General features: G+C 40.1%; 2 protein-coding genes and 1 long non-coding RNA gene across 16 annotated transcripts; 1 reads left to right on the top strand and 2 right to left on the bottom strand.

Moving 5' to 3' along the window:
- Nucleotides 1–62,330: 62,330 nt before the first annotated feature.
- Nucleotides 62,331–190,380, top strand: CAST (calpastatin). Of its 12 annotated transcripts, none has more exons than XM_027100558.1 (32): nucleotides 62,331–62,484; nucleotides 77,129–77,191; nucleotides 95,575–95,646; nucleotides 127,185–127,244; nucleotides 141,932–141,997; nucleotides 142,738–142,779; nucleotides 144,181–144,237; nucleotides 144,635–144,748; nucleotides 145,747–145,830; nucleotides 150,161–150,229; nucleotides 151,358–151,456; nucleotides 152,977–153,057; nucleotides 153,709–153,747; nucleotides 154,239–154,331; nucleotides 154,476–154,565; nucleotides 155,506–155,607; nucleotides 158,903–158,986; nucleotides 160,301–160,348; nucleotides 161,513–161,608; nucleotides 163,287–163,382; nucleotides 166,943–167,044; nucleotides 167,519–167,602; nucleotides 169,881–169,931; nucleotides 170,103–170,174; nucleotides 171,292–171,390; nucleotides 173,284–173,391; nucleotides 174,774–174,866; nucleotides 176,545–176,589; nucleotides 177,019–177,111; nucleotides 178,433–178,504; nucleotides 187,363–187,428; nucleotides 188,330–190,380. In XM_027100558.1, the coding sequence occupies exons 1-31, from the start codon at nucleotides 62,410–62,412 to the stop codon at nucleotides 187,411–187,413; spliced, it is 2,400 nt and encodes a 799-aa protein (XP_026956359.1). In that variant the 5' UTR covers nucleotides 62,331–62,409; the 3' UTR covers nucleotides 187,414–187,428; nucleotides 188,330–190,380. The 12 variants fall into 12 exon arrangements, with proteins under 12 accessions (XP_026956359.1, XP_026956361.1, XP_026956363.1 ...); XM_027100569.1 differs by lacking the exon at nucleotides 62,331–62,484 and adding an exon at nucleotides 62,888–63,148; XM_027100560.1 differs by lacking the exon at nucleotides 77,129–77,191.
- On the bottom strand, nucleotides 174,861–183,247 carry LOC113617313 (uncharacterized). Of its 2 annotated transcripts, none has more exons than XR_003431580.1 (3): nucleotides 183,198–183,247; nucleotides 176,687–176,793; nucleotides 174,861–175,880 (listed from the first exon to the last, which is right to left on the bottom strand). It is a non-coding gene; the product is annotated as an uncharacterized LOC113617313 (long non-coding RNA). The 2 variants fall into 2 exon arrangements; XR_003431579.1 differs by lacking the exon at nucleotides 183,198–183,247 and adding an exon at nucleotides 180,023–180,129.
- Nucleotides 190,381–191,559: 1,179 nt separating the features above from the next.
- ERAP1 (endoplasmic reticulum aminopeptidase 1) lies at nucleotides 191,560–224,229 on the bottom strand. 2 transcript variants are annotated; one of them, XM_027100556.1, is made up of 19 exons: nucleotides 224,102–224,229; nucleotides 217,934–218,474; nucleotides 215,763–215,901; nucleotides 212,290–212,424; nucleotides 211,079–211,199; nucleotides 209,846–210,000; nucleotides 209,375–209,488; nucleotides 208,051–208,182; nucleotides 204,514–204,645; nucleotides 204,295–204,366; nucleotides 202,859–203,013; nucleotides 201,299–201,378; nucleotides 200,547–200,730; nucleotides 199,012–199,168; nucleotides 198,124–198,308; nucleotides 197,266–197,427; nucleotides 196,630–196,770; nucleotides 196,004–196,085; nucleotides 191,560–191,989 (listed from the first exon to the last, which is right to left on the bottom strand). In XM_027100556.1, the coding sequence occupies exons 2-19, from the start codon at nucleotides 218,458–218,460 to the stop codon at nucleotides 191,834–191,836; spliced, it is 2,829 nt and encodes a 942-aa protein (XP_026956357.1). In that variant the 5' UTR covers nucleotides 218,461–218,474; nucleotides 224,102–224,229; the 3' UTR covers nucleotides 191,560–191,833. The 2 variants fall into 2 exon arrangements, with proteins under 2 accessions (XP_026956357.1, XP_026956358.1); XM_027100557.1 differs by lacking the exon at nucleotides 224,102–224,229 and adding an exon at nucleotides 220,387–220,430.
- Nucleotides 224,230–288,358: the final 64,129 nt, after the last annotated feature.

Genomic DNA, 288,358 nt, shown 5'->3' with positions numbered 1-288,358 from the left:
CTTTATCTGAAAGTCATTTTTACATTTGCCTTTAAATTTATTTCCATTTGAAAATGGAACATATCACCTGAGTCTGCAGTCACTGACAGTTGGAAAGAAACAATAACTGTTTCTAGAGCAAAAAGTTTTAGTCACAGTCTGAGGAGGAAAGGATATTTTGTTTAATGTCAAGGGATTCTTTTTTTTTTTATTATTATTATTTTTTCAAGGGATTCTTTTAATGGCAGAACTTCTCTAAATCAAGGACCATGAGAATATAATAATTTTTAATTTTAATAGTTTAATTTTAATAATTCTGAGTTTCTTTGAGTACGTTCAACCTAGCACAAAAGCCTTGCTAAATAATCAGCTCTCACCTCTCTTTTACAAGGATCTTCCTTTGATTATACAAAAGCCAAATTTAGTAGTTCTCTGCACTCCAGATAATTTTTCCTTATAGTAGGAACTGTCGATTATAATCACTTTACATAGGTTTTAGTGTGTCACCAAGAACGATAGTATGAAGCTTCTAATTAGATGTGTAAATGGAAAAAAGGCAGGTTTAGTCAAATAAGAGTGTTGGACTTTACCTACAATTTGAAAGAGGCTGTTTTATACTGTTTCTAGTGTTCTGGTAACTAATAGTAAAAATCAAGAAATTTTATGAGTCTTATAATTTTTCAAAATTAATTTTTCAAAATGTTATAATGTTTCCAGAGCAAGTTGTATTAATGAGCTATCCAGTTCCTTGTTACACAAAGTATGGTCCATGAACCCCTCTGGTGTTATCTGGGGCTTTGTTAGAAATGCAGAATCTCAGATCTGTTGAATCAGAATATGCATCTTTAATGAGTCTCCCGGGTGTTGCATAAGCATATTAACATTTGAGAAGCAGCAAACTAGTTAACAATGATACTCAGAAGGGCTAAAAACTGTTTATTACAGAGTTTCCCAGTTTATGTGCTGAGGCAGGCTGCTGTGCGGCAAATAGTTTGCAGGTGCACTGAAGTAACAACTCCCTTGGCCCTCAGAGCAGGTGGGTGGGGACTGACGCAGCCAGAACCCCCCAGAGCAGCCCCTACAGTTGCAGGTGACCTTGTCCATTAACCCCAGTGTGTCATACAGATATCATCATTTGCTGTGTGCGCTGCTACATGAAAAAAGTAACAGAATGCTGCTCTGATTAATTAGATTTAATGGGGGAATATTTTATAGGAAGGATTAGAGGTGGAAAGTATAGAGAAGTAGGAAATCAATGCTCTTGGGCACAGACAAATCAAAAGCGAGGAAGCCAGGATGGACTGGAGATTTGCGTCAGTTCTCCACCTCCTTGCATTGTTAAATAAGCAGAACTTATACAACAGCCAAATGATGTTGGAAGAATAGCTCCTGCCTGGCAGATTTTTTTTCATAGTTCTTGCTTTAAGGTAAACCAGCATAGTCAAAAACATGCATAGGGCCTTCCCTGGTGGCACAGTGGTTGAGAGGCCGCCTGCCGATGCAGGGGACACGGGTTCGTGCCCTGGTCTGGGAAGATCCCACATGCCGCGGAGCGGCTGGGCCCGTGAGCTATGGCCGCTGAGCCTGCGCATCCGGAGCCTGTGCTCTGCAGCGGGAGAGGCTACAACAGTGAGAGGCCCGCGTACCGCAAAAAAAAAAAAAAAAAAAATGCATAAAATTGTTCACCAGTAAACCCTTGGCAATGGCAACGGAAGGACCACGGAATAATAATAGAATATAGGCCAAATTAGAAAAACATTTCTCTAAGCCATATTTGTCAAGTGCTTTGAAGAGAGTAGCTTAGAAGTTGATATAAGAACCCAACTCCATAGCGATTGTTATTGCTATGGCATTGTGCTTTAGTGAATTTTTCAGTTAATATTTTAACTCTCATTCCTTAATATGGGTCTGCCTTTTTCAATTAATGGATTTATTTTTAAGTTTAATGGGACAAAACTGAAGAACTCCACAGTCTTAGCTTCTCTCTTGGGGCAAAGCAATGGCTTCCAATTGCCTTCTCTTGCTATAGTTTCCCTCTTTCAAACCCATCATCCACATTAACATCAGAGAGAATGTTTGAGAATACAAATCCTTTAATGTCACTTTTCTGCTTACACAGCTCCAATAGTGTGGCATCACTTTCTGGAGAGTTCAAATTCTTTCTTTTAACACTCACGTTCCTTTAGGACTTCTTAAGTCTCAGCTTCCTTTGCTATCCCACGCCCATCAGCATTCCAGCCACATCAAGCAGCTGTAGTTCCCCAAACATGCGGTGCTTTATAACGCCTTGTGTCTTTGCACCTGCTGACTCTCCGACTGTAATGCTGTCCTCCTCCTTTGTTCGCTTGGCTAAGCCTTTCTCATCCTTGAGACTTCAGCTCCAGTGCCACCTCCCCACCTTGGAAAGTCCTCTTCTCTTCTTCCCTTCTAGTGAGTTGTTCCCATGGAACCCTGTGTATGTCTTGATCATGGAATTTCTCACGGGACTTTTTCATCCAGACCAGCCTTGTGTGTGTACAGCTGTATGGTTACACACAACCCTGCTCTCTGGAGGGCCCTGTACTTTACCTAATGTTCTGGTACGACCATTTTGAAATTCCTAATAATTTCATCTGTGAATTTGTGTTTCGAAGTGAAGTCTCATGGGACAATGGAACATACCCCTGAGCAGAGGAGATCCATGCAGTATCTGTGTCAGCCATTCCTTAAACTGCCCCAGTCACATAAAACATTTGCAATGCTTTACATCTACTACTGAGTAAGCAGTGGTATTTACAAGCCCAAGAGGGCATGCTTTCTAGAACTCGCTTTGAAGACAGAAAAAAGGCAGTGATGTTCTAAGAAAGAAGAATGAGCAAGGAATCCTATCATCCTTTCCCACGCTTATCACTTCCCTGTGTTAGCCACCCACTTATAATGAAAATGATAGCATGGGAGAAAGGGAAAGGCAGGGCAACCCATAGTTCCTTCACTTTCAGCCCTTCCTTATTCACCAGGAAGCTAAAGGTACAGAGCACATGCATATCAAGAAGCTTTACATTTTAGTGCTGATGGTACTGTTATGCTGATTTTTGAATAAGAGGTTTCATACTTTCATTTTTCAGTTGACCCTGCAAATTATATAGCTGACCCAATTATAATCTCTGCTTTCCTTGTCTGTGTATCATATTAGATTAGGGGTTTCTTGAAGGCAGGGAAAATGTTTTTCACCTTGGTATCCTTAGTGCTTACATAAAGCTGGCTCTCAAAGATGAATTTCAAAAGGCAACTGCAGCTAATTTTAATGTTTCCAGAAAGGGGAGACAACATAAGCAGCTCTTTTTCCTGCTTAGAATGTGCACCTAACAAAGTATATTTTGTCTTGAATGTGCCAATATGGAGTAGGGAGAATAAAACCAAATCCCCAATCAGTTGGTGCTGGTTTTGAGCACCTGCTCTGTCTGTGTTAGGTGTGTTAGGGAGAGTCACATATCTAGGAGTCATTCATGAGGTCTGGCTGCTTATGCCCAGAAACGGATAAACGGTGCAGGTGGCTAATGCTCACAGGAGACATGCACATTGTGGCATCAGAGGGGCCGGGAGCTATGCCTCAGATGCCATGCCAAAGTGGATGTTTATATAGACAAATAAAAGTACGATTCCTACATGGGTAACTCAAGGTGAGGTAGAAGGGTCCTAATACATGGACTGAGCTCAGCCGCAAGGCCAGGCTGTGGCCTGGGTCCCTAGATTCCTATCAAACAGGTATCGTCTGGAGAGTTTGTGTGCATGGACCTGCGCCCTGGTCACTAGAGAAACTGGGAATCAGCAGCAGAATTCCAAGCCCCAGGGAAGGACAACTCAAAGGACAAGGCAGGACCCCAGTCTTGGAAGGCCGTGGAGTCAGGGATGGTTCCCAGAACAAGACCTCAGAACGGACCAGAGCAGGAGACTGACCCACAACCAAGGCCAAGGATGGAATGGGTAACCAACAAACAGGGACCCTGGTGGGTTCAGACACTTAGTTGGGGAGTGACACAGAACCTGTGGGCATCGGTGAGTCCAGCTAAGAAGGTGACCGAGAGGCCAAAGAAATTATTTCAAGGAATGGAGAGGAAGACTGCAGGGAAGATGCACAAAACTTAGAGAGGAAACGTATAATTTTGTTGAAGAAATAAGACAAATACGTTGGAAACAAAATAGAATTGAACTCAGCATAACACATTAGAGCCCAATAATAGAGCTCACTTTTTAAGTAGTATGGAAGTCAAAGTAGGTTGGAGAAGTGAGTGAAGGCTTCCTGGAGGAGGTGGCATGAGATTTGAATATTCAAGGAGGAGAGACTCAGTCCAGGCAGGAAGACTATAATGAACCCACAGAAAGCTGCAAATGGAGGTGATCTCCATAAAGGGTCTGTGCCTGGGAGTACGGAATACAGGGGAGAGCAGTATGTAGGCTGTGTGATGCTCCCCCGTATAAGGCCATGTCCTAAGCCTCAGAACCTGTGAATGTTAACTTATATGGCAAAGGGAACAGCAGATGAGATCAAATTATGAGGTGGTGCGATTATCTGTGTGAGCTGAGGGCAATCATAGCGTCCCTTATAAGAGGGACGCAGGCCAAGTCAGTGTCAGAAGAGACAGAAGCAGAGATTGGAGTGATGTGCTTTGAAGATGGAGGAAACAACTTCAAACCAAGGAATACAGCTGGCCACTAAAAGCTGAAAAGGGCAAGGAAACAGATTTCCCCCTCAGAGCCTCCGGAGGGAACCCACCCGCCCCTGGCGGCACCATGTTGACTTTAGCACAGTCAGACTGAGTTTTTACTTCTGACCTCCAAACTGTAAGAGAATATATTTGTTGTTTTAATCCACTAAGAGTGCAGTAATCTGTTACAGCAGCAACTGGAAACTCATAGAGACACTAAGGATCGTGGACTAAGCTGCAGAGCGCTTTGTGATTGCAGCGGCTGTGCCAGTAAAAACCAAAGGCAGCCAAGTGCATGTGATGGAACTTTGCTGAGAACTGCTTCCCTCCTCAATGATCTGCACAGATCACAGCGGGGTCTTCAACCTCAGCCCAGTCAGCCCACAGCATGGCAGCCGGAGCCCACAGGTGCCAACAGGTTTGGGATCGGTCAGGGTGCCAGCAGGTTGGTTCAGGGTGAGCTCTCTCTTCCCGGCTTGCAGACAGCTGCCTTGTCACTGTGGCCTCACGTGGCTTTTCCTCTTTGTGTGCATGGAGAGAGACGTCTCTGGCATCTCTTCTTTATGGACACCAGTCCTATCAGATCCAGACCCCACCCTTATGATCTCACTGAGCTTTAAATCCTCCTTAAAAAGGCTGTCTCCAAATATAGGCACATTGGGGGGTTAGAGCTTCAACAGATGAATTTGGGGGGGGGGGGCACACAATTCAGTCCACCTCAGATAGTGACAATCAGGGTAGCACCATCTATTACTTTGAGGGTCTGGGACCTCATATCTGTTATTGTGATGAAGACCATATCAGGAAGCATTATGAAAAATACTTTGAGAACACCTTTTAATATTCATGCATTCTTTCCTAATGCCACATTCTGCCCAAGAATTCACCCGTCTGGCCTAAGAAAGAGAAAGAGACCACAATGCATCCTGTCACCTTTTCCTCATCACCTTTGTGAAATGCTAATTACAGCAAGTACAATAGGAGAAATATTATCTTTTTGTAAAAACCATACAGCTGAGGGCCGGCTGTCAGGATATAATTATACGAACAGGAATTGGTCTCAAGCAGGACGTGATGGTTACCATCCCAGCTACATAAAGTGCCGAGGGAGCTCCTCTAATTACCACCGACTGGAGGTTTAGTCTTATATCTCTTTCAAATAACGTCAGCAGCAGCAGTGACAGGCTGCACCTTCCAACATCACACTCCTTCATTAGTTTGCTCTGACTCACCCTCCTCACATCCTACCACCCAATAAACCTTGCATCGAGTGGTTTATCTTTCCAAGTACTGGATAGCACTTAAGCCACTGCCTTTTTCTTTCCTTATTTCCTACCCAATAATTATCAAGTGTCTCCTCTGTGCAAGGACATTCATATGTGCTATTTTATTCACCCTCACTGTAACCCAACTAAGTAGACACCATCCCTCTATAAATGAGTAAAGTGGGCATCCAGAGGGATGGAAGGGGAAGGGACAAGGGAGAGAGGGCTGGAGGAAGGAGGAGAGGGGAGAAATCTGTAGGAGGGGTAGCAGCAGCACAGTCAGCTGAGCTTCATCTCTGCCATCCCTCAGAGTCAACATGGTCCTTGACATTCCCCAGAGATGTTAAGCCCAGAGACTGATTTTGTGGGAATGAATTGTAATAGGAACTTATACAACCTGCTTGATGAGAAATGGTTAGACTAGCTGTCCAGACACAGCAACACTGTAGTGCAATTCTATAAATAAGCTCTGGCTTCTATGCCTAATGAGAGCTTACAGTCGGCCTAAAGGAAAATGTACACTGTCTTTGCTGTAGATTTCCTTTGTCCCAAATGCATGAGAAGAGACTCTTTTTTTTTTTTGCCTTTCTCCCATACACTTCTCTCCATCCAAGTTGAGAAAGGTCTTTAAATCTGCCCACAGGCCAGCCAGTTCCCTATACCCAGCCTCCACCATGTTCAGGACCAAAAAGGACAGTCATGTCCCATCCATGCCACCACGGGGGGAAACAAGCCCCTCCTCCAGCTGCCCTTTCTCTAGGACTACAGCCTTGATCTTTCGGAAGACAGGCCATGGCCTGGCTCTACTTACTTTCTTTCTCTCTGTGTCCTCTGAGCTGGGCCACGTGGGCTTGGTGCCGCAGAACAAGCCAATAAATACTGTCCCGCTTCTATTTTTCTGTGAGAAAAAGTGATGGTGATCATTGTTATGGACTGAATGTTTCTGTCCTCCCAAAACTCGTATGTTGAAAACCTACCCTGTGATGGTATCAGGAGGTGATGGTATTCGGAGGTGCAGCCTTGGGAAGGTAATTAGGGTTAGATGAGGTCATGAGGGTGTAGTATCATGAATGGGGTTAGTGTCCCTATATGAGTTATGAGAGAGCTGCTTTCCCTCTCTGTTCTGTGCCACGTGAGGACACAATGATAAGTTGACTGTCTGTAACCCAGAAGAGGGCTCTTAACCAGAGCCTGACCATGCTGGCAGCCTGGTCTTGGACTTCTAGCCTATAGTACTGTGGGAAATAAATGTCTAGTGTTTACAAGCTACCTAATCTATGGCGTTTTTGCCATAGCATCCTGAGAAGACTAAGCAATCACTGATACACAACTTTTGTGAGACTTTTAGAGGTATGGTTGTGTTTATAGAAGATTTTTAAGTCGTCAGACAAGTATCCAGTGTAAAAACAATGATTTGACCAGGGCCTATCTTAATTTAGGGCATTGAAGAGAAGGGGAATCTGGTGGTTAGGGTCCCAATCTGTCCTCAGGCTGATTGTGTTTATTCTTGTCTCCAGTGCTCAAAAAAGTGCAAGTGGTATGATTTCCAGTCTCTAAACTCAGGGATTAAAAAATATCTATTTCTATTCATTTATTTTCTATAAATCAAATGAAATATAAATTTAAGCAAACACCTAACCAAACTGTCAGGAAATTCACCTCAGGTAATATTGGGACTGGCTCCCTCTTCAGGTCTGATAAGAATCTGGAAGCTTACCGGGTTTCCAGAAAACATCTCTATTTTCTATCTGCCTTTCTGGGGTCTTCATTCTTCAAACCATCACGGATGCCATGACATCTACATTGCTTAAACCCACAGTGGTCCCTCCAAGTCCTAAAACTTGAAGTCAGGTCACATGGGAGATCCAGAAATGTTTGCAGAGGCTGGAAATCCCCCCTCCCAAGGTGCCCCATCATCATCTCTGATGTGTTGCCACCACTTGGGCACAGAGGCGGGTGCAGGTATACCCCCTGCCCTCAGACCTCTCTCCCTTTCTCACCAGAGAGAAATCTCTTTTCTTTCCTTTCTCATTCTCTCCTTTCTCTCAAAGAGCTTATTCAATTCCTGTATTTCCCCTTCCCCTCTACCCCAAACATTCTGCATTATTGCTTCATTGGGCTTAGGTCTAAAAGAAACTCAAAGGTCATTGACTTCAGACTACAAGTTTGAAGTGATTCATGTTATATCGTCTGGATGTAGTAGCTAAACAGCTCTGGGCTTGTGAGTGTGCCTGAAGAGGTTTAATTAGGTTTAATACAACATAGGCATTATTGAAGCCATAGCTTCTCTCCCCAACCCTGCCAAGAAACTAATGATGTGCCTGATGGGCAAGGGTGGAATGCACTGGTCCTATCAACCGATGTGCCTTTCGGTTTTATTCCCTCCCTTTCTGGATACCTGCCATATACACTACCTAATACAGAAAGGTCTCTCACATACATGTTTTACCCCGTGGTCCTCCTACCCTGAGGAGACTGATATGAGCCATGAGTGGAACCTAACCCAAGGCCAGCCAGTCTCTGATATGGCCTCAGGAAAGTGCTCTGACCAGTAAGGGCACCCTGAATGGATGATGGGCGACCAGGCATAGATCCTCTGCCTTACCAAATCTGAGTTCAGAGACAGAGAGAAAATCGTTGAGAATGGGGAGAATGGCAGAAGAAGAGCTGGAAGGCGATGTGACAGGAATGGAGAAAGAACAGTAGATCTGTGGTGCTGGCCTAGTGACAGGGCACCTGGGGGCTAGAACTGTGCTCTCACCTAAAAGATCTTCCAGCTCCTCTTTTTCTGAACAGCCTGGCTACGTGTGGTTCCTGTTTTCCTCCCTTCTCCGCATATCCCTTCCACACACTCTGACCCTCTGACTAAACCCGAGCTTCTCTCTGGTCCTTGCAACCTAAGAGAGGCTCACTCACATTTATTTAAAGTAAAACTCCCAAGGCTTAAGTATTAGGGCAGTCAAAGCGCAGTAAACAATGAGTCACTGATGAATAACCATCTCAAAGGGCAGCAAATAACAGGTGATTTTTATTCTGAAGTTTGAAGATTAAGAAGCCCTCTCTAGGGCTTCCCTGGTGGCGCAGTGGTTGAGAGTCCTCCTGCCGATGCAGGGGACATGGGTTCTTGCCCCGGTCCGGAAGATCCCACATGCCACGGAGCGGCTGGGCCCGTGAGCCATGGCCGCTGAGCCTGTGCGTCGGGAGCCCGTGCTCCGAAAAAAGAGATTTTAAAGGGCTATAAAAAGGATATTAAAAGTCCTAGAGAAATAGTCGCTGATGAAAACATCTCAAAACCTATTAAACCTCTCCCCCTGCTCCTACTCCTCTGGAGTTTTCCTCTTTCTCTCTCTGTGTTCCTCTGCTTTCCTTATATTTTCTTTCCCTGCTTCCTGTCCCCCTTCTACCATTTATCTTCCTTTGCGTGACTCCTTTGGTTTCTCTCTGCCTCTTCCCATTCCTCTCCTCTCTGGTCTCTCCCTTCTGTGTGCATGTCTCTCCCCTACCCGCTTCAATACCTCTCATTCCCTTACTCTTCCTTTTACCCTCTTCCTTCTCTGGTTGCCTTTCCCCCCCTCACTTTCCTCACTACCACTTTTTAAAGACCGCAAATGGAAAGGAAATATATTTATTGGAATTTCTTGTGCTTATTGCATTTTGTGTTCTGTTATCTTTATTTACTTGCAGATGATTTGAGCATTTTATTTTTGATTAATGAAAAGAAATACCGGAACAATCTACTTTTGCATGTGTCCCTCAGACTGTTTTCTCCAGCATTGTGTGGCCTTGGCAGAAAAGAAAGGCTCTCCAAACCCGGGACTTTGCATAGAAGTTTACCAGGGAAATGATAGATTCTCTGATCAGTTTCTATTTGAAAGACTTAAAAAACAACAACAACTACAACAACAGCTCCCTGGTGTTCAAGTTGAAAAGAGAAGAGAAAGAGGGAATCAATTTTACTAAATTAGATTATTAATCCAGAAGGTACAGAACTCTTAGTACAGTGAAAATAGCAAATTTAGCTTTATTATATAGACATGAACTCTCTTGGTGTTACCCTGGAGCTGATATTCATCTTCCTACTAGATTAGTCTTTTAATCTTTCCATGTTGCACATTTCCTTTGTGAATCTGAAAGTTGCAGAATACATCCTACTTTTCATAGACTCAGGCCAAAGCCCTAATCATAATTCTTACCATCCTGTCAAATGATGATGATTCCTGGTGACATTAATGTCACCAGAGAAAGTTATCCAGTGTTTGTTAAGCATGATGTTAATTGCTCTTGTTTGTATCCAAGAGCATCGTCACCTGCCACCTAGTGTCTTAATAAAAAACTGCAGTATATGATGCATTCAGCCAAGGTTCCCCCTGAACTCCCCATTGGACTCCCCAGGGTTTAGCTTCAAACACTTCTGGATGGCAGGCAGCTCACCCTATGAGAGGCTACTAGACCTGACTTCTCCACTCTGAACAGCAGAATCCCACCTGTCACAGTCGGGTAAGGTCCCTGTGGGCTATATGTGAGAATATCCAAAGGCGTGTTCTGACTCAGAACTTCATGGGAGAGTCGGGGATGGCTGAGAATGGCTGAAACATACCATGGCATGAAAAGTATTCAAAGTACATACAGTTCATGTAATACTGTTACTGCAACAATAATTGTATGTAACCATTACAACGATATTTTACTTTAACATTTCACAAATATTTAAGCGTTTACTACAAGCTGGGCACTGGGAACAAGGCAGGGAGTGTCAGACAAGGATCCTGCCCTTGTAAAGCTTATGTTCTATGGAGGAAGATGGGTAACAAACAAACAAGATAAGTCCATATTAGGATATATATATAAGGGAAATAAACAGGGTCACCAATTAAACTTAGTGGACAGCTTTGTTTAAGGTGGTCAGGGAAAACCTACCCCAGAAAGTGGCATTTGAATGAGGCTCACATACTGAGAATATGGAAGTGTAAAAGTGGTTGGGGAAAGTCGTTCCAGGCAGAGGGATCAGCAAGTACAAAGGCCTGGAAGAAGAAAGGGGCCTGGCATGTCCAAGGGCCAGAGAAAAGGACAACGTAGATGAAGTGTGATGAATGAAGTAGAGTGATGTTTGCTCTCTAAACATTGCCAATTCAGGACAGGAAAAGAAGTAAAATCGCCCTCTGAGATTTAAATTTTGAAATCAGTACATGATGGATTATATATTTATTGGGACACTTTTTGTTTCCAAGAGACAGAAATCTGAATCAAACCAAATTAAGAGAAAACGAAGTGGGTGGGGGAGGGTTTTACCGGTTTATGTAATCAGAAAGGACACAGGTAAAAGGGGGTGCTGGAACCATTGATTCTCTGTCACCAGCTTCTCTTTCTACTTCTGTTTGCATGTTGGTTTCAGTCTCTCCTACCACTAGGCTAGAACCATGGACGCTGGCAGCTCTGAGCTTACGTACAGCGTCCTAATCAAGCAACAAACATTGCTTCTTTCCTCCCAACTCAATTTGAAAAACTCAGGGAAGGACTCTGATTACCCTGACTTTGTACTCACTCCTTGAACCAATCCCTGTAGCTAGGGAAGTGAGGAACTATGGCCCAGATAGCCGGTGTCCTGTGCCCATCCCTGTGGCCAGTTACTACAAATGGAGAGGGAGTATGTGGTAACACGGGTATAGCCCCTGGGATATCAATATCACTCTAATTTGTCTATCAGAAATGAGAAAAAAGATATGCTACATCATATTAAGGCTGGAATGTCAGTAAGGTATTTCTTTAGGTTAAATAGTAAAAGGAAGACAAAGAGGTATTGAGTGACATTAATACTACCCAAAGAAAGAATGTGTTCTTCTGAGTCTTGTTTAGCCATTAAAATACAGAAAGAAAAAAAAACAAAAGTCCTGGAGGTGAAACCTGGCAGTTCTCACCTAAATGATGTCTGGGGGAAGAGAGTCCTGGCCAATGGCCCCTATGGTGTGGTATATTGTTGAATCAGCCACTGTCTCTGAGCTAGTCCCTCTGTGGCCCATCCCCTTTTAATTCAACATGATCACTGAGTTTCTGATATTAATTTGAAGTACATCCTCACTGAAGAACTTAAGAACATTTAACATAGCCAGGAATACTCTTAGTTCTTTTCCCCATGAGATTTTTTCTTCTTTCATGATCCAGGTTCTGTTGATGTGCCTGTGTCCCACACCAGCTCAGTTGGGATTTTGCTTCCTTTTAATATCCTTAACAAGCATATCTAAGTCTCTGCATCAACTGCCACTGTTAGCTCACATAGAATTTGGTATCCTTTTTGCTAAAAAGACTTTACTTCTCTCTAAAGGGTTCTACAAAATGCTCTCCGGCTAGCTACTGGTTATGGGAAAATATCTTCTCCTTTGGTTTGTATGACACTGCAGTTCAGGTGTGTGTGTGTGTGTGCGTGCGTGTGTGTGTGTGTGTGTGTGTGTGTGTGTGTGTGTCCCTCTGGCTACCTGCCTTGTCTTCGGCATGATCAGCAACCCACTTTTTGGAGAAAGTTCTATATTCCATTGTTTTTGACATAAAAAGTAATGTTTAACCACTGGAAATAGGTCCAATCTTGGACAAAATTATGAATGACAAAGATTGAATGAAAAATATTAAACACCATTCTAGACTGCATAGTGTTTCTTTTATTTTCCCTGTGTATTCACTCACTGACTAATGTTTACTGAGCATTTTTTGGGGGGGGAGTGCATTGGGTCTTTGTTGCTGTGCACGGGCTTTCTCTAGTTGTGGCGAGCGGGGGCTACTCTTTGTTGCGGTGCGCGGGCTTCTCATTTGCAGTGGCTTCTCTTGCTGTGTAGCACAAGCTCTAGGTGTGCGGGCTTCAGTAGTTGTGGTGTGCAGGCTCAGTAGTTGTGGCTCGCGGCTGTAGAGCGCAGGCTCAGTAGTTGTGGTGCACGGGCTTAGTTGCTCCACGACATGTGGGATCTTCCCGTATCGGGACTCGAATCCCTGTCCCCTGCATTGGCAGGCAGATTCTTAACCACTGCACCACCAGGGAAGCCCCAGGGCAGTATCATTTTACAAACTATATATATATGCATGTATATGTGTTTGTATATGTCTGTAATGATCTATAATGGAGTCACACAGATACCCATAAAGCAGTGGTTCTCAATCCTGACAGCACATCTGAATCATCTGGGGAGCTTTTAAAAAACCATACCACGCTTGACCCCACCTGAGATTCTGATTTAATGGATCTGGGGCCCCAGCATCAGTATGATCCTAATAGACAACCAACTGCCCCAAGGAGAGTGGTACAGAGAATTGAGGAAGAGCTCTGGAGTTAGATAAACCTGAATTTGAACCCTATTTCACTATCTATTGGCTTCGTCATTTTTGGTCTATTATTACCTTCTCTGTGTCTTAGTTTTTCGTCTGTACAATAAGAATAACACCTATTTCATGGAGTTATCCTTAGGATTAGGGATAAGATGTGCCCAGTGCCCTGTGCAATAAATGTTGATGGAATGGCTGAGAGCCAGGATGAGGGGCTAAGACGGAAGGAAGGGGCTGGAGGAAGAGAGAAGCCAGAGCAGAGAAGAGAGGCAGGAAAGGGCCCTACAGAGCAAACTGAGACCTGCCTCCACTTTTTAAAGATGTGTTTTCTGCTTCTCACATTTTTCTTGGAATCCAGTTAACAGCAAGAGGTTGGCTCAAAAAGAATGTGAATTTCACCCTGATGAAGCTCTACAGTGTGGAAAACCTTGATACTCCCAATCACCCTTCTCTTTTGTTTGACTTTGACTTGGGAATGCTTACAGCACCTGTGCACAACTTGAAACCTGGTTCTTGGGGTTTGATGCCAACATCATACCACCCTAGTGGTCCTCAAGATGCCAGCCCCGTAGCATCAGTATCATGTGGAAATTTATTAGAAATGTGAAACTTTGAGGCCCTTCCCCAGACCTACTGAATCAGAGAATGGGGAAGGGGCCCGGCAAACTGTTTTACAAGCTCCCCAGATGATTTTGATGCTAAAATTTGAGACCCACTGTATTGAAGTATTATGACAGGTGCCCTCAGCAATAAAAACAGTTAGCAGTAAGTCAAAGCCACAGCACTTTTCATTTCATCCACTATTGTGTCATGTTAAATAAACTCCTAAGTCTTGTCTTCTTGGCTCAGTAAATTTAATAAATGAGGGGATATCCAAATAATTTAATTTTCCTTCAGAAAGAAATACAAAATCATCTTCTAGACTTCAGTTGCTAAAGCCCTCAGACAACACTTAAAATTACAAATTTCTAGTATATTTACCTGTGTATGAATGTGTGTTCTTTCATATATTTAAATATGTATTTAATTATTTATTCACCTTTGCAAAGAGTTCCTTTCACAATCACTTTTCTAGATGTCACAGGTTACTCTGCTGCTCTTCCCAATTAGGTGTGTTCTTCCAGTCAGGTTGGTCTGTCACTGGTGAGCCTAATTTCCAGCCACAATGCCCTTCACAGCACAAGGAGAGACCCCCAGTACAGGATGTAAAAGTTTGGATTCTGGAATCAGCCAGGCATAGGTGTGATTATGTGTATATTATCAGAGACATTAAACTTGTATTTTGGGGTAAATTACTTATCTCTGAGACCCTTATTTCCTTATCAATTGAAATGGGGTCAATAATCCTACCTGTGCCTACCTTATGGGGTTTTTGCAGAACATGTTAAATACTCAGTAAATGCTACCTGTTGGTATTGTGACTTCCAGAAGTCTCTTAATGATGATGTGAAGTACTTGTCGATTTTTGAAGTAAGGAGACGCAAGTGAATAATAGGATTTTTGTGGGATTTGTGAGAAAGCATTCAAAGCAGTGCTTTTTGAAGCTTAGCATATGTATGAATCACCCAAGGTTCTGTTTAAAATGCAGACATTGGTTGATCCAGTATGTCTGAGGTGGGGTCTGACATCCTGCATTTCCAACAAGCTCCCAGGGGACACCGATGCTACTTGTCCCAGTTTAAAGCACTGGGCTTATGCCCTGGAACGTGTTGAATACTCAATAAACATTAGCTATTGGTACTGGGACTTCCAGAAGGCTTGTGCTTTTAATAACAATTTGAAATACTTGCAGGGACTTCCCTGGCAGTCCAGTGGTTAAGACTCCGCTCTTCCACTGCAGGGGGCACGGGTTTGATCCCTGGTTGAGGAACTAAGATCCCATATGTCAGGTGGCGTGGCCAAAAAAAAAAAAAAATGTATGAAGTACTTGCAGAATTTTGAAGTAGGTAGACATTATGTAAAATCTGTATCTTTCAAAACTAGGAGATTACAAGATCTGGCTGTTCTTAATTGCTTTATTTTGGTAAAAAAAAAAAAAAAAGAAAAGAAAGTGAGGTGAGGAGAATATTTTTCCTCTTTATAATGAGCTGCTTCCCACCCCAATCAGAGGACTTTTCCTCAGGTGCTTCCTCTTCCCCTCTACCTGAAATGCCCTCCCTTCTCTTTTTTCCCACTCAAATCCTAACCTGATCTCAACCTCCAGCTCTTAGGAGAAATCAAGCTCTCAGCACATGAATGTTTTACTGTACAACTTTGCGTGGTGTGATTCCAAAATAATAATATTGGGTTGGCCAAAAAATGCCTTCGGTTTTTAAGTAAAAATCAAAGACACATTTTTCATTTTCTCCAAGAACTTTATTGAACAATGTATTCACCCTTTTGTTCCACTACCTTCTGCCATTTTTCAGGCAACGTCATAATTCCATCTTTCCAAAACTTTTTATCTTTTTGAGCAAAGAACTGTTCAAGGTGCCTTTTACAGTCTTCCAGGGAATTGAAATTTTTTCCGTTAAGAGAATTTTATAAAGACCAAAATAAATGGAAATCCGAAGGTGCAGTGTCTGGTGAATACGGCAAATGAATCAGAACTTCCCAGCCAAGCTGTAACAGTTTTTGCCTGGTCATCAAAGAAACATGCGGTCTTGTGTTATCCTCATGGGAGATTACACGTTTTCTGTTGACTAATTCTGGATGCTTTTCGTAGAGTGTTGCTTTCAGTTGGTCTAATTGGGAGCAGTAATTGTTGGAATTAATGGTTTGGTTTTCCGGAAGGAGCTCATAATAGAGGACTCCCAATCCCACCATGTACAGAACATCACCTTCTTTGGATGAAGACCGGCTTTTGGTGTGGTCGGTGGTGGTTCATTTCGCCTGCCCCATGATCTCTTCTGTTCCCCGTTATTCTACAATATCCACTTTTCATCGCCCGTCAAAATTTGTTTTAAAAACAGAACGTTTTCGTTACGTTTAAGTAGAGAATCGCATGAGAAATTTGATCAAGAAGGTTTTTTCCACCTAATATACGTGGAACCCAAACATCAAAGCGGTGAACATAACCAAACTGGTGCAAATGACTTTCAATGCTTGATTTCAATATTTTGAGTATGTCGGCTGTCTCCCGCGTGGTATAACGTTGATTGCTCTCAATGAATGTCTCGATTTGATCACTATCAACTTCAACTGGTCTGCCCAGCCGTGGAGCATCATCCAGCAAGATATCTCCAGCATGAAACTTTGCCAACCACTTTTGACACATTCAATCAGTAACAGCACCTTCTCTATACACTGCACAGATCGTTTTTTGTGTTTTGGTTGCATTTTTACCTTTCTTGAAATAATAAAGCATATATACTGAACATGTTGCTTTTTTCTTCCATCTTCAATATTAAAATGGCTACAAAAATTTACCAATTTTGATGTCTTTTTTTTTTTTTTTTTAATGTTACGCGGGCCTCTCACTGTTGTGGCCTCTCCCGTTGCAGAGCACAGGCTCCGGACGCACAGGCTCAGTGGCCACGGCTCACGGGCCCAGTCGCTTCGCGGCATGTGGGATCCTCCTGGCCTGGGGCATGAACCCGTGTCCCCTGCATCAGCAGGCGGACTCTCAACCACTGCACCACCAGGGAAGCCCCTGATGTCTTTTTTAGAATGCATGCTGATATGACAGCTGTCATATATAATCTAATAAAATTGTTTCAAATGAAGTTAAAGACAACTAAGTGCTACTAGAGCCATCTTACGGAAAAAACCGAATGAACCTTTTGGCCAACCCAATATCACATTTTAAGTAAAACCACAAGCACCAATATACTTGACAATCAATGCTGCCATTCTTACCATTTAAAGAGACTATGGGTTTATGATGATGCTGACATCGCTTAGAACAGTTTTGGAACTTGTTTTATTTTTTTCGAATTGTCTCTATTAGTATGCGCTAGGCTGTGTTACATGGCAAAAATATTCTAATATCTCATTAACTTAATACTATAAAAGTTTATTTCTCAGTCAAGCCATAGCCCAAAGCAGGTCTGGGGCCTTCCCTGGAGACTTTCTGCTCCAAATACTGATTTAGGAGTTAAGGCTCCTTCCATGGTGAGTTTCTGGCGCCTTAGAATGCTTGGCTACAGGCTGAGGGAGAGGAACATGGGACAGTTGCACAGGAGATCTATGATCAGGACCAGAAGGGCTCCCACAGTCCACTGGTCAAAACCCAATCAGGTGGCCCCCAGCTAACTGCACGCAGGATCTCCCAAATCTCTGTGCCCAGATAAAGGAAACGGTATGGGTGAGCGTCTGCCAGGTTCTGCCACATAGCCAGTGTCATTTTACAAGCTGGGCTGGACGATCAGCTGCACTGTGTTAAAGAGCTTTCCAGCCAGTGTCTGAGACACAGGCACATGCAGTGATTAGTTATAGGTGTGTGGAGATACCGTACACTTCAGGTCTCAGGGTGGCTGCACAGAGATTGTGGCAGCAGAGGGAGCTCCCAAGATCTCCACATCTGGTCATAAACAGCCTCATCCATTTTATCTAGGGTGCCATGCAAATAGCATTTCGTAGTTTGGGGGGAAAAAAGGCACTACTATTTGGTCATACCTAGTTATTGACCAAAAGCCATTTTATCTGACTTAGCCACTCTTTTGGCTCTTCTCCAGAATCAAATTTATCTCCCAGATATCTTCCCAATTAGAGGAACTCAAGCTAGAGTGCTATATACCCTGAAAGTAGTTCTAAGAGGAGTTCAAAAAATATTTTAATTACTAGTGAAATCACCAGGATAAATGCCCAAGTCATGAGGGGGCTACTTTGAATGGGATAGCCTTCATTTTTATGTATGAAGTAGTGTGTTTGCTAAAATAGCAGTGTGCAAGTTGACTCCATCCTGCCTGGGATATTTCTCCTCCTCTCCCTCCCCTCCCCCTTCTCCTCTCCCCCGCTTTCTTTCTTTTTTTTTTTCTTCTTTATTTCAGGTATGTTACAGGCCAGCTGTTCTTCCCCTTGTAGCCTCCCCCTAGTAAACAGCTTGCTGCTAGACCCCTGATAGGTGCCCAGAGAAAAGTTATTGGTTGATTAATTTGCTCTGTAGACATGTTCATAAAACAAAGTAGGCTTAAGAGATCTTTTAAGGTGAAAAGTTTTTTAAATTCCCTCCCAGATATAATTATTTAATCTCAGAATCATTTATTTGGAAGGATTTCAATACTCTTTAATGATCATAGCCATATTTTAATATATGTCATTCATTTTATGTACATTATCTTTCTTTCTAAACTGTTTCAAACATAAAAATTCCAGAAAATATTATTTTAAAAGTATCACTAACCTTAAATTATTAAATGATACAGATCTTATTGAATTATTAAATGTTACAGATCCTATTCCAGTAAGGATACAGTATCCTTACTGGAATGCCATCATCTCTCCCTCACCAGACACAGCTACTATCCTAAATTTGGTGATTATTATTCACATACCTATATTACTTCTTAGTGCATATGTACATATACAGAAATAATTTTAATAATATTTTACAGGTTAGAACATTTTATAAATGGTATTATTTTCTTCCTGTATCTGACAACTGCCTTTTTTTTTTTTTTTTTTTTTTTGCCTAACTTTATGCTTCTGAGATATGTGGGTTTTTTATTTTTGGCTGTGTTGGGTCTTCATTGCTGTGCGCGGGCTTTCTCTAGTTGTGGTGAGTGGGGGCTACTCTTCGTTGCGGCGTGAGGGCTTCTCATTGCGGTGGCTTCTCTTGTTGCGGAACGTAGGCTCTAGGCACACAGGCTTCAGTAGTTGTGGCATGTGGGCTCAGTAGTTGTGGCGTGTGGGCTCAGTAGTTGTGGCTCACGGGCTATAGAGTGCAGTCTCAGTAGTTGTGGCACACAACTGCTCCGCAGCATGTGGGATCTTCCTGGGCCAGGGATTGAACCAGTGTCCCCTGCATTGGCAGGCAGATTCTTAACCGCTGTGCCACCAGGAAAGTCCCAGTATGTGTTGTTATGTGCATCTCTAATCCATTTGTCTTAACTGCTGTATAGTATTGAATACCACACGAAAATGTATTCATCTATTCTACTGTGTTAGTGTATTTCTAGGTTCTTCCCAGTATTTTTGTTTTTACAAGAAAAGCTTTTGTTTTCACAAGAAAAGCTCCTTGTAAATGCCTCCTTGCGTGTGTTTCCAGAACAAACCCATAGGAGTGGGATTGATGGCTTTACAAGGTTTTGCTGTTAACTTTACAAGGTCATGCCAAATTGTCTTCCAGGCGTGCTGGGCTAGTTTTCACCCCACAGTCAAAGAGAATGCTCCTTCACTGGGTATCATCAGACTCAAGCTGGTGGTTGTAAGATAATTTTTTAAATTTGCATTTTGCTGTTAAGTGCCAAGGCTGAGCACTTTGTCATATGTCTAACATATGTAGTATTTTTGTGTGTGTGAAGGGCACATTCATGACTTTTGTCCATTTTTCCATTGGGTTATCTGTCTTTATTTTCTTCATTTATAGGAGTACTTTATGTAGTCTGATATGAATCCTTTGTCAATTATCTATTAAAATATCTTCCCCCAATCTGGGTTGGTCTTTTCACTTTGTTCATGGTGTCTTTTCTTGCACAGAACTTTTAAATTTTAACGTAATCAAATGTATCAAAATCTTTATAGTTTTGGCTTACGTGATTTTCTTTAATATTTTCTTCCCTACATTGAGATCATGAATATTCTCCAAGATTCTTAGTTTTGCTTTGTACATTTAGATCTTTAATCAATCTGGAAACAATTTAACTTTGTATATGATATAAAGAGGAGATCAAATTTTGTGTGTATGTATAATTTTTCCACATGAATAGCCAATTATTGTAGGACCATTTATCAATTAGCTTATGCATTTTCCATTGATTTGTAATGCCACCACTGTCATAAATCAAATTCCCAAATACGTGTAGGCCTCTTTCTGACTCTCTATTCTGTTCCACTGGTCACTATGTCCTTCAATGTGTCACGCCACACTGCCTTAACTATTATAGTTTTATAGTAAGTTTTGATGTCTGGTAGAGTGACTATTCCATCTGGTCTTCTCTTTCAAAGTTGTTTAAGCTATTCCTAGCCCTTTACTTTTACGCAAACTTAGAATCAGCTTGTCAAGTTCAACAAAAATCCCCGTTGAGGTTGTCATTTGAATTGCATTAGAAGAGATGAATTGGAAGAGGACTGACAGCTTTACAATATTGAGTCTTTCTATCCTTGAACCTGGTTTCCTCTCTCCCTTTATTTAAGTCTTTTCAAATGTCTTTCAATGAAATTTCATACTTTTTTTTTTTTACAATTGAACATCTTTTGTTAGTTTTAATAGTAGGCACCTTATATTTTAAATTATGTTAATTACATTTTCTGTTTAAATCCTCACAGTGCTATGAGTTAGATATTTTCTTTTCTATTTTATAACTAAGAAAAGTAAGGTTCAGAAAGATTAAGCAACTCATCACATGTCATTGGTGGCAAGTGACAGAAATGGGATACAAAGTAAGTGCTGTCTGACCCCCAATCCAGTGCTCTTTGCCTCCAGTCCATACTGTCTTGTGATGAGTGTCTTCAATGATAACATTTTTTAATTAAACAACTTTGTTTTCAAAAGCACAAAGTAGCAATAATAAAATCATTTATCTCTCTGGGGAAAACATCAAGAACAGTGCTTCTCAAACTTCAATGTCTACACAGATAACCTGGAGATCCTGTTGAATGTACCTCTCGATCTAGTAGGTCTAGAGTAGAGTCTGAGAGTCTTCTTTTCCAAGGAGCTCCTTTATTTAGGCATCCACAAATATCTTTCAGTGAAATGTTATACCTTTTTCCATAATTACCAATTTTTGTTAGGTTTAACACTAAGCTCTTTACATCTTTTATTATTACTGCTCGTGTTATCTACATTTTCTGTTTAAATCCTCATAATGCTATGAGTTAGACATTTTATAACTAAGAAGACTAAGCCTGAAAAGATTAAGTAACTCGCCAGTTGTCATAGGTAGTAAATGACCAGTAACACCCAAGGAGCTGACTTTGAGAACCACGGCTCTGTAGTTTTCTCTGGAAAGTGACCCTCTAATTAACAATGATTAAAGGTGATAATTCCACCAGATGGCAGCAGAAGTTCATTATTTTACCAGGACTGACTTTCCACTTCCCACTTGATTGTTATTGGCAGATGCCTGACTTGTTAGGTTGTTTCAAGGAGAGGAATCAGGTTCCCTTCACCCTGTGGTTCTGTGATATCCTACCTACCATAGCGCTTCGCTGTGAACAGTGATTTTCAGCAAGAGCACCCAGCTGGGATAGGGTATCATGACCACAGCTTCTCCCGAAAAGCTTATTTCAAGGGGCTTATAAATGAGAATGAAAAATGGTTTTCTATCAGTTGCTTTTCCATCATAGTAAGTTCAACTGAAACACTTAACCAAGAATGAGAGGCATGATTTGAAATGTTTGGCAGGATATGAGAGGAGGAAATGATTCATTCGTTATGGCGGAAGGGAAAACTGTTCAGGCAGATAAACCTGAAGTAGAGTCCAAAGATTCAGGGAAAATCGAAGGAATATGTCTGTGGACCATTAGCTTCATGACAGAGCCCAGGCCTAGCTTGTACTGAGGGTCCTCAGGCCATCCCTCTTACTCAGTTCTTTTTCTCTTCTTCTTCTGAAAAAAAAATTTTTTTTTTTTTAAATCATGGAATGGAATCCTAATGTTCCCACCCTGAGCTTGGTAAGGTGAAAACAGCCTCATTAAGAAGGAGAATGGACTCCTGACTTGTAGCTGCTCACGAGAATAAGCCTGTGCACTGGGGAGGCCCCAGTGTCAGCCTCAGTGTGCCCTGAGCAGGCTCAAGTATGTGGTGGTTTAGGTCAGTCCCATCTCCTCATCTCTCCTTGTTCTACAGTTACCACCTCTCCCACCGATGCCGTCAGCTTGCATCTTTCAGAGCGCACTGCCCCCGTCTTTCAGATTGCTTCATCAGTGGGGCAAATGGGCACTGCAGAGAATGAAGCAAACAGAAAAGGGTAGTTTGAGGCTGTGCTTGGCCGAGATTAGCACTGACTGAGAACGTAACCTGTTCCACTGCTCCAGAAGCTAGGCAGGCCAGGGAGCCTAAGAGGATCGTGGTTACGAGATTTTCAGTGACCCTATTAGTTAAGGGTTGCTGCTTCAAGGTTTTGCTGGGAAAGAGAGCTCAGAGAACAGGTTTCATGCCACTGGGGCCCAGAAAATGGAAGCTCAGAGAGGTCAGGGCCACTGCTCCAGAGTCATATGGCTACAAAGTGTGGAGCTGTGCTATGAACCCAGGACTCCAATGAGTGGGTTCTCAGACACTGGGCTATAACACCCGATAGTTGTTTATTGAATTCATTTATTTATAAGAGAAGCTGTACTTTGTAAAACAAACAAGCAAAAATACAAAACACCAGAAATAAGAAACCAATCATCTAGAGATAGGTTAGAGACAAAGAGAATAAGAAAGTCTTAGGCAATCAGCTCTGAACCCCATGGCTTTCCTCTGGGTCTGAGGACCCCGGTTCTGTCACTGTGGGGCGTGGTGCCCCAGGCACTGGAGCTTTCAGCCACATTTCCCTGCTGCTACCGTGACCACATCTTCCTTATGGCTCTCTGCCTTCTTCCTTTGATGTATCAAGGCCATAGCCTGAATCAAAGGTTAATACGCTGGGGTCAGTTGCTACAGTGAATCATTTCATAAAACAAAGATGTCTTTTCTAAAAAAATTAGAAGTCATCTAAGTTAATTCTTGCTATTTCACCAGGGCTTCTCAGCTCTCTTTTGGTCACAGATTCTCCTGAGAATGTAGTGAAAAGCTATGGACCTTCTACCCTATAAACACACACACACACACCAGGGAACACAACTTCAGGGAGGTTCATGTCCCCCCTGAATCCAGAAACCTCAAGCTAGGAACCCCTGCCTTAGATGGTTGTTATTTGGGTTATTTAAATTAAGACACACTCACAAAATGCCATTGACACCCTTTAGTAAGGTATAAGCTAAAATAGGAAGGGATAGGATCTGGAAGTTATTCATCTTAAATTTGTACCTTTTACAACTTTAGGTGGACATAAATAATAGTGCTTTTAAAACTCTGGAAAAAGCATTTTCATAGGAAAAATTTAAAGGTATTTTAATAGTTTGAAGTGGTTGCATCTGGTAAAAGATGAGGGAGAAAGATTTGGAGGACATTTCCCAGTGGGACAAGGACCTGGGTTCTGCCCCACAGAGCGCTAGGGTCTGCTCCCTGCACAGTACAGGGCTCTCACTTGCTGTTAACTACTGGGTGCGTGGAGGTGGGGATAGGGCGTCCTAGTTTGGACTGGGAAGACAGACCAGAGGAGACTTTAGTTCCATCACACAGTCCTGCTAAGTCTACTCCACAGTCCACCTCTAGAGAGGGGAGCAGATTCCCAGGTTGAAGGTAAAAGTCGAGCATCTTAGGAAGCTAGAGCCAGCTCTTTAAGGAACTCTGTCTGGACTCTGTGCTTCTTGGGGCTTGAAGATGGTATAACAGAGCTTTGCTATCAGATGGCTAGAGTGACCAACCATCTTGGTTTGCTTGGTGCTCTCCTGAAAGAGCACCTGCATCTCAGGAAACCCTTCAGTCTTGGGCACACCAAGATAGTTGGTCACGCAAATTGAGCTCTGGATTAAGTGATGCTTAATCTCTCTGAGCTGCAGTTTTCACGTCTGTAAGGTAAGGCTATCAACCCTGTGTTTCAGAGTTTGCGAAGATTAGATGGGGATAATGTATGTACAGGTTTTCCTCAACTTACAATGGGGTTACGTCTCAGTAAATCCATCGTACGTTGAAAATATCATAAGCACAACAGAAAATGCACTTAATACCCCTTAGCTACTGAACAGCGTAGCTTAGCCTAGCCCACCTCAAACGTGCTCAGAACGCTTACATTAGCCTACAGTTGGGCAAAATCATTTAACACAAAGTCTATTTTATAGTAACGGGTTGGCTATCTCACGTAATTTATTGACTACTATACTGAAGGTGAGAAATGGAATGGCTGTGAGTGTATCAGTCGTTTACTCTCATGATCACGTGGCTGACTGGGAGCCGTAGCTCTGTTGCTGCTGCCCAGCATCTCCAGAGAGTATCTACCGTGTATCGCTAGCCCAGGCAGAGATCGAAATTCAAAACTTGAAGTATAGTTTCTACTGAATATGCTCATTGCTTCCTCACCACCATAAAGTCGAAAAATCAAAGGTCAGCCACCGTAAATCAGGGACCACCTGTGTAGTACCCCCAGGATTTAGCAGGCAGTCAGCAAGCAGAAGGGCAGTCTTTCAGTGATGCTGTTGTTGTTATTGTTGCTGCTGCCTTTGTTGCCAGGAAGGCCAGGCTTTCTGGGGTGCCTCGGGGCTACTAAAACACCTGCAGTTCCCTCCTCCAAGTCCCCTAGGGCCTCTAGGGCAGGTTTGAAGCCTTCAATCCATGGGAGTCAGGAGGACATGCCCAAGATTAAAATGTGATAGCGGCAAAGCCAACCTTTAACTCCCTTTCCAAATCCTTGTTTCTCTTCCTCCCACACCTGCTTCCTCTTGAAACTCCCCACAGGCACCTCAAACACCCTGCCTCCCCCCTCAAAATCTGCCCTCAGGAAAGGGAGTTGCTAGCAGTCATCTGTAGTTCAAGTGATTTAAAAGATACTCCTAGGGACTTCCCTGGTGGCACAGTGGTTAAGAATCTGCCTGCTAATGCAGGAGACACGGGTTCGATCCCTGTTCCAGGAAGATCCCACATGATGCAGAATAACTAAGCCCATGAGCCACAGCTACTGAAGCCCGCGCGCCTAGAGCCCGTGCTCCACAACGAGAAGCCTGTGCACCACAACGAAGAGTAGCCCCCACTCACCACAACTAGAGAAAGCCTGAGTGCAGTAATGAAGACCCAACGCAGCCCAAAATTAAATAAATAAATAAATTTATTTTTAAGAAAAGTAAAGAAACTCCTAAAAGTGTTGGCATTTTAAATCTGTCTTGTAAAATAAAAGTCTTTGTCTCCCAGTAAAGGAAATTCTCACACCGGAGAGTCTGACGCTTTGATGGCTACATCAGTTCCATGAGGTTCAGCTGCCCATAGGAGAAAACATAAGATTATAGCAGTTAAGCAAGATGGAGGTTGATTTCTGCTCCCTCATGAAAGGTCTGGTTTGGCAGTTTTACAGCCGTCATGGACCAAAGCATCTTCAGGCTTTCTCTCCCTCCCTCTCAGAGCTGGCTTCCATCCTAAAAGTCACTTTCTGATCCCAGAGGGCTGCTGGAGCTCCAATCATTACAGGCCATTTAAGGCGAAAGAAAGAGGAAAGGTAAAAGTGTACAGAGTCTGACTGCTGAGTCTGTCCCATCTGAGCAGCTTTCCCAGAAGTCCAGGCAACACTTATGTTGACGTCTCATTGGTCAGAGCTTAATTACGTGATTACCACCAGCTGCAAAAGATATTGGGAAATATACTGTTTTCTGGGTAAGCTTCAGCCTTACATAAAATCAGGGGTTCAGATACTAAGGAAGAAAGGGGAAAATGTACCAAGTGGGGAGCCCATACTTGGTGACAGTTTTGTTGTTTTCCCTGGCGGCTGGCTGATTAGAATCACTGTAGCTTCAGGTCTCTCTGTCCCCCAGTTCTGGTGACCAGCCCAAATGTAGTCACCCCTCAGTGATCAATAAAAGAAAGAATGAAGGGAATTATACTATTGGGTATACTAATCATTGGGTCAGATTTCCAAAGGATGTTTGGTCTCAGGATTTTAAAAACCTACAGTATAGACTTTTCATTTATCTGGGGGCTTAAGGATTGTTGTGTTCTTCTAGGTTCTATATATAGCTTCCCGATTGTTCCTCATCTCTGTAATGAAATTAACTTCTGAAAGCAGCCAGGAACGCTTAAGAACAGAGGCTATTTCTTCTCTAACATTTATTGATCATGACTCACATAGGAAATATAAAATGACCAATGAACCTTCAGCTCATGACTTAGAATTGGTAATACAGTGGTGGCTGATTGCCTCAGAAAAAGAAATCTTTTGAGACAACTTCTAGCCTGTCCAAGGAGTAAATCATTTCAGCTTCGTTGCTATGTGCAAACTGGAGCTAGCATTGCTAAAGACATCAGCTGGGTACAATGCACATAGTACTTAGCCCGATGCTAAAGAAATTCTTCTGATTCTTTTCCTAAGGACACATGATTCTCTCTAATATTCAGGTTTAATCTCAGAAGGACAGGCAATAAACCAAACCAACCTTTGAGCTAAAATTAGTGATGAGAAGTAAGTGCTAGAGTTGGCTGCACAAACATGACAGCTATGACCCATGACGGAAGCGTTGCTAGATATGTGAATTAAGTGCCTATCTAGGGAAAACACTGAAAACAAAGTCAACCAGGAGTTATCTTCATTTCAAACTGAAAAACAGGAACGGGCAGGCCTTTTTCTCAAGGAAGAAAAAGCAAGATTTGAAATGTACAAGCAGTTGCCATTTGCTGACTCATTCTTTGTGGAACCCTCTAGAAGGAGATGATACATTGCCAGGAGCAGCTACAGTACATAAGCCCTGATGGAGAAAGAGCACTTAGTGCTGTTTTCTGAGTTCAGAGCAGTCATGTCCAATTGTGTCTCTTAGTGACATGCCTCATTGCATGAGAAATATAAATTGGTTTTCCTCCACAAATAGATTTTATCTCTGCTATTTCATAAGTTGCATCGTATCCAATGTGCCTCAGTAATTTTTATAACCTGATTCTCTTAACTGTCCTCTTCTGTGCTTGGTGACAGGTCACAGGATCTAAAACATAGTAATAGCACTTGTTTTCATCAGTTCCAAAGCAATCAGTAAAGAGAACATTAAAGCTAACTGACACTGCTAAATCCATAGTATAATACACGGGGTTGAGCATGGAGCCCTTGGGTTAATTCTTCCAAAAGTCAGTACTAGCAATGATAACAGCTAAGTGGAGAACCCACTCTACATATAGCTTTACATTCATAGTCTCATTTAATTCTCTCAGCAGTGCTCTAAGGGAGTATTTATGTCCCCATTTTTCAGAATAGGAAAGAAAGTCTCAAGGTCTTGTTGAGATCAAGTGGCACTGTTATTTAAATCTGGGCCTGTCTGAATCCAAACCCATGCTACCTTCTCCTACATTTGATTGCCTCATGAAGGTTCAAATTCCTTTCTCCTCTGACATTATTTTAGCATACCTTCTTGGAAGAAAAGGAGAGAGATGTTACGGCTTTTTTTTGGATCACAGTAATTTTATTAATTTTTCAATGAAATTTAAGCCACACTATTTTAGTCAGATCTAAGTTGCTCCCAAAGCTTTCTGTATCTTTTTCTAGATTATTATTGGACCTAGCATTTATTCATGTGCTCTACCAGCACTCTCCACAAATGTTTATAGGTATAATGAGGAAATAACCACTACTATTTCAAGAGGAAGTGTTCTGATACCCACCCTGTGCGTGTATTTTCTAGGCACACCTTTCTGTGGGAAAGGCAACGGAGCATTTCTACCCACTGATGCAGTGTATATCATTGAACAAGTTTAGAACTGTCTGGGAAAATAGTATAGTGAGATTCCAATCTTGTAAATACACACACATGTCTAGTTTGTTTTATAATATATGCATGTAATCTGGCAAGAATTATACCAGAATTATAACAATAGTTACCTCTGAATGGTAGGATTCCAAGTGTTTTTTTCTTTTTGGTGTTTTCCAAATTTCCTAAAATAAATGGGTATCGCTAATATAATGTACCCCAAAGTGATATTTTTAATGTTCCCAAAGCGTGGAATAAGTGGCTAGAGGCACAGCCATATAGCATGAAGCCTCATAGTATTACACTGTCTCTTGTTTATGAACATGATCATTAATAATAAAGATCTTTGATATTGACTTTGACACTTTTCATAAGCTGGAAAGATAAACTGGTCTCAAAAAGAAAAAAATGGCAAAGCCAAAGGGTTTACCCAGCATCATTTAGTGAGCAAATATTCTCATCCCTTCATATGGCTTTGTGTTTGTATTCCCTTTGTACAAGGATTGCTTCTAGAGATAGGAAATCATGGTATCATCTTGGTTATCTATTTCCATGTCAATACATAGATTCAGGGAAGAGCTCTTGGTGCCTTTGCTACTTACTGTGTGCAATTTTTATGGACACATGGTCCTTCTAAGTTAGTAAGGTTAATTTCCTGTGAGACTGTCTCATTTGTTGTAAATATTTGAAGCAGAAGTGAGATACAATTTTGGTTCTCAGAATTTATATTTATGTCAGCAATTCTGAGCAGCAGTACAGAGCACTAGTACTCTGAAAAATATCTCATTTTTCATGAAAGTTCTCTCTTAAGAAGATCTCAAAACAAAATTTTTTTAGGATTACTAGTTAGTGCAGAGTGTGACAATGATGGTGTTTCTAGTTTTCTAGTTAAGGTTCTATATTCTCTCTTTGCATCTCTCTCTCATATATACACACACACACCCTGTAGAAAGTAGAATATGAATTCTCCCTTAATCTTTACTGAAATAGGATAGACCAAAATTTTGTCCAAAATTCTCTCCTTGTACTGTTTTCCTGGTAAATGCTTGAAACTAGCAACAAAATTGTATAGAACACTGGGAGGCAGAATTCTGATCTTATTTTACCACAATCTCTGTGATCGTGGACAATTTCCCTAATGTCTCTGTGCTTTCAATTTCTCATCAGTAAAATCATCTAAGCTAATAAAAGTAAGGCAACCTAGTTTGAAAGACGAGTGATAAAGCAGAAAATAGAAAAGTAGGATTGTCTCTATTCCCCACTCCAACACAACTTGTTCCCTTTTCCTCCATAAGTGCAGGGTTCACAGAAAGAAAGAAAAAATGAAAGAGGTCGCCTTGCTGCTGGCCAAGTACGCATATGAACCCCCAAAGAATTTTCAGGTTATCGTTCACTTCGGGTTCAAGCAATGTATTCACAGGCCCCCAAAATCCATACAGTTGGGGGAGATACAAGCTGGTTTATCTAATGGTACATTAAATTTATACCCACCCAATTTATCCCGACACTCAGGGATGTAGGTCTAGATTTTCAGAATAAACAACAACCCTCTCTCTCTTATTTTGTTACTCTCCCTAGTATTTTTTTAAGAAGAAAGGGAATTTGTTAAAGGATACTAGGGAGTTCATAGGCTTTCCAAGAGGGCCAGTCTCTGAAGAGCAGTATCTAATTACATCTGTCTCTCTGGGGCCTGCAAAGCCAGGGAGAAATAACCGGCACAAATGGCATTCTGCTGGCTCAGCGAACTGGACCCTGGCTATAATCTGGGAAATCCAGGAAAGACACAGAGTGACCCGGTCTTGGGGAGGTCACTCTAATCTGCAGGTGAGCCAAGAAGAGGCACCTGAACCAATGAAACTTTACCTACTCCTTGGCCTTCCACTAAAACTCCAGGCCTTCTGGGCAAGCTGACTGCATATCGCTCATCTAGGGCTTTCAAGTATTATTAAAATGTCCCCCCATGCTTTCCCGGCTGGTGAGCCGCAAAACCAGCATTCCAGCCCAGGATCTAGGTCTCTGACCCTCAAAGTGTGGTTTGTGGACGAGCTGTGTCAGCATCACCGGAGCTTGTTAACCTCACATTCTCAGCCCATGTTTCTTGACAGGTAAGAGGAGAGTAGTACACGCTTCGCCTACTTTAGAGGCTGGTTGTGAAAGTCATTGACGAAAATTTTACTCCTCTGCAGAGAGAGAGAAAATTCAGGGTAGTGTAGCGAATTTTCCAAAAGGTCAATTTTAGGCGGCTTCAAGGACTCTTTATATGAAATGACCTCCTTGTTCCTTTGCTATGGTGATTGTATAGGATAATTTTTTCTCTCTTAAATATCTTATCTGACAAAATACAAGTTGGACACTCTGTTGATACTTTTTTTTCTTTTTATAATTTTACTAGTCGTGAAACCCAAAAATTCTGCAATCCACCATGTGAAAATGCTTGGATAGCTACAAAAGTGTAAAAAAAAAAAAATGAGGTGTTAATATTTTCTTATTTAAGCACAAAATACTTCCTGAGAAAACTCCTGTTTGAAGGGAAGAAGGTTGTGTTCAGTGGCCAGAAATGTAAATGTCCTTACTGTCTCCTGGATTGATTGTGATTGCAGGGTTTTGGGGAAGGAAGAGAAGGGCCCAACAAGGTGATTAGTTCCTTGTGCCCGTAGGATACCACCAGAAGGTGTTAGGACCCTCTTCAAGTCCCATGCCTCAGGCACCCTGTTTCCTGGTCATAAAGCGAATGTTGAAGGTGAAAGTTAGCCTTTTGCCATTCTTTTCTTTTCATTTCACTGGGCATGTGCCTCATCCTACAAGGTGAAGAGGAAAGATTTGTTGGTCCGTTGATTGCTATTGGTGATTCTATCGTAGGAGCCGAATACCTGTTTTAAGTGAAAATAAATGTTACCTTTTCTTCTACAGACATTGAGAAGAGAAGTAAATCCTTTTAAACATTGTTGATTTTTGAAGCATCCTTTTAAAGTGACCATTTCAGTGCACAAAAACTTTTCTCTGCTTAATTATCCACTTATCATTCACCACACAAAGGCCCCATTTGTAATGATATGCACTAAATAGTTTTGGCAATTTACCTAAACTTGTTTAAAAATGCTCTATAGAAAAGAAAATTAATGAATAAATTATGTTAGCAGATCAGATACTCCCCCATGGCTAAAATGTTTGGAATTTAAAAGGGTGTCACTCAATTACATGCTGCTCAGAAGAGTTGCCCCCCAAAGATGGCAAGAATCAGTTTTAACCCTTCTATAAATACATAGCATTAAAACTGTGCATGTGAACTGAATAAGGTTTCTATTTCCCTGTGATAAGTATGCCCTGACAGCACACGAAACATTAACAATGGAAGGAAATATATCAATAGAAATCATCCAATCGACTTGTTTTAAGAATCTGGGAGACTGACTGATGTAGTTGAAAGTATGTTGGTTTAGAGCCAGGCAGGCAGATCTGCCCAGGCTTGGCTCTGCCATTTGTCACCTGTGAGGCCTTAGGACATCATGCATCACTCACACCCCAGCTTCCTTATCTGTGAAGTGAGGATAATAATATTCTGAGATAACCTAAGTCACAGAAACCTGGGATGTTAAGTGGCTTTCCCAAAGTTACCCAGTTTAACCTTCAGAGCCCAGATTAGAAAGCAAGAATGCGATGCTGTTTCCCTTCGCTATTAGAACACAAACGATTAAGAAAGACCTTGTCACTGAAGGAAGCGGCCATACGATTACACAAACTGCTTTTTATCTATGCTCGCCCTTCTTGGTTCCTGCGGCGTCTGCACTGCATATCTCATCCGGAAGTACTTAGAATTTAGCATCTGGAACAAAGAAGACCTTGATTTCACAGGCCTAAGAGGGAGCATCTTGATTCCTGACATTCAGTGACCTATCTGTGAAAGAATTCCTCCTAATTAAACGACACATAATATGGAAAGAGCCTGGCACTGGGACTTCAATGAAGTTCATTTCCTCCCTGCCTTTCTTTTCTCTTTTCTTGAAGATAGTAACATTAAAGGTAGAATTAAAGAGCTTCCACTCGAGCAGCTTGGGCTTGCTCACTTCCTGTTTTTCAAATCCACTGCTCTGCTGCCTTAGAGAAATGCCCTCCCCACCCCTTTCTGCCCAACTGTGACTTACCCAGGCTGAGCCGTGTGTCACAGCCCTTATCCGGTGATGACTTTGGTAGAGATGAACTTCTTTTGCTATCAAGTGCTATAAATTTTGCAAACACAAAATTAAGCTACAGCCGAGCCCTAGACCAGCTAAGCCCAGGATATCATGGACGAGGCTCAACAGTATCGGTTTCAGTCAAGGCAATGCCAGGCCGCTCGGGGCCTGACCTGGAGGAGGCTGGATCTCCTGATCACAGCTCTCTGCCTTTACAGTTAGGCATTCATTCAACTAATTTGTATGGAGCACTGTCCTAGGCACCTGGGACATATCACTGACTAACACAATTATGTTCCCTGACCTCAGAGCTTACTATTGGATTAGAGATAAAAACCCAATAGACAAACAAATACACATAATTGCCTGTGCAGAATACTAACAGAATGCAGTGATGGAGAACAAAGGTGAGAAGTGGGAATCTACTCATAGTGCGGTCGGGGAAGGCCTCTCTAGAAAAAGACATTTAAGTTGAGCTCAAAAGATAGGAAGGCGTGAGCCACGGAGAGTCAGGGGCAGAGCATTCCAGGCAGAGGGATTATACCCAGACATCCTTCATTTATTGATCAGTTAAGTTACTTCTAAGCTGAAGACCAAAATACAAGAGGAAAGAAAACCATCTTTTAATCATTCAAGAAAATGACATGAAAGTCACCATTTTAAAGTGTATACTCTAGTGGGTTTTAGTATATTCACTATGTCTTACAACCATCACCACTACCTGATTCTAGAATATTTTCAGCACCCCAAAAAGAACTCTAGTGCCTATTAGCAGTTAGTCCCAATTCCCCTTTATCCCCTTAGCAGCCACTGATCTACTTTCTTTCTCTATGGATTTGCATATTCTGGGTATTTCATATAATTGGGATCATACAATATGTGGCTTATTGTGTCTGGTTTCTTTCATTTAGCATGATGGTTTCAAGGTTCATGGAACGGATTAGTACTTTATTTCTCTCTGTGGCTAAATAATATACCAGTGTGTAGATATACCAAATTTTGTTTATCCATTCATCAGCTGATAGATATTTGGGGTATTTCTACTTTTTGACTATGGTGACTAATGCTGCTTTGAACATTTACATACAAGTTTTTCTGTGAACACCTGTTTTCTCTCTCAGGTATATTTAGGAGTGGAATTGCTGGGTCATATGGTAATTCTATGATTAATATTTTGAGGAGCTACCAAGCTGTTTTCCACAAAGGCTGCATCATTTTTCATTCCCACCAGCAATGTATGACTATTTCATTTTCTCCACATCCTTGCCAATGATTGCTATTGTCTTTTTTTAAAGTATTATTACAGACATCTTAGTGGTTATAAAGTAATATTTCATTATGACCCAAAGAGGGCTTGCATTTCCCTAATGACTAATAATGTTGACCATTTTTCATGTATATCTTCTTTGGGGAAATGTCTCCTCAAGCCCTTTGCCTGAATTTAAACTGGGCTGTTTATCTTTTTGTTGTTGAGTTGTAAGAGTTCTTTATATATTCTGGATACTAGACCCTTATCAGATGTATGATTTGCAAATATTTTCTCCCATTCTGTGGGTGGCCTTTTCATTCCTTAACAGTGTACTCTGACACACACAAGCTTTTCATTTTGATAAAGCCCAATTTATTTATTATTTTAAATTGCTTATGTTTTGGGTGTCATTTCTAAAACACCATCGCCTAATACCATGTCTTGCAGATATTCACCTATGTTTCCGCCGAGAGTTTTATAGTTTTAGCTCTTATACTAGGTCTTTGATACATTTTGAGTTAGCTTTCGTATATCGTGTGAGAAAGGAATGCACATTCATTCTTTTACATGTGGATATTCGGTTGTTCCAGACCATTCGTGAAAAAGACTATTATTCCCCCCATTGAATGTTCTTGATACTCTTGTCAAAAATCAATTCACCATAAATGTGTGAGTTTATTTCTGGATTCTCAATTCTCTTCCATTTGGTCTATATTACCATCTGTATGCCAGTACCACATTTTCTTGACCACTTAGACTTGTAGTAAGTTTTGAAACCAGGAAGCGCATGTCCTCCAACTTTGCTCTTCTTTTTCAAGATTGTTTTGGCTATTCTGTGTCCCTTGCAGTTGGAAATTTAATAAGGATTGCATTGAATCTGTAGATTAATTTTAATAGTATTGCCATATTAACAACAGTAAGTCTTCGATCCATTTATTCAGATCCTCTTTAATTTTTTTAAACAATGTTTTGTAGTTTTCAGTATATAAGCCTTGTTCTTTGGTTAAATCTTTTCTTAAGTGTTTTTTTTTTCCTTTTGGTACAATTGTAAATGGAATTGTTTTCTTGGTTTTCAGATTAAGCATCTTCTCATGTAAAACTTTCCGTGACCTTTACTCCCCCAAGGGAGAAGAAATAACTCTCCACTCAGTGTTCTCTCTTTACCTGGCATATATCCACATTATAATACCCACCGCAATATACCAAAAGGCCCAAATCTGTGTAATGTGCATTTCCCTTACTTGTGGGCAGAGACCATGTTCTGTTCACCTTTTTTGGCCCAAAGACTTACTTAGGGGCAGTCGTACAATAGGAACCCAGTCAATGTTTATGGAAAATATAAAAGAGGAAAGAATTGCCACCACTGAGTCTTTTAAATAAGACTGAGCAGGTCAATTAGGAGTGCTAGGGACAGGGAGGAATGGGGAATGAGTCTGGAGATGAAGATGGGACAGAGACAGCTGGAGCTGGTCTTTCACTCTCCACACAAAGGGGAGTAGCGACATGAGGATGATTCTACCAGTGTTTGAAGAAGATTGATAGGTGATTTGTATTAGGGGAATGTCAGCCTGGAGAGTTCCTGCCAGGAACTTGCTCAGGTATGGTTGTATGGAGGTGAGTTTGGTGTATGTTAATATGTGTAGAAATGGGAAAGAAGGAAGGGATGGGAGAAGTGTTAGGAGTTGAGAATTCTTGGGACTTGGTGGCTGGTTAAATCTGAAGAAGAGGAGGAAATCGATGATTATAATGTTTTGATTATGAGAGGCCAAGAAGACGGACAGAAATAGCAAAGTCTTGGCATGAAGCTAGGCCTGTCTTCTTGGTAATTTTAGCAAAAACCTCAGCTTTACTCAGAAACACAGTCTACACTGGTCATTCTAGGAGATAGCATCTCAGATCTTCCCTTTCTTAAAATCTATTCCTCTCCTTTTAATCACAGCCAGTGTGTATCTCTTCTCTAACTTTCCAACCAATTAGAACAACTCATGACTCAACCTAATTCCCCCAGTTTAAAAAAGGAGAGACATTATGTTTTTATTCCCTTAGTGTTTCTGAGTTCAGGCTAGCCTGGTAGTATAAGTTCCTTGAGCAAACCAAATATTATACTGTGTACACTATGGTCGTGTTCTCTGACTACATAATGAACTTATCATCTGTAAGGGCACAAAGCAATGTTTCGATTTTGGAAGAATGTGCACAATTTTTTTTAGCAGAGTGTGCATGTTCCATTTAGCTTTTTACTGTGCTTTTAAATCAGTTTAACTTTTATAATCGAATCAGAAAGAATAAAAGTGGTTCAAATCTTTGTTCTTTTATTCATTGACCTATGCCCATTATCTAAGTTTCATGAAAGTCAGTTTCTACAATGCACGGTTGTTGTAATGATTATCTGAAACTATGTATATAAAGCCCCTTGCAAATAGATGCTTAATGTATGTTAGTTTCTTCTCCCTTTCCTTCTTTTTCAAAATACGGCATGCTTTCCACACTTAAACTTCAGATAAAGTGAGTCAAGCAGAATGGACTCTTATCTTGAAATAGGGGACCAGAGAGCTGGGATTGGAGAGGATAGAAGCAGCCTCATTTCCTGAACATTAAGGGCATCTCCATTCTGAACCCCATTAGTAAAAAACCATCAGTAGTGCTCCCTCTGAAATGAGATGTGTTGTACCAACATAGTTTACATTTTTGACCAATTTCTGGTATTCTACCAGGACTGTATTTTTTTTTACTCTTTTTGAGCTTTTAAGCTCATTAAACCTCAAGGATGAAAATAAACCTACAAAATTTTGTGTGATTAAAAACAAATATTTTCATTCTGACTGCTCAACAATTTGGGGGATACAGAAAAGCACTGGGCAAGGTTTCTTTACTTAAGGAACTCGCAATCTATTTGGAAGTATAGGTATTGTATCACAGTGTAATTCAGCAGTAAACTTTATGATTCAGACTTCAGGTATCATAGAAATTCTGAGAAGAGGGTGATCTTCAAAGGCTTTATGACTAGAATGAGACCTTGAACACTGAGTAGAATATGACACATTAGAGATTGCCTATGAGAAAGAATGCCTCAAGTGCTGGAAGAGCCATGTGAGCAGAGACATTGTACCTGGAAATGGGTCTTGGTGTTCAGCAGGGTGGGGAGATTTAAAACATGTTGACCTGGGCTTCCCTGGTGGCGCAGTGGTTGAGAGTCCGCCTGCCGATGCAGGGGACACGGGTTCGTGCCCTGGTCCGGGAAGATCCCACGTGCCACGGAGCGGCTGGGCCCGTGAGCCATGGCCGCTGAGCCTGCGCGTCCGGAGCCTGTACTCTGCAACGGGAGAGGCCACAACAGTGAGAGGCCCACTTACCGCAAAAAATAAAAAAAAACACCTTGACCTAAGGTAGGCTTTTGTGATGGGACGTTACGGGGAAATAATAGTAGGTGGAATCAAATTATATAGCCTTCCCTATTCTCTTTGTTTCCAAATCCAAACTGTTTGTTTTGTTTTGTTTTGTTTTTGAGTGGGCGAGATGAGAGTCTAGAAGGAACAAATATTACTAGGCACACATTGAAAGAAAACTTAGATACAGTCACCCTCTGAGTTGATTGGGAACTGTGGACTATTTATAAAATCAAGAGGTTGCATGGGATCTTGAATGCATGGACTCCATCTCTCTGGGCTGAGGCAGGGTAAGGTATAAGTCGTCCTAGGCTGATTTAAAGCTGTATTTTAAAGTTTCTAGATACAGAAGATATGATCTCCTTGGTAACTTTACAATTCCAAATCAACCTCCACATCAGAAAATCATTTCTTTAGTACACTGAAGTATCTCTTGTTGTGACCTAAGCCCCACGCATCTGTTTCCATCCTAGTGGATATCAGGAAGAGAGGCTCACCATCCATTCCGCTATCTATTCCAAGACTGGGTTACTGCCATTCAGTTGCCTCTTTGAAATAGTAAATTACCTTCATCTGTGCTGAGTTAGAAAATTGCTTCTGCTTCAGGTTGAAGATTCTTCAACTGGCTCATAAGAGATAATCTTGAATGGCATAATTTCCTCTGCTTTTTTCCTATCATCATCTCATCCTCCCTCCTGCTTCCTAAGACCCTGGTTTTTCTCAATAACTAATATTTAATCTTGGAAGTGTCAAATTCCGTTTGGTCCAGGTACACAGCCACGGGTAAGAAGTAGGATTTTGAAAGTCAAAACCACTTAAATTCCCAACTTGATCTCTCTATGACTCAAGTTTTCTTATCTGTAAAAGGATAATAATAATAGTACTATCCTCATTTCTTACCTAAAATCTTAAACTTCAAGAAATTGAGATTTTCCACGATTTCATCAAAGCCTATGTTTAAAACTACCACCAAAATTGGGGAGAGTAAGGATCATCTCTTGACCAATGAGGTATACTTTATATTATTTATTTTAAAAATGTGCAATATATTTACAAATTTAAGATTCAAAAAGGTAAAATGATGTACAGTAAAAACTCTTCCTCTCACCCTGTCCTCCAGCTAACCTGTTCCTCCTCTAATAGACAATTAACATGAGTGGTTTCCTGTGCATCTTCCATAGATACTCAATACATATTCAAGCACATACATATCTTTTTTCTTTTTTGTCCCCTTTTAGCCAAATAGCTGCATCTTTTTCATATTGCTCTGCACTTTGCTTTTTATACCTTGGAGACCATTCCATAGTAATACAATAAGAGCTTCCTCATTCTTTATTATGGTTGTATGCACCATAATTTATTTAATGAATACCCTATTGATAGAAATTTAGGTTGTTTCCAAAATGTTATTAAAAGCAGTACTTCAATTAAAAACTCCTAGAACCATTTTGTATATGTGCAAATATGTCTATAATATGCATTTCTAGAAGTTCTATGGGTCAAAAGTTAGATACACTTGAATTTTGATAGATATTGGTAATTATTTGATATCCTGTTTCTCTATGTTCTTACCAATACACCGTTATTGAAATTGGCTACATTTGCCAGTTCTGAGAGGTAGAAAAAATGGTAATGAGGTATAATTTTAATTTTATTTTCTCTTATTATGAGTTAAAATGAGCATCTTTTGATATGTTAAGAGCTGCTTATGTTTTTTAATAAAATTTCAATTAATTTTTTAAACTAATTTTTATTGGAGTATCGTTGCTTTACAATGTTGTGTTAGCTTCTACTGCACAGCAAAATGAATCAGCCATTCATATCCATATATTAATGAGACTCAAAATATAAAATCATGTAAAAACAGGATTATATCACAACTTAATGTTGTAAATAAATACCCTTTCTCTCTGAGCAGCCTTCCTATGCAGATAACACAGTTTTATAGGAGTAACCAAAGAGTAATCTTTAAAAGAAGCTGAATGGTTGGCCAATTATGTCTTAGGTCAGCACAACAGCAGTTGTACTAATACTAATGTAGTTTTACTACTATGTTTACTATGTGCTGAGTGCAATCCTAAACACTTTACATTTCTTTTCTCAGTTAATTTTCATAGCAACCATATAAGATAAGTTCCATTTCACAAATGAGAAACTAAGGCACCCAGAGGCCAGGTAGCTTACCCAAGCCTACTCATCTAGAACATTCACACAGCTACTCAGAGATTTTTAACTCATGAGTGTCTCATATAACCAGAAATTTCTGGAATGTGGCTTTCTAGCATTCCATTATTCCATTTTAACTAATCCTAGTCCAGGAGTAAATGAATTCAGCTTCTTGGGACACATCTTGCCAGTAACTTCCCCTGGTGAACTGTTGTAGGATCAGTAACCAAAGGAATTTCAGGACCATAAAGTAACGTTAAGCAGATAAAGACTGGCCTGGCTTCATGAACTTTTGAGAGTTAGGGTAAAGATATCTCCCCAAAAGAATAACATCAAAATAAGCCCAATAAAAGAGCTCATTTTTCTCATCTAAATACAGATTATTATTTTTTATTAATAACTAGTTGACATTCTATTTGATAAAACAATCTTACAATATAAATAAATTTTACTGTTTAAGCAAATTATGATAATGTAATATTCTGTCCACCTAAGTAAGTTTAAAAATTTAAAGGTTAAACTTACATACAGGGTTCATAGTGTGAAGAGAAATGTGAGTGGGCCTTGGAGAAAGATGATTGGACCCCTGGGTCACCACTGTGTTTTGTAAAGCTTTAATGCAGATCTGAGACAGCCTTCTCCTCTGGGTGGACCAGCTGGAAAAGTCACCTTCCCTGAGTAGATGGAGTGTCAGGCAGAGCACAGGGTTGGCAAGGGAGAGTTAAGGCCCCTCTCTGGAGTGTTCTTATGCACATACGAGATGCACAGCTGTAAGTGATGGCCTTACCAGGCCCTACACCTCAATTGCTTCTCTTCCTTTAGAAAAAAGCCTTTTACATCCTTCAGAGGATCCCAGAGACTGCCCCAAAGACCTTGGGTATTTTGTGCCAGAGAGTGTCAGGTTGGGGTAATACAAGGCAGCTGAAACTTCCTCCTTTCTTTATCAACTGATCATTGGGCTCAAACCCTCTGTTCTGGGGTAGCCAGAAAGAACACTATAAAGAGCCCAACTTGTACATCCCCCCACAGTGAACCTATTCACGGCCATTATCAACACCAAGGAAACTTTCACTTTCCATGAGTCTCTTAAACTCACAGGTCTCAATATTTTATATCCGCTCCATCTAATTCCAAGGGTTTCTTCCTGAAAAAAGCATACATATGCTGCAGAGGAACCTTTCACTACCACGCATTTCTCTATCCCTTCTCAGTTTCCTCTCCTTCTCTCTCCTACAGCCCCCAGGGAGATTATTACCAAAAAGGGCCAGCCTGCTGCTGAGGACTTCTCCCCTTCTCTAGACACACTGGGCCTGGTATGTGGCTCCTATATTCTTCTTGAGAACTATTTCATCTTTTGTTTTTCAATTCATGTGTTGGCTCTTGGTCCTGATCCATGTCCAGTATCAATAAATCATCCACCAACATTATATAACTCTAATTTTTAGACCTATTCATCCTATGCATCTGGGAAAGATGAAATTGCTGTAAACCAATGAAGGTGTACAAAAGGAGAGAGATTTCCCAGGAAGCTCATAAAGCTTGAACTGCAGGGACCCACACCTGTGATCAAGGTGTTTAAGAACTACGATCTATCCCTAGAGTTATGGAGGCCACAGTTAGCTCTTCCATGCTCTGTGGAATAGAAATGTGAAGCCTCAGCCAAACACTCATCTGTGTTTTTAATGACATACAAAATCATGTCTGAGAACAAAATAAGTTGGCTTTTCTTGGAGTTTCCTCTGTAGTCTTCCTCTTTGAGCTAGTGGATTGTCCTCAGCTGTGGGCAAGCATGTACTATCAGGAGCCAAAGTGTTTATAGAGGAATGGGATACTTGGTGCATGACATTGGGTATCTATAGCTGGGGATTTCTTTTTGGTCAACAAAGCAGGATAGTTGCCCTTACGGCATTCTCTAGAGAGATTAGTCTTGATGTAATTGCTATTCAGGTCCTATTAATAGAGATGAGGGCAGTTTCACATCTAGACAACTGAAAGGACATAAGTTCTACTGTTACAGGTAGTTAGATCACCAGACAGAAATGTGTTGGAAGTATTTTAGATCCACTTAAATGTACTAGAATTATTTTCTATGCCCTTGGCTTTTATCAAGTTTCAATTTAAAAATTGGTTACAGAATCCTTTCTAAATCTTCTGCATAACCACTGCTGACTACAATGCTCCTTTGATAACTTACATAAACATAGAGAGCTATACATATATGGAGAGAGTTCCATGTAGAGAGATACCCGTATTGATGTATATATCCATAGAGACAGAGGAGGAAAGTGGGACAGAACCAAATGTTAATAGTAGTTAATATAAGATAATGAAAAATTCTTTAAACGTTGCTCTATTTTCCAAACATTCAACAATAAAACTATATTGTTTTCATAATAAGAGAATAATTTTTTAAAAGAACTAGGTAACTTTGGAAAGCACTGTTTTTCTTTTTTAACATCTTTATTGGAGTACAATTGCTTTACAATGGTGTGTTAGTTTCTGCTTTATAACAAAGTAAATCAGTTATACATATACATATGTTCCCATATCTCTTCCCTCTTGCGTCTCCCTCCCTCCCACCCTCCCTATCCCACCCCTCCAGGCGGTCACAAAGCACCGAGGTGATCTCCCTGTGCTATGGCGGCTGCTTCCCACTAGCTATCTATTTTACGTTTGGTAGTGTATATATGTCCATGCCACTCTCTCACTTTGTCACAGCTTACCCTTCCCCCTCCCCATATCCTCAAGTCCATTCTCTAGTAGGTCTGTGTCTTTATTCCCATCTTGCCCCTAGGTTCTTCATGACCTTTTTTTTTTTTTTTCTTAGATTCCATATATATGTGTTAGTCTACGGTATTCTTTCTGACTTACTTCACTCTGTATGACAGACTTTAGGTCCATCCATCTCACTACAAATAACTCAATTTCATTTCTTTTTATGGCTGAGTAATATTCCATTGTATATATGTGCCACATCTTCTTTATCCATTCAATTGTAGATGGACACTTAGGTTGCTTCCATGTCCTGGCCATGCACATATGGTCACCTTATCTTTGATAAAGGAGGCAAGAATATACAGTGGGGAAAAGACAGCCTCTTCAATAAGTGATGCTGGGAAAACTGGACAGGTACATGTAAAAGTATGAAATTAGAACACTCCCTAACACCACACACAAAAATAAACTCAAAATGGATTAAAGACCTAAATGTAAGGCCAGACACTATCCAACTCTTAGAGGAAAACATAGGCAGAACACTCTATGACATAAATCACAGCAAGATCCTTTTTGACCCACCTCGTAGAGAAATGGAAATAAAAACAAAAATAAACAAATGGGACCTAATGAAACTTAGAAGCTTTTGCACAGCAAAGGAAACCGTAAACAAGACCAAAAGACAACCTTCAGAATGGGAGAAAATATTTGCAAATGAAGCAGCTGATAAAGGATTAATCTCCAAAATTTACAAGCAGCTCATGCAGCTCAATATCAAAAAAACAAACAACCCAATCCCAAAATGGGCAGAAGACGTAAATAGACATTTCTCCAAAGAAGATATACAGATTGCCAACAAACACATGAAAGAATGCTCAACATCATTAATCATTAGAGAAATGCAAATCAAAACTACAATGAGATATCATCTCACACCAGTCAGAATGGCCATCATCAAAAAATCTAGAAACAATAAATGCTGGAGAGGGTGTGGAGAAAAGGGAACACTCTTGCACTGTTGGTGGGAATGTAAATTGATACAGCCACTATGGAGAACAGTATGGAGGTTCCTTAAAAAACTACAAATAGAACTACCATACAACCCTGCAATCCCACTACTGGGCATATACCCTGAGAAAACCATAATTCAAAAAGAGTCATGTACCACAATATTCATTGCAACTCTATTTACAATAGCCAGGACATGGAAGGAACCTAAGTGTCCATCAACTGATGAATGGATAAAGAAGATGTGGCACATACATACAATGGAAAGCACTGTTTTAACTAAAGACAAAGGGGACTTCACATAAATGCTGTACTGTAGTTGATAAAGCTGTTCCTTATGGGAATAAAGATCAGGAATTCTGGAACCACTGTACATGTAAGCTGGGAATGAACAAATAAGTAAATAGTGGCAGATGATGAGATCCAATTTTCTCACTTTTGGGGCTGAAAGTTACAGATAAGCAAAAGAGAAGGCTAGAATGGACCCTGTAGAATGGATTAGAGTTGGATATATCAGTATGAACTCATGTTAAGCTTAATATACAGTAATAATTAAAGATCTGTATATAAACATTGGTTAGTATACATACACATATTTCCTAGCTCTATCCTAGAAGCTATGACACCTCAGTAGCAATGATCACACACCCCCCAACCCCCAGAACTTTGTTTCTAATACCATTTTCCAATAAAAGGAATCAGGACTCCTTGAAGAAATGGCTAATTTCTAGTGCTGCAGCAGGTTATACATAAGATGAGCCTGCAGCATCTTGTAGTGCCGGACAGTAAGGGAGTGTTCAAAAGCAAAACGAAACAAAGGGAAACATAGGCTGACCTGAAAGAGCTCCCAATGGCCAAATCTAGAACAATTTGAGCAACAAAAGAAATAGTGTAGTGTTAGATATAATCCAAAGTATAAAGTAAATATCTCTGAGTTCACACTGATATAAATAAATAATTGAATAAATAAATAAGTAGGAGAGAAGAGACAAATATCCCATACAGGAGAACTCCAGCTACTTTATGTAGGTACTCCCTCCTCAAGGAAGTTGAGCATAACTCTCCACCCCTTGAGTGTGGGCTGTGTCTCATCGCTTGCTTCCAAAGAGTATAGAAAAGTGTAAAATGTAACTTTACAGTGGAGGAACCTGACAAACACCGCAACATCCAGGCAATGAAGATCAACGTAATCAATGATAAATCATGTTGATAGTGAGTACTCCTGATATGATGTTATAAGAATGACCCCTCACTTCTATGGAACTTCCTCCCCCAAATTCATAATCCCAGACTAAAAAAAAACATCATCAGACAAATCCAAAGTGAGGGACATTCTTCAAATACCTAAGCAATATTCCACAAAAGTGTCAAGTTCATCAAAACACAAGGGAAGTCTGAGAAGCTTTTATAGCACAGAGGAGCCTAATGAGATGTAATGACTAAATGTAGTGTGGTGTCCTGGATGGGATTCTGGAACAGAAAAAGGACATCAGGGGAAAACTAAGGAAATTAGAATAAAGTATGGTTTAGTTAATAGTAATGTACCAATGTTGGTTCATTGGGTGTGACAAATGTACCGTGGTAACATGCAGTTGTAGCAATAGGGGAAATTGGATGCAGGCTATATAAGAACTCTCTATACTATCTCTGCAACTTTTCCATGCATCTGAAACTATTCTAAAATTAAAAATATATATTAAAAATAATTAGAAATAGATTTTCATACAAATAGATACTGACTCAGAATTTCTATAGAGAAGTAAAGAACAGAGCCAAGTAAACACCAAGGTGAACGTCAGTTCCATTTGCTGGAGGCCATCATGTTTTGGCAAGACAGCAAAGTGCACGAAACACAAGAGCTTTAGCTTCACACAGCTGTGTTCAAATCCCAGCTCTGCCATTTACTGATTGCATAACCTTGAGCAAGTTACTTAATCACTCTGAGTCTCAGTTTCCTTATCTGTTTCCTGTGGATAATAAAACATAATACCTACTTCCTAGGGTTATTCTGATAATTGAGTGAGGTGACATATAAAAACACTTAGCTTAGTGCCTTGTGTATGATAATTGTGCAAATCAATGCTGGCTGCAATTATTACATTGCATATATCATCATTAGTAATTGAAAAATTTTAAACCATAGAGTATCTTTTGGACAATTGACAAACCAATTTTGGCTGGGTCCCAAGTCAGAAGCAATGTCCTGTCCAGTTGATGAATGTTTTAGATCTGTCCCCATTCAGCCAGCATTCTGGACGATCTCTAGACCATAGGATGATCCACTGAGTAGTACTCTAGGAAAGCTCTAATCCAGACTCACGTATCTGACTGAACTGGCAGGCAGAATTCGCCCTGACGTGTTCATGCCTGAAAATGGGTGCTTTTCCATTTCCTCAGGAAATATGAACTTGATGGAGATATTTGTTTCATTTGTGTTTGTGCTGATAGAATGCCTGGTTATTTGAAATAGCTCCAGTATTTGCTAGGCAACAGGGAAACAAGTTTGGGATGATGTGTTCATGGTCATGGATACCCCAAACCCTAAGTCCTGTAGTTCCCATCCTGGGATAGTACCATGTTCATTATGACCCCTCAGGCCTGGAGGCAACACAGGAATCAGTCATGCAATTAAATATTCTGGCTGGCAAGTGGATCCCTGGAAATTAAGTTATATTCTTGAAACCTGGCTGCTTCCCTCTAACTTCCATTTTTCTTCACTCACAAACACCATTTTTATTAAGTTAATTTTCTAGATAGAAATTTTAGCAGCCCAATTCTCTCAACAGCAAACAGCTTGCCTCAGATTCTTAACAAAGCCAGATTAATCCTTTAATGCGTTGTTTCTGTCTGGAATTTACCAAGACAAAGTTGTTCATAGGAATCAACTTTTACGTATGAATTATTATATTCTTGTGATACAGAAGTTTTCAAATCAATTTTCTTATCCTTTCTATATGTCTTAATCTACCCTTCCCACTCAAAAAATAGTCATCTCATTTCCTCTCTCAGCATGTCTTTTACCCATTAAGAACTGTTGCTTGAAGCATGTGCAGAAAGTATTTAGACCGGGCCGATACACTGAGCAAACCATAATTCTTCACTATAGAGAAAAAGAATACAATTGGTCATCAGCGTGACTCACCCAGGCTTCTACCACCACACCCAAACCATACGACACTGCAAATACTTTGGTTAGATTTAACCAAGAAAATAAAGCCATCATGCAGGGCAAGATTTTGTGTACCATTGTATGCCTAATATGACCTCTCTCTGGAGTTTATAATAGTCTTGGTCTTTCTTGTTGCAGATCACTTTACATTACATAGTTAATGGTGATTTTTATTTTTTCCCTACATTTCTGTTGTTTCAGGCTCATATTGTCACATGTGGGCAATGTGCCCTTTTTAAGAGGTTTTTCAATGACCTGCAAGCTCATCAGAGTTCCATATTTCCTTTTGTTGAGAAAAAGTCTTTCTTTGGTTATAATACTCAAAGTCGTTTTGGGCACTTGCATAATCTTGATTTTTTAACCCAATACATAAGAGATCCCCTTATTTCTGGAGCAGAAAGAGTTGAGAGCATGCACCAGGGACCATATGGAGTGTCCTCTCAGCCCAATCCAGTTCCTCCTTCTCTGGGGTGGAATCCCAGAGCCCATTAGGATTTCATTACTCTACCCCATTCCTTCCAACCCACAGTTGATTGGACCAAGGGTAGAGCTGACTTAAACTGACCTAAATGGGTTTGCTTCCCTCATTGGGAGGTAGGGACTGGATAAAGAAATGAAGGAGACAGAGAGGAAAACTTTCTAAGTGGCAAGAACTGTGACATGAAGCACATGTACCTGAGATTTGCTGTGGGAACTGACAACTCAGCAAGGCAGCCTGCAGAGAAAGGACATGGCAGGACCGTCAGGAGAGCAGAGATGAACGACAGTAGCAGAGGAGGCCAGCGTCCTTGCAGCCTACCAGCTATGAGTTCTGGTCCCAAGTGAGGCCTTGTTGCATTCCAGCTCTTTCGTTCTGGCGGACCCTTAAATCCTTGGAACAAATCTGCCCTCCTTTTTGTTTTAGTACAGTTGGCTTTTTCGGTTACTTAGCAACGAGGGTCTTAACAAATTCAGAGCATCACTTGAAAATCCTTCCTCTCACTCCTGCACATCACATTCACCATTCTCTTTCTGAGCTACCATTCAAACCCATTCCTCCCTGTTTGGTTCCTGGAGAAGATAAAGAAAAGTTGTCCTAAACCTTCCCTTTGCCTGGGTCCCTGCTTCCCCCAGTCATACTCACCCTTCTCTGCAGGAAGTCAGCTGTCTCCCACTGGGAGGTCTCCTCACTGGGCCGCGAACCCTGCTCCTTTCCCCTTCTCTGCAGTTTTCCATTTTGCTGCCCTGCCTGGAGAGTCTCACCCCCTGATTACCTAAACCTTGCACATTCTTCAGGGCCCAGCAGAAGCCCACCTACCATGAGGCCTGACCAATCACTGCCCCACATTTTTTCCTTTTCTGATCTCCTTGAAGTTTCTGCCACATATTTACTGACACTGAAAAAATTCAGGATCCTGTGTTAGGTGAAGAATGCATTTACAAAATAGCATATACATTCCAGAGCTTTAAAGATTAAAGCTATGCATCAATAATTTAACTGTGCAGTAAGATTTGGGGGTAATTTTATTTCAGTCTTATTTTCCCAGTTCATGTTTTCTTAGTTATTTTTACATTAAACATATAAGGTACAATAAAAATAATAAAAGGAAAAATCTATGTTCCTTGATCTGTCTTTTAAGGACTTCCATAATTTGAGCGGTCTCAAAATTTAGAACAAACCTACAAGGTCTTTAATTGTTTTCTTCTCATATATTCAGGTTGGCTTCCACTTCCAAATGTATTGCAATTTTCAGATTATACTTTCTTCTGTTCGCCTCATCCTGATGAGTTATTAATTGATTAACTTATTCTTGATAACATCTGAGTAAAGTTATATAAGAGCTCATACTATGTATGTGTGTGCACTCCCTCTGAAGGATGCGGTAGTCAGACTTTCATTACTGGGGTCCCTATGGCTGCCATTTCTGTCACCAGCTTTTTTTGGGGGATACTTCAAGTAGCACATCTTATATTTTGCATTGCATTGTTTTAATACAGACAAGATGATCACGTATCCAAATATATATGTCAAGCTGTGAATTTTAAAATAAACAAATCGTATACAACTCATTCCTTGAGTGGGTTTGGCTGAATGCTATATGTCAGGAGGCTCTATGACATAGGGCGTTTAAGTGGAGGCGTCACAGAGGACTTGCCCAAATATGTTTTCCTCTTTGTGTGTAGCAACGAGCTGATTGTATCTGTAGCTAAATGTATAATTGGGTACTGTGGATTCCTCAGTGGACTTTTCTGCTTTTTTTCCCCTTCCCTATGGTTTTAATTGAGTACTAATTAATGCTTCAGCTATAATGATATAAATCAATTATCTTTGCTTAAAAAGTTCCCTGTGACCCATTTGCTTTGATTATCAAAAAAACAAAGGCAAATATCACAGCCAGAGTTGGAAGAGGCCTTAGGGTTGTCTAGACCTTGCATTACCTGAATCATGTCTTCTTAGGACCATCCCCACCAGAGGTCATCTGACCTCTGCCCAGGTGACTACTGCAGGTAGGATTCTGTACTGGTGAAGGGTGTGGGCTTTGGACTCAGTTAAATATAGGTCTGAGTCACAGCTCTGGTGCTTAGCTGTGAGCTTTTAGGCAATTTACTGAATCTCACTGAGACTCAGTATCTTTATCTGTAAAACAAGCCTACTATTCCATACCTTACAGGGCTGTTATTTTTTAAAACGTGTTACAGGGAACTTCTGACCAAATGCACAGATTGAACATGTGTCTTGATCCCTCCTCTCCCCTGAAGCCCCACTAAAAGGAGAGTAAATGAATTTAAAACAAATAGGAAAGTTATAAGCCCACAAGGATAAAGAGAATAGAACAGGAGACAATTACAGACAGGAGAAAACAACACATTCCCGGAAAATGGACAGTGAGAGTGGAGTAGTGGAAACTGATTTAGAGAATGGAGAAAGTGACAACCCGACCACCTATAGAGAAGCTACTGACAGAAGTGAGCCAGGCTGAATGCCAGGTTGAAGTTCAGAATTTGGGGGTGGGACATAGGCTGAATCAATCGAGATGGGTGGGCATCTACAGATTGCGGTTAGCACCTCAGGCCCTTTCTTCCATCCCACACAGCAAGATAACTACCCCTTTCCAACCTCAAAAGAGATAGAAGGCTCACAAAGAAAAGGACCAGACCGCGGAGAGGATAAGAAAATTAGAGATCAACTCAAGACATGCAATAGAGAGGAGGATATAATCAAATAGTGCCATTTTTAAAAACCCAGAAGAACTGACCAAAAGTAGTTTACACAGACACACAGACACACACACACAGACACACACACACACACACACACACACACACGAGAATCAGGTAGATAGGAAGTAGGTAGACAAATAGGTACATGGAAAATATATCTTGGGCTGATGGGTAGAGAAAGTGGAGGAGAGAACTTTGAACATTGCATAAAGTAACTTTTTTTTTTTTTTTTTTTGCGGTACGCGGGCCTCTCACCGTTGTGGCCTCTCCCATTGCGGAGCACAGGCTCCGGACGCGCGGGCTCAGCGGCCTTGGCTCACGGGCCCAGCCGCTCTGCGGCATGTGGAATCTTCCCAGACCGGGGTGTGAACCCGTGTCCCCTTCATCAGCAGGCGGACTCTGAATCACTGCACCACAAGGGAAGCCCTGCATAAAGCAACTTTGCAAAGAAGTTTTTGAGGAGGAAGCATGTTGGAGGAGGATTGTCTGATTATTAACATTGAGTGTCTTTCAACATGCAAAGAAAAAATACTAATATATTTACTTCAAGAAGCAGTATATTAGTCAGGATAGGATAGGCTATAATGCAATAACCAACAAATCTGAAACCTCAGTGGCCAATCAAATAGAAGAACATTTCTTTCTTAGGCAAAGTTCACTGCAGGTCCATCGGCTCCCCAAGGCAGCTTGCTTTCAAGTTATCCATGCTGTTTTTGACTTATAATGTCATCATTTCAACTTGAGGCCTAGGCAGGGGAATGGAGAATGTATGGAAAGTTCATAACCAGTCTTCTTTTTTTATTGAAGTATAGTAGTTGATTTACAATGCTGTATTGGTTTCTGGTGTACAGCAAAGTGATTCAGTTATACATATATATGTTCTTTTTCATATTCTTTTCCATTCTGGTATATTACAGGATGTTGAATATAGTTCCCTGTGCTATACAGTAGGTCCTTGTGGTTTATCTATTTTATATATAGTAGTGTGTATATGTTAATCCCCAACTCCTAATTTATCCCTCCCCCACCCCCTTTCCCCTTTGGTAACCATAAGTTTGTTTTCTATGTCCGTGAGTCTGTTTTTGTTTCATAAATAAGTTCATTTGTGTCATATTTTAGATTCCACATATAAGGCTATCCTACGATATTTGTCTTTCTCTTTCTGACTTACTTCACTTAGTATGATAATCTCTAGGTTCATCCATGTTGCTGCAAATGATATTATTTCATTCTTTTTTATGGCTGAGTAATATTCCAATGTATATATGGACCACATCTTCTTTATCCATTCCTGGGTTGATGGACATTTAGGTTGCTTCCATGTCTCAGCTATTATAAATAGTGCTGCTATGAATATCGGTGTGCACATATATTTTCAAATTACAGTTTTCTTCAGAAAAATGCCCAGGAGTGGAATTGCTGGATCATATGTTAGCTCTAGTTTTAGTTTTTTAAGGAACCTCTATACTGTTCTCCATAGTGGCTGCACCAATTTACATTCCCATCAACAGTGTAGGAGGTACAACCACTCTTTTATGCTTCCAACTGGTTAACCTACATCACTGCACTTCCAGTCAAGTGGCCAGAACTACTCACAAGGCCAATATAATCACAAGGGAGTCTGGGAAATGAGGGGGTTCACATGGATATTTGGTGAGCGTTAAATGTCTCAACCACAGGCTGAAAGTGTGGATACGATGCCTGGCTCTGCCATGTACTGTGTGATTTACTTAACCTCTCTGTAACTCAGTTTCTTTAACTGTAAGATAGAGATAGTAACATCCAACTTATGGTGTTGTTATAAGGATTATATGAGAATATTCAAGTAAAGCATCTAGAGCAGTGTCTGTCACAGAGAAAATTCTCAGTGACTGTTAGCTATTATATCCCCATCATTATTATCTAGCTTGCTGTATCTACCAGGGTTTAGCTAATCTTCGTTACCTCTACTAACTTGAGGTTTAGGTGCAGTGCTAAGGAAACATATTACATATGCATAGCATTTTATAGTTTAAATACCCATAATAAATCTGTGAATCATGCATGATGAACATAATTCCCATTTAGTTAATTAAGAAAGATAAGAAACTGCTCAGTTGGGTCAAGGTCTCATCGCTGGTTCTGGGAAGAAGACTAGAATCCAGTTCTCATGACTCTTTGGATAGACTTGTCCACTGGCCCCAGACTGTCTTATCAAGGCAGAAACCAAGGTGGCAAAGGCTGACTGATCTGGGCCACAGAACAGATCAGTGGAGGAGAAAGAGAAATCTGGTCCCTTGACTTCAAATATTTAAGAGAAGGTGGTCAACAATGGATCCTGGGAGAAGCGACATTCCCAATCCCAGGCACCAGCGGTCTTTCATGGGGGAAGAACTTTAACCATGCCTATTGAAACTAAATGTCTGAATGTGAGAGAGCCGCTAAGGTCAGGAACACACAATGACAGAAACACAATAATGAACTGTCCTTGTCAGAAACCAGGGGTGCAATGGGAGTCAGAGCTCATGGATATGGGGGAAAAGTCTTAAAACAAATCAAGCAGCAAGATACTGAACCTTCTTTTAGCTTAAATCCATTTAGCAATTGTATAAGGTTAAATTGTATGAAGTTGTCATCTCTGTAGGTCAAACATTTTGAATACAGGCAGTTTTAGATGGTTCAACCTCATAATTGCCGTAGAGAGGTTTCTTCCCTTATGATGCCTCTTTCCTACAGCATAGTAATACCCATACAGAGCTACAAACACCTCCTGCAACACAAATATGAATAGTGCACCTACCCTGTGCTGCCACTCTTCTGAGGAAAGATTAGTGCCCTATTAGTCAGACTTGGCTTAGCAGGCCGTCTTTACTGAATGTGATTCCCGGAGTCAGGGCTTCAGAGTCCATCCAACCTGTGATGATTCCTGGCTCTGTGTGACCATGAACAAGTGTCTATATCTATATATATCTATATAGTGTCTCTCTATATATATATAGTCTATATAGATGTATATATCACATCCAACTTGTGATGATTCCTGGCTCTATGTGATCATGAACAAGTGTCCATATATACGTTCATAGTACAGAGGTACTGAATAAATATTCTATAAATTGTAACCGTTAGATTTATGAGCAATTTGTTGAAAGATCCTTTCTTCAAAGATTTTGCCATTTAAAGAAAAACAATATCCCAAAATACTAACTTAAGTGCTGAAACTTCAACCCAGAGAGAGAAATGAACAGGTTTGTGAGGGCAGGAATGTGAAGGTGACACCATAGAGCAGAGGGGTGTCGCTGACTGGCCCTGTTCTGAGAGGCTTGAGAGCGCCAAGACCAGCAAGGCAGTGAGCTTCAGACAAGTTGTGAAAGAGAGTGTTGAAAGAACGGAAGAAGAAAACTTGAGTAAGAAGATCCAGGGCTTCCCTGGTGGCGCAGTGGTTGAGAGTCCGCCTGCTGATGCAGGGGACACGGGTTCGTACCCCAGTCCGGGGCGATCCCACATGCCGCGGAGTGGCTGGGCCCGTGGGCCATGGCCACTGAGCCTGCACGTCCAGAGCCTGTGCTCCGCAACGGGAGAGGCCACAACAGTGAGAGGCCTGCGTACCACAAAAAAAAAAAAAAAAAAGATCCAAAGCCTCATAGTAAATGTAACTTAAAAGGTGGATTCATCCACACAGAGAGAAGTGACATCGTAGCCCTTCTTCCTAAGAATGTTGTAGAAACAGAACCCCAGTTGAAGAGGTAGTTACTCTTTCTAGACTAAATGCTCAAATCAGAATTCAAATTCACGAGAGGCATTTCCTGGTACAGGAAAAAACTGGAGAAGGTCTGAGTCATTTTGAGCTGGGATCTTTATACTTGTGTCCCGCATTCCCCATCCTGAGTGTATTAGTTAGCTAAGGCTGTCATAACAACAGCTAGGGCTGGCTTAGAACAATAGAAATGTATTCTGTCATAGTTCTGGAGGCTGAAGCCCAAAAGCAGCATGTCCGCAGGGCCACGCTCCTTCTGAAGGTGCCGGGGAGGATCTGTCTCAGGTCTCTCTCCAACTTCTGGTAGTTCCTGGGCTTACGGCAGTATAACTCCAGACTGCACATGGCATCCTCCCTGTGTGTGCACCTATGCCCCAATTTCTCCTTTTTATGACACCCATCATACTGGATTAGGGCCCATATAATGACCTCATTTTAATTTGGTAATCTCTGCAAAACCCAATCTCCAAATAAGGGCAGATTCTGTAGTATGGGGTTAAGACTCCAACATACCTTTTTTGGAGGGACACAGAAACACAGAAACACACAGAAAAAGGAAACTGATCTACTCATAAAAGTGCTTTTGGCTTGAATAGTACCAAGTGATACCTCTTGGAAAATAATCCAAAATTCATATAAGTAAAAATCCTATTGCAGCAAAAGAGTATTACAAAGCAATGAAGCTTCTTTGCCAGAAGGCTATTTTTACCACAGAACTATGCTATGTTGATTTGAAAAACAAGTCATGCTTAAAGTATGATCTTCTGTAACCAGTGCCTTTAGACTCTGAACTGGATCTAATTAACAAACACAATATAATGAAACCAAAAGGGTACTTTTGACTCCGCAGGTAAGGAGAACTGGGCTGATAACAGAGTAGTTTTTCCTTCACAGTTCTCTGTACGTCACTAGGCAGCAACAAACCACCCAAGTACCCTTCACCTAATCCCATCATAAACATGACAATTATACCAGCAGAAAAGCCAAGCCACTCATAGAAACAAAAGTAACCCAAGTCTCAAAATTATTCCAGAAGAAGATGGCAAGACAGGGGATGTATGTTCATTATAACTTTTCAATTGCTAGTTCGTAGCAGAGAGGCTGGGCCTCAGTTAAACTTCACCCTCTCAGTCAATTGTAATCACCTTTGTAAGTCTTATAAAATATTTCAAAAAATAAGAATAATTTTCACATTTAAAAATAATTTGAGGGCTTCCCTGGTGGCGCAGTGGTTGAGAGTCCGCCTGCCGATGCAGGGGACACGGGTTCGTGCCCCGGTCCGGGAGGGTCCCACATGCCGCGGAGCGGCTGGGCCCGTGAGCCATGGCCGCTGAGCCTGCGCGTCCGGAGCCTGTGCTCCGCAACGGGAGAGGCCACAACAGTGAGAGGCCCGCATACGGCCAAAAAAAAAAAAAATTTGAGTGTGAGCTGGACTTAATGACTTGCTTCCAAAGAATAGAGTATAAGAAGGGAGAGATTATACTTTTCAGTGGAGAAACCCAGCAAACACCACCTTACTCAAGTGACTGAGGTTACTATCACTAGTGATAAATCCCATGGATATCAGGTACCCCCAATACAACGTGATGATAAGCCACTTACCACTGTGGTATTCTTCCCCCAAACCCACAGCCCCAGCCTAATCATGAGAAAAACATCTGATAATCTCAAATTGAAGGACATTCTACAAAACATCTGACCAGTACCCCTGAAATCTGTCAAGGTCATGAAAGCCTGTCAAGGAAAGACTAAAGAACTGTCACAGACCACAGAGGAGTCTAAGAAGATGTGACCATAGTGCGGCGGGCGATATCCTGGATTAGAACCTCAAACAGAGAAAGGACATTGATGAGATAACTGGTGAAATCCAAATAAAGTCTGGAGTTCGGCGAATAATAGTATGCCAGTGTTGGTTTCTTAGTTTTGATGAATATATCACGGTAATATAAGATGGTAACTGGGGAAACTGAAACTGGGAACTCTGTACTATCTTTGCAGCTTTTCTGTAAGTCTAAAATTATTCCAAAATAAAATTTTAATAGAAAAATAATTTTATGTTTAACAAGAATTTTCTGAGAATAAACACCCCTAAAATGTTTGAATAAATTTTTATTCATAATAACCATTTTTAAAGGTTTAAAGATAATCTTCCAGCAGCACATTCATTGCTGGAAGTAGCTAACCAACATGCAACCTGAATCTGCCAAGTAGAAAAGTGCTCCTGTTGTGAGTATCTTTCCAAAACCCTTGGAGGAGCAGCAAATGTAAGTGGGTAAACAGAAGTTTAAGTGAAAGACTTGTACTACAGAAGGATCTTTTTTTTTTTTTTTTTTGTGCGGTTTGTGGGCCTCTCACTGCTGTGGCCTCTCCCGTTGCGGAGCACAGGCTCCGGACGCGCAGGCTCAGCGGCCATGGCTCACGGGCCCAGCCGCTCCGCGGCATGTGGGATCCTCCCGGACCGGGGCACGAACCCCTGTCCCCTGCATCGGCAGGCGGACTCTCAACCACTGCACCACCAGGGAAGCCCAACAGAAGGATCTTAAAGTGTTCTTTTGAAATTCATAGATAGCTATCATGTTGAAGACAGATTTATAAGGAAGTATTTTTTAAATAACAGCTTAATTGAAATATCATTCACATACTACACAATTCACCCAATTTAACTGTGCAATTCAGTGGTTTTTAATATATTCACAAACATGTAAATCACCAGTCAATTCTAGAATATTTTTTATCACCTCAAAAAGAAACCCCAAGCCCTTTAGCTATCTCCCTCCTGTCCTTACAACCTCCTCGCTCCACCAGCCCTAAACAGCTGCTAATCTACTGTCTGTCTCTACAGATTTGCCTATTCTGAACATTTCATATAAATGGAATCATATAATATATGACCTTTGGTGACTGGCTAGGTGTATTATTTTTATCATCTCCAGATATACTCTGAAGACCAGATAGTTAAAGTACCTTAGAAAAATTTACTTTTATCATTGCAGATATTAAATTACTCATTTTGAAATATAATCTCAATCTCCACCCGCAAGGTGTCATGCAGCCCATCCACATCCCCAGTCCATTATCAATGTTTGTATACAGCAAAGAGTAATCTTAGAGCAGTGGTTAGGAGCACACACTAGAGAGCTAGCCCACCAGATTCAAATGCTAATGCTGTCACTTCGCAGCTCTGCAACCCAGGGCAAATTATTCAACTTCCCTGGGCCTTAGTTTCCTTACCTATAACATGGGGCAAATAACAGTTCCTACCTCACAAGGGTGAAGTGAGCAAATACGTGCAAAGTCCTTTAAAAATTCCTAGTACATAGTAAGTACTATACGTGTTTGATTTACTTACAGTCATTATTGACTGTGAGAGCCATTCAATACAAATAGTATCACGAAGTGTTTAGACAGTTCTTCTGACCTCCTGATCTTATGTGATCAGAGACCATTTCAATTATAAGTGTCTTTTTAAATTACCCAGTCTACTCCTTTCATCTTTTAAGAAGGAAGGTTAACCTGGAAAGACCCAGCAATGTGTTCTTATTCATTCCACAGATATTTATTGAGGACATATTCTGTGCCAGGCAGAGTCTCACGTTCTGTGAATAAGATTGAAATGATCCTTTTGGCCATGGAGTCTAATGGAGGATATAGACAAGCAGTTATGAGGCAGATAAAAGAACATTAATATTCACAATGATTTTACCTCCTTCGGACCCTTTAGGAGGAATTGCGTCATTGCAGAAGGAAACAAGAAGGGGGAATAGAACAAGAGAGCATCTTCTGGTTGATTTTCGGAATGTTTATAGAAGAAGTTTCTCAGCATGGGGGGAGACAGTGGGAGTGAGATAGAGAGAGGATTTTTAAGATGTTTTGCTGAGTGTTCAGATTGTGTGCCCATTCAGGCACTTTCAATTGCAGTAAAGGGATTGCAGTGAAGATTAAATGATTTTAGTTACTTTTGGAACACTGGGCCCCTGTTTCTTTAAATATAAGCCGAATTTAGTATTGAGCCATGAGGATCCTGGGCTTTATATGGGCTTAGACAGTTACAATATAATGCAGTGTTGGGGAAAGTTAAAGCTTTGGGAATGGGAAGGGAGGAGTATTTCAGGAGAAGGAAAATGAGCAAAGGCAGGAACTCTGGGAAGAGCCCGGTGTGTTCTGGCATCTGAAAGCAGGAAGGCATGGCTGGAACACAGTGGCATGAAGGCACAAAGCTGCAGACAAGGCTGCCCAGGACACAACCTGCAGGCCCTGGGAGGCCATGTTAAGGGATCAGAATGCCATCCTGCTGGCATTGAGGAGCCATCAGGAACTGCGAACCAGGAGAGGGATAATCTACACATCTCTAGTTAGTTGTTGACACCGCAGAGCATAGCGTGCTAACTGTGCAAGCTGAGCTCTTTTCGTGAACCCACAGCCACAGGACAGAAGGTTGCAAACCTAAGGGAAATCATCAAGGAAATCAGAAGAAGCTGAAGGCTTAGAGCTTCCTGGCAAGCAGAGAGTGTCACACCTACCTCCTCACCAGCTGCCAGACCTCCAGAGCAATCTCTTTTGTTTTGTTTTAATACCACTAGACAAAATTAGAAAATAAAAAGCTTATTTTATCTTTATACCCATTCTCAGCAATAAAAGTGGTAAAGTTGTTGTTTCTGTATATCTGGATAGTAGTATTGACTCTATGGAGGCTGGCTGCTCTGTGAAACAAAGTATTCTTCACTATTGCCTTCTTGAAGACAAATGCCTTTGTAAAAGGGGGGGGAAATTTAGTAAAATGGGTAATGTTTTCAAACCTAATGTTCTGTTATACAGCAATATGACAGCATACTTTTGCAATATTGATTCTCTCCTCCATTCTTTTTCCAAAGTTTTATGATGTTACATAGCCTTGGGGAGTGTAGCAGGTGTGATCAGCTACCTGAATCCCCTTCGGGGATAAAAAGGCCCTACTCCAGCTCCTGGAGTGCCACCAGCTGACAACACTCATCAGCCACTTGGGGGTTGCCACAGCTTAAGGGAGATGCTTCCCTTCCTTAAAGCCATGCTCCCTCCCTCTTCAACCATATCCAAAGACTGGTTGATGCAGGCTTATAAGGGCTCAGCTCTCTCTTGCCAACCCTGGACATCTCTAAAGGGCATCACATCTTCGTCGTTCCCTGAAGGATCATGTGAGGCTTCTACTGGATCTGTATCCCAGCTGAACTTCTCCCTTTGCCCATCTTTCCTTTGCTTCGACAGGTATTGATCCCAAGAGCACTCCCTAGTACAGCCCTGGAAAGCAGTTGTGACTCAGCCCTCTGTGTTCCACACAGACAAGAAGCAGAAAGTTGTGTCACGTTAAAGAACAAGGCCTGAAGGTATATGCAGGGACGTGAAGAATGAGAAGTAAAACCTGAGGTCCCACCTATAGGTATGTGTATGACTCAAGTTCTTGTTTGGTAGTGGTGAAAACTAAAAACTACTTCATCTCCTGTTGGTTCTCTTTCTTGTCTTCTTCCCCTGTCCCTCCAACCTTCCATCTCCATTCTTTCCCCCTTCCCCTACCTCATCTGCCATCTATACACAAGCCCAGTGAACTGAGAAGCAAGGTGTCTTAGCCCATTCAGGCAGCTATAACAAAATGCCACAGGCTGGAGGGCTTAGAAACAACAGAAATGTTTTTCTCACAGTTCTGGCGGCCAGAGGTCTGAAATCAGGGTGCCAGCATGGTAGGGTGAGGGCTTCTTCCAAGTGGTAGACGTCTTCTTGCAGCCTCTTAAGGTGGAAGGGGCAAGAGAGCTCTCTCAGGGATCTTTTATAAGGGCATTAATTTTATTCATGAGGGTTCTGCCCTCATGACCTAATCACTTCCAAAGGTCCCACCTACTAATGCCACCAATTTGGGCATTACCATTCCAATGTAGGAATTCGGGAGAACACAAACGTTCAGACCACTGCACACGGCAAGGCTCCTATGGTCTAAACATTGTCTCCTAGTGGCCAGCACACCTTCACCTCCTTTGCACACAGAACTTCACCACTGAAGCCATTCTTCTGGATAATTCAGGTCAGAAACATGAAGCTCCTACTCAGATACATGCCTGTTAAAAGGGAAAGGAGACTCTGAGAGCCTGTGCCTATTTTGCTAATTAGTCTTTGCCTGTTTACAAAGATTTTTTTTTTTTCTGGTTTACTTAGGAAAACATTACTATGGAGTGGAGCAAACTTGGCTGAGAATCTTGATATGGCAGATAGGACAGATGAGTTTCAGCAGGATCAGAGAGCACTTGGATGGCAGCCAGAAGGTCCAGGTTTTCTGGGGGTAACTTCCCCTCCAAAAGTGTAGAAAGAAATACCATCCAAAGTGAAGGGCACTGTCCAAACTGTGGGTACCTTGGAAAAATGCCCTGCCTCCTTCTCAATTTTAGCCACTGGCTGGTTTATCAAAAACCTCTCAGCTGTCAGAGCAAATGGACACTCCCTGCATTGTCTGACCCAACCTTTGAGTGACGTTTCATACTGTGGGCCAGCCCTTCCTTTCAGAGGCCCTCCTCCCTGGACCTTAGCGCCCACTTTTCCACTATCTTCCTTCTGCAGCACCTTCTCAGGCTCCCCTGGCTCCTTCTCTGGACACCATCCTGCCTTTATTTTCCTCATTTATACATTTCCCAATGAGAAGTGATGAGTTCCTGCACAACTACAGCAGTAATGGGGACAGGGGGAGAGGAGATACAATGTGGAGATTATTCAGAGGAGGTTTCAACTAACTCAAGTCAAAGATGTGGGGAGGAAGCAGCCCTGAGCTCCCCCCTCTCCCCAGCCTGCCCACCCTTCAGTCAGAATGAGAAGCCCCTCCAGGGATCCAACAGCACTCTTGGAATACATATGCTGGCCACTGCCCTCATCACATGGTCATTGTGGATTTATTTGTCTGTGTTTCCTACTAGACTGTAAGGTCCTTGAGTGAGAAGGTCCCTGTTACCTCCACAGAACCTGTCACATAGCAGGCATCCTGTTACTGAGTAAATAAAGAAATAAAATACAGGCATCCCCTCAGGTTTTATTGCACCTCACTTCATTGTTCTTTGCAAAGATTGCATGTTTTACAAATTGAAGGTTTGTGGCAACCTGACATCGATCAAGTCTATAGGTGCTATTTTTCCAACAACATTTGCTTAGTTCATATCTCTGTGTCACATTTTGGTAAATCCTGCAATATCTCAAACTTTTTCATTGTTATTATACTTGTTATGGTGATCTATAATCAGTGATCTTTGATGTTACCATGGTAATTGGTTTTGTTTTCGTATTTTTAAACTAAGGTATGTACATTACTTTTTTAGACTTGCTATTGCACACTTAATAGATTACAGTACAGTGTAAACGTAACTCTTGTATTCACTGGGAAATAAAATATTCGTGTGACTCAGTTTATTGTGATATTTGCTTCACTGCAGTGGTCTGGAACCAAACCTGCAATATCTCAGAGGTATGCCTCTACTTAGAATATGTGCAAATAAAAATGTAGCAAAAGGTGTCATACATATTTAAAACGAGCTTCCCCAAGATGCTCAAATGCTGGTCATGGTATCAAAGTTCCAAATTCCTCACTGACTGCAAGAGAAAGTGAAAACATCATCCTCTTCTTCAACTTCTTTGAAATTCTTCTTTACTTACAATCATTAATGTGCTGTTTAGCCTGTAATTGTTCTGCTTATATGAGTTCTGACTCTTGAGCAAAGCCTGAAGGCTGAAGTCATTCATTCTCTTACAGATTTTGGTATCAACTGTATCAGAAGCATAGTGTGGCTGCTTAATAAATAAGTTAATACATGGATTGATTACTCCGGACCTTGGACCAGAGGCTCCAGCCAGGTGGGTGGGCTCCATTTTATTTCCTGATCTGTCCCCACCCTTTCTTCTTCTGACCACATCCCACCAGCCAGCCAGCCCTTTCAAGCCTCCTTTCCCTTCCTATAATCCCCCAAACCCACAGAACCCCAAATTCCCAAAGCACATTTGTACTCATTCACACACTGTATGTCTTTCAGTGCCACCCAAATGATCATGTGTTACAAATGCCATATGACTTCAGCTAAACTCTAAGTTCCTGGAGGGCAGGAAATATGTATTTTAACTTTTATATCGCTCTCTCTATAGTTCCTTTCACTGTGCTTTACATGGAAGCCTTTCAAAATATAAAACCAACTGGTTTAAGTTCAATTTTAAATACTCTGTTAGAAAATACCTCAAACTTTAATGGGAACCGTTCTTCCAGAGTCAGAATAATGTACTCGGGGAATCCTGAATCTAGGCCCTCTAGGATCCTGAGTTAGATGCTTCCAGGTCCTGGGCCTGGAGGTAGGTCTATTATCTCACCCCGTTAGTTCTGTGTTTGCTTAAATTACTGTAGGTGTTTGGTCACAATCATAAAAGCATTTTTCATGCTTATGACATATTTTCCTTAATTATAAATGTAATTGAGGCCACCAATCAGTTTTTCTTGAATGGACAATCATAGGCCCCATATCCAAGTTGATTCATTTCTACGTATAAATTCCTGTCCTACCGCCTGTTTGTTGGAAATATCAGATACATAGATCGTAAGTGGAACCCTTTAAGAGGAATTGCGTATAAATCATTCCTCCCTGCTGCCCCCATCAAGAATGAGGCTAGCCAGTCCCTTGAATAAACGGAAGTTAGAATCCCTAAAAATGAGAAGGGGGAAGGAAACAAGAATTCGATTCTGCCAAATGCCATGCACCATTGACCAATCTTTCCTTACAACCTGCCCCCTCTCTCTCCAACGGTCTAGAACACAACATGGAAGGCAGCAGTGACCCTGAGTCCCAAACTGTCAATGTCATTGCAGGGTAACAAGTTTTCTTCTGTCAGATCTGATAACAAACCGGCAGCAACTACAGGCAGACCATCGCTGCAGAGGAGCGTTTTCTAGTCAGGCTTGTTATATTTCACTTCAAGCTTGTTACATGTCACGGCCCCAAACCAGGAAGTGGGGTTTAAAATGAGCCAAAGACAAAAGCAATCCAGCCTCCAAAACAAAATTCGGCAGTCTCCAGAAAGCCTATAGGGGCTTAAACTTGGGACTGTTCTTCGGTTTCGACTGGAACCTAAGGCTTCCTCCACATAAAACATCATTAAACACACACACACACACACACACACACACACACACCCAATTTGGTTGTTAATGCTTGGAGACACACACACACACACACACACACACACACACACACACACACACACCCAATTTGGTTGTTAATGCTTGGGCCCGATTTCAGTTGGTAAATTCTTCTCCTAGCTAAACCAGGGCAGATTGCAGAAAAGGTGTCTAATTCTTGAAATTCTTAGGGTGGGGTATTGAGGCGTAGACGGGCCACGCCCGGGTCCCGCTCGCCCGTTGCAACTGCAAGCCAAGTCTGGGCAAGTCGAAGGAGGAACCCCGCGACCTCCAGCCTCTCCTCTCTGTGAGCCACGGGGAACCCAGCAGTGCTAGGGTGGAGGTGGGGGCATCACTGGGAGAAGATTCGGGGCCGAGGGTGTTAAGTTGCAGGCCGGGAGCCCCGGACCGCTACAGCCCGGGCACAGCCAGCGGCGGGCAGGAAGGGGAGGGCCCAGCGGGGTGAGGCAGAGCCCCGGCGCGGGTTCGGGGCTGGGTCGGAAAAGCTGCCTCACGGGGCGCGCCCGCCAGCCCTTCCACTCCCTCCCTCCCTCGCTCCCAACGCTCCCCGCCCGGGCCTCCCTTCCAGTCTGCGCTCCCCACGGCCTCGCCATGTCCCAACCGGGCCAGAAGCCCGCCGCCTCCCCGCGGCCCCGGCGCGCTGCGGCGGCCCGCCACACTCAGGAGGTGAGTGGCACTTGTGCCGGAGCCGCAGGGCTGAGCGCGGGGAGGACCCCGGCCCCGGAGCCGTGGGCCGCCTCCTTGCGGTAGCCTGCCTGGCCTGCTGCCCCGTGCGCCCCCTCCCGAGCCTGAGAAGGACTCAGAACTCAGAACCTGCCTCTGGGCAGGTGACGGGAGGTGGCTGGGTACTGCCGGGCCTGGGCCAAGTGTATTGGGCGTGGAGCAAGCCAGATTGGAGTTCGCCTGCGTTGGGAAAAGTTGATTGATGAGACCGGGGTGAAAGGCGGTTGAGGATAAAAGGGTAATACATTTCATTCGGGACCCCGAACTGGGTGGGGTAGTTAACTAAAAGTCGGGTCTTCCGCGTAAAGTCCGGGCTGCAGGGCGTGGCTGCCTGGAAAAATAACACTTCTGCCCTAACCAGCCTTGCGCCAAATTGGGCGGGGCGGGGTCAACCCGGCAGGGCAGGGCCGATGTAGGCCCCGCCCAGGTGCCTCCCCCGCTGACAGCTGTGGGGCTTGAAAAGCTCAGCGCCAGCCAGGTCCGGGGCTGGTGGAGTGCGATCCCGCCCCTGCTGCGCTGCACCCCGTGTCCTCGCCGGGTTCTCCGCTGCGCGACTCAGAGCAAATCGGTTGTCGCCATGGCATTCGCAAGCTGGTGGTACATGACGGTAAACTGGAGCGATCGTGCCTGGGCAGGACCGGAAACGGAGTGGGCTTTGCTTTTCTGGGCGTGCAGGAGAGGTTATTGTGCAGGGTTTGGCGGGGAAGGGGTGGGGACCAGGTGCGACGTCCTCTCAGACCTTCAGTTTAGGCTCCGGGAGAGGCTGAGACCTACCCTGTGGTGGTATGTGCGAGCGAGCCCCGACGTGCAAGTCGGTGTGAGCAGACGCACCAGACTCAGCTCACGCTCATGAGTTGAATGGAGCAGGAATTGTTGCTGGAGGAATTCCGCCCTTGGACGCGGATTCCTGGATGAACTCAGACTCAGATCGAAAGAGCGCAGATCGAAAGAGCTCAGATCTAGTATTTGTTTTTAAGTCATAAGTAAATCTCAAAACTTTTAGAGGCATGTTGTTGGACGTGCATTCTCCAGCGCAAAGAAGAGGCAGCTGGGATTGGGTTCAAGGAGAAAATCCAAAACTCCAAGGAGCAGAAGCAACCGAGATCAAGACCCTTGTTGAGAATGAGAAAGGGGGAGAGAGAGACAGCGAGAGAGAGAGAGAGCCCACTGCTCTGTAGCTTATTACTTGGATGAGGGACAGAGATGTTCCGTTTGTTTAGTGCATTGAATGCTTGTCCAACCAACTAGGTGTGATATCCAGTCAAGCTGGTACTTGTAATGTTTTGAACCTCCAGGAAGCATGATTTAACATTACGATGCTTTCCAAAAAAAAAAAAAAAAAAAAAACACAAATTTTGTTGACAGAAAGAATAAAAATATTTATATCCCATTGATTTATGGTGAGAACTTAAAAAAATAGTTAAAGTACACCTCTCTCGGCATGTGGTATTGGGAAAAGCAAGGGTGTTGTAATAAGACAGTATTTAGAGAGAAACATCGTGTTGGAATCAGACAGTATTTAGAGAGAAACGTTGTGTTGGAATCAGTAAAATGTCCCTTTTCAGCCAATGGCCATTCACTGAGCACCTACCAAGTGGCAGACCCAGTAGTAGCCTCGAAGTGGAAAACAAGACAGAGTTCTTGTTCTCAAAGGGCAATGAGTCAACCTTTTTGAACCTGTTTCCACATCTATAAAATGTGGGTGATAATAGGTACCACATAAGGGTTGGTGAAGACTATTTACGTTCATGAATCAAAGTACCATACCCATATACCTTTTTTTTGAATTTTATTTATTTTTTTATACAGCAGGTTCTTATTAGTCATCAATTTTATACACATCAGTGTATACATGTCAATCCCAATCACCCAATTCATCACACCACCATTGCCACTCCCCCGTGGCTTTCCCCGCTTGGTGTCCATACGTTTGTTCTCTACAGCTGTGTCTCAACTTCCACCCTGCAAACCAGTTTATCTGTACCATTTTTCTAGGTTCCACATACATACGTTAATATACGATATTTGTTTTTCTCTATCTGACTTACTTCACTCTGTATGACAGTCTCTAGATCCATCCACATCTCAACAAATGACCCAATTTCGTTCCTTTTTATGGCAGAGTAATATTCCATTGTATATATGTACCACATCTTCTTTATCCATTCATCTGTCAATGGGCATTTAGGTTGCTTCCATGACCTGGCTATTGTAAATAGTGCTGCAATGAACATGGGGGTGCATGCGTCTTTTCGAATTATGGTTTTCTCTGGGTATATGCCCAGTAGTGGGATTGCTGGATCATATGATAATTCTATTTTTAGTTTTTTAAGGAACCTCCATACTGTTCTCCATAGTGGCTGTATCAATTTACATTCCCACCAACAGTGTCCCATATACCTTTAATGATTGGAAATTCCAGTTTCCCTTGAGATGTTTCTTCATGAATGCTTCCTACTACATTTTCTGGGTTTTTTAAATGTAGCATCTTATTGGTGTGCTAAAAGCAAAAGTTTGCTTTGAGTCATTATTGTTCTAAGGTTCTTATCAAAATGCATCACATGAATTATCTGCAAATATGGATGGCAGTTAATATGGATGGTTTAGAGTTAACATCAGTCTTCTTCCAAATTCATGATTCTCTACAGGAAATTATGCTGGAATATCTGGATGAAAATAGTTTAAATCTATGTTTTTAACCCTGTTATGTTTAGGCATAGTCTGACATTTTTTGCTAAAACCTCTCTTATAATCCAGTGTTGGAACTATTCTAATTTTTTTTTTTTCTGCTAGTAGGAACCTCCTAGAATCAGCAACCTGCCTGTGATCAAGCTTTGACTTTTCCCAAACCAGTGCTGTACAATATAAATATAGTGTGAGCCACATATGTAATTTTAAATTTTCTAGTAGTCACATTAGCTGACAGGTGAAATTCATGCTAATAGCATATTTTATTTAACCCGCTATATCCCAAATGTTATTATTTCACATGCAATCAATGTGCAAATCATTGGGATATGTACAGTTTCTTTTTCATGTTGATTCTTTAAAATCCAGTGTGTATTTTATACTTAGAGTGCATCTCAGTTCACACTTGACACGTTTCAAGTGCTCAATAGGCGTTGAGTGGCTAATGGCTACAGTATTAGGACAGTATAGCTCTAGACATCGGTTTCTAACCATTTTCGTTTGATGGCTGTGAGGGGATGACCACAGCCCATTTTGAGAATTAAATGAAAGTTTGTGCACCATTTTCCCACAACAAAATATACATATACACACACAAAAGCCCATCCATAATCCCCTAGAGATATATGGAGCCAATTTATAACATATATATATATATAATTTATAGTATTATACACTATTATATATAATATTTATACAATTTATTAATACAAAAGTTTTATACAAAAACACACTATATATAATATATGTATGTATGTATTATATATATTACATATGTCATGCTTTTGGTAAATCCTGTTATTAAAATATTTTTACTGGGATCCTTTACTGAAAAAGATTATGAATGCAATGACCTAACTTTAAAAATTTAGGCAGAATAAGATAAAATAATTGAAAGATGTATCTATGATGTGTTTTGTTTAAGGGACTGCCACCTATAAAGCCAGTCAATGAAACATTACAATGTACATTTCCCCATTGAATACCATCAATATTATTGATCTTATCTTTTGAAGAACTATGTGGTTTTAGTAAAAAAAAAAAAAAAACTTACAAAGCTAGATTTCAAGAACATCTGATGAGCTTGGTAATGATGAAGCATGAAAGAGGGTAAATTTGGTTGGCTGACACCGGTAATCACATTCCTGGGTCAAAAGTTGACTCTAGTAGTCCATGTTAATTAAAGGTGTTTCTTAGCCTAATTAGACCTGTCGGTCCAGTGGCAGCGTGATCAAGGAGCTCAAGTCATTTGGGAGGCCCCATCATTGTGGCCAGCCTGGGAAGATTGTCACAAGCCTTCCCTGCAGGACAGACCACTTGACTGCAGTGACTTTTAGGAGTAAGGAATGCAAATTACATATTCTGCAAAAAGGGCACAGGCTTTAGGGTACTGGGAGAATGGAGGTCACACAACTGTCCTCTTTTGTTTTTTGGGGTTTTTTTTTTGCAGTACGCGGGCCTCTCACTGTTGTGGCCTCTCCCGATGCGGAGCACAGGCTCCGGACACGCAGGCTCAGCGGCCATGGCTCACGGGCCCAGCCGCTCCGCGGCATGCGGGATCCTCCCGGACCGGGGCATGAAAACGTGTCCCCTGCATCGGCAGGCGGACTCTCAACCACTGCACCACCAGGGAAGCCCCAACTGTCCTCTTTTGTTTCACAGTTTCTGAATTGGTTTGCTTCCCATTGCAAATAAGACTTAAATTAAGAGTATACCTTGACATTATTCTTTAATCAATTTTGATACTTCCCAGAAAGTTAATTATATTCTACAGGTACTTTTTAAAGAATGATGTAGCTTGCTGGTGGTGGAAACAGTGGGTGGCTAGTTGATATTCCAAGGTGAACTGGTGGGAAATTAGTTCTGAGTAGGCTGTCTCACTGGCATACTAGATTTCTCTAAGCAACACATCTTTATTCTATTTTTTCCTTGATGTTTTTAAAAATTTTTATTGTGGTAAAATACACATAACTTAAAATTTACCATCTTAACCATTTGTGAAAGTTCTGTGGAATTAAATACATTCATAATTCTTGTACAACCATCACTACCATCTAGCTCCAGAACTATTTTAATCTTGCAAAACTGAAACTCTATACCCATTAAACAATAAATTTTCATTCAATTTACATATTTACATTTGAATACATAGGACTGTATTCAAGTATCTGTGTTCCTTATCATTTTTTTATTGTATTGTAAGAACACTTAACATGAGATCTACCTCTTAACCACTTTTTAAGTTTATGGTACATTGTTGTTGACTATAGGTACAATATTGTACAGCAGATGCCCTCAAGATTCATCCATGTTAAAGCATATGTCAAAATTTTCATCCTTTTAAAATGGCTGAAATATATATATATTTGCTTATCCATTCATCTTTCAAGGCACACTCAGGTTGCTTCCTGGTATAGCTGTTTTTTGAGGAACCACCTTACTGTTTTCCACAGTAGTTGTACCATTTTACCTTCCTATCCTCAGTACACAAGGGTTCCAATTTCTTCATATACTTGCCAACACTTGTCCCACTACCTTCTGACCTCCAACATCTCTGGTGAGAAATCTGTTTACAACCTTATTGAGTATCCCTTATATGTGATAAATCATTTTTTATTGCTGCTTTCAAGATTCTCTCTTTGTCATTCCAATAGTTTGATTGTAACTTGTCTCCATGTGAACTTTGAGTTCATCCTACTTGGATGTTGAGCTTCTTGGTTTACGTTTTTCATCAAATTTGGAAAGTTTTAGGTCATTATTTCTTAAAAAAAATCTTTTTCTCTCTCTTCATTTTTTTGGAACTCTCTCAATGTGTAGGTTAGTCTACTTGATGGTATCCCTCAGGTCCTGTAGGCTCTATATACTTTTCTTTAATCATTTTTCTTTCTGTTCCTGAGACTCAATAATTTCAATTGTCCTATCTTTAAGTTCACTGATTCTTTCTTCAGCCTGCTCAAATCTGCCTTTGAATCCCTCTAGTGAATTATTCATTTCAGTTATTGTACTTCTCTGCTCTAGAATTTTTTTTTTTTGGTTTCTTTTTAGGTTATTTATCTTTTTATTGATATCTCTATTTTGTTTTTACATTGTTTTCTTGACTTTCTCCACACTTCCTTTAGTTCTTTGAGCATCTTTAAGACAGTTGTTTTAAAGTTTTTATCTAGTACATCTGCCATCTGCTCTTTCTCAAGGACAGTTTCTGTTTTTTGTTTGTTTGTTTTTCCCATTGAATGGGCAATAATTCTCTGTTTCTTTGCATGCCTTGTGATATTTTAGGTTTAAAACTGGACATTTGAATCTAATAATATGAAAGCTTTGGGAATCAAATTCTCCTCCTTCCCCGGGGTTTGCTGTTTTGTTTTGCTTTGTTTTGTTTTTGATTGTCATAGGCTGTTTTTTTGTGCTGTTTTTTTCAGCCACAAGTGTACACTTAAGAGCTTCTCAGGTCTTTTCTGATCCTGCACTTTCCCTGGGCATGAGCAATCGGTGATCAGAATACAGATCCCCAGTATTTGGAGGACAGAGTCCTTTTTGCCTTTCTGGTTCCAAGCTGCATGCTCTAATGCACAACTGCTTGCTGTGAGTTGGGAACGGGAAATGGGCAGCTGCTGCTGAGCTGAGCCGAAATTGATGGAAATTAACCAAAACTTACCATTTAAATCTTCCCCTGGAAGTTGCAAGTCTTTGATAGACTCCAGAATTTCAAAATAGTTATATCAGACACATTCTGCCAGGGAGATTTTTGTCTCGATGGGAAGATGGATTCCTGGTGCCTCCTACTGCACCATCATCCCAGAATCCTCTCTTTAAATTGTTTTAAGGATCGAAATCCTATTAATGTGATTCTAAAGCTCTGTTCTTCAAGTTATCTCATAAAAACTTACCCAGAAAGCTTTGCAGCTACCATAAAGGGAAAAAAATCAAGTGTCTTTCAGTTAAGAAAAATGTACAATAACTCCATCCAATGAGTACCTTTTATGTAAGTGCCTCCTCAGATGGGAGAGTCATTTAACCCAAGAAGAAAAAGGGTCTATGGTTAGAGTTTTCGTAAAATTTATGGAATTCATTCTGACTGTGGGGAACTTATAGAACACAGAAATGATTTGGTAAAGGCCAACGATGTTCACAGTTGCTTATCGTCCACCTACTATGTGTCAGGTTTCATACTGTGTGCCGTGGACACAAAAATAATGCTGATAGTACATTTCTGGTTTTTTCTTGCATTTTTCATAGATAAAAATCACAAGCACATCCTAATGACTACTATAAAAGCAGCAAAGTAACTATTGAAATTCTCATGGCATCATCTTTGACTTACAGGAAGTTCAGAAAGCCTTACTGAATGTGGACCCCCTAAGCTAAACATGGCAGAAAGGCAGTCAACGCTTCTTCTGAAAACTGGACAAAAAGAGGGTGTGCCCTTACCCTGCCACCTGGGCATATCCACCAGAATGTTGAAATATTAGAGAAAAGTGTATGGAGTTCAGGTGAAATATGGGGATTTCAGAATTATAGTTATGCAGTTAATCCTTAATATGTGTCTTCTTTTATGAGAAGCCCAAAGAAGGTTATCCTATATTTCTATGGTTTGATAACAAATGTTTCTAGAGAAGAAGAAAGATATCATGTATCACACCTTTCATTTACTTACTTTTAAAAAATAATTATTCTCCCCACAACACCTAGCCCACAGTGGCTACTCACTGATTATTTTTTTAGTAAATGAACTCTTCCTCTGACACTAGCCTTCTCCATTAGTTTGGGGTTTTCAGTATTAAAAACAAGTAAAATGGCTAGGATATTCCCTTTGTGTGACTCCAGGGAGGTACATACTCTTGAGATAAGACTCAAAAATTTTTTAAACTTTTTATCACAGAAGAGAGAATAATATAATGTACTCCTCATGTACCCATCACCTTCTATAATTATTAACATTGTAACATTGTGCCTATCTTGCTTTATCTATCCAACTCCCAGACCCACCAACACACACATATGCACACACACATGCACCACACCCTGACGAAGTATTTTATAGTATAGGAATTGCACATTAAACGTTATCCCTGTGACCAGCTTGGTATATGTTGTTTGAAAAATGAATTATCTATTCCCTGTGTACTTTGTTTCCTTATTTGTAATATGGAAATATGAGACTAATATAATACAGTGTCCTGAGACAGGCAAAGTACTAAACATAAAGTTATCAGATGAATCTGGTTCCTCTGTACTTATGAAAAGTAAAACACTAACTTCTCTGCTGTATTATTTACAGCCTTAGAAAATGAAACCTTAAACCTTTGCTTACTTCTCATATTCATTTTATTGTCTCATAATTAACCACAATCAGATTGATGCCAGAGAAGAAGAAGGGAGTGGAATAACTTTTATTGTATTCTTGAAATGAAGGAGGCAATGGGCCAGGCTCCTCATTAATATCAGCTTGTTTCATAAGTAAGCCAGCCCCTGGGGTAGACACCATTACCTCCATTTTACAAGAAGAAAACGGAAAGTTTATATTATTTGCTGAAGGTCACATAGCCTTTCAGACCCACATTCCTTCTGTCTTATTAGAGTTTGTCAGGGAATGGAATGCAGGGAGTTGGTTACCCAGGTAACAGAGAGGCTGGGAAGCCAGCTGGGGTGGATGAGGCAAAACAGAGATTAGAAATCTCAGGAAGCTGCTACCATTCCAAGACTGGAAAGAAAGAGGGAGAAGCAGGATCACCCTGCAGAAGCTGAAAGCACTACTGGCCCATCCTGCAGGAGACCCTACTGGAGGGAGCCAGTACACATCCCTGCTACACCAACTGACCAGGGTCAGGGCAAGGAATCCACCTCAGGGCAAACAGGTCCACATCTACACCAGGGAGACTGTCTTAAAGCAAAATCAGCTTTACAACTTGGGCCTCTGTTTGTTTGCTGAACAGTCTTGTTTCAGAAAGCAGAATACATACAAAAATAGATTTTAAGGGATTTTGCAGGAAATATCAATTTGCACATTGTCTCTTAATTTTTTAAGCTATTTTTTTCAACTTTTAAAATCTTTTATCTTGTTTACTAACCTGAAAAGAACGAATGTACTTCTCAGGGAACTTTTAGAGGTTTGTGGAAATGCAGTCATTCAATTATGAATTATTTGTCACATCCCCACCACAGGACTAGAAAAAAAAAATAATATAGTTTACCATCTGGGGACTTCCCTGGTGGCGCAGTGGTTAAGACTCCACGCTCCCAATGCAGGGGGCAACTAAGAGTTCGCATGCCACAACTAAGGAGCCTGACTACCGCAACTAAGGAGCCAGCGAGCTGCAACTAAGGAGCCCACCTGCCACAACTAAGACCCAGCTCAACCAAATAAATAAATAATAAAATAAATAAATATTTTTTAAAAATTTACCATCTGGTTGAAAAGGCAAAATATATGTTTATGAAGTAATCAGTAAGCAGGAGCGTATACAATAAAGTGCTAACTTGTTTGCTTTACTAAGAAGCTAGAGACTAATATGCAATATGAAGGTATGGTGTGCCATTAATAGGGCTAGTCAGGAAATGTTGGGTTGAACACAGGAGAGTGGGTTCCTGCATTGAGCAATCGGTTTACCCAGGAGGCCCCGAGCTGCGCTGGCCTGCCTGACCTGGGGAAGCTCCCATGGGTGCCGACTCAGTGGGGTGATTGGAGGAGCAGAAACCTCCACTTCCTGTTGTGGTGCCCACAGATCTCCTCTCCAAACAGTGGTTTCCAATCCTAGCTGCATATTAGAATCAACTGGGGAAGTTTAGGAAAATATATCTGTGCCCACGCTCCCCCTGAACAAACTAAATCTAAATCCCCGGACTCTGGTTTGAGTGTTTCCAAAAGTGCTCTGGGCGCTTGTGACCTGCACTGAAAGATTAGACCCGTAGCTAAATGAAGGCTTTCTGATCCTTAGGAAGCAACCCACCCACCCCCTTCCCTTGACAAGCCTTTATCTCTGTGTGCAGCGGTGGAGCAGTGAGGGAGCTGAGCTGTGTGCACTAGAGTCCAGAGGGCACCAAGATTTCATTGCTTCGTGATGCCACAGCTATCACTGGACGTGCAAATATTGACCTCTATTGGCATTCTCCAAGTTGCAGAAGGAAAATCTTCAAGCTGTTTTCAAATAACCTTTCCTGTTTTCTTAAACAGCTTTATTCAGACATAATTCATAAAATATCCATTAAAACATACAATTCAGTATTTTTTAGTATATTCACAGGGTGGTCCAAACATCACCTCAATTTAATTTTACAATGTTTTTGTCACCCCCTAAAAGAAACTCAGTACCTTTTTTGAAAAAAATTAAGCAGAGGCATTTCAGAAGCACACTAGCTTTTGGTGCTCTTTCATAGCTGAGCTTGGATTTGCAGAAGCTCGTTTTTTGTCTGTCTTCTTTCTTATTTAATATGTGTAGAAGTTTGATTTTTATCTTATCCTGTGATGTATACCCTTGTCTGTGCATGTATCAGGGTGTATCTAGGTAACGATGGGGAGGGTGCCCCAAATGCTCCAGAGTGGAAGACTGGCGCTGGCACAAATCCTTAGCTGGGTGAGAGCAAAGCTCCAAGCTTTACTGCTCCTTGCTCCTGTTGATTTCCTGACAGGTTTATGCGTTTGCTATGGCAGAAAATTTTATGCATATTAATGCTATCTTCTAGAACGAGGACAAAGGACAGCTGTACTTACCAAATATGTAGTGATGGCAGGAGGTGGAAACAGTTTGGAAAATTATTCCTTTTTAGGCAAGATAGCAAAACTTTTATCTGATATCTTCCCTGCCTCTGAACTCCTGTCACTCCATTCCTTCATCTATCTTCATCTTGGCTCCAGTGTTTCCTGTCTTCTGGGGCCTTATCCTCCCAATGAAATGTTTCCTGCCTTAGGGCTGGTATCTTGCACTTCCTGTCTTTGCCTCCTCTCCAGCTTCTAATACAGAATGAAACTTATAAGCCTTGTGTGTCTGATTAATTTTATAAAAACAAACCAGTTTTAGAATAGGAAGGTTTTGTTGATTTGGGGCGTTGTTTTCTCTTTTATAGCATTGGATTGAGACTTTCTTGATGGGCATCAAAAGTTTTTAGCTAGCTTTTGGGGCTTCCCTGGTGGCGCAGAGGTTGAGAGTCCGCCTGCTGATGCAGGGGACGCGGGTTCGTGCTCCGGTCCGGGAAGATCCCACATGCTGCGGAGCGGCTGGGCCCGTGGGCCGTGGCCGCTGAGCCTGCGCGTCCGGAGCCTGTGCTCCGCAACGTGAGAGGCCACAACAGGGAGAGGCCCGCATACCGCAAAAAAAAAAAAAGTTTTTAGCTAGCTTTTAACTAGCCTGGTCTCTGGCCCACAGACTTACAATCCTGATACATAATGTGACTGAGGAGGATCTTACCTTTCAGATCCTTATTTCTTTACCCATAAAACGAGCTGCCAGTGTGTCCCTAGAATTTCTGTGGCAGTAAAGGAGACCACATAGGGGAAACGCCCAGCACTGGGCTTAGCACAAAGGAGATGCTTAGAACATGTTAGTTTCTTTCCCCTCTTACAGAAAAGTCCTTCCCAAATTTTTCAGGTTTGGGGTTCAGTTCCCAACCTATCACTCCTTCCCTTCTCCATGTTTCTCTCACCTCTTCCCAACCCACCAGCTATGTGTAGTAGTAGTAGACGAAGTTTTCTGTCTTCACTCTTTGAAAGACTTGCTGCAGGTTCCTATGCTGGATCAAATTTGACATATATCATTCCCAAACATTTCATTTCACCAGCAGAATGGAAAGTATGTGGAAAGTACTCAGTTATTCCATGAATTTAAAAATCAGTCACCTTGAATTTCAGTGAAAAGCTATAACTGATTTTATATCATTAATAGACTCCTGAATATTGAGTAAGCCCCAAGAAATGGTCAGGGCAATGATTCATTTATAAAGTCGCTATTTACTGGATATTGAATGGTATTAGGTGATTCTTATTAATTCTGTTAGAGTTTTGTTGGAGTGATGATGTATTGTAGCTTTATGTAGGAAAAAGTCCTCAAATTAAGGAGATGCTTGATGAAATGTTTAGGGGTAAAGTTTCAGGATATCTGCAATTTACTTTCAAATGCAGGTACGTATACAAATATAGATAGATCTTTGTCCGTAATATAAGCAGATATGGCAATATACGGCAACAATAGTTAATAGCTGTTGAATCTAAGTGATGGGACTATTGACATTCATTGTATTATTCTTTCAACTTTTCTGTATCTTAGAAATTTTTTATAATAAAAAAGCCAGATTAAAAAAACTGGAAAAATATGATCCATACAGTTCCTAAAAAATGTTGCCCTTTCATTGTGTGATTTTTATGTCATTATATCATTATGCTTACTCTATTGAGAGCAAATATATCTTTTGAAATTACAAAATACCAATTCTTATAATATATAATTTTTATGTTGTCATTATATCTCAACATTTTAAAAAGCATTTGCTATATATATATATCACTCTCAAACTATTATTTGGAAACTGCATAATTGTGAGGGATTTGAGCATTTCAGTGGAAGCAAATAACTGATGATGTTGGTTAACCTGGAGGACTGCAATTTTGAAACACCACCGGGAAACAACTTTATAAATGTTTTTAAGTAAAACATCTATCTACCTGTATTTTAGAGAGAAAAGGCTGTCTGCATGTTTACTTTAAGGTAATAAATCATAATATATGTTTGCCAACGAGCAGGAAGCGGAGTGGGACCTTGCGGAGAGCATGGAGCCTTGCTCTAGACGAGAGCCAGTTGCCTCTTTAAGTTTTCTCATTTGTAAAATGGAATAATCATATTTCCTACAAGTAAATGAGGCACTCAAAACAGTATGCTCAGTGGATATTGTTGTTATTAGGTATTACCTATATCTAATCTGAAAAAGGTATAGAATTGGTGATAAGAAATGAATGTGATATCAGTTCTAAATTTACCAGCTCTGGAAGGAGACAGATTGGGTAAATCTGCGTCATTGTAGACCCATCCCTCTCAAATTCTCTCTCCAAATGTTGAATAATTCTTCCGCCTACTCCAGCCTTTAAGAATCTTTTGCTTACCAATTATTCTAAAACTTATCAATTACCATCTAGCTCTGATATATATATATGTGGGCTTTTAAATGCCTCCTGTTTTTTCAAGATCCATTAATTACTCAATACCGATTGCTCTCAACTGTGGACAAACTCTTGACTAGGACATCTGGGTTAAACGAGCCCTGCAGAGAGCTTCATTCACCAAGCTGCTGTAGTCTGCCTGCTTTTCTGTGGGGTCTACCCACTAATCCATGAGAGGCTTTTGTCTGGGGAAGAATTTTCCATTCATGAAAGTGATTTCTTTCTAGTTTTTTATGCAAAGAACTACTGAAAGATTTCACCCACATGTCTAATATTGCTTGGCCTTTTTCTTTTTTTTTACAAAAATATCTGTTGATATGATCAAAGGGAATATTATCTTATTTCATTTATCATAGTATAGTGACAAACAATAGATTTGAAGTCAGAAAACATGCTCTGCAAACTTCTCATTTACTAGGTGTATGTCCTCACTAAAAGCACATCACATGACTTTTATTCTTAGTTTTCTTAATCTATGAAATCACACGAGCCTCTTTTTTTGTATCAGATAAAAGTGTATATGAAAGAGCCTTGTAAATAATAAAGAATGATAAAAATTATTACTATTATTGCCATTCTTTTTAATTCGAATAACTTAAAGTGTCCTACATATTCAGGTTGTGATTCAGCTCTAGAGAACATAATGGGATTTTATGTTTTGATTTAACTAAAGGTGATTGGGGTCGAACCCAATGGTGAGCTTTTTATTTTCTTATATTTAGATTTCTTTTCCCACTTTCTTGCACATCCCACATGTGCAAGAAATGAAATAATTCTTTTTTATTTTTTTATTTTTTATTTTTTTTGCGGTGCGCGAGCCTCTCACTGCTGTGGCCTCTGCCGCTGCGGAGCACAGGCTCTGGACGCACAGGCTCAGCGGCCATGGCTCACGGGCCCAGACGCTCCGCGGCACGTGGGATCCTCCCGGAACGGGGCACGAACCCGCGTCCCCACCATCGGCAGGCAGACTCCCAACCACTGCTACACCAGGGAAGCCCTGAAGTAATTCTCTGTACCCCCTTTTCAGGAACATACGATTTTTTTTTATTTCTCAAAAAAATTCAATAATCTTCATGGCTTCTTTTATCTTATCAAAACAAATGAACATGTGAGCTATTTGAAGCTTTCACGTACCACGTAAAAATATTTCCTTTAATCACCAGTGTTCTAGTGAGAAAAATAATTCTGTTTCAGAACATAATGAAATTCTAAAGCCATAGTTAATGAAAGTTGCAGGTATGGTCTTTCCAGTGCAGGATTTATCTTTCTGTGTTGGTAAATACTCAGACAGAAAGAACTCCAGAGAATTTCCAAGAGCCATTGAAAGTGATGGTTGATAAGGGGTGGCCCTCCCTTGAGTTCATGCTGAACTGAGGCTTAAGTAATGGCGTAGGCTCAGCATGGTCCTCAGACATCTCATCTCCATGAGGAGCCAGGTGTCTCTTATGCTGGCAATTTGGGCTTTAAAATTCCATGAGACATTTTGTAGGAGACGAGATGCCACCTTAGCATCACCATCAGATCTGTCTGGTTAATTACAGACTGATTTTCTGCATCCCAAATGAATGTCTGTAGCTTCCCTTAATTTTTGAAGGCCACCTACGTTGGTATCGAATTATCAACAATTCTCAGGAGGAAGATGAAAGGGGTCCTTGTTTTTACAGTCTATATATTTAGCCCTTTGGGATTAAAGTCACTATTATATTATCTTGTATCACCTCCCTCTATTAAACATTATCTTTTTAAATACTTTTATAGCATGCCGATGGAAAAACCAGTGGATCGCCTTCAAAGTCAGGAGAAAAGAAAGGATCAGATGAGGTAATTTCCACAATACTGGGTTTTCATTTTCTCTTGTTTTTAAATTGTGAATTCTGTCTTGAAGTAAATAATGAGGTAGCAAATATCTCCTACTGGAATATTGGTAAATTTAATTTTAACTACGATTTGATTTAACACTATAAGTGGAAATCATTAAAAATAAATTAAAAAAATAAAGTTCCTTGGAGAGGAACATCTAGAAGTTGTTTCCGTTCAGGAATAGAACTCAGTTATTTAGGGTGTTTTCCCTGTAGGAATTGGTGAATCTTAACTGTTTTTTGTTTGTTTTGGTGAACGAAACATGTAGGAGGGGAAACCAAATGCTATAGTTAAAAAGGAAATCTTTTTTTGTTGTTTTGTTTTTTTGTGTTTTTTTTTTTGCGGTGCACGGGCCCCTCACTGCTGTGGCCTCCCCCGCTGTGGAGCACAGGCTCCGGACGCGCAGGCCCAGCGGCCATGGCCTACGGGCCCTGCCGCTCCGCGGCACGCGGGATCCTCCCGGACCGGGGCACGAACCCGTGTGCCCTGCATCGGCAGGCGGACTCTCAACCACTGCGCCACCAGGGAAGCCCCAGGAAATCTTTTTTTATGAGAGTCACTGTGAAAGGAGGGCAGTGATAACCTAGATCAAACCAGTTATTCAGGTTCATAAACAAAAGGGAGAGAAAAGGACTATTTTTACTTGGATCCATTCTGTGGAAATACTAGTAAAACCAAACCTCCTCACTTTGAGATGTGTTTTCTTTGAGCCTGTGAATTTCTTCTTTCACTGAATGATGCCTCATTATGTGCACTGTTAACATGGCCTGCTCTCCATGGAAGAGTCATGTGAAAGTTCTATCCTCCAAAAGGGTACTGGGCTTGCCTTCCTTTTGCTGCTTTTCACATTTTAAATCTCAATGGAACATTCATCTTCATTCAGTAGAAATTGTTATCATTTCCAGTTTGTAAAAGAGCCAGGTCCTGAAAGGTAGCTGGAAATTTAGAAAGCAAAAAGTGATCATTTTATTTTTCTCTATATTATTAACATGTTTCCAGAAACCTAGACTCTAGCTCCTCTTTCTGCTTATTTGCTGCAGTTTTGAAATATTCAATATATTTCAATATATTCAGTATGAAGGCCATTATGACTAGAACTTGCTATGAATTCTGCACTAAGGTTTTGTCCACAGCTGTCTATTATTGTTTCCATTACCAACACCCATGAAAATATATTTTAGATTATTTCTTACCACGCAAATTTGCAGTAAGGTTTTGTACCCATGGAAGGCAAGATTTCTTTACAAAGTAAAAATAAACTTTTATTAAGATTTTATCCTGCTTCTTGGTTATATTATTTAAAAATTTTTTCCATGGGAAGAATACCACATTTTTCCCCTTTTACTAGCATGAAAATCTATATAATATCACTCAGTTCCCCATCAACCCTACTCTTTAAATATATTCCCAGATATCTATCAAACTATCAAATAGTTTCCTGTTTGAAAACTATAGTGTCTCTTTTTTCTCCAGACTAGGAAATAATGTTTTTAGATGTTATTCTCTATTAATATTTATCAAGTTTAAACTATTTGCACAAAAAAGGAAATCTTCTTTTCCAGTACAATCAAGTGGATAGTGACCTAGTTCTTATAGGATTATTCTCAACAATTATGTTATTATGTGGAAGCTTAAATATTATGCCTTGAATGTACAGGCATTGTTGGTTTAGGCAACAACTGCTTGCCCAGTGATAGGTCTTTTATATATCCAGACTATAAAGTGCCTTATTTTCATATTTATAAAGGGCCTGGGAAAACTGATAAGTAGTCCTGTTACCAATGCAGCCAGGGGAGAATTTGAAACTTCTGTGTCAGTATGATGACTGTACTTTCAGTTTTTCGAAACTGAAAGGCTGAACTTCCACCTTGAGAGAAGAAAGAAAGAATTTTTCTTTTCTTTATCAGCAATTCAGGCAAGTCTGACATTGTTTCATAACACTTCTGAGAAATTCAGATTTACAACTCTTGCACTTGTGCCAGAGCCTGGTCATGTTGGTCTGTTCTGCTCCGTCCCAGCTGGCAGAAGAGAGGAGATAGACGCTTTGCCCTGCTATCAGGGCATAAATCACTGCAGAGATTCAGATAGTCTGAGACTGAAGATTGTTTATTATCTCACCAAATTCTGCCCAGATCTATTTGATAGGGTGGACAGATGTGTGGGTATGATAACTTGGTAGTCGAGTTATATTTCCGATATGGTCTGTCTCTAAAGGATCTCTGATTCTTTATGTCATGTGCAGTTAAGTCATTGATGACATACTATGGCCCTGGAGACAATTCAAGGAAACCATCCTACACTAGACGTTATTTTAGCCTTTATGTTCATGATTATAAAACCATGTGCAATCTGGACTTGTAATCTGCCTATCCTACCACCCACAGTTGGCTGCCATCCTCTTAAGATTACCAGAGAAAGGTTTCCCAAAACTGATTCTTTCTCCCAAATATTTTCTCATCTACTGCTCTGTTGAACAAGAAGTAAGATTAAGAAGCTTGGTTTGGGTTTTTGGTAATCCATTTTCAAACTAGCATGTGCCTCCAAAGGGTGAATAATTTGTTGTCCCCAAGCATATGCAAACATACTGGTTAGGCTTCCAAGGACAAACTCAGGCCTTTGAAACAAAGTCAGTTTGAAAATGTACTTTCTATGCTCAAGGGTACTTCTCAGTGTTTTTTCCTTCTCCCTTTATTGTTCTGCTGCATTTCATTTGGAGATGCAAGAAAAAAGGTATAGAGGAGGGCTTCAGGAAGATTTAACCCAGAGTAAAAATGATTAGGGTTAGGCAAGAACCGTTATTATATTGTCATATGTAAAAATATCTGGGGATGAATGCAGCTGTGTGAATTTCAGAGCTCTTTTTCTCCTGCTACCATAAATAACTCTTACTTGTCTTGAGTATGACCCCTATACAACCACTAAGTGATCCTAGGAGGTCTGCAGCAATTTCAGTAGACTCTTGCAACTAAAATATCATTTGTCATATTGCATTTGCAATATAAATGCTTGAGGATGGAGTTGAGTGTCTATGAGAATTTTTTTTTTTTTTTTTTTTGCGGTACACGGGCCTCTCACTGTTGTGGCCTCTCCCGTTACGGAGCACGCGCAGGCTCAGCGGCCATGGCTCACGGGCCCAGCCGCTCCGCGGCATGTGGGATCTTCCCGGACCGGGGCACGAACCTGTGTCCCCTGCATCGGCAGGCGGACTCTCAACCACTGCACCACCAGGGAAGCCCAGCAAATGTTATTTTAAGGGGTGATAGGTTATTACAATCTCTTGTCTGTTTTAACTGTGGGGAGTTGATTGTGGCTGGACAAGTTCATGTCCCAGTGCCAAGAAGGAGGCAAAGCTGAACAGGTGCCCCAAGGGCAGTCCCACCTGGCTTACCTAGAGATCCAGAATCCCCTGGGTGTCTGATCTGGAAGGCTAAACTCACTAAAGGAAGTTCCAAAATCCTTTTCAACTGTAGTTTCCCCATTGTTTAGTTCTAAATTTTGATTTATTTCTTCATTGACTAGAATATTTTTAAGATAATTTTTTTCTGCGAAGGAACACAGATGGTCATTTTCTGTGTCTGTGTGGATCCTAAGCATGTTCTTCTGCTGGCTTCACACAAGAAATTAGTACAAAATTGTACATTTTTGGGTAACAGTTCTGTTCCCTTGAAGTTCAGTACCTGTTGCTCCATGGTCTTCTGACTTTTTGTGCTATAGAGAAGATGTCTGGGGAAGCCTTATATTTATTTTTAGAAAGCTTGTTTTTCCTGCTTCGGTGCATGTGCGGTTTCTTTTTCTTTTATTCTTACAATTTAGAATTTAGTATTTTCTTATGTGGAGCCTACCAAATGGGTCTACAAGAGCAATCCATGAATTTAAGTTCAAAACCTACAGTTAAAATACCAGACATTATGTAGACATTCAAATAGCCTATTTATCCTAAGACATGTATTCAGGTTGAATTCTGAGAAAAATGCGGGTAGTTTATAAAATTCAGGAGAAAAATGCTTTGCCATTCTGAGACCACAGTGAGAGCATCTTCTTTCTCACGTGCTGTGGAAGCTTTGAAGAGCCACACTCCTAATCCAGTTAGCCTGCCACCCAGTCCATGGTTCCCATGGAGGCAGCACATTGTAGTGGCTGAGTGCAGACTCTATAGAGTCCCACTGCATGGACTTGCTCCCAGCTCTGCCACTTCCTAGCTGTGTGTTCTTGGGCCAATTACTTTGCTTCACTAAGGGTACCTTCCTCATGTGTAACATGGAGATAACAATAGCCTCTGCATAAGTTAATGTGAAGATCAATGAGACCAAGCATATGAAGTGTCCAGGACAGTGCCTGGGACACACGAAGTGCCATATAGATGCGAGCTGCTATTATTGTTATTATTATTACTACTATTATTATTGTTGTGGCCTTATTATTAGTACTATTACTAGGCAATGAAGAGAACTTTGTTTAGCAATAAAAGTGAGCCCCTTATTGATTTCTAACCAGGATTCAAATTCTTTTGTTGACTACATATTGCCAAGCCTTTCCCATTAAAAAAGGAAGGAAGTTTGGTAGTTCATTAAGCTTAGTAGTCCTTTTGTTTCAAAACAACTCTGTGTAACACCCAGAAACATATGCCAATTGCTAGAAAGTACAGTCCCTCTTTAACAAAGAATATGAAAATAATGTGCTTTTAGATTAAGAATCTGTGATATATAAAATGTTATATAAGTAGTAGGGAGTAGCTAATAAAAATAGTTAAGCATTTTGCCTCTATAAAAGAACATATAAATATATGAACATTATATCATGCAGCAATAAAATACCCTTCGTTCTTGCACTTTGGAGTAATGAGCCTAATTGCCCAAGATCGTAGGTCCCACCAAAATTGTCTCTGAAAAGTGTACCTTATAGCATAGGAAATTGGAATCAAAGTTAACAAAATATCAAAGGAATTGAATAGGAGTTAAATTTATTGACTTTAGAATAGGTCATAAGTCCTGGAAATCTGATGGACAAGTCAATTAAATATGAGTCCTGAAATATCCTGTTTTAAAGTTTTTATTTTTTCAGTCTTACCTCTAGACTTTATTAGCTTCTCAAAGATACAGGAATGACTGATTCAAAAGGGATGAAAGGGATGATAACCTGAAATTGTGCCCATAGCAAGATACCTGTGTCATCTAAGGACTGAATATGTATGATTTCTGTCATAAAGTCAATAATATTTTATCATATACCAAGTGTACATAATAGCTTGTTATGGCCTTCCAAAAACAGTTCATTTGTGAAGTCAAAATCTCTCAGGAAGTTGACATCATAAAGTCTTTTATGTTTCAATCAGCATTATTACAGAATGCTTGGTAAATGTGTAGAGCACTGATTTAGTGTCATAAAAAATTATTAAAAACTCTCTATCCCTCACCTTCTAGGACATTATGTGAGATGATGCAGTGATTCTCAAGTTTTAACATGCCTAAGAATCACCTGGAGATAGGATGAAAATTTCAGGCTCCTGGACCCCATCTCCAGACATTCTGATTTATCAGATCCAAGATGGGATCAGGGAATCAGTATTTTTACCAGTCACCCCAGGTGACTCATATCTTCTGATGGTGGTCTTCTGAGCACATTTTGAGTAACACACATAATTCTTATGGCGTGCATAACACAGTTCCTGGCACACATGAACTTTTCTTCCTTTTTTCCTCTTCTCATTTCCTTTTTCCTTTATTTTTAAAATGCCCCCCACCAACCCCATCCCTTAGCCAACTCTGCTTTACCGTGTCCTGGGGACAGGGTGGCTCTGAAGCACATCAAGGGTGCTGCAGTTTCAAGGGATCATTGAACCACATGGGAGGTTTTGGTTGCAGGGAGCTGGTACTAACCCTATTTCTTCCCACTTCTCCTAGGACCTTGTTCCTTCAACTATTCCCTCATTCGTTTTACTCTATTTAATGACTCCTCTTTAGACTACTTATCGGTTTAGTCTTCCTCATCGTAAACTATTTAAAAATATTTCTTTTGAAACTGCTCAAGCTCCCATTCCATCTTCCTTTCTAACCCTCACTGCCAAAATTCTTGGTTGAAATTATCGAAGAAAAGAGTGTAGAGAGAGAAGAGAGAAACTAAAAGCACACGTTGATAAATGCCTGCATGGAGGATGTAGGAAGGAGAAACCAGTGAACAAGTGAAAGAAGAAGCAACTAAAGGGGTGGGGGAACCTGGATGTTGCAGTGCCATCTGTGGGGAGGCTGGAAGAAGGGTCTAGGCTGATAATAGTTCTAGAATTGTGAGGGCCGAGGAAAGTTTCTTGTTTGGAGACTGGGGTATTGTAGGTTCCCTTGGGAGCTGTTCCTGTTATGATTAAGTGGATTGAGTAAGTGGGTGCTGAGTAAGTGGAGATTCTGCATAGATGACTGTTCTTCTCTTCCAATGCACATGCATTTATATAGCAAACATCAGATAAAGAAAAAAAAAAAAAAGTTGAAATCAGTGTTCATTTACACAAAAAGAGATAAGTGTGACCAAGATGGCATCACACGGTACAGATTTCTTGGATTGTTTGCCAGATGTTCACAGGTAAATTGATTCATTTATCACAATATCACATAAGAAAGACATTATTTGGAAAGCACTCTGGAGTGAATTCTAAACATATGTTTATCTTAGTCATTAAGAATGTAGACTTCCTGGTTAGCTTTTCACATTAAGGTTGGCACCCCTGTTCTCTTTCTTTTGCAGATCAAGCTTCTTACTCCTAAGTGGTCTAATTTGAGCTCAAGATGCAGAATATTTGGACTTTAGTACATTGCAGAAATATATCACTCTGAAATCTGCAAATACAGTCTCAAAGAAAACACTTTACTTACAGGAAACTGAGAGCTAAAGTGATCTCATATTCACATTCCAATTTTGGTTTCACTTAGTGCTTGGGATAAAAATTACTTCTCTGAATACAATTTTGTTACTTTTTTCTCAGCTTACTTTCTTAAAACACTGAGTAGACTCAGTAAAGTCTGAAACCATACATCTATTTCACTGAAAAGTGAAAGCCGAGTAGAAAGCTGAATGGCTAAATTTTTAAATAATGCATTTAAAAAATAATGAGGGGGTGCTTCCCTGGTGGCGCAGTGGTTGAGAGTCCGCCTGCCGATGCAGGGGACACGGGTTCGTGCTCCGGTCTGGGAGGATCCCACATGCCGCGGAGCGGCTGGGCCCGTGAGCCATGGCCGCTGAGCCTGCGCGTCCGGAGCCTGTGCTCCGCAATGGGAGAGGCCACAACAGTGAGAGGCCCGCGCACTGGAAAAAAAAAAAACAAAAATGAGGGTTCTTACTACCAGCTATGCGATGAGACGTTGCTGAATTGCTTGTTATATAGATCTGGTAATAGCTGTCTTACTTTAAACATACACTTCAGGGGACACCCAGTGGTTAAAAGGAGTAAATTTCTTGTACAGTGTTCAGTTGGAATAAAATATTTCTTGTCTCAGCCGTGATAATACCTTGCCAACTTTGTTTTTCTGAATGAGCATATGTTAGGAGTGTGTGTGTGTGTGTGTGTGTGTGTGTGTGTGTGTGTGTGTGTGTTTTAAGAAGAAAGGGCTTTGATTTTGACTTTTATATAAATTTCTTCAAATATTTGAAAACTTAAAAATTATAAGATTAGAAATGTTAAAAATATGATTAAACTTTTCCTTTAATGAAGACATAAATGGTATTTAGAAATGAGAAATAAGTGACTGAGAGTCATGAATAAGAAAAAAAATTTAATCTTTTTGACCAAGAAATTCCAATTCTAGGAATTTGTTTCAAGTACATAATCAGAGGTGTACTCGATAGCTATGTACAAAGATATTCTCCATAGCTTTATTTACAATAATAACAAACTAGGGGAGAAACAAGTGTACAGCCATAATGAATTGGTGAAGTTACAGCACAAACATAGTGACTAAGGCATCTTTAACACCATGCTTTGCAGAACATGTAGCAGTGGAGGAACATGTTTATGTTATAGGTAAAGAAAAATGATGAAAGACCAGCAATTCCATGTATTTAACAGATTGTGCATATTTATGTATTTGCATAAAAATAGAGAAATAACTGAAAGTAGTTGTCTTGATTGGTAAGATTTGGAGTAATTTACGTTTTCTTCTTACTACTTTTCTCTTTATTCTAAATGTATTTTCTTTTAATCAGAGGAAAAAGAATAATAAACAGCATAGATAGTAAAAGAATAATGGAAGAGAGTGTTTTAACAATGATCAAAACTAAATCTATGCATCCGTCTGCTTAGACCTTAAAGGGAGAAGTGTTTTACATGTGCGTCTTTTTCCTTTGGAACCTTCCAGAGTAAGGAGGCTGCCGCCACCGTGTGTGTGTGCGGGCGCGTGTGCATGTGTTTGACTAGAAGTGCATCTCTTAGATATGGACAGAGAATTAGGATTTAAGCACTAAGGCAGCTTAGAGGGCAAGGATTTTTTTTTTTTTTTTTTTTTTTTGACTGCGTTGGGTCTTTGTTGCTGTGCACGGGCTTTCTATAGTTGCAGCGAGCAGGGGCTACTCTTCCTTGTGGTGCTCGGGCTTCTGATCGCGGTGGCTTCTCTTGTTGCAGAGCATGGGCTCTAGGCGCGCGGGCTTCAGTAGTTGTGGCACGCGGGCTCACTAGTTATGGCTCGTGGGCTCTAGAGCACAGGCTCAGTAGTTGTGGCGCACGGGCTTAGTTGCTCTGCAACATGTGGTATCTTCCCGGACCAGGGCTGGAACCCATGTCCCCAGCATTGGCAGGTGGATTCTTAACCACTGCGCCACCAGGGAAGTCCCAAGGATTATTAATTATTTTTAGTTTATGGTCCCTTCAAAATCCGATGAAAACTGATCTTTTTCTCTGAAAAGGACATACATATGTGAATACAAGAATGCAAAAAAAAAATGTGACATACAACTTAAAGAGGTTTAGAGATACACACCATCCCCACCCCTGAGGTGGGGGCAGTCTTGTCGAGTAGATATATTCAGGAGGCATCATCTAATATTTTCCCAGTTGGCTTGTTGTTGATGGCTGAAATTCCACCGTTAGCAACTTCCTTAAACTTTGAGTTAAACATTGCCTTCCCTTGGGTCCTCTTTTAAATTGTGGATGTTCCTAGGAGGGATAATATATTAATTATTAACACTTTGGTGAGAAGTAGTTTAATAAGAGGGAAAACGAATTATGTAAGAACTACTTTTATAGATTTGATAAAGGTAGTAGAGAACTAGCGATCATTTGATATTGATAGCTAACACATATGTAGGCATTACACACACACACACACACACACACACACACACCCCTTACAAGCACCCCATTCTCCTGATGAGGAAATTGAGGCACAACTTGATTAAATGACCTGTCCAGGTTCACACAGTAATATAAGAGTGGAGCCAGGATGGAACATACTTTCCAAAGTCTATACTTTCAACTAGTATCCAGAACTGTTCATAAAATTATCTATTTTCAGAATTCTACTTAAAGCCACCTCCATAGACTTTCTTACCACTGTTGTCAATTTTTGTAACTCACTTCTCTAACTTTTCACTGCCTTCTTTCTTCCTTGTATTATACCCTCTTTTTACTCAGGAAGATCATAAAACAAGGTTAAATCATTCCCATTCCTTTGGATCTAAAATGTAAGTGTAGGCACAGCTGCTCCCTCCTTATGGATAGTAAATGAAGCGGGGAAGGAAGCTAAGTCACAGCAGAGGTAGAGCCAGGAGAAAGATAGCGTTCTCCTGACTCCCAGTCAATGCAGCCATCTCGAGACTAGAAAGACATGAGATAGACCACTTCAAGGACTTCCAGTTGGAGATAATGAATGGCACTGAGTAATCAGGAAAAAAAATTCAGTGCTGGCCACCATAACGTGTGTTATTAAGGGCTTTGTGGAGGCGACGTTTCATTCACTGAGTAAATTTCTATGTTAGGTTGTGAGTTAATAATAAGACATCATTATGACCTATTTATCAGTGTTTCCCAGGGGACTAACATATCCTATTTACCAAATTGCATTGCATTTATACTTCCAATTGCATTTATACTACCAAATTGCATTTATACTTCCTTCTGTAGTCATAGCGACTTGTACTTGTTTGTAGACTACTTAGAACCATGGTGTAAACGAACATTTGCGAGTAAGAGTCACAGCCTTATGATTGCTAGTGTTGGGGTATCTGACCTCCCTTTGAAAGACGTCTTTTCCTAGATACTATTTTCCAATAAAGCATGTGTTTTCATGTGGAAACACAATATTTCTTTTCATTCTAGGGGGTGACTATTAACTAATGGAACTGATTTGTCAACAAATGTGTCAAAGCATATATTTTAATGAGAATTCTTATCCTGAAAAATACTACATTTCATCAAGCCTAGGACACCACTGATCTAAAAATGCGCTGATTAGAAAATGCTAAGAAAGAAAAAAACTGTCTGCTAAAAATAATGTTGAAGTTTCTGAAGACCATTCAACAAACAGGATTTTAAAAATGGCTTGAGCAATTATTTGAATGTGTTAGCTACCAAGTTGAACCCTTGAGGGTTTCGATGTTCATTTAATGCAAACATTCTTGTGTATTTGTGTGCTCACAAATTCTGTCAAATATAACATCTAATCTGTTATGTAACGGATTATCTCAAACTGGAGAATCCCTAGCCTGCTTTCTCTTGAGGGCTATTACTTTGGTGGAAATGTGGACCAGCTCCCTTTCTCACACTTCGGGGTGGAGAAGAGAATCGCTGGATTGGAACCTTCAGGAACTCTTTGACACCTTCATGGCAGGGAAGGGCACTGTGTCTTAGCTGGGGCAGAAGAACTCTCACCCACAGGTTGACTTCATTATCACTGGAATCTTTGGGGGATGGGAATCTAAAACCCAACTTGACCCTTTCTTCGTACCCAGCTCCTCACTCTTAAAAGGTATTTGTTGAGCTTCTTGGATTGGTGAGTTTATAGTTTTGATCAAATTTGGAAATGTTTTGACCATTATTTCTTCAAATATTTTGTTTTGTCTCCTCATCTCTCTCTTCTTTGGAGGCTGCGGTTGTATATGTATGGGCTGCTTGGAGTTGCCCCACAGCTCACTGATGCTCTGTTCCCTGTCCTCTAGCCCTTCACTCTCTGTTTCATTTTGGATAGTTTCCATTGCTAGATCTCCAAATTCGCTAATCTTTTCTTCTGCAATGTCTCATCAGTTCTTAATCCCAATGTATTTTTTATCTCAGACATTTTTATCTTTAGAAGTTTGATTTAGGTGGTTTTTAAAAAAAATATTTGCTATGTCTCTCCTGAACATACTTTTAAAAAACTTTTTCTTTTGAAATAATTATAGATTACCAGAAAGTTGCAAAGACAGTGTGACTGGTGCTGTGTATCCTTCACCCAGCTTCCCCATTGGTTACATCTCCTGCAACTATAGTACAATAGCAAAACTAGGAAACCGCCATTGGTACACGTATATATAGTTCTATGCCATTTTGTTACATGTGTGGATTCACGTAGTCAGCCCTGCAATCAAGATACTATGCTTTTTGGGGCTTCCCTCGTGGTGCGGTGGTTGAGAGTCCGCCTGCCGATGCAGGGGACGCAGGTTCATGCCCCGGTCCGGGAAGATCCCACATGCCGCGGAGCGGCTGGGCCCGTGAGCCATGGCCGCTGAGCCTGCGCGTCCGGAGCCTGTGCTCCACAACGGGAGAGGCCGCAACAGTGAGAGGCCCGCGTATACTATGCTTTTTGAACATTATATTTTCCTGTGTTTGGAAAACAAAGTTGTATTTTTCTGCTTCTATGCATGCCTTGTAATTTTTGATTAGATGATAAACAGATATGAATTTTATATTGCATTGAGTGTTTTTTATTATTGTTGCTTTAAGTTTTCCTGAGCTTTGTTCTGGGACACAGTTAAGTTACCCGGAAACACTTTGATCCTTTGGGGTTTGCTTTTAATCTTTGTTTGGCTAGAACAGAGCAACCTTTAGAGGAGGCCTACATTTTCTTGGTTTTTTTTTTTTCTTATTCAATTGAACCTGTGCCCCTGCAGTGGAAGCGTGGAATCTTAACCACTGGACCACCAGGGAAATTCCAGTCCTCCTTTTTCTTCTGCATTCTCTACCCAGTGATTCTGACTGCTGGAAACATGTCCTATTCCTGGTCCCTGGGAGCCCCTGTGATTATGCCTCTGCTCCTTATGGGTGGTCTTTCCCCAGACTCAGGCTCTTCTCACAGGCATGCACATGCAGATTTCTGGAGCTCACTTTTATAGCTCTCCTCTCTGGCGCCCTCCCTTTGAGCCCCTCGAGTGCCCTTGACCCTCAAACTCCCAGCTCCATCTCCTCAACCCAGAGAGACAGACAGCCGTTGCATGATCCGGCAGCTGGAAACTCTGCAGGCAGTAAGCTGTGGCGATCACAGGGCGCCCCTGGTTTGTTTCCCTCGCAGGGAATACTGTCCTTGCTGCCTGGTGTCCAGCCTCTGAAAACCACTGTTGCATATAATTGTCGAGGGTTTTCTTTAGTTATTTAAGGCAGAAACACTCCTCACTTTTTAATCCAAATTTTCTTACATAAGAACATCATTAATGTAAAAAGGAAACAAAGCTGTATTTGAAAGGAGGCTGTGGCCCATCTTACAGACTGAAGTACCTTCTTTTACTATGAAGTTGAGTTAAATTTTTCTCATTTATAAGCTGAGTCACCGACTTACTTCTGTGTTCATTTACTAATGAGTTTTAGTGTTCTCCAGATATTTTACTAATATATGTGCCACCCAGGCTGTTGAAATCACCTGTTCCATATCCTGTCCTGACACCCTGTAGTACCTCAGCAGGGTCCTTGCCACTCTCAGGAAACATATTGAGGTCATGTCTATTCCTGCAGATCTTGTTGACCCTAAATCACACCCCACACACACACGCCCACGCTCACACACCGTGTGACAGTGACGACACCTATGGGACCTATCAGAGCAAGGTCCAGAGGGGCCGTCATCTTTGACAGCTGATGCACGAATATCAGGACGTGCTGATCTGGCTCTGGTCGGCCTAACTCATTAGGTGGGCCTTTCAGCATCAACCCTGGAAGTGGTCCCGGGTTTCCCTTAGCTAGCATTTATTGAGTAATCATAGTATCTCTGACTGTGGGCTTAGATGCATTGCATTTATACTTTCACGTAATCTCCAGACCTCACACAAGGCCAGGAACAGGACATGTTCTCACCAGTCGGAATCACTGGGTTGAGTACTCAGAAGGGTATCATTGCTGTATTGAAAACAAATTACTTCTATCTGAAGGCTGCTCTTGTCCAACCTAGCAGCGCTTAAAAGCAAACCTCAAAAGGATCAAACTGTTTCCAAGTAACTGCATCCATTAATAGAATCATGGCTAGTCCTAAAGAAAAATCACTTTCTATCCAATGAAGAAACAATTCTTTTTCTATTATATAAATAACAAAAGCTCATAGAAAATTCTCAACAGCCACTAAGACCCCTCATGAGTTGAAATTAGATGCACTGGGGTTGCCCTGGAGAGATGAGTCTGTCCCATTGCTACCTGTTCAAGGCCTTGGGCCTCTCTCTTCAGAGCGGGGTTTTCCAACATGTGGGCCACACCTCATCTCATTTAATCCTCTCAGTCTCTCTCTGAGGTACAAGTAGGGTTATTCTTATTTTTCAGGTGAGAAAATTCGTGTTTAGAAATGCTCATAAACTTGCCTGAGGTCTTACAGCTGGCATTGGGTACAGCCAGGATTCCTGCCACATGTGTCAAAAAGTAGGACCATTGTTCTAGAGGATTCGGCACTTTTCTTTACAGATTCACTAGGTCTCAGGATGACATGAAGCCTCACTTGAGGGGCCTTTCCTGAGATTTTAGGAGATAATGACACAGCTTTGCCTGGCTCTTGGAATTTCACTGTTACTTGAAAACAGTTTTTAAGACTTGAGTTCTGATTCATTCAATAAAACCTTTTATTATGAACCACAACAAACATACAAGAAAGGCACGCCATTAATTCTATTCATGTCTTCCTACAGCAGCATATAGGATGGATCTAATCTGTGCATTCTTTATCGATCTTGTCTGTGCAAGCAGAGGTGCCTGTTTTACCAGTCTTGTGGCTGGCAGACTCTGAACCTCTTTTGAGATGGGGGAGGCTGCTTCCAGTAGAAGGTGTGGATTCATAGTCCATGGGAACAGGACCTGTGTATACTCAGGAGTCTGCACCCAAGCAGGAGAAATCACACAAGTTCTCTGTAAATGGACGGGACTTGATGTCCTGGGGTTAGAGTCCAGTAAAGGTAAATCTGGTGTGGACGATTACACTTCTGCCCCTGTCAATCATCAGGACTGAGGCCCTGTGACAGGCTGTCCTGCAAGGAACGAATGACTCAGCCAGGCCTGCGACCTGATATAGAGGAATGAGGGCAAGCTGTTGCTGACCATTTCCTTTCTATAAAACTTAAGTTAAACAAAGAAGCACTCATAAATAATAGAGGGAATGTGATTGAATGGCAAGGGAAAATCTGCTCAGTAACCTTTAGTCTATGGGTTTATGGAAATGAAGAAAAATAGTTTAACGCAAAATTTGAATTATCCTAGGATTGGTGTTCTCATTTAACATCTTAATCTTTTAGAGACCACAGCATACCTGTGTGTTAGGACAAATGCAGAATCATGTATGAGTGAGCTTGTTTTGAGTTTTCACTTACTTTGAGTAAATGAATTCTGTTCTATCTGAGGGTAGATCCAGCCCTATCACAGTTGTGAATATGCAGACCTAGCTGGGTGAGAAATGTGTCCAGGCCAGAGTGGGATTTGTAAGGACCGATGCTGATGGTGAGGGTGAGCGGGAGTGAGGGTGAGGAAGACACTGCAAAACTAAGTACAAGGTGATGTGAAGCCAAAGGACTTTGAGAACTTTTCACATGGAGGCAAAGGAGGACTCACAAGGACTAGATGGTACTCAGAGAAGGTCAGGAAGCAAGCCAAGGCCTGGAAGAAACTGATGATCCCAAACACACCCGACTGCGGGGCCATAATGAACCCACCTCACTTCAGACCAAATATCTTGATCCAGCATCCTGTATCATCTCATACCATGTATGCCTGTGCCCATCTTGCTTCAGCTGCAGGAACATATTTCTGTTCCTCCAACTTGCCAAACCCATCCCATCCTACCTCAGGGCCTTTGCATGTGCTATTCTATCCACCTAGAATGCCTCCCTTCCCCCATGCGATATTTACATGATTGGTTTATTTATAGTCAGGTCTCAGTCAAATGTCTTTCTTTGTCTATCCTGTCTGAAGGAACCCTCAGCCAGCCACTCTCTGTTACATGACCCTGTTTTATTGACTTTATAGCACTCATCACTCTCTGAAATCATCTTGGCTTTTGTTGACTTATTTAGAGTCTGAGTCCTCCTACTGGAATGTAAGCACTAGGAGAGTAAGCCCTTTTTTTGTTTGTTTGTTTAATTGGTCATTATATCCCCACTGCCTAGAATAGGACCAGGCTCCTGGCCAGGGTTCAATAAATGTCTGTCCAATAAGTAGAGGGATGCATGAAGTCAAACACAGTTGAAGAGAGAACCACGTCATATATCAGCCAAAACAATCTGTATGGTTACTAATCTGAGAATAAGGGGTCTGTGCTCTGGTATGTATGTGTATTTCTAAGCTTTTGTGTTGTGTTTTAAGTGCCTGACATTATTAAGCCCTTTATAAATATTAGATAATAGAGGATCATTTTTACAAATTCTACTCTTGTTTCAGCTAAACTAAATTGGTCCTTTGTAGACTAAGTAATTCAGGCAGCTCAGAGGGCAAGGCAAACTTCAATAGGTCATACCCACAGGAAATCTGAGATATCCTCAGTTGAGTTTAAAAATATTGAATTTATTAATAAATTATTTTTCAGAGTAAATCGTAAGTTTATATACAGTTAAAATTAAAATCAGCATGTGTGCTGAGTTTATATAAACAATCAGCATGTGTATTAAGTTAAAATAGTTATTTTTAACTTAATAGTGTCATAACTCAGCCGAAGAGAAAGTTTTTTAATTCTCACGGGCAAATCTTAGCTAATGTGTTGTAGTGGAATTCTTCTACAGATAAATCAGAGTCTGGTATGTGCATTTTGATTGTGAGAATTGGAGCTGTAGTTAGTGCAGGATTTAAATGGGACCTTCCTTGATTATAGCTGAGACCACAGGCTAATAGCTAGAGTGTGGGACAGCTATGGAACAGTGTACACTGACCTGACCTTTCTGGGCTTCAGTCTCCTCAGTGGAAAATGAGGAGGTTGAATTGGAGAATGAGATTAAAATGAATAACCCCAATGCTGTATTCTTGTCTTCATTTCTTATATCCAACCCCTTACACTGAATCCATGTATACATTATGGTTATCAGAAGCTATTTGTTAAGACACCTTGTATTTTGAAAAGAGACTTGTGATATGGATAAAACTTAGGCCATCCCCTCCTTTTACCATCTCCCATATCACACTCAAATTACTAACTTTTTAGCAGCCTCCTTTATTTCTATCTCATTTATCTAGGATTTTTTCTTCCTTTGGTTGATGGTAGTGCATGAATGCTTAGGATAGACTGTTTGGTCTACAGGTAATACCTGGCTTCTGCAAAGGCCTCTCAAGGCCCTCAGATACCCATCTTATTAAAATGTGTCCACGCTGTTGTTTCGGGGATCTTCCTGAAGTGCTCTGAGAATGGTCAACCAGGGGACACATAAAGATTGTACTCTGAGGACAGCAAGCTAAGTTCTGTCTTTTCTTCTTGCTAAGGTAGTATTTGCCCTGAAGGAAAAGAAGGCTTCAGCTCAAGCTTCCGTGGCAGGCATTTTTCACAAAGTTAAGCAACATAAATTTTGCTAAATATCTTCTAAATGTTAAAGAATTCAACCAAATTGTTCTCAATTATATATTTTTCAAAAATTTTCAGAAGTTGTATGTAGGTGGACATACAACTCTTCACTGTGTTATATATCACCTAATTAGCATGATCATCCCTCCTGTATTCAATTCTTACAGTACATTCTTCACATTTTATAGATGTTGGATCATACTGTCACCATTTTACATTATAAAACTTTATACGCTTGCTTCTTTGAAATATAGATATTCATAAGTAAAAGATAGAAGATATCAAGTCCTTGTTGAGAAAGCAACTGTGTATTTTACCTCCCCCCCCTCGTTTATTGTCCTTTCAACAGTTAAGTAGTTATAGTTATATAAGAAATTACATAAAAAGCACAATGAAGCACTCTTAACCCCACTATCAGAAGATAACCCCATATGAACTTGAGACCATATCATTCATGTTATTTTATAATGTGACATTTCTTTATGTGAAATATTAATAATATACTTGCATTTAATGGAATATTCTTCTAAACCTGATCATTAAATAACCATATGATATTTCATCCTGTAACTGTTCATAACATAACCCCTTATGTGGGAGGCAGTGTAGGTAGGTAAGAGAATAGGGACTGAAACAGACATGCTACTTTTGACTAGCTGTGACCATGGCCAAGTTGTGTACTCATCCCATTCCTCCATCTCCTTACCCATAAAATTGGCATGACAGCTTTATTTTGGGTAATTTGAAGATTAAATAAGTTGTAACACATGGTACTTAAACAGAGCACTGACAATAGTGCTGTACTATACTCTATTATTAGAGCATTATTATTCTATTATTACCTATAATTTTATTATTCTAGTAGAATAATTAAACACATGGTAAGACACATGGTAAGAACTCAATAAACATTCATTATTACCTATAATGTTTTTAGCTTTTTGCTGTTAGAATACTGTGATGAATATATTTGAAGAAAAAAGGCTTTTGCTCTTGTCATATTATTTCCCTAAGATAAATTTTTAGATGTATTGCCATCTTTGATACTTGCTGCTAAGTCACCCTCTGTGGAGGCTGTACTAACATCTGCTCTCCGTAGCACTCAGGGTAAGAGAGAAAGCACGTACTTTCTCACGGTGAGCGATGATGTTCTGGGAGTGCACTGTGGTGGAAAATGACAACTCCCATGTGAGGATTTCTGTAGTGCTCCAAACCACTGAATATTGAACAACTGGGGACTATTCAATGTACAATACTCTTTGTTTTTAATATTTATATAGTCTTCTGGCGAAGACATGAAAAAATAAAAACATGTTCTTTTTTTGCGTACTTAGTATATTAGTCTGAATTTTGCCTGAAAAGATATTTGTATTGATAGGAAAATGTACACTTGACTACATTGTGAAGATGTCTTCTCCTATAGAAATTAATATTTCCTATTTTCAGAAAAAAGCGACAAAGCTTGGGAGCAGTCAACCCTCCAGAACTCAGGCTGGTGGAACAGCTCCGGTCACCAAGGTCAGTCATTTCCTGAGCAAGAAAAGACCCCTACTCTACAGGTGTACCATTAGTGGGTGGGACTTGTAGGGAAGGTAAACAGTGTCCATATATCACTGAAAGTTTTTGAACAAAGTACCAATTCTGTGCTGGTGGGGGTAGTGTGAGGCAGGAGGCATGTAATTTCTTACTAATGATTTGAAAGATTTAAAACTTTGCAAAGCCATCTATGTTATTATTCTTACTGGCATATAATAATGTGTCCAAAAATATGCATTATTACCACAAATATCTATAAACAATATTTGACTTTTGCACACACCAGATTTTCTTCATGAGTATTAACCACACCAGGCTCTTTGCTAAGTGTGCTATATAATTATCTTAGGTAATCCCGTCACAACCTTATAATTATTATTCCTTTATACCTGAGGAAACCTGGGCTCAGAGAGGTTAAGTAACCTCGGCAAGATCACAAAGCCAGTAAGATGGAGGTAGGGTTCAAAGCCAGGTTTCCAGTTCACACAAGGTCCTGGACCTTATAAACTCTGATTGAGCCTTCTTTGGTAATATGACACTACAAAGCTTCGCAACTTATAAAAATCACTGAAATTTCATCTTGCAAGATAAGATGTAACTACCATTTTAGCTAGTAGTTTTCAATATATAAAATAGTTTTGTTCCTCCCATTTCAGCTTGTGATCTTCCAGTGTGTCCAAGATTATCAAAAACCTTAACCTATGTCAGGATTGCCTACACAACTATTGTAAATAAGCATTTTTCCTTTAAAACTGGTAGCTCTCCTATGGAGGGCTGTGGACTTTCTCATGGATGTTACTTGCTTGGTGAAGAGTTCGCATTTTAGTGCCTTCTGGAGTCTCAGCTGCCCTCCTAGCCCCTAAAATGTACCCAAAGTAAAACTCAACTGAGAAATGAGAAGAGGCTGGGCAAATGTATCTCTGCTGCGGTTGCCCTCGGTAGTCCTCATCTTCTATTGTTTGGAGGTCTCCAACTAAAAAAGATTTTCTGGATACTTCCTATCTTTTACAGTATTAGGACCTGTATTTAACTTATGCTTAATAATTTAAAATGAGAAGTCTCATTAGCAAAACCCCAACCTCATGAGGTTTAGTGAATCATTTGTAAATTGTTTCTAGAATTATCATTACCTAAACTCCTAGAGGGTTGGTACCTTGTGGAAAATCGTGCTTAGTTTTTGTTTTTGTTTTTCCCTTGAATTTCGTGGTAAGAAGCAGTCCCTTTCCCATCATCTTTCCACACAGGAGTATCATCCAATCATTTCAAGGTGGAATGCTTACAAAGAATTTGGCCATCCTCCCCAAACCTGCTAGGTCTCAGGAAGCTGTGGGAGGGAGTGTAACTGGGAGGTGGACACATTTAGCCACATAGTTATTGTTTTAGTTTACTGGCAAACTTGTAATTCTTTCCTTGGCTTCTGACACTGCCTTCTCCTATCTCTCCTTGGCTTCTGACACTGCCTTCTCCTTTCTGCATTCTTCTCTTGATTATTCTTTTTCACTGTGGTTTCCTGACTCAATTTCCTTCACCAGTTTCCTGAATATTAGTTTTTCCAGGATTTAATTCTTCATTCCTTCCTTTCTATATCTTTAACTCTTATAGAGTATTAGAAGAAAAAAATACATATGCTTTCTTGTTTTTCTTATTTTGTCTTTTGATGCCAGATTGAAAGGGCTTGGTATCATCATCACCTAAAAATGATCATTCCCATGCATCATTCAGAAAAGCTGGGGGTAATAGCATTTGTGATCCCTTGAAGCATTTTAACACAATTAATTATCATAACACACACAGGCAAATAATATTCTCCCAACACATGACATGACAAAATAGTAAATACAATTGGCAGTGAGAATTAGGCCTGGTTTTCTTGATTCTGGACACATTCAACTCGAAAGTTAAAGTGACAATTTTACAATTATTAAGAAAATCATAGTCAGTATTAAAGATTCAGTATTTAATGATAGAATGGTTAGTTACCATGTATTGCAGAACTGTTTTATGAGACTTCTTACAAAATCAGTAATTATGTGCACACTTCTGCCATGCAGTCCTGGGCTTGGAGGATCCAGAGCACTTAAGTGGCATAGATATCTCTATTGAATAACTCAAAATAATTATTATAAGATGTTTAGTGATTAAAATTAAATTTTTGATAAATTAATAATGAGGACTAATGAGGCTATAGAAATTAGACTCTTGACCCGGGTTCTTTGGTGGGGCTAATGGAGGACTCTCGGAGGGCTCACGCAAAGGAGTACTTCCCAGGACTTCTGTTGCCAGTGTCCTTGTCCTCACGGTGAGAGATAGCCACCCCTGCCTCTGCAGGAGACCCTCCAACACTAGCAGGAACCAGAACTTGATGAAGAAATGCAGATTCCAGAATCTTGGACAGAACATTTACAAGCCGTGTGGATGAAAGGCTCTTGGTGCTGCAGCCAGGAGTCAGTGCTGTGCCTTTGAGGTGGGAGAGCCAACTTCAGGACACTGGTCCACAAGAGACCTCCCAGTTCCACGTATATGAAATGGCGAAAATCTCCCAGAGATCTCCATCTCAACACCAAGACCCAGCTTCACTCAACGACCAGCAAGCTACAGTGCTGGACACCCTATGCCAAACAACTAGCAAGACAGGAACACAACCCCACCCATTAGCAGAGAGGCTGCCTAAAATCATAATAAGTCCACAGACACCCAAAACACACCACCAGATGTGGACCTGCCCACCAGAAAGACAAGATCCAGCCTCATCCACCAGAACACAGGCACTGGTCCCCTCCACCAGGAAGCCTACACAACCCACTGAACCAACGTTAGCCACTGGGGACAGACACCAAAAACAACGGGAACTACGAACCTGCAGCCTGCCAAAAGGAGACCCCAAACACAGTAAGATAAGCAAAATGAGAAGACAGAAAACCACAGCACATGAAGGAGGAAGGTAAAAACCCACCAGACCTAACAAATAAAGAGGAAATAGGCAGTCTGCCTGAAAAAGAATTCAGAATAATGATAGTAAAGATGATCCAAAATCTTGGAAATAGAATAGAGAAAATGCAAGAAACATTTAACAAGGACCTAGGAGAACTAAAGAGGAAACAAGCAACAATGAACAACACAATAAATGAAATTTAAAATACTCTAGAAGGGATCAATAGCAGAATAACTGAGACAGAAGAACGGATAAATGACCTGGAAGATAAAGTAGTGGAAATAACTACTGCAGAACAGAATAAAGAAAAAAGAATGAAAAGAACAGAGGACAGTCTTAGAGACCTCTAGGAAAACATTACATGCACCAACATTCGAATTATAGGGGTTCCAGAAGAAGAAGAGAAAAAGAAAGGGACTGAGAAAATATTTGAAGAGATTATAGTTGAAAACTTCCCTAATATGGGAAAGGAAATAGTTAATCAAGTCCAGGAAGCACAGAGAGTCCCATACAGGATAAATCCAAGGAGAAACATGCCAAGACACATATTAATCAAACTGTCAAAAATTAAATACAAAGAAAACATATTAAAAGCAGCAAGGGAAAAACAACAAATAACACACAAGGGAATCCCCATGAGGTTAACATCTGATCTTTCAGCAGAAACTCTGCAAGCCAGAAGGGACTGGCAGAACATATTTAAAGTGATGAAGGAGAAAAACCTACAACCAAGATTACTCTAACCAGCAAGGATCTCATTCAGATTTGATAGAGAAATTAAACCCTTTATAGACAAGCAAAAGCTGAGAGAGTTCAGCACCACCAAACCAGCTTTACAACAAATGCTAAAGGATCTTCTCTAGGCAATAAACACAAGAGAAGGAAAAGAACTACAATAACAAACCCAAAAGAATTAAGAAAATGGGAATAGGAACATACATACCGATAATTACCTTAAATGTAAATGGATTAAATGCTACAACCAAAAGACACAGACTGGCTGAATGGATACAAAAACAAGACCCATATATATGCTGTCTACAAGACACCCACTTCAGACCTAGAGACACATACAGACTGAAAGTGAGGGGATGGAAAAAGCTATTCCATGCAAATGGAAACCAAAAGAAAACTGGAGTAGCAATTCTCATATCAGACAAAATAGACTTTAAAATAAAGACTATTAGAAGAGACAAAGAAGGACACTACATAATGATCAAGGGATCGATCCAATAAGAAGAGAGAACAATTGTAAATATTTATGCACCCAACATAGGAGCACCTCAATACATAAGTCAAATACTAACAGCCATAAAAGGGGAAATCGACAGTAACACATTCATAGTAGGGGACTTTAACACCCCACTTTCACCAATGCACAGATCATCCAAAATGAAAATAAATAGGGGAACACAAGCTTTAAATGATACATTAAACAAGATGGACTTAATTTATATTTATAGGACATTCCATCCAAAAACAACAGAATACACATTTTTCTCAAGTGCTCATGGAACATTCTCCAGGATAGATCATATCTTGGGTCACAAATCAAGCCTTGGTAAATTTAAGAAAATTGAAATTGTATCAAGTATCTTTTCTGACCACAACGCTATGAGACTAGATATCAATTACAGGAAAAGATCTGTAAAAAATACAAACACATGGAGGCTAAACAATACACTACTTAATAATGAAGTGATCACTGAAGAAATCGAAGAGGAAATAAAAAAATACCTAGAAACAAATGACAATGGAGACATGACGACCCAAAACCTATGGGATGCAGCAAAAGCAGTTCTAAGAGGGAAGTTTATAGCAATAAAATCCTACCTTAAGAAACAGGAAACATCTTGAATAAACAACCTAAGCTTGCACCTAAAGCAATTAGAGAAAGAAGAACAAAAAAACCCCAAAGTTAGCAGAAGGAAAGAAATCATAAAGATCAGATCAGAAATAAATGAAAAAGAAATGAAGGAGACGATAGCAAAGCTCAATAAAACTAAAAGCTGGTTCTTTGAGAAGATAAACAAAATTGATAAGCCATTAGCCAGACTCATCAAGAAAAAAAGGGAGAAGACTCATACAAAGAGAATTAGAAATGAAAAAGGAGAAGTAACAACTGACACTGCAGAAATACAAAAGATCATGAGAGATTACTACAAGCAACTCTATGCCAATAAAATGGACAACCTGGAAGAAATGGACAAATACTTAGAAATGCACAACCTGCCAAGACTGAATCAGGAAGAAATAGAAAATATGAACAGACCAATCACAAGCAGTGTAATTGAAGCAGTGATTAAAAATCTTCCAACAAACAAAAGCCCAGGACCAGATGGCTTCACAGCTGAATTCCATCAAACATTTAGAGAAGAGCTAACACCTATCCTTCTCAAACTCTTCCAAAATACAGCAGAGGGAGGAACACTTCCAAATTCATTCTACGAGGCCACCATCACCCTGATACCAAAACCAGACAAGGATGTCACAAAGAAAGAAAACTACAGGCCAATATCACTGATGAACATAGATGCAAAAATCCTCAACAAAATACTAGCAAACAGAATCCAACAGCATATTAAAAGGATCATACACCATGATCAAGTGGGGTTTATTCCAGGAATGCAAGATTTCTTCAATATATGCAAATCAATCGATGTGATAAACCATATTAACAAATTGAAGGACAAAAACCATATGATCATCTCAATAGATGCAGAGAAATCTTTTGACAAAATTCAGCACCAAATTATGATAAAAACCCTCCAGAAAGTAGGCATAGAGGGAACTTTCCTCAACATAATAAAGGCCATATATGACAAACCCACAGCCAACATCGTCCTCAATGGTGAAAAACTGAAAGCATTTCCTCTAAGATCGGGAAGAACACAAGGTTGCCCACTCTCACCACTATTATTCAACATAGTTTTGCAAGGTTTAGCCACAGCAATCAGAAATAAAAGGAATCAGAAATAAAAGGAATCCAAATCAGAAAAGAAGAAGTAAAGCTGTCACTGTTTGCAGATTACATGATACTATACATAGAGAATCCTAAAGATGCTACCAGAAAACTACTAGAACTAATCAATGAATTTGGTAAAGTAGCAGGATACAAAATTAATGCACAGAAATCTCTGGCATTCCTATACACTAATGATGAAAAATCTGATAGTGAAATCAAGAAAACACTCCCATTTACCATTGCAACAAAATGTATAAAATATGTAAGAATAAACCTACCTAAGGAGACAAAAGACCTGTATGCAGAAAATTATAAGACACTGATGAAAGAAATTGAAGATCATACTAATAGATGGCGAGATATACCATGTTCTTGGATTGGAAGAATCAACATTGTGAAAATGACTCTACTACCCAAAGCAATCTACAGATTCAATGCAATCCCTATCAAACTACCACTGTCATTTTTCACAGAACTAGAACAAAAAATTTCACAATTTGTATGGAAACACAAAAGACCCCGAATAGCCAAAGCAATCTTGAGAAAGAAAAGTGGAGCTGGAGGAATCAGGCTCCCTGACTTCAGACTATACTACAAAGCTACAGTAATCAAGACAGTATGGTACTGGCACAAAAACAGAAAGATATAGATCAATGAAACAGGATAGAAAGCCCAGAGATATACCCACACACATATGGTCACCTTATCTTTGATAAAGGAGGCAGGAATATACAGTGGAGAAAGGACAGCCTCTTCAATAAGTGGTGCTGGGATAACTGGACAGGTACATGTAAAAGTATGAGATTAGATCACTCCCTAACACCATACACAAAAATAAGCTCAAAGTGGATTAAAGACCTAAATGTAAGGCCAGACACTATCCAACTCTTAGAGGAAAACATAGGCAGAACACTCTATGACATAAATCACAGCAAGATCCTTTTTGACCCACCTCCTAGAGAAATGGAAATAAAAACAAAAATAAACAAATGGGACCTAATGAAACTTCAAAGCTTTTGCACAGCAAAGGAAACCCTAACCAAGACCAAAAGACAACCCTCAGAACGGGAGAAAATATTTGCAAATGAAGCAACTGACAAAGGATTAATCTCCAAAATTTACAAGCAGCTCATGCAGCTCAGTAACAGAAAAACAAACAACCCAATCCAAAAATGGGCAGAAAACCTAAATAGACATTTCTCCAAAGAAGATATACACACTGCCGACAAACACATGAAAGAATGCTCAGCGTCATTAATCATTAGAGAAATGCAAATCAAAACTACAATGAGATATCATCTCACACCAGTGAGAATGGCCATCATCAAAAAATCTAGAAACAATATATGCTGGGGAGGGTGTGGAGAAAAGGGAACACTCTTGCACTGCTGGTGGGAATGTGAATTGGTACATCCACTATGGAGAACAGTATGGAGGTTCCTTAAAAAACTGCAAATAGAACTACCATATGACCCAGCAATCCCACTACTGGGCATATACCCTGAGAAAACCATAATTCAAAAAGAGTCATGTACCAAAATGTTCATTGCAGCTTTATTTACAATAGCCAGAAGATGGAAACAACCTAAGTGTCCATCATCGGATGAATGGATAAAGAAGATGTGGCACATATATACAATGCAATATTACTCAGCCATAAAATGAAACGAATTTGAGCTATTTGTAATGAAGTGGAAGGACCTAGAGTCTGTCATACAGAGTGAAGTAAGTCAGAAAGAGAAAAACAAATACCGTATGCTAACACATATATATGGAATTTAAGAAAAAAAATGTCATGAAGAACCTAGGGGTAAGACAGGAATAAGGACACAGACCTACTAGAGAATAGGCTTGAGGATATGGGGAGGGGGAAGGGTAAGCTGTGACAAAGTGAGAGAGTGGCATGGACATATATACACTACTAAATGTAAAATAGATAGCTAGTGGGAAGCAGCCGCATAGCACAGGGAGATCAGCTCGGTGCTTTGTGACCATCTAGAGGGGTGGGATAGGGAGGGTGGGAGGGAGGGAGACGCAAGTGGGAAGAGATATGAGAACATATGTATATGTATAACTGATTCACTTTGTTATAAAGAAGACACACCCCATTTTAAAGCAGTTATACTCCAATAAAGACGTAAAAACAAAAAAGAAAGAAAGAAAAGAAATTAGACTCTTATTAAATAAGAAAATAGTTGCGATCCACAGTCAGGCAACTGTGTTACTGCAAAAGTTCTCAGGCAACTTCTGTCGTAACCACCAACTTATTCAGGTAAGGAAAGCGAGGTTGAACTTGCATCAGGACTGTCTCTGCAGGAGAGCACAGCTATTAAGAGGAAGTACTGGTTAAAGCTGTCAGTTCCAATTGGAATTTACTCTGACTAGTTCAAGCTAAAAAGGAATTTCTTAAGGGATGGCGGGTAGCTCCTAGAGAAATCCAGAAGGCTCCAGCAGAAGGAATGCAGTTTCACAGCCAGGAACAATGCCCGGACACACCGTGGGAGCTTCTCCTTGCTGTCACTGCAGCTCAGCACCTATCACATTTAGGACTGGAGGCCAGAAACTCTGGCACTGCCAGTCTCAAATGCTGAAAGGCCTTATCATAACACAGATCTACCGGTGGGTGGCGCCTCCACACAGGCTTATTTTCAATCTCACTCTTGTGAGGCACGGCTGATTGGCCAGTGCAATTCCCATGCCTCAGCTCTGCTGCGCGGAATCTGGGGTTGGGAACGCGCTGGTTCTCCTCTGGGAAGGTGCTTATTGATTAGGTGGGAAATGATCCGTGAGTAGTGAGGATTTTTCAAGTGTATTGCCAACTATCCACCACAGAAAGGAAAACAGGAGAATTACCTAATTGAACTGGAGGAAAATCACTGATTATAGGTTGTCCAGCAGCATTAGGCCTTTTAAACAGAAGAGGGTACAAACAGCTTTTCTCCCAGTTAGAGAGGAGAAAATCTGCACAGGAATAAGCACCCACCAGAGAAGTCCTTCTGTGGTTTTGGCCCTGGTTCTGCCATAACTAGCTGTGTTAACTTTGGCGGCACAGCCCTCCTCCCAGGCCTTTACTTTTCTCATCCATAATATGACTGAGGGGCTGAATAAACTCTGCATATTGTGGGAGGTATTCCATCGTTCAGTGTCAGCCTCACCCACAGAACCGCTGGACCACATGTGGTGTGTTTGATGACCCTGTTCGCTAAGCAGGCAAGCGTTTCTATTTCAAAAGTTCTGCATGTATTTTAATGTGCTGGGAAAGTAAACTAGCACTTCAAACCGTGATCCCATGGATGGTTTTGCTTAAGACAAATGGTTAAAAAGGTAAATCTATTTTTTAAAAATATTAAGTACATGTAGCTGTGGCAGATTAAAAAATATTAAGTAGGTAGTACACCAATAACCAAGGTTTGGGAAACAAGATCAGAGCAGTAATTCTCATATTTTAATGTACATACTGAATCGGTGAGGTGTTTACTAAAATGAAGATTCTTACTCAGAAAGTCTGGGGCGAGGCTGAGATTCTTTCTGCTTTTCTAACAAGCTCCCAGTTGCTGCTGCTGCTGGTCTGGCGACCACACTTGGAGCAGCAAGGATGCTGAATTGTTCTGAATGTGGGTAATTTAGACCACCTGTACCTTAGATTACTTAAACATCGATTAGAAAATCTGGTTAAAATGCAGATCCTCACGTTCCAAGCCACAAGAATCTGATTCACCAGGAGAGGGTAGGTCCAGGATTTTCTCTATTTAATAAGTACCCTCCAGTTTTTCAGATGAGGGTGATGTGGAGGCCCCACTGGGGGAAAGGATGAGCCTCAGGGACTGGGATAGACACGGCACACCTGGCAGTGATACATCCCTCTTCATCTCCAGGGAAGGGAGTCCCTTTCTACCTGTCCTGCAGGACAAGAACCTTTGGAAAATTTACTTCATAACCATGTAATTACTAACCTGTACTCTTGAGGAGCTCAGACATACTCACCCTCATTGAGGGAGTTATGCTGCCTAACAGTGGGGCTCTGGGACCCAGGGCTCATCCCTCTTGGGGAGTGGCCCAAATAAGTCATCCTAGTTGTCTTTTGTCTCAGGAAAACCTAGACAAGCTGAGGTTTATTTGAGAAACAAAAAAGCAGAGAAAATACTGACAGTAAACAAAAAAGGAATTTTAAGCTGAATTTTCATCAAGAAGAATTATGAAAATCTACAAACAATAAATGCTGGAGAGGGTGTGTGGAGAAAAGGGAACCCTCTTGCTCTGTTGGTGGGAATGTAAATTGACACAGCCACTATGGAGAACAGTATGGAGGTTCCTTAAAAAACTAAAAATATAACTACTATATGACCCAGCAATCCCACTACTGGGCATATACCCTGAGAAAACCGTAATTCAAAAAGAGTCATGTACCACAATGTTCACTGCAGCACTGTTTACAATAGCCAGGATATGGAAGCAACCTAAGTGTCCATTAACAGATGAATGGATAAAGAAGATGTGGCACACATATGCAATGGAATATTACTCAGCCATAGAAAGAAACGAAATTGAGTTATTTGTCGTGAGCTGGATGGACCTAGAGTCTGTCATACAGAGTGAAGTAAGTCAGAAAGAGAAAAACAAATACCGTATGCTAACACATATATATGGAATCTAAAAAAAAAATGGTTCTGAAGAACCTAGGGGCAGGACAGGAATAAAGACACAGACGTAGAGAATGGACTTGAGGACACGGGGAGGGGGAAGGGTAAGCTGGGACGAAATGAGAGAGTGGCATGGACGTATATACACTACCAAATGTAAAATAGATAGCTAGTGGGAAGCAGCCGCATAGCACAGGGAGATCAGCTTGGTGCTTTGTGTTCACCTAGAGGGGTGGGATACGGAGGGTGGGAGGGAGACGCAAGAGGGAGGAGATATGGGGATATATGTATATGTATATCTGATTCACTTTGTTATACAGCAGAAACTAACACAACGTTGTCAAGCAATTATACTCCAATAAAGATGTTAAAAAAAAAAGAATTATGAGGACAGGGTCTTCTCAGGGAATTATAATAAAATATTAGAGTTGGAAGGGCTCTTACTTCGCCACCTTTATTTAACAGAAGTAAAGGAACACTGATAATAGACAAGGTGGTTGTGAGGAACACCTAGCAGGAGAAGTCAGGGCGACCCCACGTGCTTTGACTGCCGGGAGCAGGCGGGTGCGCCGCTGCGCGCTGTGCCGCTGAGCTCTCCCCCTTCGGAATGCCGTCACCTCTGGCTTGGAGGCTGAAGGACTGGCTGCTCAGTTGCCACTAGCTATCGGCCTGAGGCCTCGGGTCCTCAGCCCCCCGCCACCGCAGCCTCCTCCACTCACACCCCAAGCTCACTGTCCAGAGCCTTCACTGTGATTGCTTTATGGCTTTGGGAAAAGTTGGCTTCCCATATTTCCTTTAAATTTTGGAACTCTTCTGTCTAACCCCATCACTTACATTTATTAGTTGGCATTCTTCTATAAGGGAGAGCATTTCCTTCTCCCCTATATACTTATTCATTCATTTATTTATTTATAGCAATATGAATTCATGAATTCTTATTCTGTGGCTTAAAATCCCTTCTTAGTTATTTTGAAATGTTTAGTCATAATGTACCACGTCCAGTAATTCAGTAGAATTCTAGTTCTGTTCAACTGCTCTTTAAAAAAAAATCCGTTATACAATGTGAATTGTTAAGTTACTTTATAGCTTCAAAAGTAATATTTGGGGGCGTGTGTTTGCAAAGAGCCCACTTTGGGCCTTTGGCGACATCCTAGGAGTGGTAGACCTCTGCCATCGGCCGGTGGCCTGCATCACAGGCTGCGCTGTTTAGTCTGCCAGCCTCCGGGATGCCAGCCCCGCGATGAGTCGGCGGCGGCGGGCACCTCCCTCCTGGAACCGCGCTGGGGGCGGGGGAAGGGGGCGGGGAGCGGCCAGCGTCGCGTCCTGGGGCCGCCCCGCCGCCTCCCTCTCTGCGGGCTGGGCTGAGGCTCCAAACGGAAACTGAGAGGGCCGAGCCCAACCGGGAGTGCAAACATCCCCCAAACCCCGCTGAAGTCTCTGGGCCCGGAAGCCGGACGCGGAGTGAGTACTGATTTCGTCTGCTTCCCAGGCGGGCAGCCCGCGCTGCCTTCGCGCCGGCCCTGCGCGTCCCAGGCTCGGACCCTGCCACGGCTCCCAGACTTGGACGTGCGCTCTTACCCGTCTCTTGCCCTTGAGAATCCATTTCCTTCCAAACGGATTCTAAGTTCACTTGTGTTACTAGTCAACCCCTCCTCCTTGTCGGCGCCACTGTTGCTGGCTTCTGGGCTGGGAATGTGTCTGGTGATCGTACACGGTAGGGTTACAAAACCAGGAGTTTGTGTGATCCGGAGAAAATGCTGAAAGAAGAAAAGCAGGAGCTCTGTCGATTTGGTTTGGCACTTTTATCTCTAGGGTTAGACCCAATCTTCTCCCCGAGCCCTGCCCCCTCCACTGTGATGACCTCCGTTTTAGAGAATGCCGCCTCACTGTGTATAACCTCTCCGTTTACCTGATACATGCTGGGTGTGGTGTGGCAAATGTGACATGTTTTGGTTCTATTTCCTTGAACACAGCCTGAGACTGTGGTCGGATGACATCACTGAGGGGTACTTTGTACCTGTATTTCAAGAATGGAAATGTTTTCATGGAGATTTGACGATCTTTTATGTATTGTTAGGGTCCTAGCATTCCTCAGTTATAAACGGGTAAGAGGCAAGTTCTTTATACCCATTTTACAGCTGAGAAAACGAGGCAGAGTTTAAGAAGCTTCCTTAAAGGGCTGGACCTTAGGGCCTCTGACGAGCCCTCTAGGAACCCACCTATACCTACATCAGAGGAAGGGAAGTGCTTAATCAGCAGCTCTGGAAAGTTCCTGATATATGAGATGTTTCTAGAGAGAAAACCTCTGCATTGCAGCGAAGCTCAATAAGGAGTGGCATCTAGTTCAAAAGGGTAAAGTTTATTTTCTAATGAGTAACTTAAAGAGTGCCTCTTCCTGACATTTTGTTTGTGGGCACTGAATTTAACTTTTGCACACTGATTTTTCACTATCTAAAGGATATTTGTCGCTGGGAATGCTGCCTGGCTTCTAGGAGACAGTATAAGATTAAAACAAAGTAGTGACGTTTAGCAAAATCATGCCGAACTAGCAAAGGCCGTATCTGCTGACTGATGGAGAAGGGCTAGGTGGCCAACAGCAATGAGGATGAAGCGGGAATCCTGGTGCATGCAGCAAGGCCCCTTGGTGACTATTATAAAAAAGTGAGCTTCGCAGACTGCATGACAGTGTTTATGAAGCAGTGCATTCAAGTGTAAATGTTGGTTATGGTTCAGTTCACATGCTTTGAGAGAGGATTCCCACTGCAGAGAGGAGTTGATTATAGTACAGTATTAGTGGTAGGTTCAGTTTCTTGATGGTTCCATGAATTGGCTGAGTATAATTCTTCTCTCACAATGAAAATTTAAAAGGTATCATGTGAAATAGCAGTTTGAAAGAATGAAACAAACAAAATTAAGAAAACATGAGGAATTAATTTGAACTTTTTAAAATCAGTCAAATATTTGTGTTCCTATTCATTGTTTATAATAACAATTATATCTTTAATGCATCACCAATTCTTAGGTAGGACTATTTACTTTTCCCAAAATATGAACCATCTAGTTGTTTTGTCCTGTTTAAATAAAAAGCCCACAGCCTATGTTCTCCTGTATACATAGATGTCTTTGTATCTTTTCTTTCATTATACCTCAGAGTGCCCTCATTTTGAAGACTATATGAATCTGGAATATGTGTTTTAGCATCAATGTGTCTGGCCTCATAAGAGGAACATATTTTATCCTATAATTTTTGATATATTGAAGTAATAATGTGCATACTGGGAAAGTACAATGGGTCTTCAAAAACAATTGTTTTATTTTTTTCTCTGTGAATAGCTTTTAACTTAAAAATGTCAGCTACCCAGTGTTTCTCAACAGAGTCCTAATGGCATTTGGGTTGATGAGTCTTAGTTGGGCAGGGCTGTCTTGTTCCCACTGAATGCCAGAGCATGACAAAAACACTCTCTCTCACACATGTCTTAAAACACCCTTTAGTTGGGTGCTACTTCCCCTTAAGAACAATTGGTACACAATTTTTATGGTAAGGCATATAAATAATTACTCAGTCCCATTATTGGCAATTTTTAAGGCACTTTACAGTAGTATCCCTTAAGGCATGTTGACTTCTGAGCAACATGACTTCCATATATTGACTTCCGTTGACTTCCGTATATTTGGACGTTGGAGATTTGGGTGGAGGCTATGTGTAATCCTATTGCTAGTAAACTGTCACTCTTACCCTTGTGCCCTTCTGTCCACATTAGGCAATAATAATAAATTATTAGCAAGTGACTTTAATAGGTTTCAGAAAAAAGAGCAGATCAGTACAATCTGTATTAGATCTGAGTATTAATAGTTATAGCTACATTTACTGATGATTACTGGGTTCTAGGCATATGTTGAACACTTAACATGATGTGATGATGATGCAGTGATGAAGTAGATACCCTTATTATGCCCATTTTTCAGATTAAGAAGGAGCCTGATCTCTTAACCATTGCACTGTATTGTTTCTCAGGACATGTTGAACAGCTCTTCAGAAAATACTTTCCAAAAAATGAGTTTTAGTGGGTGAAGTTAACACACACTAAAGTCTCGTTTGGTTACATAGTCTCATTTGGCTACCTTTGGTTACCTCTGATTACCTTTGTTCTTAGAATACCAGCTTTTCACTATACTGGGAGCCCTTTGAAGACAGGATCCACATCTTTGGACCCCCATCGCGTCTACCACGGTGCCTTCCACATAGTAATTTCTCAATAAATATTTATTGAATTGAAAAAGAATATTGGTTTTATCTTAATATGAACAGAGCCTTAAGATACCACTGCACTAGTTTAGAAATTTATCCTAGGTAGGCAGAAAAAGTAAAATAATATTCATTTTTGTTCTCTAGAATTTATAAGTAGAGTTTTTAGAACTTAACATCTGTTTGTCCTTTAGCTAAGGATTAAGGGAGTAGATAATCAAATTATCAGTAATGAACTCTTTTTTTATTAACTTCTACAATGGCCAGACATGGTGCTAGGAATACAGAAGTGAAGTATGGTCCATATAACAAATATAAAGACACAGTGTAAAAAGTGCTAAAAATCATTGCTATCAAGGTGCTATGAAAGCACAGTGGAAGGTTGAGGGAAGGGGGCTGAGGTTAAGCTTGGCCCTGTTTTTCTGGGAATAAACATTAGGAATATGAGTCCCTTAAAGCAGATCTGCAACCAGTCAGTTGGATGCAGGACTCTTCAGAGGTCTGAACACATCCAACTTCCCAAGCGTTGGCTCTCCTCCTTCAGTATTTTCTTAATCCCAGCTTTCCAGACTTGCCCTTAACTACCAGTAGAGGTACCATGGTCTCCCCCTGTATACTTTTCTGTGTGCTGTTATGTAGGACAGAGAGTTCTGATTCATTCTAGGGCTCTCTTATGAGATGTTCTTGACAACTGTCCCTTGTAGACAGACTGGATTTCCATCCGCTGTCAACTATACCTGAGGTTTCCATTTGTCCTGCGCTCTACACAGTTGAACTGGAGACCCCACAGCTGACTGAGTCTGTGTTGTCCGTCTTCCAAGCCAGCTTTGAGGGTGACGAGTTTCCGCTGCTCATCTTCCTGTTTCTTTCTTCACCACCCAACCTAAGGTGCAGGGGAGGGCAGACAAGCGCGTCAACAGAATAACCTGCCCCTGGATTCCAGACACTTAGCTCTAAGGACACATTGTCTCAATTTAGTTTCTTATTTCGCATTTGGCAGCTGCCTCGCCGTGGGTACATATCCTTAGCGAGACAAGGAGAACCTCAGATGCCTATCTACTCACCTTGTATCATTTTTACTGACTCCTTCCCCAGGAATAATTGACATACATTAGTTACAAAGGTACTGCTTGGCCCGTTTTGTCGGTAGTGTTTATTTCTTTTCCCACAGATCCCTTTGCAACACTTAAAAAAAAAACAACAACTAACACTTAATTTTATTTGGGAGGATTTCTTATACGTTGGAAAGAGGATTTGGGTCTGCTTTTACTGATTAACCAGGTTAACTTTGGTAAACAATTTTTTTTTTTTTTTACATATTGCCAACACGCTTATAATTATCCTCAGTTTTCTAGGCCCCATGGTACATACTGATCCTAATGGCTAAGATATGGGTGAGTGGTGATGACACTGTGGCTTGTCATCATCAGAGTCCTGGAATATAGGGTGTTTCCCAGTGAGTCCTGCCGATGGACTACTGAGGAATGAGGAAGCTGACTGTAATCAAAGCAAGGCTTCCTTAATTGCACAGAGCTGTGCTTTAACCGTTGGGGGGTCTCTTTAGAAAAGAGAAGTTTCTTGGTTCTCAAATAGAAAATGCAGGCCAGTAGGATAATTCCAGACTAATCCATGGCCCTGGGGCTCTCCCGATCCTTGTCCTGGGGATGTACTGCACCCCCTTGGAATGCTCTAATTCAGTGTTTCATGATATGTAGTCTGGAGAGCATCTGCGTCAAATTCACCTGGGATACTTATTTAAAAATGGAGATTTCCCAAGCCCCATCTCAGACTTACCCAATCAGGATCACTGAGGAATCTATGCCTTAATAAGCTCTCGAGGTAAATCCTTACACCTGTTAAAATTTGATGAGCACTGCTCTAAGAAGTGAGTTGAGCTAGCCAGAGCCTATCTGTGGGCAGTCATCTTCCGACCTTAGCAATACAGTGAAATCTTGGTGAGAGCTGTAGCTGTTCACAGGGGCTGAGACTTTTGAATCATACTGAGGGGCCCCCATGAACTGGCGTGATTGATGTTTATGGCCCTCTTTTGGAGCCCAAGAAAGGGCCTGGACCACTCCCATTTCACTCAAAGTTGCTATAAGAGATTGAGCCCGTTTAGTGTGCAGGCATACTCTTTGGACTCTATAATGGATTAAGGTCCCCTGCACAATTGACCTCAGTATAAAGACCTAGATGAGACCTTGGCGCCTCCAGAGATGCCCAGAATAGAGGTGTTGAGGGAGAACACTGTTCCTACAGAGAAACCAGGGGCTTAGTCTCCTGCATATTGTTTCTTTATTAGCTGTACTAAGGGTGGCCAGACAAAGGAGCAAAGAATAAAATTATTTGTATGTTTTTCAGTTGTATAAGCCTTTTCTGTTTCCTCCTTATCATGAAAATAGGAAATTGTGTTTATATCCAACAGGGCAAATAAGATCCTCATCTAATGCCATTACCATGGCTTGTCATCATCAGAGTCCTGGAATATAAATATCCTCATGCTTTTAGACACGCATCTTTTCATAATATTTTATTTACAAAGATGTATCAGGTTCAGAGGCCTTGGTCTACAGCAGGGAATTGAAACTTGTTGCCAGAATTTTCATCTTCCAGAGTTCTCCACTTCTCTTTCATATTCACCATCTCTTGATTTATCTCTTTATTTAATTAATGTTTTAATGTTAAATTTTATACAGTATTGCTTTGTGTCTGGAACAGAAGGGGGCTCTTGAATCAGAATTCAGATTAATTTTATTAAGCCTGCACAATGTATTTAAAATGTTTGAAAGCCTTTAGATGAGGAACACATGTTCTATTTTGTCATGAGGCCTCCTACTCCCTCTTTATACTGGCCTGATACACTCATTCACATCCCCCAACGTATATTTTCATTTGAGTTTTAGACTCCTGATTTACAGAGATAGGCAAATATTATTTTTCTGAAAACTCAATAAATATTTTGAAAATCGCACTTTTTTTTTTTCTTAAATCCTTGCAACTGAGCTATATACTAGATGTGTGGATGTGTATAGCATTAAGAGTTTCTCTAGTGGTCCAGAATATCTGCCTGTAAAATGACAGCACTGTTGGGCTTGGTGATGTCTACAGCGTTCTATATTTTTCTGTTGTAAGAAAAGTGTGCACTACAGGCATAATCGCAAGTATCAGGTGTCCTCAGGGTTTAGGGTCATGAGACTGGAGAAGACAGATATTCTTGGGGTATTGCAGGACTGTCTTTTTAGGGAACATATAGGCTCTTTAGTAACCTGGGCTGGCAGTATCAGCACTAAAAATCTTTCTTTCAAAACCAGCTGGAGGGCTTCCCTGGTGGCGCAGTGGTTGAGAGTCCGCCTGCCGATGCAGGGGACACGGGTTTGTGCCCCGGTCCGGGAAGATCCTGCATGCCGCGGAGCGGCTGGGCCCGTGAGCCATGGCTGCTGAGCCTCCGCGTCCGGAGCCTGTGCTCCGCAGCGGGAGAGACCACAGCAGTGAAAGGCCCGCGTACCGCAAAACAAACAAACAAACAAAAAACAGCTGGAAAGTACTTTTGAAAAGTAACTTTGTGAATCTATCCTATTATCTAATGCATTCTAGTACCTTCCTTTTGACCAAATGAAAGCAGGAAGAGGCTGTTTGTCATCAGAAGGAAAGTGCCAGTGGATAACAATAGACCGTAGAAAAGAGTGGTCATTTCACCCACCCCCTATAAAGCCATCTTGTTTAAAACAACCTAAAGCAGTCATTCTCCATGTAACGGAGTTTGAGAATCACTTGGGGCGGGGGGGGGGGGCTTACAGCTTTTTAAGCTGTAATCCTTGCTCCCTCTTCCTCCTGCCCTTTCCCTTTTGTAAGTTTCTAAGTGTCCATTGCTGCCCTCCCCTGATCCCCACACACTGGCTATGAGTGATTCTGGTCCTGGGCCCAAAACCACTGAGCTAAGGTGTTAATGGTCGGCCAGTCACATTGTGCAATAGCTTGGCATAATATTCGTTGCCTGGAATCATTATGTACAATTTTAGTATAAAATAATTAAGTGTCTATGAATATTTAATTAAATATTAATTAAATGTATATGAATATCCTGCATATTTTGCATATAGTTTCACTGATTAGAATTAGTGATCATTTTTTCCCCCAGCAATATTATAAAATTATATCATCTTCCATGTGATGGAATCTAATCTTGAGTTTTAAATCAATTAATTAGTTAATTATTAATTGTTTGGAATTTTAGCCACAAAGGATCCACATTGCTAAGAAACAGTGTACCCCCTTGCTGAATATCTAGAGATTAACAAGGAAAGGCTAACTTCTTTTGGTTGTTGAGTTTGAGCCCTCCCTTGGTTTTGAGAATCTTTTTAATTATTGTGGTAATGGGTGCTGAATTATTCTCAATGTTCTTGTGATAGACCAGGATTCCTAGCCTAGCAAATGAGAATTGTTTCCTTCTCCAGTCCTCTGACAATCATATTCTTGCACCTCTTCACATGTTTCCAAAGACTGAATGTGATGAACACTGATCTACATATTTGCAATTAAAATCTTGGCAAAATACCCTGATTGATTTCCAGTTGAACCAGTGATAAACCATATACCATATCTTTTCTGCTTGTGTATAACTTCTCCACCTTCTCCTACTGATCAATGAACTGAAGATTTGGTTACTATTCAAAATGGAAAGACAACCAATAGGAAACAAAAGACGTCTAGCTAGTTCTGATAATCTGAAAATAATTCTGGAAAGCTGTAGGAGAGGGGTTAGGTCCAGCAGTATGTATGTAGTTTGGAGAAGCTCTCCAGGATCTAGATAAATGAAAATAAATGGAAAGAAGAAAAAGAAACCAACCATTTATTAATTTGTTAAATAACTACTATGCTAAGTGATTTACATAGGATTTCATGTAATCCTCTTAAGAGTTGCATATTTTGCAAATGGGTAAGTGGGTATTAGGACAATTTTTAAAATGAGAAGACTAAGGCCCAGAGAGATTAAATAACTTACCCTGGGTCACACAGATAGCAAGATTCTATTTGATTCTATTGCTCTTTTCAGTAGACCAGTCTTATAAAATCCTAGACTCAGTAGTTTATATCCAGGCAGTTTAAATAACCAAGAGAGGAATTTGTATCTAAATTCAAAAAGCACTATAAATTAATATTGTGCCCTCTATTATTATGCTCAATATCTTAATGCTGTTGAAATTCTCTCTGATGAATGAAATTTCCTGCTTCTGTGAAAGAGAGCATTGTACACTGATTGGAATTAGCAAATAAGAGTTTTGTTGACAGTTTCTTTAGATGTCTTAATAAGCAGTAGAGAAGGGATGAATTAGACATCTTTGAATACGGTGAAATTTTTAAAAAGCAGGATTAAATTACATAGCAAAAAACTCCCTTATAGTGTAGGAATACAGTTGCTTAGACCGAAGGATAAGCAGCACTGTTCATATTTTTACATCAAGTTCAAATGAAGCCTATTTTAAAATCAAGCCTCCTATTGAATTTTTATTTTAGGTGAAAGTGGGATGAAATGTGGTAGAAGATATTATGATTATTTCCACTTTACAGATGAGGAAACAGGCACAGAGCAGTTAGGGAATTTGCTCAAGGTCATATAGCTGGTAGCAGAGCTGGAATTCAAACTCAAGTGGTCTGGCTCCACAGCCATTCTCCTAACCACGTAACATCACCTCTTTAATATTTGCAAAGATTAAGCTTGCTGTTAGTGTACATTTGTGAATTTGTTTTTCCTATGTGGTTTCCAGAACGACGTTTTATTGCACCTCACATTTTCATTTTGGTTATTCGGAAAGCATCTTGGAGAAGGGAACTTTGTAATATTTCCTGTCATTTAAGCCTTCTTATTAAGAGCATGCTTCACTGAGAAGCCAGCTGCAAGAACAGTCACGTGACAGGCTCATCTCTCAGCCGCCACACAATGGCTGTATGCCAGTATTTCCTCATATGTGCCCTCTCAGTTGCGTTGAGACACTTTGAGTCTGTCATCCCTGTAGAGACGGAGGCTGGCAGTTGGTCTTATAACACAACGACCCATAAAACTTCTCATTTCTCTCACACTCTGTTAGGTCTGTGCCTAAGGAATGAATTTGAAAGCACAATGGAAACCAAGCTGAAAGGCTCTGAGGCAACTGTTCAGCAGAGCTCAGAAGTTTTTATTCTTATACAATAATCGTATCATCAGTAACCATGTATGCTTTAGATGAGCTCATAATCTTTTAGGATAAACAAGCCATGCATTTCAATCCAAAAAAAAATTCGTAATGTAAAATAGCATTGCCCTTTCTCTTTAAGATAAACAACATGCGTGTGTAACTTCTCAAAGCAGTCAGTGGTCACCACAGAAGTGCTCCACCATTCTGAGACTGAGGAGAACTTTTGAGGCTGTTGATATTTGTAAAATAATACAGATCACTTTTGTTTACTGACTTACCATGTGCCAGGCCTTATAAACACACCCTCATTAAATCCTCACTACCATCTTATGAGGTAGGTGTCATCTTTATACCCATTTAACAAATAAAAAACACAGGTTTGGAAAGGTTAAGAAGCTTGCTTGAAGTTGCATAGCTAGAATGAGACCCCAGGTCCATGGGACTCCAGAGGCTAAACTCCTGTGTTTCCCATTTGAACATCTATCGTTGGGTACATTATTTAATAAGCTTTACATATTTATAGCATATCATATTAGAGTTGCAGAACAACAGAGTTCGCAAGCCTGACAGTTTACAGATGAGGAAACTGTGTTCTAGAGAGGTTAAGACTTAAGTTCAAAGAGCTTGTCATGGGCTGTCTTCCTCATTGTTCATTATATCGCTTCTAATCTGCTGAAACTGCGTGACTCACAGGCTTAAGAAGATCCTAGATGCACAAACCTTTACTAGGGGAGGGGCCACAAGAGGAAAGTAGGCTGTCTTTTCTGGGTCTAACTTCTCTGCTTTGTCTTGGGCAGCCAAATTCAGACATAGCTGGAATTATTTCATGCATCAAGAAAAGCAACCAGAATCCCTAGAGGCATGGACGCAAGTTAAAAAATAAATAAAAGCTGCGTTTCTACTCTTTGATGACTAATCCAGGCTACGTGCCTTGCTCTCTTCCTCGCTTACAAAATAATCATCCCGGGGCAGAGAGGGGGAAAGGGGGAAAAGTGGAGTTCACAAAACAATGAAACTGAAACAATTGTTTTATAGTACTGGAAGTTCAGCTTCATGCGTTTTGTGGATATTTTCTAAGCACTTGGGGTGGTCCTGTGTTAGACCTCATAATCAGGCACTCACAAGGGGTGGCCAAATGTTCTAAGGTCTCTCTGGCTCTTGGATTGCCATCACAGATCAACTGTGGCTACTGTCCCAGTTGCCAGGCAACATATGGATGTTTATTTTGAGGTCTGCCCACAGGGTTGCATCAGAAACCAAAGCTGCAGTGCACTCTCCACTTCCCAGAGCAAGTAGAGCTCAGGCATTCTATTTTTATCATAATATATTATTAAGATAATATATCTTAATATATTTTAATTATATTTAATTAAGATAATTAAATATATTTTAATATATTTAAATCTTTAATGTAATATATTTAAATATATTTATTTTTGTATTATTTTAAGATAGTTCATGAATGTATAGCATACTCAGTTGAGATAGAATCATACTCTGTTCCACCAGGCAGTGTTCAGTTTGCCTCATTTTGCCATGTTCTACTTCATCCAACCGGTTGTACTCTAGTCTGATTATCTCTGGTACTTTCCCACCTCTAAGTCTTGCTCAATCTGTTCTGCTCACCTGGAATGACTACCCCATCTCGGGCTCCAACTCCATGTTTTGTAAAACTAAAATCTTTTATTTTACTTTTTGAAAGTAAGGGAGTCAGCTTGTTACAGCAAAAAGTTCGTGGGCATTATCGTCAATGTCTGTGTTCAGATCCACGCTCTACAACTTCTTAACTGTGAGATCTTAGATAAGTTACCTAACTTCTCTGAGCCTCAGTTTTCTCATTTATAAAATGCAGATAATAATGATTAGGTCCTAGGATTTTATAAAGATATATTGAAATCAGATGCCCAAAGCCCCTGCCACAGTTCCTGGCATATGGAAGATGCTATAGTCCTCACCTACCTCCCCATCACACTGCAATTAATACTAAGTAAATTGTTCCCATCTCCTCTGTGAAGTTTTTACTAGCCATCTTCAAACCCACACCTCAGAAATAGTCTCCCTCTTCTGATCTCTTATAACTTCATATTGTACTTAAGATCCTATCGCAATTGACCTGCTCTTATATTACATACATGCTGAGATGTAAGTTGGTGCCCTGATTAGATCTGCTGGCACAAAGCCATGTTCTCCCTGAAAGAGATGGCTCAACTTCATTCATAGATGACCCATTTCATCAGTATCACGTTTTCTGTTACGATTAAATACTATACTTTGTTAGGTGACTGAGTTGCAGTTCTCTTTAGAAGCACCATTATTATGTTAAATAATTAAGGGCATTGCAAGACAAGACGGTATGTCATGGTGTGACTGCGTGGCAAACAATAGAAGGAGCTAAACATCTGAATATTCATCTCCTAAAGTGAATAATCCATCACCGTGAACCTGTTCTCACTGGGTCCATGAATGGTGTTTGTAAAGAACGTCAGTGCTTTCTTTAGAAAGCCCCTCATTAGCCGTCTATTGTTTGTTCCAGGTGTCTTACAGGAAGCAAGCAGCTCAGGGATTTTTTTGTGTATATGCGTTTTTTTAAAGTTATACAACTACTGGGTAATGACGATAAAGATGTAAAAGACTAGATGTTTATGTTTTCCTAACCAGTTTTCTGACCTGTGCTTTGGACAAAATTTCTGATGATTGAATAAAACTCGTATAATGTTGCTTTTGAGCCATCAGATAATACTCATGTTTATTCACGTACAAATGTATACATTTATTTATTTAACACATACTTATTAAGCAACTACTGTGTGCGATGCTTGGGTACCTGCAGCAGCTGAGACAGGCATGGTCCCTGCCCTCATGGAGTTCAGGTTTGGGTCTGTCTGACAGATCCTGTGAAGAAAGAACTTTAAAAAAAACCCCATGATTTCTTTTCTTTCATTTTTGGGATATGTTATTAAGGTAAGAATCTCATTATGGTTCAGAAGCAAATTATACATTTCTCTCTTGTGCATCTAGCAGAGCTAACTTTAAAAGTTAAAAATCAGTTAAGTTGATTTTGATTTGTCAGAACTTAATTAAAAAAATTTTTTTAATATTTGTTTTGTGCTTTGCCCAGATTGCCCTAATATTTGGTATGTAATTGACTCTCGCAATAGCCCTGTGGGGTGCATGGTATTTCCACATGGGAAGCCAGTTGCTCTTCAGGTTTAATCGACTTACCTGTGGACTCATCACCACTAAGAAGCTTTCAGGCTGAACCTTTCTTCTGAGTTATTAATTATATTCTTGATTCTAGCTTTTTTTTAGAAAAGAACCAAGGTATTAAAACTATACTTCATTCTTTGTTTAAATGAAACTTTAGTTGACAATTAGAAAATGGAAACAAATATTGGAATCAACAGTGATTTTTGAGCTCCTCTCTGCTATTAAACACTGTGGTAGGCACTGTGGAGAATAGAAATGACCCCTGCCTCTTGATCAATTTACAGCTTCATTGATAAGACATGACATACACTCAGAAAAGACTGGGTAACCCTGAACAGCATATATGATTACGTGTTCAAGTGAGAAGTACAAACATATGAGAGTTGAGAAGGTAATATGAGCTAAAGCAGATACAGGTGTTGTATCTTGAACTAACTCTTCAAGGGGAGGGTAGGAGCTGTCTGAGCAGGGAAAGGCTTCCTCAGCCGTGGGGATGACAAGAAAGGCTCCCTCAGTGGTGGATGGGAGCATGATGGTGATGGTAACACCGACCAGCATTTGTCCAGCACTTACCACTTGCCAAGTGCTGTTGTAATGGGTTCATGTACATCAACGTATCCTTAAAACAACCCTGTAAGGTAAGAATTGTTACTATTCTCATTTTATAGATGAGGACACTGAGGCACAGAGAGGTTAAGTAACTTGCTCGAGGTTGCACATGAATTCAAGGCTAGCTGGAATTCCACCAGTCTTGAGTCCAGAGCCGCCTCTCACTCTCTTAACCAGTGAGTTATGCTGCCTGATGAGGTTCTCCTGAGACAGGAAGGACAGCATCCTGGGAGGTGGGGAGACATGGTGTGGGGCATAGCAAGAGACGTAGTGGAATGAGGAGATTAGGTCAAATATGGAAAGTCAAAGGTTCAGGCAGAAGACATTGGACCGTATCTAGGACAGTGAGAAACCACTGAGAGTTTAGTATTTCATCAGAGTGGGAACATGGTATGCATTGATTTCAGGTAAATTAGGCAGCGATAGAAAGGAGTGGGAGCTAGAAGTGGGGGTGGGGATGGGGGTTGGAGAGAACAAGGCATGGAAACTATTAGAAAGGCCTTGATGTAATCCAGGTGTGAGAGATACCTGATTAGACCAGGGAAAGAAATTAAAAGGATGGAATGGTAATGAGGACTTGGAGGTAGACTCCAAGCAATTCAGCGGCAGATGAGTTTCCCTGAATTACGTCATTTGGCCCTTACAGCAACTCCAGAGGCAGGTGATATTACTCCCATTTTGCAAATGAGGTTGAAGGCTTCTGGGAGGATAATTAATGTGAATGAGTAAGTGCTGGAGTCGGCATTTGAGCCTGCATCTGACTTTCTTGGCTTCCTCCCTTTAAGGTAAAATAATGTTGTCTGGTAATAAAGTAGGGCTGCTGATAAAGTATGGAGAACTGTTCACATAGTAAATGATATTTAAAATCATGGGCGGAGGGTAGGGGGAGAAGAGGGACTTCCCTGGTGACGCAGTGGTTGAGAGTCCGCCTGCCGATACAGGGGACATGGGTTCGTGCCCCGGTTCGGGAAGATCCCACATGCCGCGGAGCAACTAAGCCCGTGCACCACAACTACTGAAGCCGGCGCGCCTAGAGCCCCTGCTCCGCAACAAGAGAAGCCACTGCAATGAGAAGCCTGCACACCGCAACAAAGAGTAGCCCCCACACGCAGCAATGAAGACCCAAGGCAGCCAAAAGTAAATAAATAAATAAATGTATTAAAAAAAATAATAAAGTCATGGGGAGAAATCAACTCTCCGAGGATGCAGTAATATAAGAGAGAAGGCAGAGGGTTTGTGACTAAATATTAAAGAACGCAGAGAAGAATGGAGCAAGTGGAAAAGGCTTCCAGAAGGAAACAGGTCGGAGGGCTGGGGATTGGACTGGAGCTCCCTGCGTCACAGCAGCCCTGGGGAAGAGGATGGTCAGTGATTCAAAGTGAAACTGCGGATGGATTATCAGGTGGAAAAGGGCAGCACGTACGTGGGCTGGCATTCTCAGTAACCTCCGCAAACAAAGGCAGCTGGGGTGTGTGAAGGGTGACGTGCTGCCGGTGGGAGGCTGTGGGAACGCTGGCAGTGAGGGGTGGGGAGAGGAAGCAAGGTGTGGGGTGAGCGGCAGCCGCTGACTCATCTGCTGGGTGTGCTCTGGGTGCACTTTCTGAACTGAGCTGGGGCAAGGAGGGAGATCAAAGTGAGGCTGAGTGACTGGAGGGGAGGATTCCCATGAACCAGCTGACAGTGCCTGGAAAGAAGCTGTTTTTTGGGAGCCCAAGCAAGTGAAAAGACTCTAGGACATGAGAGACAGAGAGGTAAGGAGCCGAGGGAATGAGTTTTTCATCAGCCAGATTTAATGGCAGCAGAATGGATGAGTAAGCCCTCTAGGACCCCGCCCCTTCTGAAGAAGCCCTTGGGTCCAGCCAGGACCTGTGGGCGAGCTCACAACCCTCTCCGCTCACATCCAGCATCACAGGATCGTTGGGTTGGTCCTAGGTCTTGCTTCTCTTCTCGTGCAGCCTCACTAGGCATCCTGCAGAATCAAGGGAAAGCCTTGGATAGAAACCTGCTGTGAGTAAGAGTGGGGGTGAGCAGATTAGTGTACCCAACAGACAGCTCTTTTAAAGGGACCCCATGTGGTGGAGGAGAGACTTCATGCTGCAGTTAGGTCATTACTTGCCTGTATATGGTACTGTAAGTGAGCGGGGATTGGCGAAGGCGGATGGATGCCCACTTAGGATTGCAGTGGTTCGGAAGTTACAGTGCCAGGGCTGGCGCTAGTGAGATACACCTGAAAGGAAGGGCATGTAGGATTCGGATATTTGGGGAAGAGAAGCATCCCAACCAGTGGCACTTATGTGAAAAAAAACATAAAGGGGGAGGTGAGAGAGCTGTGCTCTGAGAAAGGGATGGGCTGGCTGCCTGGAGCAGATGTTCTGCGCTGGGAGATGCGGTGGGATTGGAGACTAGGGGTCTTTAAAGGCAAGAGAAAGGATTTCTGTGTGATACAGGGGGTAACAGGAGTCATCATCGCAGGCTCTACTATAGAGGGAGGCATGCGCGTGGGAGTGACACGTGCGAAGACTAGCGTAGCCAGAACAGGTGAGAGAGCTAAAAGGCTGTAGTATGGGAGACCTTTGCAAAATATATGTGAAAAAGGAAAGCAGTTTCCATTTTTCAGGGGTCTTAAAAGCATACCATCTCCCCCTCATATTTCTAATCATTTCCTGCAGTGAACTCCAAAATTCTTATTGTAGCAAGTAAACAAATTTAAAGAGGTTTTGTTGAATAAAGCCAGAACGTTAACATGCCATACTGGATAAGTACAGGATTAAATATTAATTTTTTCTAGGCTGCAATTACTTTCTTTGATCGATATTGCTTTGTTTTAATGAGATTTGACAACACAGTAAGATTACTTCAGGTGGGCCTACAACTGACTTAGAACCAAAACATTTCTTCGGTCACCTAGGATTTTCTTCATACCTGTTAGAGCACTTAAGTTGTAACTAAACCTGTTTGATGTCTGTTTATTGCGCTGGACTGTGAACTCTTTCAAGGCTGTGACAGTGACATTCATTGTGTATCCTCAGCCCCAGGCTCATTGCTTTTTAAACAGCAATTGTTGAGTGGCTGGGTGGAAAATAATTATATTAAAGTACTTTTTCTCTGTTCTTTGTTACTCTGATTTGTGCCCTAATTAAAGATTATAAATGATAATACTCTGGATGTCAAGAGATTTGCATGGGGCATTTAGGAGGGAGAGTATTGTTATGGCCGCACTTTAGTCTTATATACAGTCCTAATTCCATAGAGAGATTTTGGTATTTGAGCACTGATGTTGATTTAAAACCGTCTATGCCTTGATATTAGGACCGGCTGAGTGGTCGGTCCTGCAGCAGAGAGTCACTGGTTTAAAAGTCAGGGGGCCTGGCTCAGCCCTGGCACAGACATCTCGGAGGGTCCTCCCCACCTTCTGCCTGGGTGATGCCCCCGTATCCTTCAATCTCCACATTAACTGTCACTTCTTCAGCATCACCTGTCCTGACTGTCCCCTGAATTAGATCTGGTTGCCTAGTCTGTGGGACATGGAACCCTGTGATTTTCCTTTATAGCACTTACCACAAGTAGTTACTAAAGTGGTTATTCTTTTTTAAAATTTATTTCATTGAAGTATAGTTGATTTACAAGGTTGTGTTAATTTCTGCTGTACAGTGAAGTGATTCAGTTATACATATGTATACACGTTCTTTTTCATATTTTCCATTATGGTTTATCACAGGATATTCAATATAGTTACCTGGGCTACACAGTAGGACCTTGTTGTTTATCCATCCTATATATAATAGTTTGCATCTGCTAATCTCCATCCCTCTCCCCCTTGGCAACCACAAATCTGTTCTCTATGTCTGTGAGTCTGTTTCCGTTTTGTAGATAATTTCATTTGTGTCATATTTTAGATTCCACATGTAAGTGATATCATATGGTATTTGTCTTTCTCTTTCTGAGTTACTTCACTTAGTATGGTAATCTCTAGGTCCATCCATGTTGCCGTAAATGGCATTATTTCATTCTTTTTTTTATGGCTGAGAATATTGCATTGTGTTTGTGTGTGTGTATACATATATATATACATATACACCACATCTTCTTTATCCTTTGTTGATGGACATTTAGGTTTTTGTCATGTCTGGCTATTGTAAATGGTGCTGCTGTGAACATAGGGGTGCATGTGTCTTTTTGAATTATAGTTTTGTCCAGATACATGCCCAGGAGTGGGACTGAAGTGGTTAGTCTATTAATGTCATCTCTGACCAGACTGTAACTTTCACAAGGTCAGAGACAGGTCGGTCGGTTTCCCATCAGCTAACACAGTACTTGACACAAACTATGTTCTGGATAAATACCTACGGAGCCAGTGAACTGTGGTAAACTTTGATGGGTCACTTAATCTTTATGAGATACCATTTTCCTCATCTGTTTAAAACCTACATATTCAAAGTTTTTCTCTAAGGTTCTTCAAAGATTTATGGGTTAACTCTTCAAAATTCTTAAATTATAAGTTATTCACACCTATGATTAGAAAGTCAAACCATGTAGAAGATTTAAATTGAAAGTGTATATAATCCCCCAGTAAGGGTAACAAATAGTAAACTTTCCTTGTCTTTACAAATAAGATTGAACACACTACACTTAGCCAGAGTTGAACCAGCCCATAACAGGGTGGGATTATTTGCCTCCTTTCCAGCCCCCATGAAGTGGTTTTCCTATTTTAGTTTCAAAATGTTTAGTGCCTTAGTGACGGGATAAAACTTTCACGGAGGAATCTACGCTGAGAACAGGTGTGGCCAAGGCCTTCAGCTAAATTCCCATTACAGCCTGCTCCATGCTTACTTATAGGCATTCCATGGAGATCTGACTGTCTTTGGTGAGCCTTTGAAAGTCTTCTTTCTAGGATTTAAGGATCCCTTCCAGCTATTGCTTAATAAAGCAGTAAGGCAGATTGGAAAACCCAAGGCTATGTAATTTCAGGAATGTTTTAATAAACTTGGATGTTTAGAAAATGAATGTTCACCCGAAGATTTGCAGCTTAAAAAGAACCTTTGTGTGGAGTGTTTGTCTTGGGTGGTTTTAGATGGCTGAGGGAAATCACTGAAGGAGTGGGATGTAGCTAAGTGGAACTTCTTGAGTTTGAATGGACCTTTGTACAACCAATTCTACTTGTGGAAAGACAGAATTGTATAGATATGGGAATGTTAATCCCCACAAACTAAAAAAAAAATTCTCCAGGAAAAATGCATATTCACATATTTGTCCATTAATTTGATGAGGGAAATCTACTTTGGTACCTCTTCCAGTTCTTTATCCCAAAGAGAATGTGAGAGAGACAGCACATGCCTGCCACAGTGACAAGGTGTGTGTGTGTGTGTGTGTGTTTTAGGGTGGGGGGCTGCTTAAGGGTGCTCAGGAATAGTTAAGTTCATATGACTATGTTTGAAAAGTCAGTATACTAAAGCTTTGGGCTTTTATCTGTAAAATGTGGCAATTTAACTCTAAGCGCCAACATGCTCCACATTAAATGAGGTCGGTGGGGAAAGTGATCGTGTTCGTGGGCCATGGGTTATAGTGGGTTCACGCAGTCACCTTGAGTGTGGTGTGTCGAGGTAGGGGAGCTGGGGCACCAGCAGGGATGGGTCCATCCTGCCCGGGGACTGAGCTTCTGAAGTGGCTCAGGGCCAGGCATCAGGGGATGGGGCTCTGGGTGCTGCTGGCAGGGAGCAGCTGTTTACTGACAGCCAGTTACTTAAGAAGACAACTGGTGCCAGATGGAATCCCTGGGCTCTAAAACCTAATGGAACTCAAATGTTAAGGAGGTTTAAATGAGCCTGAGTTGGAATTCACAAAGAATGTAATTGTGAGTTTAATATTAACCAGTGTAAGTTACTAGAGTATGTATTTCTCAATACCATGCAAGTGTCCACATCCACATCCCCCTGCTTGGGTGATTAGATTGCAGGGGCTGACTCCACATCCCTAGGAAAGGTGTTTCTTGAATACTTCAGTTACCATTCATCACCTTTGCCCTCCAGGGAGGAGCCTAGATGAGACAGATAATATAGCAATATCCCCTCTGCAACACGATCTCCCACCTTCTCTTCCTTACATGACGATTCTAATCTACCTGAGCCTATTTCCCAGAGCTATGCCTACTTGTCTATCTTACAATAGCCTAGGAATAATGCACTAGCAATTTAATGAACACCTATAATGTGCCAGGCATTTTACCCACATTATCGCAAATAATTACAACCCTGCAAAATAGACGTTATAGGCCCCATTTTATATACTTGGAAAACTAAGACCCAAAGTCACAGAGCTAGTAATAGGCAAAGCTGGCATTTGAACAAAATTCTGTAAGTTTCAAAGTCCATGTTCTTTCTGAAAATAATACAAACAATAATTAGAATAATATTTACTGAGTACTTAAATACCAGGCAGTAATAAACTTAGAAGGTAGTTGTTACCTACGGAACAAAAATTGAGAAAGGGGAAACCAAAGATCAGAAAATTTAAGTAGCTTGCCCAAGGATTATTTAGTAAGTAGCACACTCCAAATGTGAACCCATTTGATCTGGTTACAAAGGCTTTTACCCACTGGGCAACACCACATACTGAACTTTTATGGGAGTGGTACTCTAGGTGAGGTAAAACCAAGGTAAAGAGTTAAGAGTAAGTATGGTTAAAAGGACCTGAAGGACAAAGAAGGTTGTAGGTTAACTATAATTAAGCTTCTTATTTCTTTCCTTTCTAGGTGACAACTTCCTCTGCTTCAACCAGGAAGTCTTCCAGTATGAATCCCACAGAAACCAAGGTATGGAGAATCTTCAAGGGTCAACTTGGGTGAATGCCTTTCAGTTGATTATATGGTAAAGCAAAATGAATGTGGGCTGTTGACAGATGGGTTATGTGTCCTAGGAAACTTAGGCTATGGAAGTAAACGTTTTCTTCCTAATTAATGAGAGTCTTTGGAAACTCAACTTTCCTTTCAGTATTTGCCTCAAACACCATCTATACACTTATACGTCATTTTAGAATATCTAGAAAAGAGTAGTCAGCAAGAGTTTTTTGGGTTCTAGACTTGAGTTTTTTAAATTGTAAGATAATTTCTCTAAATACATTTCTCTGGATCTAGAAAAGAATATAAATTCTTAATTTCTTGCTAAAATGGTTTTATTATCCTGGCCACTTAAAACTAAATCTAAGAATGAGAAAGGTTACACTAAGTGAACATAGAAAGAAGTGATACAGATACTGGTTATTTCAGATGCTTTCTGAAGTTTCTTTCTGAAATTTGAGTCATGTGGGGTACCATCTTATTGATAAACCTTTTTCAAGTTCTTGGGATTTATTCTGATTATAATTTCTTGGAATTTCAGAAGAAAAAATACAAGCATGTCCTCCAGTGTGATTGCCACGTGGAGTAAGCCTAGTTCTGAAGAGCTGGCTGAGCTGCCTTAAACCCTCTCCCCTAATTACCATGACTCAAACCGTGTTTCTTGGGAATGTTTGGGGATGGAAGATTAAAGAGAGAGCATTCTCAAGATGCTCTCAACTAATTCTTATGAGCTAATATCCTTTAGTGCCTTTAAGAGTTACCCCAGCTCCATTATTATCAAATTTTGCTTGTTGAAAATTACCCACATACTTTTGCTTTCTATATTCCTTGTAACTTCACTATCCCAAGTAGGATCCTATGCCATAACTTAGTACTGGCACCATAATTTAGTGCTACTGAGGGATCCTATGGCCTCATCTTGAACTTTTCTTTAAAGGACATTGCAAATACCTTGAAACACACTGTCCAACTCTAAGCTCTTATAAATGTCATTTAGCACTCGTTTTAATTTTATTTTTAATTTAAAGTTATGTTTTTACTTAGTAATTTACATTTACATTAATTTCTTAATTATTTTCAAAATATATGTTAACTGATCCATAATTAATCTGTTAGCTGTCACTACTTATTTATACCAAGCTTAATCTTAAAAAATAAAAAAAAATCTGACCTTAATCTTAAAATAATCTTAAGACTGTAGTAGAAATATTTCCCCCCCCCCCAAAAAAATTCTCATTGAACCTAGAGTCCATGAAAATTAAAGTAAGGAGAGAAAGGAAAGCCAGAAATATAGGATTTCTGTTTTATTATTTTGGTTTGCATTTGACACAATGCAAATTGTGTTTATAATCCACCCCTGCTGACTCTCAGCTTGAGGACCAATGATTATTTCAAGTGTGCCCTGTTATCCAGAGTAAGTGTCAGCAAACACTTCAGCCATTGCTAAGCATGAATCATGAGAATTCCTGGCACTTCTACGGAACTGGATGAAGAGAAGAGAGAGAGAGGAAAGTAGGAGAGAGAAGGAGGGAGAGACAAAAATAAGATGCACATGATGAAGTGTCACCAGTGGCTGACTCAAGACCACTTTTTGCCTCAATTCTCTTTCCTTGGTGGATTTCAATCACACTATTCTCATTAATCATCTTATCTTCATGTGCTGCTTTTTAAATTTTTTTTTTAATTTTAAGAAATGTTTATTTTATATTGGAGTATAGTTGATTTACAACGTTGTATCAGTTTCAGGTGTACAGCAAAGTCATTCAGTTTTACATATACATGTATCTACTCTTTTTCAAATTCTTTTCCCGTTTAGGTTATTACAGAATATTGAGTAGAGTTCCCTGTGCTATACAGTATCCTTGTTGGCTATCTATTTTAAACATACTAGTGTGTATATGTCAATCCCAAACTCCCAATTTATCTCTCACCCCAACCTTTCCCCTTTAATAAGCATAAGTTTGTTTTCTAAGGCTGTGAGTCTGTTTCTGTTTTGTAAATAAGTTCATTTGTATCATTTTTTTTAGATTCTGCATGTAAGTGATATCATGTGATATTGTCTTTCTCTGTCTGACTTACTTCACTTAGTATGATAATCTCCAGCTCCATCCACATTGCCTCAAATGGCATTATTTCATTCTTTTTAATGGCTGAGTAATATTCCATTGTATATATGTACCCCATCTTCTTTATCCATTCATCTGTCCACAGACATTTAGGTTACTTCCATGTCTTGGCTATTGTAAACAGTGCTGCAATAAACACTGGGGTGCATGTATCCCTTTGAACCATTGTTTTCTCCAGATATATATGCTTAGGAGTGGGATAGCTAGATCATCTGGTAGCTCTATTTTTAGTTTCTTTTTTATTTTATTTTATTTTATTTATTTATTTGTTTTTGTGGTACACGGGCCTCTCACTGTTGTGGCCTCTCCCGTTGCGGAGCACAGGCTCCGGACACGCAGGCTCAGAGGCCATGGCTCACGGGCCCAGCCGCTCTGCGGCATGTGTAATCTTCCCGAACCAGGGCACGAACCAGTGTCCCCTGCATCGGCAGGTGGACTCTCAACCACTGCGCCACCAGTGAAGCCCCTATTTTTAGTTTCTTAAGGAACCTCCATACTGTTCTCCATAGTGGTTGTACCAATTCACATTCCCACCAACAGTGTAGGAGGGTTCTCATTTCTCCACACCCTCTCCAGCATTTATTGTTGGTAGACTTTTTGATGATGGCCATTCTGACTGGTGTGAAGTGATATCTCATGGTAGTTTTCATTTGCATTTCTCTAATAATTAGCAAGCTTGGGCATCTTTTGATGTCCCTCTTGGCCCATCTGTATGTCTTCTTTGGAGCAATGTCTATTTAGATCTTCTGCCCATTTTTTGATTGGGTTGTTTTTTTTTTTTGATATTGAGTTGCATGAGCTGTCTGTAAATTTTGGAGATTAATCCCTTGTCGGTCACATCATTTGCAAACATTTTCTTGCATTCTGTAGGTTGCCTTTTCATTTTGTTTATGGTTTTCTTAGCTGTACAAAAGCTTTTAACTTTAATTAGGTCCCATTTGTTTATTTTTGTTTTTACTTCCATTACTCTAGGAGACGGGTCCAAAAAGGTATTGCTGTGATTTATGTCAAAGTGTGTTCTGCCTATGTTTTCCTCTGAGAGTTTTATAGTATCTGGTCTTACATTTGGGTCTTTAATCCATTCTGAGTTTATTTTTGTGTATGGTGTTAGAGAATTTTCTAATTTCATTCTCTTACATTTAGCTGTCTAGTTTTCCCAGCACCATTTATTGAAGAGACTGTCTTTTCTCCATGATACAGTCTTGCCTCATTTGTTGTAGATTAATTGACTATAGGTGCGTGGGTTTATTTCTGGGCTTTCTATACTGTTCCATTGATCTATATTTCTGATTTTGTGCTGGTACCATACTGTTTTGATGACTGTAGCTTTGCAGTATAGTCTGAAATCAGGGAGTCTGATTCCTCCAGTTCTGTTTTTCTTTCTCAAAATTGCTTTGGATATTCGGGGTCTTTTGTGTTTTCATACAAATTTTAAAAATTTTTGTTCTAGTTCTGTGAAAAATGCCATTGGTAATTTGATGAGTTGCATTGAGTCTGTAGATTGCCTTGGGTAGTATAGTCATTTTGAAAATATTGCTTCTTCCAATCCAAGAACACGGTATATTTGTTTGTGTCATCTTTGATTTCTTTCATCAGTGTCCTATAGTTTCTGGAGTACAGGCCTTTTACATCCTTAGGTAGGTTTATTCCTAGGTATTTTATTCTTTTGATGTGATGGTAAATGGGATTCTTTGCTTAATTTCTTTTTCTGATCTTTTGTTGTTAGTGTATAGAAATGCAACAGATTTCTCTGTATTAATTTTGTATAATGCACTTTACCAGATTCATTGATTAGCTCTAGTAGTTTTCTGGTAGCATCTTTAGGATTTCCCAGGTATAGTATCATGTCATCTGCAAACAGTGACATTTTTACTTCTCCTTTTCCAGTTTGGATTCTATTTCTTTTTCTTATTGCCATGGCTAGGGCTTCCAAAACTATGTTGAATAAAAGCAGTGAGACTGGACATCCTTATCTTGTTCCTGATCTTAGAGGAAATGCTTTCGGCTCTTCACTGTTGAGTATGTTGTTAGCTGTAGGTTTGCCATATATGGGCTTTATTATGTTGTGGTATGTTCCCTCTGTGCCCACTCTCTGGAGAGTTTTTATCATAAATGGGTGTTGAATTTTGTCAAAAGCTTTTTCTGCATCTATTGAGATGATCATATGGTTTTTATTCTTCAATTTGTTGACGTAGTGTATAACACTGATTGACTTGCAGATATTGAAAAATTCTTGCATCCCTGGGATAAACCTCAATTGATTGTGGTAGATGATCCTTTTAATGTATTGTTGGATTCAGTTTGCTAGTATTTTGTTGAGGATTTTTGTGTTCATCAGTGATACTGGCCTATAATTTTCTTTTTTGGTGGTTCTTTGTCTGGTTTTGGTATCAAGTTGATGGTGGCCTCATAGAATGAGTTTGGGAGTGTTCCTTCCTCTGCGATTTTTTGGAATAGTTTCAGAAGGTAGGTGTTAACTCTTCACTAAGTGATAGAACTTGCCTGTGAAGCCATCTGGTCCTGGACTTTTATTTGTTGGGAGTTTTTTAGTCACAGTTTCAATTTCAGTACTTGTGATTGGTCTGTTAATATTTTCTATTTCTTCCTGGTTCAGTCTTGGGAGATTGTACTTCTCTAAGAATTTGTCCATTTCTTCTAGGTTTTCCATTTTATTGGCATATAGTTGCTTGTAGTAGTCTCTTATGATCCTTTGTATTTCTGTGGTGTCCATTGTAACTTCTTTCTCATTTCTAGTTTTACTGATTTGAGCCCTCTCCCTTTTTTTCTTGCTGAGTCTGGCTAAAGGTTTATCCATTTTGTTTATCTTTTCAAAGTACCAGCTTTCAGTTTCATTGATCTTTTCTATGGTTTTCTTTGTCTCTATTCCATTTATTTCTGCTCTGATCTTTATAATTTGTTTCCTTCTACTGACTTTGGGTTTTGTTTGTTCTTCTTTCTCTAGTTGCTTTAGGTGTAAGGTTAGATTATTTATTTGAGATGTTTCTTCTTTCCTGAGGTAAGATTGTATCTTCCCTCTTAGAACTGCTTTTACTGCATCCCACAGGTTTTGAATCATCATGCTTTCACTTTCATTTGTCTGTAGATATTTTTTCATTTCCTCTTTTATTTCTTCAGTGATCCATTAGTTGTTTAGTAGCATACTGTTTATTGTTTAGCCTTCACATCTTTTTCTTTTTTACAGTTTCTTTCTTGTAGTTGATTTCTAATCTCATAGAGTTGTGGTTGGAAAAGATGCTTGATATGATTTCACTTTTCTTAAATTTACTGAGACTGGCTTTGTGGCGTAGGATATTATCAATCCTGGAGAATGTTCTGTGGGCACTTGAGAAGAAAATGTATTCTGTTGCTTTTGATTGAATACTCTGTAAATATAAATGAAGTCCATCTGGTCTGATGTGTCATTTAAGACCTTTGTTTCCATATTGATTTTCTGTCTGGATGATCTGTCCATTGATGAAAGTGGGGTGTTAAAGTCCCCCATTATTATTGTGTTACTGTCAATTTCTCCTTTTATGGCTGTTAGCATTTGCCTTATATATTGGGGTGCTCCCACGTTGGGTGCATATTATATTTACAGTTGTTATATTATCTTGTGGATTGATCCCTTGATCATTACATAGTGTCCTTCTTTGTCTCTTGTAACAGTCTTTATTTTAAAGTCTATTTTGTCTGATATGAGTATTGCCACTCCAGCCTTCTTTCAATTTCCATTCCTTCACTTATGGTCTGTATGTGTCCCTAGATCTGAAGTGGGTCTCTTGTAGACAGCATATATAAGGGTCTTGTTTTCTATGTCTTTTGGTTGGAGAATTTAATCCATTTACATTTAAGGTAACTAGATGTATATTCTTATTGTCATTTTATTGTTTTGAATTTGTTTTTGTGGGTCTTTTTTCTCCCCTTCCTCTAGTTCATTATTAAACATTTCTTGTGTCTTCTCGATCTGTGCCTCCATTCTTTTTCTGAGATCTTGGATCATCTTTACTGTCATTACTCTGAATTCTGTTTCAGGTAGATTGCCTATCTCCACTTCCCTTAGTTGTTCTTCTGGGGTTTTACCTTGTTCCTTTGTCTGGGACATATTTCTCTGCCATCTCATTTTGTCTGACTTTCTGTGATTGCAGTATCTGTTTTGTAGGCTGCAGGGTTGTAGTTCTTCTTGCTTCTGCTGTCTGCACCCTGGTGGATGAGGCTGTCTAAGGGGCTCGTGCAGGCTTCCTAGTGGGAGAGCCTGGTTCTTGCCCACTGATGGGTGGAACTGGGTCTTGTCCCTCTGGTGGTGGGCAGGGCTGTGTCAGGGGGTGTGTTTAGCTGTGGGCTTAGGAAGACTTTAAGTAGCCTGTCTGCTGGTGGGTGAGGCTGTGTTCCTGCTTTGTTGGTTGTTTGATCTGAGGCATCCCAGCACTGGAGCCTACAGGCTGTTGGGTAGGGCCAGGTCTTGGTGAGAAAATGGCAGCCTCCGGGAGGGCTCACACCAATGAGTACTCCCCAGAGCTACCGCCACCAATGTCTTTGTCCCCAGAGTGAGCCACAGCTACCCCCTGCTTCCGCAGGAGACCATCCAATACCAGCAGGTAAGTCTGGCCCAGACTCCTGTGAGGTCACTGCTTCTTTCCCTGGGTCCTGGTACACACAGGACCTTGTGTGTGCCTTCCAAGATTGGAGTTACTGTTTCCCCAGTCCTGTGGAATTCCTGTGATCAAACCCCACTGGCCTTCAAAGCCAGACGCACTAGGGGCTCCTCCTCCCAAAGCCAGACCCCCAGGCTGCAGAGCCTGACATGGGGCTCAGAACTTTCACCCTTATGGGAGAACCTCTGCAATATACTTATTTTCCAGTCTGTGGGTCACCCATCCAGCAGGTATGGGATTTGATTTTATTATGATTGCGCCCCTCCCACCATCTCATTGTGGCTTCCTCTTTGTCTTTGGATGTAGGATATCTTTTTTGATAGGTTCCAGTGTTTGTTTCTTTGTTTGTTTCTGTTGATGGTTGTTCAGCAGTTAGTTGTGATTTTAGTGTTTTCATGAGGAGAGGAAAGCTCACGTCCTTCTACTCTGCCATCTTGTCTCCACCTCCCTTCATGTACCTCTTTTTTTCTTTTTTTTTAACATCTTTATTGGAGTATAATTGCTTTACAATGGTGTGTTAGTTTCTGCTTTATAAAAAAGTGAATCAGTTATACATATACATATGTCCCCATATCTCTTTCCTCTTGCATATCCCTCCCTCCCACCCTCCCTATCCCACCCCTCTAGGTGGTCACAAAGCACCAAGCTGATCTCCCTGTGCTATGCTGTTGCTTCCCACTAGCTATCTATTTTACATTTGGTAGTGTGTATATGTCCATGCTACTCTTGCACTTTGTCCCAGCTTACCCTTCCCCCTCCCCATATCCTCAAGTCCATCCTCTAGTAGGTCTGTGTCTTTATTCCCATCTTGCCCCTAGGTTCTTCATGACCAATTTTTTTTTTTTTTTTAGATTCCATATATAATGTGTTAGCATACGGTATTTATTTTTCTCTTTCTCTGACTTACTTCACTCTGTATGACAGACTCTAGGTCCATCCACCTCACTACAAATAACTCAATTTCGTTTCTTTTTATGGCTGAGTAATATTCCATTCTTTATATGTGCCACATCTTCTTTATCCATTCATCTGTTGATGGACGCTTAGGTTACTTCCATGTCCTGGCTATTGTCAATAGTGCTGCAACAAACATTTTGGTACATGACTCTTTTTGAATTATGGTTTTCTCAGGGTATATGCCCAGTAGTGAGATTGCTGGGTCGTATGGTAGTTCTGTTTGTAGTTTTTTAAGGAACCTCCATACTGTTCTCCATAGTGGCTGTATCAATTTATGTTCCCACAAACAGTGCAAGAGGGCACCCTTTTCTCCACACCCTCTCCAGCATTTATTGTTTCTAGATTTTTGGATGATGGCCATTCTGACCAGTGTGAGATGATATCTCATTGTAGTTTTGATTTGCATTTCCCTAATGATTAATGACATTGAGCATTCTTTCATGTGTTTGTTGGCAATCTGTATATCTTCTTTGGAGAAATGTCTATTTAGGTCTTCTGCCCATTTTTCGATTGGATTGTTTGTTTTTTTGATATTGAGCTGCCTGAGCTGCTTATAAATTTTGGAGATTAATCCTTTGTCAGTTGCTTCATTTGCAAATATTTTCCCCCATTCTAAGGGTTGTCTTTTCATCTTGTTTGTGGTTTCTGTTGCTGTGCAAAAGCTTTTAAGTTTCATTAGGTCCCATTTGTTTATTTTTGTTTTTATTTTCATTTCTCTAGGAGATGGGTCAAAAGGGATCTTGCTGTGATTTATGTCATAGTCTATTTTTTTTAAAGGGGTGACACAAGGGGTGTGCGTGATGCAACTGTTCTTTGTTTTTTATTTTATTTATTTACTTTTGGCTGCATTGGTTCTTCGTTGCTGCACGCGGGCTTTCTCTAGTTGCAGCGAGCGGGGGCTGCTCTTCATTGCGGTGTGTGGGCTTCTCATTGTGGTCGGAAAAGATACTTGATACGATTTCAATTTTCTTAAATTTACCAAGGCTTGATCTGTGACCCAAGATATGATCTATCTTGGAGAATGTTCCATGAGCATTTGAGAAGAATGTGTATTCTGTTGTTTTTGGATGGAATGTCCTATAAATATCAATTTAGTCCATCTTGTTTAATGTATCATTTAAAGCTTGTGTTTCCTTATTTATTTTCATTTTGGATGATCTGTCCATTGGTGAAAGTGGGGTGTTAAAGTCCCCTACTATGGTTGTGTTACTGGCGATTTCCCCTTTTATGGCTGTTAGTATTTGCCTTATGTATTGAGGTGCTCCTATGTTGGGTGCATAAATATTTACAATTGTTCTATCTTCTTCTTGGATCGATCCCTTGATCATTATGTAGTGTCCTTCTTTGTCTCTTCTAATAGTGTTTATTTTAAAGTCTATTTTGTCTGATATGAGAATTGCTACTCCAGCTTTCTTTTGGTTTCCATTTGCATGGAATATCTTTTTCCATCCCCTCACTTTCAGTCTGTATGTGTCTCTAGGTCTGAAGTGGGTCTCTTGTAGACAGCATATATATGGGTCTTGTTTTTGTATCCATTCAGCCAGTCTGTGTCTTTTGGTTGGAGCATTTAATCCATTTACATTTAAGGTAATTATCGATATGTATGTTCCTATTCCCATTTTCTTAATTCTTTTGGGTTTGTTATTGTAGGTCTTTTCCTTCTCTTGTGTTTCTTGCCTAGAGAAGATCCTTTAGCATTTGTTGTAAAGCTGGTTTGGTGGTGCTGAACTCTCTCAGCTTTTGCTTGTCTGTAAAGGGTTTAATTTCTCCATCAAATCTGAATGAGATCCTTGCTGGTTAGAGTAATCTTGGTTGTAGGTTTTTCTCCTTCATCACTTTAAATATGTCCTGCCAGTCCCTTCTGGCTTGCAGAGTTTCTGCTGAAAGATCAGCTGTTAACCTCATGGGGATTCCCTTGTGTGTTATTTGTTGTTTTTCCCTTGCTGCTTTTAATATGTTTTCTTTGTATTTAATTTTTGACAGTTTGATTAATATGTGTCTTGGCGTGTTTCTCCTTGGATTTATCCTGTATGGGACTCTCTGTGCTTCCTGGACTTGATTAACTATTTCCTTTCCCATATTAGGGAAGTTTTCAACTATAATCTCTTCATATATTTTCTCAGTCCCTTTCTTTTTGTCTTCTTCTGGGACCCCTATAATTTGAATGTTGGTGCATTTAATGTTGTCCCAGAGGTCTCTGAGACTGTCTTCAATTCTTCTCATTCTTTTTTCTTTCTTCTGCTCTGCAGTAGTTATTTCCACTATTTTATCTTCCAGGTCACTTATCCGTTCTTCTGCCTCACTTATTCTGCTCTTGATCCCATCTAGAGAATTTTTAATTTCATTTATTGTGTTGTTCATCACTGTTTGTTTGCTCTTTAGTTCTTCTAGGTCCTTGTTAAACATTTCTTGTACTTCCTCCATTCTATTTCCAAGATTTTGGATCATCTTTACTATCATTATTGTGAATTGTTTTTCATGTAGACTGCCTATTTCCTCTTCATTTGTTAGGTCCGGTGGGTTTTTGCCTTGCTCCTTCATCTGCTGTGAGTTTCTCTGTCTTCTCATTTTGCTTAACTTAGTGTGTTTGGGGTCTCCTTTTCGCAGGCCGCAGGTTCGTAGTTCCCGTTGTTTTTGGTGTCTCTCCCCAGTGGCTAAGGTTGGTTCAGTGGGCTGTGTAGGCTTCCTGGTGGAGGGGACTAGTGCCTGTGTTCTGGTGGATGAGGCTGGATCTTGTTTTTCTGGTGGGCAGGTCCACGTCTGATGGTGTGTTTTGGGGTGTTTGTGGCCTTATTATGATTTTAGGCAGCCTCTCTGCTAATGGATGTGGTTGTGTTGCTGTCTTGCTGGTTGTTTGGTGTAGGGTGTCCAGCACTGTAGCTTGCTGGTCGTTGAGTGGAGCTCAGTGTTGGCGTTGAGATGGAGATCTCTGGGAGATATTTGTCGTTTCATATTATGTGGAGCTGGGAGGTCTCTTGTGGACCAGTGTCCTGAAGTTGGCTCTCCCACCTCAGAGGCACAGCCCTGACGCCTGGCTGGAGCACCAAGAGCCTGTCATCCACACAGCTCAGAATAAAAGGGAGAAAAAAGAGAAAGAGAGAAAGAAGAAAATAAAATAAAATAAAGTAAAATAAATAGTTATTAAAATAAAAAATAAAATTTTTTTAAATAATTATTTTTTAAGTAATTAAAAAAAGAAAAGAAGAGAGCAACCAAACCAAAAAACAAATCTACCAATGATAATAGGTGCTAAAAACTATACTAAAAAACAAAACAAAACAAAAAATGGACAGTCAGAACCCTAGGACAAATGGTAAAAACAAAGCTATACTGACAAAATAACACACAGAAGCATACACATACACACTCACAAAATGAGAAAAAGGGAAAAAAATGTATAGATCGTTGCTCCCAAAGTCCACCTCCTCAATTTGGGATGATTTGTTGTGTATTCGGTATTCCACAGATGCAGGGTACATCAAGTTGACTGTGGAGATTTAATCCACTGCTCCTGAGGCTGCTGGGAGAGATTTCCCGTTTTCTTCTTTGTTCGCACAGCTCCTGGTGTTCCGCTTTGGATTTGGTCCCGACTCTGCATGTAGGTCGCCGGGGGGCGTCTGTTCTTCGCTCAGGACGGGGTTAAAGGAGCAGCTGATTTGGGGGCTCTGGCTCACTCAGGCCGGGGGGAGGGAGGGGTACAGAGTGCGGGGTGAGCCTGCGGCGGCAGAGGCCGGCATGACGTTGCACCAGCCTGAGGCATGCCATGTGTTCTCCGCGCCGTGTGTTCTCCGGAGGAAGTTGTCCCTGGATCATGGGACCCTGGCAGTGGTGGGCTGCACAGGCTCCCGGGAGGAGAGGTGTGGGAGTGACCTGTGCTCGCACACAGGCTTCTTGGTGGCGGCGGCAGCAGCCTTAGCGTCCCATGCCCGTCTCTGGGTCTGCGCTGAAAGCCGCGGCTCGCGCCTGTCTCTGGAACTCCTTTAACTGGTGCTCTTAATCCCCTCTCCTCGCGCACCGGGAAACAAAGAGGCAAGAAAAAGTCTCTTGCGTCTTTGGCAGCTCCAGACCTTTTCCCAGACTCCCTCCCGGCTAGCTGTGGCACACTAGCCCCCTTCAGGCTGTGTTCATGCTGCCAGCCCCAGTCCTCTCCCTGCGATCCAATCTCTGAAGCCTGAGCCTCAGCTCCCAGCCCCCGCCCGTGCTGGCAGTGAGCAGACAAGCCTCTCAGTCTGGTGAGTGCTGGTCGGCACCGATCCTCCGTGCGGAAATCTCTGCTTTGCCCTCCGCACCCCTGTTGCTATGCTCTCCTCCGTGGCTCCGAAGCTTACCCCCTCTGCCACCCGCAGTCTCCGCCCGCGAAGGGGCTTCCTAGTGTGTGGAAACCTTTCCTCCTTCACTGCTCCCTCCCACTGTTGCGGGTCCCGTCCCTATTCTTTTGTCTCTGTTTTTTCTTTTTTCTTTTGTCCTACCCAGGCACATGGGGAGTTTATTGCCTTTTGGGAGGTCTGAGGTCTTCTGCCAGCGTTCAGTGGGTGTTCGGTAGGAGTTGTTCCACGTGTAGATGTATTTCTGATGTATTTGTGGGGAGGAAGGTCATCTCCACGTCTTACTCTTCCGCCATCATGAAGCTCCTCTCCCCTTCATGTACTTCTCATGTTTGTTTCATAACATTTATATCAGCCTCCTCTTGGAGATTTCTGTAAACTTTATGAGCATATTTCTCTAAATATTTTGAGCTTTTAGAGAAAAGATGTTAATTCAAATAAAGCCTATATCAAATCCTTGTCATGTTCTACAGCTTTGAAATGAAAGTCAGTCTAGCTCTGGAGGTAATATGTCTAGATCTATGTTCTCTCTCTCTTGTCCCTCACACTAGAATTGGTAGTCACACTGCTGTGTGTAGGATGAAAGGTCAGATCATTGTTAATCAGGTTGAGATCTCTGAGAGGCTTTGTAGAGTGGACACTGGAGCCAGACGGCTTGGCTGCTATTCCTAGTTCTATGCTGCCTGTGATGCTGGAAAATTCCTCTTGGCTTTCATTTCCTTTTTTAATTTAATTTTTATTTTATATTAGATTATAGTTGATTTACAATGTTGTGTTAGTAGTTTCAGGCATACAGCAAAGAGATTCAGTTATATATATACAGATATCCATTCCTTTTCAGATTCTTTTCTCATATAGGTGATTATAGACTATTCAGTAGAATTCCCTGTGCTATACAGTAGGTCCTTGTTGATTATCTGTTTTATATATAGTAGTATGTATACGTTAATGCCAAACTCCTAATTTATCCCTCCCCACAGCTTTCCCCTTTGGTAACCATAAGTTTGTTTTAGAAGTCTGTGAGTCCTTATCTGTACAATTTGGAGGAGGATGATAATAGTACCTTTCTCACCAGACTGTGTAAGGAAACAGAGATAAGGCTATTGAACAGTGCCTGTCCCACAGCAGGTGCCCAGTAGAAGCTGGCTGGCACTGGAGAGACAATGCAGTGCAGTGCAGTGATTGAGAACACATAACCCCAGCTCCACCATGGGTGTCCTTGGGAAGTTATTTAACTTCCATGTGCCTCAATTTTCATCCATGAAATGGGAATGATGATGATGATGGTGATGATAATAATGATACTCATTATACCTGTCTCAAAGGATTATTATGAGGACTAAGAGGGTTGGACTAAGAGAGTTTCAAACAGTCCCTTGTACTGAGAGGCTATAATAAGCATTAGTTATTATTGTCATCAGTATTATGTTCATCAGCCTCACCTCCACCAAAAATAAATTTAGGAGATGTGTCAGTGATTACTGATTAAAATGTATATTTCATTAGAAGCTGCTTGCGCCTGTGAGTATACATTCTTAATTGTATTGTAGAGTTCTTCCATGCAAAATATTGCCAAAATGCCAAATTACAAATTAGAAGCTATTAATAGACTCAAACCTTTAAAATACCAGCTGGCTTATTTTCCTTGTTAATCATTTAATAAATTTCATTTGCATAAACTCATAAAAAAAGCAGAGTAGCATGTACAGAAACTCATTAACAAGGATCCAGTTTGAAAGGATCCAAAATTTTAAAAACATTTCTTTGTTCCTGAACTTTGTTTCCTTTCCAAAACAATAAGTGTGTTGGCATAACAAGGGTCTATTATGTGAGGAACACATGTGCCTTCATTACTGAAGCACAAGACATGATAAATTAAGAGGGTATTTGGCATCAGTCTCTTCAGATGATAGAATAAAAAATAGGAGTTTGTGGGCTTCCCTGGTGGCGCGGTGGTTGAGAGTCCGCCTGCCGATGCAGGGGACGCGGGTTCGTGCCCCAGTCCGGGAGGACCCCACATGCCGCGGAGCGGCTGTGCCCGTGAGCCATGGCCGCTGAGCCTGCGTGTCCGGAGCCTGTGCTCCGCACCGGGAGAGGCCGCGGCAGTGTGAGGCCCGCGTACCGCAAAAAAAAAAAAAAAAAAAGTAGGAGTTTGTGCTGATATCACCGAGCAGATAAAAGGGGAAGAAATGGCAGAAGCATCAGGCCTAATTTTTAATCTCTTACTTTGAAAGGTTCATAAAATATTTAATCAGATTTTATTCTTGTTTTCATATCTTCCCTGTACGGAGAATGCATGTGTATACTTAAGTAATTGTCTTTTTTGACACAGGTAACTTTTGGGTGGGTAGAATTGTAAAATACTCCACTAAAGATCCTAAATAACAACCAGCTCTTCAGAAGCATTCCTAGAACTTTAGATTCGATTGCTAGATTTTTATCATGCTACAAAAATCCATGCGCTATTTACAAAATTGTTGTAATATTGTGCTGACAGAATTTCAGAAAACTTTTGACAAACCTTTAGCCCTGTTTATTCATGTTACTTATTTGACTGCCAAATAAAATAAAATCACACTTGGGGCTGTTCTCTTATATATTAGGCCATTCCAGTCAGCAAACAGTTGGAAGGACTGCATTCTCCTAATAAGAAAAGACACAAAAAACAGGTGATGTGGTTCATTGTACTAGGGGACATTTCTGTTTACTAATGGTCACTTCAGCTGCTTAACACGTGCTAATAATTTCAGTTCACAATCTTCTGCAACACTTTGACCCATCAGGGGCTTCTGGTAGGTTTAGTTACCCATGGCTCACATTCTGGCACTAAAAATCAATTTCACTGCTTCCTGTGTTCTTGATACTGTCAGCCTCCCATTGTTTTACATCATCAGCTGAAACCTATGCTGAGGATTTCACTCATACAGAGATAAACGATGTTAGTGGCTTTGAAGGATGAGGGTTTTTATTTTAGTTTGCTTATGTATTAGCTACCATGTTCATAGTAATAAATCTTCACATAATTTTAATACACACAGAAGTAAGATGCAAATTGCCATCTGAGTAGTAAGAGCAGACTATTAATTAGTGTGCTTAAGTGTTTATCTAAAGAGTTACAATTCCGGGAATTCCCTGGCGGTCCAGTGGTTAGGACTCCATGCTTCCACTGCAAGGGGCACGGATTTGATCCCTGATTGGGGAACTAAGATCCCACAAGCCACGTGGTGTGGACAAATAAATAAAGAGTTACAGTTCCAAGAAAAGTATAATTTTAACTCATGAAGTTTATATTTATAAATACATAAAAATTATCTTTTTTAGCTTCCTTAGTTGAAGAAAATATATGATAAACTTTGTAAACTATGTTCATTTTTCCTTCCTTTCTTTTTCTTTCTTTTTCTGAATTTAGGCTGTAAAAACAGAACCTGAGAAGAAGTCACAATCAACTAAGGTAAATGATTTAAGTCAACTAGTGAGTTATTTGGAGTCTTTGCAACAATAATGAATAACTCATTTCCTCTATTGGTGCTACTAAATGGTAAAAAAAAATTTTGTCAGCTAATTAAATTAATTTTAGATTACCCTTTTGGACATGATTATATAGAGTGTATATAAAATAATTATAACATTAAATCCATATATTGCTAAAATGAATAGTATTTTATAAGTCTACTTCAGAAGGCATTTTATTCAAATCTAGATTTTTGTTATAGCTGAAGTAATTTAAAAAAAAAGCAACAGGAACAAAGGACAAGGGACAAAGGGTAATGAGTATTTGATTACTGATTAATGATGAGACATCAAGAATAAAGGTGTCCATTGAACCCAACACCTAGATAACTTAAAGATGAGAGTCTCTCCTTAGACTAGGCCCTGGGTTTATCTTGATGGTCTTATTTCCATTGGTGGAACTAGTTATCAGTTACTTAGGAGACAGCTCTGACTTTCCCTTGGGAACGGCTTCCCTTGCTTTCCTGACTCATGGCTGTCTAGACTGAAAGCCAATTCCAGTCCATATGGAGATGACCCCAGGGTGTCTGCAGGCAGGGCAAATGTTTCTCTTCAATAAGGTGCTATACTTTATTTCTTTCAAGTACACTTGAGCAGTTGACTCAGACCACAAGGTTTCCTGTAGGGAAGCAGAAAGATGATTTGGGCTGAAGTACTTTAAGTGCAGGCAAGGGTGGGGAGTGCGGTGGGCAGAGTCATCTGGGTGAAAGATGAAACTTATATGATTTTGTGTAAGGCCTCTTGGCCCCTGAGGATGGTAATTATATAGTCCCCTATAGAAGAATAATTCAGCAGCCGGTGGAAGTTGTCTTCTATTCCATATTTAAATGTTTTTGGTTACTCAGTTGGGCTTCTAGTGATACCTGTCTTCTCTACTTGTAGCACAGAAAAAAACATATAAATCATTTAACTAAAAAAATACAGTGTTCATCTCCTATGAAAGGAGATTTTTTTTGAAAATCAATTTTAATTTCTAAAGTAGGATTCCCTATCAACAAACTCAGTGGTCAAAGTGATCATTTGACGTCTCTGTGGATGGACTTGCCGTTATCAAATGATCTACATGAGTTGTGGAAAACAGCCAATAATTTAGAGATACATAGCTATTTGAAAAATCATTCTAGATGAAATACTACATTTTTCATTATTTTTCTGATAATTATCATTATCAGACTGTTGGTAGGATTATTATCAACCAGACAGCAACATCTACTTCTCTAACTGGGCCTTTCCTAAGAGAGGCAGAATGGTCTAATTGGGATTTTTGGTTTTGAGCTTATTTGGAAATATAAAAACAATGTACTCTGATGTAATTGAGATTTTATCGTTTGAAATTTGACAGCCATCTGTGGTTCATGAGAAAAAAACCCAAGAAGTAAAGCCAAAGGAACACACAGAGGTAAATGATCATCATTAGGACTTGATATCATAAGGGGAAACTTTTTTTCTTTGTTTTTTGGTGAAGGATAAAATTCTGAACTCTCATCTTTCAACGTTCAAGTCCTACTGAGCATGGCTGGTGTTTGTTTTCCCACTAAAATGGCACCACCATGTGGCATTAGCAGGATTTGCAATTTGCTCAGGTGATTCTTGCTGAATTTGGGAGGAAGGATTTGCATTGTTTCAAATTTTGTACTCAAAGTGAAATTTTGTCACATATCATTCTAATTTAAATTCGCACAATAAAAAACTGCATAAAACACAGTTGTTATGAATACTTTCTATTCCATAGAGAAAAGTAGCAATATTTATCATATCGTTAACATTGTGGGACGTGTGTGTGTATGTGATTTCAGCCAAAAAGCCTACCCAAGCACTCATCAGGTACGGGAAGCAAGCATACTTATAATGAAAAAGCAGTTTCCAGACCAAGTGAGCAGCCAACGTCAGAGAAATCAACAATACCAAAGGTAAATAAAGCAGACTGATAGGAAAACACTAATGTCAACTAGGAATTGACAGGTCCTCTATCTACATTGATGTGTGTAGGTGAATCTACAGAGCTACACCGAATATATCTTGTATTGTAAAGATTTGGTGCTCTCATTTTGCTGGTGTTGCAAATAAGCTTGTGGAAACTTGGGACTAAGTAAGGCCCGAGAAGGGCATCAGATAGGTCTGGGGGATGTTCCATCGTGCCCTCTCCACCATGTTGTGACTTTGAGGCAGCCGAGTCTGGTATCTCACAGATGGGAAGCTTGGGATTGAGGCTGCCTCCTGGACCCCTCTCCTCGTGGGCTGTGGGAACTCAGATGCCCTGCGAGATCTGCTCTTTACCTGGAAATCTTAGAGTTTTTAGGGTCTTGTTGTAGGAGAGATCAACTTACAGAGCCAAAAGTCAGACATATATTCTGTATTTCCAGAATACAACTATTCAACTGCTAGAAGAATAAACATCTATGAGAACTTTTTCATTGAGAGCTCTTGGAAGATAGGAAATAGGCCTGCTTAACAATATACCTTGTATCAGAGACTGCAAGTTTGTGGCCCACCAATTGCAGCCACTTGTGTATTTTATTTGGCTTACAGTAATCAAAATGATCTTTAATTAGCTGCCAACAAATAAAGTCAGAATACTTCACATAAAATGCAAATTTCTAGCTTCTCTTGAAAAATTGGAATATCTGGCAACAGTAGGCTCACATGGCAACAATTGACTAGAGGCTTTACAACCTTGTATGTGCCCACGTGGCCCACTTCGCCTATGTGTGTTAACCTGCATGGGCTCTGTAAGCTCTTGAGTCCAGCTGTATGTGCCCAGCATTGCATCATATGCAGTAGAAGCTAGTGACCATTTCCCTACAAGATGTCTGCTAGGGGAAACTGGCTCCTTAGTGACATTTGAAATGTATGATCTTGAAAACAGTCATTCAGAGATACTTAGTTCTGTCAATCTTTTATCCTTTAGACTAAGTCACAGGACACAATTTCCAGTGGTGGAAAGAGTGCTGTTACTGGCATAGCTGCAGCATCTGGCAAACCAGTTGACAAGGTGAGCACACATAAAGGATGTAACATGAACAGGGGCCTCAATGCTTATCAGGTCTCTTTTATGAGAAACATATGCTCAGCGAAGACCCATTCTACCTGGCTGGCTCTGTTTAACCATTCAGTATTCCAGTTCTGTCACAGTCAAATAACCTGTCATTTGCTAAAACTGAACACTTCATATGTGAAATTTTATGAAGAAGAGCATGCATCTGAAGGACAGAGAGAGAGCAAGACACCAAAAAGACACTATTTATTGAATGAATGATTTTAAAATTCATGCATTCAATAAATAGTTACTATTCAGTGGAATATTACTCAGCCATAAAAAGAAACGAGATTGAGTTATTTGTAGTGAGGTGGATGTACCTAGAGTCTGCCATACAGAGTGAAGTAAGTCAGAAAGAGAAAAACAAATACCATATGCTAACACATATATATGGAATCTAAAAAAAAAAAACAATGGTACTGAGGAACCTAGTGGCAGGGCAGGAATAAAGACGTAGACATAGAGAAGGGACTTGAAGACGTGGGGAGGGGGAAGCTGGGATGAAGTGAGAGTAGCAGCGACATACATACACTACCAAATATAAAACAGTTAGCTAGTGGGAAGCAGCCGCTTAGCACAGGGAGATCAGCTCGGTGCTTTGCGATGACCTAGAGGGTGGGATCGGGGTGTGGGATAGGGAAGGTGGGAGGGAGGCTCAAGAGGGAGGGGATATGGTGATATATGTATGCCTATGGCTGATTCACTTTGTTGTACAACAGAAACTAACACAGTATTGTGAAGCAGTTATACTCCAATAAAGGTCTATAAAAAATTTTTTTTAGACCCCATAAATAAATAAATAAATAAATAGTTACTGAGTGCCTGCCACGTATAAGACCTCATCAATACCAAGGAAATTAAAATGTGAGTTGACTCAGATCCTGCCTTCAAGATTTATGGCTTTGAAATAAAGCACATAAAATGGCCATGAGCATTTGAATAAGCATTACTCTCAGATCTTAATATGAACACTGCCATCTTGAAATGAGTAAATTATGTGCAGTCATGACACGTACACGGATTGATATTGGGAGGTTCTCAAAGGAGCGTCACAAGCCCTCTCAGGAGAGAGTATATGTACCCCACTGGCAAATCATGGGCACCTTCCTTAGATCCTTTGGAGAGACTAGCTTGGGAACGTAAGACAAGAAGTAGTCTACCTTTTCTACCCATAGGAATACAGAGTTAGCCATCAGAGTTAGGAATCAGTTTGGAAGCCATATTGTCCTAGAAATGCTAGGACGTATTTCTCTTAAAGCCACAAGTAACTAGCTGAAGCAAAAGTAAGATGGAAAAAAAAAAAAGTAAGATGGAAATGAAAGCAGAAAAAAAGTAATACGTGTTTATCTATTTTCCCGCTTCTCAAAATGGGCACAGTTATCCCTCTGCAGGCTAAGTAAAGTAAGGAACGTCATAGGATAAAAGTACGGCCCATCTCCCTGAAACATCAATTTTTCTTAGATTTCGAAAAAGAAAAGGCACATTATTTTTCTCCAAACTAATGCAGAAAGCATGTGGCATGATGGCAAAATTTACATGAACTTTTCAATGAAAATACTCAAAATAAAAAATGTTTGATTTTTTTCCAGCAGACCCCTTGTATATACCTTGAGATCCCTACCCCCATCCTGGGGATACACTTCACTCTCTTGTGTTGAGGAGGGATAACTAGATGCCATGGTTTGGAAAATGGATAAATTTAAGACAGAGGCTTAGATCTCTTAGAATAGCTTTAAAATGTAATTTGAACCTATTCTGAGAGATTTGTAAATGTGATTTTGTAATCTATCTGTAAATGTATTTTTCAAATTTTGATAATTTGAAAATTTATGCCACACATCATCTAGCCAGGGTTATCAGTAAAATCTAAGCAATAAAATTAGGCGAGGTTTATACGGAATTCTGCTGTGCATTGATTGACTTGTGCTACGACTTGTGGCAAATCATTTCACTTTTCTTTGCCTCTGATTTGTCTCCCAGAAAACGAGATTGGTCACATCTGCTTTTTCTTTTTTAGTCCATACCATGTGTAAAGCACTGTGGACTGTGGTCTGACACTGCAGGACACTAGCTGCAGGCTGACCCCTCTAGGGGTGGGATAAAACTATGTACCCAGGACTGCATTCAAGGCAGATTAAGACAAGTCCCCACAGGGAGCTGTTTGAGGAGAGAGGGGGTCTGTCTGATTCGGGGGAATCCTTGGGGACTCTGAGTAGATCCAGTTTAAGTTTGGCATGAAAGGATAGCTAGGATTGCAGGCTTGCAAACATAACAAGGGAGAAAAATATAAGATGTGATCTGGGTACAAAGTGCATTACGGTGTGGGTGAAGCACAGGAGAGGTGAGTGGGACTGTAAGATCAGAAAGACAGGTCGAGGCGCTGCTGTGGAGAATGCAGAGGTGTGTTAATCCATGTGGTAGTGATACAACGGGCAGCAGGTAAGCATTGAAGATTAGAGAACAGATGGAGAGATGCGATTAAAACCAAGTGATTAAAACCGAAGAATTAAGCGACCGCACTGGCTGGGATGAGACAGAGTAAGAGATCTTAAGGTGGGAGGCTGGTCAGGGGCTGTTTCAGTCGTCCTGGGGAGTCCAAAGTTAACCTAAATTAGAACTGGGATAGAATAAGTGAGCGGGGAGCAATGCAGGAGGCGTTGCAGAGGTGAAACTTTCAGGTTTTAGGAAATGAGTGGCTGCAGTGGGCAAAGGTGAAATAAAATCTCAGATAACCTGGGGTTCATCGTCTCAGTGAACCAGGTTGCTAACCCTAAGGTGAGGCAAGGGAGGCACCCACGGCCAGGTTCGTGCCAGTGCAGGGGCAGCACCTGCAGGAGTGAGCACCTCTTAAGTGAGCCCGGTCCTGATTGTCACTGACAGGTGGACAGAGGTCAGAAGGGGAACTGCTGGAGACAGAAAAGTGATACCTGCTTTTAGACAGGTTGAATTGAAATGTCTGAGGTGCCCCGAGAGAGAGGCGATTAGCACATTGTTTTGGAGTCCAGGTGAATGGAAAGGGAGAAGCAGGGAGAGAGGGGAGAGTGAAACTGAATGAACATCTGCAGGAGGTTGTGGTTCGGTCAAGGAGCTGGATTCAATTGCCAGGACTCGGGCTCACCCTGATGCTCCCCATGATCTCTTTAATATAACAAGTACAGCAATCACTTATTTAGTACTTATTTATATATCTAGTACTTATGAGTACTTAACGTGTGCACAACTACCGGCTTTCATACTTTAATAGATGGATTAGTTTAATCCTCACAACCCCTTGCAGTAGGTGCAGTCACTGTCCTGGTCTCATACATGAGGGTACAGAGGTTCAGGAGGAGACGTGACCTGCCTGAAGCCTCCTGCGGCCAGTGCGTGTGGGCTGGTGTGCAAACCAGCCTGTGCTCTCCACCTCCAAGCTCTGCTGCCCAGATTTCAGAGACCTTCACAGAAGACAATTCCCTGTTGTCTTAAACCCAGCGACTTCACCATTTTGTTCCTGCCTGTCGCTGAAAGCATTTGGCCCCTGACCATAGAGAATGATTGCCTAGGACCACCAGTACAGGCAGAAACATGTGTGTGGCAGGGGGCAAAGCAGGAGAGATGCCAGAGGTGGCAGAGAACAGAGGGCACAGATGCCAGCACAGAACGGGGATGGTGCTATGAGAGATGAGAGTCGGGAGAGGGGTGCTCACCAGAGTAACTCCGAGAAGATTATGTCTGGGTAAAGCCATGGAAACTGCAGATTGGAAAGTTATTGACAATCATTGATGGAGCAACTGAAGCCGTGGTGGGAAGGACATTGATTTTAGGGAGATGAAAGAAAGAATGAGCGATGAGATACCAAAGCAAGGCAGGGCGGAGGTCTTGATGTGTAGGGGCACAGACCGAGAGAACAACATCTAGACATAATGGCTGCTTGTAATAAGAAGGAATTCATGGGTGTTGCAGAGATTAGCTGTGGGCCCTGGGAGAGGCAACCAAGAGCAGGGAAGAAAGAGAAGGGCAGTCCTGGATTCAGATCTCAGTGCTGTGCTTTACTGTGTGACCTGGGAAGTTACTCAACCTCTCTGAGCCTTGCTTGTCACATCTCTAAGTGAGATTAATATTATCAATATTAATATTATTTATGCTTTTCTGAAAAAGGATATAACACATAAAGTGTCTGGCACAGAGCAGATGTTTAGTATATGATCTGTGTTATGTTATAATGTATTCATTTTAAAGTCTGTAATATTATTGAATTTTATAAAGATATATGAGGAGTTTTTCTTTCTTTCTAAACCCCCACCAGAATAAAGAAAATAAATCATTAATGTCAGCTGTACCCGTTGAATCCAAACCAAGTGAACCCTCTGGAAAGGTATGAAGATAGCAGTGCCTTTTTACATATTTATTCATAGTGTCCGTGTCTCTCGTGATCTGACTTCTTGAGGGTAAACAATATGAGGTGAGGGTAACTTAAAGGACCTTTTTAATGAATTATTGTTTGAAGCTAATATGACTGGGTTGAAAGTGGGATTTTCTCACGTATGTTTGTAACATTTTACATTCTAACCCTGTGTTCTGGAAACTCCAGTTATGTCTCATGGAGTTTACATTCCAGTTTCCCTCCTGCAAATGCACCTTCTCTAACCAGAGGTATCACTAAAGAATGCCAGGCACTTCTTCATTCTGAAATTCCCAATTGAATCAGTCTAAAGCTAACAGGCCTCACATTCTATTACACAATCAGGTGAGTTCCTAAAGTTGTAGTGGAAATATGGTAGTTGCAAAAAAAAATGTAAACAATCATTTCCAAGCTGAGTTAGATAGTAAAGGGTCTTTCCTCAAATTGTTTTCCCCTTCAAATGTAGCTTATTCTTCACAATGAATCATTCTTAACCTCAAAAACAGGATGGAAGCACTCTTTCATTCATTATACTGAGTTAAGCCCATATTGACAGAATAAACTGTCACTTCTTGTAAATTTAACGTCTCTTTCAGGGAATTTCTATTTGTAAGCATCTTCAGACAAGCAAGTAAACAAAAAGCCACAAATGAATAAAAGAACACAGGGCAATCCATTTTTGAAATATATTTTATTTGGTAGAGGTGGAAACGATTGATAAGCAAAAATACTAAGCATTTCCTCTCTTGCATATAGCAACATGATTATAATTCTCTGTAGTTTGTTTCCTTTTTTCTTTAAACTATCAGTACAGTGGTCTGGCAGCTTTAATGAACCATACGCTTGTCCATGTAGTTCATGCCTTTAGACTTATTGAAATTGTGGTTCTTAACCTGAATGTGGCTTTCTGTCTTGCCAACCTAGAATCTGTACTCTGGGACTTTAAATAATAAGTTCTATTACAGACGAGATTTTAACCATTTAAGAACTTTTGGTGTTTGGTGTTTTTCTACACAGAATTTTTTTTTTCGGTAGTTAAAAAATCAAAATGAAATATGTATAACAAATAACATTTACATACCTGCTCTTTTTGTTTTCCAGTTAGGCATGGATGTGGCTTTGGACGACTTAATAGACACTTTAGGAGAACCTGAAGAAACCAAAGAAGATGATACAACATATACTGGACCTGAAGTTTTGGTAAGTGATCTTGATGTCGATAAAGATTCATACTTAATGAGTAGGAGAGCTAGTAGGTCATGGTCATGATGCACAAAAGAATATATAGTGTTCTGTCACTTGGAGAGAAACAGTATGCTGTCAGTATCAGTAATAGCAACTGAAAATTAGTGTTGTGGATGGAAACTGTCCTAAGGTGGCTATGCGATTCCGTTGGTCAGCAAATACTGATTGATTGTCTCTGCTGAGACTGCAGCTGGGATATAGTCTGTTGGGTCACAGAGACTTATTTTCTTTCTTCGAGGCTTAAGTCCAGTGGCCTTCGACTTATTTTAGTTTCTAGATATTTCCCATCCTATCACTTGAACTTATCTTGATTTCTAGATATTTTCTATCCTCAGTTCATCTCTATTCCTGATTCATGAAAAGCAAGAAAGTTATGTTCCTTGGCATTAATAAAAGACATTCCATAGACTGTAAGAAAATATTGCAACAGTCATAACAAAGGATTTGTTTCTAGAATTTATGAAGATTTTTTAAAACTGAGAAAAAGACAACCCAATAGAAAATTAGGAGAAAATTTGGCCAATAGACACATGAAAGTCTCCCTAGTAATTAGGAAAATGGTACTAAAACACAGAGAGATAGCACTTCATACTCATCTGATTGGCAGAAGTGTAAAAGTCTGACAACTGGCCCAGAGCCTGTGGATGTCACATGAAGATGTGCACACCCTCTAACCAGCAACCCCACGTCTAGAGAGACTTGCTGAAGGGAGCCTTGCCCAGGTGTATAAGGAGTTCTAAGAACAGGTGAAACATTTGGAAATGATTTTGTTCAACAGGAGACAAGATGATATATTGGCACACTTTATAGCGGTTAAAATGGCTTATTCATGTATCAAGATGGATAACATTACAAAAATATAACTTTGAATAAAAATAGTACATTACCAAATGACATAAGAATTTGATACCATTTATATAACACTTGAAAATAGGCAAAGTAATGGTGTATATTGATTATGGGTATCTACATGTGGAATAATTGTTTTAAAATATACTCAACTTTACATTGATGGATGTGATAAAGTTCAGGATGATGGCTATCTCTGGAAAACAAGGAAGAGGAATTGGATTGGAGAGTGCTAAAAAAGAAACATCACTCTGATTTTTTTCTTATTACGTACGAAATAACTAGATTTGTTGAGTTATATAGAAATTCAGTTATCAACTGCTCTTTTGTAGGTATAGAAATATTAGATAATGAAAAATATTTTTAAATAAAATGCATTTTATATATGAATGAAATTTAATATAGTGGTTTGAATATTTTATAGCATTACTAATGGGTTAGCCAAGTAAATATGGGCAAGTATTTGTGGAAACCTAGAATTTCAGAGTTGTGTAAAATATTGGCTTCTAAATGATTTATATTTACTCTCGATAGTTCCATAAATTAATAATGCAATAGTACTTTGGTTTAAGAATATGTGTATAACATTCTCAGCTAATATCCTTATGTGTACGGTTTTCTTCTAGGATCTGATGAGTTCTACTTACATAGAGGAATTGGGTAAAAGAGAAGTCACACTTCCTCCAAAATATAGGGAACTTTTAAATGTAAGTTAAACAATTATTTACTTATACTTTATTGTTTCTTTTTTGGAATTATAATTTTTATCACATTAATATATCCAGTTTTTTTTAACTTAGATAATATAATGGGCATGCAAAATTGTCATTACTCTGAAGCTCACTGTATTACTTTGGTAGGGCTGCCATATCAGAGTATCACAGACTGTATGGCTTAAACAGCAGAAACCTACTGTCTCACAATTCTGGGGGCTAGAAGACTGGAATCAAGATGTGGGCAGGGTTGGCTCCTTCTGAAGGCTGTGAGAGGAAGATCTGTCTCAGGCCTCTCTCCTTGGTCTATAGATACCTACATGTGGAGTAATTCCACATCTTCTATGTGTACATATCTGCATGTTGTCTTTTCTCTACGTGGATCTCTGGGTCATTTCCCCCTTTTATAGGAACACTGGTCCTATTGAATTAGGGCCCCCTTTAATGTTCTCATTTAACCTTAATCACCTCTTTAAAGGCCCTGTCTTCAAACACAGTCATTCTGAGGTTCTAGGGGTTAGGACTTCAGCATATGAATTTTGGGAGGACACAACTCAGCCTATAGCATTCACTGAGCTATGCATTTTGCCAATTGTAAGGATTAATTTTGCCTTCTCAGCATCATCAAATTAATATTTGTTTCAGAAAAAAGAAGGGATCACAGGGCCTCCTCCAGACTCTTCGGTGAGTTCACATAACTGTCTTCTAAGATCAGATTTAACACTTTTTATATCTTTGGTTGGGGGGATAGAGTTATCAATTCTATATTTTGGGATTATGACTATATTAATCTCTAACTCAGATGAAGTTTCCATCTGTTCAGAGAACGGGGGTGGGCCTGGGGGTTGTTTCAATGCGTGTTTATTTCCTAAGTAGTTTTTTTGAGGGAAAGAAGCATGGGGACAAGAAAGTTTTAGGATAAATTAAATGTTAATAAAAATAGGATGAGGATATCCTAACATGTAATATGTTGAGAAGAGAGAAACAGGAAAATAATATTTATTGAGCATCCAGTTTCCTCCCAAACATAGGCTTTCATCTGAGTTATTTCGTTGATCATCTCATTTGGTAGTCAAGGAATTGCAAAAGTACATTCTTCGTTTGCTGGGTTTATAATCTGATCTGTCACTTGAATGATTCCGGCGTGTGACCCATCATGCTGCCTGTTTCTTTAGAAACCCCTGGGGCCCGATGATGCCATAGATGCCTTGTCATCAGACTTCACCTGCAGTTCTCCTACGGCTGATGGGAAGAAAACCAAGAAAGAGGTATTGTTTTTAATGTAATGAGGGAAACTTTTAGAAACCATCTCATACTTTAAGACAACAACAACTTTTTAGTTCTGGTTATTACGATTTGGTTAATACGTTTCCTTCTGCTGTAAGTCAAATCTTTTGTATTTTGTTTTTCAGAAGTCTACAGGAGAGGTTTTAAAAGCTCAGTCAGCTGAAGTAATCAAAAGCGCTGCTCCACCCAAGGAGAAAAAAAGAAAGGTGGAAGAGGTATAAAAAAATTACTTCTTTAAAATTAAGCACGGTCCGCCTGACAGCAGTTGCTCTCATGAGGCTCATCTAGCTGACTGGGGAGAACCCCAATAGTGCATCCCACCTACTGAGCATCTTTGCTCCCTCGGGCCTGTGTAGAATAGTGAAACCAGTCAGGGTTATATTGGTCATCTCCAGGCAGGCCTGCTCTGTTTCTACAAATGCTTAGGGGTGATTTCAGCACACTTGCCTTGGTTGTGGAATAAGATTATCTCACCAACACACTACACAGAAGAGCAGGATCCCAGAGGAACTGCACTCTTGGGACATGAAATCTTCAACTTGATTTTCTAAAGGAGTTTGAGTCCTGTGAATCACTAGGGGGATGTTGTTATAGCTGCTTCTCTCCACCTTAACCACAGTTGACTATAACTTAATTCTTGTGAATCCTGAAAGGTGGCACTGCAGCTCTGGGCTGGATGAGAAAACATGCCCCATCTGCAGGTGGTCCAGCCGCTTCAGGGCCCCCTGCTTCCTGGGCTTAGCTGTCGTGCTGAAGGACAGGGTTGTCAGAAGTCATTTTTAGAGACATTTTTAGAAAAAGAAAAGCAGGATACTGAAAGTTTACTTCTTGCAGCTTTTATTTTGATATGAGTATTTTATAATATAATTATTATTACAGTAACACTTCTAGCTTGCTAAGTAAGAGGTGAAGTGTACCTCTGAGAGCACTGTTACTGTAGAAACGAGTCCTAAGCCCCAGTTTTAACTCACTGGTAAGTTCTTTCTTTCTCTCTTTTACTAGGTTTTAAATAAAATTGCCTTCCTAGAGTCCTTCCCCAATCCACAACTTATTCTTAGAGATTTAAAATTTTGAATTTCACAAAGAAATGGGTGGATTGTTCAGGTTGAGGAGATGTTTTCTTTTTAATGTACAGAATTTTTTTTTCCCTCACAGGACACAATGAGTGATCAGGCACTCGAGGCTCTGTCAGCTTCGCTGGGCAGCCGGAAGCCAGAACCTGAGCTCGACCTCAGCTCCATTAAGGAAGTCAATGAGGTACTGACCTTGGAGTTCACATACAAAACCTGTTAGTCTTCAGGTTACAAGGTTACAAAGCTAATGCATTACACATGTTTAGAATTCTTGTACCATTTTTATCTTCTTAGAGATTTTAAATGAACTGTTCTTTGTCCTGCCTTACTTTCAGGGTCTGGCTAATTTAGATATTTATTGCTGGGGAGTTAGCAACCAGAAAGGATATTTCAGTGTTTGTCTTGTTAACCATCTAGAATTTTAATACTTAAAATGAACACTAATCTTCTTTGCCAATTCTCAAACGACACCTGACTAAACAAGATAACAACGAAGGCAGTGGCCTGGTGACAAATAGTTTTGTCCGCTCTCATGGAAATTGGACATTTGTATTTTCAAAACGTTCCAGGTGCTTCTCTTTATAAGGAGAGAAGGATGGTTGCAGATGGGGTGGGAGATCCTTTTTATAACTATGGGGGAAAATGTTGAAAACTTGTCCCAAATTAGAATAAAATCAAGCAACAATTACTTTATAACTGGATTTGCCACGTGTTTAGAGTGTGATGCTGGGGAGAGTTTACCCCACCACACGCCAAGACCTTAACAAGCCTTACGAGCCCAGGCAAGCTTGTATTTGGCGGAAGAGAGTGTTCATATTAAATTTCAATTTTTAAAGAATTGTTGAACTGAGTCCTCTGGGGAAAAAGAGGAGGGAAGGCATAGAGCCGCCCTGCGGGCATCCTTGGCCAGGCAGTGTGGTGGTGGGGACCCTCAGGGGCACCAGCCTGTCAGCTCAGGGTGGGAGCTGGCACTTGTCGCTGTCACAATGCTGCTGCCTCCGCTGTCACTTCCTGTTCTGAGTCACCGGGGAAGGTGAGTCTCACTGACTCCCAGCAACGCCCCCTGAGTCTGGGACTGCCCTGGTCTGAAATGGGCCAGTTTCTATCTTCGACTTTCTCTGAGGTCTTGCCGGGCGCAGTGTGGTACGACAGGCTTTGCGAAGGCGAACACAAGGGAGCAGGGGAAGCAGTCCTTGTCCTCCAGGACCAAGTAATGTATTGGGAGAAAGGGAAACTTTGATGACAACATAGTGCGAGGTGCACAATGTCTCAAGGAAAGGTTGGTCCTGGCAGGACCCTGGCGGTCCACCACCGAGGGCTGCATGGCAGCCGGCCAATGGCACATCTGCCTCAGGCTGTTTACAGATGGTTAAGGTGATTTAAGAAGATGATAATTTGGGGGCAGAAAGTATAAACATAATCCCAGGATGAAAAGACTCTTAGAGTGACTAAAATCAGATAGGTAGGTGTGAAAAAGTTATGTGAAAATAACTTTTAAACAGTTTGGGTTTAGGGGGATGCATACAAATGTATTAAATTTCCTCTGGAAAGTTAGCAAACTCCTAAAATTTGAACAAAAAGGACTATTCTACTCTTAACACTAGTTTTCCTTTTTAATTGTGTACAAAGTATAAAGATTCTCCAATCCTCTGGATTCTTAAGTTGAATTTTTAGTACCTGATGGTGAATTCACTACTTCCTGGGTAGTCTGCTGTGATAAGGCTCATAAAGGTCGACATGCTATAGGAGTCCACGGCCCCTCCAGCACGTTCCGCACCAGATGATGCTTCAGAGAAGAGGTCCATGCCTACTTGTCATTCTCATAATGTATCATAATGCATTGATTCTGTAGTGATACCTCATTATTAATCTCCCCTATTTCTAGTGTAGTTACCTAGTCTGGAACTATTTCAATTCAGGGGATGTTTGTTTTCACCTCCTACTGGATACAAACCACAATGCAGTCATTTAAAGAATATAAAGATCAAAGAATAGAAAGGATCTAGCTGTGCAGGTGACTCGCTGTCCACAAGCCTAAGTGGAGAGGACAGTCCTATACAGGTGACGCTTTCATGAGGACTGTTTTATAGCCAATGACCTCACAAATCCCTGACCTGGGGAGTACCACTATATAACAGGACTTACTTCATATCCTGCAGTAGAATGTAACGGGAAATATTTTTTTAAAAATCCTTTCATCCCAGTTATTATTCTATAGAACAATACAACTATAATTCCAAAGCCTAGAAAAGTACCTGGCTTATTAAAAGTGCTCATCAAATATTTTAAAATTAATCAACTAACTAAGCATTCAATGGAGAACCACAATCTTAGGCTGAGATGTAGATGGGAGCAACAGGCTGAGCTAGAATCAGATAAATACCCACTCCACCGCCCCCCCAAGCACACACAATTTTGTGCCCAGGAGCTCCTTGATTTGTGATTTAAATCCATACCTTGATACAGGTACAAATTATTACATATCATGGAACTTTGCATTACCCACCAGGAGTTTAAAATCAAATGTTATATCCTAGCAGCCACTGATCTGCCATGGAACTGCACTTTTATTTGTAATGCATTTGGTTGTGCATGGTTCAGTAATCCAGTGACGTCTTGGTGTTACTGAAGGGAGTTCTTTTAAAAGCAGTAAAACCAGGGCCTCCCTGGTGGCGCAGTGGTTAAGGATCCTCCTGCCAATGCAGGGGACACGGGTTCGAGCCCTGGTCCGGGAAGATCCCACATGCCGCGGAGCAACTAAGCCCATGTGCCACAACTACTGAGTGTGTACTCTAGAGCCCGTGCTCCGCAGCAAGAGAAGCCACTGCAATGAGAAGCCCATGCACCACAAAGAAGAGTAGCCCCCGCTCGCCACAACTAGAGAAAGCCCGCACGCAGCAATGAAGACCCAATGCAGCCAAAAATAAATAAATTAAATAAGTTTTTTTTTTTTTAAAAAAAAGGGAAAACTAATTATCCTTGGATCAGCCAAGATTTGTGATGGGATGCCTCTCCCCTTTCTGAACCGTGTTTAACATTCGTGAGAATTCGTTGTTTTCTCCCCCTTAGATAACTGCCTCTTTCAGTGCGACAGGTGGAGGCTGTAAAATGATTGCAGCCAGCTTGTGCACTGTGCTGACCTTTCTTCAAAGGATATCTTATTTAATTTTCTCTGCTGCTCCTTCCTTACAAGTCAGCAAGCTAGGTAAGGATTCTTAGTAGCCCCATTTTACAGCTCAAGAAACTGAGCCGAAGAAAGCCTAGGTGGCTTCCCAAGGTCATACAGACAGGGCAGGGACACCTCCCTGGGATTCCTGGCTGTGTTGTTTTTTTGTCCATCACCCTACACTGCCTTCCTCCTAACGGCTCACTGGGCACTTTAATCTGATTTGGTCTCCTCCACGACACCCATGGATAAAGTGATGTCTTATTTCACATGTATTATCGCAATGCTTATTTTTTTTCTCCACCTTCCTCAGGCAAAAGCCAAAGAAGAGAAACTAAAGAAGTGTGGTGAAGATGAGAAAACAGTCCCACCAGAGTATAGATTAAAACCAGCCACGGTACGTTGTTTGCCACGGTGCGTGACAGCAGCTCACTCCTCCTGCCTTCGCATCGCATTTTGTCCTGTCTGTCCCCATGATGCTTAAGGACGTGTCTGATATTAACTCTGAAGACCCTGAATGCTTTATTCTCTGTCTTCTACAGTTGGACCCTTTAAAAGAGGGTTTCCTAAGTAATGACCGTGTGGTTATTAAAATTCCCTCAAATTCAAGTGTTTCAACTATTAACCATGCTTGACATAGGTCCTTAACCTTAAAGCAGAGGAATAATTTGGGAGTAATATTTTCTCTAACTGCTATATGGATAAAAGCACATAGATCTTCTAAGTGGTAGATAAACATACAATGATTTACCAGTATCCTCAGTGAAGATGGTTTTGTTATTGTTGGTTTCAGTTTGACGTGAGGATGGTGGACTTATTCCTGTACTTATATTTGTAATTTATCTTTGAAATAATACACATAAACATATGGTGGAAAATAGCTACAATGCTTATATATGGAAAGTTTCTCATTTTTTAGAAACATTCTAAATTGTGAATTCTGAAAAACCAGTTTTATAGGAATGATATCTTACCTCTTCACCCTGGGTTAGAGAACTGAAGCTTTTTTCAGTCTTTCATTGATGCAGCTGCATCTTTCTAGCCAAAGAACTTTTTTAAAAATTCTACTTCCTTATCCAAAAGATGGAAATTATTTTTCAGTAATTTTTTAATTTTATTTTATTTATTTATTTTTGCCTGCACTGGGTCTTCATTGCCACGCGCGGGTTTTCTCTAGGTGTGGCGAGCAGGGGCTACTCTTTGTTGCGGTGCGCGGGCTTCCCGTTGTGGTGGCTTCTCTTGTTGTGGAGCACGGGCTCTAGGCATGCAGGCTTCAGTAGTTGTGGCACGCGGGCTCAGGATTGTGGCTCGTGGGCTCTAGAGCACAAGCTCAGTAGTTGTGGCACACGGGCTTAGTTGCTCTGCGGCATGTGGGATCTTCCCGGACCAGGGCTTGAATTCCCCATGTCCCCTGCATTTTGGCAGGTGGGTTCTTAACCACTGTGCCACCAGGGAAGTCCCTTCAGTAACTTTTAAAGAAAAGTAATTGCATTATATTTTATAGCATTTGGTTTCCTGATTTTTACAGCTCAACTCCTTATTCTGATACTTTCTAAATAAATTAATTTGAAACACAAACTCACTCAGATATATGGCAAAAAAAAAAAACAATCTCTCCTCTCATATCCTGGAATTTCTAAAACAAACTTAATGGGACAAGAAAGCAAAATTTTCTATTCATTTTAAATGTATTTTTAATTTCATTTTACAGGATAAAGATGGAAAACCACTCTTGCCAGATGTTGAAGAAAAACCCAAGGTTAGGAAATAAGTGTTTTTTGGTACTTAGAAAACAATAGAACTGTAAGGTATAAACAGATAATTTTGACAGACCAGATCTCACTGTAGAGACTTGCATGACAGCCTACTATTAAGGAAAGAGGAACTTTTGACAGCAACACCTGGCTTAGATCTCTGACTCTTTTTCGCATATTTTAATGATTATTTATCTCATGAATTATTACTAAAATATTACAAATTTACAGGTGATGTTCGTTGAACATTAGGAGCCGATATCAAGAGGGCCCTTAAATTAGGTTGTTAGCACTTGGTTTGATCCTAATTACAGCATCAGGTGCTCTAATGATTCTATGCTGCCTTTACTTAATTTGGTGTTAATCAGCATAGTTACCTATCATGATGATATTAAGCAACTACATTTATTAGTCACTTACTATGTGCCTGACACTACACTAAATGCTGTTGTGTGTTATCATTTTGAGTCCTCACTGAATGAGGAAGGCACTATTATTATTCCCATTTTACAGGTGAGGAAATTGAGACACAGAAGGATTCTGTAAATAGCCCAAAGTCAAACAGCTAGGGAATAGCGAGGCTAGGACTCGAAACTCTGTCTCTCCAACCCTGGGGCCCAGCTTCTGAATTACATGCCATTCTGTCATAGATCAGAGCATGTGGAGATTTTGACTAATTACAGTAAACGAATAATACCACTTCACCTGAAGGAACTAGGGATAGCAGAACTTTCCTGCCAAAACCGCATGTAGCCATAGGGAAGGAGTATATGATCTATGTTTCCTCTGACTTATTCATAAGGAAAGTCGCTGGAAGTAGGAAAAACCATCACATAAGGAAAAATGATAAAGATCTTCATTGGAACAAACAGGCAATCTTATTTGAGCAAAATTATTCTGAAATTGAAGTATCAGGAAAACTTTTAACTAAATAAACCATTAACATGTTTGTGGTACTGAGGTGTTTAGTATTCCTTATTTGTTGCATGACACTTACCTTACATTGATAAATGAAACATATACCCTGTATAAATTAACTTTTGGTTTTAGATCCTAAAATATGACATAATATGTGTTTACCAGAAAACCTTTTTCTCTATGAAAGCTTTTTTCTTTTCTCAAAGTAAAAATAATTTTCTTCATATTATATAATATTTCTTATGTTACAGCCCCTGAGTGAATCAGAACTCATTGATGAACTTTCAGAAGATCTTGACCAATCTAAGTGTAAAGAAAAACAATCTAAGCCAACTGAAAAAACAGAAGTACGTTTCTAAAAATAAAAATCGCTAGTTTTTGTTGTTTTTTAATGTTTGTCTATAATCTTAAAAATGTGAGACCAAAACTTTTAACAGGAAGTGGCTGATAAAAAGGCCCATTTTGCCATCTTTTTTCACATGCAGTTTTCATCTTGCCTGTTTCTGGATGTGCTTTATTTTCCCGGGCTGACCCTCATATTCTTGCAGTTTAAGTCCTTTAGTTAATTATTCCTTCAGGAAGGCATTCACACCCATGCTTTTCTTTCCATTCCTGCTTCTGTAACTGACCTAGTTAAAGTTGTCATCACTCGTCACCTCAAGATGGCAATGGCCTGTGTCTTTGGTCTCCTTCCAGCCCATCCCATATGTCCACCGGCATTATTCTTTCTCAAGCATGTTTGTAGCCACAACATTCCCCTGCTCCAACCCTCAGGAGTTCCCATTCTCTACAAAAAAGTTCCTGCTCATGTATTTGGGCCCCAGCTTCCTTTCATGCCAAGATGTGTCCCCCTATCACTAAACTCAGATTGTAAGTACTTGTGTGTTTTCCAAGGCTTTTCTCATATGGTTCCTTCTGCATAGAATAACCTCTCCAAATTCTAGATCAACTAAAATCGTAGTCATCCCTTTAAGGCTCAGCTAAAATATGGCCTTTGTCTCCTGCATTTCCCTCCCCAAACCTTACCACCCTTCCAACTCTTGTTAAGCAGAATACAACACACCAGGGAGGTCTGTCATGCTTTCTTTATATATCCCTGTTGAGGCATGTTGCAAACAAGATTTTAGCTGCACTGGTCTTTACTTCTAACATTTATACATATTTTTAAATAGTAAATTCCTTGAAAGAAGAGCTCATGCCCTATTAATGATCATCTGCTGAGCACCTTGCATACAGGATAGGCTTCCATAAATGTCTGGATTAAAAGCAATCTGTTTGAAATTTTACTCTTGTAACAAAATAGCACAGTGATTCTCAAACTTCAGTACACATCAGGATGACGTGGAGTGTTTGTTAAGGCACACATTACTGGGTCCCAACCCCAGAATTCCCGATTTAGTATGTTGAGGTGGGGATCAAGAATTTGGATTTCTAACAAGTTCCCTGGTAGTGCTGAGGCTGCTGGTCCAGGGACCTCACTTTTAGAACCCCTGGGATAGTCTTACTACCTTGCATTTGTACGTAGCTATTTACAATTTACAGGGTGCTCTTAGATATATAAAAATGAGGTATTTAAATAAAATATTGTATTGCATTTATAATTAGTATATTATTATTGTTACATATTATATGATGGCAAATAATATAAATAATAATAGTTGATAAAATTCACTGAGCTTACTGTGTTCCCAGGTACTATGCAAAGCACTTAGCCTGTTTTATCTCATTCAAGGCCCCTATCAACCCTTGAGATATAGGTACTATAATTGTCCTCATTTTGCAGATGTGCAAACTGTGTCTCAGAGAAGTTTAGTAACCTACCTAAGGGAAGAGGTGAAACCAAGGTGGAGTAATGGTAGCTGAAGAGTTTCAACATGCCTTGACTTATTTACTGCTCAAAATCCTTGGGCATTCAAGAAAGTCATGCTCACAGCATATGGTGTAGCAGACTGTATTGTTGCTCTATCATTGTTCAGACTTAATAAATTTCTAAAAATTCGTCATTGTACCTGCTTCTTTCTGCAGGAGTCTCAGACTGCTGCCCCTACTCCTGTGGAAGCGGCCGTGCCTCGGACCTCCTTGTGTTGTGTGCAGTCGGCCCCGCCCCCGTCAGCCTCGGCGGTGAGTGGTCCTCTGGGCACTGAGAAATGTCTTGAGAAAGTAATGTTCTTCCGCCTCTGCCCTTTCTGCTGTGTATTACCGTCATATTACTTTATTCTAACAAAATAAAAATAAAATCTTAGATAGCTATATTATCCTCTGTTTAGGCTTCTGGGAGGAGCTAGAAACTCAGGCTAGATTTAAATTTTTAATTCAACTGCTGCAAACTGTTTTGTTTTGTTTTGACCTTCTGAAATTGTTTCTAGCTCCTCGGCTACTGTGGTTAATCATGCTTCTTCACATTCCTGTGTCTTTCAAGCTGATTTGGTGTCCCACAAATAGCCCGATATTACTTTTTATTGACTCTCCTGGTGGAATCATCTGTACCTTTGTCATCATGACTCCTCTCGCAACTGAAGGGAGACAGGTGGACTCACTTCCTTTCCCCTTCCTTCTTTTCTTGCCTCTCTCACTTTCTAATTTTTCTATAAAGTATGATATTTAACTAGTTGAATCTGTTTTCTTTGGAATTCAGTGAGTTTTGTTTCCATTAGCAGACAGAATCTGACTCAGAGAATAACAGCTGATGGAACTATGTTTCGTTAGTACAGACTTAGTGAATCTACACTCTGAGTAACTAAACTTGTTCTAGATGCTTTGCAATATCTTCTCATTGAATTTTCACAAGGACACTGTGAAGGCTGTTCTGATCATGTCTCTTATAAACGAGGGCAATGAACTTCGAGTTGACCTTGAGCAATTCACTTGACCTTTCAGAACCTCAGCTGAGATGTAAGATATGGCCCCTGCTCTCAGCCCCCTTCAGGTCTAGTTTGGATATGGGCCAGGTTCAGGCTTACAGTTTAGTTTGATCATTCTCATATGGGAAAAGGGCAGCAGGAACATGGGTGAAGGAACTGCTTTCCAGGAGGAACTCGAAAAGGTTTGCAGGTGGAGGACAGGATCCTGCTGAGAAGTGGGAACAGCACGGTTTTCCTGGGGAGACCAGCAAACCCAGGACAGCCCAGCGCAGAGGTGTGGAGCCCTTCAGGTATTGGGGTATGTGCATTTAGTTGTTTGAGAGAAGAGGGCCTTGAAGAAGATGTAGGACAAGAGTCCTGGGTACCCTGAGTGGCTGCTTCCTGCCAGGGAAATCCTGGGTGCCAGCTGCGAGTCCCCTCACAGTCCAGGGTCTCCCTCCTGCCTTAGGACGTGACCTCCTTTTTATTTGGCGGGAGAGTCTCAGGGTACCCTCCAAAAACTTTTACATTGTGGTATTCAGGCACAGGCCACAGTGGTAAAGAACAGGAGAGGAAGAGAGAATCTGGGAAGAGACTGGTAGAGGAAGTAGGCACAGGCAGTGATTGGAATCAAAAAGACAGTAGCCAATATTCCAGGGCAGAACTCTTGTGACCTAAACATGTGTCATCTACCTGTTGTGTCAACTGTGACTGCCAGGGCCTTAGAGCCGAGTTAGTTCCTTTCCAGCTTTATCCTGACTGTAGAGAGTTGAGCATTGGATTTTTAATGGAGAGGAAAAAATAAAAATAAAAAAAAGAGCTCTTGTTTTTCTGTTCTCTGACTGCCTTTCCTGGGCCTCTACTCCACCAACTCTGGTTACCACAGTTGCCGAGTTTATCATCACTGAGGTCAGTTGGCATTTCTGGGACTGTGACACCCATGGGAGCCAGAAAGAATAGCCGCAGAGTGTGATAAAGGTCAGAGAACTCAAGAGAGGCTGGAGGATCAGTGAGCAAAAGGAAACAGAAAGCCCAGGGGAAGGAGATGAATGTCTGCCCTCTGCAGTTCTTGTTGTAGAAAAAGAAAGTTTATTGAGCAAATCCAAAGACCTGAGTTCTAGTTCTGAACCTGACAACAAAAATAGAAGCTTTGGGGCTTCCCTGGTGGCGCAGTGGTTGAGAGTCCGCCTGCCGATGCAGGGGACACGGGTTTGTGCCCCGGTCCGGGAAGATCCCACATGCCGCGGAGCGGTTGGGCCCGTGAGCCATGGCCGCTGAGCCTGCGCGTCCGGAGCCTGTGCTCCGCAACGGGAGAGGCCACAACAGTGAGAGGCCCGCGTACCGCAAAAAAAAATAGAAGCTTTTGTCATTGGTCCTGTTTCCAAATTCTTTAGCTCTTAAGACTGCTGCTTCTCCTAGCTTTTCTAACTCGGTTTCACTTATTTCTTGAGCCAAAGGGCACAGGCTTGGGAAGCAGTAGTTTCCAAAGATTCTGCAGCAGAGAGTAGAAAACAGAAGTGTGAGCAGGTGACTTGGATCAGGTAGCAATCAGATTGCTTGGCTAAGACTTGGGGACCGCTGCAGCTCTTAGTTACAATCCCAAGCAGGTTGGAAACATCAGGGATGTTTGTTGCCCCCCAGAATAAAATCTATGCAGTGTCCAACCACTAGATGGTGATAAATCACTTTCCACTCGATGGCCCTTTTTTCACTGGTGATCTTTACTTTTGTGGTGCAGCTTAGCAACACTTTTCTTACTTAGGACGATGGCTAATCTATATAAAACAGAAAGACGCTTTTCCTCTAAAAGTCCAATATGTACTCCATGTGAAGTCATATTCTTTTACAATAAGAATAATCTTTGAGACTGTTTAATTCAGGAGCTTTCACACTTTTGACCAAGACCAGAGTTGGAAATTCATGGATTCTGCAACCCAGGACCCGCACAGTAGAACAACAGTTTAGTAAATGATACTTATCCTTGGTATGCATGACGCATTCTATTTTATATTCTTCATTTAAAAAAAGTCCTGACCATGAAGTACTGAATTGATTTTAAGAGCTCATCATGTATGGATCATGACCTGTGGTTTAGAAAAAGCTGGATCTGGTCCTCTCTTTAGCCCACACATAATTTATCCTTTATTTTCCCTTTATGCCGTTTATGTTCTGTGTTCATCCAGTTTCATTTTAAATACCACTGTGGTCAGAGCTCATTATTTCACAGGGAGCACATTTCATTTTCAACAACTGGACCCCAGGTAGACTGTTCTCATTGGGCCGCTCGGGTTAATAAGTCACAGGCCGTCACCTGAACTGGCGTGAATCCACTCTGACCAGTAGAAGCCACATAGAGAACGCAAGCTTCTGTGCCTCAGCAGAGGCTCAGCCGAAGCCGTTGCCTCCGGGGCCCGGCTGTTTCACTGGGAAGAGTGTCCTCTCGAGGGCTTTTCTGAAAGCTTTCCTGTGCCATCTCTAACAGTCACATAAAGATCACTTCTTTCTTCTTTCCTGGCTTTCAGCTTCTGTGTGGTGTCACCCATTCTCTTAACTTCCTAATTTCTGAACCAAAACGTGGGTTAGATCTTAAAAGTTTCTCACTGTCAGTACATAAATTGCACACACTTGATGTTTAACCTAAGAAACTTGCTCTAACTTTTAACACTTCAGGATTTTTAAACATAGATTCTAATTCAGTTGATTTTTTAGATTATTAAAAGATGACATGTGCTTCTTATCTAGGCCTGAAATAAGGCGATGCCCATCTGAATTGTTTGTTGTAGTCTCTTTTAAAAGGAATGCTTAACCACCTACTTAGTATACCCCCTGATGTGCTTTTAGAAGGGCATGGGGCCACGCGATGCTGTAGAAGCCTTGGCTGGAAGCCTGGGAATAAAGGAAGCTGGTCCAGAAGTTGGAAAGCCTGTGGAGGATAAAGTCAAGGTAATGGCAGCTCAGATACTTCTAGGAAGGAGCTATCGTTGATCGCCCTGACTCCCCAGATAACCCAGTCATTTTTAAAAATTTCCTACAACACATGGCCAGCTGTCTTTCTCTGTTATTGTGCATGTCCTGTTTAATAAGCAAACCCTGAGTGAGCATCGGTGTTTAGGTGCAGCAGTGGATGGCTGGCGTGCACGTATCAGAGTTCTGAGTCTCACCTTGTCCACCTGCAATTCCATTGCTGAGGAGTCAGGAGAGAAGTGGCACTGCCTCTACCGCTCCTCACGACTGCCTCTTAGCCCAGCAGGCTAAAAGTGGTGCTGTCTGAGCCTGCTGAACCAGGATACAGTGTCAAAGATGGAGTTGCTGTAGGAACCTAACAATGGATTTGTTGACCTCAAATTTAGTCACTCAGGCGTCCACTTTATGAGAAAAAGATGTATTAACAATGAAAATGGTTTCATTTTTATTCAGGAGAAAGCCAAAGAAGAAGATCGTGAAAAACTTGGTGAAAAAGAAGAAACAATTCCTCCTGATTATAGATTAGAAGAGGTCAAGGTAAACAGGCTGGGATCTTTTTCTAATTTATTTTAATTTATATTGAATTTCATATACATGAAAAAGGGACATGCGAACAGACCTGGGATATAAAGATCACGTTTCTTAGTATTTCTACACCAAATAGTATCAGTTCACTAATACCCTGTTTGCACACCAGCTAGGAAACTAAAATATTCCTAAGTGGCCTTTTACTCCTCCCTTAGGTGAAAGAAATATAATGTCTTAACTACCTAATTTTTGCCTGTCTAATAGGTGGCTTGTTAGAATACCAGAAGCAGAGAAAACTTAGGAAACCTTCATACAGATAGGAAAACCAAAATGAGCAACAATCACTTCCTGAGGAAAGACTTACAAACCTTAAATATAAGTTGACAGATAAGAGAGCCTACTTGACACTGAATATAGTGAGTGGTAATTGACCCATTTCTTTTCTTTTGAACGTAGCTTGTACAGACCAAGTGTCAAGGGGGAGGCCGCTACTTAAGAGATATGCCACTTTGTGGATAATGCAGGAAAATCAGATTGACGCTCCTCGTATGCAGCAGGTGTACTCGTCCATTTATTTGGCAAAGGCAGGAACTATACTGTGCTTTCCCTGATTGAAAGTTTATTATTCTGGATACCTTTAGTCTGCTTCCTTTCTGCATTTCACAATTCAGTTGAAACCATGGACTTCCTATTCATTTCGGCTTGTTTGTTTGCAAGGTTCTTAGACTATGTGGCCCTTAAGCAGCTGTCACATTTGAAAAAAGGCTGGTCAGGTGCCCGTAACTCTCTTCAGAGTAGGAGGCTGGTTACTTTCTCTCTCCTTTTGCTGAATTTTAGTAGCAGTTTTTAAGAATGCAGCTGATTAGCTTTCCTGACCGCTCTATTCTGCAGTAGTTTCATCCTTCTCTGAACTTGTTGATCCCACCCATTACTACTTACCTGTAGCTTTATAGCATTTCCAGGTGCTGGCTTGATCTCTTGTTTAAATCCTATGTTGTTCTTCTTCAGCTCTGCTCCCATCAGGCCTCTTCAATAGATTCAGCTCCCTGAGGGTAGACCACAGGTTCCCCCTTCCAGACACGCGATGATCTCAGTTTGAGTGTGGAGCAGACGTGCCCTCGCCCCTGCTCCTGTGTGTCACTTGGGAAATGTGCTGCCTTTGCAGCTAAAGGATGGTGGAGAGCAAGCCTCAGGCTGTTTCCCTCCTCACTGAACAGTGGTCAGAAGGTATATGTGAACGTGCAGAGGAGGTGGAAATGGGGGTAAAGGAGTTTGTCAAAAGGGAAGCTGGTGATACTACTCTCAACCATTGCATCGCCTTGAATTTTAACAAAACAAAAAACACCTTGACCAGTTTATCAGGAGAAGTACACGGTTGACCCTGGAGCAACACAGGTTTGAATTGTGTGGGTCCACTTATATTCGGATTTTTGCAGTAGTAACACTGCAGCACTATACCTTCTGCAGCTGGTTGAATTCATGGATGCAGAACCACAGACACAGAGGGCCGAGTATAAATTATACACAGATTTTTGACTGCTTGGGAGGTCCATGCCCCTAACCCCCGTGTCTTCCAAGGGGTTAACTGTGTGTTTAAAGAGAGACTCTTGCACTTCTTTTTGCGTGTGTAGATACATGGGATTTACCATTTATTTATAAATCTTCTTTTACTGAAGAGCCCCAAATGCTTTAGCGATTTTGTCCTGTTCCTCAGAAGTGGCACTCAGAGTCATCTGAAGGTTGGCATCATCTGAGCCTCAGGGTGAGCTCCCTGAGGGCAGGGATTTGTCTGTCCTACTTTCTGTGGTATTCCCGGTGCTTAGTAGAGGGCTTGGTGCAGAGGTAATTCAGGATGTGCTGCCTCTACAGTTAACCAGCTTTTTCAAGGCAACTTGTGCAAAGCCCACTCCCCAGGCAGGTGAGGGTCTCATCCCCGTGCTCCCTCAGTGTCCTGTGCACACTGTCACAGCCCCACGTGCCACGGACTACATTAACTGTTCACGTGCTCCCCCTACAGTAGTGTGGGCTTCTGAGGTTGGCAAGCCACGCTCTATCCGTTTGCAGCCCCCGTGCCTAGGGAATGCCCGATGTGTGCCAGCTGTTTGTTGACATGAGCTAATCAGAGGATATTTCCTGGTGAGAGAATCTACTTCCTGAAATGATGAATCAAATTTGTAATGTACAATATCATCAGGTATAACCTGTCGACCTCTTATAATGTTTACAAGGTGCGTACGTAGGATACACGTGAAATGACCCAATGCCATGTTTCTGTCCCCCTGCATAGGATAAAGATGGAAAACCACTACTGCCAAAGGAGCCCAAGGAACCACTCCCAGTAAGCAAGCCAGTTTTCTCTGAGTGTCTCTCTCTCTCCTTTGGCCCTGATGGTTAATGCGGGGAGGGCATAGCTTTCTGTGGAATGAGTTGATCAGCATATAAACAGTGACAACATTTTGAAGAGACTGATGAGGTGGTGTTTGTTGATACATTTCCTGGTTCTTTGCAGCCCTTGAGTGAAGACTTCCTCCTTGATGCTTTGTCCAAGGACTTCGCCGTTCCCCCAAGCACTTCACCTCTTGTAAGTCTTCTGAGATTCCTGGTTTTATTTCCGTACTTTTAGGGTAGCAGAAATAAATGGAAACTTGTGACTTAGAACCTGATGTGGGAGCTGAGGAAACAATCACAAAATTAATGGCCCTCAACCCACTGTAGCCATAAAAAATGTGTTCCATTTGAAATATTGGTCCAGCACAGTGGATGTTTTCGACCATGTAACTAATTGAACCAATGAGCATGTACTCTATCACGTATACCTATGAAAAGAGAATTTAAAATTGAGTTGTCCAATACATTTGAAAAATAAATGCATAAAAATATGAAAAAATACTGAAAAGCATTTTTCAGTATTTTTAGGGAAGATTAACCCAACTAAACACCAGGATTTATTAACAGTAATGACAAAAAATACAGTTCTGATTCAGAAAGCGAAGCCACAGGCCAATGGGAAAGAAATCCAGAAATGAACATAAATGACAGATTCAGTGTTTCTTTAAAATGAGAAAAGAAATCATTATTTCAGAAAGATTCTAGAATAATATACCATTTAACATTAAGAAAAAATGATACAACTGAAGCTTCTTCATCCCATATACCAAGTATTAAAACAATAGTAGCACATAATTTTATACCTAATACATGATCAGAATTAAAATGTGATAAATCTCTAATTTAGGCAAGCAAGGCCATGGGAAACAGGCATGGCCCTTCGTTGCTTGTGGCACTGTGAATTTCTAGCAACTTTGAGAGGGCACTTGGCAGAATATAGCTAGCACCATAAAAAGAGCCACTTCTAGAACTTATTCAGAGCAATTAATTACAGAGAAGAAAGCTGAAAACTCCAAACAACCTAAACGTGCAACAAGAAATGTATAAACTACAGTACTCTAAATCAGTAGCTTGTTGAACGTTTAGGATTAATAAATGGGAATAGGAAATTGTATAAAATAATGTATGGAATAGGACGTAGAATAAAAATGGCTCTTAAGATGCTGTGTTGCTGTGCTTCCATTTGGATCAAGAGAAAAACAATCAAAAAGCTATACTGAGAGTTGTATTTAAGAGATGGTGTGTGGGCATAATTTGCATACACCATATGACTGGTCAAAATCTTTTTTTTGTTTGTTTTCTTACAAAAGCAATTGGAAGATGCTAAACTTTCAGCTGTCATCTCTGAAGTGGTTTCCCAAACCCCAGCTCCAACCAACCACTCTGCAGGTCCACCCCCAGACACTCCGGTAAGCAACAGAGTTTATGAGTACGTTTTTCAGCAGCAACAACAAGGAGAAAGAAAATAGGACTCCTCCTCAGAGTAAATGAAAATCAACAAAATTGTTAGGAAGAACAGGCACCTTCCGTTTCAGAAGAGGTAAGACTGGTGAGACAGGGAGATGACAGAGAATATCTAAAATGATTAAATATATAAAACAATGTATGTGAAAGTATTGTACACACAGTGAAGGAGCTTAATATTGTTGCTTTATTAGAATTGAAGTACAATAATGTGCGTTGTGTATATATTCAGATTATTAGATTTTTAAAAATTATTTAGCTTTCCTGATCATCGATGTTCTCCTCCTTTATATTTTTCCTGATCCATGCTATAAATACTACTCATTATTTAACCTCAAGTTTACTTTAAGGAATTGCTCAGTGTTTGAGCTTCTCTCTGCCCCCAAAATTCACAGACTCCTCATGGAATAGCATTGTCTTCCTCCCATTCACACCAGTAAAAACTTGTCATTTTCATGCTAGTAATAGAAGAACCTTAGTGTCAATATTGTTTTAATTATTTACATGTTCTGAGGTAAGACTGTGGGACCAGAGCTTTTCCAGACTTCCTTGATTGATTTACTTTGCAGTACCAAATTATACATTATCCAGGAGACCACGGCACATCAAAAGATAAAGAAATCGCCCTAAACCAGATCCCCATCTCCTTGGTTGAGAAGAAGTGCCCCATCTGCTAGTTGGAGATGAAGTAGCTTTAGTGAAGTCAGCTATGCTTCCTTTCCTTTTGATGAAGCATCAAAGCTTACTTAGTGCTGTACTCTGAGATTCTGAGTGAATTTTCATCCTGTTGGGTTAATGTGGGATCATCTGAGAACATCCAGAGGCACAAATGACAAAGCCCAGACCCAGCTGTGGGTAGCACCACCATTAGCTGCTATAATCCTGGGCTCTAATGAAGCACTTAAAACCAGTAAAATGCCCTCTCTCCATGTGTCTATGTGTGTGTCTGTGTATATACACACAGCCACAATGACAGAAGTCCCTGTGCAACAGAAAGGAAGGCTGCCATTTACACTTCAATTCTTTTTTTTTTTTTTTTTTTTGCGGTACGCGGGCCTCTCACTGTTGTGGCCTCTCTCGTTGCGGAGCACAGGCTCCGGACGCGCAGGCTCAGCGGCCATGGCTCACGGGCCCAGCCGCTCCGCGGCATGTGGGATCTTCCCAGACCAGGGCACGAACCCGTGTCCCCTGCATCAGCAGGTGGGCTCTCAACCGCTGCGCCACCAGGGAAGCCCTACACTTCAATTCTTAATACTCAGATTCTAGGGGCCCCTGTGTTTGAGGCTATTAATGAACGTCCACAATCAAAAGCCTTTTTGCCTTTCACAGGTATGTTTTAGAATGACACCTTTACCATCACTTTTCCCATCAGAGTTTCTAGTGTTAGTTAATATTTTGTTTGAAGATATCATTAAAACTAGGTATAAATCTTTCTTTACAGGAATACACTTGGGAATCAAAGAGTAAACTAAGCTATCATAATTCATGTGACTTTTCTTTGCTGGGAACATACTGTTACATATATTGAAAGCATCCTAAGACATATTTTCTAGAAGAATCAGGCCAGGAACCCCATCTTTTTAGGGAGGGACCTATTTTCTCAGAAGAGTAAGACATCCAGGGGTGGGGCGGGGTAGACAGGTGCAGACAAGTGCTGAGAGTGAAAGACGAGAAGGAGCACCAAGCAAGGATCGCCTATCCAGCGCCTCTGCCCACCTGCCCATCTCCCTGGTGACAACCCCATAAGCTTATAGAAGTCTTAGTGGCAGTGTCAGGGCTGCACTCCAACAGGTGACCTCATTTGGCTAACCAGTGACTGATTCAGATTTACTTTTTAGCGGAGTGACGACAAAGAACTTGACGATGCCCTGGATCAACTTTCTGACAGTCTCGGGCAAAGACAGCCTGATCCAGATGAGAACAAACCCCTAGAGGATAAAGTCAAGGTAAAAGAAAAACAAATCATTAATAAGTGAAAATGCAAAGTTATTATAGCACAGAATACCCTACCCTCCACACAAAGGGGAAAACCCGCTCTGACTTTGCCTGGAGTCAGTGAACGGTTGGATAAGTTCAGCCTCTGACTTTGCCTGGAGTCAGTGAACGGTTGGATAAGTTCAGCCTCTGACTTTGCCTGGAGTCAGTGAACGGTTGGATAACTTCAGCCTAATTTTTTCCTACTCCATGGTCTATGTCGTGTCTCTTTCCTCTCTGAGGTCTGTGCTATGGCACAGATTCAGGCAAACGTCCTGTTCATGAGGCTAGACTTTGTGATGATGGAAAAGCCGGCCCTGCTTTGTTAATTTTATTCTCTTCCCACATTTTTTCTTGGTTGTATCTGGCGGTAAGTTTATCATACATATCTGATGCACACGTGCATTTTTTAGGTTCACAAGTTGTGTAAATGTAGTGGCAGAGTCTTCCCTAGCAGTCGTCCCTGCTATCAAAACTAACTGCATTGGACCAGGAGTTCAGCACCACAGAGGTGTCCACAAGGTGCAGACTCTTAATGCTATATATCTTGTACAACATGTAGAAGTGTACTTATTTATACTTAATATTCAGTACTTAACAGTTCATTTAGCTTGGAACCAGAAAGGTAACGTCCCACACAAATCTATGTCTCAAAGACAGGGCATTTCAAAGAATCCTTAGGTCTCGATTCTACCATTGTCATAGGAATATCGAGGTGAACTTAACCTGTATTTGAAAAATGAAATTATAATGATGCAGAAAAATAAAATCTGTACCCCACCCCTGGGATGGGGAGCTGTTCCTGAATCCAGGACCGAGAGACCAGCCACGTCCCACTGAGGCACGGATGCTGGGAGGTGGGTACTGCTTACTCAACAGCAGGTATTTGCTCACCTGCAACACAAACAAACAGCACGTCCCTTCAGATTTGCTCCTGTCCTGGTCCTTCAGGGCTCCTTATAAAGAGGCAAAGTTGTAAATAGTACCTCTTAAGTGCCAAAGTACAGCAACTTGATTTTTTTATTTAAAAAGTGAAACAGTGAAAGATATTTCATAACCGTGGGTTTTTATCTCCTTCCATGGTTTCTGAAGATAATTATTTAATCATTTACTTCCATTTAAAATACAGGTAGAAAATTAATAGGTGTGGATTGACAAACAGAAGCACTGGGTTTACTTGTTTCCATCAACTGAAAGTCTGTTGACATTGTTGTTCTCTCGCTTACAAATTTAAAAGAGACCCTATTTTTTTTGCCTCAGAAAAGTCCAGTAAATGCTGAATGCTGCATTTTAGAATGTACTCTCTAAGTGAAGGCGGAACTGAATCGTAATTATATACGTTCAATGTTTACAGGAAAAAGTGAAAGCTGAACACAGAGACAAGCTGGGAGAAAGGGATGACACCCTCCCACCTAAATATCAACATCTCTTGGATGATGACAAGGAGGTAAATGAGGGCAATGTCTAGGTTAGATGGATATATGCTCCAAAGCGTTTGAGATCCACACCTCACTTGAAATGAATAGGAGGTACACTGTAACAATAGCATAAACATGTAACATGACTGATGTTTTTAATCTGTCCCCACTGAGCAGGCTGTCTAGAATTCTGTTTAATATTTATTTGAGCCAGTACTCTTGGATGTTTACTGCGCTGGGCACTGTGGCATAGAGAGTTGAATAATGTTCATTCACTCACTGATGCTTAACAGCGATTCTGTGGCATGTACATATATGAATTCTCCTTGCAAGAAAAGGCTATAAAAAGAATGATATTTGTAATCTTGACTGAAGCAGAGTTTCTCTGTTGAAGGAGAACAGAAAAAGAGCTAGTATTGGAATAATTCATAGGGCAAATACGACCCCTCCAAGACCTGCTGTCTCTCTTTCTTCTCCTACAACACCACCTGTGCTGTTGAGAGTGAAGACAGACAAAGCCATATTCCCAGTCACAAGTCCTATTTCTCTATCTAAATGCACTCCGTCAAGAAGTCTCTGTCTTTGTCTCTAACATGGAAGCCAGTTTCGCTTAGGTCAACCTGGTCTGTACCCTACTCCTTCCTATTTGGCTCTTAGTTGCAAGTCCATTAGATGTTAAATAACCCTTTGCAGGTCTGTTCACCCAATAAAAAACAAGGAAGTGTAAATTACATCTTTCTCATTCTGTACTGATGCATGTGAGGGGTTTGATGGCTGTGGTTTATAGAATATTATCAGCTGCAGTGTCTTCTGTTACAGGAATCTGTTCTCCTCGCTTGTGTCGAATAGTCACAATAGCAGCTGTGCATCCTGCTAGAATCCTCCCTGCTTTGATAGTCGCGTGTGACTCTGCTGTATTCTTTAGGAAATGTATTATTTAGTAGCCTTGCCTTTGCAGATGGGAAAAATCCCTGATGAGTTGTCCTTGTAATCTTCACTGAAAAAAATCTATCTATAGACCATTCCTTCCCAAGTGTAATAAGCTATAGTAGATAAGCATATAGTCAATTAGTAAATAAGACATAAAAACACAAGTTACTTTTTGTAACATTTTAACTAGAATTATACAATGACAAAGTTGCTAAAATAGTGTTTCTTTCACTTCTAGGAAAAGACTCACCCTTGCATTTTCTCCAAGGCTATTGAAATAGTTATAGGGTAGGCGTTAAGCAAAGCTGGTGAAGAAATGATAGGGACACAGGTTTATCAGTTATGCAAGTCTATACAGTCGTCCCTTGGTGTCCATGGAGCATTAGTTCCAGGACCCCCAGATACCAATGTCTGAGGATGCTCAAATCCCTTATATAAAATGGCATAGTATTTCCCTGTAACCCTACACACATTCTCCTCTATACCTTAAATCATCTCTAGATTACTCAGAATACCTAATACAATGTAAGTGCCATGTAAGTAGTTGCCAGCATGTGGCAGATTCAAATTTTGCTTTTTGGAACTTTCTAGAATTTTATTTCCCTAAATATTTTCGATCTGCCGTTTGGTTGAATCTGCCAATGCAGAATCCACAGATGCAGGGGGCTGACTGAACTCCATTTCAAGTCACTGGATAAGAGATTATATAAATACCGACTACACCTAAGTAAACCTTTACAAAAATTTGTTTAACCAAGAGTCTGCTTTGTTTCTAAGGGCAAATCAGCGACGCCACCTACAAAGAAACCCGAGGCATCAGAGGTAAATACCGTATCCGCGTATTTCCGTAAAAAAGATTTTTTTAAACTCTAGCTGCGACTTTTACATTTTAGAAATCTGAAATTCACTGAATGCCTACCTTGTGCTTGGTGGGATGCCAAGGCACGTGTGTAAGAGTGTATTATTTCTGTCTTCCCAAGTCCATTCAGGCTAGGCAGTTCCATTTTCCAGGTTAGAAAATCAAAGCTCAGAGAATACAAAGAAACTTGTGTAAAACAGTAGAAGAAAATAGAGCTGGCAAGATTTTCCTGTTTTAAAATCTCTCTTTTGTAATACACTAGTCTGTTAGGAAAAGAATGTCAGCAAGGTTTTCTATTAAACAAACATATTTTCAGGGATGTGGGGAAATGTCCTACGTAGCATCTTTGCCTTGTGCTTCTTCCCTGATGGTTATTTCTGTTAAAATCTCAGAAAGCTGCAGATGCCCAAGACCCCATTGATGCCCTCTCAGGGGACTTTGACAGCTGTCCCTCAACTACAGAAACCTCAGAGAACACAGCAAAGGTACTGTGCTCTTTCCTATTGACTTGCTTTGAATGTCTATATATACACAAACACACACATATGTATATAATACATATATATTTTTATATTGTAAAATAAACTGGTTAATGCCATCGAGAACTTGAAAAGAAAAAAATTCTATAATTCTGCTACTCCACAAACACTATTATTTGGTATATTTCTTACCTTTTTCCATATGTATATTTTACATAGTTGTACTTATTGTCCACATATAATACATTGCTTAACATTATTTCTTAAATGTTTTCCATGTTGCTTTATAATCTCCATAGCTACCATTTTTGATCGCCACACTATATTGTTGTACAACAGTAATGCTTCATCTGTGTTCATTTAAAATGAGAGCAGTCCCTCACTACATACTACGCCCCTTGCCCTCTGGGGCTTCCTCCCCTTTTCTGCCCGGAGCAGCTGGCTGACTCTCCTACTCACCTGTCAGGGCCCAGTTCAAACATCAGCTTCTCCTGGAAGACTTCCCTGTCTGCTTCTCCCTTCGCAGATCAGGGATGTTGCCTACGTGCCCTCTCTGCACTGTGGGTTACCTGTCACATGTGCATCACACCACTGAGCTGCATGCAGCAGTGATGTGTCTGGTACCTCTGTGCTCAGCATTAGCAAAATGCCTGGTACACAGCAGGTGCTTAAAACATGATCAAAAGCGAATGAAAAAATGTGTAATCCATCAACTAGAGGGAAAAGTGACATGAGTGCCCTTCATTGTTATTTCAGAAAAATTAAAATTGCACATCTCTTTGCTATTGTTTTGGCTGTTATTAAACATATCTCCCAATCAATCAATCAGTCACTGAATTGTCAGTCTTGCCCATCTTGGGTGATTTAATTTCTAGACCACATCAGCATCCTATCTCTCACTCCTGGAACTTCATAAATAATGCCTTTCTGGTGAATGGACTTTCTTTTTGTATAGGACTTGCCCTAGGCTCTCCCTGGTTGTTACATTCTCTTCCATAACACTGAAAACAAACAGTGTCCTGTTGGCACAGAAAAACCAATCCTGATAGAAACAAGCTGTTTTGGTGAGCAAAATACAGTCTGGGTGAACGAGCATCATCAGTGTGACTCATCTTTTCCTCATTTTTATCCTTTTTACCCGCCACCTTGAACACCTCTGTGTACTTTCAGTGTTGTTCGAAAAATCATGACTAAAATACTCCATTTAATTAAATTGGAGATTCCAGGCTACTAAAAAGAATAATCTGGATCGATTTGATAGCAGCAGCAGTTAATTGCTAGATGGAGTGTTGATAGCAAGAGCCTCATTACATTTCCTTTGCTTTAGGACAAAGACAAGAAGACTGCTTCCAGCTCCAAAGCACCCAAGAACGGGGGTGAAGCAAAGGATTCTGCAAAGGTAAACTGAAGAGTAAATAGACTACAGATTAACTTGGCAATGACATCGAGTGGTGTATCCCTAGTCAGTTAGTTTCTGATTGGGACCTATTCAGAATAAAATAATTTTTAAATACTATCTGTCCCCTAGCATGTCTTGGTAAAGAAATGGAAGTTTTAGAGACATTTAAAGTAACTGATACTTTAGAAATCCGAGTGAACATTCTTAACACAATTGAAGTTTCCTGCATTCCTAGCCCTTGTCACACAAAGTCCCACTGTCAGCTGTGCTAGTCTGGAATGAGTGCAGGCCCTCTCCCCTTCATCAGACCCCACAAACCTCATGCTCTCTCGTAGCTGCTTTCCCTCACTGTGTGCAGATAGCCTTGCCTTCTACTTCAAAGAGAAAATCGAGGCTGCCTTGCAGAAAATAACCAAGATCCCCTTCCTACCTGCCTCCCAACAAACCCTCTCCCCTCTTGCCCTGCAGCCCCTTCTTTCTCTCAGGGGGTCAATAACTCTCTCCGGTATCTTTGTCTCAATTCTTTTCCCTTGTAATACAAACACATTCAAATTCTTTCATAACTTCAAAAGCCCTATTTCCCTCCATCCCTTCACCTCCTCGAAAGATTTGTCCCTATGACCCTGCTTCCTCTTCCTGAGCTCTGCCCGAGAACAGCAATGACACGCTGGTTGCTTTATCGCTGGTACCTTATCTATCCTTAGTTTACGTGATCTCTCAGGTATGCTCTTAGGCATCAGAGTTGATGCTGTAATGGACTGTGACTTCGGGGAATGTTGGGATGGGTGAATCTATTTTATGCCTTCAGCTCTCCAAAACCCAGACTGCCACTTCCTACTCCACATTTCCACTTGGATAAACACTGACAGTACAGATCCATATACTATATTTCATCAAATCTAAATCACCATCAGTTATATATCATTAAGAAAAAATGTCAACAACTTGATTATGATGTTATTCATCATAACAGCCAGCAAATTAAGACATGTTAAAATATGTGTGTGTGTGTGTGTGTGTGTGTGTGGCAAGGGAGGTGACACCACCAGGGAATGTGGTTTATATGAATCTTGGAACATGGAAGTAGTATATGAAATTGAGAAGATCTTACAGTTTCTGTGATTCAATCTACTCACATTAAATACTAGTAGTCTTTCCTCCCAGGTGATATCTAATTTTTCACATTGCTCTGGAAAGCAAAACTAAGACTAATGAGTAGAAGTTATAGGGTCTGGTTTCTTAGAGTTGGGCATTAATTCAGCACAACACTTGGAAGTTTCCTATTAACAATTACTGAAACTGTGGCCAGGGAAGGAATGGAAATTGGATTAGAAAACTTCTAGGTCCCCTCCAATTCTAAAAACATAGGATTCAAATGGTTATGACTATGATCCCAAATATAATGAGAAATAAAAGGTACAGGTTTAAAAACAGTAGTCCAGCTGAATCAAAACTCTTAAAAAACAAGATAGTGAGTTCCAGTTCAAGATGGTGATGTAAAGAAGATCCTCAACTCACCTTGTCCCATGGAAACACCAGATCTACAGCTGCATATGTGACAATTTCCTCTAGGAAAAAACCCCCAAATTATCCGTGTGACTCCTATTTATCTGGCAAATGAGAGAAGGCTGGCATCAAAGAGGGTAGGAGAGGCTAGGACACAGTCTCAACATAAACTCCACCCCAACACAGCAACCGACCATCAGGAGCAAACTCAAAACTTCTCCCTGCAGATCAAAAAATTTGAAGCCCACATCAGCACCCAACCTTAAAGACCACCCGAGAAATGAGCCCCCAAAACATCTAGCTTTGAAAGCCCATGGAGCTTGTGTCCAGAAGACCCACAAGGCTACAGCAAACTGAGAAACAGTTCTTAAAGGACTTGTGAGCTCTGACTCATCTGCCCACCCCAAAGCAATCAGAGATACAGTTCTTGGCCGGCTACCATCCCCAGAGTACTGCACAGACAGCAGACTAAAACATATACCCCCAGTCTTTCTGTGTAAGAGGCCTACTTGCTTGTCCTGGAGCTTTGGCCTGAGGGGCAGGCTTCCGGTTTGGCACACATCTAGACACCTACGGATGTGCTCTTAGGAAATGTAAGCCATCTTTGTGCTGTTTCTCCACCTCGCTCCAGGTCACCAGCATCTCCTAGAAAGGGGGCTTATACACTCATCTAGAGGCCCAATTTTTGTAACTGCCACCCAGGGGACACTTGCTGATCACCTGGCTCTGGTAGCCAGCAGGACTTATGCTTGTGGTCCATCCTACAAGACTATATATATTTGTATATTTTAAAACCTGCTACCTGTGGGACTGGCTTCCATTCAGCCTGAATCTAGGTGCTGAGATTCTCCCCTTTGGGACACTGACAGATCTTAGCACACCCTCAACTACTGTGAACCACTGAAAATAAAATAGGCAGCTTGAACACTTAAAATGTTTTGAGAGACGATCAAGAGTTAGGGCAGGGTTTAACAGTAAGGTTCATCTCCTACCTGAGGCCACTCCTTTAAGACTGGGAGAGGTGGTTGTTTTATCTAATGCACAGAAACCAACACAGAGAGTCAAGGAAAATGAAGAAACAGAGGAGTATGTTCCAAACGATTAAAACCTCATGATAAAAATCTTAATGAAGTGATTTACCTGATGAGTTAAAAATAAGTCATAAATTTGCTCACCAAACTTGGGGGAGGAATGGATGAACACAGTGAGAACTTCAACAAAGAGATAGGAAAATACAAGAAAGTAACAAATAGAAGCCACAGAGCTGAAATATACAGTAACTGAACTAAAAAACACACTAGAGGGGTTTAACAGCAGACTAGAAGAAGCAGAAGAAAGGATCACTGAACTCAAAGACAAAGCAATGGGATTCACCCAATCAAAGCAGCAAAAAGAAAAAAAATGAAAAAAAAAAAGTAAAGATCGCTGAAAGGACTTATGGGACAACATCACACAAACCAACACAGACGACCATCTGCATTCCAGGAGTCCCAGAAGGAGAAGTGAGAGAGAAAGGGACAAAGAACTTATTTGAAGAAATATGGCTAAAACTTTCCCTAACATGAGTAAGGCAACAGACAACCATATCCAGGAAGCCCAGAGCCTTCCAAATAAGAACCCAAAGACACCCATATCAAAGACACATTACAATTAAAATATCAAAAGTTAAAGACAAGGAGAGAAACTTAAGTGAACCAAGCAAAAAATAACTTTTTACATACAAGGGAACTCCCTCAAGACTCTCAGCAGATTTTCAGCAGAAACTTTGCAAGCCATAAAGGAGTGTCATGATATATTCAAAGTGCTGAAAGAAAAAACTTCCAAGAATACTCTTCTTGGAAAAGTCATTCAGAATTGAAGGAAAGAACAAGTTTTTCCAGTAAGCAAAAGCTAAAGGAGTTCATCACCACTAAAAAAGACTTCTTTAAGCTGGAAAGGGTGCTAATTAGTAACAGGAAAACATAGCAAAGTATAAATCTCACTGGTAAAGGTTAACATACAGTAAAATTCAGAATAGTCTAATGTTGTAAAGCTGGTGGATTAATCACTTATAAAGCTAGTATGAAGGTTAAAAGACAAAAGTAGTAAAAATAACTATAATTATAATAATTAATGGATACACAGGATTAAAAGATGTAAAATGGACATCAAAAACATAAAATAGGGGGTGGGGGAGTAAAAATGTAAAGCATTCAAACATAACTTGTTATTGACTTAAAATATAAATGTTAAGTTGTTATATGTAAGCCTTATGGTAGCCACAAAGTAAAAACCTATAGTAGATACACAAGAGAGAAAGAGAAAGGAACCTAAGCATACTACTATAGAAAATGATCAAATCACAAAAGAGAGCAAGAGAAGAAGGAACAAAGGAACTACAGAACAGCCAGAAAATAATTAACAAAATGGCAATAAGTACATACTTATTAATAAATATTTTAAAAGTAAATGGGCTAAATTCCGCAATCAAAAGACAGAGTGGCAGAAGGGATAAAAAAGCAAGACCATCTATATGCTGCCTACAAGGAACTCACTTCAAATTTAAGGACAGACTGAAGAGATGGAAAAAATATTCCATGCATATGGAAACCAAAACAAAGCTGGGGTAGCTATACTTACACCAGACAAAATAGTCTTTAAAACAAAAACTGTAATAAGAGACAAGAACAACATTAAATAATGATAAAGGGGTTGATGCACAAGAGGATTTAACATTTGTAAATAGTTATGTACCCAACATAGGAATGTCTAAATATATAAAGCAAATATTAACAGATCTAAGGGGATAAATGGTAGGGGACTTTAATACCCCATTTTCATCAACTGATAGATCATCCAGACAGAAAATCAATAAGGAAACACTGGCCTTAAATGACATGTTATAGCAGTTGTACTTAATAGCTATATACAGAACATTTGATCCAGAGCCACAGAATACACATTTCCTCAAATGTACATGGAACATTCTCCAGGATATATCATATGTTAGGCCACAAAACAACTCTTAATAAATTTAAGAAGACTGACATCATATCAGGCATCCTTTTTACTACAATGGTATGAAACTAGAAATCAATTATAAGAAGAAACTGGAAAATTCACAAACATGTGGATTTCATAAACAATATGCTACTCAACAACCAATGAATGGGTTAAAGAAGAAATCAAAAAAGAAATTAAAAAATACCTTGAGGGCTTCCCTGGTGGCACAGTGGTTGAGAGTCCGCCTGCCGATGCAGGGAACATGGGTTCATGCCCCAGTCCGGGAAGATCCCACATGCTGCAGAGCGGCTAGGCCCGTGAGCCATGCCTGCTGAACCTGCGCATCCAGAGCCTGTCTCCGCAACGGGAGAGGCCACAACAGTGAGAGGCCCGTGTACTGGGAAAAAAAAAAAAAAAAAAAACCTTGAGACAAATGAAAATGAAAACACAATATACCAAAATTGATGGGATCCAGAAGAAGTAGTTCTAGGAGGGAAGTTTATAGTGATAAATGCCTACCTCAAGAAATCAGAAAAATCTCAAACAACCTAACTTTATACCTCAAGGAACTAGAAGAAGAATAACAAATGAAGCCCAAAATCAGTAAAGGAAAGGAAATAACAAAAATCAGAACAGAACTAGATGAAAGAGATTAAAAAGACAATAGAAAAGATAAATAAAACTAAGAGCTGTTTTTTTGACAAGATAAAGTTCAGAAAACCTTTAGCTAGGCTGACCAGAAAAAAAAAAAAGAGGACTCAGATAAAATCAAATGAAAAAGGAGACATTACAGCTGATACCACAGAAATACAAAGGATCATAAAAGACTGCTATGAACAATTATACACCAACTATTGGACACCTTGAAGAAAGAAACATACACCTACCAAGACTGAATCATGAAGAAATAGAACACATGAAAAGACCATTACTAGTAAGGAGATTGAATTGGTAATCATAAACCTCCCAACAAACAAAAGTCTGGGATCAGAGAGCTTCTCTGGTGAATTCTACCATACATTTAAAGAAGACTTAAAACCAATCCCTCTCAAACTCTTCCAAAAATAGAAAAGGAGGGAATACTTCCAAACTCATTTTACAAGGCCACCATTATCCTGCTACCAAAACTAAGCCAGGGAACCAGAAGAGAAAATTACAGGCAAATATCCCTGATGAAAATATATGTATAAAATCCCCAACAAAATATTAGCAAACTGAATTCGACAGTACATTAGAAGAATCATACACCATGATCAAGTAGAACTCATTCCAGGGCTGCAAGGTGGTTCAACATCCGCAAATCAGTCAGCGTGATGATATGCCACATTAACAAAATGAAGGATAAAAATCATGATTATCTCAATAGATGCAGAAAAAGATCTGAAAACCCACATCCATTTATGGTAAAAACTCTCCACAAAGTGGATATAGAGGGAACATACCTCATCATAATAAGGGCCATACATAACAAACCCACAGCTATCATCACACTCAACGGTAAAAAGATGAAAACTTTTTCTCTAAGATCAGGAGAAAGACAAGGATACCCACTCTTGCCACTTATTAAACATAGTATTGGAAGTCCTAGCCACAGCAATTAGGCAAGAAAAAGAAGTTAAAAGCATTCAAACTGGAAAGGAAGAACTAAAACTGTCCCTATTTGCAAAACTGACATATTATATAAAGAAAACCCAAAAGACTCCACCAAAAACTGATAGAATAAACAAATTCAGTAAAAGTGTAAGATACTCTTTCTAGACACTAATAACAAACTATAAGAAGGAGAAATAAACACATATATGCCATTTATAATGGCATGAAAAACCCTCAGAATAAATTTAACTGAGGTGAAAGACCTATCCAATGGGAATGATAAGACAGTAATAGAAGAAAGTGAAGAAGACATAAATAAATTGAAAGTTATTCCATGCTCATAGATTGAAAAAAATATTGTTAAAATGTCCGTACTACCCAAAGCAGTCTACAGATTCAGTACAATCTCTATCTGTACTCCAGTGACATTTTTCATAGAAATAGAAAAAATAATCCTAAAATTTGTATGGAACCACCAAAGACCCCAAACAGCCAAAGCAATCTCAAAAAAGAAAAAGGTAGAGGCATCATGCTCCCTAATTTCAAACTATATTACAAAGATATAGTAATCAAAATAGTATGGTATTGGCATAAAAACAGACACATAGACCAATGGAACAGAATAGAGAACCCAGAGAATTCCCTGGCGGTCCAGTGGTTAGGACTCTGCGCTTTCACTGCTGAGGGCATGAGTTCAATCCCTGGTCAGGGAACTAAGATCCTGCAAGCTGCACGGCACAACCAAAAACAAAAAATTGAGAGACAGCCCAGAAATATGGTCAATAATTAATGATAAAGGAGCCAAGAATATACAGTGGGGAAAGGACAGTCTCTTCAATAAGTAGTGTTGGGAACTGGACCTCTATCTCAAACCATACACAGAAATTAACTCAAAATGGGTTAAAGACTTGAATATAAGATCTGAAACCATAAAACTCCTAGAAGAAAACATAGGCAGTAAGCTCTTTGACATCAGTCTTAATAGAGATTTTTATGGACTTGACACCAAAAGCAAAGGCAACAAAAGCACAAAAGTAAAAACAAACAAGTATAACTACATCAAACGAAAAAGCTCTGCACAGCAAAGGAAAACATCAACAAAATGAAAGGCAACCTACTGAATGGGAGAAAATATTTGCAAATCATATATCTGATAAGAGATTGATACCCAAAATATATAAAGAACTAATACAACTCAACAGCAAAAAAAAATCCAAATGAAAAACTGGGCAGAGGATCTAAATAGGCAGTTTTCCAAAGAAGATATACAGATAGCCAAGAAGCATATGAAAAGGTGCTCAACATCACTAATCATCAGGGAAAGTGCACTATTGGTAGGAATGTAAATTGTTATAGTCACTATAGAAAACAGTATGGGATTCCTCAAAAAATTAAAACTAGAACTACCATATAATCCAGGAATTCCACTTCTGGGTATTTATCAAAAGAAAATGAAAACTAACTTGGGAACTTCCCTGGTGGTCCAGTGGTTAAGACATTGCCTTCCAGTGCAGCGGGGGCAGAGGTTCAATCCCCAGTTGGGGAGCTAAGATCCCACATGCCTCGCGGCCAACAAACCAAAACATAAAATAGAAGCAATATTGTAACAAATTCAATAAAGACTTTAAAAATGGTCCACATCAAAAAAATCTTTGGAAAAAAAATAACTTGAAAAGATATCTGCATTCCCATGTTCATGGCAGAATTATTTACAATAGCTAAGTTATGGAAACAACCTAAGTGTCCATTGATGGATGGATAAAAAAAATATGGTATATATACCCAATGGAATATTACTCAGCCATAAAAAAGAATGAAATCTTACCTTTTCAACAACATCAATGGACCTCGATTGCATTATGCAAGTGAAAAAAGTCAGAGAAAGATGAAAGCTCTATGATCTCACTTATATGTAGAATCTAAAAACAAAAACATGAGCTCATAGATTGGTGGCTGCCAGAGAGGTGAGGGATGGGGGAGTAGGTGAAATTGGTGAAGGTAGTCAAAAGGTACAAACTTAAAATATTTAAGTCATGGGACTGTTATGTAAAGCATGGTAATGACAGTCAATAAATACTGTATTGCATATTTGAAAGTTGCTAAGAGAGTAGATCTTTAAAGTTCTCATCACAAAAATTTTGTAACTATGTATGGTGATGGATTTTAACTAGATTTATTGTGTTATTCCACAATATTTATAAATATGGAATGCTTACGTTATACACCTGAAACTAATATGTCGATTATACCTCAAAAAAAGTGAAATCCATGAAAGATACAAGAAAACAGATTGATAATTAGTTGCTCATGCCATTATATCTGATTAAATATTTATTATTTAATACAAAGTACATACTCAAAAAATAGAAAGCACAGTAACCCTATATGCTGAGTGGATTAGCTGCCGGGTAAGCCCCCAAGTATAAGAGAAGGATGGATCACTGCGGAACGAATGGATACCATCCATGAACACCTATGTATTTTTTTTCTTCAATTATGCTGGCCTTCAAAAACAAAAATCCCCACAAAGTCTAGAGTAAAAAATTTAGAATCATTTAAGATTATTTTTAGTTTATAAACTTTAAGGGGAAGAATTCAGTGTATGGGCTAAATGAGATACTTTAAAAGGACCATCTTATTTTCCCCTGCTGACTGCCATTTTTGCCCTTTTAATTCTGAAAAGCCTATTTCCTCATAAGCCTCTTCTGGTTGATCAGTTTTTGGCACTTAATCCAGAAAATAAAGAGCTCACTGATGGTTTTTGCTTGTCCTTCTAGGCAAAGGAGGAAACTTCCAAGCGAAAAGATGATGGAAAAAGTACAAGTTAAAGTTCACACTATTTGGTAAGTTTGGTGTTTGTTGTAAATGAAGACGATTGTACCTTCTACCAGCCTATGTGTTATAGGTGAGAGAAACGAAGTCCCCTTCTTGAGTATTTCATGTTCTCTTTATGCTATTGGCATGAAATACACATTGCAAAATCTATAGAGTAATTCCCTGTAAAGTAATAAATGGTGCTATCGGAATGTTTAAAAACATTAATCTTATAATTAAGAGCTCTTTAAGATATTAGGCCAGGCTCTTAAAGAAAATGACTATCTAAGTCTACTTGACTGAAACCCAAATGCTCATGACTGCAGGTTACTGGGGCAGAGCAGAACTGGCATGTTACATCTTATAGTGAAATGGCCTTATGATATAGATATTACCCAAAATACAAACACATTGTGGAGTGAGGAGAAGTACCCCGCTAGGGTCTGATGGTAATTAGAGTTTTGAGAATAGGGCAAAGGAAAAGATTGACAACTTTTGTTCATCTTAGTTTGAGAAAGTAAAGCTCTGTGTTTGATTCTACTGTATGGTAACTAAAGAGCTGGTATGGACGAGGGAGTCTGTGAGATCTATCTTGAGAGCTGGGCCCTTATTAACTTCAGAGAGAACAGGTCTTATTCTAAACCATAAAAGCTTACAACCACTTGCTGCCAAAAACCTAAAAGAAATGAAAATGTAGGTTAAATTGGGTTAGGCTCTCTCACCATGAATCCACTTTTATTTCCTACAGAGAGGGAGGTATACTGATTAGAACTGCTCCAAAGATTTTCCCCAAAATTATAAAAATAAATTTCTTTTCATTTTTGACTCTCATATCAACTTTAGTAAATTCCTCCTTAAATTTATTATGCCTGTAATAAGAAAATTACATATCAAATGGTTCACTGGATTTTCTTCTTTGAATTTTTCAAGGTATCCGCATATAAAATCTTCAGCTGGTCGATGGTGACTTCTGAAGAACAAAAGCCTTTGACAGCAGAAAAATTTTCTGAGTGGCTTCTAGACAGCAGTATTTGTTGAGTCTCTTGACATCCTAAACATTGTTTGTTACTCTTTTCCTGAAAAGAAACTGAATTTGTCTGGTTCACCTGTGTTATTCTACTGAGTACTGATAAACTTCGAATTTTTAAAAATTGTCTTCAGTTGGGAGAGAAAGGAGCTTTATATTTCTAAGAGATATATTTGATAGCTTCTTAAAGCAACACACACAAAAGGAAAAACCTTTGCAAACTTTTGCACCTTCTACCCTGTGCCTGTAAATCTCATTAGTATTTTCAATTTGCACTTAATTTTTTTGTTGTTAGCATTTGGAAAACAATGCTTTACATATTCTTCAGTGTTCTGATTTCTCATTACCCCTTTCCTCTTGGGCTTTTGAACTGTATTTGATGTTTCTTTGGGTTCATGTTTATAAGGCAAACATAAAATATCGTACATTGGGCACATGTCTCCTCTTGAGCTGCTAACAATAGATAACCTGGACAGACGAGGAAGCACTGCGCCCCTTTTCAGGCTGAACTCTTCTTTGCCAGAGGTTAGGACGTCAGCACAGGCCTACTGAGACTTGACTCGAGTCAGAAGAGCAAAACGCAGACTCTGCGTCTTGCATAGCAAGTTCCAAGAATAACAAAATCTAATTCTTAGAATACTCATATGGCTTGAACTCTGCTGGTTTACTGCATTAAGCTGGGCTTTCCAGCCTCTCTCTGTAAAACCTGAGCAGCAGTTGTTTGCTTAGAGCCATTGCCACATTAGTCTTGCACCGTACAGCATGTAGCTTAATGGAAGTTGGGTTTACCAAAAACACAAACTTCTGCTTAAAAATAAAGAAAAAGATCTTTTAAAAAATTTAAAAATCTGCTTTTCCTCCACAGCAATTTAAGAACTAGTGTCTGATATCCCACAACTTGGAATGGTTTCTCATACCTCTCTGAACGGTTTATGAATACAGCACCAGTGTCATTGATGAAATTAAATATTTATCAAATCCCATCTTTATTTCCTGATAGTGAATGCAGGAAAAAATATCAGGTACACATCATAAAACTGATTTGGAATTCCTTGTTTTCAGAGAGCACAGCCTTCCTCAGCATCTGTTTAAACTATTTATTAGGATTTAGCAACTTCACTAAATATAAGTAATATCACCAATACTGTCTAATGGGGTGGGAGGCAAGCAACAATAACAATACTGCTTATAATGGGCATCTAGTTTTGTTAATACGATCTAAAAGTTGTCTTCAAAAATCATGCATATACCTCTGAGATTTCAAACTGCATCCACTTCAAATGCTATGTCTCCATCCCATCAGAGATGCAGGCATTATTAGTCTAAATCTGGGAAATATAAGCCAGGATTATGGTGACTAAACAGACCTTTTCAAGGCACTAACAAGAAAATAAACTTTTCCTGAGGGATTTCAACTATGCGTAGGTAGTACAAAGTGGTTTTGTTAAAAAAAAAAAAAAAAGTGAAACCTTTGACATTGACAGATGTGTTTGCAAGGATATGGCTGCAGTATTACTCATTTACATGCATACATATAAGTATTTTAAAATTACATACCAAAATCCAGACATTTAGGAAATACCTGTTAAAGTAAACATATAGTTAAGGTACTCAGAATATGCCTTTTTGTTTATTAGAAACGTGTTCAACACTTGGGTGTTTGCTAGTAATTAATGATGAGTTGAGTAAGCTACAGGATCTAAATCAGTCCTTTTTACCCATCTAATTTGGAGTAAATAACTGCAAATATTTGCTTAGAGGTAAATAACAATTTTTTATTACCAAAAAGGGTTTTGCACATTGTGTGGCAATATTGTGTCTCTTTAGAAAATGGACTTCTCTAAAAGCAAATGAAAATAGGTTCCTCAGGTGACCAAAACTGAAAACCACTATTTTCCATGTTTCATTAATCAAGATATAAGATGCAATTAAAGAAAAATATTTTACATTAAAATCTTGGCTTTGTATGTTTTTTTAGAAGAAAAACACCTGGGGATGGAAATTACCAGTGATTTCTGGTTTTAGTTCTCAAGCCATTAAGCCATGCAATAGGTATGAAAATGGAATTGCAAAACACATTTATGTCCAGAAAAGATCCTCTATTCCATACTGTATTAGAAAAACACATTGACATTTTTCATATCATATTCCTTTATCATAAATTTTGCGATATATTAAAAAAGAAAACTCATAAAATACTTCAATTCCAATACAACACACTGTCTTCACTTACTTAGGCTAATATAAGCAAGTATTTTCCATTTCTTATCAATACCTTATCATTTACTAGAGACTGCAATGCCTTACTGGCAATAAGTGCCAATAACAACTTATTTAGAGATTATAAACTGGGCCAAATAAGGAACAAGGAGAGGAAGCATCACCTACCTAAGGATCAAAAGCTCTGAGGTTCAACTTCAAATGAAAGGTTTCTCTTCTAGACCTGAACGCACTCGGCTTTTTCAGAAGAGACACTATTATTCAGGGTCCTGAGGAAATAGATGGCACACTCAAATTAGGATTATCTGAGGAGGGTTCTATAAAAGGTTTCTGTGGAGTTTTTTGTTTGTTTTTTGTTTTTTAAACAAAAATGTGAGCAGGATGTATGGAAACCACAAGTCCAGCCAGGACTAATGAAGCCAGGCTCCCACTTCACCCTTCACCCTGAAGGGATGAGAGGAGGAAGCACTTAGTAGAACGCACAGATGGAGAAGGCTTGTGGGAAAGAGGGCCACCTCCCTAGAGCTGAGACCTTCAGTGGAGGCCAGCCTGAGGCAACCTGCAAGGGAACCTGGGGAATAAACACCATCATCACCTACTCTCTCCCCAACCCCAGCTCTTATCTGCCCTCCTGGGAGGTCAGCCAAAAGCCAGAGGCCAGGGAAGTCTCAGGATGTGGCCCTCCAACAAGCCAGCCCCTGGGCACGCAGCAAGGGAGAGAAAGGTGGAAAGCGGATCCTCCGGGCCCTTCTGGCTCAATCACTGCCCCAGGGGTTCATGGTTCAGTAGTCACGACTGTTCAGAGTCTTCCCAGGAGACTGACACAACAGCTTATGAATGACAAGCACATGGGGAGCAGGGTGTGGGGACCAGGAGTTTGGAGACCACAGGGCTTAAGTATAAAATATAAAATAGAAGAATAAGGTACTTCACTTCTCCATAGTAGGGAACCCACCACTTGGGTTTACATTTGGGGGTAACACCTATAATGGAACACGTGGGGGCAATAACCCCCTGATGAAAAAGTTAACAGCCAGTCTTCATAAGAAGGGACGAATGAATAAGGAGTTGAAGGAGCAGGAAATATCTTCACTGGGTGCCAAGACAACCATCTCCATTTTTAAAATATTCACATTCAATAAAATTTCGGAGATTACACATCACAGGAACCAGCAAGGAACGGATTGTCACGGCAGCTCCAGCTTTTCATTTTGCAGCCACACTCTGATTTTATCAAAATTCTTATCCATCCAACGTATGTTTTCCTCAATGGTTTCAATTGTTTGCTGGACACAACGGAGCTGAGACCCATTTTCCTTCAAAGAGCTGAAGAATTCTTTCACCTTGTGAGGAAAAATTGGGTTTTTAAAATTTTGTTTTATTGAGTTACACAAAGTTCAGGCTAGTTAAAAGAAAACTGAAGCCAAACTTCCAGCATTTTTCAAAATTCTACATAGAGAACGGGGCCAGGTGTCTGGATACGATTATGTACATAAACTTAAGCTCTATGAAATGAGCTCATGCCTCACGATGTCAAGTTTTGTGTTTTTTCTCTGCAGCTTTTCTATTTATTCACAGTTGCCAGATTCTAAAAGACTTCACTGTTTACCATTTCATAATTAAGTTTTAATCGCATGTATCTAACGTGTATTCTGTTATAGACACACAGATGCAAACAACTTTTTTAAACATAGCTGAAAAAGCAGAATGTGCATAGTATCTTCTCTGCCAAGCAAAACAGTTTCAGCCACATACGTGCAGTCTTCCTCCATGGGCCTGGCCTTGTCTGTTATGATAGAAACACTGGGGAATGGGGTTCTTAGCAAGTTATGGTGGTAATACCCCAAACCTTGCCAATTTTTTTTATCCTAATCCACAATTGATGTATTGTTCCTTCAAGATAAAATCCACCCAAAGTTCCCCGTGGTTTTAAAGAGATAAGAATCGCTTGACTATCTCCTATCTCCTCAAAAATATCTTTGCTATTGTTTCACCGATGGGTACTTTATCCCCTTTAAGCTCACATGAGGAATAGGTTGGCTTTGCAACAGCATTGACCATTGTGCTACTCTGTCTCACCTTCAAGTGTTCTTGAACTTTTCCCATACACTTCACATTAATCCATCAATTTTTTGATTTTGTAGACAGGAAGAAAGTCTAAGCCAAGATACATTATTTATTCAGCATGGATTCCAGACAGTTAATTCCTTAAAAATCCATGTCATAACATCATAAGTTTGGGAAAAGGAGGGGGGTAAGAATAGGCTTTTTGAAAGATCAAATTCCGATTTTAAATGATTCGGGGTTGTTTTAAAATTAAATCTCAGTAGAACTTTTCTGTGAGCTGAAGGCATGCCCTCCTACTATAGCAACTTAGAAAACACTTAACCCGCTTCACTGTCCTGCCTTAAACTGTAGCACAGTCTACTGTTTTGTCTCTCAGAACTCAAGATTAATTAATAGGCAGTTTAAGAAGTAATTCTGGGCAATATCCTGTGATAAACCATAATGGAAAACAATAAAAAGAATATGTGTATAGCTGAGTCACTTTGCCTATAGAGCAGAAATTAACACAACATTGTAAATCAACTATACTTCAAAAAAAAAATCACTCTGGGCACTCTTCAGTCAAACCACATCAATATTTTTACTAATTGGTCCAATTAATTAATCCTGAAGAAGCCTACCATGATAGTACTGAAAAATAAGCCTGCAAGAGCTCTAACAAAGCCAACTGTTAACCCCTGCCTGCCCTTCTACTTCTCCTGACCCCAATTTATCACTCCTATCTTCATCTGCCTTGGGAAATTCAGCATCTCAACTGAGTACGTATTTGATTCAAACCTGCCTCCTTGAGAATATTTTCTGTGCATATGGGTAGAAAACCAGATTTATGCTACTCGTTGGTGAGTAAATGATTAACTTCTCTGGGACTAGGATTCCTCCTTTGTGACACTGCAGAGCGTTGGTAAGGATGTCGTCGTGTAATGTGGGTGAAGTGTAGAACCTAAAGCCCAGCAGGTACCAGGGACTCCCCCTCACCCATTTCTTCATGAATCTCTACTCTGGTACTTATTCATTTCTCCGGCTTGATTACTGTGCGAGACACTGAGGATGAGGCAATGAATCAGGCAAGCACCCTACCCTCACGAAGCTTACAGTCTGCCTGGGGAGACAAGCAATGAACTCTGCTGACTCTATACTGCTGAGGAGAAGATAAACCGGGGCTATGATAGCAACCGGGGAGGGGGTGGCCTGCTTTCGACAGAGTGGTCTGGGAAGGTGACATCTGAGCTGGGGCCTCGAAAGAAGAAAATGAACCCTTCCGGTCTAGAGTTGGGGAAAGAGCAAGCCAGGCAGAAGAAGAAAGCGCAGAGGCCTCGCGCAGGAGAAACACCTGGTGGCCCAGGAGCAGGCTGAGGGGCTGGAGTGGGCGAGACAGTGAACACAGGAGCATGTGAGAAAGGGCTGGAGAGGCGGGCAGGAGCCAGGTAAGGACCTTCTCATTCACATGGGAAGGAGAGGTTTGCGACTTCAAGAGTGACAGGCAGGGTTTCAAGACAGGGTCAGTCGTGGGTTGTTTTTCCGTTTTAAAGGTGGGAGATGGTGTGGTATTGGCAAAGTAGCAGGAGGGAGGCCAGTTAGGAAGGAGGCTGTCACCATAGGCCACACAAGAGGTGAGAAAGGCTCGGCCGGGGTAAGAGCAGAGAAGTGCACAGATGGGGTGTAGATGCCGGAAGCAGAGCCAACAGGACTTGGGATGAACTCGATGTGAGGGGAAGGAAGGGCTCAGGATGACTCCTGCATTGTAAATGTCAGTAGGACACTCTACATTCGGACAACATCTCGGGCTCTTTCATTTACACGTCCTGCCACAGGGTTTCTGCACCTGAGGTTTCCTCTGCACACAGCACTCTCCGCCTAGATATCAGCATTTCCTTCAACATCTCCTCAAAGGTCCGCGAGTCATCCCACAGGACACAGCACCATTCCCTTATCCAGTCACTCGCTCTCCTTCCCTTGCCTTATTCATCTTCTGAGCATGTAACTACCTGACATGAGTTGATCTGTCTGTAATTGTCTGGTTCCCCCAGTAAAATGTAAGCTCTATGAGGGCAGGGGCTTTGTCTATCCTGTTCATCATTGTAGCCCTGGAACCTAAAACCACACCTGTTGTAGAGTAAGAATGTAATATGTCTTGAATGAATTCATGAGAAAATTAATGAAAGAACAAGATAATGAATGAAATGTTTTGTTGCTACAGACCTGGTCTATCTGGTCCCAGCCCATAGATGGCTCTGCTGTCATCACACAGAATATCTCTGCTGTAGACTTCGCTAGAATTCAGGCTTGAATTATTAGGTGCAAGTTAATTTTACAAACCTGGGTGAGGCTACTGAAAAATTGGAGAAAAGGGTTGTGACATTTCTTTCCCATTTTCAAAGCACTCTCCATCGAGCTAGATCATGGTGTAACCAGACTACACAATGGAACCACTCCTAACAAAGTTAATATTAGGCTCTCAGCTTTTATCTAATTGCATCATTTTTAAAACCATGTAAAATCTGTTCTACAGCTTTACTATAGAGAATATTATTATAGAAAAGCCACCGCAACAAAATGACCCATACAGCAAACTCCTCAAAAGTTTAAGACTGAGAGAAAAGTCTGCTTTTGTGGAAAACTTGTATGTTCCATGGTTCTCTCTTACCTGACAATAACGCATACTGTTTTCTCATCTTTCTTTGGCTGCTAGGAAGCTATGATAAACTTAGGGTACAACTGCAATAAATTATCCTCAGCATAAATCCCTCATACAATTTCCTTTCTGAACATTATGCAGCTTTTTGTTCTTTATTTTAGCATTATTTTATATATGGACCTTAAAAGTTGCCTAGAATTCTTCCTGAAAGTAGATGGTTCACAAGTAAGTAATAGGAAATCATGAGCTCAAATAGTGGAGAGCCTAGCTTCCAGACCTGCCTCTTTCAAAATAACTAGAGGATCACTTCAGTCACTTAAACCTCCAATAATCACTTGTAACATCCTAAACAGGGATTAAATGTCTAAAGTAATTTTTAAGCCCTAAAATTTTTAATGGCAGAGCTAAGACTTCTAAATGTGTTTGGGAAGAGGCACAGTTTTCAATGGTTTATTTGTAACTGATTTTTGCTCATGTCAAAAACACCACACTAAACAAAACACCCATCCAAAAAGAACGTTTACCAAGTGACCAAATCCATTTCTAATTCATCAGGCCCTTAAAGTATTTTGCCTACCTCATATTTATTAGATAATTTATTAGATAATTGTCACTGAAGTTCAAAAAGAAAGCTTTTTATTTATTTATTTTTTACCTCTTCAAGCCGTGCTCTTGTCGAGAACTGATTTGTTGTTCCCATTACCATGTAGGCTATGGAACTTGAGCCAAGTTCAAACCTAGAAATAGAAATTGTCAAAATGTATTGTGAAGTATTTGTTCATTCGACATGTGTTTTTAAGTGCCTCATATATGTGATAGCAATTAACTAAAAACTGGTTAGGTGTGAAAAAGATAAGACGTGATCCTTTGCTCCAATGGGCTAAGATCTAGTTGTAAAAAATCAACACACCAGCCGCTGAATAAAAGATTAAGTACCCAAAAGAAAATGACAGAAGCAGTAGGTGCTACAAGAGTTTGGGCAGATACAACAAGTGGAAGTACTAAACAGAAGACCTGCCTGAACTGTGCAGGCGGCTTCTGGTAGGTCACGGGGTGCGGGAAGAGATTATTCCAGATGGAATGAAACACTTGACCATCCAGATACAGTAGTTAGCACTGAATTAGAGTTTCATATTTTCTAAGGGTGTTTTAAGAACCTCTACTTCCTTTCTTCAGTCAAAAGAATCCCTTTAGATAATCACTGTTATTTTACAAACGTAGCTAAAACAGCCAGGTTTAGGAATTTTTGCCAGTCACAACACAATTTGGGGCACTACTTACTTTTGTACAAGTTTATTCCAATTTTCCCTCAGAAACTGCCAGGCCAGTGGATATCCCACTGGGTTTCTGCCGATAGTTCTAAGAATATCTGGAAACTCTTGAGTTTTTATTGTATCTCCCTTAAAACTTTGATCTAGTAGCCTAGAATGATTAAGACAAGAAGTGTTAGCAACGAAGAGGCCCTGAAAAAGTTCCAAACAACTTTAATAAAATAATTTGGGAAAGAAAAAAGCTGATCTGCCAATAATAAAGACACAAAAGATAAATAGGTTACCAGAGCCCTGAGAAACTCCCTATAGCTACATAATAATAAAAAGTAACATTTGTACAGTGTTTACAACACCGATTCTCATATATTCTCTCATTTGCTCACAAATGTAGCTAAGCTAGGTATATCCGGTGTAAATTTCTAAATGTGTTATTTTAAAGATATACGCAAATACATACTCCTTTAAATATTTTTCCTGACACCCACTGCTCTCTAATTATTTACCGTACACATTAGATGTGTGCCCTCTTGCATAAATGTTCCCAGCAGGAAATGCAGTTCCTGGCCAAGAGGACAAAAACAGATGCCAGAAGGATCTGATCTAATTTAATTCCTCTTGGCTACCCGAACATGAATGAATTACTTACCACTGAAGCTTTTCTTTATCGTGGGTAATACAGAGAGCAAATTCAATTTGGTGTTTCTCAGTACTGGACAATGACGATTGATATTTACTATAAAGAAAATCCCATCCTTCTGGGTTCTGGGCCCCTACAGCAAACACTGCCAAGGTCACATCGCTGGGCAGCCTGTGGAAAAGAACACACCCAGGGAGAGGCTGAGATGACGGAAGTGCGTTTGCATGCACGAGAGAGGCAGATGATGAAACGATAAACTGGACCCACAATCAGAGAAGCATGCCTGGAAATATAAACAAAAATAACTTCTTTCCTTCAGTAACACTTTAGGAAAGAAGCAAGAGAAAGTAACTGAAAGTAGGTTTTAAGTAGCCTTCTCAAAAATACATTGTGAAATGCCACTTCTATAAATACCTACATTTCTAACATACTTTAAGGATGCTGAGTGACTCAATAGGTGGTCACTTTTCAAGTCAAAAGAAGGAAATTCAAACTAGACTTAAAATGCAGTCCATGAACAAAAGTCAGGAATCCAATAGGACCACCTGTTTGTAAGCACTTTTATGAATAGAAGCATGTATATTGTTGGCTTAGTATTTCCTGGATAGGACTTAAGCCCCAAGTCTAAAAGGACTGAATCCCTGCCGCCCGCCTCCCCATTAACCAAACCCCCGGCCTCCTGTCAGGAACTTAAAACAGAAAGTTGAGCAATGCATAGATAAGTCTAAAAACAAAAAATTATTTTACCAAAAAGGACAGCAGGGGAGACTTGTTATACTTGTTTTTTCTCCCAACATTTAGCAATGATGGTGGAAAAATAAAAGATACCCCTTATCTGAACAAACCGGTTGTTCGATAAAAACAGACCTCAAATTCCCATTGGCTTCCTGCCACTGTCTGAAATAGCCTTCTGCCTTCTGCACACAGGGCTGGTACTTGCGCACACAGGCCAGGAGAAGCAGCTGACTCCGCAGCATTCGCTCTGAGATGGAGCCCTCATCCGTCCAAGTCTGCTTATCAATGAGGTCCCTCAGCAGCCCGATGAGAAAGGCCTGTGGGAAAGCCACACATGTCACCAGTCCGGTCCCAAGTCATCTCATGGTTTATATAATCCAATACACCCTCAGGTGATGGGGGTTATTTTTTAAAGCTTAGTCCAATTCATATTTCCAAAACCATGCAGTTGTTTATATTTAATTATAAAAGGGGTCAAAAGCAAGAAATGATGAACGATTTCAGTATTTGTGTAACAATCTTTTATAAATATATCCTTATCTACTTAAAATCAAGATGAACTGCCACTTTCAAAGCAAACTAACAGAGACAGTTGATATGACTAAATTTTGAGAGCAAATTATACAAGACGTCATTACATTTTGCCAAAAGGAGCAATTTTGTGCCTCTTGCTTAAGTACCTGAGTCCCAGAAAATCTTAATAGCAACTACCACAGTACAGAAGTAAAGTGACATAAACAATTAGCCTAATGAGGGAATGGCAAATCTGTGAAACTTAAGAACAGAATCTAACAGTGCCATGCCTATTTTTAGTGCCAAAATAAAACCAAAGTCTTCATTGGTCAACCCAAATACTGAGGTCATTGTGATTTTCTTTAAAATATATCAAGATATATATAAGATACATATATTATATTATATATATATGTATAATATACACCATGATAAGAACTCTTTTCCACACCTACACCAAAGCAAACCAGTTATCTAAAAACTATTCAACTTATTTCAGGCTTTTACCTTGAATTGAGTTTCCACTTCATTCATATCTCTTTTCTCCATTAACTTATACATAGGTATCAGTTCATTCAAAGCTTGGAACACTGGCATGATTTCAGTTTCACGTTTCAAGTACAAGGTTAAATCCAAGGCTTTTTCAATGGATAGCTTTCCAATGCTGGTCAAGAGACACCAGGGTTAGCAGTTTAAAAGAAGATCCAGGAAATCAACTATTTGTTTCAAAAGTTATTTGAACAACCTTCCAGCAAAACATTCAATCGGATATAAACGCTCCCTTATAAATAATTACCTTTATACTAACATCTTTCCTGTCACATACATCACAACATGTGGCATGTTTACACTGTGAAGGAACTTTCTTAAATAATAGAGCTAGGGTTAACTAGCTCTATGAGTTGTGGTTAAGATGCAATGGGAACAGGTCAGCATCTATCCCTCTGTGAAACGTCGGACTGTGCTGAACTTGCAGAGTAAAATGGAAAATTTGATCAAAGATCCTTCAGGAAGCCTCACCTGAGACTGCCACTCAGTCACAAGTATGAGTCCCTGGAGTCAACACATCCTCGTCTCCATTTCAAAAAGAAACTGAATATAGATATCAATTCTTCATTACAGAGGGTTGGTGTTAAACATCTTAGGGGTAGGGTGCACGCTCATGTAAATAAACACAAAATCCCCTATGATGTCATCAGTAATGCGCTATGGAAGGGAATATTTAGGCAGGGCAGAAACGGCTAGATAATCAACCCCTATCTTTATTCCCCACTGCTTTCTGTCACCTCAAGAGGCCCAGGAAAGGAAGTCCACAACATTTAGAGCAGAGACACGTGGGGCTGAGAATTACAGTATTCCCTCCCACTTGGGTGATTCCCCTTAGACTTCAGTTCTACCTAAATATTGAAGAAGGTTGAGTTTTAGGCTTGGGGAACATTTCCTGAAAAGCCAATGTTATGGGGCAAAAAAAAAGAGTGAACACTATCCTCACCCACTCAAAGGTCATCTGGTTGGGCCACATTTTATGAGCCATAAAGATGCTATGCAGTTCAGCTATCCAGTTTGGGTGGGGTGGGAGTGGGGCGTGTGGAGAGCTCTCCTTTAGTCTGAGAGATGTAATGCCCACAACTTGGGCCTGGGCCACTTGGTCTTCTAAGAAGCCTTCAGGATTGTCAGAGACCCAGCGGGGAGAAACCTGATCTGTTACAGCAGGGCCAGAAAAAGCCGCAGGACTAGGCTTTAGGGACCAGGCAAGGGGTTTCTCCAGGATGTTGGTCTCCTGGTTTTCTACACTTTTGTCTCAGTCTGATCCGAGTCATTAATGATAAAGATTAAAATACAGATTCCTTACTTTTGCCTTACTCAGCGGACGCAGATAAGAGGTTAATCCTAAGACTAAAAGCAACCTTGAACTGTTAGAAGAACTTAGGAGAAAACACCCTTCAACTTATTAGCAATCACTTTCATCTTTAGAAATCAAGGATTTGAATGACAACAGCAGCTTTCAGAAACAAACCAAGACTGTGAAGAGCTTGTATTACCTGACAAGCTGAAAAGCATTGTTAATGAGACTGGCCCGATCACTACTGCTGATGGCTGTGTGTGTTCCTTTTAAAAGGCCAGTCAAAGAATCCCATCCATCATCCTCATAATGCACTATGTAATAGCCATTCATTCCAACATTAAATTTGATCCATTCCACCTCTTCTGGGAGGATGAGCACATCTAGAGCAAATAAAATAAATCATAGCTCCATTCTCTCTCTTGCCTGGAGAAAGCTTTTCTGATCAGAGACTGGACAAGGAAATTAAAGGCGAGTTTAATACTGAACAATTTTAATACTGAAATGAGTTTCATATTGAACACATTCCTTTTAGAAACCAGAAAACAGCATCCCAATAGACAAAAGCCAATACTAGTTTTAGACACTAATTTTGTGAGATTTATAGACCTATGAGAAGAATGCCATGTTTCAGGCCATATGTATGATATAACCCAGCAATGTTAAAGTAAGGGGAAATTTTCCCAAGTATCTCTTCTCCTCAGCATTACATAACTCAACTGTTTTAATCCCTATCTGGCAAGATACTGTCCTTCCTTTTTGGCAACCAGACAGTATTTTCAAACCTATATTCTTCACTAGAAATTGAGTCACAGATCTGCTTAAGATAAAGGCTGACCTGATCCTTTTTGTTTTAACCAAGATAAATAGCAAAGAAAACTTGTTATCTAAGTCCTACACATTTCCATAGTTCCTTCTTGAAGAAAGCTAGTTAGTTCCACAACAAATTACCTGTTCTTGTCTTCAGCAAAAATCGCTGGACTGAGTCTGAGTTGCTGGTAATGAATGTCAATGGGACATGCCACAGGTACCTACAAGAAAGGAGGATGGATTTGTTCATTTGCTGATTCACTGCAACAAGCAGTTCTTAAATCTCCTACCACGCTCCGGGCACTGGCTCATTTAAAGAAGGATGGTACCCAAAACTGCTACTGTAAAGAGCTCAAAACATCCCCAGCCCATTTTCCAGCTTTGTAGGAGTGGCCAGCTGGGGCACTATTCATTCTTCTTGGACTCCTTGAATAGAGCTAGGAATTTGGGCTCGAGTGAGCCCTGACAGCCTGCGCAGTGATTGCCTCAAGGGATCTCAGGGTGCCTAACTTTAAAAATGTGACCACTAGTAATGGCAGAAATTGATAGCATGTGCCTTCTAAATCATATACTCAGAAGAACACAGCATCGCTTCTGTGGAATTCCTGCCAAGGATGCATAAGCTGAATCTGATCGTGAAGAAACAGCAGAAGACCCAAATTAAAGGACATCCTCTAAAATAGCTAGCCTGTACTCTTCAAAAATATCAAGGTCAAGAAAGACAGACTGAGGAACTGTTTCAGAAAAAAAGAACTGAAGAGATGTGAACAGTAATACAATGTGATCCTATGTAAAATTCTGAACCAGGTTTCTTTCTTTTGCTATAAAGATATTATTAGGACCACTGAGGAAAGTTGAATAAGGTTGATACATTTGATAATAGTATTTATCAAGTTCACTTCATAATTTTGATAAAGGTACCGTGGTTACATAAATGAATTCTTTTGTTTTTTAGGAAATACGACACTGAAGTATTTCAGGGTAAAGAGGAAATCATGTCTCCAACTTACCCTCAAACATTTAAAAAATATATATATGCCATATATATATAGAAAGAAATAAAGATCATATTTTTTGGAACTGTTTGATATTTTAGGTTATATGGAGAGAGAGAAAACAAATGTGGTAAAGAGTTAACACATATCTGCGCAAAGAATATATGGAATTCTTTGCTCTCTCCTTATATTTTCTCCATAGGTCTGAAATTATTTCAAAATAAAAAGTTTTGTAAATAGTGTCCATCCAGGGTCAGTCCAGTTGCAGTGTCTCATTTCCAGTGATGTCCTCTGTAATGTTAAGCTGACAAACAGGTTCTGGGATCTAACTCAAGACTTCCAAAGAAGAGAATGGAGTCTCTTGTATTTCCCAGGAATCACCTAAATGTTTATGTCCTTAGCTCCAACCCAAATGCCAGGCACTATTGTAACTAAGTGGCAAATGCTTCTACTGGAGTTGATTTCAAGCCAGTTACTGGAAATTACCATCATATCTAACTACAAACCATGAGAATGTTAAAATAATTATACATCATCTTCATCCTTTTGAATAGATGGTGGTGTATAAGTCAAATTCCTAGGATATATAGATTTGATTAAAATATTTTAGCCACAAAGTTAAGGGCACTACTTCAAAAATAAGGGTTCACCCTACAAGACAGATGTTACCTAGGCAACAAAATGAGTTTCTCTCTGTGAACGTTACCCAGTTTCTGGGGCGTCGTCCGGGCCTTTCACATAGTGCTCTTGCTTCATGTGTACATTCCTCCCTCTCACGGTGATGGTTATCAGGGGAAAGCCCTTCTGAAGCGTCCAGGTGTTCATCATGGTTTTCACATCAAGGCCTTCTTGTCGCCAGTGCTGGTTTATAAGAAAAAGGCAGACGCGTGACCCACTTGGACCCAACTCTAGGAAAAGAAAGAACCCAAGCTTGTGCTCACAGCGCTGCAACCAGTGAAGCTCTTCTGCATCCCTTCCCCTGCTCCCTTCCCCCGCTGTCTCCAGCCACTGCATGCCCATTAAAGCACTGACTGTTTACTTTTCATTCTCTTCCTGTACACATAGATGTCTTGAGAACAGGTACCACACCTGGTTCTCCTGGGCAGACCTTAGCTTGGCACCAGGCACAAAGCAGGAGTGTGAATGAATGCAGGGGGAGAAGGGACAGAAAGTGGCCACGCGTTCAACACCTGCATAACGATGCTGGCTCTCAGACAAGCAAGGTGGGGAAAACATGTTCCATCAAGAGCCTGTACTTCCCAAGCGATAACACCGACATGGCTCACACTTAACAGATGGCCGTGAACTCAAACAAGGATCTATTCTTTGATACTAAAAGTTTTCAAAAAATATTTAAGAGCTAATAAAAGGATAAAACGTACTACAGGACACATCTAGTAACTACTGAATAAAGCTGTCTCTAAAAGCAAAAAAGCCAAGAAAAGAAAAATCTGGTGGATAAAATCCTGTTGAATCTCCAGACTCACCCTCAGCTACCTATGAAAATACTCCACAAGGCCAGATAAACAGAGACTCAGACTGTTTTGTGATCCAGGTGTTACAAATTCTTTATAGTTTAGCAGTTAAAGACATGAGTTAGATCTAAATTCAAATCCCCACTCTACAATTTACTAATCATATGCCTTTGGATTTCCTATTCCCATCTGTAAAAATAGGGATAACAGTACTCGCTCATAGGCGTGTTGTGAAGAGTAAAGCAGATACTACACGTAAGTGCCTCAAACGTGCCTGACACATAGTAAGCGCTCAAGAATGCTCACTGCCATCATGTTTTTTCACAAATGAAGAGCTACGGAAACGATCGACATGGCCTGATGGATACAGTCCTGATCTACCACAGAAACATGTCATAAATCCACTGCTTTACAGAGAGTGAAGCTGAAGAAATTAGTATCAGTGAGATGTGGTACCAAAGAAGGTTGGACAACTCCCTTGCGTAGACAGACTTAAGAAAAATTGTGGAAGTCTGTCAGTCTGGTATAATTTAAACGCAGCCTTATCTATAGAGAGACTGATATCATCAAGGACCTCGGAAAGTTCAGCACAGAGCTATCTATCCTTCAAACAAAACGGAGTCAAAGAATGTGCTTCGGGGGAACATGTACAGATGTAAAAACTTACTGAAGATGAAGATGAATGTTCACCTCTAGAACAAAATCCATCCATTTGTTGCGTGCCGTCTGTAGGGCAAATCTAAAAACCAAAAATAAACACATCACTCAGTTCTGTAAAAAACACTCACGATTCTTCTCAGAGGGATTAATGTGGTGCACGGCAAAAGCAAAACAGGATAATAGGCCTGTCAGTCCCAAACACAGAGATACACAAACACATACTCACACTTGCCACACTATTCCAGAGGTCCTCGTTTTTGGCGTTTTTATAGCTATACTTCTGCAGATACTTTACAATACCACTTTTAAATGCATCGGCACCAAGATAATCCCTCAGCATATTCAGAACACAAGCCCCCTGAAAAGACAACGTAAATAACTGTTAGCTGTAGTCTGCCTCCATCTAATCTACCCTCACACTAGTTTGGAGTCATTCTTTAAAATGCAGATACAGTAACCTTTTTAGTGTCTAGCAATTCATGGAACAATTAGAGAAAGTGGGTTAAACCTGGACCTGTTGAGGCAGGGGATCAACATGACTGTTTATGCTTTTAGTCCACTGGAACCGTTTTCTATCACTAACCAAGCCTCCCCAACATCTGCGACCTTCCATTATTCACAGGTGAGTGGACAACGTACAGACTAAAACTGAACTTGAACCACCACGTGGCTCTCCTACTGCCGCTCTGGGGTGGGTGAGTAACCGGTGAGGAATCTTGGAGCCCAGGCAGGCTTGAGCAAAGAGAACTGGCAGGGCAAGAGTAACAATGAGAAAGGGAGCAAGAGAATTCCTAAATACTCTGCATTCCCCTGATAAGAGCTCTTCTCCCTTTCACTCCCATTCTTGTAGATCATGGGTCACAAACTCAAATGCCTCCAGTGGTCAGACAGGTGACAAACGTGGGAAGTAGTCCAAGGATAAAAAAATCTTCTTTTACGTTCTTTGTTTCCCCCTGAACTTTGCATACAACTAACCACCAAGGACTCGTCCTTCCTTCCTCCATCCCTCTCTCTCAACAACCACCCTCTTTCAAGTCTTCTTTTCCTAAGAAATCATGATTCCCTCTTCCGAGAAAGCCCTTTCTACATTCTTTACTTCCTGAAAAGCCCCATTTCATCATTTTTCTTAATTAATTTTTATTGGAGTATGGTTGCTTTACAATGTTGTGTTAGCCTCCACTGCACAGCCCAATTCATCTTTAAGACATAACTCAAAATCTTCTTTTCCGGGAAAATTTCTTAGGTCCCCCCTAGGCAGAGGTAGTCTCTCTCTGGTTCTAGGGGATCATAGAGTCACTAGATAGGCAAAGCCCAGGTCCCTGAATGTCTACGTGGTGTGCATATTCCTGCCAACAGGACTGGTGTTTTTTTTGAGGTATAACTGACATATAACATTAGTTTCAGGTGTACAACATGAATCAGTACTTGTGTATAGTGCAAAATGATCACCACAATACACCTTGCTAACATCCATCATTACACAGTCACAAATTTTTTTTTTGTGAGGAGGACTTTTAAGATCTACTTTTAGCAACTTCTGAATACACAATACCATATTATTAACTATAGTTGCCATGCTGTACATTATATCCCTATAATGTATTTTATAACCTGGAAGTTTGTACCTTTTGACCTCCTTCATCCATTTCACCTACCGCCGCCCCTCGCCCCTGGCAACCACCAATCTATGAGCTCATTTTTTGTGTGTTTGTTTTTACACTTAACATATAAGTGAGATCATACAGGATTTGTCTTTCTGACTTATTTCACTTAGCATAATGCCCTCAAGATCCATCCATGTTGTCACAAGTGCCAAGATTTCCTTTTTTATGGCTGAATATTGCACTGTGGAATGGTCACTTATGGAAACAATTATCTTGGCTGTTGTAAGTAACACTGCCTGGAACGTGGGAGTGCACATAACTCTTTAAGCTAGTGTTTTTTGTTTTCTTTGAATAAATACCCAAAAGTAGAATTGCTGGATATGATAGCTTTATTTTTTAATATTTTGTTTTCCACAGTGGCTGGACCAATTTACATTCCCACCACAGTGCACGAGGGTTCCCTTTTCTCCACATCCTTGCCAACACTTGCTATTTGTCTTTATGAGATGAGCCATTCTGACCAGCATGAGGTGATGTCTCATTGTGTTTTTTTTTTTTTTTTTTTTTTTTTTGCGGTACGCGGGCCTCTCACCGTTGTGGCCTCTCCCGCTGCGGAGCAGAGGCTCCGGACGCACAGGCTCAGCGGCCATGGCTCACAGGCCCAGCCGCTCCACAGCATGTGGGATCCTCCCGGACCGGGTCACGAACCCGTGTCCCCTGCATCGGCAGGCGGACTCTCAACCACTGCACCACCAGGGAAGCCCTCTCATTGTATTTTGATTTGCATTTCCCCAATGATTAGTGATGTTGAGCACCTTATCATGTACCTATTGGCCATCTGTTTGTCTTTGGAAAAGTTTCTATTCAGTTCCTCTGCTCCTTTTAAAATCAGATTGTTTTCTTTAGTCATTGAGTTGTAGGAGTTCTTTATATATTTTGGATATTACCCCTTGTCAGACATATGGTTTGCAAGTATTTTCTCCCATCCAGTAGGCTGCCTTTTCATTTTGTTGTTTTTTTGTGCAGACAGCTTTTAATTTGATGTAGTCCCACTTGGTTTTTGCTTTTGTTGCTTATGCTCTTATACTTTTGGTGTCATATACCATAAAAATCACTGCTAAGACCCATGTCAAGAAGCTTTTTCTCTCAGTTTTTATGAGTATTATGGTTTACAGTCTTAACATTTAAGTCTTTACTCCATTTCAAGTTAGTTTTCGTGAATGGTGTAAGATAGTGGTACAGTTTCATTATTTTACATGTGGTGTTGGGAGAACTAAATGATCATTTTTTTAAGAGACTCTCCATTCCCCATTGTATATTCTCAGGTCCTTTGTCATAAATTAACCATATATGCATGGGTTGATTTCTGGGCTCTATTCTGTTCCATTGATCTATGTGTGTGTTTATATGTCTGTTTTATGTCTGCTTTTATCTCCTCTGCACTATGGATGGAAACATGCAAACAAGATATACTTTTCCATTTGCTACACATAAAACAGCCAAGCATAATGACAAATGACACATTCTCTGCCAAGCATAATGATAAATGACACATTCTCTGCCTTGGTGAGGATAACAGAAACGGTTGGGAATGGAAGGGAAAGTGGAAAAGCAGAACTCTGATCTCATAAAGGAGCCATGACTTAGCTCCCGTCTATGCTGCTAAGGGAAATATAGGCCTGGTATGACCAGAATCCTTTTTCCCTCCAATCGAAGCCAGAAATCTGGATTTTTATTTAAAATCTCCCAATTATTATATGTCGGCAACAATTTCCAATTCTTTTATTAAACACATTGTGCAGGACAACTGTTTCTGAAGGCACCAAAAGCTATACAAGGGCAGGGGCTTTCGCCTGGTACACAGTTGATGCTCGATCAAGACCTATTTATTGAAGGATAAATAAAAAGCTTCTGTAGGCCATGAATATTCAACTTAAGAGAGTAAACAAACTGACCACAATATAATCTTTAGGATTTTAAGCTAAACTTCAAGTTAGGCCTAAAAGAGTTAACTCTGGGCAGCATGGGTGAGAAGAGAAGGAATTCAATCTGGGCTAGTCCTTATGAAGGGAAAGTCACCCCAAAACACTATCTATAACCTCTCCACCCCACATTTTTAAGTGTAGGGTCCAAACTGTACCCTTATAATCCATTTTTACCTTTTCATAAGAAACTTCATCAAATATCTCCCGAATCTGAGCAGGATTCTCCACAGGTGTGGACACAGGGTGTGAGGAGTTTAATGCATCTACCTCCATAGCATTAAAACACTTATCAAAGAAATAATCTTCCTATTGAGACAGAAAAAAAGACAACATCACCAATGATTTACATTTACTTGAAAAAAATACGAAATGAGGATGGTCTGACCTGGGATAATAGGTTTACACTCTCAATTTCTAATCTAACCTTTTCCATATTTATAGAATTTACAAAATTAAATAGAATTACTATCTTCTAAAGAACAGCCAAGAAACAGTGATCTTAGATCAACACTGAAATTTTTGTTTAAATACTTATCACCTTAGAATAAAGAAAATTTCCTATTAAAAAGAAAAACATTATGCCTACAGTCCAACAGTGCCAAAATCAGAAACTAAAATGTATAGTGATTTAAGTATCTCCAATCATCATCTATACTATTTTAAAGCAAAGAAATTTAGCTTTAAAACCATGTAGTGAAAGAAAAAGTAATGAAAAACAAATCCCAACTATAACCTGATTAGGGCATATTACCCAATAGAATAATATCCATACGTAATCATTTTTATTATTAAAGACTATGTGGAAACAGGAAAATATTTATGATGCACTCTAGTGTAATAATTATATGTACATTATAATTATAACTACATATAAGCTATGTGTATTGGAAGATGAAAATGGGATATGAATATGTACAAATGAAAATTATAAAATGATAAAGGATTGTTTTTACATAAAGTTTCTTTTTAATTTTACTGCATTTGATTTTCACAAGTTAAACACATGATTTTTAAAGTCAACACGTAGAGGTTCCAAAGCATTAAGTCTGTGACCCATGAGTCTAGGTTCTTATACAATCAAATGTACAATGACCTTAAACATAACTCATTTCATTTGGCAAGCAGGACCCTGTTGAAATAGCAATCTGTACCTAATACTTCTTCAGTGAGCAACCCGAAGGTTGGGGAAGTGATATGGAACAGACAGGTTGTCATTATTTCTATTTCTTTGATATTAAGGGAGGACAAAATTTAATACTAACTTCATAACAATCATAGATTTGGAAATAAGCAATTGAGTTTGGAAATAAACCTTTGCAATGTATCTTTAAAGTTCACTAGCATTTTGGAAACCTGATTCATATTTAAACTCCCAGGGAAGTTATCAATCTTTCTATGAATTCCATAATCTAACAGCAGTAAGTATTTTCCAGCAACATTAAACAACACAACAGATTGATCTAAAATGTAAAAAAAAAGGTAAGTAAATACAACTTACAACTTTCAGTTCTGGATGAGTCACACTGACAGACACAAACTCCATAAACTTGGCAAATCCCTCATTTAGCCAAAGATCATTCCACCATTCCATAGTGACGAGGTTCCCAAACCACTGAAAGGAAAACATTACTCAGGTTATTCACAGATTTCTATGGAAACTAGATTATCTACGTGGCCATAAACGTCAGACATTCAGAAGGAAATATATTTTATATGTGTAAGGTCAGTATATGAATGTTAACATATTTATAAAGCTAATATTTTTTTCAAAGTAAAAAGAAAAACTTCGCAATGTGTATTATAAAACATGGTACCTAATGCTTTAAAGAAATCATTTCTTCTTCTGGGAAAAAAGACATAGTAAAAATGAACTGGTAGAATTCATACAACAGTATGAATAGCCTATGTCCCAGAAAAGCAATATAGATATAGTTAACATTTTTTTGAAAGTGTGATTGAGCTTATATACCTGGTGGGCGAGTTCATGGGACACAGTCATCGTGATGCCAAGCTTACTTGATGCAGAAGACTTTTCAGCATCAAACAGTAGAGAAGATTCCCTGTATGTTGTCAGTCCCCAGTTTTCCATAGCACCAGACTGAAAGTCAGGAATAGCAGCAAGATCTTGGGAAGGAAACAAAAATATCTTACCAATCTTAAGCTACATGTTGCCCAAACACACTAACTTTCAGAGTGGATGGGTGTAGGGATCAAAGAAAAACTACGTGGCTCACGCAGAATCACGGATTATTCTAGACTGAAGAACCTTTCACAATAAAGAAAAAGGACTCAGTGACTCATACAGAGTTACTTTGCTGCTGCAAGACAAAGTCGGGCTTGGGTTTCAGACCTCCTGACTCCATTTCTAATTCTCTGACAAGGTGCTTGGGGACTAGACAATTTTAACAATTGTCTCAATAATCCACTCGACCTTGGATGCCCAAGACTCCCATACACCTAAAAACTCAAAACACACAGTAGTTTTAAGGGCTCATGTAAGAAAGAAAATGCAGATTTTCTCATGCTCTATCAATGAATTCATTTGAAAAATTCATTGAGTACTCTATGTTCCTACCAAATGTGTGCCAATCATGGAAAAAATACAGCCTCTGTCCTTTGCTATCTGCCCAATAATATAGTTGTGCTTGTTTTTAAAGTCAGAAGGCAAGGACTTCCCTGGTGGCGCAGTGGTTAAGAATCCACCTGCCAATGCAGGGGACACGGGTTCAAGCCCTGGTCTGGGAAGATCCCACGTGCCGTGGAGCAACTAAGCAACAAGCCCATGCACCACAACTACTGAGCCTGCGCTCTAGAGCCCGCGAACCACAGCTGCTGAAGCCCGCGAGCCACAACTACTGAAGCCCGCACACCTAGAGCCCGTGCTCCGCAACGAGAAGCCACCGCAATGAGAAGCCTGCGCACCATAATGAGGAGTAGCCCCCGCTCACTGCAACTAGAGAAAGCCTGCGCATAGCAACGAAGACCCAACACAGCCAAAAATAAATAAATAAATTTATTTTTAAAAAATTAATTTATAGTCAGAAGGCAAAATTATCTCCATGACATGTGCCTCAGGAACCTGCCAGGTTTTAATGACTTGAGGACCTGCCGAGCTGAGGGGGGAGATGCCAATTAGGAGGATATAATCTACTGCTGGGGTCAGTAAATGCCACACTTTGTAACGCCTGTGCCAAATCTATACCTTGTTTGGATAAGGGATATGGAATGCTGAAATAATCCTCATAAAATTCTAGAAGAGTCACCGCGGCATCCAGTGCATAACCTGCCTGATTTATCTTGTCTGGGACAGCATACACGGAAACCTGAAGAGAAAGGTACACGGAAGTTATCCAAATGCCACAGTGGCTTCTCTAGAAGACTGACATTAACAGCTTCATATTGTGGGATATGGTTGCCAATATTAAGAAAGACAATTGGAAGTTCTGTTTCTTATATTAATGCTGACTGTTCCTGATCAACCCCCCCTTCTGAAAACTACAACAAACGCTGGATAACAAATACAAACATGTCTTTTTAAATGTTTACATGAGATAGTGAAAAAGTAAAGCCGACTTAGTTGCCAAAAATGAAGGGACAGTAGAACCCTGAGAAGTCAGCAGAGCACTGCAGCCAGCTTTTACCCTGAGGACACTGGCCTAGTACAGATGGACTTGAGTTTGGGTTTTCATGGCATTAAAGAACTCAGGGGTTAGGAGACAAAGTCCCAAGCCTGCCCAAGGTGGGAAACCTGATAGGAAATGTACCCCTATTTAAATAAATGAGGTAACTTCAAATAAAGTATCCCATCCCTCCTCTCCAAAAATCGTATTTGCATTCAGGGCCACAGCATACAGTTGAGCAGGTTGTTCACTACACAATAGTACCCACCCGAGTGGCAAGTGCTCTTTGAAACAAGATCTTTTTCTCTAGTACTCCAGTATTCCCTGGCCCAAATGCTCTCCCCAGAGCCATTTAATACTCCAAGCAGACTGCTCTATCTTACTTCCTTCCCATGGTTAGAAACCCCCGCTCAGGTAGTCCGTGACATTCACTTCCAAACTGCATGAAGTTATACACAGGAGCAACCTTAGAAACCATTGCAGGATCTAGTCCAACTTACACATTTTAAAAAAGTATAAGCTAACTTCCAAGGGGAGTAGGGCAAAAGGGAGCAGAAAGTCAGTTAGTGGTGGAGCCAGGACCATGATCCAAGCCAGGCCAGGCCTCACCGCATGTTTTTGCTATTAGAACCCCACTGTAAATATGAGTATCTGAGACAACGGGATGACCAACCAACTGGTTTGCCCAAGACTGAGGGGATTCCTAGGATGCAGGACTTCCAGTTTTAAAACCAAGACAGTCCCAGGCAGGCCAGGACAAGCTGGTCACCCTATGTGACAATCGCAGGTTCACCTTGATGCCACTTTTGGTCATCTTGCTGACAGACTTAAAATCTGAAACAATGAAGGCCACCAGGTAGGTGCTCATCTTCACAGTCACATCAAAATGGTCTTCTATGAGTCCTTCAGCAACAGTCACAGATTTAACCTAAAATCAGAATAACTGAAATCATCAAATACAATTACCCAAGACATTGAAAACATTTTATAAAGAGAAATTTCCTAACTCTCAGACATACTGAAAGGATATGACATGACATTTGTATAATTATTTAGAAATATCTCTTTCCGGGGCTTCCCTGGTGGCGCAGTGGTTGAGAGTCCGCCTGCCGATGCAGGGGACGCGGATTCGTGCCCCGGTCCGGGAAGACCCCACATGTCGCGGAGCAGCTGGGTCCGTGAGCCATGGCCGCTGAGCCTGCGCGTCCAGAGCCTGTGCTCTGCCACAGGAGAGGCCACAACAGTGAGAGGCCCGTGTATCGCAAAAAAAATATATATATATATCTTTCCAATATCTGATTATAATTTAGACATTAAGGCCAAACCATTCTACTCCATTTCTTTCTTTATCGAGATATAATTCACACACCATAAAGTTCACCATTTTAAAGTATACAATTCAGTGGTTTTTATTATATTCAGTTATACAACCATCACCACTTAATTTCTTTTAAATAATCCAGATGATCACAAACTCACTCATATTTGGCACATGAGGATTGATAACATGGGTGAGACAAAGCAAAACTGAGATTGCTGGCTTTGCCAAGATGTAGCTCACTTAAATACAAGGTATGAGAATGATCTGGAAATGCAGTGTCTAATAGGGGTCACCGAGGACCACCTAAAAAGAGCTTCTACTTTCCTAAACAGTTGAAAGTAACCCATGCCTGGGCCTGACCCTGCAAAGCCTCCTCCAAACTCTGATTTGCTTTACTGGAATCAGTTTTTCAATGCAATCGGGGAGCAGCCTTGCAGAGTAGGGTTGGGGTGATAAAGGTACAGTCTAAGATGTCGGCTTCCAGAGAAGAAAGTCTAATGCCTCAGCCAACAGAAAGCACTGGGCAGGACCCTGGAGAGAAGACCATCCAGAACTAATCTGAGAAGTTCCATGTTAACACATGCATTGTTCCTGTAATCTTATTTCTACCTCTATTTCTCTGCCCCCTTATCCTTCTTCTTCTTCTTCTTTTTTTTAAATTTATTTATTTATTTATTTATGGCTGCATTGGGTCTTTGTTGCTGTGCACGGACTTTCTCTAGTTGCGCCGAGCAGGGGCTAGTCTTCGTTGCAGTGCACAGGCTTCTCATTGCGGTGGCTTCTCTTGTTGCACAGCACAGGCTCTAGGCGTGCAGGCTTCAGTAGCTGTGGCATGCGTGCTTCAGCAGTTGTGGCTCACGGGCTCTAGAGCACAGGCTCAGTAGTTGTGGTGCACAGGCTTAGTTGCTCCGCAGCATGTGGGATCTTCCCAGACCAGGGCTTGAACCCGTGTCCCCTGCACTGGTAGGCGGATTCTAACCACTGCACCACCATGGAAGCCCCACCTCATCCTTCTTTTTAGTACCCACCAGCCACAAGCTATGGTGCCTGCTGGTCACCCTTTGGTCATTCAAACCCTAACTCTGATAGCCAACCTAGGTTTACTCTTGAAGGACCCGAAATTACCTTTCTTTATAAAATGCCTTCAACCTACCCCTAACAATAATTTCTATTCTTGACATTGTTTTAATTATTAGCACAATGTCAAGAACAGAAATTTAGATGTGATTAACTCCTGCCCCAAACACTTCAGTGTTCCAAAGGTGTATCTGCTTTTCTAGCCTCCAAAAAGATCCTTTGAGACCCCACTGTTCTTCCCCTCAACCCCAAGTCTGCATCTTGAGTTCAGGCCACCCTGTTAAATTTCTGCCAAGGGAAGAGCTTTCTTGTTCAAGAGCAAGATTACATTAGATTTTCTGATCCTCAACAAGTAGGTCCCGGACGTCCATGGATTTAGACTCCAGCATCTTTGGGGAGCCTTGGGGCTCTTGCCTTCCCCCTGCAAGCCTACAAAATCTCCACCAATCTTGTTTAGTGGGTCAGTCTGTCCCTCATTTCCAAACCACCCCTGTTCCTTTTTTCTCCTTAAGCTGTAATTCTCTAATTAGAGAACTCACTCCCATCCCAGGGAGCAATACCATAATATTTGGGGAGGGAACTATAATTTGAAAAAGGATTTTCTCTATCTCAAATTTATATTAGGAAAATGGCATAACTGTTTTTTATCTTGCTATATACAAATGCGGCGGGGAGAGAGACAAAAGTTCTTGGCTAGTAAGGATTCACAAAAGTCTGCTTTTTATACAGCCTTCTAGGAGGGAATGGCAGACTCCCTTTTAAGGGATCCTTAAGGGATTCAGCGAGCAATACAGAGTTCTAAAGGTTGAGAAATACTGTACTAGAGGTTGGCTTGTGGCTCTGTGAGTCCCTTCCTGTGAAGCTAATGCCTCCCAAGTCAGCACAGGGATGAGGCGTGATACCCTTCTGGGCTCTGGGCAAAGCCTATTCCACCCTGAGTCTCACCCACAGTGAGCTTCTCTGAACAAAGGGTGTGTGTGCTTCTGGAGTTGGTACGCACCGGGTGTAGAATGACAGCTCAGCTTATGTTCTCCCAGTGCTACCAGAATCATAGGATAACGGCACTTACTAAGTAATGTTATTCATTTGGCGAGGTCATCTTCTCCTCACTACTTTTAAAAATCAGAGGGGTTTTGGGCTAGCAGATGCAAACTATTATATACAGAAGAGATAAACAGCAAGGTCCTATTGTATAGCACAGGAAACTATATTCAATATCCTGTAATAAACCATAATGGAAAAGAAAAAAAAAAAGAAAGAAAGAAAGAAATAAGAATCAGAGGGAAAACTGTCCACATCTGCTTTGAAACTGGGAACTGAGCTAGCTATCATTATTTACCTTTACTACCATAATAATCTTAAAATATTACTGTTTTTTCTTTTTCCATCTGACCAACTTTGTACCATAGTTATAAATTGCATAGCTAATATTATTAGTAATATAGTATATAGAAATTATAGAGAATGACTATATCATAGAAACATGGCCTTATTCAACAAAGCATTCCCTTTAAAATCCTTTTAAAAGAGCATATGAGAAAATAAAAGTGAAAGTGCATTGTGAAGGGCACTCTCAGTTAACCTGACCTGAATTGTCTATAAAGTTTCCCTCCCATCAACACCGCACCTACAATGTCACTCTTACCTAAATTTTGCATGTTTTTGGGACAATTTTTTTCTTTGACTATAAGTAAATTGTTACTTGAACCAAAAGCATAGGTTGGAAATGAAATAGAAAAGTTAGCTATCTGTAGGCAATAAAACAAACAGAAAAGGCAACCTGAATGTTAACCGTCAGTGAGGTAATACAAATCACAGTGAATCAATGGACTTTTCTTGCGAGTAGATACACAGGAGTTTAGACTCACCAGTGGCATGTTGGAGATGGCGAGGTGTCTTGGTTCCCTTCTGATCTTGATTGAAAAACTCGCTTTGAAAGCAGGTTCATCAAAGCAGGGAAAGGCCATTCTGGCCGCAGTCGGTTCAAACTGTGTTGATGCAAGTATCCTAAAATTACGACAAGGGAAATAAAAATATACCATGAAGCACCAGGGACTATCAGTTAGGTGTGTGATCATTTTTTAATTCCTAAAGTTATCATAATCTTGATGAATCTCACTATTAAAAATTTTTTATATGACCAAAGCTATCATAAACTAAAAGACAAGCAAAAGAAAACAGGGAAAATTGATTGAAAGGTATTTGACAAAAGGTTAATAACCTGAACAGATAATGAGCTCTTAAAAAATATGTAAGAATTATACCCAGCAACCAAGTAGAATAGCAGGCAGAGGTCATAAATCAGCAACTCACAAAAGAAGAACCTACAAATAGTCAGTAAACACATCCGAAGCTGCACAGCTTCCTTAATGATCGATGTAATAAATTAAAGGGAAAAATCCATTGGCGTTTTGGCTTTAAAAGGATTGCCCATACACAGTATTAGTGAGGAATATGGCAAGGGATATCAAAAGTTTATGGACCCTTTGACTTAGCAATTTTACTTCTAGGCATTTATTCTGAAGAAATGATGTACGAAGATGCTTGTCAAATTATTGCTGATGGCCAAAAAGTTGGAAACAACCTAATTTCCATCCATCAGGGATTAGTTAAATAAACCAACACACAAACATACATTTTAATAAAGTCGTTAAAATGACGTATAGGGATAGTCATCCGTGTAAAATACATCTCCTCAACATATTAAAAAACTCCCTCGTGAAACAGAAAATATAGCATGGCTCCATTTACATAAAATAATGTGTACGCATATCCAGAAAAGAGTCTAAAGGATATTCCCCTGGAATAGAAGCAGTAGTTATCTCTAGAGGCTATAATGAGGGTACATTTTACTTTTGAAAAAATTCTTTTTGGTAGTATCTGACTTTTTTTACCTCAAAAAAATAATATGAAATCCGAAAGTAAGTTAGTATAATCTACTAACAAATGAAATTTGATTTTAAAATTTAGTATAAAATCTCCCAAAATATCTTATTAAAAACAGAACTAGGGCTTCCCTGGTGGCGCAGTGGTTGGGAGTCCGCCTGCCGATGCAGGGGACGCGGGTTTGTGCCCCGGTCCGGGAGGATCCCACGTGCCGCGGAGAGGCTGGGCCCGTGGGCCATGGCCGCCGGGCCTGCGCGTCCGGAGCCTGTGCTCCGCAGCGGGAGAGGCCACAGCAGTGCGAGGCCCGCGTACCGCAAAACAAAACAAAACAAAAAACAAACAAAAAAAAAACACAACTAAAGCAAGGCAGGAGAGGATCCCTAAAAAAGTTTTAACTGAGACAAAAATCTTAATATTTCCTCTAATTGGCTGTATGGGTTGAATTGTGTCCCCTAAAAAGATACTTTGAAGTCTTATTACCTAATATCTGTGTAACTTTATATAGAAATAGGGTCTTTACAGATGTAATCAGGTTCAGATGAGGCCATCAGGTTGGGCCCTAATCCAACAGAATCGGTGTCCTTATAAGAAGAGGGAAATTTGGAGAATGGCCATGTGACAGGCAGGCAGAGACTGGACTGATGTAGCTGCAAAGCCAAGGAATGTCAAAGACTGACGGCGCCACAAGCTAGCAAGAGGCAAAGAGGGGCTCAGAGACTTAGAGCATAGGCCTCCTGACACCCTGATTTTGGACTTCCAGCCTCCAGAACTGTGAGAGAAAAAACTTCTATCGTTTTATGCCACCCAGTTTACGTGCTTTGTTAAAGCAACCCTTGGAAACTAGTACATAGGCCAAGAGAATTTAAAATATTTATTATATGCCAGAAATCTAATTAAATAAACAAATAGGTATTCCCTCTGATAGAGCTGGAGGAAAGAAAACTGGTTAAAACAGAATGAAAAAGGAGATCCCCCAAAACAGGGAAAAAACTATGAGCCATTTTTATATCTAAAAAGAGATGCAAAACAAAACCAAAGAAAGAATTCAACAATAAGGGAATTTTAAAAGACAATCCACCTGAAGTAATAAATTTCGTGTGGGTAGCACTTGAACCTTTAAAAAAAAAAGAGAGAGAGAGAGACGAAAAAATACCTCACTTCCCCTTCCTTGGTTCTGTAGGTGCTTTTATAAAATCCATAGAAACTCTCAGAAAGATTGCCAGCATAGTCAATGACAATGGTGTACGGGAGCCCGACCACCAGGGGCTCAGGAGCCAGGAGTGCGATTTGCTCCTGAGGCGGGTATTCCAGGACTCTCAGCGGCTCTTCAGACTGCCTCTCACCAGCTCCCTTCCTCAGGGCGGCCTTAGATATTTGCAGGTGGTGACTATGCAGGATGATGGTACTGGTGGGCTTGCTGGCTGTGATTTCTATTTCCGTGGTTCCCCCGAAAGTCAGAGTGGTGAGGTTGGCGTGAATCATGAGATCGTAATGAAGTGGGATGATGTGCTCAGGAAGTCGCATTTTATTCCAAGGAAATGGTGCCCTGTTACTAGCCTTTGGAGGTGTTGTTTCACTGCTCTGACACCAGGATGGAGTTGCCACAGTTAAGAGCATCAACAGTGATGAAAGCAGAAGGGACACGGTCACAAGGGGCCGTTTGACAGACAGAGGTATCATCTTGCTTGAACTGCCTAATGGCACAAATGTGTAAAAGAAAAAAAAAAGAGTCACTAAAATATTATCAAGACAGCATAATTTCAGAATGTATCCGTCCAGAATGAACAGATACAGATACAAACTTTCAAAAGTACTAGGTCTTTTCCTGAAAGTAAAATTACCTTCCCTGCGTTAATGATTCATAAGAAGAAAGACATTTATGGTCAGCAACAATCATTAACACCTACTGTAAAGCATCATCTGGCATTCAAAGTTTAAATTAACTCTTACCAGTCAGGGTTCTCTGTTGAAAGGAAGAACAAGCTCTGGCTGAGGATCCTGAGTAGCTCACTAAATGGGTCACAGGGTTGCCAGGTCACTTGGGAAACCAGGCTCATAAAACAGGCAAAAATGGGCGGCCAGAACCACATCAGAGAAACACCTGATCAGGTGACCACCCCCTACCCACACTGGACCTTAGAAGAAGCCACCCTACTGCCTAGAGATTAGACTCTGAGAAGAAGCCACCCTACTGCCTAGAGATTAGATTCTGAGAAGAAGCCACCCTACTGCCTAGAGGTTAGATTCGGACACCCCTGCGGCCACCAGTAGAGTGAGGTCTCCACTGCCCCTGCAATGTTCTGTTGTTTCAGCAGAAGCGAGGTGTCCACACTACCAGGCTGGGAGGTGGAGAGAGCAAGAATCTGGGCTTACAGCTTCCTCAACGGGAGACAGGCCTTGCTTCCCACTAAGCTTACAACGCAGAGAGTTCTTAAAACACAGGAAGTATAGGAAGGAAACATACATGCTCAGTACTAAGTGTGGGGGGAAAGGCAAGTATTTGTAACAGTAAGGCTTCATAACACTGGCATCTTTGTCAAACTGTCCTGCCAAAACCTGATTTAGTATCTATTTAGCCAGGTAAGACTTTAGAGTGACTTTTCATGATAGTCTGTGACAATCCCCTGGTTTCTCTCTTACACTCTATCCAACAAATAAGTGTTGCATGCCTGCTACCTACAAGGATGTGTGCTGAGTACCGTGTGGGATATAAGAAGATACAAGACACAAATCCCATAATCAAAGACTTCAAAATCTGGAAGGGCAGAAAACATATATACACAAAGAGTAAAACACAACAAAGTGTGGAGTGCTTTAAAAATAATAATAGGGACTTCCCTGGCAGTCCAGTGGTTAAGACTCCACATTTCCACTGCAGGGAGCATGGGTTTGATCCCTGGTCAGGGAACTAAGATCCCACATGCCGCATAGTGTGGCCAAAAAAAAAAAAAGGAAGAAGAAGAAAAGAGTGCTGAGGGAGAATGGAATGGTATTTCCAAAGGGAGAGAGTGACTTTGGCTGCAGAGTGATGCTGAGATGCCTTTATGCAAGAGCAGCATTGGGAGTGGTCTGGAAGGAGGGGTCGGATTTGGAAGTGAAGGGAGGGCATCAGAGGCACTGCAGGTGGAGCAAGCCAGAGCAGTAGCTACAGCACAAAAGGAGAAAGGACAGGGCTGTTCGGGCAATCCATGTGGACAGAAGCAAACCCCAGGAGAACTTGCTGGAGAATAATTATTCACAAGGCAAGGAGGGGGGTGACTCTAAGGTTACACTCAAAGCACACCAGGAGGCATGATGCAGACCATATTTTGCACTTCATTAAGGCCATGGGACATAAAAGAAATGCGAATTTTAAGGGAGTTGGCAATCCATGCCCAGAGAACCAAGCATACATTTTTCTCTCTCTTAGACAAAGCTCTCTCTCTAATAGCAGTTGGCCAGGAGCGGCTTCTGTCAGGTGAGCTCAGGTTATTGAAATGATGGTGGTACACTGGATTCTTCCTCTATGTTAGTGGTTCTCAACTTTGGCTGCATATTAATGTCATCTAGGAAGCTCTTAAAATAATGACTGGGGCTTCCCTGGTGGCGCAGTGGTTGAGAGTTCACCTGCCAATGCGGGGGACACGGGTTCGTGCCCCGGTCCGGGAGGATCCCACATGCCGCGGAACGGCTGGGCCCGTGAGCTGTGGCCGCTGAGCCTGTGCGTCCGGAGCCTGTGCTCCACAACGGGAGAGGCCACAACAGTGAGAGGCCCGCGTACTGCAAAAAAAAACAAAACAAAAAATAATAATAATGACCGATGCCTGGATCCCTAGGTCAGGGCATCATAATTTTTTTAAACTTCCCCGAAATTCTATTGAAGAGCGAGATTGAGGAACCTCCTAGATAATCCTTGCCAAGCCATGGTCTTGTCCCTTGATCTCTATGTGGGGAACACGACTTCAGGGGAATGACTGATGTGCTATCCCCACCCTTCACTCTCCATTCTGCTCCCTTCCGAAGCACACAGCTACAAGTACTGACCTCTCGCTTCCCCACGGAGTAGATCTGCAGGCTAAACGAACAGAAGGGATGCAAGCACCGTAGAGACAGTCAACAATGGAGACACCATAATCCCAGCTCAAAAGGCACCACCCAAATGAGACAGAAAAGAAATGTGAACAGGAAGAACAGCGGTTTCTGTTTTTGTGTTTCTTCGGTTTTGTGGTTGTTGTTGTCTAGGAACCAACTAAAGGATGCTTCCAGCCATGGAGGACTGGAGTGATTTGGAAGAGAAGAATAAAGTTGAAACACCAAAATAGTAACGAGTTCCTGCCCCTACCTCCTCAGGCAGAATCCCAGGGCAGAATGATGGATCTCCCTTGACGTTGAGGGGCCAGAGGTAAAAAGAACTTGCGTGGTGCTTCCATTTGGAACTTCTGATGACAGTAGCTTAGTGGGTGTGGCCTGCGCCCCAAGATGGCAGAGAGCACAGGGAAGGTGGCAGGTTCGGGCATGCAAGGGCTCTGGGAGTCCTCAAGGGTTCTCCAACAGCCCAAGAAGAGATCTAAAAATTCCAACTGGTTCTGAGCTGACAGCAAGGCCCACGGGCTGCTGAAGGGGTTGGCGGTGGCACCTCATAGCAAAGGCCTTGCAGTGTTGGGTCCAAGAGAGGAGGAAACCAAAGAGATAATGGCTGTGTCTCAGAGAGGATGCAGGGCCAGGAAACCAAAGTGGAACACGTGATATTGACAGCATAAATGTTGGAATTCATACATACATATGTAATTATCGCTATATCCACAATATATATATTAGGTTTACAGTCAGAAAAGAAAATCTGGCTTTGAGTTCTTGCTCTGACACCTACTATGACCTTGGGCAGGTTGTTGAACCCTGGTTCCATTTTCTTCGTGTGTAAAACGAGATAACACCTCTCTCACAGGATTGTTGTGAAAATTAAGTTAAAATATGTTCAATTACTCATTCCACAGATATGTATTGAGGGTGTATTATGTGCGAGAGTTTTGCGGGGCAGTGCAAGACAGCACAGGTCCCTGACCTCGAAGAGCATATAGTGGGGGTGGGGTGACTTTTAACAAGTTTACACAAATACAAACATAGATAGTTACCAACCATGATTAGCTATGAAGAAAAAAGCAACACACATACTGAAAGAGAGTAACAGGGTGGACTGATGTACACTGGGGGCTCTCTGAGATGTTTAGCTGAGATTTAAAGGACAAATTCACGTCAGCTGAGGAAAGAGGGAGAGAGAGTTTTGCCAAGAGGGAACAGCACACATACTTGCAAGCTCAGGGGCAGTAGAGAGTGCTAGTTATTTATAAAATCAGTGAAGCTGAAGCCCAGCATGTGGCAGGAAGATGCGCCTGGAGAGGTGGGCAGGGGCCAGACCACCACACACCATCTAGACATCTTAAGGATTTTGGATCCTATCCTAAGGGCAATGAGAAACCACAGGGATTTGAGCTAGGAGATCTAGCTAGGAGATCTAGCTAGGATCCAGTTCACACCTAAAGAAAATCACCCTTGTTGCTGTGTGGAGAGTGGAAGACTGGAAAGAAGTAAGAGTGAAGGCCAAGAGACCACTTAGAAAGTAGCGTAGACAAAATAAGAGAGTGGTTCATACTCGGATGGTGTCAACAGAAAGAATTGGGGGGGGCGGGGTGGAGACAGAGAGATGGATGGATTCAACATCTATATTTAGGATGGATTAGTAGTAGGGAGTGAGGGAAAGGACAGGATGTATCAGGATGGCTCAGATTTCTACAGTGAACTTCTGGGTAGTCACAGGTGCCCTTTATTGAAATGGAGAAGGCCAGAGGTGGAAGAGATTGAAAAGGGAGAAGAGGGAATGAAGGGTTCATTTTTTAATGTTTAATTTGTGCTGTCTATGAGATATCCAGGGGGATTTATCAAGAAGGCAGTTAAATATACACAGATTGAGGGCACACAGATAAGGGTTTTAAAGGAATTTCCTGTACTTGACTGTACCCCTTTAAAGTTTTCAAAAGTATCTTCCTTTGGCATCTGATCTTACTAAAGCTTCTTCCACAATGTTGTGGATAAAAGTGCAGCAGTAACAGAGTACCTAACTTTACTTCACAGCCAGAAAGAGTTCAAGATACTTTAGGAACCTTACTGCCTTTGGTGATTCTGACTTTTCCCACTTACACAGGAAGTCAGGGGCAACTGGTCCTGGGCTATCTCATACTTCCCTTCATTGGGACACTATGGAATGTGAAATCCATCACCAAGAGGTCATGGACCTTCTTCCAAAATGGTCTGAACGATGAAATTAACAAGCATTGATAACAGCTTGTCACTGCTGGTAAATAATAAAAATGTTTAATCAGTTCAATTTTCTAACATATTAGAATTTATCTATTTAGGCCCACCTGAAAATGTGCTACATATCAGTACAATTCCAACTCCGTGGAAAAAGAGACAACCCTGGCCAATTTTTTTAAGTTTTGGGTTTTTTTTTTTTAAGTTGTCGACCACATCCCGAATTGAGAGCAAATACTCTGGGGATTCAGTAGAAAACAGAGCATTTCTTTCTGAACCTGGCCTCACAAAGACCCTCCATGAAAAAGGTAAGGAAGTGTCTGCACGTCTCCTTCCTCATGAAATTAACTTGCAGGCCCACCAGGCGTGTAAGACACCCAGAGGGGGAATTTTCATTTGCTCAAACAGTAGTGTTTTAACTCGATAAACCCAGGCTGAGCCAAAGAGAAGGGAGGACAGACAACTACTAGCAACAAGTACAGGAGACGAAGGGAGAGAACTGATCTTGAGGACACTTAACTCTTGTTCCCAGAACACCCCCGCGCCTGCAAGTAACCAAAGCCACGTACGTTTCTCTGACTATTATCTGCAAGGCGCCCTCCTCGGCCTAACCCCACAATCCACCCACCAGTTCACTTGGCCCTACTCGGCAGTCCGGTGGACGGGGCGGGCAGGAACCCAGCCTCCAGGAGGAGCGCAGAAGGAGGCTCCCACCTGCCGGCCGGGAAGTGGCACAGCCCGGGGAGCGCATGGAGCGGACGCACCAGCCCTGCGCCCTTGTCCATCTCCCAGTGGAAAAGAGGGACAAGGACGCGAGCAGGACTGGGCCCGCGCCAACCCCGCCGCCCTCCCCACGGACATGATCCCCAGCCCCACGACTCCCCCCAGCCCCACTTCGCAGCCCCCTGGTTCTCTTCCTCCCCGCGCCCTGGACCCCAGGCCTCCCCAGCATAGGGGTGATGCCTGGGCCCCGTCCTTCCCCAACCACGCAGCCCCCTCCCCGCGGGGCGCACTGGGGACGGTAGCGCTGTACCTGGGGCTCGGGGACCACACCGCTGCTGCCTGCCTTGGCCGCCCCGGGACCGAAAGTGAAAGTGGAGCCGGAGCTGCACGCAGAAGCGCGGGGTCGAGCCTCGGCAGGCGCAGGGGCGCCCCAGGCCGAGGCGGTAGCTGGGGAAGGGAAAGCCCGGAAGTGGGGACGAGCAGACATCGCTGTTCCCAAAACAGGAGTTCACAAAACAGTGCGGCAGCAAGGGAAGCCGCAGGGTTGCACTGCTGGGGGCCCAGGCGGGGCGGAGCACCCCTTTAGGAATGCAGAACATTTCCCCTGCGTGTGTCTCTGGAGTTTTGGTTTGGTTTGGTTTTTCATTGATTAGCCTTTGGTGCAGCGGAGGTTTGGGGCTTAAGAATTGGGCCGGGGCTCTTAGAGGGCTCTTCGGTGGACCGGAGCTCCCCTCTATCCCAGCCTGAGCCAGCTCAAAGCCCCTTGGACGCAAGGGGTGTCCATCATCTCACCTCCGCAAATGGGCTGAGAGCCCTCGGGCCCGCCTCAGAATGAAACAGGAACCCAGAGCAGTTCTTGGTTTCTGCAAAATGCTGAACTGTCCGGGCTTTCACCGGTAGAGGGGTTCGGCTGGAGACACCGAAGAGGAAGAAAGGGAAACAGAGGCCCGGAACTGCCCCACCAATACCAAGGGGCCCTTGGACCCCAAGGGTTTGCTGCTCCCCACATTAAAAACTCTCCCTCCCTGCTTTTTCAAATCAAATGACCTTTGCTCCCCTTAAAACATTCAGACTGGATGAAATGTCTCAGAAAGCCCATCTTTAAACAGTTCAGGGTAAATGAGGTAACAAGCCAAGAAAACTCAAATATTCACACTCACGAAAGGCTGCCCCGGCCCCTCTGGGATTTTTCCTCACTATACTCGGGCTTTCTCCTCTCACTTCTTTCTCTGCTGCCTTGCCTTTGAGAACCTGGGTTTCCAAGTCGCTAGAACAGTATTTCTCAGCTTTTTCCCCCTCAGTCTTATGCCTCCTTTTGAAAAACATAATATTTTGTTCTGCATATTCTCTCCAGTCAAGGATATTTTGTAACATACAATTAACACCCTGTCCCCAAGCCCAACCAGAGTGGAACCAAGGGAAGATTTTTCACTAAAATTCAACAAGAAACCAACTTTGGGATCAGGTAGTTTCTGCGTTTGAAATCTCTGCATGTTTGCAGGGGTGTCAGTGGACAGCTATAGCCTCCAAGGCCTCTGGGTGTCAGTGAGAGCTTCCTGCCCAGTAAACTCATGCATTTCTTTGTTTTCATATTTATATTTTGGGATATGATGCTTTCCCTTCAGTTTCTAATAAGTTTAGTTTCTTTTAAAAATATTTCTTGATGGTCAGGATGCAAGTGAAGGCACCAAACAGGCTGGAGGCTGCTATAAGTGACAAGTGAGAAGGCAGGAAGAGGGGAATGCCTTTACAGATACCTGGGAAGACAGACGGGAGCCAGACTCGCCCAGACTTTAGACTCATTTACAATGGCCAAGAGTCCCTCTTCAGAGTCCAAGGGCACTACAAATAAAGCAATTAAAGACAGGATTTGGCAGTATTCCCTTGTAGTTTCAAAGCTCTAGCAGGGATCTGTGGGATGCAGGCCTTGGAGTGAGGACTTTAAACTTGAAGGAGTCCCACTTGTAGAGTCTGTGAGATCAAAACTTAGCAGCTACCAAGCTTAGAAATGGTACTAGAGGGAAGCAGACAGAAAGAAAGGGCAACCTGGTTTATGGATTACTTACCAACTGTTAGATACTGTGCTAGATGCTAGTCATGTGCGTTTGTGTGTATATGTATGTATAATTTAATCTTTCAGCAGTCATGTAATGTAGGTATTATGCTTCATAAATGAGAAAAGTAAGAGAGGCTGTCTACTTGCTCGAAGAGAAAATAAGAAGTGAAACCTAAATGTGAGCCCTGGGGGGGTCAGTTTGACTCCAAAGTGCATGTTTTTTCCACTGACTCACACAGCTTCCTCAGCTAGCTGTTATTTACTTCCTCTCCCTCCTCACCTAGCCCCCAACTTCACTTGGCACTTCTAGCTTTGCTCTCTTCCAGGCAGCCTCTAGGAATTTCCCACACTGAAAAACCTTCCTGGAGCCTCCACATTTCCTCCTAGTGGACATTCGCTTACGCTGCTGTAACTAAGACATCAGTAGTTTAAGGACACAAAGCTTTATTTCTCACTCATGGTACACAGCCATTGTCTATAGGCAGGGTCCTCTGCCCTGCACAGCCCATCGGGGCTCAGTGTGACAGAGGATCGTCATCTTGTAGGTGCCTCCATCTGAAGCTTTTGGCCTTCTTCATACCATGGCAAGGAAGAGGAAGCCCAGAGAATCATGGGCTTTTCCCACCTCAGCGCTGAATAATACGCATCCCTTCCACTCACATTTCATTGCCCAGAACTAGCTACAGGGTCTTCTGCAAATGCAGGGAGAGGTTGGTAAACACTAATACTGTCCTCCACACAGTGTAAGAGGGTCAGTTGGGCCTATGCATTTCAAAAGCTTCTCAGTGTCCTTAGTCTCAGATGGAAGGTGGGAGGAGGAGGGAGTCGACCTCAGGCTTTCACCATTGTGATGGGTACAACCTTGGCTTATTACTAATCAATTTCTTTTTTTTCAGATTGGATTCCAGATTTTGATCAAGTGGTGTTCAGTTTTGCTTTAAGTAATTGCATCAGTTCTGTCTTCATTAGCTTTTGTCAATTGATGTCAGCATTTGGCTCATTTCTTCTCTTTTGCCGCCAAAGTTGCTGCCATTTTAACTATATCACCACTCTTCTTCTTGATGTAAAATCTTACCCGGAATCATGATGTAGAAAACAGACAAACCAGGGCTGTTCTGACAAACCCACCCATTTAGTCCCTGCCAGCTGTCTCTCAACCCCATTCCCACACCTCCCCCACCCACACACTGTGGGTCCCTGAGGCACCTCCACAGGCGCCTATGGCCCCAGAACTTAATTTTTTTAAACACCACCTTAAAAAAAAAAAAAAAAAAAAAAAAAAGAATAGCAATGTCCTTCATTCTTGATAAAGAGGATGATACTTTTTTTTCCTACATGCCAAACTGCAAGCCAGGCCTACTCAACAAAATCTATACCATTTTATTGAACATCAGAAACAAGGAAGAAGGTATAGATGCCAAGTTAAAAGAAACACTGCTTCAAAGCAGGCCACTGACCCCATAAGAACAAATAAACCTCTGAAACATTGTGGTTTGAAAGCATTTACATATACTCTATCTCATTGGACCCTCAGAGTGCACTTGTGTAGGTGGCTTCTAGTTCCATTTTTCTATAAGGATTTGAGATGGTGAGTGACCTACAAGGCAGGGCCCACCACGTGGAGACAGCTTGCTCTAAAGTGAAGCCAATTCAAAGTAAAGTAGAATTGACAGAGAGAAACAGACAGAGAAAATAACCCCATTGAGGCTGTCAGCCCCAGCTGTCCTGAGCAAGCCCTACCCTTGGACCTTCCAGTCAAGAGAAGCAACGAATTCCTTTCTTGATTCAGCCAGTTTGTCAAGCTTCAGAAAGAGTCCTGAGTCGCCGCTATGACAGAGCACTAGAGAGGGAGTGATGGATGCCAGCTTCTGTAGGAACAATGAGAGTGACCAAAACTGCTGTCAGCCTGCCTAGGACTGCTATGTCCTGAAGAACTTTCTGGGTGACTTGAGGACTGATGACTTGTTTCCCATTTCCCCCCTCCTCAGACATCTATTTGACCTACTCCTGCCACAGAGGGAAACCTGAGCATGCCCCCGGTTCTCACAGCCTGATGGAACCCAAGGACCACACCCCTCTTCTGTCCCTCCTCAGTAAGCAGGAGGTCCCCCTCACTACTCTTCAGCCCACGTTCTATATTCCTATGGCTTTTCCCTTTGCTCATTTCAACTAGGAGGTAAATCACCATAATGCATGTTTTTAAAATTTGCATTTCTTTCATTACTATGAGATTGAACACTACACTGAACATATGTTAATTAGATGTTTTTACTTTTTATTTCCTCTTCCGAGAATTATATGTTTTTGTTTGTTGCCAATTTATCTACTGGAAAATCATTACTTAGTTATATAAAAATTATCTATGACACACAAGAGAAATCCATGAATTCCATTAAAATGTAAAATATCACAATCAGTAAGGCTCTGTTGTTTCAAAGCAATCCCACAAATACATCTAAATGAATCATGCCAATTTCTTTAAAATCCAGACCTATGCCTGCTGTTAAGTTATTTGAGATGTTGGAGCTTACCAGATATTGTTAATCTGACATTAAAGCAAATCTTGGTTCAGGAAACCTGGTATTTAGGTTTGATGTTGTTTATAGCTCCCTCTGCCACAGCAACTGCACATTCCATCCAAAAGCAGAATACACATTCTTCTCAAGTGCACATGGAACATTTTCCAGGATTGATCACATGCTGGGCCACAAAGTGAGCCTCAGTAAATTTAAGAAAACTGAAATCATATCAAGCGTCTTTTCCAACCACACTATGAGATTAGAAATCAATTACAAGAAAAAAACTGTAAAAAACACAAACACGTGGAAGCTAAACAATATGTTACTAAACAACCAATGGATCAGTGAAGAAATCCAAGAGCAAATCAAAAAGTACCTAGAGACAAATGGAAATGAAAGCACAAGGATCCAAAACCTAAGGGAAGCAGCAAAAGCAGTTCTAAGAGGGAAGTTTATAGCAATACAATCTTACCTCAGGAAACAAGAAAAATATCAAATAAACAACCTAACCTTACACCTAAAGCACCTGGAGAAAGAAGAACAAACAAAACCCGAAGTTAGTAGAAGGAAAGAAATCATAAAGGTCAGAGCAGAAATAAATGAAATAGAGACAAAGAAAACCATAGAAAAGATCAATGAAACTAAAAACTGATTCTTTGAAAAGATAAACAAAATTGATAAACCTTTAGCCAGACACATCAAGAAAAAACAAAAGAGGAGAGGGCTCAAGAAATAAAATTAGAAATGAAAAAGGAGAATTTACAGTGGACACCACAGAAATACGAAGGATCATAAGAGACTACTACAAGCAACTATATGCTAAAATGGAAAACCTAGAAGAAATGGACAAATTCTGAGAAAGGTACAATATCCCAAGTCTGAACCAGGAAGAACTAGAAAATATGAACACACTGATCACAAGTACTGAAATTGAAACTGTGATTTAAAAACTCCCAACAAACAAAAGTCCAGGACCAGGGCTTTCCTGGTAGTGCAGTGGTTGAGAATCTGCCTGCCAATGCAGGGGACACGGGTTCGAGCCCTGGTCTGGGAAGATCCCACATGCCGCAGAGCAACTAGGCCCATGAGCCACAACTACTGAGCCTGTGCATCTGGAGATTGTGCTCCGCAACAAGAGAGGCCACGACAGTGAGAGGCCCATGCTCGCCGCAACTAAAGAAAGCCCACACACAGAAACAAAGACCCAACACAGCCAAAAATAAATAAATAAATAAAATTTAAAAAAAAAAAAGGAAAGCAAGGATGTTTTTCAATAGTCACTGCAATGTTGAAAGGACAATGGAGCCAACTTAAAGTTAGTCCTGGTTAACTTACCTCAATTTGAACTTTCAAAAAAAAAAAAGATAATTATGGCTAATTGAAATGAGTTGCATCTGTGAAAATCCATGAGTCTGTAATGGTGCTCAAAAAAAAAAGAAAAATCTACATATATTGTATAAAAGGAAATTGTGACCTAAATATGGCAAATAAAATAGAATATGCTTAATTTAAAAAAAAAAAAAAAGTCCAGGACCAGATGGCTTCACAGGCGAGTTCTAACAAATATTTAGAGAAGAGTTAACACCTATCCTTCTGAAACTATTCCAAAAAATCACAGAGGAAGGAACACTCCCAAACTCATTCTATGAGGCCACCATCACCCTAATACCAAAACCAGACAAAGATACCACCAAAAAAAGAGAAAATTATAGGCCAATATTACTGATGAACATAGATGCAAAATTCCTCAACAAAATGCTAGCAAATCGAATCCAACAATACATGGAAAGGATCATACACCATGATCAAGTGGGATTTATCCCAGGGATGCAAGGATTTTGCAATCTTTGCAAATCAATCAGTGTGGTAAACCACATCAACAGACTGAAGAATAAAAACTATATGATCCTCTCAATAGATGCAGAAAAAGCTTTTGACAAAATTCAACACCAATTTATGATAAAAAAAAAACTCTCCAGAAAGTGGGCATAGAGGGAACCTAACTCAGCATAATAAAGGCCATATATGATAAACCCACAGTTAACATCATATTCAACAGTGAAAAGCCAAAAGCATTTCCTCTAAGATCAGGAACAAGACAAGGATGTTCACTCTCACCACTTCTATTTGACATAGTTTTGGAAGTCCTAGCCATGGCAATCAGAGAAGAAAAAGAAATAAAGGGAATCCAAATTGGAAAAGAAGAAGTAAAACTATCACTGCTTGCAGATGACATGACACTATACATAGAAAATCCTGAAGACATTACTAGAAAACTACTAGAGCTCATCAATGAATTTGGTAAAGTTACAGGATACAAAATTAATACACAGAAATCTGTTGCATTTCTATACATTAACAATGAAAGATCATAAAGAGAAATTAAGGAAACACTCCCATTTACCACTGCATCAAAAAAGAATAAAATACCTAGGAATAAACCTACCTAAGGAGGCAAAAGGCCTGTATGCAGAAAAGTATAAGATGCTGATGAAAGAAATCAAAGATGACACAAACAGATGGAAAGGTATACCATGTTCTTGGATTGGAAGAATCAATATTGTCAAATGATCATACTACCCAAGGCAATCTATAAATTCAATGCAATCCCTATCAAATTACCAATGGCATTTTTCACAGAACTAGAATAAAAAAATCTTAAAATTTGTATGGAGACACAAAAAAACCCTGAATATCCAAAGCAATTTTGAGAAAGAAAAATAGAGCTGGAGGAATCAGGCTCCCTGACTTCAGATTCTACTAGAAAGCTACAGTCATCAAAAACAGCACAAAAACAGAAATATAGATCAGTGGAACAGGATAAAAAGCCTAGAGATAAACCCATGCACCTGTGATCATTAATCTATGACAAAGACAGCAAGACTATGCAATGGAGAAAAGACAGTCTCTTCAATAAGTGGTGCTGGGAAAACTGCACAGCTACATGCAAAAAAAAAAAGAAAAAGAAAAAGAAATTAGAACATTCTTTAACACCATACATGAAAATAAACTCAAAATGGATCAAAGACCTAAATGTAAGGCTGGTTACTATAAAACTCTAGAGGAAAATATAGGCAGAACACTCTTTGACATAAATCACAGCAATATCTTTTTTTTTTTTTTTTTTGTGGTACGCAGGCCTCTCACTGTTGTGGCCTCTCCCGTTGCAGAGCACAGGCTCCGGACGTGCAGGCTCCGCAGCCATGGCTCACGGGCCTAGCTGCTCCGTGGCATGTGGGATCTTCCCGGACAAGGACATGAACCCATGTCCCCTGCATCGGCAGGCGGACTCTCAACCACTGCGCCACCAGGGAAGCCCAGCAATATCTTTTTGAATTCACCTCCTAGAGTAATGGAAATAAAAGCAAAAATAAACAAATTGGGCCTAATTAAACTCAAAATCTTTTGCACAGCAAAGAGAACCATAAACAAAACGAAAACACAAACCACAGAATGGGAGAAAGTATTTGCAAATGATGCAACTGACAAGGGGTCAATCTCTAAAACTTACAAACAGCTCGTATGGCTCAATATCAAAAAAACCCAAAAAAAACCAGTAAAAAAAATGGGCAGAAGACCTAAATAGACATTTCTCCAAAAAAGACACAGATGGCCAATAGGCACGTGAAAAGATGCTCAATATCACTAATTATTAGAGAAATGTCAATCAAAACTACCATGAGGTATCACTTCACACCAGTCAGACTGGCCATCATCAAAAAGTCTACAAACAATAAATGCTGGAGAGGGTGTGGAGAAAAGGGAACTGTTCTTCTACACTGTTGGTGGGAATGTAAATTGGTGCAGCCACTATGGAGAACACTATGGAGGTTCCTTAAGAAACTAAAAATAGAGCTACCATATGATTTAGCTATCCCACTCCTGAGCATATATCCAGAGAAAACAATGGTTCAAAAGGATACATGTACCCCAGTGTTTATTGCAGCACTGTTTACAATAGCCAAGACATGGAAGCAACCTAAATGTCCATTGACAGAGGAATGGATAAAGAAGATGTGGTACATACATACAATGGAATATTACTGAGCCATTAAAAAGAATGAAATGATGCCATTTGCGGCAACATGGATGGACCTGGAGATTATCATACTAAGTAAAGTAAGTCAGACAGAAAAGGACAAATATCATATGTTATCTCATATGTGGAATCTAAAAAAAAATGATACAAATGAACTTATTTACAAAACAGAAACAAACTCACAGACGTAGAAAACAAATTTATGGTTACCAGGGGGAAAGAGGGGAAAGGGATAGATTGGGAGATTGAGATTGCCATGTATACACTGCTATGTTTAAAATAGATAACCAACAAGGACCTACTTTACAGCACAGGGAATTCTGCTCAATATTCTGTAATAAACTAAATGGGAAAAAAATTTGAAAAAGAATAAATATATATGTCGGGGCTTCCCTGGTGGCGCAGCGGTTGAGAATCTGCCTGCTAATGCAGCGGACACGGGTTCGAGCCCTGGTCTGGGAGGATCCCACATGCTGCAGAGCAGCTAGGCCCGTGAGCCACAACTACTGAGCCTGCGCGTCTGGAGCCTGTGCTCCGCAACGAGAGGCTGCGATAGTCAGAAGCCCGCACACTACAATGAAGAGTGGGCCCCGCTTGCCACAACGAGAGAAAGCCCTTGCACAGAAACGAAGACCCAACACAGCAAAAATAAATAAATAAATTACTAAAAAAAATATATATATATATATATGTATAACTGAATCATTTTGCTGTACATCTGAAAGTAACACAACATTGGTAATCAGCTATACTCCAATATAAAAGAAAAATTAAAATAATAATAAACTACATTGTTATTAACCTCGAAAATAAATAAATAAATAAACAAAAACGTTGCTAATGCTAAAAAAAAAAAAAAAAAAAGAGTTATCCAGGAGTGGGCATGTTCTTTGCATATGCCAAAATGAATAATAAAAATAGGTTTAAAAACATAGGTACATTTGTCAACTGTATTTTCTAAAGAACCATAGCATCATGCTAGCAAACAGTTCTCATGCTCTCTCACATACAGGGGGGAACGGAAGAATCTATCTACCGCATTAATGTTACTGTACATTGAAGGTATTTCTGTTATTATAATCATAGGATGTGATAGCCTATGTCCTTGATGCAAGAAGGATATGTAGATCAAGAAAGTGATTGATGAGGGAACAATTGGTCAGAAACTAAGGAAGGACCTTGACTCTAGAGACTAGAAAGATTTGATTCTTCATTGGGCTGAAAATGTGAATATCTCCCAAATGAGAAATGAGAAATTAATAGCTGGCTGAAATTTTTCACTTATGGAAAATGAGTCATCTTCTGACTCCCAAAAGAACTGATTCCAAACTCAGGAGAAAGATGACATCTGAGATTATGACCAATAAAGAGTCCAGAGCTCAATAAATTGATTTAAACAATAAATGGATTTGATAAAGAAGATGACTAAATGTAGAAAGAGCTTTTACAGGCTAGGGAATATATTATAGGCCCAGTAAAAGCCCAAAGTCAAAGAGAGTTTTGTGAGAGAGACAAAGGAAGACAGGTCCATAGGGCTGGAGCCGGGGCAAGCCCTGAGAAGGCCAGGGCAACTTCAGAGAAGCACTGCAGATCCGAGTCATCTGAGCCCAATACCAGAGATTCCAGAGAGACCCAAAGGATGAACCAGCTCCAGCAGAAGGGCCAACCAAATCTACCTCAGGGCAGAAGTCTGAGGATCTTTGCCTCATGTCCATTGCCCAACTCCCAACCCAGAAAGACTACAAGGAGTGGAAGGGTCAGGAATGAGTAGGTGGATCAGCCAAAGATGTCAAAACAAAACTCCAATTAAATTATTGAGAATTCTGGGCTCTTCTGTTTTTGTAGCATTGTTTTGCTACAGAGAAAGCCCTCTCTGGCTTCCCAGTTCTGGTGGTAGATTGCTAAACTCTTATAGAATCTGTATTAGCCTAGCAGTCCAACAATTCCCCATCTAAAGGATGAAAACTGCAAAATCATAATATAGTAAAATTTTATATTACTCACTTAACCTTTGTAGTGCACTAGTAAATAAAATACCCAAACTACTAAAGTTTCTTCCTTCCTTTCTTTTCTTTTTCCTTCTTCCTATCTTTCTTTCAGCAGTTATTAACTGATGCAGTGAGTAAAGAGAAGCAAAGGAATGCACCAGAATAATTTAGGAAACTTGTCTTACAAAGAAAGATTCCTTACCTCCACCATGAGAAATTCTAATTCTATAGATCTTTTTTAAACTTTTTAAAAAATTTATTTATTTATTCATTTATTTTTGGCTGCATTGGGTCTTCGTTGTTGCATGCAGGCTTTCTCTAGTTGTGGTAAGTGGGGGCTACTCTTCCTTGCAGCATGCAGGCTTCTCATTGCAGTGGCTTCTCTTGCTGTGGAGCATGGGCTCTAGGCACGTGGGCTTCAGTAGTTGTGGCACGTGGGCTCAGTAGTTGTGGCACGTGGGCTCAGTAGTTGTGGCTCACAGGCTCTAGAGCGCAGGCTCAGTAGTTGTGGCACACGGGCTTAGTTGCTCCGTGGCATGTGGAATCTTCCAAGACCAGGGCTCAAACCCATGTCCCCTGCATTGGCAGGCAGATACTTAACCACTGCACCATGAAGGAAGTCCTGATTCTATAGATCTTGACTGATATATACCATAGAATTCAAAGGCAAGTATAAGCTTTCTTAGAGAAAAAAATTTTTTTTGTTTGGTTCTACAATGCTGTACTGAGGGCAAAGGGGATTCTCCATACCTTAGCCAGAAAAGTAGGAGGATTAGTGAACTCCTGAGGGCCAGCCCTCAAAAGTAGGCAGCAACAGATGTTTGACTTCTGGAACCTAAAAGGAACTACTAAAAATGATGCAGATAGAGGAGGAAAGAGAGGTGGACAGAGTCTGGAGTCAGCTATGGTCGTTGACAACTGTCTAGATTATTTCATCAGACTCTTCTTCTAAACCAATTAAGAACAGGAAAATTGCAAGTTTGGAGATCAAAGTATAGGTACTTAGTGCAGGGAACGGAACAGAGAGGCCATTCTATTTGTGGGTTTTGATCTCTGAATCCTCAGTTTTCAAAAGAAGCTGTATGGTGAGGAATTAATAAATGTTAATTGTTTTTAGAGTACAAACTCTAGGGAGAAAGATGGTCCACAGATAGGAGGACTATATCAACAAGGACACTTTTGAAATATAAAGTGAATGTTTACCTAATGGTGAGGAGGGGCATGGAGGGACAGATGACCAGCATAAACCAGATCTCCTCATTCGCAAAGCCAGAGGGCAAGGGAGCCCCATTGCCACTTGTCAAGCCCAGGGCATAGGGTGGCGTGAGAAGGGTGGTGAGTGACCTGGAGGGGCAATTGGAAGTTCTCCAGCACAGGCTTATTGAATAATAACATGTGTTCCTAGGAATCTAACCACACATCAGTTAGGAATGGTGATCACCTTCCAATTGACCTGTTCATCGAAAGCAACAATGATGCCAACCTCACTTCACGTTTTGTATCCATGTAATTACAAAGATGGAAAAGAAAAATAAAATTACCGAAAACACCAGTGACATTTTTAAATCTAAAAATGTATCAGTCAGGATTCAGTCACAGAGAACAAAATCCATTCAAGCTATTTAACCAGAAAAGCATTTATTGCAGGCTATTACATAATCATTGGGATGGCTTAAAAAACCCATACTAGAGGGAGCTTCCAGGAACAAATCCCAAAGCCACCATGTAGAACTTGGCCACCAATGAAGCTGCTTCTCTTGCCATGACCTAGAAGTCATCTGCTAAACTGGGCAGTGGCTACCACAGCTGCTGGCTCCAGAACCATGTCAGGGATGCTACAATCTGTCCCAGCCAAATGAATAACTCAAGCTTTGCCTCTCTCCCCACTTATCTCAGTTCCAAATTCGAGTCTCCCACCAGCACTTCTGAACCTAGGAACACTGGATAACATACTGAGTGAACCAGATACAATATCTACCACAAATGTTAAACTGTGCTGAGGCTGAACAAATGAAAAAGAAATAAAACAGGTATGAGGAAACCTCAGGTAATTTTTAATGTTCCTCTGGACAAAAATAATTGGGAAGTCAATGGTAGATTTAGATTATGAGAGGCTTGGGGCACTTGAGAGTGGGATGAATACTTTTGTGACATAAGCATACTGTCAAGCATCAGGTTATGATGTGGTATCTTTGAAATGTCTCTAGGGACTCTTTTTTTCTTCCCCTCCCTCTGGGAAATCCATAGGCACATGGCTCAATCTCAGTCTGGGATGAACAGAGCATCCACATTCTCTGTGGTACAGTGATTGGTCCAAGGACTGGCACGTGACAGAAGCCAGGGCAATCAGAGGCCTTGCCCAGGATTATTCTGGCTGAAGCTGACAGGGAAGCCTCTTTTTTTCTTTTTCTTTGTGGTTTCAGTACTGTAAGAATTAGTGTTAATGGTCAAGTTCCCACTGTGGGGCAATGCCTAAGGAAATGAAACTAACACCAAAGAGGAAAAAAGAAATGAGAGGCACAACTTAAGAGATTCCTTTGTTATACACATTTTCTGATTTCACCCTTTTGGCTTGGAGTGGCCTCCTTTCTGCAGTTATTTCCTCAGTTCTGTGAGCCATCCAGCATCCTTCCAATAATTCTTCCCTTTCGGATTGAGATTGTTTGACTGAGTTGGGTATCAGTTGCATGCAATTTTAAGAGTCATAACAAATCACAGTCTCAATTTTATAACGTACTATTTCAATAGTCACTTGAAGGAAAGTAGTGTCCTTTGGGTCCAAGGGGAAAAATGAGATTTTTTTTTTTTGGCTTTGCTTCCCATACATTGTTTGAGGTTGACCTAAATTCCACTGAAGCCTAAACCTGAACTACATTTTTAATCAACCAACTTGATTTAAGTAATTTTGATAATGTCACTCAGTTTTAGGTAAGCAGCCTCAACTTCATGTCTTTTTTTTTAATTTTATTGAAGTATAGTTGATTTACACTGTTGTGTTAATTTCTGCTGTACAGCAAAGTGATTCAGTTATTCTTTTTCATATCCTTTTCCATTATGGCTTATCACAGGCTATTAAAAATAGTTCCCTGTGCTATACAGTAGGACATTGTTGTTTATCCATTCTATATATAATAGTTTGCATCTATTAATCCCAAACTCCCAATCCATCCCTCCTCCATCCCCCCAACAACTTCATGTTTTAAAAGACTCATTTACACCTGCTGCCGCACAATCACCTATCTTCACTCTGCAAACAATTGTCAGCTGTGTACTCTGGAAAGCCCCAGAGATTTCACTGGCAATGGGGAAGAGCCAAAGAAAATCTACTGTGAGACCAGAAAGGGAGGAGAACCTATAGCTCCATTGGGAAAGCTTGGAAAGCAAATCACCTAAGTAAGCCAGTACACAGATTTTAAAGAAATGTCTGTGAAAGTGATGATAACCACAATGAATAGCAAAAGGATGAACATGAAGATGTAAAAGAGGACATCAAAAATCATAAAATGTGGGGGAGGAGAGTAAGAAAATGTATATATTTTTTCATTTCCTAGAATGTGTTTGAGCCTATATGACTACCAGTCTAAGGCAAGTAGGTATAGGATGGGGTTAACATACTTGAAAAACAGGATAGCCACAAATCAAGAACATACAATAGATTCAGAAAAACCAAAAAGAAGAGATCATAAATGTAATACAAAAGAAAACCATCAAACCACAAAAGGAAAAATGAAAAAAAAAAGGGACAAAGAAGAAATGTAAAATCAATGGGAAAACAAGGCTCAAAATGGCAATAAATACATATCTATCAATAATTACCTTAAATGTCAACAGACTAAATGCTCCAATGAAAAGACACAGAGTGGAAGACTGAATTAAAAAACCCCAAGAGCCTACAATATGCTGCCTACAAGAGACCCACTTTAGGGCAAAGACACATATAGATTGAAAGTGAGGGGATAGAAAAAGATATTTCATGCAAATGGAAATGCCAAGAAAGCAGGGGTTGCAATACTCATATCAGACAAAATAGACTTTAAAACAAAGGCTATAAAGAAAGATAAAAGAAGGACACTATATAGTAATAAAAGGATCAGTACAGGAAGAGGATTTTACACTCACCAACATATATGCACCTAATATAGGAGCACCCAAATATATAAAACAAATACAAAGCAAGAAATTGACAGGAATACAATAATAATAGGAGACTTTAAGATTCCATTCACATCAATGGATAGATCTTCTAGACAGAAAATCAATAAGGCAACAGAGATCCTAAATGATACAATAGAACAGTTAGACTCAATTGATATTTTCAGTACATTACATCCAATAAAAAACAACAACCAGAAGATACATTCTTTTCACATGGAACATTCTTGCACATGGAACATTCTTTAGGACTGACCATATGCTAGGGCACAAAACAAGCCTCAACAAATTTAAGAGTATAGAAATTATCTCAAGCATCTTTTCTGACCACAACGGCATGAAACTAGAAATCAACCACAGAAAAAGAAATGAGAAAAAAATGATTACATGGAGACTAAACAACATGCTATGAAAAAACCAATGGGTAAATGATGAAATCGAAGAGGAAATTAAAACATACCTTGAGACAAATGACAATGAAAACAAAACCATACAAAATCTATGGGATGCAGCAAAAGCAGTTCTTAGAGGGATGTTCATAGTGATACAGGCCTTCATCAAAAAACAAAAAAAATCTCAAATAAACAACCTAGCCTACCACTTAAAAGAATTAGAAAATGAAGAACAAACAAAACCTAGAGTCAGCAGAAGGAAGGAAATAATAAAGGTCAGAGAGGGAATAAATAAAATAGAAATTTTTAAAAAGTAGAAAAAAATCAATAAAACCAAAAGCCGGTTCTTTGAAAGGGTAAACAAGACTGACAGACCTCTGGCCAGGCTCACCAAGGAGAAAAGAGAGAGACCCCAAATAAATAAAATAAGAAATGAAAAAGGAGACATAAAAACTGATACTGCAGAAATACAAAAAACCATAAGGGAATACTATGAACAATTACATGCCAACAAATTCATTCAACAACCTAGAAGAAATGGACAAGTTTCTAGAAACATACAGACACCAAAATTGAATCAAGAAGAAATGGATAATTTGAACAGACTCATCACTAGAGGTAAAATAGAATCTGTAATTTAAAAACTCCCTAAAAACAAAAGTCCAGGACCAGATAGCTTTACAGGTGAATTTTACCAGATATACAAAGAAGAACTTATACCAATCCTTCTCAAACCCTTCCAAAAATTTGAAGAGGAGACAACATTCCCAAAGACATTCTATGAAGCCACCATCATCCTAATACCAAAACCAGACAAAGACACCACCAAAAAGAGAAAATTATAGGCCAATATATTTGATGAATATAGATGCAAAAATTCTCAATAAAATATTAGCAAACTGAATCCAACAACACATAAGAAAGATCATACACCACTACCAAGTTGGATTCATCCCAAGTTCATGAGGACAGTTCAACATATGCAAATCAATCAATGTGATACAACACATCAACAAAAGAAAAGATAAAAACCACATGATCATCTCAAAGATGCAGAAGGATTTGACAAAATTCAACATCCATTTATGATAAAATTCTCACCAAAGTGGGTATAGTGGGAACATACCTCAACATAATAAAAGCCATTTATGACAAAGCCACAGCCAATATTATACTTAATGGTGCAAAGCTGAAAGCCTTCCCACTAAAATCTGGACAAGGATGCCCACTCTCACCTCTTCTATTCAAAACAGTATTGGAAGTCCTAGCCATAGCAATCAGACAAGAAAAAGAAATAAAAGGTATCCAAATTGGAATGGGAGAGGTAAAATTGTCATTCTATGCAGATGGCAAGATACTATATATAGAAAACTCTCAAGACTCCACACAAAAACTACTGGAACTGATAAACAAATTCAGCAAGGTAGCAGGATACGAGGTTAACATACAGAAATCGGTTGCATTTCTTTACAATAACAATGAAATATCAGAAAGGGAATGTAAGAAAACAATATCTTTTAAAATTACACCACCAAAAATAAAATACTTAGGAATAAACCTGACCAAGGAGGTGAAAGACTTATATGCTGAGAACTATAAAATATTAATAAAGGAAATTAAAGATGATTCAAAGAAATGGAAAGCTATCCCATGCTCTTGGATTGGAAAAATTAGTAGTTAAAATGGCCATACTACCCAAAGCAATCTACAGATTTTATGCTATTGCTATCAAATTACCCAAGACATTTTTCACAGAACTAGAACAAATAATTCTAAAATTTATGTGGAACCATAAAAGACGCAGAATTGTCAAAGCAATCCTGAGCAGAAAGAACAAAGCAGGTGGCATAAACCTCCCAGACTTCAGACAATACTACAAAGCTACAGTCATAAACACAGTGTGGTGTTGGCATATAAAACAGACATATGGATCAATGGAACAGAATAGACAGCCCAGAAATAAACCCACATACCTATGGTAAATTAATCTTTGACAAAGGAGGCAAGAATATGCAACGGGAAAAAGACAGTCCCTTCAGCAAGTGGTGTTGGGAAAGTTGGACAACCACATGTAAATCAATGAAGTTAGAATACAACATCTCACCATACACAAAAATAAACTCAAAATGGCTTAAAGACATAAACATAAGACATAACACCATAAAACTCCTAGAAGAGATCATAGGCAGAACATTTTCTGACATAAATCGTACCAATGTTTTCTTATGTCAGTCTCCCAAGGCAATAGAAATAAAAACAAAAATAAACAAATGGGACCTAATCAAACTTACAAACTTTTGCACAGCAAAAGAAACCATAAACAAAATGAAAAAACAACCTACAGAATGGGAGAAAATATTTGCAAATGATGCAAATGATAAGGGCTTTATTTCCAAAATATACAAACAGCTCATATAACTCAACAACAAATAAACAAACAATGCAATCGAAAAATGAGAAGACTAAAATAGACATTTCTCCAAAGAAGAAATGCAAATGGCCAATAGGTACATGAAAAGATGCTCAATATCACTAATTATTAGAGAAATGCAAATCAAAACTAAAATGAGATACCACCCCACAGTGGTCAGAATGGCCATCCTTAAAAACTCTACAAATAACAAATGCTGGAAAAGATGGGGAGCAAAGGGAACCCTCCTACACTGTTTGTGGGAATGTAAGTTGGTACAGCCACTATGGAAAACAGTATGGAGGCTCTTCAGAAAACTAAAAATAAAATTACCATATGATTCAGGGACTTCCCTGGTGGTCCAGTGGCTAGGACTCTGTGCTCCCAATGCTGGGGTCCTGGGTTTGATCCCTGGTCAGGGAACTGGATCCCACATGCCGCAACTAAGGGTTCACATGCCACAACTAAAGATTCCACATGCTGCAACTAAAAAAAGATCCCGCATGCTGCAATGAAGATCCCACACTGGCAGCGAAGATCCTGTGTGCCACAGCTAAGACCCGGCGCAGCCAAATAAATAAATATTTTTAAAAAAAGAATTACCATATGATCCAGCAATCCCACTCCTGGGCATATATCCAGACAAAACTCTAATCCAAAATAGGTACATGCACGCTTATGTTCATAGCAGCACTACTCACAATAGCCAAGACATGGAAACAACCTAAATGTCCACTGACAGATGAATCAATAAGGAAGATGTGGACATGTATACAATGGAATACTAATCAGCCATAAAGAAGAACAAAATAATGCCATTTGCAGCAATATAGATGCAACTATAGATTATCACACTAAGTGAAGTAAGTCAGAAAGAGAAAAACAATTGCCATATGATATCATTTATTTGTGGAATCTAAAATATGACACAAATGAAACTATCTACAAAACAGAAACAGACTCACAGACATAGAGAACAGACTTGTGGTTGCCAAGGGGGAGGGGGTTGGGGGAGGAATGGAATGGGAGGTTGGGGTTAGCAGATATAAGCTATTATATATGCAATGAATAAACAACAAGGTCCTATAGTATTATAGGATACCATATTCAGTATCCTATGATAAACCATAATGGAAAAGAACATTTTTTCTAATAAGAACCTACTGCATAGCACAGGGAACTCTACTCAATATTCTGTAATGACCTATATGGGAATAGAATCTAAATAAGACTGGGTATATGTATATGTATAACTGATTCACTTTGCCGTGCAGCAGAAACTAACATAACATTGTAAATCAACTATACTCCAATTAAAATTAACTTAAAAAAAGAATATTGTTTTAAAAAGAAGATATATATATGTAGAATTGAATCACTTTGCTGTACAGCAGAAATTAACACAACCTTGTAAATCAATTATACTTCAATAAACACACACACAAGTGTTTTCTATTTCCTTAGTCTTTGCTCAGTCTCTTCAGCTAGCTTGTAAATTCCATGAGGCTAGAACTTATGTCTCTTTTTTTTCTAAGCACTGTTTTCACTGCATTCCACAAATTTTCATAGGCTGTATTTTCATTTCATTTAGGTCAAAATACTTTTAAGTTTCTCTTGAGACGTCTTCTTTGACTTATATGTTATTTGGAAGTGGGTTATTTGGTCTTCAAATATTTGGGGATTTTCAGCTATCTTTCTGTTTTTAATTTCTAGTTTAATCCCATTGTGTTCTGAAGCCTACTTTGTATGACATTTATTCTTCTAAATTTGGTAAGGTATGTTTTATGGCCCAGACTGTGGTCTATCTTGTCAAATATTCCATGTGAGCTGGAGAAGAATGTGTATTCTGCTGCCGTTGGATGAGTTATTCTATAAATGTCAATTAGATACAATTGATTAATGGTTATGTCTCTTTTTCGCCATTGAATTCCTGGGATCTAACAGAGAGCTTGGCCTATAGAATGTGCTTCATAAATGTTTATTGAATAAGAGAGAAAGCAAGAGGAAGGGAAGAATGAATAGAGAGATTTCAATGTTATTCCCCTGCTTAAAAGCTTTCAATAGTTCACTATTATCTACACAATATAGTTTAACTATTGTTCTTCCTACCTGGTGGTAATATGTCACAATCTATTTACTGTATTTCTTCTGTTATAACACCCACAGTTATTTTATCTACCACTCTAGTAGGATGTAAAAAACCACTGCCAAGAAAATTGTGAGATGCCATTAATTTCAAAGGCATTTTAAATATGAAAAAATGTGAGTCACAGAGTTGATGAAATATTGTATAGTTAGCTCCAAGTCTGTCTTACCTGCTGGATGGAGCCATAGCTTATTGATCTTCATATTCCCAGCACCAAACACAGCATATGACATAGAATAGATGCTCAATAACATTAGTTTAGTTATTTGATATGTCATGTATTCCCTACCACCAGCCACCTGGCTTTCCTTCATTCCCAGCCCTCATACCTCCTGCGCTGTAATGCTCTTGGTGTTCATGGTGGGCTGGAGATTTGAATTTCTTTTGAAATGCTCCACAAAATCCTGACCCCTTTTCACCTTTCTCATGACCTTGCTGTAGGCTGTCAACTACATTACAGCTAAATATCTGCCAAAGTCATGTTTGTGCTCTTGAAGCTCCTGGGAGAAACTGACATCCTACCCTACTTGCCCCACTCCCTCAATGCGGCTGCATTGAGCCTAATGATGTTAAGAATCCACTAGGTGCTGTGGCAAACCAGTAAGAAAGAGAGTTTAAGCAGGGAGATCTTTAGGAAACTTCAAATAAATTGCTAATTGCTCCTGTCTATTCACTGGCCTGGCTTTTCCCTAAGTGTTGTTTATTTTTTAATATCTATTTAGGAAAATCAAAAAGAAGTAAATAAAACTCAAGGATCTTTACGCCAGTCAAATAAATCCTATTCCTTTTAATCCCTTTTGTATAGGACCTCTTTAAAAGAAGGATCCCAAATGGGAATTGTGGTGGAGTAAGTGTAGCCACTCAGTTCAGCCAGCAGGGTGTTTCTAATCATGTGAATTGGCTATGCAGTCTCCTGTTGGCCAGCACATCATTTCCTAACAATTTTACTGCAGTAGTTTCACATATTCCTATTACCCACTGGACCCTTGAAAGTATCTGAAATTTTTGACCCCTGCCTTGAATGTGTGGTTTTTCTTCTCCAGGAGGACCTCTGGCTCACCACATCCCCTTAATTTTCTCACCCTGATTTTAAGATTAATTGGCCATTAGAGATAGGTCAATTTCTCTAACTGTAGAGAAAACTATACCCTGAAGTTGAAACAAATTGGTTATAGAAATGTTTATTAGATATACTTATTGGTACAGGGTGTAGCTATAAAAATAATCCCTGCCTCTATTCCCACAAGGCTCAAACAGCCATGGTATTTATGAGGCAGTTTGAAGAGGGGAGGGGATAGAATAAAAAAACTAGTGTCACAATGTTAACATTTAAAATTGCATCAAGCATTTTGGGATGTGAGACCTCCCTCTAACCCAGCTCTAATTCACACCTTCCAAAATAGATCTTTCCTGTGTTTTTGCTTGGATTTTAATAAAGCAGAGGCAGGGATAGATAGTACTGGATGAAACTGCAGACTTGGAGTAGTTCTAGTGAGTCCCTTAATTCATGGCCGCAAGGGATAAGTGTTCTTTCATATCTTTTTAAAAGTCAATTGGCGATAGAAGACAAGTGACTAAAGAAGTTAAAAATAAAACTGAAATGCTTCCCTCTGTTTAAGGAATAAAAATATAAAAACGTTTTCTGGAATTGGCTACTTTTCATCTTTTAATAGTAGTTTTCATTTCACTTTTCCCCTCCACCTCACGTTTTCCCCTGCCTTCTCTCCCCTGCATGTTACTCACCCCCTGAAAAAAACTGAGCTTCTCAAATGCTTATCTGAAGAACACTGAGACCCCTGTATTGGTTGAAACGCCATGAGGGTAATAGAAGAGTAGTGGGTTCTGAAACAGTAACCATTATTTTTTTTCTACTGGGCCAATTTAAAGTCAACTTTATTAGGTTTCATAATTATTTTCCAAGTAAGACTTTTTCATTCACAGACTAACCTATTTAAAGCTACTGTGATAAATTAAGCCTATTAGAAATGAACCATGCTCAACTTGTAAATTATTTTAAATTTTAGCCTGAAATTCTCCTAGCATTTATATAAAAGTAAAAATTTTCTATTAAACACACAAAGAACAGAACCATTGAAAATAGACACGATGTCTCCTGCCTTTTGTGATGTCTAATCCCAGGTAATTTTTTATTTTCTATCTATAACAGGGTCAAGTCTTTAATTTATGGATATTTTTTATTATTGAGATATAATTGACATATGAATTTGTGTAAGTTAAGGTGTATAACATGTTGGTGTGATCAATTTATATATTAAAAAAAATGATTACCACCACAATATCGGCTAACACTTCCATCTCATCACATAATTACTATTTTGTTTTTGTAATGAAAACATTTAAGATTAGTACTCTTGTAGCAACTTTCAAGTATATCATACAGTACTGTTAACTATAATCACAATTCTGTGTCTCGCCATGATTACAGACACTGAATTGCAATTCTCCGAGAATACAGAATAAACCCATCTTTGCTGGAGAAATATTTGGCAGTCTATTTGTTTCAAGTCAACATTAGTGGTATTGGGCATCTTTTCATGTACATGTTGGCCATCTGCATGTCTTTTTTGGAAAAATGTCAGTGCAGTTCTTCTGTTCATTTTTATAATCAGATTGTCTTGTTGTCGTCATTATTGAGTTGTGTGAGTATTTTATATCTTTTGGATATTAACCCCTTATCAGGTATATGGTTTGCAAATTTTTTTTCCATTCTATAGGTTGCCTCTTCATTTTGTTAATTGTTTCTTTTGATTTGCAGAAGCTTTTTACTTGATGTAGTCCCAATTATTGATTTTTGCTTTTGTTGCTTGTGCTTTGGTGTCACATTAAAAAAAAATCATTCCCAAGACCCATGTCAAGGAGCTTTTTTCCTATGTTTTCTTCTAGGAGTTTCTGGTTTCTTGAACAGTAGACTTTCTTCTGCTGTTTCTGGTCTTACCTTTAAATCTTTAATCCACCTTGAGTTAATTTTTGTGAATGATGTAAGATAGTAGTCCAATTTCACTTTTCTGCATGTGATGACCCAGTTTTTCCAACACCATTTACTGAACAGACTATTCTTTCACCATTGAGTACTCTTGATTCTCTTGTAAAATATTAGTTGGTCATATATGTGGGGATTTATTTCTGGGCTCTTGATTCTGTTCCATTGGTCTATGTGTCTATTTTTATGCCAGTACCATACTGTTTTGATTACTATAGCTTGGTAATATAGTTTGAAATCAGGAAGTGTGACACCTCCAGCTTTGTTCTTCTTTTTTCTGGATTGCCTTGGCTATTTCAGGTCTTTTGAGGTTTCATACAAATTTGAGGATTGTTTTGTTCTACTTCTGTGAAAAATGTCATGGGAATTTTGATAGGGATTTATTGAATTTATAGGTGGCTCTGGGTAGTCTGGACATTTTAACAATATTAACTCTTCCAATCCATGAACATAAAATATATTTCTATTTGTTTATTTTTCAATTACTTTCATCAAAGTCTTATAGTTTTCAGTTTACACATCTTTCACTTCCTTGGTTAAATTTACTCCTAAGTATTTTATTCTTTTTGATGTTATTGTGAAGGGGATTGCTTTCTTTCTTTATTTTTCATGTATTTATTTGCTAGTGTATAGAACACAATGACTGCTGTATGTTGATTTTATATCCTGCAACTTTACTAAGCTCATTCATTAGTTCTAACAGTTTTTTGGTGGAGTCTTTAATCTTTTCTATATATAAGGTCATTTCATCTGTAAAAACAATTTTAGTTCTTCCTTTCCAATTTGGATGTCTTTTATTTCTTTATCTTGCCTGATTTCTCTAGCTCAGATTTCCAGTACTATGTTGAATAAGACTGGTGAGAGTGGGCACCCTTGCCTTATTCCTGATCTTAGAGGAACAGCTTTCAACTTTTCACTATTGAGCCATTGAGTATGACATGGGTTTGTTATATGTGGCTTTAATTATACTGAAGTATTGTATGTTCCTTCCATACCAAACTTGCTGAGGGTTTTTGTCATAAAATGATGCTGTATTTTGTCAAACACTTTTTTTTTTTTTTGCATCTATTGAGATGATCTAATTTATATGTCTTTTATGGATCATTACATTTTAATTATAACTACAATATAAATATTGATACATTTAAAACGTTTATAAGAAACTAATTCAAATGGATTACTAAGAATATAAAAGGGTCTAGATTCAGTATAAATGTATATTAGTGATAATAATAATACAAACATTTATTGGATACTTATCATGTGTTAGTCTTTTCAATATTAAATTCTCAATTATAAATATTACTTATTTAAATATGTATTAGGAGGGACTTCCCTGGTGGCACAGTGGCTAAGAATCCACCTACCAATGCAGGGGACACGGGTTCAAGCCCTGGTCCAGGAAGATCCTGCATGCCACAGAGCAACTGAGCCCGTGCACCACAACTACTGAGCCTGCGCTCTAGAGCCCACAAGCCGCAATTATTGAAGCCTGAACACCTAGAGCCCATGCTCCCCAACAAAGAGAAGCCACTGCAATGAAAAGCCCACACACCACAACGAAGAGTAGCCGCACTCACCACAAGTAGAGAAAGCCCACACACAGCAATGAAAACCCAATGCAGCCAAAAATAAATAAATAAATTTATAAAAAAATAAATATGTATTAGGAGAAAATGAGAGTTGATGACCTTAGTAATTCATTTAAAAAATGTTTATTCATTACAGGCAGATTCTCCAATTAAGCAGTAACTGGGTACCACATACCCAATACAGTGGTGCACTTACAATTTTTGAAGGGTCATTTGGATCGTAATTACAGAATCATCAGGGTAAAGAGAGGGCAAGAGACTTTCAAAGCCATCCTTCTGTGTGAGAGGAGAGTCATACTGACATCATCCTGTATGAATGGGAATCTGTCCTAGTTTTGAATATGTTACATTTCAGCACCTCTAGACACCTGGGAGGGAAAGGCCAATAACCTTCAAAATAATCTAGATTTTAAGAAATTACTCACTCATTGGCAATCAAAATTAACTTAGTATTCTTCTTCATGACATTTTAATTCTACTTTTTCATGGCTTTAAACAAACTCTGCAGTTCCCTGGGATCTCATCCCAAATAACTTATACACGTGAACAGATATTATTGCCCTAATATGAAATTCCTTGTTGTTGTTTTTTTTTTACATTAAATAAAATACAAAGGATTTTCAAAATTCAGTATGAGTTTCTTTAAAACATTGCATCCTACAGCATTAGTACTACTGGCATGCTGACATGTTTTGAATTTTACTAAATCCAAGAATTCCCTTAATGGGACAGGAATTGAAAACATCATTTTCTCCATAGCAACAAATGAACTAGTAATTTTTCTGATATACATTAAGAGTTCCTGATTGAATTTTTCCCATCACTGTGATCTTTTGATACATTCTAATCCAGCAACACTAACCATTTTAGATTCTGTGAACACAGCCATCTTTGTCTATTAAAAAAATTTCCTGGCTGGCATAATAATCAGCTCAATATTAAATTAAACACTAGGAAGCAGGGTTAAGAAGTTGCAACATGTGGTTTAGTTTCCTTGAGGGCAAACTGCCTTCTAAATTAATGATGATTCACTCTTTTTATTTTTCACGATTTTTATATGTATTTTTTGAATAAGTAATATATGCCCAGAGCACAGAAGGAAAAGAGTACAAGATGGTACACATGGGAAAGTAAATCCCTTTCATCAGTGGAAATGCTGTTTACCATTAGTGAGTATATAAAACACATCTGGACAGCAAATTGGCATTATAGTTAATGCCAATAAAATTCAGTAAGGTTGAAAGTGTGGAATATCTGTTAATGACAGACTAGGTAAAGTAGATCAATTCTCCCAATGATAACTAAAAAAGCTTGACAGCTTTTAAAAGGAATCTTATCAAATGCATCAAAGAGCTAACAAGATGATGAAGAAGGACATTTGGGATCACTTTGAAAGAAATTTTGAAAAAGTTGGAGTCTGGGGACATCCAGAGGTGGGGACCCTGGGAAATCCTATCTCACTGTAGGATGAGACCCTAGGAGGCTGCATCCCAGGAATAAGGATAAACTTGGAAGGAAAGTAGCCATAGCACAAGACTGCAGACCAGCTCCAGGTCCTCAAGGAGGCCCTGAAATTGGATGTCGATTCTGGCACTGGATAGAAGGAAATTAAAATCCTCTCTGGAGGAACATAATATCATCCTAGGCCCTAAATGTTCTCTAGAAAAGAAGATGTGCAGACCCTATGATTCCTCCACCCCCATCCAGGTATGTAACTTCAGAAAACTGTAGCAATATGTACCAGGGGACATGCACAGGAAATTCACTGCAGTGTGGTGATGACTAAAAACTGGAAACAATCCAAGTGTTCATGAACAAGATGAGATATTCATATAATTGAACAATATAGAGCAGTAAAAATAAACTATTGCTGCATGCATCAATATGGATAAATCTCATGAATATAATATTCAGCAAAAAAAACATGTAGCAGGAGATTATATATGGTGTGATACTAATCATATAAAATTCTAAAGCAAGCAAAATTAACAACATGTTGTTTAGGAATATATAATGTAGTCAAACTTAAAAGCAAGGGAACAAACATAAAATTCAGGGTAGTGCTTATCACTGGTGCAGGAAGTTTCAGCCATATTAGTCATGTTCTCTCCAGAGACAACCTTCTTGATCCTTCAAATATATCTTAGGCACACAGATTTACTCTGGAAGGGCAAAGAGTATGTCCCTTTTGTTGATTATAAGGCCAGTCTACAGTTTGTGCAATGGCTACTTCCTTCAAGATTTATCAATACTCTTGGGCTGCAGTCCCCTAGGGGCCCATCCCAAAGTGGGAACTTACAGCATCTCTCAAACTACATCAGTCAGATATAGCCTAGTGAGCCCCTTTCTCTCCCAACAGTCCTTGGAATAGCATTTGTCTTGTCAGGGAAATGCTGTTATTGCTTCCTCCGGAATCCAGGCTTAGCAGGGGTAGAAGACATAAAGAAGTAGAGAGGCAGCTAGCCTATGCCCACCTCCTTTCCCATACAGACTTGTCTCCTGGAGTGGGATCAAGCTGGGGCTGAGGAGAGCTTAAGCTGCCAATGAGGTTCTGTTTTTTTGTTTTTGTTTCTGTTTTTTAAATTAAACTGTTCTTATTGACTACTGCAGTGAGAGTATTTGGAGATAAAAGTAATTAGAACCTTTTATTATCTGTGAATAATCAGAGGAAACTATGGAGCCTGCCCGTGATTTTACCCAAGAGATGGGAAAGTGCCAGCTCCATGGAGTGAGCCTGACTGTGCCGGAATGTTGGGGAGAGCTCGCTTCAGCAAGTCCCACCTAACATACCGATTTCACAATAATAATTGGGTATAAAAATGGATTCACTAGGTTAACCCAAGCTCTCTATTCCCTCTGGAAAATATGCTGACTGATATCACAGCAAACTTAGCTCCTCGTGTACCTGAGAACCCTGATTAGGGGAATGCTGGCCAGGATTCAGTTGTGTTTGTTCCAAACCTGTTTATGTTATGTGTTCTTAATGTGGTTACTTAAGTTAATAAAATGTTATGAAACCAGTGGGTGGAAAAAGAAAGTTGTTGCATCTATGAATACCAAGTTGAATCTTTTGGAAGGTTTTAATAAAGTTGAGCAGAGTTGGATGCGCATACAACAATTGCAAAAGACTGAGAAAAAATGTAAAAATATAGAAGGATTCTGTGCTCAGATTATTTCACAAATATCTCTACAGTCTTCCTCTTAAATGAGAAAAGTATAAAATTAAAGAATCTGTGGAAATTATTTGCAGCTCCTTTCCAGCTGTGTCATTTTATAATTTTTACACATAAAAATATTTATATCATATTTGTAAAAATGGACAGCATTTGTTAAATGCATTTAGTCTCTGAAAATGTACTATAAATAGCAGATAACTTTGTACATTCAAAGGGAGAATATGCTAAAAATATTTTACATTTCAGGTTTCTTTATATAAATACTCTTGCATACTGCTTGAATTAGATTCATTATTCCTTTAGTCTGATAAGCTTTTGTTTGGACCAATAAATATTTAGACAGAAGTTAAGATTAGTGATTGCATTATTCAATCTGCCAAAGGTAACATTTTTTAGGACTGCTTTTGTCCAACTGAAATCTCTTTATGTCCCATCATATTTCTCCAGTGAATGGGATCCTAAGCATCAGAAGTATAAGATTTCAGTGTTGTATGCTTTGATGACATAAATATTCCTCAATAAGTTATTTTGGAAATGTAGCTTTGTTTACTGAGATCAAAAGGGTTCTGTGTATGGGGCTATTTTTTGTCATTGATGGTGACAGTGGTAAGATAAAAATATATGCTTTGAAGAATCTATGTGTTCTCCACTATAAAGTCAATTCAAAATGTTGGTTCATTCAGGGCCTACTATATGCAGGCCACTACTTTAGGGATTGAGAAGACATCAAAATAAGTGGAATTTGGTCACATAACTCCTGGCTTCACCTTGCATAAGAAAATGGCATGCAAATTCTTTGACAGGATTTTCTCTTTCCCAGGTAAGTCCTCTATGTGTCTTCTGTTTTTTCCTGTCCATACATTTTTGTCTTTGTATATGTAAATAAAACAGGACATTTCCAACATAATGCAGTAGTCATGATTCATTGCTGATTGTAGCAAAATTCTTATGGTTTGGAGTGAAGTTAATAACAGGGCAGCCCCAAGTAACTCGAAATAAAAAACTGAGACTTAAAATTGTAGATATAGCTTCACAGAATGAATAAAGAGTTGCTTTATCTCTTAACTTCAAATGCATTTCAAATATCCTGCATTTGTACTCTCCTCCTCTCATGATTACTGGTTTTAATATCATATTTGTATGTGTATGATTTTCTACCTTTACTGTATGTTTGCCTTTACTGGTGAGCTATCCCACTGTGTAATTTTCTTTTTTATAGTCGTGGCCTTTTCTCTTCTGCCTAGAGAAGTTTAGCATTTGCTGTAAGGCTGGTGTGGTGGTGCTTAATTCATTTAGCTTTTGCTTGTCTGTAAAATTTTTGATTTCTCTGTGAAATCTGAACAAGAGCCTTGATGGGTAAAGTATTCTTGGTTGTAAGTTTTTTCCTTTCATCAGTTTAAGTATATCATGCCACTCCCTTCTGGCCTGCAGAGTTTCTACTGAAAAATCAGCTGATAACCTTGGGGATTCCCCTCTATGTTATTTCTTGCTTTTCTCTCATTGCTTTTAATATTTTCTCTTTGTCTTTAATTTTTAACAATGTGATTACTATGTGTCTTGGCATATTCCTCCTTGGAATTAAGATATCAGCAACTTAAAACAATCATATACTTATATAGACTGCTAACTCAAAACCTCATGGTAACCACAAACCAAAAATCTATAATAGATATACATACAAAAAAGAAAAAGAAATCCAAACACAACATTAAAAATAGTTATCAAATCACAAGAGAAGAGAAAAAAAGAGGAAAGGAAGAAAAAAGACCTACAAATCCAAAACAATTGACAAAATGGCAATAAGAACACACATATTGATGATTACTTTAAATGTAAACAGATTAAATGCTACAAACAAAGGCAAATGTTAACAGATATAAAAGGAAAAATTGACGGTAACACAGTAATAGTGGAGAATTTTAATACCCCACTTACATCAATGGACAGATCATTCAGACAGAAAATCAGTAAGGAAACACAGGCCTTAAATGACACATTAGACTAGATGGACTTAACTGATACATATAGAATGTTCCATCCCAAAGCAGCAGAATAGACATTTTTTTCCAGTGCACATAGAACATTCCCCAGAATAGATCACATGCTGGGCCACAAAGCAAGCCTCAGTAAATTTAAGAAACTAGAAATCATATCAAGCATCTTTTCTGACCACAACACTATGAGATTAGAAATCAACTACAAGAAAAAAAAACTGTAAAAAATACGAACACATGCAAGCTAAACAATATGTTACTAAAGAACCAATGGATCACAGAAGAAATCAAAGAGAAAATCAAAACATACCTAGAGACAAATGAAAATGAAAACATGATGATCAAAACCTGTGGGACTCAGCAAAAGCTGTTCTAAGAGAGCAGTTTGTAGCAATACAAGCTTGCCTCAGGAAACAAGAAAAATCTCAAATAAACCATCTAACCTTATACCTAAAGCATCTAGAGAAAGAAGAATAAACAAAAGCCAAAGTTAGTAGAAGGAAAGAAATCATAAAGATAAGAACAGAAATAAATGAAACAGAGATGAAGAAAACAGCAGAAAATCAATGAAACCAAAAGCTCGTTCTTTAAAAAGATAAAATTGATAAATCTTTAGCCAGAATCATCAAGAAAAAAAGGGGGAGGACTCGAATCAATAAAATTAGAAATGAAAAAGGAGAAGTTACAATGCACACCATACAAAGGACCATAAGAGACTACTACAGGCCACTATATGATAAAATGGACAATCTAGAAGAAATGGACAAATTCTTAAAATGGTACAAGCTCCCAAGACTGAACCAGGAAGAAATAGAAAAATGAACAGACAAATTACAGATACTGAAATTGAATCTGTGAATTAAAAACTCCCAACAAACAAAAGTCCAGGATCAGATGGCTTCACAGGTGAATTCTACCAAATATTTAGAGAAAAGTTAACACCTATCCTTCTGAAATTATTCCAAAAAATTGCAAAGGAAGGAACACTTTCAAATTCATTCTATGAGGCCACCCTCATCCTGATACCAAAACCAGACAAAGATACCACAAAAAAAGAAAATTATAGGCCAATATCACTGATGAATATAGATGCAAAAAATCCTCAACAAAATACTAGCAAACCAAATCCAACAATAAATTAAAAGGATCATACACCATGATCAACTGGGATTTATCTCAGGGATGCAAGGATTTTTCAATATCTGCAAATCAATGTGATACACCACATTAACAAATTGAAGAATAATAATCATATGATCATCTCAATAGATGCAGAAAAAGCATTGGATAAAATTCAACATCCATTTATAATAATAAAAAAAACTTTCCAGAAAGTGGACATAGAGAGAATCTACCTCCACATAATAAAGGCATACATGACAAATCCACAGCTAACATCATGCTCAACAGTGAACAGCTGAAAGCATTTCCTCTAAGATCAAGAACAAGACAAGGATGCTCACTCTTACCACTTTTATACTCAACATAGTTTTGGAAGTCCTAGCCACAGCAATCAGAGAAGAAAAAGAAATAAAGGAATCTAAATTGGAAAGAAGAAATGAAACTCTCACTGTTTGCAGATGACATGATACTATACATAGAAAATCCTGAAGACACTACCAGAAAACTACTAGAGCTCATCAATGAATTCAGTAAAGTTGCAGGATACAAAATTAATACACAGAAATCTCTTGCATTTCTATACACTAACAACAAAAGATTGGAAAGAGAAATTAAGAAAACAGTCCCATTTACCATCACATCAAAAAGAATAAAATACCTACGAATAAACCTACCTAAAGAGGTAAAGAACTGTACTCTGAAAACTGTAAGATGCTGATGAAAGAAATCAAAGATCATACAAACAAATGGAAAGATATACCATGTTCTTGGATTGGAAGGAACAATATTGTCAAAATGACTATACTACCCAAGTCAATCTACAGATTCAGTGCAATTCCTATCAAATTACCAATGGTATTTTTCATAGAACTAGAACAAAAAATTTTTAAATTCATATGGAAACACAAAAGCCCCTGAATAGCCAAAGTAATCTTGAGAAAGAAAAACAGAGCTGGAGGAATCAGGCTCCCTGACTTCAGACTGTACTACAAAGCCACAGTCATCACAACAGTATGGTACTGGCACAAAAGCAGAAATATAATTCAATGGAACAGGATAGAAATCCAGAAATAAACCAGCACACTTATGGTTAATTAATCTATGACAAAGGAGGCAAGACTATACAATGGAGAAAAGACAGTCTCTTCAATAAGTGGTGCTGGGAAAACTGGACAGCTACATGTAAAAGAATAAACTTAGAACATTCTCTCACACCATACACAAAAATAAACTCAAAATGGATTAAAGACCTAAATGTAAGATTGGATACTATAAATCTCCTAGAGGAAAATATAAGCAGGACACTCTTTGACATAAATTGCAGCAATATCTTTTTGGATTCACCTCCTAGAGTAATTGAAATAAAACCAAAAATAAACAAATGGGACCTAATTAAACTTAAAATCTTTTGCACAACAAAGGAAACCATAAGCAAAATAAAAAGACAACCTACAAAATGCGAGAAAATATTTGCAAACGATGCAACCAACAAGGGATTAACCTCCAAAATATACAAGGAGCTCATACAGCTCAATATGAAAAACAAATAACCCAATCCAAAAATGGGCAGAAGACCTAAATAGACATTTCTCCAAAGAAGACATATGCCAATAAAATGGACAAATTCTTAGAAATGCACAACCTGCCAAGACTGAATCAGGAAGAAATAGAAAATATGAACAGACCAATCACAAGCACTGAAATTGAAACTGTGATTAAAAATCTTCCAACAAACAAAAGCCCAGGACCAGATGACTTCACAGGCAAATTCTATCAAACATTTAGAGAAGAGCTAACACCTATCCTTCTCAAACTCTTCCAAAATATAGCAGAGGGAGGAACATCCCCAAACTCATTCTACGAGGCCAACATCACCCTGATACCAAAACCAGACAAAGATGTCACAAAGAAAGAAAACTATAGGCCAATATCACTGATGGACATAGATGCAAAAATCCTCAACAAAATACTAGCAAACAGAATCCAACAGCACATTAAACGGATCATACACCATGATCAAGTGGGGTTTATCCCAGGAATGCAAGGATTCTTCAATATATGCAAATCAATCAACGTGATACACCATATTAACAAATTGAAGGAGAAAAACCATATGATCATCTCAATAGATGCACAGAAAGCTTCTGACAAAATTCAACACCCATTTATGATAAAAACCCTGCAGAAAGTAGGCATAGAGGGAACTTTCCTCAACACAGTAAAGGCCATATATGACAAACCGACAGCCAACATCATCCTCAATGGTGAAAAACTGAAACCATTTCCACTAAGATCAGGAACAAGACAAGGTTGCGCACTCTCACCCCTCTTATTCAACATAGTTTTGGAAGTTTTAGCCACAGCAATCAGAGAAGAAAAGGAAATAAAAGGAATCCAAATCGGAAAAGAAGAAGTAAAGCTGTCACTGTTTACAGAGGACATGATACTATACATAGAGAATCCTAAAGATGCTACCAGAAAACTACTAGAGCTAATCAATGAATTTGGTAAAGTAGCAGGACAAAAAATTAATGCACAGAAATCTCTAGCATTCTTATACACTAATGATGAAAAATCTGAAGGAGAAATTAAGGAAACATTTCCATTTACCATTGCAACAAGAAGAATAAATACTTAGACATAAACCTACCTAAGGAGACAAAACACCTGTATGCAGAAAATTATAAGACACTGATGAAAGAAATTAAAGATGATACAAATAGATGGAGAGATATACCATGTTTGTGGATTGGAAGAATCAACATTGTGAAAATGACTCTACTACCCAAAGCAATCTACAGATCCAATGCAATCCCTATCAAACTACCACTGGCATTTTTCACAGAACTAGAAAAAAAATTTCACAATTTGTATGGAAACACAAAAGACCCCGAATAGCTAAAGCAATCTTGAGAAAGAAAAAGGGAGCTGGAGGAATCAGGCTCCCTGACTTCAGACTATACTACAAAGCTACAGTAATCAAGACAGTATGGTACTGGCACAAAAACAGAAAGATAAATCAATGGAACAGGATAGAAAGCCCAGAGATAAACCCACGCACATATGGTCATGAATGGACTTGAGGATATGGGGAGGGGGAAGGGTAAACTGGGACAAAGTGAGACAGTGGCATGGACATATATACACTACCAAATATAAAATAGATAGGTAGTGGGAAGCAGCCATGTAGCACAGGGAGATTAGCTCGGTGCTTTCTGACCACCTAAAGGGGTGGGATAGGGAGGGTGGGAGGGAGGGAGACGGAAGAGGGAAGAGATATGGGAACATATGTATATGTATAACTGATTCACTTTGTTATAAAGCAGAAACTAACACACCATTGTAAAGGAATTATACTCCAATTAAGATGTAAAAACATCACAAAACATTGAGAATAGACCTGGAGATGTGATCACTGGAAGTGCTTAATGCTGTGTGAAGGAGTAATTTTTTCTTTTTCACTGTTATTACTCAAGCATTGCTGCATTGTGTTTAACCCACACTGTATAAGTCATCTAATGAAGGCCCTTTTCTATCTAATATTTTGCTTTGAGATACAAGGCTGATAATGCCAAGAAACATGAGATAATAATTACCTAGTAATATGTAGTTTTTCAAATCAACTGAATCAAAGTTTGATTTAGGGACTTTTTATTTATTTATTTGTTTGTTTGTTTATTTATTTACTTTGACGTATAGTTGATTTACAATGTTGTGTTAGTTTCACATGTACAGGAAAATGATTCAGTTTTTGGATTCTTTTCCATTATTGGTTATTACAAGGTATTGAATATAGTTCCCTGTGCTACACAGTAGGTCCTTGTTGTTTATCTATTTTATATATAGTAGTGTGTATCTGTTTATCCCAAACTCCTAATTTATTCCTCCCAAACTTTTAAATTTACATGTTAAAGAAGCACCCCACATGATTCTTAAGCATACAACCAGTTTGGAACCACTGGAATAGGGGCTTTTATTAATTGCTGTATATTGAACACTTCCAGATCTTAAGGAATACTGTGAAGCTGTTAGGAGTGTCCAGGTGGTTAAGAAGTTTGCTTTGATATCAGTGAAAAAGGTAACACTATGGATTGTCTGTGACTTAAGGTAAAATTATGACATTGCCTGTTGAGAAAGGCAAAACCCTTCTGTTGACTATCCCAGAAGGCTCAAAGGTAACTGGAGTTGCCAAGTAGGTTATTACAAAAGCTGCTTTGCAACTGCTTTGGTGCTTGTTGAGTGATTCTTGCCACATTATGGGGTCCTCAGGGACCTGTCAAATTCCCTGAGGGCACTGAGGACAGGACTTTTCCCCCATTAAATGGTATGAATCACTACAGGGATCTTGAAAAACACAAATGAAAGTCAGATAGAAGCTCAAATACTAATCCTATGGTCAGAATTTCCTACCATATATCTTTTAACAATAAAAAGATTTTCCATTTTATTAGTATGAAATCATGTAAAAAAAGAAACCAGGTGCTTTAAAAAATTTTATTGCTAATTATTTTCTTATTTGGTATCTCTATGTATATGATTTTAAAGTCGAAGTTTATAGTGTGCTCTTTTCCTGTATAACCATGTTTTAAACTGCACTATGACAGTTGTAAAAATATTAAATCCTCCCAAAGCAGCAGTAGCGGTAAGGAAGACCCATCACCATTAGTTACCACAAACCTCATCAGCTAGGTCAGGGCCTTCAAAAGGATTAATCAGGCCTCTGAGAATACAAGGACTACACAAGGGATACCCAGGCAGACAGGTGGCTCTCAGGGGATCAGTGCCCAGAACCCCAACTTCTTACATATCTCAACAGTATCTGAGAACTTCCCGAGATTTAGAGTTCATACAAGATCTCCTTTCCACCTTTGCTTTACTTTACAAAGACAGGCCAAACTCTCGCCGTGGCTAATCTTACTATGATGTAATTCCTAGGTTAAGAAAACCTCCATGATGCAAATAAAGAAAAATGTGAAATATTTTTGTTGATATTGAGAAAATGAATGCCTCTAATGACTGGGTAACAAATCCTTTTTCATTTCTAAATGACTTCAAGATCTTTGCTTTCAACAAAATTAAAGGAATAACTAACTAATAGATAATTTTAAATACTTCTTAATGATAGATCGCTGTGTGATTTTTGGCATGTAAGTGGCAAGGAGTTCAAAGAATTGAGTGACATTACCAGAACAAAACTCATTACATTCTCAACTAACTTACATGAGCAAAGTTTCTCAGCACTTAAATGAAAAATAATCTAAAGTAGGAATAAAACTGAACCCTGATTCATTCTAGCAATAGTCATACACAGATGATGCATTGTTTGAAAAGTAAGACTCATTCATCTCCTTAATAAATGCCTAATGTTAAATAATTTAATCGTCAAATTTTGTTTTGTCAGTTGTCCAAAAATTGTCAATATTTATGTTGTTTTGATCAACTGTGTACCAATAATGATTGTAATAATGAAAACTAGAGATTTAAAACATACTAGATAATGAAAACTAGAGATTTAAAACATACTTAAATTTTAAGATTACTGGAAATTAAATTTTCATTTACATTTCCATTTATATACATATTTTTGTTTCAGAAGATCATGATTGGGTAAATACTGTCAATCACAAAATATATTAGGTTAAAATTCTGGAGAATAAGTGAAGTGGGGAGGAAGGAGAAATTTTGAACTATTAAAAAAGAAGATGTTCATCTTTTTACTATAGATATGATAAGTATCAAATTCTTGTGATATTCATATTCCACTGGACAAATTTTAAAATGTAATATTAGGGTTGTAGATGTCAATATTTACAACATACCAGAAATTACATCACTTTCAACTACTGAAAGTATCTAAGTATTTTAAATATTTAAAATTTAGATATAAATTTAAATGTTTTAAATGTTGGGAGGGTACATAGTTTTTCGAAATTATTAGGCAAAGCAGCAAAACACTTAAGACCACTGGTAGACTAATAGTGAGCTGTGAATGTTAATAATATAGCAGTTCTTGCCTTGCAATCTGAATTGTTTATTCAAATTATTGAATTCTTTTTATTCTTTTATTGTGGCATAAAGTTGCCCAGTTTTATAGTTTTACTTCCTTACTGCTATCCAGATATTTCCTCCCAAAGTCCATCCAGGACAACAGCTTCAAGTCATGTAAGAAGCCATAAAAACTACTCAAGTTCAATGAGCAGGACTTTGCCTGTATTGCCTCCACCTTAACATTCATTCATTCAGGGCCTAGGATGGGACCTGAGGATCTGACAAGCTCCCTGCCCTCAAGTAGCTCTCAGTCAAATGAGCCGTGTGAACCAATATTTTTCATACATTGGATAAACATCAGAACGAAGAAAAGAATGAAAGACTTTGGGAACACTAGTACAATAAGGAGCTGCCTTGAAGAGTTGGAAAGGTTTCTAAGAGAAAGTGACAGAACTAAGTTTGAGCCCAAAATAGCAACATGGAAGAATTGAGTAAACCACTTGCCACAATACACACACACACACACACACACACACACACACCCCTATCTGCAATGCAATTGGTATAGTGACTAGCTAGAGTTAGTGCTCAATTCACAGGTTAAGGATGTAACCTCCCATGGGACTTCCCTCACTTCAGACATCAGTCACAAGCTTGGGGATTCCCTGCCACCCATACTTCTGACCAACTGTCTACAAATTCAAGGGTTCCCATAACCCCTCAGTTTTTATAATTTCTAGAGTGACTCACAGAACTCAGGAAAGCACTATACTTAAGATTACAGTTTTATTGCAAAGGATGCATGGGAACAGCCAAATGAAGAGACACAGGGGCAAGGTCTGAGAGGTTCCCAATGCAAAGCTTCTGTGTCCTCAGGATATTTCACCATTGGGCATACTGATATGTATCACCAACCAGAAAACTTACCCGAGCTTTGGGCATCCAGAGCTTTTTTTAGAGTCTTATTACCTAGGCATGATAGATGTGGTCACTGGCTGATTGAAGTCAATCTCCAGCCCCATGCCTCTCCCCAAATATTAGGCTAATATCATGTGGCTCCAAGTCTCAAATCTCTAGTCGCATGGTTGGTCTTTCTGGTGTGATCAGCCCCTATCCTGAGTCATCACATTAGCATAAATGGGGGTGTGGTCCAAGGGGTCCACCATGAATAATGAGGACAGTCCTATTAATCATGGAAGCCCAAGGATTTAGAGGTTATCTCCCAAGAACCAGGGACAAAGACCCGCCAAATCCTTTATTATACAACATTATTCTTAAAACCCTTTCATTGTTTTTCATTACCTTTGGAATGTATATCAACATGGTCTATGTGGCCCTGCATTATCATTTTCCAGCCTTCTTCACCAGTCTTATTTTCGCCCTTACTCCTGCCCAACAGATTCACTGGACTGAAAGAATTCAGTTCTTCATATACATTACCCCCTTTCAGCCAAACAGCCCTTTCCACAGGCCATTTTACCTTCTAGAAACAATCTCCATTCTCAACTTTCCTTAAAAATCCCACAAATATTCAGATCTTAGCACAAACATCACTTCCAGAAGGCTCCCCTGACCTTACCTGACTTCCCAGAATAGGTCTCAGGTCTCAGATCTTTCTGCTCATGGTTTCATAAAATCTGTCATTTTCTTTCATAACATCGTTTACATTTGTAATTAAATGCTTAATTGTGTAACGATTTGTTTATTTCTTGCTTCTTCTGCTAAAATGGAAACTCAGCAGGATCAGATGCTACTTTTACCAGGGTCTAATGCAGCATCTTGCATATAATATTTGCTCTATAAATAATCGCTGGATGAAAGAAAGAGTGGAATCAATAATTGAGTAAATGCTGCTTTTAGGCATTCCTAAAACCCCTATCTTTCCAATAGTGAAAACTCCCTGATCTGTACTATCTGCCTCAAAACTTTAAAAATCCATATATAGGGACTATGTGATTTATTAACCCCAGCAGTGTGCCTGACACCTCATTGTCAAGTTCCTAGACCCATCACTTTTCAGTTTATCAGCCCCAAATTATACTCTTTCTCACTCCTCAGGGAGTGAGGTTGTTCCTGACCCTGGAGGGCATGTCAATTGCTTTATTTTCACTCTTTCCCCCTGTTCCGCAATGAATCAGGAACCATTTCAGAATCTGTGACATCAAGTAAAATTTAAGTCTGCCATATGTTGTGGTGTAAAAGTCTATAGATAACAGTTCTGATTTAGCAGCAAGTGACAATCATGTAAAGATTTTACTTCCCTAAGGCCCTTAATGATGTCAGCTCATAACCTCAGTTGTTCTCAATCCTGGCTGCAATTGGAATTATATGAGATGCTTTCTTCTTCTTTTTTTTAATTGAGATATAATTGACATGTAATATTGTATTAGTTTTAGGTGCAGAAGATAGTGCTTTGATACATGTATGTATTGTGAAATGATTTAGTTAACATCCATCACCATGTATAGTTACAAATTTATTTTTCTTGCTATGAGAACACAAGATCTACTTTTAGCGACTTTCAAACATACAAAACAATACTGTTAACTATAATCACCAGCTTAGGTGTTTTAAAACATACTGACACTCAGTTAAAGCGGAATTGGTCTGATGGGGCCCAGGAATTGGTCTATTTTTAAAGGTCTCAGGTGATTACAATGTGCAGTCAGTTGTGACCCACTGGAGTGGCTGTAGCATTCATCACAGTCATGGATAGGTACATAAATTCTCTCCCAGTGAGGGCACATGTCCTATTTCCTAACTTCTTAATTGCTTAAGCCTGTTTAAGAAGCGAATATATTATCTGCAAAGTGATAGCAACTGTGCAGAAAGCCCTTGGGTGGCTGCCCAGTTCATAAAGATCCCCTTTCCTGAGGGCATCATTGATATACAGTTTGCTATGTCTGTATATCATAAACCTGTTCTCCTGGCCATACATAATTAACACAGAAATGGACACATCAACTGCATCATTCCAATACAGCTCTTTGGAATTTGAAGTTTGGAACAAAGTTAGAGCTGAGTGGTAATATGCTGGTAATGCTTTTTGTAGCATCTGCCAATTTCCTTGGTGTAAATACATCATGGCCAATTTCAAAGTACTAATGTAATATCATTTGGTTTGCAAAACTCCAGCAAATTTAACAACTGGTTTTCCCAAGCCACTATGAACCAACTCCAACACAGCCATGGAGATGAGTCACTTTAATGTCAGCCCCTTGGGTAAGATTCAAGTACACTTCCTGCCCTGTTTCTTGCATTTCCCAGGGCTAAGTGATGCGATTCTTTCTTAAATTCTCTGAGACACCTCTCCCTCCCATTCATTTTTCTTTCATTAAATTTTTTTTTTGTTTAAGCTAGTCACAACCAGTTTTTCCATGTGTGCAATAAAAAGAACCTAAAATAATATGGTCGTCTATTAATGTACTATTAACATGTATGAATCTAAATCTAAATCTATCAGATACTCAAATCCCTGAGAGATGTGGGAAAAAATTTTAGAGGGCGGGCCTGGTAGAAGAGTTCCAGTGGGGGAACACCAAGCAACCAGAGGGCAGCTCAAGGGCACTGTGTGCTTGTTGGGAGACAGAGGGGGTCACAGGTGGAGTGGAGGGCAAGGGAGTGTGAAAAACACAAACCTTATTTTCAGAATTCTGCCCAGCATGGCTGCTGCCCCTCTCTACCTCCTTTGGAGAGAATTGCTCAAACATTTTAAAAGGCCTATTGATCCAAACACTGTGGAAGCTAGGTTTGTTTATTTCCAAGTACTCATCTTCAATCTTGTAAGGAAGCTCAGATACTGCAGCTTTGAGGAGCAGGGAAGAGAGCCAGAGGTGTCAGAGAGAGCAAATGGGGCAAAGACAATTGTATCTGAGCCTCTTCCCAGATACGCTGGGGTGCTAAGGCTTCTACTGCTCAAAGTTTACAAACTTGTCTACAGAATGGCATGTATGTTTCATAGGACAAAGTATGGATGTTATTGGGGAAAAACTAAGCTCGTGCTGATTGTATATAACACAGAATTAAACGGGGGATAGAATATTTGATAAAAATAATACAAAATTTTAAATCTTTGAATTTTTTTTTTTCCTTAAAGATCCCGTATAAAAAATGTTCTTAGCAGTACTAGGCTAGCAAACAATCAGGGCATGATTTAATCCCTGGAAGAATCAGTTCTAGATACATATTAGGTGATAAAATAGGAAGGTAATACAATAACCACACAGACGCTTGTATCAGTGTTCTAAGTCATAAAAAACAGAACCCAAGGGAGATCCCCAAAAACTTCAGAGGCCCTGAAAGCTGCCGATAATTATATATGGTTTCCTGGTCCAGTGGCTGTTAAATGTTGGTGTTTGTCAGAGCCAGCTGGGAAACTTGGCACATACAAGGGCACAGGGTCTATCCTACTTCAGCAGCCTGGCCCTCTGTATTGCTTTACTGCTTTATTTGGGGGGTGATATACACCAAAGATTGAGGACCACTACCCTGGTCTATTTACCCTTCCACTCTCCTTGACCAGTGATTCTCAAAGTTTTCTGTACATAAGAATGACCTAGGGAGCTTTGTACAAATCCTGATGCTTAAGCCAGACCCCATACCAATTGAATCAGAATCTCTGCAAGGGGAAGCCAGGCATCAGAACTTTTTAATAACTCTTAGGGTTATTGCACTCTGCCACCAAGTTTGAGAACTGGTCTACTTAAACTTTAACATGCATGTGAATTTCATAGGAATCTTGTTAATACGCAGATTCTGATTCAGTAGGTCTGGACGGGGTATGAGGTTCTACATTTCTAATAAGCTCCCAGGAGATGCTGCTGCTGCTGGTCCAGGATCACACATTGAGTAGTAATGTTGTGAATGACAATTTAATCTTTTTATTCTCTTTCCCAGACCCGCAGCATCTCTTCCCCTATCCAGCCAACCAGAAAATGAATCAAAATTTAGAACTCAGAAATCGAGAAGTAATGGTAAAAGAATTAGTTGATTTTGAGAGTGCTGCTGATGATGTAAAGAAATTTAAAACTGGAACAAATGGTGAACTTGAGGCCCTATTTAGATGCTATCATCAGCTGGTCATTGAAATGGCATACTAAGTGTCCAAGAAAATAGCATTTAAAAGTTAAGTCCAAATGAGAAAAATCCTTTTAAAAAATATGCAGATAACCTGAAAGCTAATATTTGTAAATGAGAAGAGTTGAGAGAAATGAATGGATGCTAAAATACTGCTTATGAGAAAGTTTTCCTAATGAAACTTCTTTTTTTTTGCGGTACGTGGGCCTCTCACTGTTGTGGCCTCTCCCGTTGCGGAGCACAGGCTCCAGACGCGCAGGCTCAGCGGCCATGGCTCACGGGCCCAGCCACTCCGCGGCACGTGGGACCTTCCCGGACCGGGGCACGAACCCTTGTCCCCTGCATCGGCAGGCGGACTCTAAACCACTGCGCCACCAGGGAAACCCTGAAACCTTCTTCTTATAATAAAAACTTCAGATCTGGGGAGAAGTGCCCTATAAACTCTTCAAGCTTCATTTTGTGATTACTATATTTTTGTAAACTTGAAATAGAAGTTCTCTCAATCTACTTAAACAAAACTTTGGCTGCTTGAATAAGAAGCTAAACAAGAATGATTTCCATTAAATCTTGATGATTTTTTAAATAACTCATCGAAGTTTCTGCTAAATGTACACATCAACATTGTGTATTTAGTTTAGCTGCCTAATAACACCGGTAAGACTGATACATGTGTAAATGAATTCTGGTGAAGTTGGACCAAGTGTAATTGCTTCAGTATACCTCTTAAGGCCTTTGTGTTGCTCTTTGTGTTATTAACTTTGAACTGTCATTTTACTCTAAATACCATATTTAAATGTGTCCTAATAATTTTTTTTATTACTTTGTGTAGACTTCCCAGAGTGTGTTCCATAGAATGTCAGGACAGCAAGATCTACCATTCTGTTCAAATAACGCTGGGAAATGTTGCATGTGTTTCTTTCTGAGATTTAAACTGCGTATTAGCATTGTTAATAAAGGCTCTGTTATTAAAGCCTCTTGCAAAAAATACAAAATTAAACTTCTCAACCTTTCCTAGGCCACTGCTTTCCCAACCTATTAGTCCACAGAAACCTGCCCATAGTCCCCACCCCACCATGCCTCCCCTGCTGCCACCATCTCTGCCCCAACTACATATCAGCATTCCACGCCATGCATTTTGTAAAATGCTGCCCTAGGGTCATAGACCTAATAATAGAGGTTGAGGGAGTCAGAAAACATCTTGGTGTGCTCAGTTTCTCTCACTTTTCTTTCTACTCCCTCAAAAATATCTATTTGAATATATAAATAGCATCCATGAACATTATTTCTGATAAGAAAAGATTTCAGGTAATTAAAAACCTGGGATAATCAAATTATGGTCTATATTTAATGGATGCTTTATAATAATTAAACGAACTTTTCTTCTAATTGAAGGCATGATTTTAGAGCTGATAATCTGAAAACAATTTTCTAAGCAATAACTCTGTCTCTGTTGAAGCATGAGTTTGAGAAGGGGGTGAACTTGGACTACACATGTCTGACATCCGGGTCGCCTACTGATGAAGAATGAGCAGAGACACCAGAACTTACAAATTAATTAGATTAGAGACTAATCACTGAGAAAATAAAAGTCTAGAGCCCTCTGCAAACTTGGGAGACAGATCAGTGCTTAGCATGGTCTACCACTGTAGTTAAGACTGGAATGCTTGATCAATAGATAACATCAAACACTTTTCTTTTTTTTTAGAGCTCAAAAGTCATTGTTTTTATTTATTTATTTAGAATTTTATTTATTTATTTATACAGCAGGTTCTTATTAATTATCCATTTTATACATATTACTGTATATATGTCAATCCCAATCTCCCAGTTCATCCCACCACCACCCCCAACCCCTGCTTTTCCCCCTTGGTGTCCATACGTTTGTTCTCTACATCTGTCTCTATTTCTGCCCTGCACACCAGTTCATCTGTACCATTTTTCTAGGTTCCACATATATGCGTTAATATACGATACTTGTTTTTCTCTTTCTGATTTGCTTCACTCTGTATGACAGTCTCTAGATCCATCCACGTCTCTACAAATGACCCAATTTTGTTCCTTTTCATGGCTGGGTAATTTTTTAAAAATTTTTTATTTTTTTAACATCTTTATTGGAGTATAATTGCTTTGCAATGGTGTGTTAGTTTCTGCTGTATAACAAAGTGAATCAGTTATACATATACATATGTCCCCATATCTCCTCCCTCTTGATGCTGTTTTTCCTCGTTTGGTTTTGTTTTGTTTTCCCAGCCTGGGTCCTATAGGTTTGTGTTCAAACAACCTACAAGCATGACACAGCAGACCTACACACAGATGCTGATTTTTCCTTATGTATGCAACCAGAACGGTGAGTACAATCTCTGTTTTCTGGCAATCTGCCTCATGAGCCGTGGAACTAGAACAATTAGGACATGCCTTCCCAGTGTTGAAGCAGCAGATGCACAGTCACAAGGAACCAAAGAACACAGCTCTGTATCTTACACTGGGGCCAGTAATGCATGATTAGTCTTGCTGAAAAGGGCAATGAAATATTAACCTTTTCTCAGGAAAGTTGAGGCACATAGGAGAAAGAACAAGAGCCAAAGGAAATAAAAAGAAGAAAAAAACCAGGAAGAGTAAAGGAGACCAGTGGCAAGGACAGCACAGGTAAATGGCAAGCAGCAAGTCCTCTGACAGCTGAGAAGAGAGCAAGTGATAAATAAACTTAGACCAGTTCTGTTACATGGAAAGGGGATAAATAGCCTCCTGGTCCTCAAAACTGTAGCAATAGAAACATTTACTTATTTACTCATTCATCCTTTCATTCATTCATCCAACAAACACCAAGTTCTCTCTGTGGGAGAAGCCTAAATTGGATTCACTTCCAAACTCCCACTTTTTCTATTGCAATGGACCAAGGTTATTAGATTCCCTGATCTGCTGTAACAAGGAGACTGTCACTGCATTTTTCTGGCCATATATACTCAGGAGCATGAAATCTGGCAGTGATAACATAAATGAGTAATATTATTTTTATGAGAAGGGAATGCCAGCAAGGATGAATTCTGTTAGAGGAATGGGCCCGTCTCCAACCTCCCCCATCTGTGTGTAACGTAAAGCCCTCTCCCCACATCTAGATAGTAAATAAACCCTGAACAAGAGATAGAGAATCCTGGAATTCACTAATAAAACCCTGCATTGACTCCTGAATTTCTAAAATTAAGTCTCTATCATTGGGTGTATTTGGGACCCAAGATCCAAAAACAAATACAATTTTTGCATGTCTAGGTCTGTAGCTTAAGAAAGATATGTTCTTAAGTTTGTTTTGAGAGAAATATTGAAAAAATTCCATTCCCAGAATTTTCTAGTTAAAATTTTATGACAAGATGTAGTACTTCTATTTAATTCCAAAAATGGTATTATGTTTCCCTAAATATAATTTAGTGCTTTCCTACTTTTGAAAAAAGAACTTATTTTAGATGCAAGGTCTCATATTCAAGTCTGACAATTAAAATAGACTTTTCAAAAAACCATATTACAATCCCATAGTTTTTAATTTAGTTTCACAATGTTCAGATGGTAATGTGAAAAAAATGGTAAGTCAACTACTTTTCAAGTGAAGTACCTTGATGAAATATATCCATTTTCTCCTGACAGGGAATTATTATTGCCTTAAATTTAATCTTAGTTCTGCACATGCTACAGGGATTTTCATGGCTAAATTGTTTTAAATTATCTTATGATTCATCTACCTTGAAAAATGAATGCACTTTACCCACAATAAGGCAAAATATATGTTGTAGGCTGTAGATGACTTTAAATTTGATTTTCTAGAGATATTTTATTAAGACATTTCTCTTAGGTGGCCAAAAATCAAGTCCCTCGATTTACTTTAGGGGCAGGGTTGGGGGATTAGACCGAACTATGTGTACTTGTTCATTCATTCAACAAATACAGAGTAAAGAAGATAAAGGATCAAGGCCAGAGGCTCTACTAAAACCAAGGAGAGAAAACCAATCTTCAGGTCTAGAAGTCGACCAAAGAAGGAAGGGCAAACCAGTGCTCTCTAAGGACAGGATTGGGGTCACTGTTTCCAGGGCAGATGTTGTTTGCTCTCTGTCCTAGTTTGAAAAAACATATGAACAGAAGGTAGGGGAGAACAGAAACTAGACTATAGTAGAAAGAAACCAGAAGTCTTCAGGTAAATCTGATTAGATGAGGCCAAAACAGAAAGGCTAAACTCGCCTTCACCTCACACATATTAAGAACACGTACACTATAGAGTTCAAAAAATTATTCCAAAGGTCAGTATCAATGCCTTGTATACTTATCTTTAGTTAAAAATGTGTAAAGATAGACAAATGCCAAGAACTAGAAGCTATAAGATCACCTGTTAGGTAAGAGGGGCAGCTATGATCAGCTTAATTGGGCCCAATGGACCCATTTTCCCCCAGAAAGGTTTTGGATAATATGAGTTGTATTTATTCACATTGTAAACTAGAAAACAAACTTAGAAAGGCCAAGTGCCTTTTCTATACAGGTCAGTGGCAGACATAAATTTGGAACTCATGGTGAAATGGGGCTTTGGAAAGATTGTTTTCTTCACACGTTATTTTAAAATTTGTTTTTGTGAGCAGAGTGCCTAAGGTGGTACAAGACAGTGTTACAAGTCAAGTCTGAATATCAATCAACCTCAAAGTACTGAAAAGTTCTTAGAAAAGATGACCTTAGAAAGGTAAGCAGACTTTTATTAATGGTAGCAATTGCATTTGTGCCTAAAGGAGAGGAAGCATTTACTTATAAAGGATGGTAAAAGATGGGTTTTTGAAGGATACCACCTCACTGGAAGAAATACGTGGTCATGGACATTTCTGAATCCTTCCTGAGTTATATAATCCTGCTCTAACCACTGTCCCTCCTCCCAGGCTGTATACACACACACATACAAGACCCATATATATGTTGCCTAAAAGAGACTTTAGATCTAAAGACACACACAGACTGAAAGTGAGGGGTTGGAAAAAGGTATTCCATGCAAATGGACATCAAAAGAAAGCCAGAATAACAATACTTCTATCAGACAAAATAGACTTTAAAACAAAGACCCTAACAAGAAACAAAGAAGGACCTTGCATAATGATCAAGGGATCAATCCAAGTAGAAGATATAACAATTGTAAATAAATAAATATAGATAGACAGATATCCAACATAGGAGCACCTAAATACATAAAGCAAACACTAACAGACATAAAGGGAGAGAGTGACAGTAACACAATAATAGTAGGGGACTTAAACACCCCACTTACATCAATAGACAGAAATCCCAGACAGAAAATCAATAATGAAGCACTGGCCTTAAATTACACATTAGACTAAACAGACTTAATAGATATATATAGAACATTACATTCAGAGCAGCAGAATATACAATCTTTTCAAGTGCACATGGAACATTCTCCAGGATAGATCACATGCTAGGATACAAAGCAATTCTCAGTAAATTTGAAATCATATCACGTACCTTTTCTGACTACAGTGCTATGAGACTAGAAATCAACTATAAAAAAAAAAACTTCAAAAAACGCAAACACATGGAAGCTAAGCAATATGCTATTAAACAACAAATGGATCACTAAATAAATCAAAGGAGAAATTAAAAAATACCTGGAGATAAATGAATATGAAACACAAGAATCAAATATGTATAGGATGCAGCAAAAGCAGTTCTAAGAGGGAAGTTTATAGTGATACAAGCCAGCCGCAGGAGACAAGGAAAACCTCAAATAAACAACCTAACTTTAACCTAAAAGAGCTAGAAAAAGAAGAGCAAACAAAACCCAAAGTGAGTGGAAAGAAAAAAAGAAAGATCAGAGCAGAAATAAATGAAATGGAGACAAAAACAAACCCAAAAAACAATAGAAAAGATCAATGAAACTAAGAGCTGGTTGTTTGGAAAAATAAACAAAACTGATAAACTTTTAGCCAGACTCATCAAGAAAAAAGGAGAGGGCCCAAAGCAATAAAATCAGAAACAAAAAAGAAGTTACAACCAACACCAAAGAAACACAAAGGATCATATAAGACTAGTACAAACAACCATACAGCAATAAAATGGACAACCTAGAAGAAATGGACAAATACCTAGAAATGTACACTCTCTTGAGACTGAACCAGGAAGAAATAGAAAATATGAACAGAACAATTACTAGTAATGAAATTGAATCAATAATAAATCTCCCAACAAACAAACATCCAGGGCCAGATGGCTTCACAGGTAAATTCTTCCAAACATTTACAGAAGAGTTAACACCTATCCTTCTCAAACTGTTTCAAAGGTTTTCAGAGGAAGGAACTCTTCTGAACTCATTCTACAAGGCCAGTATTACCCTGATATCAAAACCAAAGATATCACACAAAAAAAGGAAATTATAGGCCAATATCACTGATGAACATAGATATAAAAATTCTCCAACAAAATATTAACCAAACAAATGCAATAATACATTAAAAGGATCATACACCACGATCAAGTGGGATTTATCCCAGGGATGCAAGGATGGTCCAATATTCACAAACCAATCAATGTAATACACATCATTAACAAAATGAAGAATAAAAACCATATGATTATCTCAATAGATGCAGATGAAACTTTTTACAAAATTCATCATCCATTTATGATAAAAACTCTCCACAAAGTGGGTATAAAGGGAACATGCCTCAACATAGTAAAGGCTGTATATGATAAGCCCACAGCTAACATCATACTCAATGGTGAAAAACTGGAAGCATTCCTTCTGAGATCAGGGACAAGACAAAAATGCACACTCCTGCCACTTTTATTCAACATAGTAAGGTAAGTCCTGGCCACAGTAATCAGACAAGAAAAAGAAATAGAAGGAATCCAAATCAGAAAGGAAGAAGTAAACCTGACTTCATTTACAGATGATACAATACATAGAAAATCCTAAAGACACCACCAGAAAACTACTAGATTTTGTCAATGAATTTGGTAAAGTTGCAGGATACAATATTAATATAAAGAAATGTATTGCATTTCTATATACTAACAATGACCTATCAGAAAGAGAAATTAAGAAAAACAATACATTTACCATCACATCAAAGAGAATAAAATACCTAGGAATAAACCTACCTAAGGAGGTAAAGGACTTGTTCTTAGAAAAATATAAGACGCTGATGAAAGAAATTAAGGACACAAACAGATGGAAAGCTATACTGTGTGCATGGATTGGAAGAATTTAAGTTGTTAAAATGACCATATTACCCAAGGGAATCTATTTCAATGCAATCTTTACCAAAATACCAATGATATTTTTCATAGAAATGGAACAAATCTAAAATTTGTATGGAAACACAAAAGATCCAGAATAGCTAAAGCAAACTTGAGAAGAAGAACAGAGCTGGAGGTATCATGTTCCCTGACTTCACACCATAGTACAAAGCTACAGTAATCAAAACAGTATGGTACTAACACAAAAACAGATCATAGATCAATGGAACAGAAGAGAGAGCCCAGAAATAACCAATGCACTTATGGTCAATTAATCTACAACAAAGGAGGTAAGAATACACAATGGGGAAAAGACATTCTCTTCAATACGTGGTGCTGGAAAAACTAGACAGCTACATGTAAAAGAATGAAGTTAGAACATTTTCTCATACCATTAAAAAAAGTAAACTCAAAATGGATTAAATACCTAAATGTAAGACTGTAAACCATAAAACTCCTAGACGAAAACACAGGTAGAATACACTTTGACATAAATCGTAGCAATATTTTTTTGAGTCTGTTTCCTAAGGCAAAGGAAACAAAAGCAAAAATAAATAAATAGGACCTAATTAAACTTAAAAGCTTTTGCACAACAAAGGAAACCATAGACAGAATGAAAAGACTACATACAGAATGGGAGAAAGTATTTGCAAATAATATGACCAATAAAAGGATAATATCCAAAATATATAAACAGCTCATAAAATTCAATATCAAAAAAAAAACCCAATTGAAGAATGGGCAGAAGACCTGAGTAGACATTTTTCCAAAGAAGGCATACAGATAGATAACAGGCACATGAAAAGATGCTCAACATCACAAGTTATTAGAGAAATGCAAATCAAAACCACAATGAGATATCACCTCACATGTATCAGAATGGCTATCATCAAAAAGACCACAATAACAGATGTTGGTGAGGATGTGGAGAAAAGGGAACCCTTGTACACTGTTGGTGGGAATATAAATTTCTACATCCACTATGGAAAATGGTATGGATGTTCCTCAAAAAATTAAAAATAGAAATACAATATGATGCACCAATTTTATTCCTGGGTATGTATCTGAAGAAAAAGAAAACACTAATTGGAAAAGATAAAGGTACCCCAATGTTCATAGCAGCATTATTTATAATAACCAAGATATGGAAGCAACATAGCATTCATCAACAAATGAATGGATAAAGAAGATATGGTGTACATATAAAATGGAATACTACTCAGCCACAAAAGAATGAAAATTTTGCCATTTGCAACAATGTGGAATGGACCTGGAGCATATTATGCTTAGTGAAATAAGTCAGACAGAAAAAGGCAAATACTGTATGTTATCACTTATAGGTGGACTCTATAAAATAAAACAAATGAATGAATAAAAACACAAACAAAACACAAACAAGCTCATAGATATAGTATCAGTTACCGGTGGGGAGAGGGGAGAGGGGAGGGTCAGGATAGGGGTAGGATATTAAGAGGCACAAACTACTATGTATAAAATAATTAAGCTACAAGGATATATTGTACACTGCATAGAATATAACCAATATTTTATAATAACTTTATATGGAGTTTATCAACATTTTGAATCACTATGTTGTATACCCAAACTAATATAATCAACTATATCTCAATTAAAACAATGCAACTTTGAAATCAGCACCCTAACAAAACCAGTTAGAATCCTAATAAGAAATTATGCTAGTATGGTTAAATTTCCATGGGCATTTGACATAGAATCTCAATCATTCAAATTGTATGGCCTTTTACACTAAAATCATGCTTCCTTCTACTTTTGAAATGAATGTCCTTGAAGACAGTTCCATAGAAATCAGTTTATCCAAAACTTAAAATACAATCCAAGAACAGCCTAATTTATCATTAATTTCTCTTTTAACATGGAGTAAATATCTTTTGGCTTCTTCCTCTCTACCTGCAACTGCCCAGAGAGCTTAACGTAGAAAATGCAGCAATTCTTGAAGCCTATAACAAGCTACATTTTATACAAAGGAAAGGTATTTCTGCAGAATTTTTAGTTTTTATCTTAAGTTTTAATATACCGAGAAGCTTTTTCTCTAATTGTGAGAAAGCTTGGCTTTAAAACATTAACATGCTGAGGAAAATTATGTATGAACCCACTCAACTTCCACAACATACTGACCCCATTCTCCAATTTACAAATACATATGTTAAGTTAATCAAACAACGAAGCCAACAGAATGAGGTGGCTCTAACATGTTAGCAGACTACTAAGCAAACCAAAACCTAAGCCTGTAAATGTCTCAAGGTTAAGAAATGAAAACCTAAGGAAACCAATCACAAACAGCCAGCTAGTCTTCCCCACATAAAGCAACTGCTTAAACTATAGCCAATCAAATAATTTCCTTGCTTTGCTTCCACTTCTCTGTTAAAGTCTTTCCCCTAGGGGCTTCCCTGGTGGCGCAGTGGCTGGGAATCCACCTGCCAGTGCAGGGGACACGGGTCCGAGCCCTGGTCCGGGAAGATCCCACATGCCAGGGGGCAACTAGGCCCATGCACCACAACTACTGAGCCTGCGCTCTGGAGCACATGAGCCACAACAGCTGAGCCCACGTGCCACAGCTACTGAAGCCCACATACCTAGAGCCCATGCTCCGCAGCAGGAGAGGCCACTGCAACCAGAAGCCCACGCACCACAACAGAGTAGCCCCTGCTCGCCACAACTAGAGAAAGCCCGCACACAGCAATGAAGACCCAACACAGCCATAAATAGATAAATAAATAAATTAATTTAAAAAAAGTCTTTCCCCCAGCTCCTGTTGGTAGAGCACGCTGGACACTTCTGGTTTGATGAGGCCTGATTCAAATTGTTGCTTAAACTCTCAACAGTTTTAATATGTTTCAGTTTATTTTATAACACAATTCATTTGAGTGAATTAGCATTAAAGAAACACATGGGATAGGAGAACAGATTACATGTTTGCATTGTCATTATTATAATAACAACATAATGAAAGTACTCACCACTAAGTCTTGTTGCCTGTGATGAGGAAAGTTGAAGAAATATCCCATGCACTTGAGCTGCAAAAATGTAAACAGTAATTCTGTCAAAACTATTTTCACAGGATACATTGAATCTCTCACTCTTGAAAAACTGTGTAACAGGAAGGCTTTGGAGGAAAAGTCAACCCAAGTGGGTGGGCAGAGGTGTGACCAGATCAAAGCTGCCCCTGGGGGTTCCCTAGTGAATTGCATAGCAACCTCTGACTTTAAGATAAAAACTATGGCTCTTCTCTGTGACTCACAGCAACCAGCCACTTTGCTCAAAAAAAAAAAAAAAAAAAATGGTGATGCATTTTTTAAGCTTTGGCTCACCACCAGAGGAGATGGCAGCAGAATTTTGGCCACTTTGGGGTTATTTCTACCTCTTTCACTTAAAGGCTTGAGCTACACTTAGATCTGTTTTCACAGTCAAGTGAGTTTGAGTTCCAAGACATCTCCTTCTTGGTCTTGTAGGTAAGAGGGAATAGAAAGATACAGAGGAAGGGAATTTTCAGTTCTCTGGTAACTAGTGCAAATACACACACACACGCACACATGTACACACGTATGTGTTTGTGGGGATGTGTCTTCCTTCTCAAGTATAAACCCAATGTATCACAGGTGGATTATCTCTCTGCCTTTCTGCCCCTGCACATCTCCTCTCAGCATCATGAAAGCCCACAGCTGTACTCTGAAAATAATAGAGCTAAGTAGTTTACCACGGTACCAACCTTTGATGCGTGTCAAAACAAGCACTGATATTTAACAGATATGCATAGCGTAATTGTTCCAGTAGGTAAAATGTTGAAATACTTCCATACGGTTTTCCTAAGGCCACGTCTCTAGACCACCATTCTGGTCTCCCTAGTTTCTCCCCTGGGACTTCCAGAAGTCCCCCACCCCAGCTCACCCACCTCTGGACTTCTTCACCAACCAGAAACAGAAGGTTTAATGTCTGGCCCAGCAGGGCATCCAGGCCTTGCTCTGCACAAAGGCAGCCACCATTCTGATTGGTCTATGGTATGTGTATAGTACTGAGTATTAAATATCTTTAATGTCACCCCGAGGTAAAACATCACTGCAAATGTCACATGATGGGGGAAATTACATATGCTGAAACTTTTGTCAAGAAGACAACTGTATGGAGTTAGGACGAACAGTGTTAAAATTCCTGAGGTGAAAAATAGGATGAGACCTCAAGCAACGTGCATGACTCATCTAAGAAAGAGTGGGTCTTGTTAAGTATAGTGCTGGGAATCACCGTGGGCCACAGGTGAATTGCTGGGACAATTGGGGAAAAACTATTTTCCCTTCCTCAAATGCAGTCGTCAACCCTCCCTACAAATACATTTTGGACAAATATTTAAAGACTATTAATTTGGAAAGAGACAAATTATTAGCCTCTCTGGGGTAGGAACATATTTCAGGCTAATACAGTTTGAGCGATTTGACATCAACTTCTATCTTACTCTCAGCACGCTCGAAGCCTCCCTCACATCTCGGCACCCATCCTGTGCTCAGGAACAGTGAAAGAGCTAGTTCACAGCTCGCTGGAACTACTCATACCAGCGTGGCTGCTGCTTCTGCTCTGTTGCCCTCATTCCGTTAATTAGCCTTTGGCTGCAGATCCATAGCTGGCTCCTCCAGCAGCCCTTGGTCCATCCCCCTTTCCCTGTCTCCGGCACTGTTCTCGGTGGGGCACTGTCTTCACTGGTCTCTCCCATGTAACACCTTGTGAAATGGGTACCGCCAGTTTTCTGATGTAAATACCCTTCTTTGACTCATTTCACTCTTCTGCTGGGTTTTCCATCTGTTACCTCTTCTGGACCTTGTGGACACTGACCAGCCACTTCTTCTACCTCCCCTCTCCACACCCTGATTTCCATCTGGTCCTTCTGCCTCCTGATGCCCTCAGCTGGCTCCTTCCCTCAGAGCCTCATTCTTATACACCTTTCTCGTCCAAGGCTCTACCACAATTGCTCCACTGAACCATTTACTGTTCCTCCGAGTGTGACCTATCCTTTCTTCTGCCTCCAAACCTCTGCATGTGTTGCTCTCTTTGCTTACAGCGCAATAACCACTCTGCCTGGCTCACACCTTCTCATCTTTCAGGACTTAGTGTCATGTCACTTCCTCAAAGAAGCCTTCCTGGATTGCCCAGGGCTGGGTTAAGTTAGGCTCCTATGTGCTCTCAAAGCATCTTGTCTTACTCCTCCCACAGACTTATGACACTAGGTTATTGCTGCCTTTTTGTTTCTTTCTCCCAGTAGAAGTGAGCACTTTGGGGGAAGAAATTGCATCTTGTGCTCACTTTATCCTCAACATCTAGCATAATGCCTGACATAGAAAACCCTCAATAAATTTTTTCTGTAATGAACTACAACAATAAATTGTAACACAAATAGTTAATATTTCTCATGTAACCCTGTGAAGCAGCTATCTTATCATCATTCCCACTATACAGATGAGGAAACTGAGCACAGAAAAATTAAGTGACTTTCCCAAAGTTACATAGCCAAGAAATACAGACGTGAGTTCCAGATCCAGGTAGGCTGTCTCCAGAGACTATATAAATTACTACTCTATACTCTATGCCTCTTGCTTTTGAGCTGTTAGGGATAGAACCACAGCGATAATACAGTATCATTTCCCATTAGTTCAAAATAACCTTAAAAGCCACGTATTTGGTGAGAAAACATATTTATTCAGCCTATCTTAATCCTGACTGAATATAATGTATTTTATATCCAGGCCTAGACAACAGGTCCCTAGGGACTAGGGCAAAGCGTAAGGAAGAAAAAAGGTGGGGTCAGAGGGAAAATACCTAAAAATCAGGTCCAAAGGATAAAGCCAAGATTAGGTCCCCAGTATGTGTTCAAAACGTGTCAGAGGGCAAAGGTGAGGTGGGAAGCTGTGAAAGCAAGAACAAGGAAAAGCTGGTTGGAAGGGCAAAGAGTCTGAACTGTAAATTCTACATGTTTTTGCTGTTAAGCCACAATGGGAGACCAATTTGGTTACAGCAAACATTGAGCCACGAGTACATTCATAAACTTCCTCTTCATGTAATTGCACCTGATGACCTTGAAACAGTAAACTGATGACTGGTGACAGCCATTCAACTTGGGGTTTATGCCAGCGAATACCGAGTATCTCTCAGGTATCTCTGAGCCTTAAATCTGGCTGACAGCATTTATCTTCAATAACAGAGTTAACTAGATTTACAGTACATGAAATTGCTCCCCTGGGCCAGCATTTCATTTGTTAGATGTGCTGTCTTAATAGAGCCCAGAGAAGCCCCTAACTTAGATTAATCATGGTATGTAAATAAATTGTCAACATAGCTAATATTTCATGCCCAGAATGGAAGACCAACAAGGAAATAAAAGTGAGAAAAGAAAGAATAACAAAGTGGAATACCAGCAAGTTGCTTTCATTTTAACTCCCCTGTGTCCTTGGTTCATAGGCACACACAAATCAAATGGCGGCAGCCACCAAATAATTCTAAGAAGTCTGGCTCTGAAAACTGCTCCTTCAAAACATAAAATTGGGGGAGACCTTCAATATGGCAGAAGAGTAAGACATCGAGATGACCTTCCTTCCCACAAATACATCAGAAATATATCTACACGTGGACCAACTCCTACAGAACACCTACTGCATGCTGGCAGAAGACCTCAGACCTCCCAAAAGGCAAGAAACTCCCCACGTACCTGGGTAGGGCAAAAGAAAAAAGAAAAAACAGACAAAAGAATAGGAACGGGACCTGTACCAGTGGGAGGGAGCTGTGAAGGAGGAAAGGTTTCCACACACTAGGAAGCCCCTTCGCGGGCAGAGACTGGGGGTGGTGAAGGGGGAAGCTTCAGAGCCACGGAGGAGAGCGTAGCAAAAGGGGCGCGGAGGGCAAAGCGGGGAGATTCCCGCACAGAGGATGGGTGCAGACCAGTAAGCACCAGCACGAGAGAAATTGTCTGCTCACCTGCCGGGATGGGCTGGGCTGGGAGCTGAGGCTCGGGCTTCGGAGGTCAGATCCCAGGGAGAGGACTGGGGTTGACTGTGTGAACACAGCCTGAAGGGGCTAGTGTGTCACAGCTATCCGGGAGGGAGTCCGGGGAAAAGTCTGGACCTGCCTAAGAGGCAAGAGGCCATTGTTTTGCGGTGCATGAGGGGATTCAGAGCACCTCCTAAATGAGCTCCAGAGATGGGCGTGAGCTGCGGCTATCAGCGCGGTCACTAGACACAGGCATGAGATGCTAAGGCTGCTACTGCAGCAACCAAGAAGCCTGTGTGCAAGCACAGATCACTATCCACACTGCCCCTCCCGGGAGCCTGTGCAGACCACCAATGCCAGGGTCCCATGATCCAGGGATAACTTCCCCAGGAGAATGCACGGTGCACCTCAGGCTGGTGCAACGTCATGCTGGCCTCTGCCGCTGCAGGCTCACCTCGCATCTGTACCCCTCCCCTGCTGGCCTGAGTGAGACAGAGCCCCAGAATCAGCTGCTCCTTTAACCTCGTCCTGTCTGAGCAAAGAACAGATGCCCTCAGGCGACCTACATGCAGAGGCGGGGCCAAATACAAGGCTGAACCCCAGGAGCTGTGCGAACAAAGAAGAGAAAGGGAAATTTCTCCCAGCAGCCTCCGGAGCAGTGGATTAAATCTCCAAAATCAACTTGATACACCCTGCATCTGGGGAATACTGAATACACAATGAATCATCCCAAATTGAGATGGTGGACTTTGGGAGCAATGATATATATATATTTTTTCCTTTTTCTCTTTTTCCGTCTGGGTGACAGTGTCTTGGTGCTCCAGCTGGGTGTCAGGCCTCTGCCTCTGAGGTGGGAGAGCCAAGTCCAGAACATTGGTCCACCAGAGACCTCCCAGCTCCACGTAATATCAAATGGCGAAAATCTCCCAGAGATCTCCATCTCAAAACCAAGACCCAGCTCCACTAAATGACCAGCAAGCTACAGTGCTGGACACACTTTGCCAAACAGCTAGCAAGACAGGAATACAACCCCACTTACTAGCAGAAAGGCTGCCTAAAATCATAATAAGGACACAGATGCTCCAAAACTCACCACCGGACACAGTCCTGCCCACCAGAAAGACAAGATCCAGCCTCATCCACCAGAACACAAGCACTAGTCCCCTCCACCAGGAAGCCAACACAACCCAAGAAACCAAACTTAGCCACTGGGGGCAGACACCCAAAACAATGTGAACTACAAACCTGCAGTCTGCAAAAAGGCGACCCCAAACACACTAAGTTAAGCAAAATGAGAAGAAAAAGAAACACACAGCAGACGAAGGAGCTAGACAAAACCCCACCAGACCAAACAAGTGAAGAGGAGACAGGCAGTCTACCTGAAAAAGAATTCAGAGTAATGATAGTAAAGATGATCCAAAATCTTGGAAATGGAGAAAATACAAAAAAAAAAATTTAACAAGGATCTAGAAGAACTAAAGAGCAAACAAACAATGATGAACAACACAATAAATGAATATAAAATTCTCTAGAAGGAATCAATAGCACAATAACTGAGGCAGAAGAAAAGATAAGCAACCTGGAAGATAAAATAGTGGAAATAACTACTGCAGACCAGAAGAAAGAAAAAAGAATGAAAAGAATTGAGGACAGTCTCAGAGACCCCTGGGACAACATTGAATACACCAACATTTGAATTATAGGGGTCCCAGAAGAAGAGAAGAAAAAGAAAGGGACTGAGAAAATATTTGAAGAGATTATAGTTGAAAACTTCCCTAATATGCGAAAGGAAATAGTTAATCAAGTCTAGGAAGTGCAGAGACTACCACGTAGGATAAATCCAAGGAGAAATATGCCAAGACACATATTAAACTACCAAAAATTAAATATAAAAAAAATATTAAAAGCAGCAAGGAAAAAACAACAACAAATATACAAGGGTATCCCCATAAGGTTAACAGCTGATCTTTCAGCAGAAACTCTGCAAGCCAGAAGGGTCTGGCAGGACATATTTAAAGTGGTGAAGGAGAAAAACCTACAACCAAGATTACTCTATCCAGCAACGATCTCATTCAGACTTGATGGAGAAATTAAAACCTTTACAGAAAAGCAAAAGCTGAGAGAGTGCAGCACCACCAAACCCCCTTTACAACAAATGCTAAAGGATCCTCTCTAGGCAAGAAACACAAGAGAAGGAAAAGACCTACAATAACAAACCCAAAACAATTAAGAAAATGGTAATAGGAACATACATATCAATAATTACCTTAAATGTAAATGGATTAAATGCTCCAACCAAAAGACACAGACTCGCTGAATGGATACAAAGACAAGACCCGTATATATGCTGTCTACAAGAATATTACTCAGCCATAAAAGAAACGAAATTGAGCTATGTGTAATGAGGTGGATGGACCTAGAGTCTGTCATACAGAGTGAAGTAAGTCAGAAAGAGAAAGACAAATACCGTACGCTAACACATATATATGGAATTTAAGGGGAAAAAAATGTCATGAAGAACCTAGGGGTAAGACGGGAATAAAGACACAGACCTATGAGAGAATGGACTTGAGGATATTGGGAGGGGGAAGAGTAAGCTGTGACAAGGCGAGAGAGTGGCATGGACATATATACACTACCAAACGTAAAATAGATAGCTAGTGGGAAGCAGCCACATAGCACAGGGAGATCAGCTCGGTGCTTTGTGACCACCTAGAGGGGTGGGATAGGGAGGGTGGGAGGGAGGGAGATGCAAGAGGGAAGAGATATGGGAACATGTGTATATGTATAACTGATTCACTTTGTTATAAAGCAGAAAATAACACATCATTGTAAAGCAATTATACTCCAATAGAGATGTAAAACAAAACAAAACAAATACAAGAGACCCACTTCAGACCTAGGGACACATACAGACTGAAAGTGAGGGGATGGAAAAAGATATTCCATGCAAATGGAAATCAAAATAAAGCTGAACTAGCAATTCTCATATCAGATAAAATAGACTTTAAAATAAAGACTATTACAAGAGACAGAGAAGGACACTACATAATGATCAAGGGATCAATCCAAGAAGAACATAGAACAATTGTAAATATTTATTCACCCAACACAGAAGCACCTCAATACATAAGGCAAATGCTAACAGCCATAAAAGGGGAAATCGACAGCAACACAATCATAGCAGGGGACTTTAACACCCCACTTGCACCAATGGACAGATCATCCAAAATAAAAGTAAATAAGGAAACACATGCTTTAAATGATACATTAAACAAGATGGACTTAATTGATATTTATAGGACATTTCATCCAAAATCAACAGAATATACTTTCTTCTCAACTGCTCATGGAACATTCCAGGATAGATTCTATCTCCGGTCACAAAACAAGCCTTGGTAAATTTAAGAAACCTGAAATCGTATCAAGTATCTTTCTGACCACAATGCTGTGAGACTAGATATCAATTGCAGGAAAAAAATCCGCAAAAAATACAAACACATGGAGGTTAAACAATACGCTATTTAATAATCAAGAGATCACTGAAGAAATCAAACAGGAAATCAAAAAATACCTAGTAACAAAGGACAATGAAAACACGATGATCCAAAACCTATGGGATGCAGCCAAAGCAGTTCTAAGAGGGAAGTTTATAGCAATACAATCCTACATCAAGAAACAACAAACATCTCAAATAAACAACCTAACCTTACACCTAAAGCAATTAGAGAAAGAAGAACAAAAAAAACCCAAAGTTAGAAGAAGGAAAGAAGTCATAAAGATCAGATCAGAAATAAATGAAAAAGAAATGAAGGAAACAATAGCAAAGATCAATAAAACTAAAAGCTGATATTCTGAGAAGATAAACAAAATTGATAAACCATTAGACAGACTCATCAAGAAAAAAAAGGAGAAGACTCAAGTCAATAGAATTAGAAATGAAAAAGGAGAACTAACAACTGACACTACAGAAATACAAAGGAACATGAAAGATTACTAGAAGCAACAATATGCCAATAAAATGGACAACTTGGAATAAATAGACAAATTCTTAGAAAAGCACAGCCTTCCGAGACTGAACCAGGAAGAAATAGAAAATATAAACTGACCAATCACAAGCACTGACATTGAAACTGTGATTAAAAATCTTCCAACAAACAAAAGCCCAGGACCAGATGGCTTCACAGGTGAATTCTATCAAACATTTAGAGAAAAGCTAACACCTATCCTTCTCAAACTCTTCCAAAATATAGCAGAGGGAGGTACATCCCCAAACTCATTCTACGAGGCCACCATCACCCTGATACCAAAACCAGACAAAGATGTCACAAAGAAAGAAAACTACTGGCCAATATCAGTGATGAACATAGATGCAAAAATCCTCAACAAAATACTAGCAAACAGAATCCAACAGCACATTAAAAGGATCATAAACTGTAATCAAGAGGGGTTTATTCCAGGAATGCAAGGGTTCCTCAATATATGCAAATCAATCAATGTGATACAGCATATTTACAAACTGAAGAATAAAAACCATATGATCATCTCAATAGAGGCAGAAAAAGCTTTTGACAAAATTCAACACCCATTTATGATAAAAGCCCTCCAGAAAGTAGGCATAGAGGGAACTTACCTCAACATAATAAAGACCATATATGACAAACCCACAGCCAACATTGCCCTCAATGGTGAAAAACTGAAACCATTTCCACAAGGATCAGGAACAAGACAAGGTTTCCCACTCTCACCATTATTATTCAACATACTTTTGAAAGTTTTAGCCACAGCAATCAGAGAAGAGAAAGAAATAAAAGGAATCCAAACCTGAAAAGAAGAAGCAAAGCTGTCACTGTTTGCAGATGACATGATACTATACGTAGTGAATTCTAAAGATGCTACCAGAAAACTACTAGAGCTAATCAATGAATTTTAGTAAAGTAGCAGGATACAAAATTAATGCACAGAAATGTCTTGCATTCCTATACATTAATGATGAAAAATCTGAAAAAGAAATTAAGGAAACACTTCCATTTACCATTGCAACAAGAAGAATAAAATACTTAGACATAAACATACCTAAAGAGAGAGAAGACCTGTATGCAGAAAACTATAAGACACTGATGAAAGAGATTAAAGATGATACAAATAGATGGAGAGATATACCATGTTCCTGGATTGGAAGAATCAACATTGTGAAAATGGCTCTTCTACCCAAAGCAATCTACAGATTCAATGCAATCCCTATCAAACTACCACTGGCATTTGTCACAGAACTAGAACAAAAAATTTCACAATTTGTATGGAAAAACTACAGACCCCAAATAGCCAAAACAATCTTGAGAAAGAAAAACAGAGCTGGAGGAATCAGGCTCCCTGACTTCAGACTATACTACAAAGCTACAGTCATCAAAACAGTATGGTACTGGAACAAAAACAGAAATATAGATCAATGGAACAGGATAGAAAACCCAGAGATAAACCCATGCACATATGGTCTCCTTATTTTGGTTAAAGGAGGCAAGAATATACAATGGAGAAAAAACAGTCTCTTCAGTAAGTGGTGCTGGATAAACTGGACAGCTACATGTAAAAGAATGAAATTAGAACACTCCCTAACACCATACACAAAAATAAACTCAAAATGGATTAAAGACCTAAACGTAAGGCCAGACACTATCAAACTCTCAGAGGAAAATACAGGCAGAACATTCTATGACATAAATCACAGCAAGATCCTTTTTGACCCACCTCCTAGAAAAATGGAAATAAAAATAAACAAATGGGACTTAATGAAACTTAAAAGCTTTTGCACAGCAAGGGAAACCATAAACAAGATGAAAAGACAACGCTCAGAATGGGAGAAAATATTTGCAAATGAAAAAACTGACAAAAGATTAATCTCCAAAATTTACAAGCAGCTCATGCAGCTCAATATCAGAAAAACAAACAACCCAATCCAAAAATGGGCAGAAGACCTGAATAGACATCTCCCCAAAGAAGATATACAGATTGCCAACAAACATATGAAAGAATGCTCAACATCACTAATCATTAGAGAAATGTAAATCAAAACTACAATGAGGTATCATCTCACACCATTCAGAATGGCCATCATCAAAAAATCTACTAACAATAAATGCCGGAGAGGGTGTGGAGAAAAGGGAACCCTCTTGCACTGTTGGTGGGAATGTAAATTGATACAGCCACTATGGAGAACAGTATGGAGGTTCCTTAGAAAACTAAAAATAGAACTACCATATGACCCAGCAGTTCCACTACTGGGCATATACCCTGAGAAAACCATAATTCAGAAAGAGTCATGTACCAAAATGTTCATTGCAGCTCTATTTACAATAGCCAGGAAATGGAAACAACCTAAGTGTCCATCGATAGATGAATGGATAAAGAAGATGTGGCACATATATACAATGGAATATTACTCGCTGTAAAAAGAAATGAAATTGAGTTATTTGTAGTGAGGTGGATGGACCTAGAGTCTGTCATACAGAGTGAAGTAAGTCAGAAAGAGAAAAACAAATACCATATGCCAACACATATATATGGAATCTAAAAAAAAAAAGGTTATGAAGAACCTAGAGGCAGGATGGGAATAAAGATGTAGACCTATTAGAGAATGGACTTGAGGATATGGGGAGGGGGAATGGTAAGCTGGGACAAAGTGAGAGAGTGGCATGGACATATATACACTACCAAATGTAAAAGCGATAGCTAGTTGGAAGCAGCTGCATAGCACTGGAGATCAGCTCAGTGGTTTGTAACCACCTAGAGGGGTAGGATAAGGAGGGTGGGAGGGAGACTCAAGAGGGAGGAGATATGGGGATATATGTATATGTATAGCTGATTCACTTTGTTATAAAGCAGAAACTAACACACCATTGTAAAGCAATTATATTCCAATAAAGATGTTAAAAAAAAAACCAAACATATTATTGGCTGCTATGCGCCAAATGAAAAGGTGAAACTTATGTTGGATGACCCTCCCCACTACACACACACACACACACACACACACACAGACACAGACACAGACACACAGACACACAGACACACACACACACACACACACTGTAGGCAGCAGCAGTTTTTTCCTCATCTCTGGACCCCCATGACTAGCACAGAGCCTGGCTTATTAGGCATCGGATGTTTGCTGACTTGGTCTCTGAGCCACACAGGAGCACTCTCCTTGTTCCTTCCGGCCTGTTCTCGGGCTCTGTTCCACCTGAGCACAAAGCCCCTCAGAGTGACAGGGCAGCAGTGCACAGCAGGTCAGGGTTTGTCTTCACCCTCCCAGCTACTAGCTGCTCTTCTGCAAGTGTGTGTTGAGACCAGGGAACAGTTCTGCTGGCCACTGTGCTGCCTGGCACTGCCAGACTGTGCTCTGTGATGTTAGATGGACTGGACCAGAAGGGATGTTCTCCCCTGTGGGGAGAGGGATCCCTGCACATATCTCTCCAGAATGGGCACAGTCTGTGCCTCAGTGTCACTCTAGCTGCCTCGTAATGTGGAGAATGCCCCGGACAGAGCTGGAATGTTAGACCCCTCCCTTGACCCTTCTACTGGTCACTGTTAAGATCCCAGCAAGTGACTTAAACTCACTGAGCTTCAGTTTTCTCATGTGTGAAATGAGCTGATACATGCCATGATTTCTGTACAGAATTGCTCTGAGGATCAATGGCATAATATATATGAAAGTGCTTTTTCGACTGTAAAACAAGCCCAATAAATATAACTGGTATTATTGGTAGTTTTTGTGGGATTATCAACGTTGGCTGGTTTCTGTGACTTTGATCTACTGACCTCAGCTTCATAGAATCAGTAAGGTCAAGAGGGCTGTGCTACTGTATGAGGGGGATTTTCACATATGAAATTTAAAATACAGTCCAAATGGTATAAAAGCATGGCCAGCATATTGCGTGTCTTGAGCAGCTGGGCTGAACTAAGATCTAGTTACCTGACATAGACTGGCATTCCAAGTTTGTGATTTAGCATCATTTTGAGCATCATAATAATACATATTATCTACCAATCTGGCTGCATTTCACATGTGCTAATTATAAATCAGGCCTGGGTGTCTGATAGTGGTGATATTAGACTGGATTACAGGCTTTTATTTACAGAATAAATAGCTTATATTCATTTAACAAATTTATAGCTACTGTGCCAGGCACCCTGTGTTAGATACTAAGGACACAGCCCTGAGCGAAATAGACATGCCCCCACCCTTATGAATTACCGTCTGGTAACCCAGTGTAGTCTAGGGCATCAGGAAGGTTTCCTTCGGCAAGAGTCAGTTTATAGAAGACTTCCACGAGAAGGAATTTTCTGGAATCCTGGGAAGTGGGATAAAAAGGGAAGTGGAAGAGCCTCCTGGGACTGTGTCACTCAGTAGCTGTTTATCGTCTTCAGAATGACTGTCTCATGTTTGCAGTCCCACTGCCCCAAAGAACGTACACTCAAATACCCAGCCTCCCTCACAGCTAAGCTGCTCTGCTAATCCATGCGCTAATGTACGACTTTGATTCAGAAGTGAGCAGCACTCCATGGTAACCAGCCTTCAGGTAGCTGTGGCTTTTTTTTTTCCCCCAAAAAATAATAGTGTAGGCAGAGGCATCTAG

Source organism: Aethalodelphis obliquidens, unplaced genomic scaffold (assembly GCF_003676395.1).
Source record: "Aethalodelphis obliquidens isolate GAN/ISIS:26980383/991018 unplaced genomic scaffold, ASM367639v1 scaffold4, whole genome shotgun sequence".
NCBI classification, from domain to species: Eukaryota; Metazoa; Chordata; class Mammalia; order Artiodactyla; family Delphinidae; genus Aethalodelphis; species Aethalodelphis obliquidens.
This window is presented reverse-complemented; position numbering and strand designations above follow the sequence as displayed.

Excerpts from the sequence above, each read along its gene's own strand:
- CAST (XM_027100558.1), top strand. The coding sequence starts at position 62,410 with ATGTCCCAACCGGGCCAGAAGCCCGCCGCCTCCCCGCGGCCCCGGCGC. Across the intron at positions 141,998-142,737 it reads AGAAAAGACACAAAAAACAG|GCTGTAAAAACAGAACCTGA; the intron begins GTGATGTGGTTC and ends TTCTGAATTTAG. Across the intron at positions 145,831-150,160 it reads CTGGCAAACCAGTTGACAAG|AATAAAGAAAATAAATCATT; the intron begins GTGAGCACACAT and ends AACCCCCACCAG.
- ERAP1 (XM_027100556.1), bottom strand. The coding sequence starts at position 218,460 with ATGATACCTCTGTCTGTCAAACGGCCCCTTGTGACCGTGTCCCTTCTG. Across the intron at positions 212,425-215,762 it reads CCATCTCCAACATGCCACTG|GTTAAATCTGTGACTGTTGC; the intron begins GTGAGTCTAAAC and ends TTCTGATTTTAG. Across the intron at positions 191,990-196,003 it reads CAAGAGCACGGCTTGAAGAG|GTGAAAGAATTCTTCAGCTC; the intron begins GTAAAAAATAAA and ends TTTCCTCACAAG.